A 288,358-nucleotide genomic window follows, 5' to 3' on the forward strand; every position below is an offset into this window, starting at 1 on the left:
TGTTGAATACTTCCAAATAAGGATTTTTATAAGCCAAGGAATCATTTTGATTCCAATAAATCAGTCTACTTTTTCTCCCTTGGGTACTTTGATTAAAGGATTGTTTAATTGTTTTTTATCCACTATTCATCACAGGCATCTTTATCATCTCAAAAGAAAATCCTGCTGTGAATTAAACTGTACAGCATAATCAGCTACTATTACAAATATGTTTCCCCCTTAAGTCATCATCCTCTTGGGATATACAAAAGTAATAAAATGAAATAAGTTAGTGTGCTTTATTGCTCCCCGATCTAAACTGTTGCCCATTCTGAAAAAGAGAAGGAACCAGTATATAAGATTTTCAAGAGTTGAGGGATGAGGGATTAGAATCTCAGAGTTACGGGGGAGGGGAACTTATATTAATTTTTTCCTTTGTGAATTTATTTAATCTTTTTATATGTAAATGTACATTTTCTAAAATGAATTTGGGGCAGTTTAGGGTAAAAGACACCTATTAAGCCACTACAATTGAAATAAAAACAGCTTTTTTTTTTTTTTTTGGCCTCACCGTGTGGCTTGTGGGATCCTAGTTCCCCAACCAGAAATTGAACCCGTGTCCCCTGCAGTGGAAACGTGGAGTCTTAACCACTGGACCACCAGGGAAGTCCAATAAAAATAGCTTTTATTTTTCTCTCCATCTTAATTTTCAAGGAGTAAAGGTATCTCACTTCAAAAGCAAATAATAGTAGAAACATATATTGCATCCTAAATACAAATTTTATAACCCCAGAAATTTATTACTAGTTTAACTGTCTACTGGTATCATTGAATGAGGTGAGCAATATAAAGCAGTTAAAGATTTTGCTTCTCTGATACCATCATTGTTGTCATCAATTTTATGAAAAGTGTTAAGTGCCTAATTACAAAAGTCAATATACTTAAAGATTATAGTTTTTAAAAAGTTGAATAGACTTGGTCCCTATCATCATGGAAGCAGAATATATCACATGAGAAGCAGAACAGGAACATTAAACCAAGCCTTGACTGGACGGCAGGGTCAAATGGGATGAAGACATCTCTTTTATGACCATCAGGGAAGGCTTTGTGGATGAGTTTTGTCTTCAGGGACTTTGGAATAAGGGAGACAGGATGACTAACTAGTTGCAGAATAGAGAGTGTTTATTAAATGGCATTGCATTGGAGGTAGCAGTGGTTGAACTAGTCTAATGGTCAGTCAGTCTGACATTGGTTGGCAGCCAGTGGAATAAGCATCTTATTGCTGGTAGGGAGAGAAGATGGGGAGTAGCCATGGAAAATATGCCTACCAAAATGCTTCAGAGGACTTAGCCCAGACTCTGAAGAGATGGCTCTGCCCATATACATAAATCTCAGGGTGAAAGGAAGGACAGCACAATTATAGTGATTTAATCAAGATAGACAACCAAATTCAGATAACTTAATGATGGACAAATATTTGCCAACATTTTCCTCTATACATGTATATTAGCCAATTTTAATCCCGTTTGCGAAAATTGTGAAAGTCGTGAAATGTGAAAATGTGAATTTCAATTGTGAAAATGGTATAAGTCATTCCAATTATCAGAATGCTGATAATGACGTATAATGGTGTAAGTCATTCTAAATATCAGAATGCTGTAAGAATAAAAGGAATAAAGTATTAATAATAAAATGTCAAGTAGAACATTTGCCATAATCAGAGTTAGCAATGTAACATGAAGATCTACTTCATGTTTTCAATTCAGTAATGTAGGATTTAGTTTCTTCCAATTTTCATTATCAGACTTAGAGACTAAATAGCTACTTCTTAATTTTGTTTGTTCAAAATACAGAAATCTCTGAGGAGAAAGAAATGAACTAACATTTTTCTATAGAAGCAAAAATGAGAAAAGATAGTAATTCTATAAAATCTAAGGAAATGTTGATATTTATGATTATTACTATGAAAAGTTTCATTATTTCAGAATTCTTAGTCAAATCTGATAAAATCCCTCTAACTCCCTCTCTCTGACCACTATTCTTCCAGTTCTTCACTCCTTCAATCCGACCTCACTACTTCCTACCTCCCAGGGAGAGCTCCAATCCCACCATACCCATTCCCTTGATCTAATTTATCAGCTTTCCACTTCCATAAACAGCCCAGACAGACCCAATGGTTCCTCAGTTCTATCATGCTATTGACAGAATTCTCAGACCGCTTTTTCTTCACCTAGAGATCAATCCAATTATCTACTGTGTATGTTCCTACATATGGCAGCCAGGTGGATTGCTGCCAGAGTGAATGACTGGTCTCCCACTGCAGACACTATTCTGTGTCAGACGTTATTAGGCTCAGGAAATATAGAAGTAACTAAAGTGCCTGTCTCTCTCTCTCGAGACAGATCAATAAACCAAAAATTATATGAGACTGAAATGAGATACCATTACACATCCTACCAGAATGGCTAAATGTTAAAAGTCTCATAGCACCTAATGCTAGTGAAGATGTGAAGCAACACATTTTTGGTAGGATTATAAAATGGTAAAACCACTTTAGGGAAAATCTGGCAGTTTGTTTTAAAACTAAATATAAATATTCTATGACCATAAATTCCAATCCTAACATTTACCCAAAAGAATTGAAGACATATATCCCAAAAAAACTTGTACAAGAATATTCACAGTAGCTTTATCCATAATAGTCAGAAACTAGAAACAGCCCAAGTGAGCATCTGTTGGATAATGGATTTTTTAAAAACTGTGATATATCCATACAATGGAATATCAGTAATACTTTTTAAAATGAGCTTCTGATACGTACAACAAAATGTATGAATCTCAAAAATATGCTGAATGAGAGAAGTCTTACATGAAAGCATATATACTGTATGATTCCTTTTATATAAAGTTCTATAACACAGAGAACTAGCTGGAAGAAAATCAGAATAGTCATTGCCTCTGAGAGAAGAGGCAGCAGAGATTTCCTGAGCAGGATCATGAGTGAACTTTCCAGAGTAATGGTAATGGTCTGTATGTAGGAAGGGTTTAGGTTGCTCACGTGTATGTATTTAGTGGATCTCATGGGACACTTAAGATGTGTGCATTTCATTGTATGTAAATTTTACCTGACATTTAAAAAACAAAGAACTGCAGACAAACACAGAACTCCACATGCTATGTATGAACTCTGAATGATACGTATTCTGAATTATTTGGAAGGAAGTATATTGATATCTGCAACTTACGTTGAAATGCGTTTTTTAAAAAGATGGATTGATGGGTAGATAGAGTGGTGACAAAGTAAGTACAGTAAAATGTTAATTGTAAAATCATGCAAAATTCTTTCAGCTTTTCTGTCTACTTGAAAATTTTCATGATTAAATGTTGGGGAAAATTATATGAGAGTACAGAAGATATGTAAGGTACAGAGATGCGGACAGAAAGGTATTTCACTCTAGCTGTGGAGGAGAATGGAGCGACATCAGAGATAATGTCAATGAGAAGGTGACGTCTGAGATGTGCTAAATGAATAGTGTTTCACCAGGCAGGAAAAGCCTGTCTGGTTGGCTGCAAGCAGCCTGATCTTACTGGAGCATGGGTAAGCATGTAAGGAAGAGGGATCAGAGGTCGGGATAAAGCGGTAAGCAGAGGCCAAATCATAGAAAGTTGTGTGTACTATGCTAAGGTTTATCCTATTATGGATGGGGAATTATTGTAGGTTTTAAACATAGTTTGTGGCGTGATAAACCTTGCACTTTAAGAAAGTTCACTCTGAAAATAGTGTGAAAGAGAAATGTCCAACTATGAGACTGGGGGCAGGAAAAAGAGGACAAAGCCTGCTGCAGGAGCTTTGATAAGGGGTAAGAGTGGCCTGACTTAAGACAATGGAAGTGCAGGTGGTGAGGAAGCATTGGATTTGGAAACTGTTTAAGATGTAAGATTGACAGGAGATAAAATTGAGAGAGTTGGCGATTGAGTTGATGTGTGGGGTGAGAGAAAGAAGAGTTGAGAATGATCCTAAAGGTCCTGAGTGAATAATGATAAAATATAAGGGGTGGGAGAAGCAAGTTTTAGGAGAGAATATGCATTCAAATGGGGACGTGTTTATTCTCTAATGCCTATATGGAATGTCCAGGTGGACCTGTTCAGGAGGTTATTAAACATAAAGCCTGGGCCTCAGTAAGGAAATCAACATTGGATTGATTGATTTCCTTATTTTCTTTTTATCATCTACTCACATCTAACTCATTCCAAAGAGGATTTTGGAGATAACGACCAATACATAGTTAAAGCCATCAAATTGGATGTGATCTGGTGTATGACTAGCCCCTTACAAACTGCAAAGGGAAAAATCAATCGTTACGTTCGACAGCCACTCACATACAGTTTGTGTTTTCCCCCCATGGGGATACAGTCTTCTGTGCATCAGTGATGTAATAGAAAGAACACTAAACAAGGAGTTTGGAAACATGGTCTCTGGTTCCAGCTTCCCCATTAGCAGTGTGACTCTGAGCAACTCATTTAAACCCTCAGAGGCCTCCCATGTGAGACAGCTGAATTATTTGATCCCTGTGATCCCTTCCAGCTTTCAAGGGGGAATTTTCTTTGAGCTCCATTTCATGGGTTATTATCCAGACCCTTGTCCTCTCTCAGTGACCTTCATTTGGCTTCCAAGGTACTAATTAGCACTTCAACTTGAGAAGGAGAGAAAGAAAGGTTAAAAAAAAAAGTATGTGCTCTTTCCCGGATATTATGATAAGAAAATATTAAAAAGGGGAAAACTGATATCACTAAAATTGATGAGGTTTGGGTTTATACAGACTCTCCCTACCCCATAACGTCGTAGACAATGTAAATCCAGGTCCCCAACAAGAAAGACCATTTAAAGTAAGTTCATTTAAAGATAAATGAGGAAGTCCATATACTGTGGTTTTCCCATGCATTTCTATAGAAATCACAATGTTTTCAGTATAATAAAAAGAGTGTTCAGCCAACTTCAGAGTTTGATTTTCAAAAAAGAAAACAATCAAACTATCATACAACCAAACACAAAGTTCTCTTTCTAAATGTGATGAATAATCACAATCATAAAATTAAAATGCCTTATGACCAAATGACCTGAAAAGAGAAAGACAATAAAGATACATGGAACAAAATGTTGAGCAAAACTGTTGCGAAATTCCAAGTACAGTCAACACGCTATGTTCAAGCCATGAAAAACTTCATGGTACACTGTGAGTGAGCTTTATTCTGGTTTGGGGACACACTTTTCCAATGGCCTTCAGTGCTCCTTCCCATCTCCTCTGTCTGGAAAATGCTTACAGCCACTGTTTTCAAACTTAAGTGTGTATCAAATCCAATGGAGGGCTTATTAAAACACAAACTGCTGGTCCCTACCCTCAGAGTTTGTGATTCATTACATCTGCGAAGAGCCCAAGAACTAGCATTTCTAACAAGTCCCCAAGTGAGGCCGACACTGCTGGTCCAGTAACCATACTTTAAAAACCACTGGCCTTACCTACTTCTATTTCAGAAACCCAGCTCAAATCCCAGTCCCTGGGTGAAAGTGGGGTGGAGTGGGGAGGGGTCTTACTTTCCAGTTTTCTTCCCAGAAGACTATAGACAATTCTATCTTACAGCCAGATTACAGCTCTAGTCCTGAATCTGCTCCCATGTCTCTACCCTACCCCGACCCTGGTCCTTCAAAAGTTCCTGGAAAGGAAGGCCCAAATCTTATTCATACTTTTATGTTTCCCAGTAGGTAGAGCAGTGTTTGTCCTCATCAGATACTTAAAAAATGGACCAAATAATAATAATAATATTAAATTAATAAATGGATGAACAAAAGAATGACTATGAGAGCACTTTTACAATCAAAGTGCCATGAAAAAAACATACCGCAGATGAATCTCCTCAAGATCTAGTTAAAATGCAGATTCTGATGCAGAAGGTTTGAGGTGGGGCCTGAGAGTCTGAATTTTAAAAGTTCTAAGTCAGGCTAATACCATTCACAGACCACACTTTAGGTTGCAAGAGATTGTAACAGTAGTTCCCAGCCTTGACTGTACATTAGGACACCTGTGGACCTTTGACAACGTAGTGTCTGGTCTACTTCCCAGACCAATTAAGTCAGAATCTCTGGGTGTGGGTCCCAGGCGTCAGTGTCTTTTCAAAACTCCTCAGTTATTTTAATATACAGCCAGAGCTGAGAACAATTGCTATCTACAGTAATCACATATGATATAGTCACCTTACCTTAAAATCCAAACTCATGTGATCCAAATCATGGGAGTTTTATATTATTTATGATTATATTGATATTACCAAATATATAATTTTGTTCTCTTTAAATCACTTAACATAAAATCATATTGTTATCTGGCAGATATTATCTAAACCCAGCTAGAAAAGAAATTTCTGATGGCTTTTAAAATAAAGTTTTATTTAATGTTTACTTAATGTTTCTCAAACCACCATATTTTAAAAGATCAGTAACTATTTTAGACAATTATCATTATAATATATATTTTTCTTAGAAACAGGGTAATGTACCCCTAAAGAAAGTGCCTTCAACATTCATACATGCCAAATGTCAGATTTCGGGGCATCTGGCCCTGAAATACTGGCTTCCAGAAAGGACCATTGTTTTCACAGTGTGTCTTAAAGAAGCAGAGTCTCTAAGGAGCCCGCGAGCCACAATTAAGGAGCCCACGAGCCACAACTAAGGAGCCTACCCGGTGCAACCAAATAAATAAATAAATATTAAAAAAAAAAAAAAAAAAAAGAAGCAGAGTCAGGCTTTTTTTTTTTTAAATCCATTTTAAGAAAAATTATCAAATAAAAATCCATAGGTATACAGAAGATATATAAGAGAGTGTTCTTTCACACTACAGAAGAAAGATCTTAATACACCCTTTCAACTATTAAGCCACCAGAGCACCTTAAAAATAGAATCCAATCTGCAAGTCAACTTCTACCAACTTTTCATAAACACATCTGTGCCACAATGTAAGGAATGCCTCTATGATTGACTTTGATCTTGGTGTTTAAAAAAGCAGCCCAGATACTACTAAACTTTCCAAAGTTGGGGTGATCTGTTTTTTTTTTTTTTTTTTTAAAGCATCATATGTTCTTCTGTTTTTTTTTTAAACTTTTGGGTTTATTTATTTATTTATGGCTGTGTTGGGTCTTCGTTTGTGTGTGAGGGCTTTCTCTAGTTGCGGCAAGTGGGGGCCACTCTTCATCGCGGTGCGCGGGCCTCTCATTATCGCGGCCTCTCTTGTTGCAGAGCACAAGCTCCAGACGCGCAGGCTCAGTAATTGTGGCTCACGGGCCTAGTTGCTCCGCGGCATGTGGGATCTTCCCAGACCAGGGCTCGAACCCGTGTCCCCTGCATTAGCAGGCAGATTCTCAACCACTGCGACACCAGGGAAGCCCGGGTGATCTCTTTTGATATTCCTCTAGAAATGGGCTACATAATCCATCCGAGGTCCCTGCCACCCAGGCTCCAAGCAGCAAGTTCAGAGTCTTTCCTGGCTAGGATGTGTGTTAAACTGTCATACACAGTACTAGGTAGAGATACTTGGCAGTGCTGCAGATTCTAGTGTTCTGTACCTGATTCTCAGGATAAGAAAGAGAAGCTCAATTATGCATATGGGCAAACCAAAGCTGAGTTCAGGGAATTAGGCCTCTTCCAGGCCTCTTATACTTTAAGAATAAAACATTAGAATGAAAAGACTTTAAACACTTATAGTTGAAGCTCTTTATTAGGTACAACTCTTATGATGTTCCTTTTCTGATAATCTTAAATATCCAGTCAATTGTAATCATCAAAGACATATTTGAAACAGCATGACTTGCATATAAGTATGAGTAAGCATGGTGCCAAGTTCAATAAATTGTGCTGTTATAAAACAACCACCTGACAGAAAGGAGGCATGCCAGAAATAAGCCAAAAGCTGTCTACACATAAATTTCCTCCTGTACTGAAATTCTTATTCTTGTGGCTGAATTCAAAACAAAAAGGTGCTTTGAACACATTAAGGAAAAGCATTATGAAATCTCAGATCTGACTTTTATTTTCTTCCAATTAATTCAATGCCTTAAAATCCAATTTCCAGTTTTATTTATTTTTTGAAACTCTTCTAAGATCATCAATGGCATCTCACTAAAAAGAGAAAAGGTGCCAGAAATCTGAAGAATACTTTTTTTTCATTCCTGATTTTCAACAAAGGGCAGAATATGAGTTTTATAAAACCAAAGAGGTAAGGTAAGCCCACCACTGATTCTAGAAAAAAATTCTAGAATCAATTATTTTAAAGATATTAAGATAGCATAGGGAACTATATTCAGTAACCTATGATAAATTATAATGGAAAAGAATATGAAAAAGAATGTATATATATGTATAACTGAATAACTGCTGTACAGCAGAAATTAACACGTTGTAAATGAACTACAATACTTTTTTTTTTTTTGGCTGCGTTGTGTCTTCGTTGCTGTGCACGGGTTTTCTCTAGTTGTGGCGAGCATGGGCTACTCTTTGTTGTGGTGCGCGAGCTTCTCATTTGCGGTGGCTTCTCTTGTTGCGGAGCATGGGCTCTAGAGTGCAGGCTCAGTAGTTGTGGTGCACAAGCTTAGTTTCTCTGCGGCATGGGGTATCTTCCCGGACCAGGGCTCAAACCCATGTCCCCTGCATTGGCAGGCAGATTCTTAACCACTGTGCCACCAGGGAAGTCCTCAGTAAAATTTTTAAAAAATATTAAACACTTGAAGTTGTGATCACTAGGAACTACCCTGAATTCAAGAACACTCATGACAATTTTTTTTTTCCTAAGATTAGTGGTGTGGTAGGAATCACAGACCTGCTATAGATATTATAAATCTACATTTCAGCAATCATGATACCCTTTTGAACAAGATGGATAAATCTGAACCGCTTTAAAGCATAAGTAGAGCCAAACCCAAAGAATGCTGAGTTATGAATCAAAGTCACTCCAGAGAGAAGTTTCCAAAAGAATTCAGTAGAGCTTTATCCTTGTTGCTAAACTAGTTCATGCTTTTATTGGCAACTTGAATGAGGGTATTTGTGGCCCAATGATCAAATTTTCAGGCAACTTGAAGATGGAAAAGACCAATAATGGTAAATGACTGAATAGATCACAAAAAGATTATAACTGCCTGCTGCAACTGGCCAAACCTAATTCGATTAAATTTAACAGGGTAAACATAAAGTTCCTTGATCCAGTTCATCTACTACCTCCAGAACCAGAACGGGAAAGCATGTATTTCTCAGGGCCGATGGATGGGGGAAAACGCCAGGAGGTTGCTCAGCACAGAGCCTGCCACATAGTTAAGTCCCCCAAAATGCTAATTATTATTATCATCCTGATTACTCATTATTAGTTACTTTAGTTCATGAGGCTCTGCCAAGAAAATAAATCTGTCTTTTAAAACAAGTTTCAGACAATTGAAAAACAGAGTCACACCCTTCATTCTGTGCCATGTTTCCACTCTGGTGAATGTACGAATGGATGACCTCTTGCCTCACTTCATGTATTGGGGGAGAAGAGAGGTGTCAATCATGTACTTTGTATCTGTATTAATATGTTAATAATTTGGCCTCCCACAAGCCCTTTACTTGGACTTTCCTGAACTGCCTGCCATATAGTTTTTCCTAAGCAAATCTGAGAAACATTTATAAACATAATAGCTACCATTTATTCAGTGTTTCCTGTGTGCCTATCACTCAGCAAGGTATCCATTGGTAGATTATCTCTAAACCTCGCCAAAACCCAATGGGGTAGGTATTATTCCATTTTATGCACAAGGAAACTGCAACTCAGAGGATCATAGAGACTTGTGTGTGTTCAAAGAATCAGTGGTCAAGTCCCTCAGTCACCATCTCTCTCCTCCTTGAGGCCACATAATTGTCCTCAAATATTTTAGCCATCCTGCAATCGTAGCCCCCCCTCCAAGCCCCAAACCACCAAATCCCCGGGCCATTCCTAACCTTAGTAGAATACTTGCACACGTGCATTTCACACTCAGCGCGGAGCAGTCACAGCTTCACCTGGTCACTGAGGATCAGCCAATCACAGTTGTGGGAAGGCATCCACAATTCTGAAAGAATTCTTCATTAAAGTCCCAATTCTCATCTCTCTGGACTCACAGAGGCCATTCCTTATTGAGAGTGACCCCCCTTCACCATGGTCACACTAGGACTTGAGAACTAAGGCCCTCCCCTCCTGCAGCTTCTCTCTTCCAAAACTTAAATGACCCCATAAGGGAGAATACACTTCCGGCTAAAAGCTGCCTTTGAGCCCCCAAGCCACCTCATTGTAAGAACAACACCCTTAAGGGGTTGATTTAATTGAGTTATATAGTAAGTGTCATGATAACGTTACCGAGTCCAAGCTCACTCTGCTCCCGCAGGACAGACCAATAAATCAGGAGACGAGGTGCTGAGGCAAGGAATACGACTTTATTCCGAAAGTCGGCAGACCAAGAAGATGACAGACTAGTGTCTCCAAAAAACCATCTTATCGGGGTTTGGATGCCAGTTTCTTTTATAGAACAGAGAGGGGGAGGAGATGAGGAAGTAAAGTAAAAAGGCCATAAGTTTTGCAAATATCCCCTGGAATGGCCAGCCTCAGGGAGGAGATGTCTTCATTTCTTCTTTCTTGCAGCCATCCACAGGTGAACAAGGTCAGGGTGCTTCCCTGAACAAAGGCACTTTGGTTTAACATTCAGGCAGAGGGCGGTGTTCCCCAAGGCAGGTCACTGTGTATAGACAGTATCTTTTTAGTGAACAAAAGCAAAGGAAAGCAAAGGTTAAAGTGAAAGAAAGAGATCCAACATGTAGTCAGATTTGGCTCTTCCCTGTTACAATAATATGTAGTGGAAGATCCATTTTCAGCAGGTGATTCCATTTAGGAAGTAATTAAAGAAGATGTTAAGGACCTCTCCATCACTGCAGTGTCACAAATTGCTTATCCATCTCACGGGGACATCTGTGACGCAGGGACATCTCACGTGAGAAACCAGAGGTAAAGCAGGCAGGATTCCAGGCTGATAAATCAAAGTCAGAATCCCAAGTGTCCAGCATTCTGGGTTCACCTTTTCTTTAACATCTAAATGCGCTGGCTAAAACCCTCATTCTAAATACTACACAATCCAGAATTGTAACAGGGAAGAGCCAATTTCGACTCCATGTTGGATCTGTTTCTATGACTTTAACCTTTGCTTTTCATTGCTTTTGTTATTATAATCATACATAATGGCCTGCCTCAGGGAACCCTGTCCCTCTGCCTGAATGTTAAACTAAAGTGCCTTTGTTCAGCTCACAGTTAGACAATCTGACCCTGCCCACCTGTGAATGGCTGCAGAAAAGAAGAAATTAACTCATCCCCTCCGGATGCTGGCCATTCCAGGAGATGTTTTGCAAGACTGATGGCCCTTTTTACCTTACTTCCTCACCACCTCTCCCTCCCTATTCTGCCTTTTTACTTTACTCCCTCTTTGACGGTATAAAAGAAACTGGCATCCAGACCCCGATACGTTGGTTTTTTGGGGACCCTAGTCCACCATCTTAGTCTGCCGGCTTTCCGAATAAAGTCGTATTCCTTGCCTCAGCACTTCATCCCCCAATTTATTGGCCTGCTGTGCAACGAGCAGAGTGAGGTTGGACTCGGTAACAGAATCTCTGGTGGGATTTTCATTCATTCCAACATTTTTTTATTGAGTGACTATTGTGTGTCGAGCTCTATTCTAGACACTAGAGATAAAGCAAGAAAAACACAGATTAAAAAAAAAGTCCTGTCCTCATGGAGCTTACATTCTTTGTGTGTGCTGGGAGTAGGGAAGTTGGGGATGGGGTGGGCTTATCTGGTGAGTCCATTCTGAAGCCTGTAGCCCCCTGTATCCTGGTAGCTGCTGCCATCTCTCTCTGCCGTGATGGGCAATACCACCCCCACTTTCTTCACTCCCCACAGAGTACCACTAATACAAGCTGGTGTACAATAGGTTTTTGTAGGGGGTGAAGGGTAAAAGAAGATGATTGCATTAGTGAAACGCAAGAAACAACTTAAAATGGAATATTAAATATTGCTGATCTAAAAAGCCACTACCCATTCTCCCTGGTGGGCTGTTTCTTGCTGGCCATATTCTCCCTCAGGCTCTGGCTTATTGCCGTCTTCTCCCACCTCTCTCCCAAGATCCTTTTCCCAGCCCCTGGTTCTCCTAGATGCCAGCCTCTGACCCTCAATTTCCTTTTACCTTTCTCATGCAAAGCAATTCACCCACAGCTTCTGGACTATGCCCTGGGGTGAGGTGGATGGAGAGAGAGGGGCTTCACCTTTCCCATCCAAAAAGTCAGCCAAGATATTTTTTAAAACAAAGAGCCATCTTTCCCGTTTTGAATCATGCCACCCCCGTACTATGTGAAGGCAGCTGCAGTCTGTTCTAGTTTCAATAGAATTTTTTTTTCTCATTGCCGTCAGCCAGCAATTGTGGGAAAACAGTATGCAGAATGAATTGCTAAAGACTACCAGTAAAGTGGAATTTTAAGCACTCTCATTAACAAAGCCTTTGGAAAATGTCATTAAAGATTCCAAACAAGTAAGCAATCAATCCCAGAAAACTCAATATAGAACAAGTAGAAAGTGAGAGCCTTTCAAAAAAAATAAAGCTGGATCACTACCTCACGTATTACATTAAAATGACTTTCAAATATATTAAAGATTCAAACAGAAAAAAGGGTCCACAAAAATAATAGAACATGACTGACGTTTCAAAAAACAATATTTTGGGAGTAGAAAAGACTTTGTAAGTATGATATTGAATCTAGAAAAAAAAAAAGAAAAAAGTTAGCAATCTGACTGAATATAAATATTAAACTTCCACAAAGCAAAATTACCATAAATCAAGTCCAAAAAAAGTGTGAGAAAACGTTTAATACAAAAAACAGATTAGAGAATAAATTCCTCAATAGACAAAGAACTCAAATGTCATCGAAATGAACAACAGAAATTTTAAAGGTAGGCAAAGGATATGAACAAACAGCAACACACACACACGGTCACTAAAAATATGAAAGTATGTTCAACTTTGCTCCTACTTAAATAAATAAACATTTTGAAAAGGATATTGTTTTCCACCTAGCAGATTGGCAAATACATCAAAATTTACAATACCAAGTGGTGGTAACAATAAGAGGAAACACTCATTTTCATATATGTTGATGTGTAATGTAAATTGGTGCAAACTTTTTGATAGATACTTAGGTAATATCTGATTCAAATTCTACCTTGGGAATTTTTCCTCAGATGTATGTAAAATGATGTTTTGGTGCAGCGTTGTTTATCATGACAACACAACTATAGCAATGTAAATGCCCATCATAGGAGTGGTTATTTCAATTATAGTGCATTCATACAATAAAATACTGTGCCACCATATTAAAGAATGAAGATAGTTATATCATAGACATATTATTATGGAAAGAAATAGTAATACCATTTGTATAAAGATGTATACATAGCACTTTTGAATCTCAATTCAAAAATTGAAGAGTACCCAAAAAGTGTAACTTTTATTTCTTTTGAGCTATATATAATGTCTATATTGAATTCCTATTCAACCAAATGGCAAAAACCTAATCGTAACCGATTTGATGTCCCACTTTCCTGAGGGTTGTTGTTGTTGTTTTTAGCTCTGCAAAGGGTTACTTTTAAGTTCTGGGGGAGCTTACAGCTTGGCAAGACCTTCAACAGACAAAGACATCTGTTCCCTTGAATGGTCATCTATCCACATTGGCTTCCACGAGTCATCTTTTTTCCATCTGGTCTACCATGATCAGTTCACCAAGGACTAATATTTAACTGGTACCCACCCGTAAAGGTAGTACAATGTTTTAACCAATTTTTAAAATATTGAAAAACTTCTAATTGGTAAACAGACACTGCTTTAAGCACTCTCCTTCGCCCACTAGACCTGGCCACCTTCCCTCTCCTCTACCCAAGGAGCCGTCCTTACCTCCTCCACAATCCAACAGCTAAAGGGTTATTGTCAGGCACAGCCAGAGCTTCCAGGAGCCTGCTCTAGGGACACAGCCAGTATGTCTTCAGACTGGCAAGTATGCTATGCCTGCTGCTAAATATTGTCAAATGCTGACTCCCTCAAAACACTGCCGAAATAGTCTGTACATAAAGCAAAGCTGAGTTTATTGCTTACTGTAGTAAAAGGAAAGCACTACACTGACAGAGTCTTAGTTGTATTTTGAAGTGGAAAGGCAAAGTTGGAATGTTTATGAGGTTTGGGGTTTTGGTTTAAGGCAAGTCTTCAAATAAGGGGATGGTTTAATTAATATTGGGGAAGGATGATGATATAATAGTTTAGGATTGGTGTATACAGCAAAGTAAGGGGGTTTTTTTAAGTTTTATTTTTATTTATTTATTTTATTTGTTTATTATTTTTGATTGCGCTGGGTCTTCGTTGCTGCGTGCGGACTTTCTCTAGTTGCAGCGAGTGGGGGCTAGCTACTCTTCGTTGCGGTGCGCGGGCTTCTTATTGCAGTAGCTTCTCTTGTTGCGGAGCACAGGCTCTAGGCGTGCGGGCTTCAGTAGTTGTGGCATGTGGGCTCTCAGTAGTTGTGGCTTGTGGGCTCTAGAGCACAGGTTCAATAGTTGTGGCACACGGGCTTAGTTGCTCCATGGCATGTGGGATCTTCCCAGACCAGGACTCGAACCCGTATCCCCTGCATTGGCAGGTGGATTCTTAACCACTGTGCCACCAGGGAAGCCCAAGGTAAGGGTTCTGAGGCAAGAGTTTTAAAGAGTCTTGGAGAATAAATCATCATTTGATGTTATGTATTAAACACTTAGATGTTTATTTAAATGGGTTTTTAGGGAAGTTCTTAAAATGGGAAATACAGGTATTTGCAGTTTTTATCTTCTTGGTTAAGAGTTTCCTGAAATAATAAATATAGATGAAGACAATTAAATAGTTAAGTTACATTCATGTAGAAGACATACTGTTTATACACAGATAGTTTCATTTCTCATTGTTATGGTCATTCATAAGCCTGAGCTGAAGGGTAGGCCCTTAACATCTGGGAGTATGATCAACCCAGATGTTCACTACTCCGAGTTGTCATGACTGAGTATCATGTTTCTTAAGGTTTCTTTTCAACCTCCTTAAGTGTAAAGTTTTTCTATTTGTTCTTTGGATGGTCATTTGTTGGATCATTTGATGGATCAGTGACTACACAATGGGACTTCGACTAAGAATACCACTCATCTGAACACCACAGCACAAACAAATACTAAGAGAAGGATTTATGATCAGAGTTTGTAGTCCACTTTTCAGCCAGGATCCAATATTACCCAAATTAAACTAAGAAAAAAGATCTCATCTCCAATATGAAGAGTCTATAGAACCAGGTATGGAATACTAGCCAAATTGCCTAATTTCATAATGTTTTTGTTTGCTTCCTAGAGCTTTTTAACAATATTAAAGATCCCAAAGAGGTCTGCAGGAATATAAATACAACAATACAACATTTTTTCCAAAACCAGCAGAAGATACCATTCAAGAGGCCAATATTGTATCTAAAATGCTCTGTTCTGAACCAATGCCTGTCCAATTTCATGAACCTCTTGGATGAGATCTATAGCCTTGGTAGACCTCTGGGCCACAAGATTTCCCTACTTTCTATACTTCTTATGAAATATGAAGGGAAGATGCTGAAAGAGAGAAGAAATCAGTCCAGAATTCCCCTTGGGCAGTTAGGGTTTCAATTGTCCAATCAAAACCAAAGTTTTCTCCTTGATTTACATTATCTAATAACGTCTTGTTCTGAGAGGGAAACGAATAGGCCAAAATGGGCTCTGTGTGAGGACAGGAACTATCAGTTTACCAACATAACAAGTTCCCATTTAGTTTGCAAGGAGTGTCTAGTGGCCCTTTCTATACTAATCCAATACCAGTCTTAAAGGGTCCCCTTAGATCTGTTTTTAGTCAAGATACCCCCTAAGGCATTGTCACATAGTGTTGTAATATTTTGGCTCCATGAATCAAGAATGATCCAGGGCCAGGCAATGAAATTTGCAAGTAGCAAGATCATTAGCAAAGGGACATCCCTGGTGGCACAGTGGTCAAGAGTCTGCCTGCCAATGCAGAGGACACAGGTTCGATCCCTGGTCCAGGAAGATCCCATATGCTGCAGAGCAACTAAGCCCGTGCACCACAACTACTGAGCCTGCGCGCCACAACTACTGATGCCCGCACGCCCTAGAGCCCGTGTGCCACAACTACTGAGCCCACATGCTCTAGGGCCCGCGTGCCACAACTACTGAGCCCACATGCTGCAACTACTGAAGACTGCGTGCCTAGAGCCCGTGCCCCGCAACAAGAGAAGCCACCGCAATGAGAAGCCCGTGCACCGCAACAAAGAGTAGCCCCCGCTCTCCACAACTAGAGAAAGCCCACGCACAGCAACAAAGACCCAACACGCCAAAAATAAATAAATAAATTTTTTTTAAAAAAATTGAGGCTTTATAGGGAACATAGATAAAGGTAGCCTTATATCAGCAAAAGAGGCAATAAGATAGCTATAAAAACAAAAATCAAAAGAATACAGGTTAAAACATGACAATATATGGTCTTGTTCAGTGGATCTTGGGTAGAAGCTGTCTATGTCTCATGTAGTCTTCTGTTTTATCTGGAAGTCTTGGATGAATGGTGTCTCTTTCCAAAGACTTTCTACTTTGGAGGGTTCTTAAGAATCTTCAGTTTGAGTTCTCCTGCAGTGACTTTATTGCAGTGAGTCAAGGATGGTTTATGCCTCTTTAATTAAGAGGCATGAATCCAAGGAACAATGCTTTGGAATATCACTACCATTCTAGTTAGCTAATAGGGTCTTTTCCACCAGGGTTCAAGAGCTGTCTTTCTGTTATATTTCTTCCAAAGGCCAGATCTTCAAGTTTTAGGTCATAAAAGGAATATTTAGATGTTTAGGAAAGGCTACTCATAGTTGCTGATAAGACTGTGTGTACTATATGAATTCCCTGCATGTCTACTTGGTCATGTCTATTTGCGATAAGATGGACTCTAAAATTGGGGGAAATATTCCTAGATGCATGGCTGGCCTGTTAGTAATCCATGAGAAGAGAGTCAGTGAAATTCAGAAGAAAAACTGAGTTCATTGTCATTAAAGTCAATAGCAATGTCTTAGGACATAAAAATACAGGAGTCTCTAAGACCTTTGCTAATAGAGTTTTGGAATTCGATTTGTATTTTCTGCCACTCCTGAAGATTGTACATAACATAGAACAGTGAAGTTTCTGTTTAAGTTGCAGGCTTTGCAACGTTCTTAAATAATAGTCTCAGGAAGGGGAATGAGATTAGAGACATAGGTTGGAATTCCCCAGGTCAGAAACAAAATCAAATAAGTTTGTTTGCTATTGTTGGAGCCATAGCTCTCTGACAAGGAAAAGATTCAATCCACCCTGAGAATAAGCAAACAGGAGTTTGCCTCTGTCTAGAATGTAGAAAGCTGGAAAGAGTTTCACTCCCATCCTAACAACAAGAAAATGCCAGATAATGATATTTCTTAAACCCATTCAAGACCTGAGGTCATAATGCAACCAAAAAGACTGAAACCCAAAAAAAGACATACCCTTCCAGGAAGAGATGGGACATGAGCACTGACTCACGTATGGCAGAGTACTGGGGGGAAAAAAAGACACTAGGTGCCATAGATGCCTGTAGGAAGAATCCAGCTAATATTTATAATGAACACTAAAGTTGGAGTGTGGACTACCATGAGAGGATAAAGCCGTAAGAGCAGTAGACACAAATGGAGTTCACACATACTCACAGGATCTTCTCCATGAACCTCCACCAGCTGCTGACAAGAATGATTGAAGCAGAGCAGGAAACTGGCAAATCCTCCTTCAGTGAGGCATGAATGAAGAGAAGTGGCCACCACTATGCAAACTCTTGGGACTTCCCTGGTGGTCCAGTGGTTAAGACTCTGAGCTTCTACTGCAGGGAGTGAGGGTTTGATCCCTGCTGGGGGAACTAAGATTCCACATGCTGTGTGGTGTGGACAAAAAAAAAAAGTGCAAACCTTATCCAGTCCCTATTCCCCTATGGATGAAGAGACTTAAGATATTGGAAGAGCAGAGAGAATCCTGTAATATCCAGGGCACTGGTGATGACCCATTGCAACTGGGGAAAATGTAAAGGAAAAAACCCTCTACTGCTGAGAGTGGAGCAAGAAACAGTCCTGTGCCCAGATCACTAAAGATCTCCTAGGATTAACAGAAGAGCAGAAACTCTCTCCTATACAATATCCACCAAGGTCTGGCGGCAGCCATCAGGTGAGCCGAGGTGGGCGCTTACAAGTACATACAGGAGCTATGGAGGAAGAAGCAGTCAGACATGATGTGCTTTCGGCTCAGGGTGCGTGCTGGCAGTTACTGCCAGCTCTCTGCACTGCACCAGGCCCCCCTGCTGCCCCCCACACCGGGCCCAAAGAGTCACGCAGGCTGGGGTACAAGGCCAAGCAAGGTTATGTCATATACTGGATTCGCGTGTGCTGCAGTGGCCGCAAACGCCCAGTTCCTAAGGGTGCCACCTACGGCACGCCTGTCCACCATGGTGTCAACCAGCTGAAGTTTGCTCGAAGCCTTCAGTCTGCTGCTGAGGAGTGAGCTGGACGCCACTGTAGGGCCCTAAGGGTCCTGAATTCTTACTGGGTTGGTGAAGATTTTACGTGCAAATTCTTTGAGGTTATCCTCACTGATCCATTCCATAAGGCTATCAGAAGAAACCCTGACCCCCAGTGGATCACCAAACCAGTCCACAAGCACAGGGAGTTGCGGGGACTGACATGCGCAGGCAGAAAGAGCCGCAGGTTCCACCACACTATCCGTGGTTCTCGCTGCACAGCTTGGAGAAGAAGCAATACTCTCCAGCTCCACCGCTACCGCTAATACAAGTAATGTTTGTAAAATTCTTACCTAATAAACAGTTTAGGACATTCGTGTCTACTTAAAAGTGTTTTTTGGTCTTTTTTTTTTTTTTTTTGGCTGTGTTGGGTCTTCGTTTCTGTGCAAGGGCCCTCTCTAGCTGCGGCAAGCGGGGGCCACTCTTCATCGCGGTGCGCGGGCCTCTCACCGCCGCGGCCTCTCCCGCTGTGGAGCACAGGCTCCAGACGCGCAGGCTCAGCAGTTGTGGCTCACGGGCCTAGCCGCTCCGCGGCACGTGGGATCCTCCCAGACCAGGGCTCGAACCCATGTCCCCCGCACTAGCAGGCAGACTCCCAACCACTGCGCCACCAGGGAAGCCCCTAAAAGTGTTTTTTAACTTGTCTGTTTAACTAGTTGTCTGCAGATTGACTCATTGAATGCACTGTCAAATTATGAAAGTTAAAGTGCAGTCATGTTTGAAGACTTTAAGTGATGGTATATCTTGTTTCTAATAAGGGAAATGCCTGTGTTTTTGCTTTATTAGGGAGTTGATGTGTCCGTGTTTAAAATGCTGTTTGGTACAATAGGTGTCAAATAAATTCTGTAAAACAGGAGTGCAGAAACTAGTCACGTAGATTTGTTGGTGCATGTGATGAAACCTACAGCTTTACTGGGTGATGCAATGCTCTGCTGGTTTACTCTGAAGTGGCTGTTTTATGGAGTTTGGCAAGGACAAACTTTTTAAATTGGATTTTCCTTGGAATTGTGAAGGATGTCCTGATCCTTTATCATGATCATATGCAGAAAAATGATGAAAGTTGACTAGGGCCCACATTTTTAGACTTAATCTAATATTCCATTTGTGTAACTGTTGCTTCTGAAAGGTGAAAAGTAATGCCACCATTTTTAAGAGAATTGAATAAACCTGTTGCAAGAGGGTTCTCTTACAAATGAAACAGATCCTAGTTAACCTAAATTAAATTGCCTTAGCCTCAATGGTACCTCTGAAATTCACATAAAAAGTGAGAGCCCCTGGTTCAATCCCATGACTCTGGGATCTGTAGAATACTTAACTTCATGCAAAATAGCCATGGTATTTCCACAGGTGTATCTTGAAACTAATGGAAATTGAACAGTAGATAAATGAGAAGGGAGTTATTAGCCCTAAGGTTTGTAAGCTAGTGATGCTAGGATTGGGAAATTGGTGTTCAACAGATACCTTTCAAGTGTGGGATGACAGAAAAAGCTTGGATCAAAATTTTAAATGTTTTATCTGTAGTATTAGTTTGTGACCATTATGAACTCTCTAAGCCACCTTAGGGGGGAAAATAGGGTTGGTTTTATTTAAAAGTAACATTGCTAAGTCTAATCAGTGTTATCTTTGGTCAAGCCACTTTATCCATTCCCATAAGGCTACTGAGAAAAGTCATGTAGTTGGTGTCAGTACAAGTTCAATTGGTTTCAAAAAAAAAAAAAAATCCACCAAATACAAGGCAGAGTTTGACGGCCAAAGGAGATTGAGCAGGATCATTGAGAAAGCTCTACACCAAAAGACCTAGATACACTGCCTAAGATTGAGACTGGACAAGAAAATAGAGAATCCCCTCTGTCCTCTACCATCAGGCTATTACGCACCAAGTAATAAGCTACAGCAGCCTAGCCCTTGGGGAGAGGTAAGAGCACGGAGAGAGATCACCTCTGTGGCAGTGGCACACAGGGAAAACTGAGGTAAAAAAGCTGAGGGTAGAATTGAAACATTAAGAGAAATCCATTAATAGTAAGCCCTTCCTCTAAGCACAAGGTAATGCTAAAGGAAGTTGAAGTTTGTAGTGTGCTTTGAAGGTAACCACAAAGCAATAACAAAACCCAAACTCAACTCAAATCCTGACTATATTGACTCAGTCCCCTGTGCAAACAGCCTAGAACGAGAAGTGTGCCTATTTCCTGGCCTAAGTACTATTTACCTTAGTCTCTACTATATTACACAAGAAGTACATCTTTCAACAACAAAAAAATATGAAACACAAAGACTCAAATGAAAGGAACCCACTGTGTAGAGACAAAGGAATCAACAGAACAGACACAGAGATGAGACAGATGTTAGAATTACCAGAGGGGGCATTTAAAATAACTATGATTTATATCTTAAAGGCTCTAGTGGAACATTTGTGAGGTTTCAGCAAAGTGATAGAAACTCTAAGAAATAAAAACTATTAGAAATAAATTTTAAAGTCTATTTAGAATATAGATAGCAGAAACACAGACGAAGGATAGGCTCCTAAATAGACTCAACATAGTTGAGGAAAGAATCAATGAACTTGAAAATAGACCAATAGAAATTAGCTAAATGGTTTCATTATTCTTGGAGTGACGGCGCCCTCGGCCACTTCTCTGCACTATGTCAGGTGGCCTCCTGAAGGCACTGCGCAGCAACTCCTACGTCAAGCTGAGCCAGTACTGGGACCAGCACTTCTGGCGTGACAATGAAGAACAGGAAAACTTACTGAAGAAAAGCTGTACATTGTATGTTGGAAATCTTTCCTTCTATACAACTGAAGAACAAATCTATGAACTCTTCAGCAAAAGTGGTGACATAAAGAAAATCATCATGGGCCTGGATAAAATGAAGAAAACAGCATATGGGTTCTGCTTTGTGGAATACTATTCAAGAGCAGATGCAGAAAATGCCGTGCAGTACATAAATGGAACGCGTCTGGATGAACGGATCATTCGGACAGACTGGGACGCAGGCTTTAAGGAGGGCAGGCAGTATGGCCGTGGCCATTCTAGGGGCCAGATATGAGATGAGTATCGTCAGGACTATGATGCTGGGAGAGGAGGCTGTGGAAAACTGGCCCAAATCTGTGAGTGGTGAGAGCCCCATCATGAAAAACTCACTCCTTTGGCCTGTTGAATTTGACGTGTGTTACCAAAGGTCTGCAAACCTTCCCATTTTTACCAAGCTTTAATCTATGTCTCCACTGAGCTGGAAGCCTCTTCATGGTTTTCCTCTTAAAAATTATTAAAGGACAGAATCCAAAAGAATGCCTTTAATTCTATAGTCTTAGCATCTTGGTCGTGTGTCAGATTACCAGAATAATTTACCAGGTCAAAAATTGTGTTCCGGGCTTCCCTGGTGGCGCAGTGGTTGAGAGTCTGCCTGCCAATGCAGGGGACACGGGTTCGAGCCCTGGTCTGGGAAGATCCCACATGCCGCGGAGCAACTAGGCCCGTGAGCCACAATTACTGAGCCTGCGCGTCTGGAGCCTGTGCTCTGCAACAAGAGAAGCCGCGACAGTGAAAGGCCCGCACACGGCGATGAAGAGTGGCCCCCACTTGCCGCAACAAGAGAAAGCCCTCGCACAGAAACGAAGACCCAATGCAGCCATAAATAAATAAATAAATAAAAATTAAAAAAAAAAAATTGTGTTCCTTAGCAACAGACTTGATGTATAATATTGACCTATCAGCCAAAAACACACTTCTTTTAGGAAGATTGGAAAAAAAAAATTTAAGTGTTTAGCATGTTTACATCTAAGTAGGTCTACCTTGGAGCCTGGAATTACTATTTTTAAAATTTTAAGTTTGCATGAGATAAAGTTTAATAAGTGGAGTTTTGCTATGTAATGTAGCTTTGCTCTAAATTAGGAATAGATGTTTGATAACTGAATTTTTTTCTATGTTGAATTTTAATCTCGAAAGGAAAACTTAAGAGTCAAGGGAACTTTCTAAATAGTTGGTGCAAAAGTAAGCCTTAGACAGTCGCAGGGGACACCACCTCTTATATGCTTTATATATCAGGAAATTAGGTCAGGACTTGAAGGGTATTTACTAAACACATTTTTCAAAATATGTGTTTTAGCTAACACTAAAAAAACCAAGGGTCTGTATTACAGGGAACCTCAACTACTCTAAGGGCAGGGGGGACGCTGTCCGTAGGAAATGGGGAGGAAATATCAGGAGACGTGAGTTAAAACATTGCCTTGACATGATGAAGGTTGCTGTGAGAGCCATCAGATCTATTTTTTTCATTTCCAAACTGATCTTGGGAATTGAGTGGGTTTTTTTGTTTTTTGGTTTTTGTTTTGTTTTTAAAAAAGAACTTAAAGATCAAGAGAATGCTTAACAAAAACCAAATCAGAAATGCTTCCCTGGGGAAATGTTTTGGCTAATTGTCATACTGAAGTCTGTCTTGTTTTTTCCCTAACTGTGCTAAGTTTCAGAGCCTGGATAGCGAGCTGGTGGTCTCTACATAGAAGGGAGTCTAGAGGATTTATTTTGCATTTGTAAGGCAAGAGAGAATTTCTCTAATATTATGTGAACTATTGCTCATTTTAAACTGGTAGTCTAGTATAATTTTCCCTGACATAAGTGACATTTTTTCATCTAGCAACAAAGTATCTCTTAATTTCCAGTAGCTTGTGAAGTTGGGGCTGAAGTATCTCAATGTGAACATCTTTCAAGTTACAGTAAGTGTATTTTTTCTCAAATTTAAACTGGCTATTTGAACTTTAAAAGATATCTAAATTAGTTGTAAGTATTTAGGAAAATATTTGTAAATATCTAATTTAATGAGGACATATAATTCATTATTAAAATCTTTTTACATTGTAGTTTGAATTAATATATTATATATTTTGCAGTAAAACATAACTCAGATTTCTATAGGCCTTAAAACCACAGCAGTGGTTCCTATTTGCATTGTCTTCTGTAAAAGATTTCAATAAAAAAAAAGACCAACTTAAAAAAAAAGAAAGAAATTAGCTAAATGGAACATGATGATAAAAAAAGAATTTTAAAAAAACAGAGAATTCAAGATCTGTGAGACAATAATGAATGTTTAATCTACAAATACTGGAAGCCTAGAAAGTGAAGAGGGAGAGAACAGGATAGAAGAAATACTGGAAGAGTTCATGGATGAGAAATTTCTAAAAATAAAAAAAGACATCAAACTACAGATCAAGATGATCAGAGAATCCCAAGTAGGACAAACACTGAGGAAAAAAAAAACAAAAACAAAAAACTTCTGAAACCAAAGATAAAGAGAAAATCTTAAAGGCAACCAGAATAAAAAGATCTATTATATATAAAGAAACAAAGACTAACATTAGCAGGCTTTTAGTCAGAAACTGTGCAAGCCAGAAAACAAGGGAAGCACTTCTTTACTGAAAGAAACTGTTGGCCAGAATTCTATACTCAACAAAAAGTATTTTTTTCAAAAATGAAGGTGAAATACTTTTTAGTTAAGCAAAAGCAGGCCAAATTCATTACCAGCACATCTGTGCTGCAAGATATGCTAAAGGAAATTCTTCAGGTAGAAGGAACATAATATCAGAGATTTAGATCTACATAAAGAAATGAAAAGTGCCAGCAATAGTTAAAATGAAGGTAAATGTAAGTTTTTGTGTTATTTTTAATCATCTAAGGATAATTAACTGTCTAAAGAAAAAATATAGAAATGTAATGTGGTTTACAACACAAGTAAAAAGTATGGCATTAGCACAAAAGATAGGAGAAGGAAACTCTTTCCTGCATAAAACCTGCCAAGGATATAAGTCAAAGTTTGACTGTCACAGGAAAGAAAGACAGGATCACTAAGAAAGTCCTGACTCTGAGAAAGAAAGACTATTCATTGGAGGAAGGGCAAAAAAATGTTCTTTTCAACAAATGATTCTGGAACAAGTGGACATCCATACAAAAAAAGAGAATTTACCCATACTTCACACCATTTACAGAAATAAATCCACTGGAGAATGGATCACAAAACTAAATGCAAAACCTGAAACTATAAAGTGTCTAATGGAAAACATAAAACTTGTTATCTTGGATTCCTAAATATGACACAAGCCACTGCCTAGGGGAAAGTATTTGTAAAACACATATCTGATAAAGGACTTATATCTAGAATATAATATTAACAATTCTCAATGTTCAATAATAAAAAGACAAAGACAAGTTTTGAATGAGTAAAAGATTTGTGTAGACACTTCACTGAACAAAAATTTTAACTGTCAAGTAAGCCCATGAAAAAATGCTCAACATTATTTGTCATGAGAAAAATGCAAATTAAAATACAAAGAGATACCATTACATAACCTATTAGAATAACTAGAAAAAAAAATTTTTAACTGACAATACCAAGTGTTGACCAGGATGTGGAGCAGCTGGAACTCTCATACCTTGCTGTATGAGAAGGTAAAGTCACTTTAGACAGAAGTTTGAAAGTTTCTTACAAAGTTAAACATGCACTTACCATTACAGCCCAGCAATACCCCTCCTAGGTATTTACTCAAGAGAAATAAAACCCTATGTTCACATAAAAGCATGTATGTAAATGTTTGTAGCAGCATTATTTATAATCACCAAAAACTGTAAATAACTCTTCCTCAACTCATGAATGGATAAGCAAATTATGGTACAAGCATTCAATAAAAAGAAACTATAGATATATACAATGACACGAATGAACCTCAGAATAATTATGCTGAGTGAAAGAAGCCAGGCTTGAAGGCTACATACTTTAGCTTCTGTTCATATGACATTCTGGAAAATACAAAATTATAAGAATAGAAAACAGATCAGTGGTTTCTAGGGGCAGAGGCTAGAAGGAGAGTTGCTGACAAAGGGTAATGAGGGAATCATTTCAGGCGATAGAAATGTTCTATATCTTGATTCTGGGAGTGATTACATGAGACTGTATGTGTTTGTCAAATCTCATAGAATTGTACGCTGAAAGAGAAACTTTTTCTGAATTCAAATTATAGCTCAATAAATTTGACTTTTAAAAATACCTTTGCCAGTAGTTATGAGAAATCTGTTTGGAGGTGTCTATCTACTACCTTCACGATTTTACCAAGATTATGCTGGTGACAAATGAGTCATGAACCAGAAACACCCTCAGTAGTTTGACACCAATATAGATTAAGTATAGTACCCAATTTATCCTTACTCTGGTGGATAATTTCATGAAAATTTTTTGCAAGGTCCCATTTGAGCACCTCTGTTGCTAACAAGAAGCCAGAGTGCCAGAGACTGTTCTCGTGTGATTTGCATCCAGATTTCTCCTAGTATCTTTTTCTGACTCTGAAGCTAACCAGTGCCATTCTAGAATAGATTTTTTGAACCTCTGCAAAAACTTGGTCTCAGGGTTCCATATGGGCTAGGATATTAGCAAGGGCTGCCTATGAGGCATAATGATCAGCCTGAGCATTTCTTTTAGCTTCCATGTTTTCCTCCCTTGCATGAGCTTCTAGCTTTAGAGTAGCCATCTCCTTAGAGAGCATTAGATCACTCGAAAGTTCTTTAAGCTGCTGACCATTTTTAAAGGGTTTCCTACCAAAGTTAAAAACTTTTGTGGTATCCATAGCATTTCAAAACTATGAACTTATCCAAAATCATATCTACTCTCATTGTATGTGTTAAATCTCCTAGCCCTAGCTAATTGACAAGCTCTGATGGGTACAATGAGTCCTGCCACCTGCACAAATTTTGCCTCTGGCAAAGGGTCATATTTTGAAGCGTGAAGTCACACCTGTTATAGTGCATCCCACCTGTTTCAGTTTTAAGGTATGACTTGTCAACAAATAAGATTCAGTCTGAATTTCCTGAAGTGATTTTAGTAAATCATTTTGGGGCACAGTTCACAAGCAGAGGTTGAACATTTATGAGTTTCTCCTTCTTCAGATTATGGAAGAATAACAGAATTTAAAAAACCACAATGATGACTGGAAGAACATAGTAGGATTTCATAAGAAGTAACCCTACTTGCTGAGAGTGTTGCATGTTATCAGTGTGCAATGAAGATTATACAGCATGAGGGACCATTAGGTTAAAGGACACCCTAGAACCAAGTCAACCGAAACCTCCACTAGTTTAGCTGCTGCAGCTGTTGCCCTTAGGCAAGGCCAGCAGGTTTTGCCACTGAGTCAAGAGACTGTAGTAGCTATTGGTGTCTGATGAATGCCAAGAAGGTGAACGAGAACTCCAAGGGCTCGTTCAAAGGTTTACAGAGAAGTGGTTTGGTTACCCATTACTTAGTAAAATCATATGATGGCAAGGCAATTTCAGTAGCCAGTGAGATCCAGGAATCTTCTTAAATGTCTCTTTGTACTAGTCCAGGAAATTTTTTAACAGGTTGTAGTCTGTCAAAGGTAAGGGATTTACTGCTGGATAAGTCATGTTTTAGCTAATAACAAAATTGTAACTTTGGTGGGCGGGGGAGAAATCTTACATCTTTCCAAGCTAAAACAGTAAATCCATAGCAGGATTAGTCTTAGAGCGCACCTCATCTTTGGAACACAACCCAAAGGTCATCCACAAATTACATGAGAACAGAACCACAAGTTGTGGTTGAGGACTTGTGAAAGGAAGAAGGATACCTCAGTAAACTCCTGGGGCCTAATGGTTCAGGTATATTATTGACTTTCCCAGGAGAAGGCAAATAAGCACTGACGACTTTGATCTAAAGGGACGCTAAAGAAAGCAGAACACGGATCTATAGCTATAAAACGTACAGCCTCTAAGACACCAAAGATGAAATAGTCTTTGGGTTTGCTACTATGATGTGTATAATAAGAAATCTGACTGGCCTTTGAATGCAGCTGTATTGCCCAGTGGTAGAAATAACCCACTAGTTCTGTACCTATGTAACTGTCAACCTAAATAAAGAGGTAAAATGGGGCAAGCTTGAGTTACCAGAAATTGAGTTTATTCAGGAATAGCAGAGGAATTGCAGTTTGGGGAATGCATGCTGCAGCAAGCTACAGGTAAGTCTGTTGAGGGTTTGGGGAGGACTGTATTTATTCACAAGGGGTACAAAGATTGGGGAGGCCAGCCAGAGTCCAAGTAGTAAGTACGTTGGCTTGAGGATGGGGAGAGATTCTTAGTAGATGTTCATGGGTCAGGAGATAAGTCTCAGTCTTCTGTAAATCAGGCTTTTAGGAAAATCAGTCTCTCAGTTGTTAAGTTCCTTTCTTCTGATGGTGCATGCATGAGATTCTCCATTTCATATCAGGGTTCCATTTTAGATTGAAATCCTTTTACATAACCATACCCTATATGAGTAGATGTGGCTGAAGGGTGAGGCAAGGAGGGGGGGAATTGCTAGGCTGATACTGCTGACTATGATCTAGAACAGCATAGTGGCCTAACCTAACATCCCTTCCAAATTTGGAAAAGTTTGTGTATAAATAAAGAGAAGGAGGAATCTTCTTAGCTGAGGCAAAGGAATAAACAAATGGGTTATGCAATGAGGGAAATACAATGCTACATTAACACTTCAGAAGAGGCTCAGAGCAAGAAATGATATTGTCTCTTAGCTCAATCATACCAGATGCCTGAAAAGGTGAAGCTATGTATTGTTGAGATCATTTCTGCTTTTGGAACCTGACAGGATCGAATGGAAGCCTGAAAACCTGACTGACCTCACCCTGGAAGCCATTTTTGTCATGTGATAAGATGATGGACTGGACTAATTATTAATGACTAAATAGGACTCTAGTAATGTGCCAGTATCTTTTGACTTTATTTTTCAGGCTACTTCTACCATATTGTACACTGGCATTGTTAGTAAGATTACAACACTGAATATAATACTGATATTGATAGTCAAATGTATTAGGAGATAAGAGTTAAAATCCTGCTGTCTCTACCCATCACTGGCTGCTCCAAATGTTAGGCGTATAAAAAGAATGATGGCCAAAGGCCAAGGGGTGGCCTGCTGTGTAATAAAGAATTTCACTGGCCTTTACCACTGGCTCCTGGGAGAGAGACTCTGAATCCTTGCAATTTCCTGAGTGATAGGAGTTTCTTTGTTATTTATAAGCCCCTTGGATCACACCTGAGTTTATGCTAAGAGATAAGATGATTCAGGATGGGGCCTGGTCACCAGAAAGACCAGCCATGTGATTAGATAGTTGGGAATTTGAACCAGCCTGACCTCAGGGGAGGAGAGGAGGACTGGGGATTGAGTTCAGTCATGTGGCCAATAATTCAATCAATCATGCCTCTGTAATGAAACCCCAATAAAAACTCTAGCTTCCTGGTTGGTGAACACATCAATGTGCTGGGAGGGTAAGGCACCCTGACCCCATAGGGAGAGGGTGGGAAACTCTGTATTTGGGACCCTCCCAGACCTCACCCTATAAGTCTCTTTACTTGGCTGGTCCTGATGTGTATCTTTTATAATAAAATTGTAATTGTAAGTATAACACTTTCCTGAGTTCTGTGAGTCATCCCAGTGAATTATCAAACCTGAAGGGGGTGATGGGAACCCCCTGGATTTGTAGCCAGTTGATCGAAAGTGCAGTGGCCTGGGGCCCTCACTTGCAACTGGAGTCTGAAGTGGAGCCCTTGTTATGGACTCTTCCCTTTAACCTGAGGGTCTGACACTAATTCTGAGTAGTTAGCACCAGAATTGAATAGTTTTGCAGCACACCACTTGGTATCAGAATAACAGTGTAGTGTGGAAAGACTATCTTGTTTATGGCCCCCAGGACCTGAATGAATTTACATCCCTGCCCACTGGGTTTTCTGACTGAGAAGATAGGAGTGGAACAAGGACAAGAACAAAGTATAATAATCCTCCCATTCATTAGCCTATGAAATTACCCAGCCCATAAAAACTAACCATGGCATATTTCAGTGCCTCTCGCCTTCTGAGGTGGCCCACATTCTTTCTGTGAGTGTGTTTCTCTCTAAATAAATCCACTTCTTACCTATCACTTTGTCTCTCACTGAATTCTTTCTGTGAGGAGACATCAAGAACCTGAGCTTCATTAAGTCCTGAGACCAGGTGTGTAATCTCAAAAGACCGTGGGTTCAAGTCTCAATCTGAGTTGCAGTTTCTAATAGGAACACCATCTATAGCGTCTGTAAATTCCTCTAATTTCCTTCACACTCAGCATCTTTTAAGTCATCCCAGTGTCATCTTATTCTATCTTTTCCATCCACTTATTTTGCATCTGAGCTTTCCTCTAATATATGACCTATTATACAATCTTACAATAATGTAAATTTCTTTGCAAATTCCTCTTTATTTTACCTAGGCTTTCAAAAGTCTTTAAAATGTCTCTCGGGTCAGAGTGAGACTAGGGAATAAAATCAACCACAAGTGATTTTTCCTGCTCTCAGTTAAGGGTTAACTGGTGTTTGGGGGGTTTCTGGCTGCCCAAGAGAGAAGGGGAGCCTATCAGGAGATACAGGGGCAGAGGGAAATGGAGGAGTAGAAATTGTAGGATAAAGCCCATTAGATTATCTCCTGATTTGTTTAGATTACTTTATGTTTTTCAGAGTTTTGTTTTATGCCATGGTCAAGCAATCCTTTCAGGAAGCAATTTTGGAATCTGAATTTCTTCTGGTGCTTCTTCATAACAACCAAAAAATGTAGAACCTTGGATGTTTTAGATTTTGTTCTCTTTTTATTCTAAGGCACCTCTAAAATGAACAATTTTGTCCATATCAAAGGGTCCCCAAAATAGCCACTGTAATTCTAAATTATCATTGATGAAATTGTGCATTTAGAAAGATAAGTATACAAGACTGTGTTATAGCTTAAACATACATAAGAAATAGGAATCTGGCTCAAAGAATGTATTAACTCAAGTTTAGACCAGAGTGGGCAGCTCATTGGCTACTTATATAAATAAAGTTTTATTGAAACACAATCTTGTCGATTTATTTACACATTGTCTATGGCTGTTTTAACAGGACAGTGGCATGGTTCAGTAATTAGAACGAGACTGCATGGCTTACAAGTCTGTAATATTTGCTACTTGACCTTTTACAGAAAAAGTTGGCAGGTCCTCAGTTAAACTAATTTAAACCCACAAGAGCCTGGAAATGGTCAGCTGTCATTGCAATTAGATCAGCTGACTCTGACCACACCATTGTGACACTTGGAACTAACTAACTATGTAATGTTTTTGGCTTTTTGGACCATGGTGTACCTTTTATTACCGAAGTCACTCAGCATAAGTGTTTGATGGACCTTCCACGCTTTGTACTGTGCACAAGAATCTGGTTTTGTTGAGATTGGAAGAACCTCTGTAAAAATCAGCTCAGGGAGACTCTATCTTCCTCACCTCCTCCTGGTCACTGAATTCAGCTGTCTCCAGAAAGGGATCATCATCTCTCAGCTACTTCCAGAGTAATGGCCAGGATGAAAGGGGTATGGGTTTATTTATTTTTTATTTATTTATTTTTTTTTAAAGAAATTCACCTTTTATTTATTTATTTATTTATTTATTTATTTATTTATGGCTGTGTTGGGTCTTCGTTTCTGTGCGAGGGCTTTCTCTAGTTGTGGCAAGCGGGGGCCACTCTTCATCGCGGTGCGCGGGCCTCTCACTATCGCGGCCTCTCCCGTTGCGGAGCACAGGCTCCAGACGCGCAGGCTCAGTAGTTGTGGCTCACGGCCCTAGTTGCTCCGTGGCATGTGGGATCTTCCCAGACCAGGGCTCGAACCCGTGTCTCCTGCATTGGCAGGCAGACTCTCAACCACTGTGCCACCAGGGAAGCCCCAGGGTATGGGTTTATATAAACCCATTTTGAAAATCCAGGATTCAATCCTGACCGCTGGGCATACTTCTTTCTTTCCCTAATGGCAACCCTGCGTTGGCCTGATTTGTACATCTTCCAGGTAAAAATGCCCAGCCAAAAGAGGGCCTGGGGCATTCAAACTAATTCTGGTTCAGCCACCTGGATTCTCTTGTTGGATCAATATCGTTGTACATCATTAGGATAATAACCACTTTGTTGAATACACTGCTCACCAAGTCCTTCTATAGCAGCCCACATGGGCCAAAGTAGGGGATATAACAAGTATCTATGATTTTTATAAAAATCCTTTGTCCATCGTGTAACTGAGCCTTTCAGACAAAATGTCTGGGTGCAACGGGGGATGACTGGGGGAGAGAGGAAGTGAAGTTATGGATACCGGAATGGGTCACACTGGTTTTGTGCTGGTGGAAGGAGAACAGCACTTGGCTCTTAGGAGAGACCACCTCAGACTCCAAAGATATGGAGGAGGAGGGTCATTAATGATCTCTGTCTTTTAAAGTCACTCTAGGGGCCTTCCTCACAAAGAAAAGTGCCCCGATTATAAGCAGGAAAAAGTCCCACGTTAGAAATGGTTATAAGCCCCTTAAATTTGACTTACTGATGGCTTTCTCATTCCCCCAACAGATGGCTCTAACCATATTTAATTGCCATTTCCCTTAACCTTATCAAAAAGTCTATCAGAAAAAGCAGAGGATGACCCCAGATCCTGCATCTCTCATGCAAATCACTAATTACTACCTCTGATATCTTCCCCACTTCCATTCTCAGTCATTTTGTGGGGTAGACAGATGTCACCTGGTTAATGGACGGACAAACAGGACATGTTGGACTGACTGCCTTCAGACAGTTCCTCCAAAAACAAGGATTAGACTCAATTACTAGAACTAAACCAGGAGCCTTAAGTTCTGCCAGGTGACAAGGACTGTACATGGAGGTGCTGTCAACCTGTGCACTGGACTGAGGTAAGTCACACTTGGAGGAACCTAACAACCATAAACAACATTTTCCCTCCAGACACACCATGTGAGCCTCCAGAACTATATTTCTTGTGCAGAAGCCAAGGCATTAACTTGCCTCTCTCTCAAAATCAGGGTGACTTTGCCCCTGAGGGGTTGTCTCAAGCGACCTTTGGGTTTTTAAGGAAACATCACCAGTAGATCATGTAGCCCTCAGATGACTGCGAAGATCCGTCCAAAAAAGAGGCTGCCCTTGCTTACTGGGAGGAGTCTCCCAGAGGGATGACTGACTCGTTTCTTACGTGCATCCTTTTAGGCGTTACCCCTACAAGGGGTATCATTGAATTAGAAAAGGTTATGTAAAATTTGTCCCAGACTTTAGCTGACATAATCAGTGACAGGCCGGGGTTGAGGCTGTAGACCCCTACGGCCTGTGCTCTTTCCATGCAGGGTGGCGCTGCTGACCTTGCTGGCATGAGGGGTCCAAAGGTTGTGTGCTAGGAGGTCTGACCTTATTATGGCAGGTCTGGGATAAAAATCACAACAGGTAATATTTAGGAAGTCCAGGTGTGCATAGAAAGAGAGAGCTGGAGGTATAAGTTCATGAAGTTGGCCAACTAGTAATGAGTCAAGGAATCTTCCACCTTGTAGCAAAGCCAAGTACAATGAATATGTTGAAACCTTGCCCTTGACCTGGCTGTCCTCCTACAGACTGTGTTCATATGCTAAGGCTGAACAGCTCTCCCAAGTCTGTCTATAGGTATTGTAGGCATGTAGCTCATCAAGGTACTGGTCACTGGCTGCATACTTGAGGGAAGAGACTAAAAGAATAATAATGCAATCCATAGTTTTAGTAGAAGGATTTGTTCTAGGTAAAATTATAGAGAGAATCACAGATGGGTAGTGGGTGATTCATCTGGCCGGGAAGTAAGGTCTAGTACACAGGCACTCCTCTAGTATGTGGTTAAATCCATTTTTCTCCAGCAACTGGACTGGGGGAATTATGGTAAAAGAGTGGATATGTATTTGGGAAGCCTTGAAACTGATCTCCAAAACATGACTAAAAATTAGAGATCCTGGTCTTAGATGATGGAGTTGGGGAAACCAGTGACTTGAAAGACCTTTGATAGGATCTAGCCGTGATATCTAGAAGTTACAGGGTTATCAAGCGACAAATGTGGCCATTCTGACCAATTCGTCAACAAAGACCAGGTTGGCATTGTGGCCCTGGCCTGGGCAAAGTGAACAGAGAATGCTTGCTCTCCTCTTCTCTCTGGAAATCTGCTGGAGGTTCATCTCAGAGAGCTCGCACCACCAAGGCAGTCATCACAGTAGAAGCTGGTAGTAGAAGAGAAGATCCAGGCAGAAAGCACAACCTAAGATAACACTTCCTGGCAGACTCCATCCTACAGCCATGAGGGCTGTGAAAGAAATCCTGAATGTTACCATTTCCAAGTAGGGAGCTGGAAGTGAGAGCGAGTGAGCCTGCCATGGGCCATGTGAGGAGGCCCTATAGCTGAGGCTGCAAAGGGCTGGCCCCAAACCAAGACCAGGCTGGAGTATGAGCAGGGCCAGGGCTGCCCAGTTAGCTGGGGAAGGCTGACAGCCTCCCCTTGAGCAGTCTTGCTGCATTGTCAAGGCTGAAGTCATAGACAAGTACAAGAGCAGTTGATGTCAGCAAAAGGAGCAGCCACAAACCAGACACACACACACACACACACACACACACAGGCACCTGGAGTAACCCCTTAAGAGACAGCAAGAAGGTAGAGAGAGGGAGACCTGAACATGCCTGTGTCCTAAGACTAAGTTTAAACCAGGAATGACTAAGTACATTTAAATGACACAGAACCATCAGAGGAAAAGGGACCAGAGAGTAAAAGACAAAGTCTTGGCTGTTTCTTGAACACACCAGGCACATTCCTGCCCCAGAGCTTTGCCCAGATTGCTGTCTCTGCTCTTTCCCCAGGTATGTGCACAGGACTAACTTGCTGACCTCCCTCAGACTTTGCTTAACTATCACCCTTATGGGCCCACTCTGATCACCCTGTTTAAAACCAAGGTCCTCCCATCCCCTGAACTCCTCATGTGCTTCAGCCCGCTCTAGTTTTTCCGTGGTACTTTTAACCTTCTAACATACTATGTCATCTACTTCTTTATGGTGATTATGGTTAATTGTCAATCTGCTCACTCCCCAAGAGCAGGAAACTTTTCTGATTTTTTTTCACTGATATATCCAAAACACCTAGAAGAGGACCTGGCACATCACAGGTGCTTTAAAAATATCTATTGAACAAGTAAAGAACTTTAAAAAGTACCTGGCTTGTCCAAGTCCATCCAGGCTGCTATAACAAAATACCACAGACTGAGTAGGTTATAAACAACAGAAATTCATTCCTCACAGTTCTGGAGGCTGGAAGTCTGAGATCAGAGTGCCAGCATGTTTGGCTGAGGGCCTTTTCTGGTGGCAGACTTCTCACTGTGACCTCACGTGGCCAAAGGGACAAGGGAGCTCTGTCAGACTTTTTTTTATATGGATATTAATCTCATTCATGAGGCTCTGTCTTCATGACCTCATCACCTCCCAAATGCCCCAACTCCTAATACCATCACTTTGGGAGTTGGCATTTCAACATATGAATTGTGGGGCAGGGGGACACAAACATTCAGACTATAGCATGGCCCATAGTCAGTGTTATATAAGTGTTAGTTCTCAAGGAGGAATATCTAGAGGAAAAGAAAGAAGAAGAAAGAATTTTTGAACATAAAAATAAAATTCTCAGTTGTTAAATTAGCAAACCTAACCCTTCCTTAATTCACTTTAATTTAGGAGAAGCCAGTTGGTAAAGTTACATTTGCATGTAATTTAAAAGAGTTTTGTTTCTTACAACCCTAAATAACAATTCTTTTAACAGAATGTCCAGGCAGCAGTTCCTCTGGATCTGCCTTAATGACACATTTTAATTAGCAGATATTGGCATGTAAACAGGAACAGAGTCAAAGCCCTTCATAACATTCCTTTTCAGATACAGAGGAAAAGTTGATATCTTAAAAACATCATCTCTACAGCTACACTAACTGTGTTAGTTTGCTAGGGCTGACATAACAAAGCACCGCAGATTGGGAGGCTTAAACAACAGAAATTTATTTTCTCACAATTCTGGAAGCCAAAAGTCTGAGATCAAGGTGTCATCAAGGTTAGTTTCTTTTGAAACCTTTCTTCTTAGCTTGTAGATGTCTGTCTTCTCCCTGTGTCTTCACATGATCTTCCTTCGTATGTGTCTGGGTTCAAATTTCCTCTTCTTATAAGGATACCAGTCATATTGGATTAGGGCCTGCCCTAATTTTAACTTAATTACCTACTTAAAGACTATCTCCAAGTACAGTCATATCCTGAGGTACTGAGGGTTAGGGATTCAACATATAAATTTGGGGGAAACATAGCTCATAACACTAGTAAAATTTAAAAAGAAAGATATTTGTATTGACAAGGGATAAAATTAAGCAAGATCTATGCTTAGCTAAGCCTAAGAGGACAAAGAATATTAGGTACAACACAGGGCTCTTTTGAAATCTGTTCAAAGTAGTCAACTTCAAAGTACATATTTGGAACAAATATAAAATTTCTTCCACATTTTTTGCCTTTTACTGTACATTGTACCTAGACAATGCTACTTTTTAGGAGCATTATTTGAGCAGCTTCTGAAATTTTGAAGAAGGGACTGTTATTTGAGGAAGAGAATGCTTTTTGTAAATGCCATACAGTTTTTTCTCTATTAAATGGATGATTTTGAAATATCACTGTTTCCTGAGTTTACACACTTTCATAAGAAATCAGGCATTTTAAAATTATCTTTTGATTCAAGAAGTGTGGTTGTCTTTTTTAAAGTCATTATTAGTGAGTAACATATCTTTAGCCCTCTAACCATTAGTGATCTGTAATCTCTAGAGTAATTATATATACTTCCCTATAATGAAAGGAAATGACATAATAACTGTATAACTGTAGTGAATCCCTATTTGATCGTCTGCCCTGTCCAGTCCCCTTTCTCGGAATTGCCCTTTTCCCCACTTCACATGTTTACACAGGGAGCAATTGCCAATGTTGCTTTATCATCTGAGAAGTAGACACCTGTGCAAACTGAACGAGTGATCTGGCATCTGGATCAAAAGTCTATTCAGGGGACTTGCCTGGTGGCGCAGTGGTTAAGAATCTGCCTGCCAATGCAGGGGACACAGGTTCGGGCCCTAGTCCAGGAAGATCCCACATGCCGCGGAGCAACTAAACCCGCGAGCCATAACTACTGAAGCCCGCACACCTAGAGCCCGTGCTCCACCACAAAAGCCACCACAATGAGAAGCCCGTGAACCACAACGAAGAGTAGCCCCTGCTCGCTACACTTAGAGAAAACCCTAGAGAAAACACCTAGAGAAAATGTTGCACGCAGCAATGAAGACCCAACGCAGCCAAAAAAAAAAAAGTTTATTCAGGTGTCAAGAAATAAAAAGACAACCCCCAGAATGGGAGAAAATATTTGCAAATCATATATCTGTTAAGGGGCTTGTATCCAAAATAAAGAGTTCTTTCACTCAACAAATATCCCACGGGAAACAGATTTCTATAGATATTTCTCCAAAGAAGATATACAAATGGCCAATAAGCACATGAAAAGATATCAAACATCATTAGTCATCAGGGAAATGCAAGTCAAAACCACAAAGAAATACCATTTCACACCCACTAGGATGGCTATAATCAAAAAGACAACAGTAACAAGAGTTGGCAAGAATTTGGAGAAATAGGAACCCTCATACGTTGCTGGTGGGATTGAAAAATGGTGCAGCCACCTAGGAAAACATGGATAAACCTTGAAAACATTGTACTAAATGAAAGAACCAAGACACAAAAAGCCACATATTGTATGATTCTATTTATACGAAATGTCCAGAATGGGCAAATCCATCCTTCCTATTTTTAGTTTTCCTAGAGAGAGTTAGGGAGCTTCTCTTAAGAGCTTTCTAAAGCACTAGGCATATCTCCTTTCAAAGTCCCATGACATGACATACCAATTGAAAGAAACCTGTTCCCTCCTGAAGCATCTGCCTGATTGCTATGTAATGTGAGAATAGTTCCTTAATGAAACTGGTACATTCAAGCCCCACATGAATATTTTATGCCACATCCTTTATCAAGTAGTGACTCCCCTCCCCTTAGGTTGATCTTAGAGATGGAATTTTCTGATACTCCTTTATGAGTACCTACTATGCACAAGGTACCAGATTAAGGGCTATGGGAGCTGCAGATGCCTAAATGTACTGGCCACAATGCATTTATATTACACAGTGGAATTAAGAGTACAAAGTAGAAAATGGCCTGTGGCATTAGGAGGGCATGGGCAAAATTCTATCAGGGTCTGGAAGTGGTCACATTTTGAGGAGGGAATTGTGGATAACTTCATTGGGTGGCTTTTTTTTTTTCTTAAGGTTTTGAGCTTCTGGAAATTTGGCCCTCTGTCACCTGGTGTTTAGTGCTTTTTATGATATTATGAATGATTAACCTAACATTAGTAGTATAACATTGTCTCTCTAAGAAATAAAAACAGAGATAGCTGCATAGGACCAAAGAAAGCAAAGGGCTACTTACCGAATAAGAACTGGGAAGTGATAGTAAGGTAACTGGTTACCCTTAGTAGTTCAGTGGAACTCCCTTTTCTAACTTTGTCTCTTCCTCTTCCGTTTCTCTCACACACACCTCCACCCACATTGCCAGTTATCAGCTTATCCATGGGCTAAGCTAGCTGGGCAATTTGCAATTTTAGAAAGGCCAGAGAAAAAGAGCATAAAAACACGTTGCTCACCTTATAATTTGAAGCTGTTGGAACAAACATACTTGCAATTCCACTGTGACCTGCGTTTATATTTAGTGTTAGAATAAATAGCATTATGCATACCAGTCTCAAGTATTTCAAGACAGATATAAGTAAGAATGTGTGTGAAATCCAAACTGTGACAAAACTTTCCACTTAATATGTATTTAGTTCAGTTAGATACAAGTTTCTGATCATACTTAAATCTGAGAAGGAGGGAAAAGTATCTTAAACTTTTTAATTAAGATATAATTGATATATTTAAAGATTAAATATCTTTAATTAAGATATAATTATATCTTTAAAATATAATTAAAATTGTATTAGTTTCAGGAGTTCAACATAATGATTCAAAATAGGTATATATTGCAAAATGATCACCGCTGTAAGTCTAGTTAATAAACATTACCACACAGAGTTATAAACTTTTTTTTGTGTTGAGAACTGTTAGAACTTACTGTCTTAGCAACTTTCAAATATACAATACAGGATTATTAACTGTAGTCACCATGCTGTACATTGCATCCCCAGGACTTATTGATTTTATAACTGGAAGTTTGTACCTTTGACCCCTTTACCCATTTTGCCCCTCCCCCACCCCCTCCAGAAACCGCCAATCTGTCCTCTGTACCTATGAGTTTGTTTGTTGTTGTTTTTTCAGATTCTACGTATAAGTAAGATCATATGGAATTTGCCTTTCTTTTTCTGACTTATTCCACTAAAAGTATCTTAGATTATTTTAGCAGCAGGTGGGGGGAAAAAGGTACTTATACCAAATTATTATATGATAAGGAAAATTTTAAATGTGCTCTTAATACACAATGCTATGGTTTTTTAAAATTTTATTTAACTACTCTATGTATATTTCATTTCAAAAGTCAGAGTAGAGCAAAAGAGACTGTAGTGTGATAAATCGTTAGTTCTGTTTTTTAAACCAAGTGAATGATCTTTCAGTTTCCTTTTAATTCCACATCCTGAGAGACTGCACCAGTGTACCCCAGTCTTTTATTTAAGTGATTTTTTGAGGCATTTATGATCTTACCTCCTAACTGCTGCTTCTGATTAGGCATACTGGTCCATTCAGAGCTAAGCTTCCCTCTTATACAACATCCAAGAAGAATTTTTTTTTTTTTCTTTTTAAGAAGAAATATTTTAAAATTATTTATAGAGCTGTGTCAATGGAATTGAGGCTACGGTAACCTTAGCTGAAATATGGAAATCTATGTGATATAATAGAAGGCACAATACTAAGTTCTGTCACTAACGAGCTATGAGACTTTGAGCAGCTCACTTCAAATCTCCGGGTCTTAGTCTCTTCATCTATAAAATAGAGTGACTGGACTTCATATGTGGTTCTGAGCTAGAATCATCTGGAGAGCTTCTTAAAAGCATCCATGCCCAGTCTCCCACACCTAGCTCCTACACTCCAGATCCCCCCATCCAAGTCCAGCAGGTATGTTCTGAAAAAGCTCTCAAGGTCATTCTGGATGGTCTTCTGGATCCTCCCTCCTCCCTTTTCTAGGATTCTCCAAGGCTATGAAATATATCTTTATTTTTTCTAATTTTATCTCAAAGTGGAGCCAAGTAAGAGAAACACTTAAAGCGCTTCAATAAAAACTTGGATATTTATTTTTAAAAGATGTCTTCCTGTCTTATTTGGATTGAAACCTTAGAATTTCAAGCTCCCAGAGGCCATTATAAATGTAGGCTACCCCCAGAGCTTTAGAAATGAGACATAATTCTATATTGTTTTAAAACTGTCCAGACTTTATTGGCCTCAACACTTGGCTTATTTTCATACTGGAATGTTCTCTCTTTTTTTTCTTAACTTTGTTAAGAAAAAGAAAAAGAGTATCCTTTCTAGCTTGGATTTAACCATAATCAAAATAACATTTGTTAAATACCCTTTTGTGTCCGATACAATGCTAGAGGATACGTAAAGCAAGTGAAAAAGAAATCATTGCGGCTCTCTGAAAACACATTCCAAAATCAGTAGCATAAATAGCAAACCTTGAAGGTTTATGATTTCATGACTCAGGTATAGAATTTTGTCTTGACCCATCATGGATTCCTTATTTTCCAAAACACTTGAATGTTTATCATCTTTTTTTCCCCACAGATCAATAAAGAAACTAAAATTTATTAGTTTATTTGATAAATAAACTAAAAAACATGTCCTAGTTTTGTCTTGAAGGCTCTTTAGTTGTGGCCTGTGAACTACTTAGTTGCAGCATGCATGTGGGATCTAGTTCCCTGACAGGGATTGAACCCCGGCCCCTGCATTGGGAGCACAGAGTCTTATCCACTGTGCCACCAGGGAAGTCCCTGGATCCCTTGTCTTCTGTGAGCAACTTGAGTTCAGGAAATGTGGATGATCATTGTAGCCTCAATGCCTAGCGCACTGTCAGGCACAAAGTAGGTGCTCGATAAATGTTTGAATATGTGATGTGTTGCCTCCTTCCTCCGGCCAGTTCTCCAAGGCAAAGGTAGGGGAAGCAGTTGAAGCAGCAGGTTGCCTTGACTGCTCTGAATCTTCACACAGGGCACCGGGAGGGTGAGCAGCCACTTTTCCTCGGTCTGAGTTCCTAATTTCTGGGGTTTCCTTCCAAGTGGTGATGCTTTGAATAAAACAGGTGAGATACTATGGATAGGCAACCACATGATTGATTATTGTCATTGACTTTGACTTCAAGGATTCTTTTAATTGCCTCCTGATCTCTGGGGCTGCTCAACCTTGCTTGCTTTTGTAGCAACTGCAGCAGTGACACCTTTGGAATAATTCACAGCTGCTAACTGCTGTTCATGCTTACTCAGCTTTGTACACCTGGTATCTCACAGAGCGCCTGTATTTAGGATCAGTAGGGTTTAATAGGTGTTTGTTAAATTCAGTTGCAGAGGCTGCTGTGTCTGAAAAATACAGATGCTTGGTTCCCAATTAAATCAGGTTCTGGTTTAATTGGGCTTGAGTGCCGCCTTGCATCAGAATGTTTAAAAGGTTTTCAGGTGATCAGAAGACCAAGGCTAAGAACTATTCAACAGACTTCCCACACGCTGCCCCTTATTAAGAGGAGATGAGTTGTTCATCAAAAGCCACAGGGCGGGGACTTCCCTGGCGGCCCAGTGGTTAAGACCCCGAGCTTCCACTGCGGGGGACACGGGTTCAATCCCTGGTAGGGAACTAAGGTCCTGCATGCTGTGTGGCATGGCAAAAAAAAAAAAAAAAAAAAAAAGCCACAAGGTGTTGAAGAGAGATTAGCACCTAATAGGAATTTTCTTCTTTTTTTTTTTTTAAATTATTTATTTATTTATTTATTTATGGCTGTGTTGGGTCTTCGTTTCTGTGCGAGGGCTTTCTCCAGTTGCGGCAAGTGGGGGCCACTCTTCATCGCGGTGCGCGGGCCTCTCACTATCGTGGCCTCTCTTGTTACGGAGCACAGGCTCCAGACGTGCAGGCTCAGCAATTGTGGCTCACGGGCCTAGTTGCTCCGTGGCATGTGGGATCCTCCCAGACCAGGGCTCAAACCCGTGTCTCCTGCATTGGCAGGCAGATTCTCAACCACTGCGCCACCAGGGAAGCCCAGGAATTTTCTTTTTGATGGAGTCAGAATTCAAAGCTTAGAAATAGGGGTTGGTACAGAGAGAAATGGTCACCATTGTCACACCCTTTAAGTACACCTCTCAAGGGCATCATGTTGATCCTGAGATAAGATCCCAATCCTTAGCATGGCTTGCAAATCTACCAGGACCCCAACCTGCCTTTCCCACCTCATCTGGTGCTCCCTCCTCCCTCACCTTCTCTGTAGCAGCCTTCTTTCAGCTCTTGACCACCACACCTCTTCTCACTTCAGACCCTCCCAGCTCTTGTACCCTCTTCCTGGAATAGTGCCCTCTCCTCGTCCTGACTCCCAGCCCACCCATCCACTCATCCCTCTGCCTCGCTAACTCCTACGCAGTGTCAAGGCTCACAATTGAACTCACTTTGTCAGGGAAGAATGTTTTCCTTGACCCTCAGACTAGAGGTCATGTGTTCTCAGCACCTGGCAGGACACTCCTTACAGCTGTCATCAATTATTTGTTTGGTTAATTGTTCAGTATCTGTCTTCTCTCTGCAGAGCTGGGATGGAATCTATCTGGCTCACCCTTCAGTAGGGCTCTGTGACCAAATCATTCTGTCATTTTTGGCATATTATTTAACCTCTCCAAGCTTCAAGTTTCTAATTAGTAAAGTGACAGTGTCAATAGTACCCATCTCATAGAATTGCATAGGAATTAAATGAGGTCATTAGTGCAGAGGCTTGTGATCTGGTGCCAGTCACGTAGTAAGTGCTAAGAAAAATGCTAAGGATGATTATTTTGTGCAAGTCTTTAGCTTAGATGTGGTTCCAGATGACCTCTTAAGGTTCCTTCCAAATTCCCTCTTACAACTGTATGATATCATGCAGTGTTGGAGTTTAGGGACTAAATAAATAAGAGCTCCTTTCTTCCTTTCCAAAATCTGCAACCAAATAAGAAATAAAACCCGAGACAGAAACATAAATATCTGTTAACTTTATAACAGATAAAGCTGATTGGATAAAGTGAGTTTAGATATGAAGCCAAAGGGGTTTATAAGACCCTCCCCAAAGTGAATTTACTCCAACTCTGAAACAGCAGACCTCGTCTCAGGTGCAGAGACGCCTCAGTGAGTGAACCACAGAGAAGAGCAGAAGAGGTGGGCATCCCAGAGACAGACTGGCTCTGAAAGATAAACCCAAAAGGCACAGAGCCAAGCCAAGCCCCCAGTGGGGCAAGTTATCCCATCTCCCTGGGGGAGGAGTTGGTGGTGGGGAGCAAAAGATAAAAGGAGTCCTGACATGACTATTCCTCCTGGCAAGGAAATGGATCATCCATCCCTGTGTGGAAATATGAGGAGTGGGAAATAAATACTGTCTCCCTCACAATAGAGTTTCAATGCCAGAATGGCGTTTTTCACAAAATAATTGCACACTTTACTTGGAAAAAAGTCAATTCCAAGTGCACTAGGGGTGGTATGTAAAAAGAAGTTTGGTGAATGACTGCTTTTGTTTGTCTTTTAAACCAGTTGGTGTCTCTTTGTGTCTATAGGTATAGCAATATTTGAAGATAGCATCAAAAGTCTAAAGTTGAGGCCCCTCATGGAGCTCAGGCCAAAGCCTACACTGGCCCCCTACTCTCACCACCCACCTCTTGCCCCTTCCTTGAGAGATAACCTGATTTTTAGGCGAGAGCAGGTCTGTGACCAGGTTTTCATCTGTTAATATCAAAATCAGAAAAATAAGTTATGTAACCTTTGTTGTTTTTTTTTAGTAAAATTAAATCTTTGTGAGGACTTACCAAGACTTATCACATAGTTTTTGAAACCATGGACTCTGGAGAAATGAATCCGAAGTCTACCCTTACTATGTTACTTTAGACACATTACTTCTTTGTACCTCAATGTCCTCATCTGTAAAATAGGAATAATAATAGTATCCATTTCACAAGGTTGTATGAATAAAATAGTACACTCAAATGGCTTAGAACAGTACCTTGCACGTAATAAGTGTTTAATAATTGTTATTCACTGTTATTCACTTTGAAAGACCATTCCTTATTCTGAAATGATATCCACCCTTTTATTTTGGTATTCAGATGTCTTTCTTCATGAAATGATAACAATAGTTTATAGTCAATCTCATTTTTAATTTCCTCACTTGACAAATCTGCAAAAAAGTTAGTATCCTTATATTAGTCCTTCCAATTCTTGTTTTTAAATTTAACTGATTCATGAAAAAAAAATCTAGAAATCACTAAACTATAGTACCCTATCTCCCACTTTCCTTTTTTGAAGACCTTTAAGGTAAAAGGATAGAGAACTATATTTTTTAATTAAATAACTTAGAATATTACCAACTCTCCTGTTCCTTTATCTACATAATTTATCTTTGTTGCAAATTAACAAAGACCCATTTGGCTATTTACACTAGGGTCTGGAGGGCTCTGGGAAATTATCTGTGTGTTAAGCAGGCTTGACCCATGGGCAATTATTTTGCCTATCTGTCTTGCCTTGGCATCGTGCAGTGGTGAATTTATGATAAATACTACTCAGTGGTGATGGTGTCTGGGGTGACAGTGATTCTGATATTTTCTGTCACTCGACTTGAGGCAGTGGAGGCACTGAATGAACAAACTATTCATACACGACTGACTGAAAGACAGTGGATGACATCGAGTGAACACAAACCTCATTTCTGTCTCCAGGCCTGACCTTATGAAATCGCTATCACCTTGATGGTCACTAGTAGGAGGTAAACTCTTATATTAAAATAAGTTGGTAATTAAATAAGGAAATGAGAACCCATGTAGTACGGAAGTGAGAATCCATGTCAGCAATAACACCCAGAAGTTCTACACATTCTCTTGAGATAAATTTGAAAAGTCCAGGACACTTTCCCAGGACCCCCTATTTGCTTACACTGCAGCATTGCAGATTAAAATTGTGATTAACGGACTTCCCTAGCGGCGCAGTAGTTAAGAATCCGCCTGCCAATGCAGGGAACCCTGGTTCCAGCCCTAGTCTGGGAAGATCCCACATGCCGCAGAGCAACTAAGCCCCTGTGCCGCAACTACAGAGCCTGCGCTCTAGAGCCTGCGAGCCGTAACTACTGAGCCCGCGTGCCACAACTACTGAAGCGCACGTGCCTAGAGCCTGTGCTCTGCAACAAGAGAAGCCACCGCAATGCGAAGCCCGCGCACCTCAACGAAGAGTAGGCCCTGCTCATTGCAACTAGAGAAAAGCCCACGCACAGCAACGAAGACCCAACGCAGACAAAAATAAATAAATAAATACATTTTAAAAACAAAACAAAACTGTGATTAACTCTGGCCATAACCACACTTAAGGGGTAATTTTTATCATACAAACATATCAGCCTTTCCTTAAAACTAATGTGTGGAAGTATCCACTACTGTGAAACTATCTGGGCTCCTCCAGCTAGCTCTGAACGCCTGGCCCGTCTCCACAAGTGAGCAAAGGAGTGATGCCAAAGCAGCAGGCACGTTTATTCAGTGTCCCCCTTGTTTGAACTCTTGATCTGCCTTCCCTGACAGCCTTCTTGGAGAGGAACAGAGAGATAAGGGAGATGCCTGGCTTCTGGGAATGTGACAAGTGACAGTTTCTATCAGCATTTATCGGTACTTGGCAAAAATAAGGGAAGTCTAAAAACAGGCTTCTGTGGAACATGCTGGCAATCACAAACCACTCTGAGCTGTGCCTTCGAATCCAGGAATGTATGCATTTCATCTGTCATAACCAGGTAACAAGCTTTATGAGCTACTGCAATTTGACCTTCCTTCACTGAGATAAAAGCTGTCATTTATCAACCAACAGATTTATATGCATTATCATTATTCACTACAATAACCTCTCAAATGAGTATTACTATCCCTGTTTTCTGGCTGAAGAAAACCAAAGCTGAAGAAGATTTGCTCATCTCACACAAGAGCACACAGCTGGTAAACTGGAGGGCTCAAAACTTCAACTCAGGCCTGTCTGGCTCCCAAGCTCAGACTCTGTCCGCTGTGCCAATGGACCTCTTGCTGTCTGAGTAAGCCTGGGTAAGGTAAGACTGCTCTCAGCAAGACAGGACTGTGTTTGTGAAACTTTCTAATTAACCTCTGTCCTGAAATGTTTCTCAGAAAGGACCACACCATCAGGGATTCTTGTTTGTTTGTCTGTTTTGTTTTTTTGGCCATGTCGCATGGCATGTGGGATCTTAGTTCCCTGACCAGGGATAGAACCCACGTCCCCTGAAGTGGAAGCATGGAGTCCTAACCACTGGACTGCCAGGGAAGTCCCGCCATCAGGGATTCTTTTTTTAAAAAAATTTATTTATTTAATTTATTTATTTTGGGCTATGTTGGGTCTTCGTGGCTGCATGTGGGCTTTCTCTAATTGGGCGAGCGGGGGGCTACTCTTCGTTGCGGTGCGTGGACTTCTCATTGCAGTGGCTTCTCTTGCTGCGGAGCACGGGCTCTAGGCACGCAGGCTTCAGTAGTTGTGGCACGTGGGCTCAGTAGTTGTGGCTCGCGGGCTCTAGAGTGCAGGCTCAGTAGTTGTGGCGCACGGGCTTAGTTGCTCTGCGGCATGTGGGATCTTCCCGGACCAGGGTTCGAACCTGTGTCCCTTGCATTGGCAGGGGGATTCTTAACCACTGTGCCACCAGGGAAGCCCCATGAGGGATTCTTAAGTATTTGGCTTGCTTGTTAGCTCCTGTCATTTTGCAAAATCTACAGCTAGGAATAGTGTGTGTATTTAATTCAGTGTATCCATTTCCTCCTTGGTCTGAAGTTGATTCATCTTAATTCTCACCTCACCTCAAGAGAGTCTCCCAAGCAAGGTTTGTCAGCCTTCAGTCAATAATCCCTTTTGCTAATAATTCTTAAGAAGCACTTGACTCTAGGGACTTCCCTAGTGGTGCAGTTGTTAAGAATCCGCCTGCCAATGCAGGGGACATGGGTTTGAGCCCTGGTCAGGGAAGATCCCACATGCCACGGAGCAACTAAGTCCATGGGCCACAACTACTGAGCCCACATGGCACAAATACTGAAGCCTGTGTGCCTAGAGCCCTGCTCCACAACAAAAAGAAGCCACCGCAATGAAAAGCCCTTGCACCGCATCAAAGAGGAGTCCCCGCTCACCGCGACTAGAGAAAGCCCGTGCACAGCAACAAAGACCCAACGCAGCTAAAAATAAATAAATAAATTTATTTTTTTAAAAAAGAAGCATCTGATTCTAAAGGTGTATTCTGCTGGCTTGTCACCCAGAAAAATGGAAGCAAAAAAAATTATTTGTTTTATTTTAGTTAACTAACTATCAGTGATGATAGGACTACAAATAAATTATTGAAAAGAAGTTTTGTAGGATTACAGTTAGTATCCCAAGTATAGTATCTTTTTCAATAACTGAAGACAAGTAGGGGAAATTCAATTATAGCTTAAATGTATTTATTTGGGTTCTACTCCCAATCCTGCCCTCCATCATACTAATAAATTTAATCAAGGTCCTCATGTCTGGACAACAATATACCAAAGGGTGGCCCTAGGTCTTGGCACATGCATCCAGATCTGGCCAAGAGTGAAGACCTGCAGTCAGGAAAGCAGGAGATTGGTGCCAGAGTCCAGAATCATAAGCAACCAATCAGCTGAAGGTTGACTAAACAGATACAGGTGCATTGGGACAAGCTAAGTCTTGTAAGGAGACACTGAACCAGGTGTGGGCAGGTCAGGCCAGACTGTGGGAGCCTGACAATATTCTAGGTGATTCCTTGTGTACTGACCCTGGCCCACTTTGCTGGGCCAACGTTGAAATGAAAGGATCCAGCTACACTGGAAGATCTTAGAAGTAAGACTCTGTTATGGACTGATTGTTTGTGTCCCCCTAAAATTCACATGTTGAGATCCCAACCCACAGTGTGACATATTAGGAGATGAGGCCTTTTGTACGTGATTAGATCATGAAGGTGGAGTCCTCATGAATGGGATTAGTGCCTTTATAAAAGAGGCCCAAGAGAGCTCTCTCACCCCTTCTACCATGTGAGAACACAGCAAGCAGACGGATGTTTATGAACCAGGAAGCAGACCCTCACCAGACACTGAATCTTCCAGGGCCTTGATCTTGGACTTCTTGGACTCCAGAACTGTTAGAAATAAATTTCCATCATTTAAAAGCTACCCAGTCTATGGTTATTTTGTAATGGCAGCCCAAAAGACTGACAGACATTTTTTTACAACTTTTGCAGAGAATATAGGTAATAAGATACATCTGAAAGCCATTATATTAAGAACTTTGTTTGGTACATAAGGAATATGCCAAGTACCAGCTCTTGAAAATAAATTCTGACTGTATTACAAAACACAGGAAACAGGACACTTGCATGGTAGGGACTTTCCAAGAACACTAAAGAGAGTCTACTTCCCTCATCTTTTCGTCATGATCACTAACCAGTCTGGCTCTGTATCTTTAAGCCCACAGCAAACGTCAAGCACCACATAAAGCAAACATCTTTTCTCATTCTGAGTTTTAGACTAACTCACCTGGGAAACCCTCAGCCCCCACCGGTACTTCTCAACCCATCCTGATGTTCCAGTGTACCAGCCAGGTTCCATGCCTGCCTGTCTCTGATTGGCTCCTTCTGACAGCAGCCTTGCAATTCTGCCCCCTACAGCCTTGCAGATACTCCCTCACATCAGCTCATTCTGCCTCCAGGGCTGCTCCTTTATCTGAGTTTTCCTCCCTTACCTGATTTGTCCCCGCCTTTCAGTGAGGGAGGAGAGAGTACCCATTCCTTTCCCCTGAACCATGGAATGGTCACTCCCGTAGTGAAAAAGAGGTAAAAATCTCTCCCCTACGATTATCTTAAATTCCACTTATGGTGATCCATTCCTTTGTGTTAAACATTGACCTATCTCTACTACCCTTTTTAAAATTTTAAATACTCCTACGGACAGAGACTTTCAGCATGAATGATCTCATTTTTCCCCTGTAACAGAAGAAATCAGATAGCAGAAGCAACTCAGAAGAGGAAGCACTGAAAGACAGAAAAAGAGAGAAGAAAAGGAAAACAGAAGCACCAGGCAGCATCAACCCTTTGTAAAATCACTGTTACTGTGGACAGCATTGGACTTTTGAATACAATATCCTACCTTAGCTACATCTTTAGAATGAAAAAGTCAAAATAGTTTATAGGTTTATTATTGTTGTGCCCCAAATCAAGGATTAAATATACACTCATTAATATTGATGTAGTGGGATAATATTTTGCGATATTAACCTAGAGTTCTCCCCCTTACTCTCACCCCTCTACTCCTCCCCCACCCCTCCACTCAGTAGTGCCTGGTATCCCGAGGCCCTTCCCTGGGCCCTGCAGTAGGTCCTTCTACATTCACTGTCTCCAGGGGGACCTAAGGAGCCTGCTAGGTCCTTCACCTCTGCCCACCTGGCCTAGTGTGGGAGAGTAGAAATGGCTGCACAAGGTCTCCCCTTGCCCAGAGGGCCTGAGACAGCTTCGCAGAGTTTTCCATGTACCACTGTGGCCTTCAAGCTGAACAATGCCCAACATACAACTGAGAGAGGACCAGCAGGCCTGAAGATGCCTTGAGACTGGGACAAAGGAGACACAAGAGTGACCCACTGACCAACCATCAAAGATCAGAGAGGAAAGCTGACAATCTTGGCAGATGCCAGGATGGATAAATGATGACAACATAAAACACATGTCCCGGCTCCCCACCTCCAGTCTGGCGCCTGGCAGAGGTGAGCTCCCCAGACTCAGACCCTGAGATGAATTTTGACCACCTGGCAGAATAGAGAAAAAAGAGGGTACATCCCTTGCATAACTGCATATGTAGCCCGAAATGTGTACACTCTACGTTGGTTAATAGAAGTTGCAATGTAAACAGAGAGAGAAGTGTTTTTAAAAAACAAGGAGATAGGGCACAAGGTTAACATGGACAGAAGCAAATCGAGAGCCTCTACCTCATGCCGTGGGAGTCACATGGCACTTGTACTTGGATGACAGGTATAAGGGTCCTCTCCAGAACTCCAGTGCCAGGAACTCCTCTAGGGGCAGCGCCACCCACACTCACACTCCAGAGGCTTTGCCCAGTGTGAACTGATGCATGAAGTTGGCCAGGATTATATTTCATTTAGCAAGAGTTACAATATGACATTTCTTTCAGACCCTGAATTCTGAAAATTCTTTTGCAAGAACGCTGAAACCTGAATACTGTAAAGGAAAGAAAAGGGACAGAGTTGGGAGAGGAATATAAAACACTGTAAAACACAAGAGTAAGGTAAGAAAAGAATGAAAAAATGAGAGAAGCATAGAGAAGAGAGAGAATACATAAGACCATGTAAGCAGTTACTAAGCCACATCCAATGTCCCCCCAACCTGTGAGACATTCCCACTATTTCAATAGCTTTAGTTCCCTCTGGGTGAACATAACATATCAGTGTAATTGCTTACATCTTGTTAGGTGCTAATAATGGCATGCCTGATGCCCCCATTTGGCAAAAGAGCCAAAAATCTTATGTAGTCATAGACACCAAATTTGGGAGTAGGAAAAATAATCATAGAGGATCATAGCTAGAAACAACCTTAGCTCTATTTCCTCCTATTGCATATCAGAAAAGTCACACCCTGTGAGACTAAAAGGGTTGCCAGAGGTCACATGTCTAGCTGGTGGCAGACCTGAGTCTAGAATCCTGGTTTCCTAATTTCCTGTCCCATGCTTGTTCCACTCCTTCATTCCCGTATGCTGCTATTCACTCTACATCTTGAAACAAAGATGCTTTCCCTGATCTCTGTTAATAGTACCAAATTTTTTCCTTCCATTTCTATGAAGGACCCTGCTAAGGACTTCCGGGATCCACAAGGCCAACTGTACCCACCTACAAAAAGAAAGAGAAAGTTACTATAGCTCAAATATTATTTTTCCAAACCCAGAACTCTTCCTGGAAAAGTTCTGAAGAATACTTCCATGCAATAGTTATTAAAACAAAACAAAAACAGTTAACTGGCTCTCTAGTCACTTGAGTACAGCTGATGGACCAGATGACAGCAGGCCTCCATTGGGCAAAGGGTAAGCCATCATTGTATCATCATGTCCTTGGTGAGCTGTGGGGAACATAGTTAAAACATAGGAAGTAAACAGAAGAAATCTAGACAGGAAAATGGGGCTTTGCTTAATGTTATTGCCAATCAAACAGAATTGATGTTCTGTTATTTCTTTGAAAGAAGGAAGCAATATTTATGTTCATTTGGGGAAGGGCATCTTCTAAGAAGGTTGCAGTAGTTGTTAAAATATGTATCTGAAAACTCTTTGTTCTTGGAGTGAAGCCAAACTCAAGGAAGCCTCATTAAGGTAGGCTATCTTTGCAATGAAGCAGGACGATTAAAAATGGATGGCATAGCCATTTTAAGGAGGTCTAGAAAATTGTTCCTCATGGGTCATGGACATTGAGAAGGAAAAAAAAAAAAGCACTTTCTGAAAATGGAAATCCCCTAATTCTTGATGCTGATGTCTCCTAATCTTTGTGGAAGGACAAAATTTCTTTAAAAGGACACCTCTGTTCAATTTGAAAAAAATGAGTTCTGGGCTGTTCTTGTGTGATATCCACTTATACAGAGACTCATGATACATTAGCATCACTTATCAAGCAGCAAGTTCTACTGAGAGACAGTACAATGGATGGAAGAAGTCAGTGCATAATTCAGTCCTTTCTCATGGGTTTTGCCAAAGCTAGATTTCCAACAACATGCCTGTGCAGATCATTTCTAGAACTGTTCCTTCATCTTTACAATTATGGTAGGCAATCTCATTTTCTCTAATCCATCCTACACCCCACTGACTAATTAATCTTCCTTTTAAAAAGAGAGAAGGGGCTGAGATGATGTTACTCTTCTGCTAAAAAAACAGTCTGTGTGTTCCTAGTATTACAGAATAAATTCTAGCCTCACGAGCATGGTACTGGCTCAGGGGCCTCTGTGATCTAGCACAAACTTTGCTTGGCACAAAATAGAATGCAAGTATTGTTTCACTTTATATTTGGTTTTGTTAATGTGCCAAATAAAACTTTTATCCAATTCTTTCAACCATTTTTAAGTTTTCTTTCCCTCTTCAGCTAATTTTCTGTTCATAACTTCTGCCCAGTTTTTTGACAGGGGTTTATTAGTTTTTCCAATCTATGATTAGGAACTCTTTATCTATTAAGATTTATAATCTTATGTCAGTCATCTTTATGACAACTTTTTCAGTTTGTTGATGATACTAACTTAAGGGTGAAATTAGAAATTCAAAACATTTATCACTTAATTGATAGGGCCAGAGTTTTTCTTCCACACAACTCATGTCTAGAATCTCTTTCTGGAAGTTTTTCCTCTTACCCTCTGTCCTTCCTGTTTTCTACCAGATTCATATGGAACTACCCAGTGTTTTCTGGCTCCAACTCTTTCATACACTGACATTGATTGGTCTTAAGAGTTTTAACCCTTTGTGCCTTTACCAATCTGATAAACTATTGTGATTTTATTGGGTTAATGGAAAAAAGCTATCTTTTTCCTTCTGGATGGCAGAGCTTCCATTGTACCCAGGATGCCCTAGCTGGGCCTGGGCCTTAAGAGTTTTCAAACCTGGGTGAGTGGGAGACTATAGAAAATACAAAATATTAGAAAATACCAAAATATTGGTCCCTGCTGCCAGCTCCTGGCACAGAGCTCCTGAAACCCTTGTAATTTCCTAGGTGATAGGAGTGTCTTTTGTTCTAATGAAGTGACTCTGATTCAGCTCCTGGATGGCTTCTGGGTGAGGGCTGGTTACCCTAAAGACCAAGCCTTGATTGGAAGCTTAGAATTTTCAGCCCTGCCCCCTCCGCCCCATTCTCTTGAGAAGGGAGAAGGAATGAAAATGGAATTAGTGATTGATCATGTCTGCGTGATGACGTCTCCATAAAATCCCAAAAGTATGCGGTTCGGAGAGCTTCCCGGTTGGTGAACACATGAAGGTGCCGGGAGACTGTGGGCCCAGAGAGGGCACGGAAGCTCTAGGCCCTTTCCCACATCCCTTGCCCTATGTATCTCTTCATCTGACTGCTCATCTGTAGCCTTTATCATATCCTTTAATAAACTGGTAAAAGTAAGTAAGTGTTTCCCTGAGTTCTGTGAGCCACTCTAGCAAATTAAAACTAGGAGAGATTGTGGGAATCTCCATTTGCAGCCAAGTTAGACAGAAGTGGTGGGTAACCTGGGAAACTACTACTTTCAGTTGGCGTCTGAAGTGTGATGGGAGGGGCAGCTTGTGGGACTGAGCCCTTAACCTGCAGGATCTGACACTATCTCCAGGTAGATAGTGTCAGAATTGAGTTAAATTGTAGGACACCCAGCTGGTGTCATGGAGAATTTCTTGGTGTGGGGAAAAACCTCCACACTTTGTTGACCAGAAGTGTCAGAAGTGAAGCGTTCTGTATGAAGGTAAAGGAGACACACAGGGAAGAAAGGCAGTAGGGAAGAACTGGGTTTTTCCCTAACAGGAGAAAGGGGAAAAATTGAGGGTTTTCCTATACAGTGAGTATAAGTGAGAAAGTTGTCATTTAAGAGTTGTAGTTTCTTTTGTACGCAGAAGCGGAGACTTCTTTCTTTGCCTTTGGCGGAGATTATTCCTTTGTTCTTGGGAGAAGCTATTAAGGTGCTTGACCTTTTCAGTGTATTAACTTGACCACAGATGCTAGATGTTCCGATCTGAGCACATACTGTTCTGTGCTAGTTGACCCCAAGCTTTATCTTCATCTTTTATGTTGGGGAGGGGAAAGACAGGAAGAAGAGGGGAGCTGAGAGTTGGTCCTGGAGACTGGAAATTGAAGGGAGAGTTTGAAGGGGAAGCTTTGTGACTCTAGGCAGAGTCTCTAAGTTTCAGGTGAAAGGTGTTGCTCAGAGCCCAGAAGAGGGCTGATCTCTCCTCCTCCCAACTCAGCCTGGCACTACTCTGGCACCTGGATGGTGGAGGTTCGGGGAGAGTCTGAATACAGCAACTTGGCAAAGCTACTGCCAATATCAGGAGAGGATGGCGCCACTAGCAAGGTGACAGTGAGGTTCCTTCAAGATACTTGGAGGCCAGTAAGAGCACATGGGTAGACACAGTGCTACCAGAGCAGTAGAAATGGAATGTGGTGGGCGAGGATGATTATTGTAGTGGACAGAACAGATTGTGAGCAGATGTAAGTCATCCTTTTGGGGACAACAGAAAATATTTGGGAAATGTTTGACTAGCAATCCAGTCAGTGGGAGCTCAAGTAATAATTTGTGCATTAAAAACTTAATACGACCTCATTTATACTTAGTGAAAAGCCTGGTCATACCAGTTACACACATTTTAAGGGTACATATACAAGAACAATACTCCTACCTTTATTATATAACTCAAGAAAGTGCCTCAAATTACGGGTGTATATCAGACCAGGTAGGAAGGAATGACTTACCATCGCAGGCTGTTGAAGAAATATCAATATTTTGAAGCAGGTTGAGCTTTGCAATGCCCTTCCCATCAAAACTGAACAAAGACTTACACAGGATAAGCCCCTGGTGGGACCATATGAGAAAGATGATAATATCAGTACAGTAATTTTTTAATTATACAAGTAACATACAAATGTATGTTTATATAAAGTTCAATTAATATAGAACTCAAGGTCCAACTTCATTTTCTTTCCACCATACAGAAGTAACTATGTGGGTAATTTGCAGCTTATCCTTTCAAACTTTTACCAATTATTTACACAGATGTAGGTGAATATATACAAACATGTGTCTATATACACATATAGAGTGTGGGTTTGTGTTTTTAATGTAAAAACGCAAACAAACCACAGATAATTCTTCTGTAACTTGTTATTTTCACTTAGTAATACGACTTGGAGATCTTTCTGTGCCAATACATTCTTTTTAATTGCTCTTTGCCTAATGTTCCATAGTTTCATAGATGTACAATAGATTATTTAACCATTCTGCTATTTTTATTCCAATGCCAAGGTATTTCCTACTCTGGGTTAGTTTTTTGTTTTGTTTGTTCTTATTGTGTTGTTTTCAAAACAGAGATAATACAGTTTGAATTATATTTTCTAGTACTATGTCTCTGTAAGGGTTTAGGAAAGATACTCTTTCCCATTGCCCACCCCCCAAAATGTTCTGTAGAAAACCCATGACTTCTCTGAGAAATTTCGGAAAGGAATATCCATAGTGAAGTATTACAATAATATATTTATCATCTAAAATTCTAAAGATGAAAATAAGTAATTCCCTTTGCTAAATAATGTTTTATTTCCTTGTTCATATATAAAGAAAGATATCAATAACTGTTTCATTTTATCAAGACCATGGATCATATAACTAATATACTGGAAAGCTCAGAGCCAAACTGTGGTCCATCTCTATTTCACAAATACATGAGAATTTATCCAGTATGTGTTATTTGCTGACTTCTTATTTTTCTAAACTCACTTTTCCCCTTTATCAATTTTTTCACTTATATTCATTGTTTTGAATGCACTTCTAGAATTCACCTTAAATTCTTTCTGAGTAGGTGAGAAGAGGAACAGATAATTGGATGGGCAGAGAATGGAAATGGCTGAATGAGTCAAAAGCCACTTTTTCTGGAGCAACCTCTGCAAATATCATTTTTGTTTTGTAATGAATAACTGCCCTTACTGTAGTAAACATTTTGCAAAATCTCCTTTGTACCATATGCTTTTCAGTATTTGGAATGTTGAAACTCCCGCGTCTGTATTTATGATTTTACACTTACCATTTTAATTTACATATACAAGAGTTCTCTGAGTAAAAATTAATCTAATCATTGTTTGTATATATGTTCAACAAAGTTGTTTAAACACTTGTGTTTGCATATTCCAAAATTCTTGTCCACCTGGAACATTAAAATGTGACCCTTTTTGGAAATAGAGTCTTTGCAGATGTAATTACTTAAGATGAGGTCATACTGGATTAGAGTGGGACCTAACTCCAAAGACTAGTGTCCTTATAAGGAGAGGACACACAGCGACACAGACACACAAGGAAGAAGTGTGTCTCTGTGATGACAGAGGGAGAGATTGGAGTGATGCAGCTATAAACCAAGGATTGCCAGCAACCATCAGAAGCTAGGAGAGAGGCATGGAACAGTTTCTCCCTCAGAGCCTCCAGAAGGAACCTACACTGACTTTGGACTTCTAGCATTCAAAACTATGAGAGAATAAGTTTCTATTTTGTTAAGCCACTCGGTTTGTGGAAATTTGTTATGGCAGCCCTAGGAAAATGATACGCTGTCCCTCTATGCCTTTATTAAAATTATCTCAAGAGCACCTGTGGATTATAGTTTCTAACCTGGAAGTACAGTTATATGAGTGATCAAGGTTTATCATTTCTAACTTGAGAAGCATGGTAATATGAATAATCAGATGAAGGACTATTTGTATGCTCTCATCGATGATTAAGTATTAGTTTGATTCAAACTAATCGAACAAAAGAAGTGAGGAAATAATGAGTGTAAAGGCAAGGCCGTTGTTACTCGTTTCTTGTATTCAAAATACAAGCTGTTAAATCTTGAAGAAGATTGTATTCCTGAAGAACTTTGCTTTCCTACCATCCCATTTTAATTCATCAATGACCTTACCCTAACAGCTGTTTAGTGTGGTTCAAAAAGCCGGTGGGAAAGCTGTGAAAGAGCTTTTATCGGTGGGCTTGTGAGTCTAGAATTATATATTATTCAAACTGAAACCTTATATTTGAAATGCTGACTTTATGGTGTAAGGATAAACACCCTTAAGCAGCAGTTGCAAAAACAACGAATCGATTCTGCCATTCAGTCCTTTAAAAACTCTGCGAATTACCCAGAGTTGCTCTAATGGAAATCCCTACTGAAACATAACTTCTTTCTTCTCTCCTTTTTCTCTTGTTATATGAAAACCAGAATAAACTACACACATACATGATGCTGCTTTTAAGTCTTTCTCAGCCTAATATTATGCTTATCAATTACTTTGTGTTGAAGGCCCATATGAGTTATATACTATATAACTGCTCTATTTCCAGTTTATATACTAAATTTTCAGTTTAGCCCCGGGGTGAGATAGGAAAGAATCCTGAAGCACAAAAGTCATCAAATGCATCTATAATGCATGCATAATGTAGACCTCACAGCAGCCTGTGATTATGGTCCAACTCACTTTTCTATAATGAAAGGTCAGGGAGATAGCTAAATCTGCTCTTTCTTATATATAAACAAGCTGAGGATTTTGTGACTGCCTCCATTGAGCATCAATATTGTATTGATTTACATTTTCTTTCATTTGAATATAAACCTTCAATACCATTGATCTTTATTTCCAGAAGGAATATAAAAAAATGTTTATGAGGTTTTGATAAATACAGTTTAGTGGGCAGACTTCTTGCAAATCTTTAAGTCAATGCATTTAGTAATTCTACATCTTAAGTGTGACTTCAATTAAACATAAAAACAACAAACCATCAGCAAAATAGCACTAGACAATAAATATTTGTTGAAAGAATAAACAAGAGGATGAATGACTTTATTCATTATGTATTCCTACATTATTTCTGCTTGCCTAGCTACCTTTTGATTGTAACTTGGCTTCCTCTTTTGATTTGTCTTTAGGGAAAGAATGACTCCTGTGGTCATTCTGGCATTAGAGTTATCAATATTTTCCTCACAGGAACTAAAAAGTTGGCATTCTGGGTTTATTTAAAGATACCTCTAGATTGTTGAATGCTTCACTGCAGGGCCTAGGATAATGCCTGAAACTCTGTAGACATCTTATACAGGTTCAATGAATGTTTCCTGCTTCAGGCTAGGTTATCATTCCATTTAGTCTATGACCAAAGACACTGTCTGCTATGGTCTGAATGTTTGTGTCTCTCCAAAATTCGTATGTTGAAATCCTAATCCCCAAGGTGATGGCATTAGGAGGGTAGATCTTCATCTGTGAAGATCTTTGGAGGGTGATTATGTCATGAAGGCCCTTATACAGAAGCCTCACAGAGCCCCTTAGCCCCTTCCAATAAGTGAAGACCCAGTGAAAAGATAACCACCTATGAACCAGGAAGCTCTCACCAGACACAGTATCTGCCAGCACCATGATCTTGAACTTACTAGCCTCCTGAACTATAAGAAATAAATGTTGTTTATAAGCCACCCAGTTTATTATATTTTGTGATAGCAGCCGGAGACTAAGACACTCACATTTTAAGAAACTAAATAAATAGTAATCCTAAAAATAAAAAATTTAAATGTAGCAGATGGCTTATCAAATAGGAAATACAGCAGACGGAGGGTATTGTTATATGACTTTCTTCACTCTAAACATTCTGCCATATACTTTGGACATAGCCATTTCAAGTGCAGGTGTGGGTTATTGGCTCATAATAAATTACATGGCATAAGGCTAACCCTAATATTTTTACACAGGTGAAAATGGATTAAAATGGACAACAGGGACAACCTTTAAGAGAGAAGAAGAGAGAAGGGTAGCACAAAATCGCACCATGTAACTTGAGAGGTGGCGAGGGGAAGATGACTGTTATTGCTAGATAGCCCCTGCCATGTGCCCAATAGTAAATGGAGGATGGCAGGATGTGCAGCTGAGATGCTTCAGTCTCTTATGCTACAAACCAGCTGGCTTTGCCTCTTTTTCTCTCCCACACCAATGAGAACTTTCCAGGCTTGGCTCCACATCCACCTGGTTATTGCAGCAGCATGGATCCACAAATGCCAAAAGTCTGAATCGATCATACTTATTTGGCTCATGTGAAGAAGGCTTGGTCTTGGGTAATTATTTTTAAAAAATAGAATGCTTTGCATACAACCATGGAAGTTCAGATACTGCTGTGTGAATCGCATACACTAATAATGTAGAGTGGCGAGGACCCACCTGACACCTGTTCCAACAGGTTGGGACTGGAATAGAGGAAACCTTCCCCCTCCTGCCAGGATCATGTGATCTGAAAAGATGCTCTAGAAAGCAAAGGTAGGATAGTGGTAGCAGGAAGAATCAGATAAAAGATGACTTCTTAAAGCAGAAGACGTTGAATAGAGCAGCTTTGTGGCTTTTGCCTTGATATGGCTAAGGAATAACAATGAAATAAACACATATAGTTATGTGAAATTAGGTATTATACTTTCAAATATCTTTTATTCACTGTCAGCCTGAGGTTGGCTACATGGCTCTGTCCTTCTGGTCCCAGCTCATTTCCAAGGGACAGAGGCAATCTCAACTAACTCCCACAAATACTGATTGATATCTGCCCTCACTAAGGTCTAAATCAAGATAGTGAGGTCAGGAGAGAACCTGAGGTTCCCTACTCCTGCCAGATGGATAGTGATTTTGTTCATCGTCTCCGAGGATCAACATTTTCTTCAAGAAAGATCATGCTACCTAAAAAATTGTGGCCTTATGCAATGGTCCCCAAGAGGATAATCTTCTCAGCATAACCTAATAAGCACAACATTTAAACAATAGGAACATTCATTCAATACAGGGAAGGGAATACTTTTTTTCTTTTTTCTTTTTTCTTTTTTTTTTTACAGAGGATAATACTCATTAGTGGGAATTGTACTGTTCTTAAGAGTTAGAATTTGGCTAAAATACTCTGACCAGGTAGCTGTACAGGTAGTCCATCAAGAAACCTAAGGGATAGAGATATTTTAAATGTTGTGATATCCCTTATATTAAATAACCTTTATAGTACTTTGCACGCTGTACTATAATGTTTCTGTTTACTTGTATGTATCCCCCACTAGTCAGTAATGTCCTTGAAAAAGGAACTGAGTCTCTCCCATTCTCTTTTGTATTGGAACCTAGCACAGAGATGCCTGGCACATAGGTGACCATCAAAACACTGTAGAATGAATGCTGTTATGGGTAGCAAATAGATCAAAGCTCAGACCTAATTTCAGATTCTGAAAGTTGTCCATAGAAAGACTGGAGAAGAAATTGACATGCAGGTACTCAGAAAGTAATATAAACAGAAACAAGGGCTCTGATCTTACGTGCTTTGAGTCAGGGCTGCAGTGTCCAGTTGGGCGGGTTGTTCACTGTGCAAGATAATCCAGCCAAGGGCACAAATTGGAGCAGAAATCCAGCCTATGCTCTACTTACCAAGCCATGAACCCCAACAGCGTTTTGTATCTGCCCATGAGAAGCAATGCCTTTTTTCAAATGCATACAACCTAGAGATTGTCCTTTTTTTGTTGTTTTGTTTTTTTATTTTTGGCAGCGTTGGGTCTTTGTTGCTGCGCGTGGGCTTACTCTAGTTGCGGCAAGCGGGGACTACTCTTCGTTGCTGTGCGCAGGCTTCTCACTGCTGTAGCTTCTCTTTGTTGCGGAGCACCAGCTCTAGGCGCGTGGGCTTCAGTAGTTGCAGCACACAGGCTCAGTAGCTGTGGCTCGGGGGTCCTAGAGTGCGAGGGCTTCCGTAGTTGTGGCATGTGGGCTTATTTGCTCTGCGGCATGTGGGATCTTCCCAGACCAGGGATCGAACCCGTGTCCCCTGCATTGGCAGGCGGATTCTTAACCACTGTAACACCAGGGAAGTCCCAGACTGTCCTGTTTTAAATAATGGCAATCTCTGACAGGTTAGATCCCAGCAGCAAGAAAAAAATGCTCTATCAATCTGATTCCACCACAAATGGAGGAAAAAGAAACTGAATATTGTCTGATCTTGAACTGAGAATACTGATGTTGGAGATTGTTTTTCTCTGGATTTTTAACAGGGTGATTGGCTTATAAAACTTTTTGTGTAATATAAAAGAACCGCATAGGGGAGCCTCAGCATTCAACCTGATCCCAGGAAATAAGCTACAGAATCAGAGATGCATGGAGAACAGGTTCGGGTTCTGCAGGGGGCCCGGGTTCTATCCTTGGTTAGGGTACTAGATCCTGCATGCCACAACTAAAAAGATCCCATGTGCTGCAACTAAGACCCGGCGCAGCCAAATAAATAAATATTAATTTTTTACAAAAAGGTTATAGAATTCCATTGCTATAAGAGACTTTAAAAGAGCATCTAGTCCAATAATCATTTAATTTTACAGATGAGGAAACCAAACAGATGGAGATTAAGTGACCAGCCTACGGTTAGTTATCAAAACTAAGTCTAGAACCTGGTTTTCTGGTTTTCAATCCAGTAATCTATCACAACTGGCTGTGCTTGACACCATTATAATCAACATTGACGGTGCATCCACTGTGTGGGAGAGATTGAGACATATAGACTTTGTCTCCAACAGAGGCCTTACAATGAGGTTGAGAAAACAGGAAATAAGTATTGCAAGACAAGCAGTATTATGAGATGGCATATGAAGGGAGATTTAGACTTGGGTTTGAGTGGGAGTGGTGGCGCCACATAAGCAATCAGTGGGCAAGGGGTGGAGTGCCCTCCCGTGGGCCGACAATTCTGGAGGGACCAGACCAGGTGATTGATAAGGTCCAGCTGGGGCTGCAGGCAGGCCTAAGGTCACAAAAGCAGTGTCAGGAGAATCCAATTTCCCAGGGCCCTCTCGACGGGTAGCTTAAGCCTTTGGGCTCGAGACCCGCATTGCAAGGATGAGTCGGCTAAAGCTTCTCCACACCTGGGCTCTGACCCTCATAAGGGCGGGGTCCGAGGCAGCAGCACGGCAGGGAGAAGGGAGGGGAGGAGAAGGGAACTGAGGAATCATGAGCTGACCCCTCTCCCGCGGCGGGAAGGGCAAGAGGAGTGGCTCCCGCACTGCTCGGGCTGAGAAGGAACTTCCGGGACTGCACACGCGGCCGGGGGGGCGGGGCTCCAGGCCAAGCGCCACCTACGTCGAGCTGCGTGACAATGGGGCGGGCGGCGGAACACGACTGCGGCGGCCGGGGGCCTCGGCGGGGGGGCGGAGCCGCTGCCGCTGCCGCCGCAACCCCGGTCGGGATTTGAAAGATTAAAAACTCCTGGTGGAGAGGGCGGCGGCGTTGAATGTGTGGCGGAAGCGCTGTGGGCCACGGCTCGGCGCCGGGCCGGGCAGCCGGCGGCATCTCCACAGCATGAATTACCCGGCCCACGGGCCTCCGCGAAACCCCGAGCATAACGGCCGGGGCGGCGGCGGCGCCGCCGCCGCTTGGGAGCTGGGCTCGGATGCGGGGCCGGCGTTCGGCGGCAGCGTCTGCTGCTTCGACCACCTGCCCGCCGGGGACCCGGGCGACGACGAGGTGCCCCTGGCCCTGCTGCGCGGGGAGGCCGGTCTGCATTTGGCGTCGGGAGCGGAGGACCACAACCACCACCTGGCGCTGGACCCCTGCCTCAGTGACGAGAACTATGACTTCAGCTCGGCCGAGTCGGGCTCCTCGCTACGCTACTACAGCGAGGGCGAGAGTGGTGGCGGCGGCAGCTCCTCGTCGTTGCACCCGCCACAGCAGCAGCCGCTGGTCCCGACGAATTCGGGGGGCGGCGGGGTGGCCGGAGGGGGCCCCGGGGAGAGGAAGCGCACCCGGCTTGGCGGCGCGGCCGCCCGGCACCGCTACGAGGTGGTGACGGAGCTGGGCCCGGAGGAGGTGCGCTGGTTCTACAAGGAGGACAAGAAGACCTGGAAGCCCTTCATCGGCTACGACTCGCTCCGCATCGAGCTCGCCTTCCGAACCCTGCTGCAGGCCACCGGAGCCCGGGCCCGGGCGCAGGACCCGGACGACGACCATGTGGGCGGCCCGGCCTCCCCCGCGGGGCCGGCCTCCAGCTCCGTGGAGGACGACGCCGAGGACCGCGTCTGCGGCTTCTGCCCGCGCATTGCGGGGCACGGGCGCGAGATGGAGGAGCTGGTGAACATCGAGCGGGTGTGTGTGCGGGGCGGCCTCTACGAGGTGGATGTGACCCAAGGAGAATGCTACCCGGTGTATTGGAACCGTGAGTAGCCGGCCGGGGGAGGGAGCGGGACGGGCTGCCTCTGCGGGGGCCGACACGCACCCGGGTGGGTTTGGAACTTGACCGCGGGGAGGGCGAGGCGCGTGAGGCCTGGCGTTTGGTCCGAGTAGGGTGGAGACCGTGCAGGCAGCGCCGGCAGGTGAAGGGTAAAGCGAGCAGATGGCAAAACCCCAGCCGCCTGGGGGATACTGCCGGGGTAGCGCCCCCTGGGTCAGCCGGGTGCTGCTGCCATCCCCTGGAGGTGATCCAGGAACGGATGGCCAGCGCTAAAGCTTTAATTTCGTGATCCTGCCTGAGCTTCGTCCACCCCGGGATCTGATTTCGGTCTCATTTACCCTGAACTGCCTATGATTTAAATACCAGTCTGCCCTCTGGATTGGGAACGTTTGAGAGAATCTGAATCAGCCGTTCAGTTATGGACTTGGGAAAAGAAAATTAATCCCTGCCGGGAAGGAAAAGGAGATAGGTTGTTCCCAGTGGGTGCGTTCGGGAGAGGTGGAAAGCACTGGTCGAAGCGTTTGTGGCAAGTGGAGTCCGCTCACTCTCTCTATGTGGAATACTCGTTTTTCTCTCTCAGGTCCTTGTTTACATCTTTTCATTTTTGCCTCTTAACCTTGAAAAGGTACAAGGTTTGTGCCTTGGTTTTCTCCTCTGTAAAATAGGGATTACTGTATCTACTTCGTAGGGTTGTTGTGGAGATTAAATGAGGCAATATACCTAAGGGCCTTGGAACTGTGCTTGGTACACACGTGTGATGTAGGTGTTAACAGTAAGTCCTTATTCATTAGACAACAACACAGTTAGGCTTGTAATTAGGTTAAGGAGGAAGACCGTCAGAAATATCCACCATTGCATGTAGCAAATGTTTTATATATATACATGTATATAATATTCTATAATAGCAGAAGCTATTGGCCCCCAGTAATTTGTAATATATAGCTATAATTTTTATGGTGCCAGTGCCCTAGCTCAGATGTCTTCCGTACATCTTACAACATTCTGCCTTGTATTAATTATATGTATTGATGACTTAGCTTCCTTTCTGTATGTTTAGCATCTTATGGGCAAAGTCCATCACCTTTGTCTTCATATTCTCATAGGGCCTAGTGCAGAAAATATTTTTTAAAATAGGTATTGAATTGCATAAGCGATTCTATAATGTTAAAACATTCACGTTAAGCATGAGTCACTAAGATAGCAGTTACAACATGTATCAAATCACCAAACAAAATAAGCATAGCAGGAAATTCAGTTTCTTACTACACTTTAAGATGACATTGAAGGCATTTGTTACCACTTTCACAAGGCCAGATTCATATGGGACCTGTCATATCACTCACTCCTTTTGATTATAAGCTCACTGAGGACAGGATATGCTTGTATTCACTCACTCATTCATCTTTTTCCTTTTTACCAGTATTTGTGCATCACGCAGTACTCTTGTGAAGGCAATAGGAAAGGTGAAAAAAAAGGACAATCCTTACCCTTGAGGAGCTTCCCACTAAGTCTTTTCTTCAGATGACCTAGACATCATGATAGATTTTTTTTTTCCCTTGGAAGATAGAAGCACAAGGACTTAATTGGAGTCATAAAGTTGGATAAAGTGCAGGTCATCCTTGGAGAGGCCTGGAAACCAAGAGATGAATCTTAACTTTAGATCAACTGAAGTATATTCACCTAGAATACTGTGTGCTCTTTTGGTTTATAATAAGATTGTTAATGCTTACACAGTGCTTGACTGTCTACAGAGTGATTTTTCACATTCATTATTTCATAGTGATAGCAGCAAATGAATGCTAATGTTCTTTATATGAAGAAGCGGGCTCAGTGAAATTAATGAATTTGTCCAAGGTCACTCAGCTAGAAAGTGGTAAAGCAGTTCATAGTCTAGTGGGGGAATACAGCCCTGTGTCCAAAGAGCATCAGACCCACCTAGGGATGAGGATGTCAGAAAAGCTTCTCAGATTATGTGAGACTGAGTCTTCAGGGATGAATTTAATCAGACAGAAGAACCAGGGAGATGGAGAGAAAGGCATACCAGCCAGATGGAATAACATATGCAAGGGTACAGAAGCATTAAACCTTATGGCACTTTGAGGAAATTAGGGCTATACCTGCAGGGGTCAAACCACACAGCTTAGGTTTGGGATTTGACCACCACAGAGACAGACATGTTTGATTAGGGACATGAGGTGATTGTGAAGGAAGCATCTGCCTGTGAATGGTGCATTTGGGAGAGTAGCTAGAAAAGGAAGAGGGTAGGCATACAGTGCTAAGGAGTTTGGACTTTACCCTGTATCAGGAAACCAAACACTTGAAGGTTCTCTATTACTTAGATGATTAGTGACAACACAAGGTTGAATTGGACAGTTGGAGAATATCATTAGAATGCTAGTGTCATAAATCGAGAAACAGTTAGGGCCTACAAAAATTAACCGGAAAGGAAAAGTGGACTTAGTCTTCTCAAATCTTCTTTCCTAAATCAGATCACCAATAGACCAATTATAGCTTACAATTTAATTTTTGTTTACTGGCATAACAGCAACACCTATTTTGACTCCATTTTAGCATTTTCTAGATAGTTTTCTGCAAGATACAATCCTGTGGGTGTCCCAAGCCTCCGTATGAGTTGAAAGGAAAATAGTGCTTTTTGTCCATAATTTACTACTTCTTACAAAATCCCACGTAACTTTGTTCTAATTGGCGCTTCAGGTCTTTTTGTATTATGTAAGTTTTCACACCCTCTCAGGAGGGTTCAGTCCCAGTGTGGTCTCTTCAGCCTTTCTTCAAATGGAAGGACTCTTACGAACTTTGCAGCTTTTCACCTTCCTCCTTTTTACTTTTCTTTTTAAACCTTTCTGGAAATTTTCCAAATAGTGGTAATGAAAGGTTAAAAAAGAGTCCAATATGTTCCTACATATAATGGTGGTAGGATTCCAGTGACTTTTGTGACCTAAGTACACTTTATCTGGGTATCGAAGCCAATACGTTAGCTATCTATGCCTAGTCTAAAAGAAAGATGTTAATTTAATTTATATTTACTTTTCCTTTTGAATTCTTACTAACAGATAAAATTTGAACCAACTTGGGGTACATGAATTGGAAGGGGAATAGAATTTTTGTCTACCATAGCTAGGAAGCCAATATTATTACATGTGAAAACTTTAATTATAGGAAACTTATTTTTGTTTATTGACTGTTCAGATATTTTTCTCAACGCATGTGGACATTTTAGATAAAAACTCATCATTGCTGATAATGGCTAAGTGAACTCCCTTGCTCCCTGTGTTTTAACTAAGCTGCTTGTAGCCACCTTATAGGCTTGTTTTGAGAATTATTATTATAACATGCTTAGAACAATAGTGACACAAAGTACTAGGTGTTAACTATATCTGTGTGGATCTCAGAAAACTTTATACCTTACTTGTAGAAACTCACATGAAGGTTAATAAGACTGGGTATTCAAACTGTTGAGTACCCAGGGTTTGTTGTCACTGAGCTTTACCTCATCACAGGTGAAATGTTTGTCAAGAATAATAACAAGAAATGGCCGAAGCATTTAGTAGTACGCTATGGGAAGGCATTTGGAACATTATAGAGATATTTGATGAGTTAAGAATAGTTTTAAAGCAATTTTGATAGCAGTGATGTGTGCAGTGTGCACTAGGGAATATGTAATATCCATTCATTGACTAAATTAGTTATTTTTTTAACTTTATTTTATTTTTATTTTGGCTGTGTTGGGTCTTCATTGCTGCATGCAGGCTTTCCCTAGTTGCGGTGAGCGGGGGCTGCTCTTCGTTGCGGTGTGTGGGCTTCTCATTGCGGTGGCTTCTCTTGTTGCAGAGCACGGGCTCTTGTTGCACGGGCTTCAGTAGCTGTGGCCTGTGGCATCAGTAGTTGTGGCACACGGGCTTAGTTGCTTTGCGGCGTGTGGGATCTTCCCAGACCAGGGATCGAAGAAGCCGTGTCCCATGCATTGGCAGGCAGATTCTTAACCACTGCGCCACCAGGGAAGTCCTAAATTAGTTAAGTTATTTAATTGACCAAATATTTATATGAATGTGTAGTTTCCAGAAGCAGTCATTAATTATAAGCCACAGCTTCCCTCACCCCTGCCCTTCCCCCATTTTGTGTACTATCAGGCCTATGTACGTTATTATAATTCTAAACCATTTGCAGTTTCAAACACTTCAGAAATTAATCAGTCTTCATGATATGTTGAAGAGAAAATATTATTATCCCAATAAAATATTGGGAAGTGTTATCCTAATAGAAAGGTAGAAAAATTAGGGCTTTTTCTGCAAGTACCCAAATTATATGATTTTTATTAACTTGGCATAGGTGTAACCATCTCTTAGGTCTTTTTCATTCAAGGGTTAATAACCTTAATAAGTAATAATCCTTTATGAAACATAAGGCATCAGGGGAAAGTAATAGAGTCCAAGCTGGTAGAAAGTACTCTTTCTTGATCAGCTTCTACCTTCAGTAAAGCAGAACTATAGGGACTAGAGATGCCTGACTCTGAAACACTTGGGAGACTTTTATCTTTTACTCTTTTTAACTGCATTATCCCCCACTAGCTCAGCCTGGAAAGCAGCCTCCGGCTGCACTGGAATTCTGACTGTTCAGGTTTTAGAACCCTGGCAGAAATCTTCTGAGAGCTCCATTCCAGATCAAGCCTGCTTTAGACTCTGTTTCAGAGACCTACTGAAATAGCACAAAGATATGAATGACTAGTGGGTGACTTGTATGGAGGGCAGGACTTGGCACTACCTGACCAAAGCATTCAGGACTTTTCTTTCCCTTTGCATTGTACCATTAGTTTAAAAACTGATCTAATATCAGTTATTGATCCACCTTGTTTGTGTATGGCTCAAATGTGATAATGCATGTTGTACAAGTTACTTTATATAAATGTTCAGAGTGATTAGTATGCTTTTCTTTCCTCCATCTGTCATCACCCTCTTGTTTCCTCCTTTACTATTTTGCCATAAAAAAAGACTTTTTCTACTCTTCCCTCTTCCAAATTTTATTTCCTGGGTCTTTTATCTTCACATTACACCCTGTAATTTCTGCTTTGCTAAGATCTTTGATGTCTGAAACCCTACGGCTGATTCTTTTCTGTAGAGAGCAAGGAAAGGCTGGATATTGCTGTGCTGGTCATGGAATCCTCTGAGAATTATGGTCACTGGGTGAGGAGAGTAGGGGGATAAAAAGGAGAGGGAAGTATGGAATGTGTTCACAGGAAGCCTAAGATGAAGATTCCTGGCAGAAGAGATGGGGAGGTAGCCAGTTCTAGAATCCCTGATTGTTGGGCAGTCTGATCCAAGACCTTTATCGTTTCATGAGTCTGATGAAATTTAAACTGCACGTTATCAAGAAGAACTTCAACACTGATGAAGGGTATAGATACAGTCTCTTCTTTTTTTTGCCACAGTACATTCCTAAAAGCTCAGTTAAAAAGTAAAACAAGGAAAAACATTTTTATAGCCACTATATTTAACCTACAGTTCTACTCTTTTGAGTTTGCCTTGGTAAAGGGAAATGGTGCCTACAAAAGATGTTGAACCACTGACACAAGAGCGGATTAATGGGCTGAAAAGCATAATACAGATACTTTTTTGATATCCCTGGATTAGGGGACACGTGGAATTCAAAGTGGTGAAAAGTAGAAATTGCCTGTGCTAGAGAACTAAGGGAAAATGGTAGAAATATTGATATGATCATATAAAAGTAATTCTATGTTGTGTACTGCTTTCTAATTTTGCCAGATTACCATATGATAAGAATAAACTATACAATCATTAATATTTGTTCTAATATCTTGTTACATTTAACTATATCTACATAATCTTTATAATCATTACACTTGTGTTTTCAAATAAACTCTCTTCACTGACTGTTGGGGGCAAGGCCAGTCTTTGGAAATTACAATGTTATTAGTATTTCTGTACCCAAGGACCTCAGATATCTGGAATCTTTGAGAAATATAAATTCCATCTGAATGGATGGCTTTTCCAAATAGTTGAGAGTTAAGCTTTTATTTGCTATCGTATAATTTTAACTATATGAACAGAAAACTCTCTAATATTACTACTCCCCTTTTGGCTACTTCTCAGTGAACCATCATTCTGAACATCGATGCAGATAGTCCTTGGGACACATGATATAGGACAAAGAACTGGATGAACTATGCTAAAACATAAGACTCTAAATCACATGCTGTGGAAGGAGCTGCAAAAATAACTTTAGGTGAAGCACAAGGAGCAGAGTTGGAATTACTTCTGAGCCTTGATATACATAGTTAAATGCAATCCCACCTTGTATTTTACTACTTGCTACAGATAATCAACTTTCAGTTAATATTTTATCGACTGAATACATTATTTTCTTCTCATTCTATAGAATTGCTTATAGGTAGGCCCAGGGTATCCCATTTCTACACCCATGTAGATCTTCAGGAAAACTTGCATTTTAACAGCTGATATATATTTTAATGTTGAGTGCCCCCCACGTTTGTTTATGGTTTGGAAAATGAAATCTTTGCTGTGAATCCAAAAATATTGCAGGGAGAGTCTACTTCAAAGAGATTGTCGAGGACCGCTCAGCCTGAGAAAAGCACAGTACACTGGTCAAGCACTTGCAATGGCACTCCGTCTTCCATGCTGGCTCTCCACTACTGAAATGAACCCGTATATATGTCTGGCACTAAATGAGACAGGTGTACGTGTCTGTAATGTTTATGAATAGATTCTTGCCTTTGCTCGACATTTTCATTGTATAGCCACTGTGCTTACTCTTCTTGTTTAAGACTAGCACCACTACCCATGGTTCTGCTCTTTGCCTTTCACTAGAAAAAAATTGGGACCTTATATTTTAGAATATCTTTGAATATAGTTGCAGTTTATTCTTTAATCTGCTTACTATTTAGCCTCGTATTATTTTGTGTAAACTACATTATCTGTTACACTTTTTTGGTGGGGGAGAAGGGTGTAACTGTACCTCATATATAGTGAATGTCCCTAATCCTAGAATACTGTATTGAATTTTTTAGAATTATGCTAGCCTGCCAGGATTCTGTCTTTTATGGACAGACCTAGAACCCATCAAAGTGTATGGTAGATCACAACATAAAGGGTGGACCTGATTCACAACATTTGTTTTCGGATCAGCTCTTACCCTACCTCAGCTCATCAATTTCATCTCTGCCACCTCTGTTTCAGTTCATACCAGTTTTTCTAGAGAGGCAGTGTTGTATAGTGATTATGAATGTAAATAACCACTGGAGGCAAACTAGGTCCAAATCGCAGCTTTTCTATGTACTATCTGTGTCACTTTGGGCAACTTAAATGCTCCATGTTTCTTCTTCTGTAAAATGTGGATGAGAGTACCTACCTTTTAGAATTGTTGTAATAAGTTAAAATATTTGAAGATCTTGAAACATCCATGACAAACAGTAAGTTATATATAACAGCTGTTTTTATGTCTTCATTTTCCTGCCTCTTCTATCCTTTCAAATTTACAACTCACTTGTCATTCTTGACTTTCAACTCTCCTGTTACATTTTGTAGTCTCTTTCCTGACATAGCAGTTTCTTGGTCTGCTATCTTGATAATCAACTCTGAGGTACAGCCCTAGAACTTCTATAACTGTTGCCTTCTCTTGTGAGAAACTGTGACTGATTTTTGCTTAGTCTTTCAGACCCGTGAAAGAGCTGTACTATCTTTAGTCTTCCTGGCTTGGACCCCAGAGAAGTGCACCAGTCATTCTCTTAGAAAGCTACTGCCTGTGTAAAAGGAAGAATTCTTTCCCATAAAAGCATTCTAAATTCTTAAGCATCTACTATTTTTTAGTGTGCAGATCTTGTCACCAGATGTAGGGAGTGCTGAGTCCACCCCAGAAGCTCATTTAAAACATCTACCAGCTATCAGGATTTTTGATACACTAGAGAACTTTACAGCTTTCTTAAAGATGGCTCAGTTTTCAGTCAAGGCAGAGCTAGTAGTGTTCTGGATTTTCTGCCACATTGACAAAAGAGAAGTGGCCCATAATTCCTCTTACAGTGCAGACCTCAGCTTGAAAACTTTGAGGAATTTCTCTTAATTGACCTGCAGTTGAACCAGCAGTGGTAGGGATGGCAGCTAGATTTTGGCACCTAGTACAAGTTCTAGCTTCAAATATGAATCTACCCTTACTCCAGGGGTCTGAAGTGGCCATTCCTTACCCAGCATTAACAGTAAAAGCCAAGTGGGCTCAGAGAAAAGATCTTTGTTGTCAAATTCCCTTAGTTTGAATCTTTGATTTACCTTAACTGTATGACTTTGGGCAAATTATAATGGCTGTGTGGCCCACCTTCTTTGTAAATGGGGATAATAATTCCTGCTTCACAGGGATATTTGAAGATTCTATTGAAATACACATGTAGAGTGCCTAGCACAGAGCCTGGCTTTAATACGTGTTAGCTGTTGTATTTAAGTCAGGCTGGTATACTGGCTCTTGAACTAGAAGCCAAGCCTAGCTTCTGGAAATTAAAAAGTGTGTGGTTGACCTGTTGTATTTTTGAAAAACAAGAGTAGGAGGCTATGCTTCTACCAAAATTACTTCAGCCTAAATTCGATGACCATATATGCACATGACACATACATACACACATATTCCTCCCCCTCCCCCCAGCCCCCACCCCCTCTATGTATACATCTATGTGCTCATCTTAAACCAGCTTTATCAACCCTGAGAGTTCAGGGAATCACAGTGAAGTATCACACTGCAGAAACCTTAATTCCTTCTGTAGACTCTGAGGTTGAACAATATGAATACCTTTCCCGGTGAACTAAGGACAGCGGAATACTCTTCAGCCTCTGAGTCACCTCTGCTGGATTCCCTTGCCAGTGGAATGGCATCCTGTCTTAGACTAGTAGTTTGTAGATTTCATTGAGCCTAACGGTCACTGGGAGGATTGTTAAAAATGTAGATTCTCAGATCTCATCTTTGGAAATTAGATTCAAGAGATCTGAGCCTGGGGCCTAAGAGTCTACCTCTTTAATAGGCATCCCTAGTAATTCTGATTGAAGAGGGTTATAGACCTCACATTGATGACACTGTTAGTTCATTAATTCCTCCAGTCTAAATGGCTCAAAGCTGCCTCACCTTGAGTTGTCTTCACATACACTCAGAAAATTACCAGTTCAGCCAATCCAAAGTTGCATTTGAAAGGGTTCTAGAGGAAGTAGCCTTCAACCCACATTTTGTATTTTATTTCAGCTCTGTTTTTCTTTTACCTACTTATTTTTGCTGTCCTTCCAATTTAAAACTTCTGTGTCCTTAGTGATTTTTCTATCTACTCATTCTATAAATTATTGAGACAGAGGATGAAGTCCCCCACTGTAATTGTCGATTATTTATTCATTTTAGTTATATTGGTTTTTGTTTCATGTCTTCTGTGGGTTTAAAAAAAATTTTTTTTTATTGAGGTATAGTTGATTTACAATATTATGTTAGTTTCAGGTGTACAACATAGTGATTCAACATTTCTCTAGATTATACTCCATTTAAAGGTACTATAAAATAATGGCTATATTCCTTGCGCTGTACAATATATCCCTGTACCTTATTTATTTTATAAGTAGTAGTTTGTACATCTTAATCCCCTACCCATATCTTGCCCCTTCCCGCTTCCCTCTCCCCACTGGTAACCACTAGTTTGCTCTCTATATCTGGGAGTCTGTTTTTGTTTCGTTTTATTTGTTTGATTTTTAGATTCCACATGTAAGTGATAACAGTATTTATCTTTCTCTGTCTGACTTCAATAAGCATAATACTCTCAAGGTCCATCGATGTTGTTGCAAATGGCAACACTTCATTGTTTTTTATGGCTGAGTAGTATTCCATCGTGTATATGTGTGTGCATGTTATTACTACATCTTCTTTATCCATTCATTTGTTGATGGACATTTAGGTTGCTTCCATGTCTTGGCTGTTGTAAATAATGCTGCTGTGAACATTGGGGTGCATGTACTTTTCAAATTAGTGTTTTTATTTCCTTTGGCTATATACCCAGGAGGGGAGTTGCTGGATCATATGGTAGTTCTATTTTTAGTTTTTTAGGAACCTCCATACTGTTTTCCACAATGGCTGCAACAATTTACATTCCCACAAAATGGCTTCCTTTTCTCACATTTGCAATAAAGTTTGTTATTTATGATCTTTTTGATGATTGCCACTCTGACAGGCATGAGGTGCTATCTCATTGGTTTTGATTTGCATTTCCCTGATGATTAGCAGTGTCGAGCATCTTTTCATGTGCCTGTTGGCCATCTCTGTGTCTTCTGTGGAAAAATGTCTGTTGAGGTCTTATGCCCATTTTTCAATTGGGTCTTTTTTTTTTGATATTGAGTTGTATGAGCTGTTTATATATTTTGGATATTAACCCTTTATTGAGCATATCATTTGCAAATATTTTCTCCTATTCAGTAAGCCATTTTTCATTTGTTGATGGTTTTCTTTCCTGTGCAAAAGCTTTTAAATTTGATTAGCTCCCATTTGTTTATTTTTGTCTTAGGAGACAGATCTAAAAAAATATTGCTACAGTTTATGTCAGAGTGTTCTCCGTATGTTCTCTTCTAGGAGTTTTATGGTTTCAGGTCTTACACTTAGGTCTTTAATCCATTTTGAGTTTATTTTTGTACATGATGTGAGAAAACATTCTAATTTCATTCTTTTACATGTAGCTTTCCATTTTTCCCAGCACCACTTATTAGAGAGACTCTCATTGTATAGTCTTGCCTCCTTTGTTGTAGATTAATTGACCATATGTGCATGGGCTTACATCTGGGCACTCTTTTCTGTTCCATTGATCTATGTGTTGGTTTTTGTGCCAGTAACACTGTTTTGATGACCATAGCTTTGTAGTATAGTCTGAAGTCAGGGAGCATGATTCCTCCAGCTCTGTTCTTCTTTCAGCTATTTGGGGTCTATTGTGTTCCATACACATTTTAAAATTATTTGTTCTAGTTCTGTGAAAAATGCCTTTGGTATTTGGATAGGTGATTGCATTGAATCTGTAGATTGCCTTGGATAGTATAGTCATTTTGACAATATTGATTCTTCCAATCTAAGAACATGGTATATCTTTCCATCTGTTTGTGTCATCTTCTTTTTCTTTCATCAACGTCTTATGGTTTTTGGAGTACAGGTCTTTTACCTCCTTAGGTAGGTTTATTCTTAGGTATTTTTTTCTTTTTGATGCAATGGTAAATGGATTTGTCTCTTTAACTTCTCTTCTGATCTTTTGTTGTTAGTATACAGAAATGCAGCAGATTTCTGTGTATTAATTTTGTATCCTGCAACTTTACCAAATTCATTGATGAGCTCTAGTAGTTTTCTGATGGCATCTTTAGGATTTTCTATGTGTAGTATGTCATATGCAAACAGTGACAATTTTACTTCTTCCTTTCCAATGTGGATTCCTTTTATTTCTTTTTCTTGTCTAATTGCTGTGGCTAGGACTTCCAATACTATGTTGAATAAAAGTGATGAGAGTGGACATCTTGTCTTCTTCCTGAACTTAGAGGAAATGCTTTCAGTTTTTCACCATTGAGTATGACATAAGCTATGGGCTTGTCATATATGGCCTTTACTATGTTGAGGTATGTTACCGCTGTACCCACTTTCTGGAGCATTTTTATCGTAAATAAGTGTTGAATTTTGTCAGAAACGTTTTCTACATCTATTGAGATGATCATATGGTTTTTATTCTTCAGTTTGTTAATGTGGTGTATCACATTGATTGATTTGCCAGTGTTGAACCATCCTTGCATTCCTGGGGAAATTCCACTTGGTCATGTATTGTTCGATTCAGTTTGTTAATATTTTGTTAAGAATTTTTCTATCTATGTTCATCAGTGATGCTGGCCTGTTATTTTCTTTTTTTGTGTGATATCTTTGTCTGGTTTTGGTATCAGAGTGATGGTGACCTCATAGAATGCGTTTGGAAGTGTCCCTTGCTCTGCAGTTTTTTGTTTGTTTCTGTTTTATGGAGACCTTTATAAGTCTCAATTCACCTGATCTAATTTTCAAGGCTTTTTTTTGGTGATTATTTTTTAAATTTTTATTTTATATTGTAGTATAGTTTTCTGGTTTTCTGGGGGGTTTTTTTGGTTTTTTTTTTTTGTCTGTTTGTTTGTTTGGCTGCACTGTGTGGCATGTGGGATCTTAGTTCCCCGACCAGGGGTCGAACCCGCACCCCCTGCAGTGGAAGTGTGGAGTCTTAACCACGGACCACCAGGGAAGTCCCTGTATTGGAGTATAGCTGATTTACAACGTTGTGTTAGTTTCAGGTGTACAGCAAAGTGATTTAGTTATACATATACATATATTTTTCAAATTCTTTTCCCATATAGGTTATTACAGAGCATTGAGTAGAGTTGCCTATGCTATACAGCAGGTCCTTGCTAATTATCTGTTTTATATATAGTAGTGTGTATATGTTAATTCCAACTTCCTAATTTATCCCTCCCCCTCAAACTTTCCCCACTGGTAACCATAAGTTTGTTTTCTAAGTCTGTTTCTGTTTTGTAAATATGTTCATTTGTACCATTTTTTTAGATTCCACATATAAAGTGATACCATATGATATTTGTCTTTCTCTGTGACTTCACTCAGTATGACACTCTCTAGGTCCATCCATTTCACTGCAAATGGCATTATTTCGTTCTTTTTTTATGGCTGAGTAATATTCTGTTGTATATATGTACTACATCTTCTTTATCCATTCCTCCACTGATGGACATTTAGGTTACTTCCATGTCCTGGCTAGTGTAAATAGTGCTGCAGTAAACATTGGGGTGCGTGTATCCTTTCAAATTATGGTTTTCCATAGGCAGAACACTCTATGACATAAATTACAGCAAGATCCTTTTTGACCCACCTCCTAGAGTAATGGAAATAAAAACAAAAATAAACAAATGGGACCTAATGAAATTTAAAAGCTTTTGCAGAGCAAAGGAAACCAAAAACAAGATGAAAAGACAGCCCTCAGAATGGGAGAAAATATTTGCAAACAAAGCAACGGACAAAGGATTAATCTCCAAAATATACACGCAACTCATGCAGCTCAATATCAAAAAAACAAACAACCCAATCCAAAAATGGGCAGAAGACCTAAATAGACATTTCTCCAAAGAAGATATACAGATTGCTAACAAACACGTGAAAAGATGTTCAACATCACTAATCATTAGAGAAATGCAAATCAAAACTACAATGAGATATCAGCTCACACTGGTCAGAATGGCCATCAAAAAATCTACAAACAATAAATGCTGGGGAGGGTGTGGAGAAAAGGGAACCCTCTTGCACTGTTGGTGGGAATGTAAATTGATAAAACCACTATGGAGAACAGTATGGAGGTTCCTTAAAAAACTAAAAATAGAACTAACAAATGACCCAGCAATCCCACTACTGGGCATATACGCTAAGAAAACCATAATTCAAAAAGAGTCATGTATCGCAATGTTCATTACAGCACCACTTACAATAGCCAGGACGTGGAAGCAACCTAAGTGTCCATCGACAGATGAATGGATAAAGAAGATGTGGCACATATATACAATGGAATGTTATTCAGCCATAAAAAGAAACGAAACTGAGTTATTTGTAGTGAGGTGGATGGACCTAGAGTCTGTCACACTGAGTGAAGTAAGTCAGAAAAAGAAAAACAAATACCGTATGCTAACACATATATGTGGAATCTAAAAAAAAAAGAAAAGTGGTTCTGATGAACCTAGGGGCAGGACAAGAATAAAGACACAGGTGTAGAGAATGGACTTGAGGACACGGGGAGGGGGAAGGGTAAGCTGGGACGAACTGAGAGAGTAGCACTGACATATATACACTGCCAAATGTAAAATAGATAGCTAGTGGGAAACAGCTGCATAGCACAGGGAGATCAGCTCTGTGCTTTGTGACCACCTAGAGGGGTGGGATAGGGAGATGCAAGGGAAGAGGGAGGGGATATGAGGATATATGTATACATATAGCTGATTCACTTTGTTATACATCAGAAACTAACACAACATTGTAAAGCAATTATACTGTAATAAAGATGTTAAAAAAAAAAATATGGTTCTCTCCAGATATATGCCCAGGAGTGGGATTGCTGGATCATATGGTAGCCCTTTTTTTTTTTTTTTTGAGGTAATCTCCATAATGTTCTCCATAGTGGCTGTACCAATTTACATTCTCACCAACAGTGTAGGAGGGTTCCCTCTTCTCCACACCCTCTCCAGCATTTATTGTTTGAAGATTGTTTTGATGATGGCCATTCTAACCAGTGTGAGGTGATACCTCATTGTAGTTTTGTTTGCATTTCTCTAATCATTAGTGATGTTGAGCATCTGTTCATGTGCCTCTTGGTCATCTGTATGTCTTCTTTTGAGAAATGTCTATTTGGATCTGCCCATTTTTTGATTGGGTTGTTTTTTGTTTTTTTGATACAGAGCTGCATGAGCTGTTTGTATATTTTGGTGATTGTCAGTCGCTTCATTTGCAAACATTTTCTCCCATTCTGTGGGTTGTCTTTTTGTTTTGTTTATTGTTTCCTTTGCTGTGCAGAAGCTTTAAGTTTAATTAGGTTCCATTTGTTTATTTTTGTTTTTATTTTCATTACTCTAGCAGATGGATCAAAGAAGATATTGCTGCCATTTATGTCAGAGGGTGTTCTGCCTATGTTTTCCTCTAAGAGCTTTAGAGTATCCAGTCTTACATTTAGGTCTTTAATCCATTTTGAGTTTATTTTTGTGTATGCTGTTAGAGAATGTTCTAATTTTATTCTTTTACATGTAGCTGTCCAGTTTTCCCAGCATCACTTATTGAAGAGACTATCTTTTCTGCCTTGTATATTCTTGCCGCCTTTGTCATAGATTAGGAGACCATGGGTGCATGGGTTTTTCTCTGGGCTTTCTATCCTGTTCCGTTGATCTATATTTCTGTTTTTATGCCAGTACCATACTGTTTTGATTGGGTGCATATATATTTACCATTGCTAAATCTTCTTGTTGGCTTGATCCTTTGATCATTATGTAATGTCCTTCTTTGTCTCTTGTAAAAGTCTTTGATTTAAAGTCTGTTTTTTCTCGTATAAGTATTGCTATCCCAGCTTTCTTTTGATTTGTATTTGCATAGAATACCTTTTTTCATCCTCTCACTTTCAGTCTGTGTGTGTCTTTAGATCTGAAGCAAGTCACTTATAGGTAACATATATATATGGGTCTTGTTTTTTTAATCCATTCAGCCACTTTATGTCTTTTGATTGGAACATTTAGTTCATTTAGATTTAAAACAATTATTAAAGGTATGTACTTACTGCCGTTTTGTTAATTGTTTTGGGGCTGTTTTTGTAGTTCTTTTTTTTGTTGTTGTTCCTTCTTTTGTTCTCTTCTCTTGTGATTCAATGACTATCTTTAACGTTATGTTTGTATTTCTTTCTCTTTTTTTGTATGTGTATGTATTATAGATTTTTGGTTTGTGATTACCATGAGGTTTATATATAGCCATATATACAGTGTGTGTGTGTGTGTGTGATTATTTTAAGTTGCTGATCTCTCGATTTCAAATGCATTTTAACAACCCCCCATTTTTGCTCCCCTCCCCTCACAATTACTGTTTTTGACATATTTTCATCTATTTGTTTTGTGTTCCCCTTAACTGCTAATTGTGAGTATAGGTGTTTTACTACCTTTGTCTTTTAATCTTCCTGCTAACTTTGAATTTTGATTGGTTTACTAACTTTATATTTGCCTTTATAGATGAGCTTTTTCCATTCATAATTTTCATGTTTCTATTTGTGGCCTTTTCTTTTTCAGTTAGAGAAGTCCCTTTAACATTTCTTGTAAAGCTGGTTTGGTTGTGCTGAACTCTTTTAGCTTTTGCTTGTCTGTTATATTTTTGATCTCTCCAAATTTGAATGAAAGCCTTGCTGGATAGAGGATTGTTGGTTGTAGGCTTTTGCTTTTCATAACTTTATGTATGTACTCCCTTCTGGTCTGCAGAATTTCTTTTGGGAAATCAGTTGGTGGCCTTATGAGAGTTCCCTTGTACATAACTTATTGCTTTTCTCTTGCTGCTTTTAATATTCTCTCTTTATCTTTAATTTTTGTCATTTTAGTTACAGCATATTTTGGTGTAGTCATCTTTGGTTTGATCCTGTTTGGGAATTTCTGTGTCTCCTAGTCTTGGATCTGTTTGCTTTCCAGGTTAGGAAGGTTTTCAACTATTATGTCTTCAAATATGTTCTCTGCCCCCTTCTCTGTCTCTTCTCCTTCTGGGACTTCTATAATGCAAATGTCAGTACACTTGATGTTGTCCCACAGGTCTCTTAAACTGTTTTTATTTCTTCTTATTTTTTTATTTTTCTGTTTAGCATCAGTGATTTCCACTACTCTGTCTTCCAGCTCGCTGAGTCTTTCCTCTGTATCATTTAATCTACTGCTGATTCCGTCTAGTGTATTTTTCTTTTCAGTTACTGTATTTTTCATCTCTGTTTGGTTCTTCTTTGTATTTTCTAAATCTTTGTTAAAAATTTCTAACTTCTTCCTCTGTTCATCCATTCTTCTCCTGAGTTCTTTGATCATTTTTACAGTCATTACCTTGAACTCTTTCTTGGGTAGATTGCCTATCTCTACTTTACTCAGTTTTTCTTCTCAGGTTTTATCTTGTTCCTTTTTTTGGAACATGATCCTATGTCACCTCACTTTGCTTGATTTCCTTTTTGTGTTTTTATGTATCTGGTAGGTTGGTTATGTTTCCTGACCTTGGAGAAGAGGCCTTTTGTAGGAGACGTCCTATGTATCTCAGCAGCTTACTCCCTTCTGGTTACCAGAGCTGTATGTTCTAAGGGTGCCCCCTATGTGGGCTGTGTGGGTCCTTTTTGTGTGTGATGGGCTATTGTGGGCAGTTTGATATGCATGGCTGGCCCCTGCCTTGTGCAGAGGCTGCCAGCCGCTGGTTGGTGGGGCCAGGTCACAACACAACTGGCTGTGGAACAAACGCAGGGGGGCCCTGGGTCCCAGTATGTGTGAGACTTTGTGTGAACCCTTTAAGAGTGAAGTTTCTATTTTCCACAGCTTTCTGGATCTCCTGAAAGTAAGCCTCGCTGTCCTTCAAAGCTAAATGTTCTGGGGGCTTTTCTTCCTGGCACTAGATCCCCATGCTAGGAAGCCCAATGTGGGGCTCAGACACCTTGCTCCTCAGGGAGAACCTCTGCAGTTGTAGTTGTATGAGCCTTGACTGTACTGCAGCTCTATCCTCCTACCCATCTCGTGGTTGTTCCTTCTTTATATCTTTTGTTGTAGAAGGCCTTTTCTAGTAGATTCTGGTCCTTCTCATCAATAGTTTCTCTATTAATAGTTGTGATTTTTGTTTGCCATGAGAGGAGTTGAACTCGGGGTATTCCTACTCCGCAGTCTTGGGAACTGCCTTGTTTCATGTATTTTGAAGCTCTGTTATTAGGTGCATACACATTTAGGATTGTTACATCCTTTTGATGGAATAATGCCTTTATCATTTTGAAGCATGTCCTTTTATCTCTGGTTTATTTTTTGTAGTGAAGTCTACTTTTATACTAGCTTTGTCTCTCCTAACTTTCTTTTGATTAGTATTTGCGTGTTGTATCTATTCCTGTCCTTTTACTTTTAAACTTGCAAGTGTCTTAATGTACCTATTGGATGTTGCTTTTTAAAATCCATCTGACAATCCCTGCCTTTTATTTGGTGTTTTAGGCCTTTTGTATTGAATGTGATTAATGCCACATTTGAGTGTAAATTTACCATCGTCCTAGTTGTTTTCTATTTGTCCCATTTCTCTTTGTTCCTTTTTCTCCTCTTTTGCTGCCTTCTTTTGGATTGAGTTATGATTTTTTATCTTCATTATTAACTTCTGGGGAAACCTTTTTCATATTTATTCTGGTTTGTGTTTTCTGAGCTATTTGTGTCTTAATTTCACATATATTAGATCTTATGATACTGCTCCCCAGCTCCTGCATGCTCTGTTTTGTTTTTTAATTTTTCCACTGCTGTGTGTGTGTGTGTGTGTGTGTGTGTGTGTGTGTGTGTGTGTGTGTGTGTGTGTGTTTCAGTTTGGGTAACTTCTTTTGATTTACTTCAAGTTAACCGATTCTTTCCTGTGCTGTGTTGAGTCTACTGATGAACCCATCAAAAGTATTCTTTATCTCTCACCTTTTTAATTTCTAGCATTTTTGATTTTTGTAGTTTCCATCTCTGCTTGGAATTATCCATTTGATCATGCATGTTGCCCACCTTTTCCACTAGAGCCTTTACCATATTAATCATAGTTATTTTAAATTCTCTAATATTTCCAACATCTGGGACGTCTCTGGTCTAGTTCTGTTGATTGATTTGTCTGTTGATGGTCTGCTTTTTTCTTTTCTTCCTCTTCTTTGTACATCTCAATTATTTGCTGAAAGCTGGACATTTCATGTTGGACAGTAGAGTATTTATGCCTAGAATTAGGCACACCTGGTCTTTTGTTAGGCCTTTAGTTGGGGAGGTTGATCAATCTAATTGGGGATTGAACTGGGTTTGGATCTTATTACTACAATAGTTACAATCAATGCACTACAGGCATAAAATTGCCATCTTCACCTTGTGTTTAGATTGGTGGCTGGTTTACCAAAGGGTTTTTTTCCATGCGCTTACCTTTCCCCAGCAGTAGATTGAATGTTTGCTGTATTGATGATAATGGTGGGAGTGGAGAAAGGGACATTCTCTGTTGTTCTGATGCATTTTCATTCTTAGGGGCAATATGTTTGAGTCTTAAGAGTGAGGTCTTCTCAGTGGTTTTACCCCTGCCCCAGCTGTAGGATCTAGACCCAGGACAGCATCCTGCCCCTACACGTAGTTTTTTTTTGTTTTTGTTTTTGTTTTGTTTGTTTGTTTCTGTTGCCTTTTCCCAACTGATATGAGTCTTCATCTGTACCCTAAACACAACAGAATTTGCTGCCCTTCTAGCAGCAGCTTAACATTTTTGCTCTATAGGTGAGATAGGAAGGCTCCAGGCAAGGCTTCATATCTTTCCCACAACTACTGGTATCCCTCTCCCCTAGGCTTGCACCGTGAAAGGATACTTTTTCAGGTTTCTCACCCTTCCCCCAGTCTTTCTTAATGAGCTCCTGGTGAAATTTTTGGAGAAGGGGGTGCAAAGGGTGCAGTTTCCCTTTGTGTCCCTTCAGATACAATTTCCTTTTGTGTCTTCCAGGGGTTCTGTTTTCTTGATGTAACCCACACTTGAACTTTTGCAATTTGTTAAAAATTTTAGCTGAAATTTTTTTACTGGCTTGTATGGCATCTGGTGTCTACCCTCAGTAAGTAAGTGCTCACATTTTGTTTCTCCCTATTTTTCCTTAGATATTGTATTAGTTAGTTGCCCTGTGTCCTTAGGTCTCTGAAGGGTGTAAGAAGACATAATGTTATAAATTAAATGTGTGTTTTGTTGTTTTCAGGGTAGGAATAACTGTCTTTCAGCTTTCTACATCCTAAGCAAAGGCTGAAATTCAGTTGTACTTCTTTGTATATGTGGTTGCTTTAGGATTTTCACTAAACATCTTTAATTTGTCACAGTCTAACTTCAAAAGTTATATTTCATTTCATGTAGAGTACAAGAAAAACCATATGATTGTACTTCCATTTATTCCCTCATAGCCTTTTTGCTATTGTTTTATACATTTTACTACTACATATGTTATAAACAACAAAATATTTTTGCTTTAAGCAATTTTTAAAAGAGATTTCTTTAAATGCAAGGAAAAGTCTTTTTTTTTTTTAAATTAATTAATTTATTTATTTTTGGCTGTGTTGTGTCTTCGTTTCTGTGCGAGGGCTTTCTCTAGTTGCGGCAAGTGGGGGCCGCTCTTCATCGCAGTGCGCGGGCCTCTCACTGTCGTGGCCTCTCTTGTTGCGGAGCACAGGCTCCAGACGCGCAGGCTCAGTAGTTGTGGCTCACGGGCCCAGTTGCTCTGCGGCATGTGGGATCTTCCCATACCAGGGCTCGAACCCGTGTCCCCTGCATTGGCAGGCAGATTCTCAACCACTGCGCCACCAGGGAAGCCCAGGAAAAGTCTTATATTTACTAAAACTTATCATTTCTATTATTTTTCATTCCTTTTTGTAGCTTCAAATTTTCATCTAGTTCTTCTGCTTAAAGAACTTTTTTTTTTGTTTCTCATACTGTGAATCTGCTGGTGATAAATTCTTTTAGCTTTTATTTAAAAAGTCTTTATTTCTCTCTCATTTTTGAAAGATAATTTTGCTGGATATAGAATCCTAGGTTGACATTTTTCCTTCAGAACTTTAAACATGTCACTCCACTGTCTTTCACTTGTGTAGTATTTGAGGAGAAGTATGCTGCTACTTTTATCTTTCTTCTAGATGTCATTTTCTTTTTCTGACAGCTTCCCCCACTCCACCCTTTCCCACTTTATTGACGATTTTCTGCAGTTTGATTATGATGTGTCTTGGTGTGTTTTTTTTTTTTTTCCTGCATTGGGTCTTTGTTGCTGCACACAGGCTTTCTCTAGGTGCGGCGAGCAGGGGCTACTCTTCATTGTGGTGCACGGGCTTCTCTTGTTGCGGAGCACAGGCTTTAGGCACGTGGGCTTCGGTAGTTGTGGTGCGCAGCCTCAGTAGTTGTGGCTCGCAGGCTCTAGAGCGCAGGCTCAGTAGTTGTGGTGCACAGGCTTAGTTGCTCTGCGGCATGTGGGATCTTCCCGGATCAGGGCTCAAACCTGTGTCCCCTGCATTGGCAGGTGGATTCTTAGCCACTGCATGGGAAGTCTGGTATATTTTTCATTTCTGATGTATTTTCCATGTCTAGAAGTTCAGTTTTAGGTATTTTTTTGTCCTCCATTTTCTTCCTCATTAAGTTTGTTTTCCTCTGCCTTCTGGAATCTAGGGAGTGTGTGACTGTTTTAACATCTTTGTCTGATAACTTTACCATCTGTGCTGTTTCTGAATCTGTTGCTGTTGATTGACTTTTCTGCCTGCCTAAGGGTTGAATTTTCCTGCTGCTTTGAATACCTGTTCTTTCTTTTCTTCTCTTCTCTCCTCTCCTCTCCTCTTCTCTTCTCCTCTCCTCTTCTCCTCTCCTCTCCTCTCTCCTCTCTCTCCTCTCTCCTCTCTCTCCTCTCTCCTCTCTCTCTCTCTCTCTCTCTCCCCTCCCCTCCCCTCCCCTCATTGGACTTTGTTTTAGTACACATTTGTCACTTCAGATTAGTTTGATCCTATCAAGGCTTTCTTTTGAGCTTTATTAGAGTGGTGAGAGCAGCCTTTAGTTTGGGGATAATTTATCCCTGCTACTGAAGCAGTACCTTTCTGAGAACATTACTCATTTCCCCATGGAATAGGTCTTTTTTGCTCTGGTTGATTAGAACTTGAACTGTTCCTAGCTCTGTCTGAGCTCTGGAGATTGTTCCACCTACCCCTTTCCAGTGGTCCTTTTCCCTGACCTCAGGTAGTTTCCTCCCATGCATGCATAGGTGAGTATTCGACCAAAGACTCAAGGGAACTCCTCTAGAGAATTCCAGCACTTTCTTTCTGGATAGCCCTTCACTTTCCAATATTTTGCCTCACACATTCTAGCTATCTTGACCTCCCTGAACTGTGAGCCATTTCACTACTGAGCAAGACCGCTAGACTCTGTGGGTTACCTCTTCCTGTGCTGTAGCCTGGAAACTCCAGGCACAAAGCTTGGGCAGTTGTAGGAGTTCTCTCATGATCACTGTCCTCCCCTGCCTATTGTGCAATATCTGAAAACTCATCGTTCCGTGTGTTCTGTCTGGTTTTCTAGTTAAGGTAGGATAGTAAATCCAGTATGTGTTGCTGGAAGTAGTAGTCTACTTCATGGCTAGAAGTAGAAGTCTGTCCTTCCAATTTAGCAAACTGATTTAGTCTCTCACTTCTTGATCTTTATTTCTCTTTTCATTAGGCACAACCTACTACTCTCATATCCTGCGTGCCTTCCTTCCCAGGAAGGTTGGAATGGACAAAGGTAATACCTTTAGTAAGCTAATATGGATCAAGTGGCTGTTTGCCACACAGACTAGAATTAAGATGTCTTCTGCAGCTGTTTTTATGGGCTGTAGAATAGAAGTGATTTGTACATCCGAACTCTTTGCTCTTGCCTCTTTTTGCTGGTATACCACCTGTAGCCTAACAAACTGGTTGCTGCATTTAATTTCTCATGCTTCCTAGTCTCCACCTTTCTTTTACCATCTTATTTCTTCTAACTCAATGTAAAAACAGACTCTTGAGGATCTGTTTTCACATTCAAAGGACACACCTTTTATTGATATCACCAGGAAGTAAATTGGAACACTGGATTAAGCTGCCAGTCACGTGTGTCTGTGATCTCATCTGCAGGTCTTAGCTTATACTTTGTTTTTGGTTTTCTTTTTTACATATACATATATATATATATTTTTTTTTTTTTGGCTGTGTTGGGTCTTCATTGCTGCGGGCTTTCTCTAGTTGCGGCGAGCAGGGGCTACTCTTCGTTGCAGTGTGCGGGCTTCTCACTGTGGTGGCTTCTCTTGTTGCGGAGCACAGGCTCTAGGTGCACGGGCTTCAGTAGTTGTGGCACGTGGGCTCAGTAATTGTGGTCCACAGGCTTAGTTGCTCTGCGGCATGTGAGATCTTCCCAGACCAGGGTTCGAACCTCTGTCCCCTGCATTGGCAGGCGGATTCTTAACCACTGTACCACCAGGGAAGTCCCTAGTTTTTGGTTTTCTGAGCCTGCTTTTCTGGTTGTCATAGTGTGAGGTTTTCATTTTGGTAGAGATGATAGGGGGAAAAGGAGATTAGGTAAATCAAATGGCTGAGGATTCTAGAAAGCTAGTCTTGACATAGTCAGATTTAACTGCTGTGTGTGGTTTTAGATATTGTGTGTATACAATAATGCCATAATTTGGAATGGGATTTTATAGTTTACAGAATGCTTTCATATAAGTTATTTTATTAATCACTATTATAACTCTGCAGTGAGATAGAATATCCTCATGTTACAGATAATAAACTGAGGCTCAGAGAAGTTAAGGATGGAACTGGAATTAGAGCCCAGGCCTTCTGTGTCCTTAACCAGTTCCTTTCTGCTGTGTCACAGCATCCATGATGTCACAGCTTATGCCATGGAAAGTCAGATGTGAAGATTATATGCCAACAATACCTAATATCCTGGAGTATTTTGTAACCTATGTGAGAGTAACTTGCCCATTTTTACTGCTACTTATTCCTTCTATTTGATGATTTTCTGAATATGTTCCTCATATAAGTTCCTTGTGACTTTAGTCTTAGGAATTTCTCAAATGTTTTCCTCAGCTTTAGTTTTTCTTTTGATTTTGACCCAATATAGAGCTTAAATTCTGATGATCACGTTTCACTTATAGCTAGTTAACCTGCCTGAAGAGAAACTGTTTTGACAGTCTGACATTTGTTTGCCAGCTTCCTAAATTTTGTGCTACTCTTTTTTAATATGAATTGTTTTCTTTCAGTACTTTTTTTTTAAAATCAGCAGGTTACATTTTATTTCATTCCACAATACTCATATAATGTCTACTAGATAAAAGGGAGTGATCACCTCTACCTCAAGTTTATAAAAAGCTTTCCAGAGAAATGTATGCTTGATTTGGATCTTAAAGAAGGGTGTTATTGGCAGAGGAAATAGCATGTTTAAAGGCCTGGAGTTATGAAGGAAGATAATGCATGCAGAGGACACAGGCTCTCTTTGGCAGGAGCATTGGAAATAAGGTAGAAAAGAGTGAAAGAGGGAAACTGGGTAGATAGACAGAGACTAGATCAGGACAGGCCCTTTCATACTGAAAATTTTATCCTATGAAAATGAAACATTGGAAGGTGTAAAATGGAGAAATTACTTGATCAGTTTTGCATTTTAAAATTATCATTCTGACAGCCATGTGGAAGATAAGTGGAGAGCCAGGTTGGGGGACGGGATAAATTAGGAATTTGGGAGTAACATAGACATACTACTACCTATAAAAGAGATAAACAAGGACCTACTGTGTATAGCACAGGTATATGGTAAAAGAATCTGAAAATGAATATATGTATGTGTAAATCACTTTGCTGTACACCTGAAACTAACACAACATTTTAAGTCAACTATACTTCAATAAAAGATAATTAATTTAAAAATGTAAAAAAAAAAAAATAAGTGGAAAGCCAGAAAAGTGATATATCATAATCAGGGAGACTAGTTAAGGAGTTAGTTACTGCAGTACTGCAAGTGAGAAACCGTGAGGGTCTAGGGCAACCATCCCCAACCTTTTTGGCACCAGGGACTGGTTTCGTGGAAGGGTAGGGAGGGAATGGTTCAGGCGGTAATGAGAGCAGTGGTTCAGGTGGAAATGTGAGCGATGCAGGGAGGATGGTTCAGGCGGTAATGTGAGCGATGCAGCGGGGGTGGTTCAGGCGGTAATGTGAGCGATGGGGAGCAGCAGATGAAGCTGCGCTCACTCTCCTGCCACTCACCTCCCGCTGTGCGGCCTGGTTCCTAACAGACTGGTCTGCGGCCCGGGGGTTGGGGACCCCTGGTCTTAGGGCATCACTCTTTGAATGGCTATTGAAGGGGTGGAGGAAGATATTAAAGTAGAATGTACACTATCAATGCAATATGGGTAAAAGGAAGAGTGGGCCAGGTTATCGCTGATGTTTTTAACTTGGGTGGGTTGTGGAAGAAGAACAGGTTTCCCACCCAGGTCCATCTTGGGGTGGCAGAGGGAAGTTAAATAACAGTTTATTTTGACATTGCATTTAAGGTGCCTATTGTACACCCAGGTAGAAACATTCACTAGGCATTTGGATAAATAGGTCTGGAGCTCAGAAGAAAACAGTGCTGCAATTAAAGATGCAAAAATCCTCATAATTTAAACCGGTGGTCTCTAAAATAGGGTATGCAAACTCTATATTAGGTGTGTTACAACAAAAATGTTTGAATACATATTTACTTTCTGTTTCATCTTTTCAAATTTTCTATTTTTGTATGTTTTATAATGTATAAAACATTTTAGAACAGTAATGCATATGCATGATTTATAAATAAGTACATATGTATGAGAATATGCTTAAAATATTTTTGGAGATACTAATTTAAACTGGTTGGAACTAGTGATCAGTCTGAACATTTTGCTTTACAATAATAACCTGGAGGACTTTTAAAAAAATACATATTTCTAGACCTTATCTCCAGAGACTCTGATTTATTAAGTGTGTAGCAGGAACTATGAAAAGTTCATCTTTTAATTTAATTCCACAGGTAATTCTGATAACTGGCCAAGTTTGAGAATCACACATTAAAACTGGAAAATATGTAGAGTATAGAAAGAGAAGATAAGGAAAAGATAGACAGGTTTGAATGACACTTTGCTGATTCTAAAAGCTCCAACTATGTTAATTCTTATTCTTTTGATTTTAATAATCTGATAGAATGGCCAGAGTCAGTATTGAATTATCTCATCTCCAATAAGCTAAAATTAACATTAAAAATTCAAAAGTCTGTTTTAATGTTATATATTCCATTTTTGGCACAGGTTTCTCTCCCGTATCTATGCAAATTATATCAAACATTCAAGTACCTAGAGAGAATATGTTCCTTAAGTGTGTAAAAAAATTCTGCATTACTTACATCTTAGGTCCTTCAGAATATTAACCTTGGAAGGCTAAGGGCAAAAGGGTATATGAATTAAAGCCTATTCTCCATTTTGAAATGGAGAGATTGCTAACAACATCTAAAAACTGCCTTCTGTGAATGAAAGTATGAGAAAAGGATGAAAGTGTAATGTGAATTCCTGGAAGGATCATGTAGTAAAAACTTTTGAGGACTGTTATGGGCTGAATTGTGTCCCCCCACAAACTCATATGTTAAAGTTCTCACTGCCACCACCACAGAAGGTGATCGTATTTCAAGGTAGGACCTTTAAAGAGATGATTAAGTTAAATGAGGCCATTAGGGTTGGCCCCAATCTAATCTGACTGGTGTCCACATAAGAGGAGGAAATTTGGACACACAAAGAGACACCAGGGATACACATGCACAGAGTAAAGACCATATGAGGCCATAGTAAGAAGGTGGCCATCTGCAAGCCAAGGAGAGAGGCCTCAGAAGAAACAAAACCTGCTGACATTTTCATCTTGGACTTCTACCCTCCAGAACTGCGAGAAAATAAGTTTTTTTTATTTTAACTACCAAGAATGTGGTATTTTGTGGGACTTCCCTGGTGGCGCAGTGGTTGAGAATCTGCCTGCCAATGCAGGGGACACGGGTTCGATCCCTGGTCCGGGAAGATCCCACATGCTGTGGAGCAACTAAGCCCATGCGCCACAACTACTGAGCCTGTGCTCTAGAGCCCGTGAGCCACAGATGCTGAGCCCACGTGCCACAACTACTGAAGCCTGCATGCCTAGAGCCCTGCTCCGCAACAAGAGAAGACACCGCAATGAGAAGCCTGTGCACCACAACGAAGAGTAGCTTCCACTCACTGCAACTAGGGAAAGCCCGCGTGCAGCAATGAAGACCCAGTGCAGCCAAAAATAAATAAATAAACAAACAAATAAATAAAATAACATTAAAAAAAAGTCAGTGTATTTCCCAAAGGCAGTAATAAATACTATCTTTAAAAAATAATAATAATAATGTGGTATTTTGTTATGGTAGCTCTAGCAGACTAATAGAAGGACAGTAAACCACTTATTCAACTTTACAGTTACACTAATGAAGAAATAAGAAATATATGCAGGTTTTAAAACTCTTATGGTCTTGTTTCTTGAATCAAAAGAAGCAAAAAGTATTTAAGGTATAATTATATTACCCAGAGTTTCTTACCCCTATGAAATTGATTTAAACTTGGTGAGTCATAAATATTAATAGTAGCTCTTGCCTAAACATAATTTAGTATTTTTAGTGTAATTGTTACTTTCAGATGGGATCCCCGGTATGTTTTGAGGTATAGGTATTTCTTTCATAAGATAGAATTTTTTATGATTGCTAGCAGCTAATGTAATTTTGCAATTATAACATTTGTAGCTAAGTTAAATGATGATTAGGATAATGACTGTTTAGTTACCTTTGTCCTACAGTATTCCTCCAGATTATAGTTCTTGTCTAGTGAATGAGCAAGTCTTCAGGTATTAGAATGGAAGGTAGCATTTTGTTATCCAGTTCCTAATTTACTACCTTTCATTCCATTTACCAATTAAACATTATTATTTTCATGCATAATGTTTTCTTTTATCACCCACATTTTGAGAAAGTCAGTTTGTTACTTTTAATATTGATTTTTATTATGAATTATCTCAAGTATATACAAAAGTCTAGATTATATAACCACCAATCAGTACTCCCCCTTGCTTAGCTTTTTAAGCATTACAGATATAATAAAAATCTCCTCTGCAACTTCTCCTGTTCCCTTTTCTTCAATCCAAAAGTAATCACTCTCTTAGATTTGCTGTTTATTCCCATATATTTTTTAGATTATTAGATTAGTATTCACATCGACATTTTTTGATCTGTTTTAATAACTTTATAGTGCCATTCTCTTGCCATTCTGTGCCTTCTGCAATTTGCTTTCTGGTTCAGATTAGGATTTTGAGATTTATCCATGCTGACACATGTAACTCCAGCTACTTGTTTTCTCTGTATATAATAATATTCCACTGCATGAATTTACCACAGTTTGTTTTCCTCTTTGGGCACTTAGGATGTTTGCAGTTTTTTGCTATTATAAACAGTGCTGTAATAAAAAATTTTCTATACATCTCCTTGTACAAATGTGCCAGAATTTCTGTAGAGTATATACCTAGGAATGGCACTGTTTCTCTGATTACCAGTGAATCTGAGCATATTTCATGTTATAGTTTTATTGGCTATTTGGATTTCCTGTTCTGTGAAAATCTTGTTATATCAGAGTCCAGTCAGGAGACAGAAACCACACAGTAATTTCAACAAAGTGTAACATGAAGAATTACTAACAGAGGAATGAAGTCACAGGACAAGGGGAACTCTATGAAACATACAGAAATAGCAGATGCAGGTAGCAGCCACCATCCCTAGGACTGAGATAGAGCACTCAAGGAAGAGGCTATTTCCTCTTGTCAGTGCTGAGATTCTGACCCAGAGAGTGTGACAGTAGTCACTGAGGTGCTACCCCTCTGAGACTGCTGGAAATCTGCCCTCTGGAGTGCTGGGGGGAAGACTTCCACAGGAACTCAGCACAGGCTGCCTGAGGTGGTGTGGAAGAAGTATTTCAAGGGGAGGTGCCTGGCAGGTGACGTTCCACAGTGAAACTGCCTGCAGGGTTGTGGTCCTGGGCAAAGCTGCCCATGGGAGGGTGCCACTGCTGTTAGCTAGCACCTGGGCACTAAAAAATAAAACTCACACCCTGCAAGAATTCAATAAGTTGAGCACACTGGAACCAGAGAGAGAAACCCCTTCCTCTTCCATTGTAAAGGACAGTTTGGTAGAAGTAATTCAGCAAAATGTTAGCCACATAATGGTTTAAGTGGGCCTCTATGGGGCTGATCTAGAACCCTAGCCACGATTTATAGCGTTAATTCTATGAGAAGTATATTCAGAGTACTAGATAGTAAGTACTAGGTATTAAGTATTTTTCTTAATCTTCCACCTCTTTTCTATCCTCCTTGTCTCTCACATCTCCTTCCCCTTATCTTATGTCTTCTAATTTTCTTATATCTCATCCTTTCTTATTTCTTCTTCCTCTGAATAGCAATACTCCACCATTCTTATTTTCTGTTACTCTGTGACTTCCTTCATCTTTAAGTCCTCTGTGGTCAGATGTGCTCTCTAAGTTTCTAGAGCAGTGAATTATAGGCATGCTTTGTACCCAAGTGTGTAAAGCTGTAAGGGCATAGTGAAGCTGGAGGGAAAGTGTCAAGACTTTCTCTCTATACATATCATACATTGCAAAGTACAATATGGGTTGAAATAGTTCTTGAAAATAGTCCTTTAGAAATCTTATAATTGTTCCCTCTGCCTTCTGGTATAAGTCTAGCTTTTTAATACATAAAATCCCCCCCGTTTTTGTTTTTTTTTTACTATGTATGTATGTATGTATTTATTTATTTTTGGCTGTGCCAGGTCTTAGTTGCAGCATGCGGGATCTTTTTTAGTTGTGGCATGTGAGATCTTTAGTGCGGCATGCGAACTCTTAGTTGCAGCATGTGGGATCTGGTTCCCCAACTAGGGATCGAACCTGGGCCCCCAGCATTGGGACCGTGGAGTGTTAGCCACCGGACCACCAGGAAAGTCCCAATACATAAAATCCTTACTGCCAGAATTCCCCTACCCACACATAAGAGATCCACTCAGGCTTTTGCTTAAATGAAGGAAGTGTTCATAGTGGAAAATGGACCTTGTAATTGTTTTCTAGTCAAGGAGAACCCACATTTTTCTTTTGATTCCAGTAAAGGCCCACCTTTTATCATGATTTGCCTAAGAGTTATAATTAGGATAATAACTTGGTTATTTTCTTCCAGGCAGGTGGTAATGATAAGTACTAGTCTTTATATTAAGTTTAAATTGACTTTCAATGAGTGTTTTATAAATGAAACGTAATTCTTTATTATTATCTAGTGCCAGCATATTAATTTGATCCATTAGCCCTTTGAAAATTTGTCTCTGGTCCCTGTCTACATACTCTGTTGTATAACAGATGTATCCAGATCTTTCCATTCCATAACTACAAAGTGAGGTGACATTTTAAATATATATCTGTGCAAGTCCCTATCAGCATGAGATTCTGTTGCATATGATTTTTAAAAGCCAGAATAACAGTGGCTTTAAACACAAAAGGGTCTATTTCTCTGTACCTAAAGGAAATATGGATGTCTAGAGTTCAGGGCTATGTGACAGCTCCACTGTAATCAGGGACAGAGGCTCCTTCTGTTATTCAGCTTTCCATTCTTTGTAAGTGACTTGATCTAAGAGAGTTTCAGGAGCTCAAGACATAGGTAGCAGAAAAGAAAGAGGGGAAGGTCAAAGAGCTGTACCACCAGTAATTTCTGCTGTATCCTATTACCCAGATTCAATCACATGACCAAACCTAGCTGCCCAAGGAGACCAGAAATAGTCTTTTTACTGAACATATTACTGCTCTGAATAAATTGGTATTCTGCTATAAGGAATAGGGGGAGAATAGATATAGGACGGGCATCTAGCAGTTTCTTCCAAAATATGTGATCTTTATTTTTGCTGAATGTATTAGGATTCTCCTGAGAATAACAGAGATTATAAGGAATTGGCTCATGCAGATTTAGAGGTTGGCAAGTCCAAAATTTGCAGAGATGTCACAGTTCAAATCCAAAGGCCAGCCGGCTACTGTTAGAGCCAGGAAGAGCCAGTGTCCCTGTTCAAATCACCAAGCAAGAAGAGCTTAATATTCCAGTTTTGAAGGCTATTGACAGAATTCCTTCTTATTTGAGGGAGGGTCAGCCTTTTGTTCTATTCAGGCCTTCAACTGATTGGATGAGGCCCACCCACATTATGGAGGGCAGTCTCCTTTCCTCAGTCTATGGATTTAAATGTTAATCTCATCCAAAAATGCCTACACATTGACATGTACACACTGCTATATTTAAAATAAATAACAAGGACCTACTGTATAGCACAGGGAACTGTGCTGAATATTCTGTAATAACCTAAATGGGAAAAGAATTTGAAAAAAGAATAGATACATGTATATGTATAACTGAATCACTTTGCTCTACACCTGAAACTAACACAACACTGCTAATCAAATGTACTCCAATATAAAATAAAAATAAACAAATAAATAAATAAAAACAAAAACACCCTCACAGAAACAGCCAGAATGTTTGACCAAGTATCTTGGTACCCTGTGGCTCAGTCAAGTTGATACATAAGATTAACCACTCTGCCTATAAAACTAAAACATGTATATTATCGACATGCCAAACATTTATAGATATTTATAATATGGAAACAGAAAGATCCTTATAGTCCCATGTCCCCAAGGTATCTGTTAATAATAGCTTAGTGTATTTTTCTCCACTTATTTTCAGTATATATGTATACTTTTATAAAACAGGATTATACTATTTATACATATATATGCACATGCACAAATATATATACATGTAGTATTATGATTTAATTTTTTCATTTTTATTTTAGACATTATTCCATGTCTTCTGAGCATTATTTCACTATGGATTATTATCCATTCATTCATATTTTGATTTATTTAATGAATATTTTTAACACCTACTGTGTGCCAAGCATCATTTACATAGTCAATCATCTGTTGGTAGAAATATAGGTCATTTTGTTTGTTTGTTTTTATTTGTTTTCTATTGTAAAATGAGATAAACATCTTTGTACTGTATCTTTAGGCATTTTTGCAAGAGTTCCTATAAAGTGTATTTCTAGAATTGATCTGTAAAAGATAGAAGTGTTTTTAGGTTTTAAAAGGTACTGCTAGGCCAGAGTTTCTCAGCCTCAGCACAGTTGACATTTTGGGCCAGACAATTCATTGTTGGCTGGGAGGGGTGATGTGGGGTGGGGGGAGCTGTCTTGTGCACTGTAGGATGTTTAGCAACATCCCTGGCCTAGATGCGGGCAGCACCACCACCCCAAATCCTGATGAGTGAGGGATGAATCTGAGGGTGACTTAGGAGATAAAATGAATAGTCCTCAGTGTGTGTCCAGCTATAGTTGTAAGACACATGTAAGGAGGAGACATCTTGGATGACTCCCAGATTTCTGTCTTGGGTGACCAGCTAAATACTGTCAGCACACCACTTGCCATGATAGGGAATACAGATGGAGTAACAGGTTTGTGTTCTGTTTTGTTTCTTCCAGGAACCTAATGTGTTCCATGGCTATTTGTGATTCTGGTAACTATTGATCTTTCTACTAGGAGATGTTTAGTTGGCAGTTGAATGTTTGGATGTAGAGTTCAAGACAGAGGCCTGAACCAAAATGATGTAGTACTTGACCTCATACTGCTGGAATTTAAAGCTTAGGTGTAAAGCTCCCAAGACATCTATCCAGAGGATACATGCTTAGATTTATTGGGCTGGCCAAAAAGTGCCTTCGGTTTTTAAGTTAAAGACACATTTTTAATTTTCACCAAGAAATTTATTGAAGAACATATTCACCCTTTTCTTCCACTGCCTTCTGCCATTTTTCAGGCAACTACATAAGTCCATCTTCCCCAAATTTTTATCTTTGAGAAAAAAACGATTCCAAGGTGCCTTTTATAGTCTTCCAGGGAATTGAAATTTTTTCCATTAAGAGAATTTTTTTTTTTAATTTTTAAAATTTTATTTATTTCTGGCTGCATTGGGTCTTCGTTGCTGTGCCTGGGCTCCCTCTAGTTGCGGCAAGCAGGGGGCCACTCTTCGTTGCGGTGCACGGGCCTCTCACTGCGGTGGCCTCTCCCGTTGCGGAGCACGGGCTCCAGGTGCGCAGGCTTCAGCAGTTGTGGCACGCGGGCTCAGTAGTTGTGGCGCATGGGCTGAGCCGCTCCACGGTATGTGGGATCCTCCCAGACCAGGGCTCGAACCCGTTTCCCCCGCATTGGCAGGCGGATTCCTAACCACCGCACCACCAAGGAAGCCCAAGAGAATTTTGTAAAGACCTAAATAAATGGAAATCCGGAGGTGCAATATCTGGTGAATACAGCGGATGAATTGGAACTTCCCAACCACGCTGTAACAGTTTTTGCCTGGTCATCAAAGAAACATGTGGTCTTGCATTATCTTGATGGAAGATTATGTGTTTTCTGTTGACTAATTCTGGATGCTTTTTGTCAAGTGCTGCTTTCAGTTGGTCTAATTGGGACAGTACTTGTTGGAATTAATCGTTTGGTTTTCCGGAAGGAGCTCATAATAGAGGACTCCCTTGCAATCCCACCATATACACAACATCACCTTCTTTGGATGCAGACTGGCCTTTGGTGTGGTGGATGGTGGTTCATTTCGCTTGCCCCATGATCTATTCCATTCCACATTATTGTATAGTATCCACTTTTCATCGCCTGTCACAATTTGTTTGTAAAATGGAACGTTTTCATTACGTTTACGTAGAGAATTGCATGCAGAAATACAGTCAAGAAGGTTTCTTTTTTTGCTTAACTTACCTGGAACCCAAACATCAAAGTGATTAACATAACCAAGCTGGTGCAAATGATTTTCAGCGCTTGATTTGGATATTTTGAGTATGTCAGCTGTCTCCCGCGTGGTATAACGTTGATTGTTCTCAATTAATGCCTCAATTTGATCGCTATCAACTTAAACTGAGCTACCCGACTGTGAAGCATTGTCCATCAAGAAATCTCCAGCACAAAACTTCTCAAACCACTTTTGACACGTTCGATCAGTCACAGCACCTTCTCCATAGGTTGCACAAATCTTTTTTTGCATTTCAGTTGCGTTTTTACCTTTCTTGAAATAATAAAGCATAATATGCTGAAAATGTTGCTTTCTTTGGTCTTCAATATTAAAATAGCTACACAAAAATTCACCAGTTTTGGTAAGTTTTTTTAAATGCACGCTGATATGACAGCTGTCACATACAATCTAACAAAATTGTTTTGAATGAAGTTAAAGGCAACTAAGTGCTACTAGAGTCATCGTATGAAAAAAACCGAATGAACTTTTTGGCCAACCCAATATTAGGCTCAAGAGAGGAAAAGATTTGAGAGTGTAGATGTGTGCTAAAACTTGTTTTACTCTTTTTTTTTTTTTTAAATTAATTTATTTAGTTTTGGCTGTGTTGGGTCTTCGTTTCTGTGCGAGGGCTTTCTCTAGTTGTGGCAAGCAGGGGCCACTCTTCATCGCGGTGCGCGGGCCTCTCACTATTGTGGCCTCTCTTGTTGTGGAGCGCAGGCTCAGTAATTGTGGCTCACGGGCCTAGCTGCTCCGCGGCATGTGGGATATTCCCATACCAGGGCTCGAACCCGTGTCCCCTGCATTGGCAGGCAGACTCTCAACCACTGCGCCACCAGGGAAGCCCTGTTTTACTCTTTTTAACTCTGCTTTTTACTTCCATGGTTTTTATGGGGAGGCATGCTTGGCTCTGGTTTGTAAGTCCCGTAATAGCCTGGCAATGTAAAATTTCCCAAATTGTTTATTTAAAAATTACAGACACAACTAACTAGCCTGTATTTCTTGGGGAGAGAGATAAAAAGGGACCTTTTCCTGTTTGAGAATGTAGGTTGCATTGTGTGGTAGAAAGAGTTTGAACTTTGGAGTCAACTTTGGTTGGAATCTTGGTTCTCATAATATTTGTTTGCCTCTAGGCAAATTATTTAGGTTCACTAAAAGTCATCTTACTCATTTGTAAAACTGGGGAAGTCATAGCTATCTTTAAGATTACTGTTAAGGTTAAATGAGATGAGCTTTTGGATGTGGAGGATAATGGCAGCTGTCCAAATCTAAATCTCTCCACACATTCTCCCCAAAAGCCACATACACATAAACCATACATAGCTGACACCTATAGCATTACTACGAGAGAGACAGTACCACAAATTTTAAATTACTTGTAAGTAAAGGAACTGCAAATTACAGTAGCTCTTGTTACTGCTATAAATCTCTGAATCTGGAGACTGGGGCAGGGAGAGGCTTAAGAGACAGTGAAAAAAGAGAGAAGATTAGAGGTTAAAATGAAGCACAAAAGCACCCTCAGAAAGAAAATGTTCTCCACACAGCTGGCAAAATACGAACACAGGCTTGGGACTTGGTAATTCATAGCACTAACTGTAGGCATGGTGTGTGAAAGTGAGAGGGACCAGAAGTAGTAGCATCAGAGAAACATTGCTGGTGGGAGAGGAGAAAGAGAAAGGATACTGCCCCTTGGAGCCATGGCAATAAGAGGAAAGAAGTAAGGAGAAAATGAAGGGTCCTGGAGAAATGAAAGAAGAACAAGGCACACCAATCCAGTCTTCACTCACCACTACCACCACTGCCACCACCATAACATCCATCCGTTAAAGGAGCTGCTCTTAATAATCTGCAGCAGCAGACACTCTGGAACTAAGAAGTCCATCCATAAAATGCTCATGAGCAGAAATAAATCAAATGCCATACAAAGCTACTCTAAGAGGAATACAGAAAATGTGAGATCAGTACATTTCCACTGATTATAGTTCTTCCGCCAAAAGCAAACACAAAACAAAGAGAAACCATATTGTAGCACTCCAACCAAATATTCTCAAACAAACTTAGGGACATACTAATAGGCGCATTGATGAAAGGAATGTTGATGTAAGGGGCACTGATGAAAGGAAGGAAAACAACCAAAAGAATGAAAATGAGATGCAGAAAGAAGTAAAAAGCTTCATAGAGAAAGTGGTTGAAATGCAATACAAGCAAAGGAAGACCCAACATGCTTATAATTGGAGTCTCTGAAGAAGAAATAAGTGGAACAGAACTAATCCAAGGAAACTTTTGAGAAATAAGAGGAAAACTGAAATCTACAAATTAAAAGGACCCACCTTGGCAAATTGATTCAGAACAATGAACTTTGAGTCATAAACTGTTAGAATTTAAAGACTAGTAAAACTGTTAGATTTTAAAGGCAAATTTTTTTCTGGGCCTCCTGGTGGGGGAAAAAAAAAATCACATTACTAGTTAAAAAAATTAGGCTTACATCGGACTTCTCTAGAATGATATACAAAGGAAGGCTACAGTAGAGCATTTTTTAAAACTCAAGGAAACAAAGTTCAAGCTAGCCAACCTGTCCTTCAAGTATCAAGGCTATAGATAAGCAGTTTTGAACATGAAAGAATTTAGGAAATCCTTAGTGAGAATTTAATATATTGTAGATCCAAGACTAAAACAGTGGTGGGGACATGGGTGTAATTGTTATATGTAAGTGGGTAGAGAGAGAAAGGGAAAAATAGAATAAGATCATTCTCTATTATATAAGTAATAAGTGGGAATTTTGGATACCACTTAAAATGGACAGACCAGGTAATAAAAGTTTAAATAAACAAAAAAGAGACTTAGGACACTGTAAAATACATTCATACTCACACACGCATGTGTGAAGGTAACCCCTAGAACCAAAAATGCAAATATTCATAAATACCAAAAGATTTTTTTGAAAAGCAAAATCATCAACTAGAGAGAGTAAGTAAAATCATCAACTAGGAGAGTAAGAATAATAAAAAACAGTAATTATAGAAAAAGAGAGTTCAAACATATCAGTTATATCAATAAGCATAAATGGGCTTAACTCACATATTAAAAGAAAAAGATTTTAAATGGCTTCATAAAGCAAAACCCAATTCTGTGCTGTATACAAGAGACACATCTAAAACAGAGAGAAAGGTTAAAAATAAAAGGATGTACAAAAACATCACAGGCAACTGGAAGCAATAAGAAAGCAGGGGTAGTAATCTTGATAGACAAAGTAGAATCTAGCACACACGCAAAAAAATCACCAAACACAACAGAGTGTACTTTATAATGTTAAAATCCAAAATTCTCAACGAATTTATATTTTTGATATCTATCCACCAAATAACACAGCAAACACCTGACTATAGCAGAATTGCTATAGCAGAATAAAGGATAATGCAAGAAGAATTAGAAACACATAATAGGAGATTTTGAATACATCACAGTACAAGTCTGGTACAAGATGTTTGAGGATCATCTAGTAAATTTTCTGTTTCAAACCAGGAATTGGCCATTTCTTTAAGGAAATGATATTTAGAGATCACGATCTTTATATCAGGAGTGCTCACTTATACGGGGTTGGTCTTTATTTCTAGGCCTTTTTGGCACACAGAGCTTAGGGTAATTTTTTTTTAATAGAAAATATACATCATTATTTCATGCTGACATTTCTAATTGAAATTTAAAATATAGATTTATTTCTTTGATTTTTATATTTGTATGTCTTTTTACCTGTGCTGAAAATCTTGGTTTCTAATGATATTAATTTATTCTAATGATGAATGAAATTAATATATTCATCTTAATCTACAGTTTCAAATTAGCAGTACCAATATTATTACAATTATAACAGTGTAGCTACTGCAAAAGGTTTAAGATATGTTTGCAGTTCTTTTTGTACATAGGGTATATCCTAATATGTATATACAAATTACTGTGTTTTGAATCCTCTTGAAATAACTTCTCTATATGTGGATAAACCACCAACTCTGTATAGTAAGGTTCATTTTTTTTTTTCATTTTGCTTTTTATTTTTAGGGTTTTGTTGTTTCAATTTTATTTTTGCTTTATGGGTTTTTTAAAAAATTATTTTAAAGGATTCAAGATAACTTAGCTAACAATTGTGGTTTATAAATAGCAAGTAAAAGTCTTAGGTTTATGGGACACTGTTTAATCAAAGAAATGGTCAGTTTTTCAAAGAAATTTTTTCTCAATTTTTTTTCTGAAATGGATGAGGAATTTACTGTAATTAAAAGTTTCACTTATTCCCGTATACTTGCTGGGAGCCCTTGACCTCCAAGGCAGCCCTGAAAAATGTACCACACTACGACAATACACATTATTTCTAAACTACTTGTGGAAATTTATCTCAGTATTTTCTAAGACATTGGAACTATCACTGGAGTCTAGCATGAAGTTTGTCAACCCCTTAGCCTACTAATTTTGGTTACTTGGGGCCTCAGTTACATAAATAACGCCCCTCTCCCTTTCTAATGCCAAAGTACCTTTTACGTGTAATATTTAATACAAGTAAAATTATATGTTGTAAACAAAATTATATACTGTGGCTTGATGTCTGAAATTTAAAACTTTAAATGATTCTGTTGGATCACGAAAGTCTGTTTTTGCCATAGCAGTAGCAAAATATAAAATTGTAGTTACTATTTCACTTCCTGAGAGGTTGGATCCTAAAATGTGTAATTCTGTGATTTCCCTTTTCAGAGTCCGATAAAATACCAGTAATGCGTGGACAGTGGTTTATTGATGGTACTTGGCAGCCGCTAGAAGAAGAAGAAAGTAATTTAATTGAGCAAGAACATCTTAGCCGTTTTAGAGGTCAGCAGATGCAGGAAAGTTTTGATATTGAAGTGTCAAAACCCATAGATGGAAAAGATGGTAAGACCAGTTAATATATTTAATATGTTTTGTAAACCAAGTAAGTTGTTGATAAAGTTTAGAGTGGTTCCTAAGTTTGCAATAGTAATTCAGAAGTGTTAGAATTTATACAATTTGATTATTTCAAATATTTGATTATTATTTTAGAATTTAAAACTGCTGTAAATTTCTGAACTATTTCCATTTTTATTTTACTTAATATGTGTTTTCACTGACATGACACTAACATGATTTACTATAAATGTACAAATTGTTATAATGTGCTCTCTGAATTAGTCCTTTTGAGTAGCTTTTTAGTCATCAAAGAAAATTGAACTTATGAAAAATCCCTTGTCATTATATCAAAAGAGCAGTTTTGCTAATATTTTAATGTTGGTTCTTTTCCTGAAGTTTAAAAAAACTTTAATTTCTTTTGTATAAGTCCCTTTTAGGTGTCTCCATATTGATAACCATATCAACTTTTAATTTGAAACAATCTACTCCTTATATTTCCTTATTTGGCATTTGGATACTTTTTCTTTCAATAGTTTAATATACTTATATACTAGCTAAGATTGCCATGTTTCATTATGTGTCTAATCTTGAGTAAAATTCAAAATGTGTGGTAAAGTTAAAAATACTTCTGTTGTTCCATTTACTGCAGGCAGTGGGATCAACTATTCCGGTGAGTATAACAGTACAGGTAGATTAGAATTTGTGGATTTCTCTAATTTTTTTTTTCCTAGAAGTGTTTCTTCATCCATGCTTGCCTTTATTTGGGAAGTTTCTTGGCAAGCCCTGCTTAATCTAGTGAATTAAACTATGAATTAAGTGATTTTTTTTCCTTCTCCTTGTAAAAACATCTATCTATAAGCAGAAAAACTCAATATTGATCAAGTAATTCACAGAATGCAGCTTGGAAAAAATGAATTATGTAGTTGGAAGCAATTGATTATATAACATAATCAATTACAAAACAATAAGCTTTAAATTGGCTTTTTTTCCCCCTTATTGTTAATAACATTCCAAGTCTTTTCTCTCTCCTATTCCTTACTCTTTTATCTCTCTCTGAACACACACACACACACACACACACACACACACACACACGCAGGGAAACTGTATACTTTAGCTTATACCAAGTAAAAATATCTTTTGAAGAAAAAAAAAATATCTTTTGTACCTTTAAAAGTCTGCATAATTGAGGAAAATGGTGGCTTCTAAATAAATCGGTAATTAAATCTAAGAAATGTCTATTATGTGCCAGATACCATATTCTAGGAATTTTAAATATTTCATTTTGCTAATCCCTAGAGTCAACTATGTTCTTATTTCACTGTGAAATTCAAGCTCAAGGTTCTTACATATCAATATATAAAGAACAATTCAGTATCTATAAAGCAGAGCTGTATCTATATTCCTGCAGATTGCCATAAAGACAATACTCTGGTTAAAGCACAGATAGCAAATTTTGTATATCTCTGATCTTTTATTAGTGACTGAAATATTTTGAAACCTCTCATCACCACTATCAAAATAATCACAAAAGCCTACTTCATAGTATTTGAAAGACTGAACTCTTTTCAAAATTTCATTCCTATTGGGAAAGGCTGAGTTCTGGATTTTTTCCTTTCTATTAATTCTCCTTAAGTCTTTCCTCAAAAATGGCAGTTCACCTTAACAAACCCAGTTTATCCACCCAAATTCTTTACAATTAATGCATGGAAAAAACCCAAGAGCTTGGAGGAGGAAAAGGATGAGTATGAAAAATAAAAATATAAGTATATTGTCCCCTTTCTCATACTGTGTTCAAAGCATTTCTTTTCCACTTGCTAATTCTCCCTGTGGAAGTTAGTCATCAGCTCTGTTTCATCTCTAGATCCCATCTACTTGGAATCTGAAATGTTAAATGGAGCAGCATACTTCAGTTTTCTTCAAAGTGCCCTAATTTTATGATCCAGTCACTTAAATAAGTCTGATAAAAGAACATAGTTTATTTGTATGAGTAGATTTTTTCAGTATATCTTTGAGTCTGTGTCAGTTCTTGAGTATCAGTCTGGGAGATTATAGTATTATTTTTTGCTAGCTTTAAAGATACACATTGAGTGGTAAAATTCTAATTAGTAATAACAGAAAATTGTTAAACTGTTAGAACACTTCTGTATTGTAATCTTTCAAAATGATGATCTTTTGAGGTTCATTGGAAGAAAAATTGATTTTTTAAATATACTGTGACATAAAACATCAGCATGTTTTGTTATCAACAAAGATTATAAATTCAATTCAGTATATATACAGTTGTCATGAATTTCCAGCCATTTTATTTGTTATTTAGTATTATGTAAAGCATACATTCATGTGTTAAAATGTGACTTTTGACTTTGAAGACTATGGGAAATTCTGTAGTACATTTGAAAATTATCACTGGTCTTAATGAAAGAACATTTGCTGCCCAAAAAGCTACTGTTGGAAAAATAACTCAAATTTATAATACAAAGATTAAAAGTATTATAATTTTTTGATTATTTTGCTTCTTACCTCCAAGCTTCTGAAATTTCATATTTTATTAATCTGAGGGGGGAAAAATAACTTTTCCACCTAAATTTTCTCATGTACATAGGATAAAGCCTTGACTCTTCATATTGTTAGAAGATTTTGAATATTCCTTGTGCAGATAGTACTGTGCCAGTTACTTTTGTGAAAGAAACAGACAGGGTTTTGGCCCTCAGGGAGTTTTAAACCTTTGGGGGTGACAAAGCCTGCAGATGAGAAGTTACAAAGAGTAAGTACAAGATAACAAAGTAGACAGTGCATGTTAAACATTCTGAAAAGGGATGTACAATAGAGTATTTATTGTACAATAAATTGTACAATATTTTTTGTACAATAAATTGTACAATATTTTTTGTACAATTGTACAAAATTGTACAAATTGTACAATACAATTATTGTATTGTAGAGTGTACAAAGGAGTACAATCCCGTATTTAATAATTTAAAAAAAATTTTAAGTACTATATTCAAGAACTGTTTTTAAGTGCTCTGGGGAATTCCTAAGAAACTTAACAGAGTTCTTGCCTTGAAGGACATAAAATACTAATGAAATAAAATGAAATACTAATTCCTTTTCCTTCTGACCTTATCTATGTCTTGGTTAGGGTAGTTATTGCCACAAATACACTGAATATATTTATTATTCTCTCCTTATTAATTATTCTACTAATCTCAAAGTAAGCATTGAATTAAAAAGATTGATTGGGGCTTCCTTGGTGGCACAGTGGTTGGGAATCCGCCTGCCAATGCAGGGGACATGGGTTTGAGCCCTGGTCCAGGAAGATCCCACATGCCGCGGAGCAACTAAGCCCGTGTGCCACGACTACTGAGCCTGCGCTCTAGAGCCTGTGAGCCACAACTACTGAGCCCATGTGCCACAACTACTGAAGCCTGCGTGCCTAGAGCCCATGCTCCACAGCAAGAGAAGCCACCGCAATGAGAAGCCCGCGCACCGCAACGAAGAGTAGCCTCTGCTCACTGGAACTAGAGAAAGCCGCGTGCAGCAATGAAGACCCAACATAGCCATAAATGAATGAAGGAATGAATGATCGATTGAAGTTTAGCATAACTTTTTTATCATTCAAAGAAAGATAAACCCCCAAAGTATAATCATATTTTGTGATTTAGATTTCATTTTCTCTGAGAGTTAAAATTAAAAATGATTCTCTTCCCACCCCACCTCCTAGGCTAGGAAATGTTTATCTAGCAGCCTAACAAATGAAAGCTAGAAGTTCACTGGGGATGAATCATACAAATAAAATCAGGCCTTCAAATAAGTAATTTTGTAAATACTTAAAAGTACTAGAGTAGTATTTCCCTCGTTTTATAATTTATCTATGCAAGCAGTAATCAGTAAAAAAAAATGGTTGAACTAAATGGGTAGTTCTGCACCTGCTCTGGTCAAAAAATGCATAACCTCAATCCAGTTATGAGAAAACAGACAAACTCAAATTGAGGGACATTCTACAAAGTAACTTACCAGTATTCTTCGGAAGTGTCAAGGTCATAATTAACTAGATGGGGGGAATCCTTTCACAATGTATGTCAAATCAACACAGTATACACTTTCAATGTCTTATAATATTGTCAATTGTACCTCAGTAAAGCTGAAAAAATTTTTTAAGTGTCAAGATCATGAAAGACAAGGAAAGACTGAGGAATTTGTCGTAGTTTAGGGGAAACTAAGGAAACATAACAACAAAATACAACAAAGTACCCTGGATTGGATCCTAGGACAGAAAAGGACATTAATAGAAAAACTGGAGAAATCAGAATAAAGTCAATATTTTAGTTGATAGTATTATACCAATGTTAATTTCTTCGTTTTGATAATTGTACTATAGTTATGCGAACATTAGGAGAAGCTGGTGAAAGATATATATGATAACTCTCTGTACTATTTTTGCAACATTTCTGTCGGTTGAAAATTATTCCACAATAAAAAGGTGTTTTGTTTTTTCTTAAGGCCAGTAGAGAAATTAAAATAGTAAAAAATATTTAATCAAAAGAAACAACAAAAGGAGAAACAAGAAACACAGATGGAACAAAGAAATATATGGGAAATGGTAGAACTAAATTCACCCATATCAAAACTATAGTAAATATAAGTGAACTAACACTCCAATTAAAAAACAGAGATTGACAGATTTGCTAGGAATGCAAGATCCAACTGTATGTTGTCTAGTAGAGTCACATTCAATATAAAATCACAGGTAGGCTGAAAGTTAAAAAAAAAAAAAAGGACTTTTTACTGTTCAAGCTAATTTGGGGTGCTATGACAGCACAAGTGTTGGTGGATCTCTAACGATTTACAGCATTTAACAATTTGGCATGTAGTGTATATGCTTTACTGTTCAAGCTAATTTGGGGTGCTATGACAGCACAAGTGTTGGTGGATCTCTAACGATTTACAGCATTTAACAATTTGGCATGTAGTGTATATGCCTATCCTATTGCTGGATAAGGATATCCCAAACTGTGAATATATCATTTCAGAAGTCTAAAAGGGGGAGGGCCGGGGTGGGGAGAGGGAAGGAGTATTAACCCTTTCTAACCAGCTTTTCTTTTCCTTTCTCTTTGGTGACTAAGAGGATTCCCACCTTCTAGCTTTTAGTTATCAATTTTTATAAATATATTTAATTTAATTTCTCTGAGATCTAAGAAGATTGACAGAAGTTTTCTCATTATAGTTGGTAGGTTTGAGATGTGCAAAACTACTTCCCTTGCAGTTGAGATTATCTAGGTTGCCAGCTTTTATAGAGGGAAAAGTTATAGAGTTATTCTATTCTAGGGAGTAGTATATCATCAGCAACCCCCTTTTTTGATACTCTGCTTTCAGAATTATATAATGAAGAACATTTCTTTAAGAGATGAATTATAGTAAGGAAATTTATTGAAAACACTCTATTTTAGTACTTAAAATCTTTTTCATTGCTTTGTAAGACTTTAATACATAAATGAAAAGTTTTATTAAATGTTAGCATTTAATTAGCATTTTAGTTGCATTTTGTGTTTATGCATACTTCTGCTAACACTATATAAGAATTCTTTTCTTTTTTAAAATATTTATTTATTTATTTATTTATGGCTGTGCTGGGTCTTCGTTTCTGTGCGAGGGCTTTCCCTAGTTGCGGCAAGCGGGGGCCACTCTTCATCGCGGTGCGCAGGCCTCTCACTATCGCGGCCTCTCTTGTTGCAGAGCACGGGCTCCAGACGCGCAGGCTCAGTAATTGTGGCTCACGGGCCTAGTTGCTCCGTGGCATGTGGGATCCTCCCAGACCAGGGCTCGAACCCGCGTCCCCTGCATTGGCAGGCAGACTCTCAACCACTGCGCCACCAGGGAAGCCCCTATAAGAATTCTTAACTAAAACTTTATTTTAGTGATCCTTGTTGGAATGATAGTAAACCCTTTTTGTCTCTGCTGTACTTATGGTGTTACTTATCCTTTGCTTTGGGTTGAAAAAAAAGTTAAGCTCTCTGTGCTAGAGGATGTTGTAACAAAGCAAATGATTTTCAGGTGAAAATAAGAATTAAATATGAGAAGAAAGTAAAGAAGCATGTCTATCTAATTTTGTAAAAAAATATGCTTCTGTGATTTTAGTATATTGGGGTGTTTGGCTTTATGTTAATCCTTCAATTAGTATTCCTTTAGGGGAAAAAAGCCTTTCATTTTTGTATCTTGACTAGCTTTTAGAAAGTGTTTATGTAATTTTAAGTGTGATCAGGTGGTCCATGTGTTTCCCACTAGTTCTTTTTTAGTAAATGTGGAATTGTTTCATGTTAGTTTTACTAGTAGACCTATAAAATCTAGGTTTTGTTTGAGCAGTAGTCTCAAGTTTATGCCAAATTTGATCTACTTGGTTATGTTAGCTTTTTCCTAAGGATTTTTTTTGTGTGAAAATGTTTCTTGCAAGTGGTACATCTACTCCTCAGTAACTGACCAGAAGGCACATGAAAGAAGAAACATGTTCAGTGAAGAAAATTACTTTGGTTGTCATTTTCCACCCCTCTATGACAATGAAATGTTTTCATAATCCTAATTTTACAACCCAGTTTTTAATTCTTGTCTATACTTTTTTATAGTCATCTAATTACATACAGTTAAAGTTATTAAGTGCCTCGTAAGCATTTCTCAATTACCTTTATCACATATATCTTTAAATATACCTTATCTGTATATAACAGCAGGTTTCTTTTTTAACTTCTAGTACTATTCAACGGGAATTAAATATTTTTGTATTTGAGCAGTATTTAACCTTTGAATGTCACATTAATGTAGAAGGGAGTGAGGATGAAAATCAAATGTATTAGAACATAAATTTGAACTAAATCATAAAGATTCTGTGATTAACTGAACGGTAAGGAAAATGATTGTAAGATTCAATTCTAAGTGGATTTTAAAATAATTGCTCATTTAAAATGTAAAGAAATTTATTGATATATAACTAGCAATATTTGACAGGGAAAGTTGTTGACTTTAAGGTTATCTACTGATTTACCAAATATCAAGTATATGTCTGGCTTTACTCTGTTGTCTGCTTTACTCTGTTGTCTGTTTTACACTTACAAGATGTCACAGCATACATTTTTACTAATGACTTTTTTTTGTCATTCTATTGCTAACAAATCTTTCATTATTTTGTTACTAATAAGTCAGTTCAAAGTAGAGCTTTCAACTTAATTTTTTTTGAGAAAATTTCATTTTTAAAAGTATTTTAACAACTTGAACAGAGTTGTGAAAAGAATATTTTGTTTCTGTGGGAAGGCTCTATTACACTTCAATAAGGGAAAGCATCTAGTGGAACGTATACTGTGGTATCTTCTTAGGAAAGCTGCATTAGATGTTTATGTTATTTATTGCATTTTCAATTTGCACATCAGATGTTGGCTGTGTCATAGTCATAAATTTGGTGAGAGTAAATAACCTTAGTATTGTAAAGATGTGGTTTATAAATCTCTTATGCATACAAAAATGCCATGTTCTATTTTTTTATTCCATCTATACAAAGACATTAAAAATGGTGATCACATAGTTGTCTTTAATTGATAAATTTAGATATCATTTGCCTTTTTTACTTTCAGTAAAAGTAGAACATATATTTGATAAACATTATTAAACTAATATTTTGCTGCACTGATTTTTAATTAGAAATTATATAAATAAAGCATTTAGAATAATGTTTGTCAAATACAACTCATTTTTTAAAGTTAATACAACAAAAAGGCAAACCTCATTTAAAATTTACTTTGAAGCTCAGTGTTTTTGCTTTCTTAGTTGTCTACCACCTCCCTCCCTTCTCCCTCCCTTCTCTGTTCAAATGGAGAGGATATAAGGAGAGTACAGATGCGGCAGGTCTTAAACGAAAGCGTTCCCAAGGTACAGTAATTGTAGTTTTACTTCTCCATGTAGTTATATTCCTGGCTTGTAGCTTTCAGTTGTGTTTATAGCATTCGGTTTTATTTAGAGCATAGAAATTACTAGTATTTTAGAAATGTATCCATTGTGTTATTTTGCTTAGTGTTAATTATAAGTGGTGTAAACATTTGCAAACAATGTGTATAGTTCAATAATGGGATATTCGCTAATATTAAGATGCTTTAAGACAACATGAATGGTTTAGAGAGAAACAAAATTTTGTTGGCTTAATTTGGTCTTATAGTTTTAATGTTTTAAGCATATGTTGCTCAAAACTATTTTAACAAAATGCAGTTTCGAAACATTGGATTAAGAGGCTTAAAGTACTGACTTGGATCAGACATAGAAGTAGAAAAGTAAATAATTATTAAACTCCTGGAAAAGATTTTTTTAATTTATGAAAAGTTCTTTTATTTAAAACGCTGAGTTTGTACACTGGTTTTGTGTTTTATTTGCAACTGAAGATGTTATTCATGTTTGTTTTGTTAATTTCATCTTGGTCTTGTGTTCAATGTTAGTAATGTGTCCTGGCAGGTAAGTAAGATATAAATAGGTTTTTCGTAAATTTTTGAAGTGGCGTTTGTACCATAACTCAGAAGTACATTTTCCTGGCAATGATTTGCTTCTCTATGTATTCTAGTAAGGAATAGCTTTTCACAAAAATGTCTTATGATCTTAGATCTTGACCAGGACTCCATCCTTTCATAGTTAGCGTCTTCAAATCAGAAGAGTTGGACTCTGTCACTAACTTTGTGGCAAGTCACTTAATCCCTTTGTACCTCTATGTCTTTATGTATAATGGGAGATAATATTTTTGCCTAAAGAGGATTTTAAGAAAATAAATTAGGCGTAGTGATTTGAAGGTGGCTGGTTTTCTGAAGGTCTGTGAATTTTTCTTACCTCTATACAAGAGATAAAGAGGAAAAGTTTAAGTCCTTCAGACTATAAGACATCAAACTGTGAATTGGTGGACATGTTTTGACAATTTTCTTAATCTGTTGCTTCCTCAAACATTACAAAATTGGTGATGTGTGGCAAGCACTGTGCTATGACTGTGTTTGATGCTAGTGATACCAAATGACCAAGGTATAGTCCCTGCCTCACAGAGTTTGCGTATTCCTGAAGAATATAGGTTTGCATTTTTTTTTTTTAAGAGCTCATTTTCACCAAGCATACCTCGGTTACAGAAATGAAATAACCATACTAATTTGAACATAATAGTAGGAAAAAATTTATTTCTTGTTAAAAGATTTTTCAACCTTGGAGTTCTGTTATGGTGGGCAATATTCAGTGATAACTGGCTTTAGTATCCATTCCAAAAATACCTTATATTCTAATAAATTAGATGATTCTCTTCCCAGTTTAAAGATAATTTTTTTTCATCTGAGTCTTGTTTTATCTTGTGCTGAGTGAAATTTTCACAGATCAAAAAATAAAGTCAACAGAAGAAATGAAACTTAAGTTTCTATGTCAAAGGTACTGAGAACTTTCATGAAGGTGTATATCCCTTAGTCCTAAGGAATGGCCACATCACCTGGGAAAGCAGTTCTTTAATAATCAGAGCAGGTGGGAGGGAGGGAGACGCAAGAGGGAAGAGATATGGGAACATATGTATATGTATAACTGAGTCACTGTTATAAAGCAGAAACTAACACACCATTGTAAAGCAGTTATACTCCAATAAAGATGTTAAAAAAAAATAATCAGAGCATATTTCCTATAGAGGTTAAAATTATGGTAGTTAAGCCAGTTTATTCCATGTTGTTCCAGCAAGTTGCCTTTTCCTGTAGCATGCTTAATAACTTATAAAGTACCTATCCATTACTTGGTTCATATCAATATATGTTTCAATGAAATAGTTTTTTATTGAACTGAGTTAAAATATTGATTCAAAAGATCTGTGTATTATAATTTTCACACAAATGAGGTTTGTCTTGGAGACCTTCAAATTAGTTTTTCCTTTTTGCAACAGCTATTCATAGTTTCAAGTTGAGTCGAAACCACGTGGACTGGCACAGTGTGGATGAAGTGTATCTTTACAGTGATGCAACAACGTCTAAAATTGCGAGAACAGTTACTCAAAAGCTGGGATTTTCTAAAGGTATTTGTTAAATAGTACTAGAGTTTGTCAAAATGTTGGGAATCTAACTTTTTCTCTTATGTGCAAAATAGATGATTCAGGTTTTATGTTTAGTATTTTTTAAGTATGTATTAAATTTAGTGACAGTTACTACCCTGTTAAACTTTTTTTAAGGTGACTGAGTTAACATGTATTCATTAATGAATAATTATATATTTAGAATGGTCTGGCAAGATTAATAAATACACTTTTTACTTCTAAAAGCACAAAAGCAGTCAAACCTGAGGCAGTGATGTGAAATAAAACATGGCAGTTGAAATATAGTGTCAGTAAAGATGAAGACTGGAAATTTTTCACTGGATTTAGTGAGATGTAGCTCATCGGTGACTTAGAGGCATTGCTGGGACAGAACCAGATTGGCATGGGTTGAAGTTTAAGTAGAAGTTGAAGAAATGGAGGCAGTGAGAATAGATAGCTCTTTAAACAAGTTTGACTAAAAGAAAGAAAAGAGGGACTGGTACTTGGGGAAGAGGTGAATGCATTATCAAAAAATAACTTCTTTCAAAAATTTTTTCTAAGTCTGATAATTTTTTTACTGTCTCATTTTTAATTCTTTGATAATAGATGTGCTTGAATATTTACATGTTCATTAGTCAGTTGTATTTGTTTTGTGAGTTACTTTATCAACATCTTTAGCCCGTTTTGCTATTTGGATGATTCATTTCACTTTTTGATGAATAAGTTCTTTTTGTATACTTACGTAATTAACTTATTACTGTGTGTCATATTTTGCAAAAACTTTCCCAGTTTGTCATTCATCTTTTATCTTTGTTTCATGATACATTCATTATAGAGAAGTTTTTAATTTTTTTGTGTTCAGTTCATCCTTTTTTCTTTCCTTTTGCCTTATGGTTTCTGGCTTCACTGTCATGTCCAGTTCAGCAGTTTATATTAGAACTGATCAATACTTATCTTACAAATTTTATCCCCCCCAACCCAGTGAAATTTTTTCATAGTATTCCTTTTATTTCTTTATTTTTTCAATATATTGTGAAAATGCTATTTCTGTAATAAACAACAAACTTAGAATCATAATTTTCCTACAGCGTCAAGTAGTGGGACCAGACTTCATAGAGGTTATGTAGAAGAAGCCACATTAGAAGACAAGCCATCACAGACTGCCCATATTGTATTTGTTGTGCATGGCATTGGGCAGAAAATGGACCAAGGAAGAATTATCAAAAATACAGCCATGTGAGTTCTTTGATGAATACATTCTCCATCTAGTCAGAGTCCAAACTTTTGTCCAGGGTATAATAGAGTTTAATCGTTATGCCACATGCTTCTCCAGTGCCAACTATTCTATCTGTTTAAGTTGTAGAGTAAGTTTCTGGACCAGATTTTGAGAGTGATTATATCTAGATGATGATGATGATATTTATTTGATTCTTTTTCCTCCATAACATGGAGAAGAGGGTTAAGAAAGCCTTTTTAACTTAATATATTGTTAGTTTACATTAAACTGAGGTCGAAAGCAAGAAAAAAGCCTGGTTTTTAAGTTTGTATGTTACTCTCTGCATTGCAGAAACTGATAATACTGTATAATTCTGAAAAAGCTAAGAATTGTTTAAGTTGCCAGTCAGCAGCTTAACTTGTCCAAGTAATTACAACCAGAGGAAATTGAACTCTAAATTTTACACGGAGAACGAACAGTGGGTGCTTTGCCAACACACCAGGCCGGTTATTTACGTTGTTTATTTATATTCAGCTTTATTCTAAAAACTTTTTAAGATGTTGTTGGGGGGAGGGATGTTTGTATTTGTGCTTCAAAAATGTTTAGGACTGTGTTAAAAGGAAATTTTAGAGTTAAGGTTTCCACCACAAACTTGGCTCTGAACTAGCAGCCAGTATAAAGAAAAATCTTATCAGATTTATAATATGATGAGAACAAATCAGTTGTTGAGAACAGTTTATCAGGTTCTGAAGCTTCAAGTAAATGTATTTCTTGAGTCCTTATAAAGCAAATACTGTGTGATACCAGGAACTATGTCCTCAGCAATATCTCTATAATAATGCAGTGTTCTGTTTCACTTTTTATTGTAATACCTCTTAATGCCAGCTCATGGATTAAAATAAAAATACAGTTCAATTTGGAAAAAAAAATCTTTGTCAGATACTGCCAGGCCATCCTGATCCTTGTCAATCTCCATAGCTTGTATTACAGAGATCTCTTCCCTCTGATTCTATTTTCTGATGATTTGCACATTACATCCCACAATATTTTTATTATATTCTGTGTCAAGATGCTAATTTTTTGCTTGGTTATCTAAGGAACGTGAGAAGTAGTTTTAATAACATGTTCTCTCTGGAGCTATTGATAATTGGAAAGGTACCAGCAGCTATTGATAATTGGAAAAGGTACCAGCTTGATTTCTTTGGGTGCAAGTGAGGGAAAACTTAACTCAAAAGGAGGATTAGTAGCGCATAAAACTGACAAGTCTAAGATTTGCCAAACAAGTCATCAGAATCCAGTTTCTATCTGTTCTACTTGCCTTCATTTTTGAGCTATTTTCAGACATCTCCTGTGGTTCCAGATGTGGTTTATATCATCTTGTGTTCGAGTTCAAGAAGAAAAGTCTTTTTTTCCAGAAGTCCCTGCTAGTCTATGCATTTCAGTGACTGATGGTGTCACCTCCAACTGCCTGAATCTATGCATGGCCATGATCTGATCTGCAAAACTTGTCATCTTTCTACCCTAGAATCAGATGGAAGTTGGCTTCATCATAACCATAGGGAGAGGTAGAGCCACAGATAAAAATCAAGAGCTACCATTGGAAGTAGGATGAGTGAATATAAGATGGCTCAAAAAAAAGTGTTCACTACAGAGAAGGTGGCCATCATTTCTTCAGAGACAGGTTAATTTGATGGGAAACTCCTCACATAAATTAGTAATTGATGGAAAATATTCAAACAGAAAGGAATTCTGCTCAATAATAGATGGGAAAGCTCAGAGGATTTCTTACCCTTCCCCGGCTTTCTACCATTCCTAAGTTAGTTGTCCAGGACTTTAAAGAAAGTAAAATTAACTTCATCCTTGTCATTGCTACTCTGAAGCTTGTTTGTACTTGTGATCTGATTTGTGAGACTACTGTGGAAATGAGCAACATAGAATAAGGAGTTACCACACTCCACTTCTTTGGCAACCTGCTGTTCTCTGTGGATCTCTTGAAATCATGTCCCAGAGGCCTGGAAATAGAGATTTTCGCCTCTTACCTTATTTTAGTGAATGTGCAAATGAATTCAGACTGGATTTAATCAATTTTGTTCCAGCAAAATATGTTTATTATTTAAATGAGTTGAGAAGAAAGTTTATAGACAACTTCTAGGAATATCAGAATTGGTTTACTAAAAGGGATGAATGTATTTTAAATACAATTGGATTTACTTTTTGTGGCATTTTATTACAAGGGAAATCTTTACTGAACTTATATATCTAATAGAATAAATTAGTAATTTTATTTTTTTAATATCTTTATTGGATTATAATTGCTTTACAAATTAGTAATTTTAAAGCTACAATTTTAGAAGAGTAAAAAGAGACTTTTAGTTAAGCCTGGCAGATTTAACACATAGCTTATCTTATTACCTCCTGAAACCTCACTGAAAATGATAGCAAAATAATTTTTTAAATAAATTGGTGTAGACCCATATGTACAGAAAAAAATGGGAGGACACAGCAAACAAGAATGTCAACAAGATTTATTTTTTGAATAAGAAATACATTCACATGGTTCACAAATCAAAATAGGAAAATGTATAGAGTGAAAAACGCCTGGGCTTCCCTGGTGGCGCAGTGGTTGAGAATCTGCCTGCTAATGCAGGGGACACGGGTTCGAGCCCTGGTCTGTGAAGATCCCACATGCCGCGGAGCAACTAGACCCGTGAGCCACAACTACTGAGCCTGCGTGTCTGGAGCCTGTGCTCCGCAACAAGAGAGGCCACGATAGTGAGAGGCCCGCGCACCGCGATGAAGAGTGGCCCCCGCTTGCCGCAACTAGAGAAAGCCTTCACACAGAAACGAAGACCCAACACAGCCAAAAATAAAATAAATAAATAAATAAATAATTTTATAAAAGATTCATGCTGAAAAATCTAAAAATAACCTGATGAAACACATGTAGGAAGTGAGTTTAAATGAACCTCAAAATTATTAAAAAAAAAAAAAAAAAAGTCTGACTCTCTTCCTGTCTCCATCTTCCCCCAGTGTCACTCATCCTTGTGTCTCAGAGCAATGTTATTTATCTTTTATTCTTCTGGAGTTTCTTTAGACAAATACAGATTATTTTCACTCACAAAGCAGCATACTATATACACTCTAGACATTGCTTTCTTGTGTAAAAAAATGTATCTTGGATATTAATTTGCATGATTTTCTATTGCTCTCCTTTCATATATATATATATATATATATATATATATTCTTTTTTTTTAATTAATTTATTTATTTATTTTTACTTTTGGCTGTGTTGGGTCTTCGTTTCTGTGCGAGGGCTTTCTCTAGTTGTGGCAAGCGGGGGCCACTCTTCATCACAGTGCGCGGGCCTCTCACTATCGTGGCCTCTCTTGTTGCAGAGCACAGGCTCCAGACGCGCAGGCTCAGTGATTGTGGCTCACGGGCGTAGTTGCTCCGCGGCATGTGGGATCTTCCCAGACCAGGGCTCGAACCCGTGTGCCCTGCATTGGCAGGCAGATTCTTCTCAACCACTGCGCCACCAGGGAAGCCCTATATATATTCTTAAAACCAGTTAGTTTATCAATTGATTGTTTTCCTAATTGAGAAGAATTATAAAGACTTTTTTTTTCAGAGCTATTTAATGATCCTTAATTAAATGGTAATTCTCAGGTGCTATTAATCTCTTCCTTCCTTTTTCAAAATATGACCTAAACATTCACTGCCTAGCAGGAGAACATGGAAGTTTAATAAGCTTAGAACTGAAATCATGAGTTTAGTGCATGGCATTACAGCTGCACAGTAATGGGTTAAGTCTAAGCTGTAGGATAATATTTTTAAATCATTCGTTTTTCTCGTTTCCTCCATCCCTCTTTGGTCTCAGTGTTTCTCATGTAGTCAAGACCTATATATTTAGGAAACAGATTTTATTATTTTTAGTAAGGCAAGAGTAGGGACATAGCGTGTGCGCTCTCTCTCTCTCTCTCTCTCTCTCTCTCTCGCTACCTATCTGTCTATCTCTATCTCTGTCCCTCCCTTTTTTCCTCAATCCCTGATTATCTTCTTTCATCTTTCTTTCCTTTCCTTCCCCTGCCCCTCTTTTGTGTGTGTGTGTGTGTGTGTGTGTGTGTGTGTGTGTGTGTGACTCCAGTTAATTACAACCAAGTGATTTAGTAGACATACCTGCTTGCCTAAAGTATCTACATATGTGGCCATTTGAGAACTATGATAGTGATCCTATGGAGTAGAGGAATGTCTCAGTTTACTGTAGAAGAGGACAGTATTTTAAACAAATGTAGTGTTTGAGTTTATAAGTCAAAATCAGGGTTCTTCAACCTCATCACTATTAACATTTTCGACCAGGTAATTCTTTGCTATGGTGGCTAACCTATACATTGTAAGATATTTAGCAGCATCCCTGACCTCTACCCACTAGATGCAAACAGAACCCCTAGCTGTGACAACCAAAAATGTCTCCAAAAAAAAAAAAGTCTCCAGACATTGTCATTGTCCCCTGGAGGGGGGAAAAAAAAAGTATATGCATGTTTGAGACCCACTAGCCTAGATGAACTTCTTTATTTTTTTGTAAATTCAGACAGCAACACACATACCACTTCCTGATTATTATATCATAATGAAATATATATGAACTATACAGCCATCAGAAATGAATAAGTGCATAGAATAATATTAGAAATCTTAAAATATATTCTTTCTTGTATATGTTCAAATTTGTTAAAGCTGAACACTTGAAAGATGGCAAAAAAAACTTTAAAAATGTATCTGTAACCATTACTTGAGTATCTGCTGTAAAGAAAAAAAATACTTTTTAGAATGTGATAATAAAGGAGTCTGAAGTTTTGGCTGTCATCTTTATTTTCAGTGATGTTAATGGAAGCAGATTTTCTTTTTCACAACCTAGAATCTATATAGACTTTTTAAATGGCAACTTTGGTGGTAGATAATCAATAAAATATAATCATATTGTAAATAATGTTTTAAAAACATACTAGGAGGACTTCCCTGGAGGCGCAGTGGTTAGGAATCCAACTGCCAATGCAGGGAACACGGGTTCAATCCCTGGTCTGGGAAGATCCCACATGCCATAGAGCAACTAAGCCTGTGCGCTCCACACACCACAACAAAGAGTAACCCCCGCTCGCTGCAACTAGGGAAAGCCTGTGTGCAGCAATGAAGACCCAACACAGCCATAAATAAATAAATAAATAAACAAATAAATAATTTTTAAAATAAAAATATACTAGAAATGGAGAAAGATAGACTTTTAACAAATAGTGTGTTGGGATAGCTAGGCAGCCATATGGAAAAAAATTAAATTGGGCCCATTTTTCACACTAAGATAAATTTCAGTGGGATCACATTTGAACCTAAGAAATGAAACCATACAAATACTATGGATTTAAAAGGTAGGATTGAGGGGAGTTTGAATTCTTATGTACCTTAGTAATAGAGAAAACTGTCCTAACTATAACTTGATCCAGAGACCTTAAGAGAAAATATTGATAAATATATCATCCCAAAAAAGCCATATGGAGAAAAAAAAAAAAAGGACAAACTGAGAAAATCCATTTGCATATTGTATCACAGATGAACAGTTAATATCCCTAAATATAAAGAACTTCTAAAAATAGAGGGAGGGCTTCTCTGCTGGCACAGTGGTTAAGAATCCACCTGCCAATGCAGGGGACACAGGTTCGAGCCCTGGTCCGGGAAGATCCCACATGCCACAGAGGAACTAAGCCCATGTGCCACAACTACTGAGCCTGTGCTCTAGAACCCATGAACCACAACTACTGAAGCCTGTGCACCTAGAGCCTGTGCTCCGCAACAAGAGAAGCCACCGCAATGAGAAGCCCATGCACCACAACGAAGAGTAGCCCCCGCTTGCTGCAACTAGAGAAAGCCCATGTACAGCAACAAAGACCCAATGCAGCCAAAAATAAATAAAATTTAAAAAAAAAAAGATCCCACAAGCTGTGCAGTGTGGCCAAAAAATTAAAAAAAAAAAAATCAATTGTATTTCTACACTAGCAATGAAAACTAAGTTAAAGCATTTCCACTTACTATAGCATCAAAAAGAATAAAATACTTAGGAATAAGTTTAACAAAAGAAGTGTAAGATTTGTACACTGAAAACTATAATACACCATTGAAAGAAATTAAAGAAGACTTAAATAAATGGAAAAGACAACCCACATTTGAGGATTAGAAGATTTAATGTTGTTAAGATGCCAGTACTTCCTAAATGGATCTACAAATTTCACCACAATCCCTATTAAAATTTCACCTATCATTTTTGCAGAAATTGACAGGCTGATCCTAAAATTCACATGTAAATGCAGGGGACCCAGAATAGCCAAAACAGTCTTGAAAAAGAATAAAGATGAAGGACTTACCCTTCCCAATTTCATAATTTGCTACAAAGCTATACTAATCAAGACATTGTGGTACTGGCTGGCATGTAGATAGACCTAGATCAATGGAATGGAATTGAGAGTTCAGTTGATTTTCAACACGAGTGCCAAAATAACGCAATCAGGAAAGAATAGCCTTTTAACAAATGGTGCTAGGACACCGGGATATCCCCATGCAAAAGAATGAAGTTAAACCCCTACCTTACACCACACAGAAAAATTAATTCAGAGTGAATCAAAGACCTAAATATAAAAACTAATACTATAAAACTCTTAGAAAATATAGGAGTAAATCTTTGTGATTTACAACCATTGCCTTGGGTTAGGCAATGGTTTCTGATATATAACACTAAAAGTAAAAGCCACTAAGGAAAAAAAAAGATAAATTGGGCTTTGTCAAAATTTAAAACTTTAGTTCTTCAAAGAACACTATCAAGTAAGTAAAGACAACCCACAAAATGGTAGAAAACATTTGTAGATCGTATATCTGATATGGGTCTAGCATCTAGCATATATAAAGAACACCTACAAATTCAATAATAAATAACCCAATGTTTTAAATGAGTGAAGGATTTGAATAAACAATTGTCCAAATAAAATATACAGATGGCCCATAAGCACATAAAAAGATGCTCAGTATTATTAGTCATTAAGGAAATGCAATTCAAAACCACAGAGACATACACCACTTCATGCTGACTAGGATGACTCATCAAAAAGATGGGAAATAAGTATTATCAAGGATGTGGAAAAATTAGGACCCTCATATGTTGCTGATGGGATTGTAAAATAGCATAGCTGCTTTGGAAAACAGTTTGGCACTTCGTCAGAAAAGTTAAATGTGAAGTTAGCATATGAGCCAACAATTCCACTTCTAGTTATATACCCAAGAGAATTGAAAACATACATCTACGCAAAAACTTGTTAATATTTATAGCAGCATTATTTATAATAGCCAAAAAAAAGGAAACAGTCTAAATGTCCATCAGCTGGTGAATGGATAAGAAGAAACGGTGTATTCATACAGTAGAATATTATTCAACCATAAAAAGCAAAGAAGGTAGTGACTCATGATACAACATGGACAAACCTTGAAACATTGTGCTAAGTGAAAGAAGCCAGACACCAAAAGGCCATGTATTATAGTTCCATTTATCTGAAAAAATCCAGTATAGGCAAATTCATAGAGACAAAGTAGATTTATGGTGCCAGGGCCTGGAGGTAGGAATTATCAGAAGTGACTACTGTGGGTATGGTGTTTCTTCTGGGAGTGAAGAAAGTGTTCTGAACTTAGATAATGGTGATGGTTGTACAACTCAGTGATATACTAAAAGCCACTGAATTGTTGAAAAAAAAAAAACAAACTAGTGAGGTCGTGTCAAAAAGACACAAGTCAACTTGAAGAGACTCACTGACCAAAAAAGGAAACAATTTGAGCATCCGTAAGGATAATAACTACAGTGGGTTGGAATACTTCAAATATGTTTAAATCTATGAGTTAGTAATGAATGATGTCAAAAAATATAAAACCTCTAGCAACTCAGTATTTAATTGTTAATAAAAGAGAAGAATTAACCATATAGCCTGCCTTTTCTCAGTTCACACAGAAACTATTTGATTGTATCACAAGGCAGCCAATACTTGATGTGAGGAAATTTCTCTTTCCAGAAGTATAAGGAGTGATGGGATTTAAAAAACACTTTTTTGCAATCATAGTAAATTAACGGATATAAGCAATGATCGTAACAACTGCTAGTATCACCAAAAAGAGAGAAAACCAGGTATATATACCTATGGAGTAGTAGTCTTGCCAAAAAAATAGAACTTGAACCTTATCAGGCCCCTATATCTCACTACCAAATAGGGAGCAATGAACATGTTAAATAACACTTGGGGATGCAGTCATTAAAAATCAGTCTCTCAGAAACTCTACAGAACATAAACAGAATTACAAAGCCAAAGAAGAGAGAGAGCAATCTATAGATTAAAAGACACTTGAGAAACATATCTTCCAATTGCAATGCATAGGCTGTATTCGGAGCTCAATTCAAAAGTATAAAAAAATATTTTTTATGTTATTATAAAATAATATTTATAGTAACTGGGAAAGTGGGACCACTAAACATAATTGTTGAAATGAAAGATTGGTATGATAATAGTTCTGAATAGGTTATGTTTTCCTTACATTTTAGAAATATATACTGAACTATTTATAGATTCACTGTTGTGATATCTGGGATTTGCTTTAAATATTATGGGGGAAGAGTGCTAACATAAAGGGATAGCATGAGGGAGTTTTTTTTGATAATAGAACTATTCTGTATCTTGATTGTAGTGGTGCTAACCACGAATCTATACAGTTGACACTAAAAAGGAAAAAAGTCAATTTTGCTGTACCTTAATTTTCAAAATAAAATTTAAAAATCTATATTGTGGGGAGAGCAAGTGGAGGAATAGATGAAATGACAGGTCACGATGTGCTAATATTTGGAGCTGGGGTATTTTATTATACTATTCTCTCTTCTAATGATGTATACATATGATTATTTAGAATATAATATCGAAGCTTGTAATATTTGAAATCGTAGATGGCAAATTTAGGAAAATAGTTTTGAAATGAAGGTGTCCTAGTATTACAAACTGTTGCACAGTGTAGCAGTAATTGAAACATAATTGGACAAAGTTATAAGCAAGTGAAAGTGTTATGATTAAAGACATTTTATACCATGTAAATACATATGGGAAGTTACTCTGATAAAGTTTTGTTTTGGTTTGTTTTTTTTAGGATGAGAGAGGCTGCAAGAAAAATAGAAGAAAGGCATTTTTCCAACCATGCAACACATGTTGAATTTCTGCCTGTTGAGTGGCGGTCAAAACTTACTCTGGATGGAGGTACATTTTGTTTAAAAATTAAATGATTTAGTCAGTGGCAACAAAGTGTTGCTCGTTGGGAATGAAGTGTCTTTAATTTATTTGTCTTGAGTTATACTCACTCTTTGTTCTAGATTATTTAAGAAAATAAAATCCATTGATTTAAAAAAAAATAATTACATCAACTTATGTCATTTTGGACCACCATATAGATTTCACAGATAACACAGTTTTCATGGATGCCCTCTGTGGATGGGGGAAAGGAGAGGGACAAGTGAAGGGAACAAAATGTTTTCTAAAGTTTTTGACAGAGAAGTGACTTGTCAATGCTTTTAAAACATTTGTTGTCCACAGTTTTATATAAGCTTACATTTTCTTCCTAATAATTTTCTTCCCTTATATTTGGAAGACAAAAATCTCAGGCCTTTTGTTTTATTGTTGTTCCTGCATTCCTTGGGCTGGTGAATTATAATCTAACATAGAGAAATTATATAATATATGCATCTTTCTTTACACAAAGTTTTGTCCTTTGAATATTAAGACCATTAAAATAGAATGTTTAGGTTGATTATTTACATAATTTGAAAGGTGAGAGAGTTGTACTGGACATTGTAGCAGCTGCTGTTTGTTGAGCTTTTACTATGTGCCTGGCACTCTGTGGTTCATTTTACTTGGAGTATCTCATTTAATTTTCTCACAAATCTATGAAATACCTACTTTTGTTTTCTCTTTTACAAATAGGGGAAATGAAACTCAGTAAAATGTGAATTTAATGAAGAATGGCAGGCAGAAATCTAGGTCTGCACAATACCAGAGCCGTTGTTCATCTGAACTGCCTCCCTGGATGATTTCCAAAGTTTCTTCCTAGTCTGTGATTCTGCCTCATAGTCAGTTAGGAATGTCAGTTATAGCTTATAAGCCAAAGTGACATCAAAGTTGTAATGCGTTTAACAACAACAACAAAAAAGATTGTGACCAAAGAAGACTTCTCAGCAGCAACAGCTCATATGTAAAGTTCTAGTGTAGTAACATCTTTTGAGCTTTTTCCATTCATCCAGATAAATACTTTAGGCTGCTCAGGAATGTATCAATAGATAACATGGATGAATTAACATTTAATAAAACCCCTACGTCTGTAATTTTCTGTTAGGTTTAAACTACTGCAATGGAATCTTGAAGGCATTATGCTGAGTGAGAGAAGCTAAAGGAAGAACACCACTGTTCACTGACAAAACTATAGGGATAGAGAACAGATCAGTGGCTGCCAGGGTTTGGAGGTGGGGAGTTGAGTTATAAAGGGCAGCATGTGGGAGGTTTTTTAGGGTGATGGAACAGTTTTGTGCCCTGATTATGGTGTTAGTTATGCAAAACTATACATGCATTAAAACTGAGAGTCAATTCTATTAATTTTTCTGTAGATTCTTTTGTATATTCTGTGTAGACAATCACATGACCTGCAAATGAAAACAGATCTTTTCCGTTTCTTAAAAATATTATTTCTTTTTCTTATCGTATTGCACTGGCTAGGACTTTAAGTAGAACATTTGTTAAAATAGTAAACATCCTATGATAAAAACTCACCAGGAAATAGGCATAGAGGGAACATACCTCAACATATATAGCCATATATGACAAGCCCACAGCTAACATCGTGCTCAGTGGTGAAAAACTTAAAGCATTTCCTCTAAGATCAGGAACAAGACAAGAATACTCACTTTCACCACTTTTATTCAGCAGAGTATTGGAAGTCCTAGCCACAGCAATCAGATAAGAAAGAGAAATAAAAGGAATCCACATTGGAAAGGAAGAAGTAAAACTGTCACTGTTTGCAGATGTTGTGATACTATACCTAGACAATCCTAAGGACACCACCATAAAACTGCTAGAGCTCATCAATGAATTCAGTAAAGTTGCAAGGTACAAAATAATATTCAGAAATTTGTTGTACTTCTATACACTAACAACAAACTGTCAAAAAAGAGAAATTAAGGAAACAATCCCATTTACCATTACATCAAAAAGAGTAAAATACCTAGGAATAAACCTACCTAAGGAGGTAAAAGACCTGTTTTCAGAAAACTATAAGACACCAATGAAAGAAATTGAAGATGACACCAACAGATGTAAAGATATACTATGTTCATGGATTGGAAGAATTAATATTGTTAAAATGACCATACTACCCAAGGCAATCTACAGATTCGGTGCAATCCCTATCAAAATACCAAGGGCATTTTTCACAGAACTAGAACAAATAATTTTAAAATGTGTATGGGAACACAGAAGACCCTGAATAGCCAAAACAATCTTGAGAAAGAAGAACAGAGCTAGAGGAATCACACTCCTTGACTTCAGACTATACTATGAAGCTACAGTCATCAAAACAGTAGGGTACTGGCACAAAAACCAACACATAGATCAATGGAACAGAAATAAACCCATGCACTATGGTCAATTAATCTACAACAAAGGAGGCAAGAATATACAATGGGGAAAAGACAGTCTCTTCAATGAGTGGTGCCAGGAAAACCAGAGAGTTACATGTAAAAGAATGAAATTAGAATATTCTCTAACACCATATACAAAAATAAACTCAAAATGGATTAAAGACCTAAATGTAAAACCACAAAACTAGAAGAAAACATAGGTGGAACACTCTTTGACATAAATCATAGCAATATCTTTTTGGATCTGACTCCTAAAGCAAAGGAAATAAAAGCAAAAATAAACACATAGGACCTGAGTAAACTTAAAAGCTTTTGCACAACAAAGGAAACCGTCAGCAAAATGAAAAGACAGCCTGTGGAATGGGAGAAAATATTTGCAAATGATATGACCAATAAGGGGTTAATATCCAATAGCTCATATAGCTCGACATCAAGAAAAATAAACAACCCAATTAAAATGGGCAGAAGACCTGAATAGACATTTTTCCAAAGAAGATGCACAAATGGCCAACAGGCAAATAAGATGCTCAACATTATTAATCACTAGAGAAATGCAAATTAAAACCACAGTGAGCTATTACCTCGCACCTGTCAGAATGGCTATCATCAAAAAGGACACAAATAACAAATGTTGGAGAAGATGTGGAGAAAAGAGAACCTTCATACACTGATGGTGGGAATGTAAATTGGTGCAGCCACTGTAGAAAACAGTACAGAGGTTCCTCAAAAAACTAAAAATAGAGCTACCATATGACCCAGCAATTCCACTCCTGAGTATATATCCGAAAAAAACGAAAACACTAATTCGAAAAGTTACACGCACGCCAATGTTGATAGCAGCATTATGTATTTTTAATAGTGAAGGTGTGGAAGTAACCTAAGTGCCCATCAACAGATGAATGGATAAAGAAGATGTCATGTATATATACATACACAATGGAATACTACTCAGCCATAAGAAAAAGAATGAAATTTTGCCATTTGTAACGACATGGATGGACTTGGAGGGTATTATGCTAAGTGAAATAAGTCATACAAAGACAAATACTGTATGATATCACTTATATGTGGAATCTAAAAAACAAAGCAAACTAGTGAATATAACAGAAAAGAAACAGACTCACAGAGAACAAACTAGTGGTTAGCGGGGGGCGGGGGAGAAGATAGGGGAAGGGGGGGATTGAGAAGTACAAACTACTACGTATAAAATAAATAAGCTACAAGGATATATTGTTCAACACTAGGACTATAGCCAATATTTTATAATAACTGTAAATGGAATATAACCTTTAAAAATTGTGAATTACTGTTTGTACACCTGGAACTTATATAATATTGTATATCAACTGAACCTCAATAAAAATTTTTTTAATTATTAAAAAAAGAGTAGATATCCTTAGCTTATTCCTGATTTAGAGGAAATGTTTTTTAACCTTTCAGCACTAATGAGCGCAGTGATGTTTGTGGTAGGTAAATACCCTCCATCATTATTTTTAAATTTACAAATAGTAAAATTTCAAGAAGGTAAGGTTCATTAGATTCAAAGCTAGTCTTGAATATATAAATGTTAATTTAAAGCAGTTATTTCAAGGAATGTAACTTTTTTCACAGTTTATTCTTTCCCTAAAATGAATCTTCTCTTAAGTTTAATTTTTTTTTTTACCTCGTAGACACTGTTGATTCCATTACTCCAGACAAAGTGCGAGGTTTAAGGGATATGTTAAATAGCAGTGCAATGGACATAATGTATTATACTAGCCCACTTTATAGAGATGAAGTAAGTATCATGATTATCTTATTGCTATTGGGTATTTTTTTCAGTGGTAACATGTGTCCTGAATTTTAACATTTTATGTTCTTTTTTTACAAGCAAGTGAGAAATTATAGGAATCCATTAATCTATAAATAGCCTGTATTTCATAGTGCATTTGCAGTCTTAAACTGCACATTGGGATGCTTAATAAAATGGATAACCTTGGAAGTGAGAGGTTGGTTAGAAAATAGCTCTTTGAAAAATAAGTTTTCATAAGTCTGATTAGTAATATCTATGAGTATTATCCTCACAAAAGAGCTTTTTAAAAATTATTTATTTGGCTGCGTCAGGTCTTAGTTGTGGTATGCAGGATCTTTCATTGTGTCACACGGGCTCTACGTTGTGGCGTGCGGGCTCTCTAGTTGTGGCATGCAGGCTCTAGAGCATGCAGGCTTAGTTGCCTCGACCAGGGATCGAACCCATGTCCCCTGCATTGGAAGGCAGATTCTTGACCACTGGACCACCAGGGAAGTCCCACAAAAGAGTTTTAAACACTTAGAAATGTCCTTCAAGTGTTTTTGTATATAAAAGACTTGCTTTTATTGTGTCATTTGTGTAGTTCTCAAATGGTAATTTTGCTCATGCATCACAAAGATAACCCTAAAGGGGGGCAGATCGGAAGGGTAGGTGAAGGGAGATAGTTTATTCAGAGGGATGAGGGAATCTCTACCAATGCAATTTGTCACTTTATTGGTAAGAGAAAAAGAATTTTGTTTCATGGGAATAACCGCGTTAATTACCTAACATGTATTAACTTGTTTAATCCTTACCCTATGAAGTAGATATGATTAGTATCTTCATTTGAAGGGTAAAGAAACTAGTACAAGGAGTAATTACCAATAGAGCAGCTCTGCTGCTCTGTGCTACTCCAAGCCAATCCGTTGCTGATTTTGTTCATTCAGAGTCATTCCCTAACTTAATCCAGGATATCTTTTACATATTGACAGAAATATGTTTGGTTAGTTGCCACAGAAAATTCCTTCTCTTCCAACTACCATCCCCTTAGGATTTTTCTTCATTCCTCTTTCTATATCCCCTCATTGCCATATACCAGTATTGGGCAAGATCTGCCTTGATCTGATTGAGAACAAACAGTAAAAGAAGCTACAAGGAGAACTGCTATTCTGAGCTTAATTCTAACCAAAAAGGAAGGCCTAGTCGGTGAAGTAGAACACTTTATTAGTTCATAGTCCTTTATAGTGTACAATGGGCATCGTTAGATATGCCCTAAAGGTTAGAACACTGAACTATATAGTATTGCAAGTAAACCAGTGAGGGGGGGGGGGGGCGGAAAGGAAAGACAAGGGCTGAGAGCATATTACTATACACACGTACACACACACACACGCACGCACACGTGGTTGGTAGTACTCCTAAAACGGTATCCTGAGTCTTCAAGGCTAAAATGTGCTGAGTCATGTCCCCCAAAAGTAATAAGTGTTTTTTAAAAACTTTAAGTTGGCGTTAATATCCAGAAAAACTGAAAAGAGAAAAGTGCCAGACTCAAACCTCTGGCCGTTGGTGAATGATGACTGAGAAAGTGATCACTTTTTATTTTGCTCTTATAGTCAAAGATAATCTTCCTCAGAATGGAATTGAATAAAACATATTCAGTAGGAAAAAGGAACTGATCGTTAAGATAAATGAAATGGAAGGAGAACACCCAGTGTTTTAAATTAGTTGGTTTTTTGATCCAGTTGAATTTCATGGAAAAGCACTGAGAACTTGTGTCTGAGATTCACCAGCAATCTTCAGCAGTGTATCCCAAACATCCCTAATTAGAACAATCACTTGTGGTGCTCATTAAAAATGCAGGCAAAAAAAAAAACCCCATGGGGGACATTGGAATTGAGGGTATTAATGTGAATTTATGATTTTGAAAATAAGCCAGTGTATGTAGATAACATCTATATATTTAAGCATATATGTTTAAGCACAGAAGTATATATATGCATATATTTCCTACCTCTGTCCGCTGAAAGGACCAAGAAGCAGAGACCCCAATCCAACGAGTATACCTAGCACGCAGATCTTTGCCTCTAGTATTGTTATTCTCCACTAAGAAAAAGTAGAGTTCCTTGGAAAAATGGCTGATTCCAGGGCTGGGGCAGGATAGGTCCAAGTCAAAGCTGGAAGAATTTGTTTTGACGAAAGGTAGAAAAATGCTCAAAAGAATGATGGAGCAAGATACAAGGACATAATAGTCAAATTAAAGAAGCATATCCCACTGACCAAATAATTAAGTAATGATTACGTATTGTAAGGAATTATTAATAGTACTTTTGTATTATAATAAGGATAATGTACTAAAGAATTCTAAATCACTGAAAGATTTGTAAGTCCTTATTAATGATAAATAGATAAACAAATTGGGAAGAAGGGAGGTCCTTTGCTTCAGTAGGATGCCAAGGGCCTACTAATACATGTGGAAGGAATGCTGGAGTTGGAAAGTCTCATTTTGCAGCCATCATGGTAGGATCAGGTAGGGGAGAGGACTGGGCAAGAATCATCAGTGGATGCTAAAATGAGGGCAGATTTTTTGATGAGGAACAGAATACTTGCATGGTCTTAAAGTGTATCCTCTCAGACTGCTTTTAGTTTAAAAAATAAAGGTATACAGTGGAGAAATCAAGCAACAACTTTATGGGGTGTTCCTGAGGGACACCCAGAGAAGGACACAGCATTATTTATGCAGTATTCCAATTATGAGGAAACATCAGACAAACATAAAATGAGGAAGTTGTAATAAAAAAGTAGGAATGAGACTGTATTCTTTTAAAATGTTGGCATAATAAAAGAGAAAGAATGGCTGTGGAAAATGTTCCAAATAGAGAAGATTAAAGAGACGTGATAGCTAATTATATCTCATCCTAGACTGTATCCTGTACTGGATTGGGGGAAATGCTACAAAGGATAATATTAGATCAACTGACAAAATTAAAATGTGAATGGTAGACTAGATTAGATGAAATATATCAAAGTGAATTCTGAAGTTGATAACAGCACTATGATTGTGGAAGAGAATATTCCTAGTCTTAGGAAATATACACTGGAGTATTTGGGGATAAAGGACCATGGCATATGTAATATATCCTTAAATGGTTCACAAAAAAGTTGTGTGTGTGCTATAGAAACAGAACAAATGATAAGGCAAATAGGAGGAAATGCTAACATTAGGTGAATTTTGGATAAAGCCTATGTGAGGAACTTTGTACTATTTTTATTTTGCAACATTTTATAAATTTGAAATTACTCCCAAATAAAAAGTTAAGAAAAAGAAACTAAAAAATACTTTCCCAGGTCCCTCCTCTGGAGATCCTGATTCAGTGGGTCTGAGATAGAACCTGTGAATTTGTGTTTTTAACAGTTCCCCAGGTGATACCATCAGGGAAGTTTGGGAAACATTGCTTAAAGCATTGTGAAGAACAAAAGAAAATAAAAGAAAAACTTAGTGAGAAGTGGGCAAAAATTGTTCTTATTCTTTAAAAAGGAAAGCTGATTCTGCGAATCAAAGTCCATTTAACACAAGGTTGGTGTTAGGCAATATTTAGACTAAATTATTTTTCAACAATATATGTTTCCTAAGGGAAGTAGTGATAAGTAACAGCCAGCAGGGGTTCTGTAGGATTGTCATGCCTGGTGAATTAACCTTGTTAGGTTTATTTGATAGGCATAAATAAGAGCCTTTTTTCTCTTCCTCTCAGCCTTTGGAGTCAAACAGATGCAGATTCAAAACCTGCCACTTAACTAGCTTAGATCAAATTTCTCACTTTCTCAGCTTCCTCACTTATATAATGGACATATAAAATACCTAGTTGATAAAGATTGTCATGAGGATCAAAGATATTATGATATATAAATTCCTTGTGCTTAGATTTTCAAGTTGTAATTAAGTATATATCTGTCTTTATATATTTCAAGGGCTACAATTTAAAAAAAAAAGGAATAGACTTACTCTGTTAATTCTAGAAAGTAAAATAAGGATCCGTGAATTGAAAATACGGAAAGGGACATGTTTGGTTACTAATGAAGAACTGTGTAATAAGCAAAACTGCCTTAAAAATACAGAAGTGTTACAATGAAAAAATTTGTAAATAATATAAGGTGATGGATTTTAACTAAACTTACTGTGATAGTCATTTCACAATATATACCTATATCACATCATTACATTGTACACTTTAAACTTAAACAGTCTATCTCAATTATATCTCAGTAAAACTGGGGGGAAAATTTTTTTTAAATAGAAGTGACCACTTCTGGATGAAGATACTCACTGGGGTAGATGCTGAGCTCCTTATCCCTTAAGAGGGGTGTTACTGAAGGGACTTTTATCTTCATAGCAGTTTAAGTTAGATCATCTCTGAGGCCCCTTTTCACTCAAGTTTCTGAGATGCACATGGGAGGACCCTAATTAGTGATTGTGCACTAAAAAGCTGTGCTTTTTAGGGAAAAAGTTTTGTGTATCGATCAGTACTTCTCAGGTCATACTTTCTGAGGACCAGTTTTTAAAAAAGAAACTAACTCCAGTCTATCAAGACATCATCAGAGAGCCTTTGGCTCTTTCTTCAACCCTAAATAAAGTAACATGAAAAATCCAGAGAGAACTGTATATCTTTTGTACATCTGAACTCTCTTTTCAATGGCTTTTAAAAATGAAGAACTATAAAGAGAATTGTCATGGCCCTATCTTGCCATTGTTATTTGAAAATTGTTTAATTGATGTATATGACTAAAACTCTCAATTACTTTTTCTCATTAAAATTTCCTGTAACAGGGAGAAGGACAAATGACTAATTATATTCTTCAGCCCCATTTTGGGTGTTTGGATTCTCTCTTGAAGCTGCTGGGTTTTTTTCCTCTTCGGTTAACTTCATAAATTTTAATTTGGGGGCAGTGGTTATGAGAATTAGAAACTTTTAAACTTTTGAAGAGCCATCCAATGCCTGCGTGTGTAAGAGGTTAGCTGAACTGATTAGGTAATATTGTAGAATTAATAAAATTCAGATCACAGGGTATATCATTATTCTTGGTTCAGATATCCCAAATGAATATAGTTGGTCACAGAGGGATCTAGTGTTTCTGTACTTACATGGTAGGAGTCTTAAAATCAAGGCCTTCAAAAGTAAAAACTATTAACAAATATTGCTTTTAAAGGAATTTATTTTATTGAAACATTAGTTTTTTCTACACCTCCCTTCATGTAGATTATAAATTAGGAAAATAACAAAATTTTAAGGGTTGGTTCATATTCTTATCAAAGCCAAGTCCAAAGCATTACATTATAGCTCCCTTTGAAAAGAGCATGTAATTTGACATCACACTGCCTATTTCTTAAATTCTGTTGACTAGAATTACCTACAACCCATGTCTTGGGAGATTTTTATATGCATTTGCCACTAGTGTGGTCCCCAGAGCTGCTGAGTCTGAAACTCTGGGATGGAGCCCAGCAATCTGTATTTAACAAGCCCTCCAGACCCAATACATGGTTTCAATAGCTTTAACCAGACCTCAGTATTGCAGTGTAGAGCTCTGTGATGTCAGCAATCAGAAAGAACATTGCACCTTCATTCACGTCACTGCTAACCCAGCCAAGCATGAATGCTCAAATAATTTTCAGTTTGTATCTGCTAAAGCTTGTTCAGTGAAACCTAAAGATTGAAAATGGAAGCAGTATATAATTAATGTTTGTTTGTCTGAATAACAGCTGACATATTAAGAAGGACTGAAGTGCGAAATTTAATATCAGGCAGGAATTTTATAACTAAATAGTAGTAAGCAATGATAGGAGGAGGAGAGGACTGCCTTAAAAATCAGGTCAGGGCCCCCGTATGAATGAATTTGAGTAACAAAAGAACCTTGTTCTTCTCACTTCATAGAATATGTCAGTAATATTTGTTAAAGCTAAATTTCAAGAAAGCAGTTTTACAAAGAAAAATGGCTATGGTACTCCCCACATTATTAACCTCTAAACCTTAAAAAAGTCCTGCTGGGCTTCCCTGGTGACACAGCGGTTGAGAGTCTTCCTGCTAATGCAGGGGACACGGGTTCGAGCCCTGGTCTGGGAGGATCCCACATGCTGCGGAGCAGCTGGGCCCGTGAGCCACAATTACTGAGCCTGCGCGTCTGGAGCCTGTGCTCTGCAACAAGAGAGGCCGCGATAGTGAGAGGTCTGCGCACCGCGATGAAGAGTGGCTCCCGCTTGCCGCAACTAGAGAAAGCCCTCGCATAGAAACAAAGACCCAACATAGCCCAAAAAATTAAATAAATAAATAAAGTTATAAAGAAAAAAAAGTCCTGCTTTTTAAAAACAACTTTTTGCTCTTATCTATATTACCAACTTACTGGGAATTTTGGAATATCAAGTAGATCAACATAAGCTTTTTCTTTTGTCACACAATGGACTTTCATTACATTACTCTTATCTAAATGCATAAAGTGGGACTTCCTGGCAGTGCAGTGGTTAAGACTTCGCCTTCCAATGCGTGGGGTGCGGTTTCCATCCCTGGTCGGGGAGCTAAGATCCCACATGCCTCATGGCCAGAAAACCAAAACATTAAAAAAAAAAAAAAAAAGCAATATTGTAACAAATTCAATAAAGACTTTAAAAATGGTCTACATCAAAAAAATATCTTTAAAAGAATGCATAAAGTAATAGTATATATATGTTGCATATACAATATGTTAGTCACCCTGTTACCATAAACTCAGATATTCTTTCCCTAAAACTTACTGTGGCTTAAAAACTACAAGGTACAAGACTTTAGAATTGCATATGAGTCCATTGCAACGAAGAAGAAATATCCAGGACTCTGGAAATCTACTAGAATCTGCATGGAACTTTTTTTTAAATCTCTGGAACTGCTGGCTTAAATAATTGGTTTAAGGACTATGAAAGGATCTGTGTGGGTAACATCTGCCTTTATTCTTTAGTGTTGATATGGATTATAATATTACATATACCTTTACTTCATTGCCTTTAGGGTTCTGAGTTAATTTTAATAACCTAGATATATTTGGCCAGTAATGTGTGTTTTTCTTCCTTAATGTATTTGAGTTTAGAAATAAAGTTTATAGTAGTCAGTGATTACTCTAATTTGATGTTTTCTTATTTCAAACAGCTAGTTAAAGGCCTTCAGCAAGAGCTGAATCGATTATATTCCCTTTTCTGTTCTCGGAATCCAGACTTTGAAGAAAAAGGGGGTAAAGTCTCAATAGTGTCACATTCCTTGGGATGTGTAATCACTTATGACATAATGACTGGCTGGAATCCAGTTCGACTCTATGAACAGTTGCTGCAGAAGGAAGAAGAGTTGCCTGATGAACAATGGATGAGCTATGAAGAACGTCATCTTCTTGATGAGCTCTATATAACTAAACAACGGTAAAATACCCTAATCTCTTGAAAGAATTTAAAATGTCTTCATGGAATCACTGGACTTCTTAGGTGAAAGCTTAAGATTTTCATAATAAAGAAAAAAATACATTGTTTCGGGTACAAAGATTATTGAATAACATGCCTAATCAAGCTAGAGACTTAATTTTCATACTAATTAGGTGTTTTCCTATAGCATAAAATAAATTATTCTTCCATCTTCCTCTTTTTCCTTCTGTCTTTTCTTCACAGTTTATTAGGAGTGAAATCTAAAACTTATTCCAAGCTGAGTCACTTTGTAGAATCCTTACTGAAAATGTTTACTAGCTTGTAATCTTTCGTAGTTTTACTAATCTTAGAGATGGGCCTTTACGTTTCTTATTATTCTGAAAATAATTTTAAAGCCCTTTTTTTGTTGACAAATATATTTTTGACAGATTTTATAATTATCTAATCATTTGCAGCCTTCCTGATACTATCTTTTAATTCTTTGCTACATTCCTATTTTCATCTCTAGTTACATGCTCTGTCGTTTGTTCTCTTAATGATCATCTGATTGATTCTAATAGAACAGTGAAAAGTCACTCATTTTGATAGTTAGCATTATATAAAAACAACCAATTTAGCTGACTTAAATTCTTGCTCAGGAAACGTTGAATTTATTTTTGTCTTATAGAATTTGTCTAAGGATTTCATTTAGAATTTTATTAAGTACCATAGGAAAAATACATAAAGTTTTTAGTGTCAGAAATAATTGATAGTTTTGAAAGAAAATGTCATGTTGGCAAGCCTCAGAGCTATATTTTAGACACAAAATCCAGTAAAAAAAAAAATTGTAAAAAAAAAAAATTTAACAGACTTAGGTACAGAACGTTGTAATAGGAAAAAGTTGATATAACCCAAATGTTCACCAGCAGAGGAAGTTTAAACTGTGGTTTGTCTGTATGATGGATAATTACACAGGTGTTATAAAGACTGAAGTAGGTCAGGGGACAAGTGAAAAGATTGCTAAGGTTCATTATTAACTGTAGAAAAAGGAAAGATATAGAATAGTGTATGTGGTATGAACATATGCTGTGTTTTTTTTTAAAGGTGTATATATGCTTGTATGTGCCTCACATTTTACTAAAGGTTTCCCCCAAAAAGCTATTAACAGCATGTATTGGAAGAATAGGGGTACTTTTACTAATTATTTCATAAACTTTTTGTTTTAGCCTTTTTTTTTTTGGCCGCGCCATGCGGCTTATGGGATCTTAATTTCCCAACCAGAGATCAAACCTGCGCCCCTTGCATTGGCAGCGTGGAGTCTTAACCACTGGGACTGCCAGGGAAGTCCTTTCATAAACTTTTAGACTTTCTGTACTACAGCACGTACATTTATTAAATTCTGTCAATAAGGTTTAATTTGAGGGATTGGATGATGGGTCATTATTTTCTTCTTTATGCTTAGTGAACTGGTAAACATCTAATACTTATGAAATTATAAATATGAATGTGTACATAATCTCATACTTCTTTCTAGGCTGAGAGACATAGAAGAACGGCTACACGGACTGAAGGCATCATCTATGACACAAACACCTGCCTTAAAATTTAAGGTAAGGAAAGACAGGTGATATTTTCATTGTTGATCTCAGGTTTTTTTCAAACATCATGTGAAGCATGATGTTAGGGTTCAAATGAAATCCTAATTATTCTTTCAAATGAATTTTTTTTTTAACACTTGCGGTGTGTTGGACACTGCTGGTTTCTGGGTTCCACTAAGAATGGACAAGATGGTTTCCTAGCCCTCAAAATATGTAACACAGTGTTACTGGGTCTATTAGCAGTATAAAGAATGATGTATGCATGAGAAGGAGGTTTAATTTTGCCTGTAAATGTTTACAAATGAATGACATTTGTACTTAATCTCAGTAAATTGGATATTGCCAAGTAGAAGAAAGGAGAAATGCTGCTGTGTTCTTGAAAGAAACAGCATAAACAAAGGCATGGAGGGATATACCTTCATAGTACGTCCAAGAAACACCAAATAATCTTAAATAGTGAGAAAAGAAAAACAGAGACAGATCTGGTAAATATCTAATATTTAGAATTTAACAAATCTTTGTGACCAGCTAGTGGTATGTGGTAAGAAAATAACTGGAATTATATCAGTGATGATTCCAGGGATGGAAAGCTGACATTTCAATCAATAAGAAGTGTATGATAAAAGCACAAGATGAGGTGCACGCAGTTAGTTTGGAGCAAGGAGAGCAAGCCAGTTTGGCTAAAATATACAGGATAAAGGGCATGGAGGGTGTAGGAAAGCAGGAAGAGCTAGAAAAAGGGACCTTATGTTTGATAGGGGCGGTGGAAAGCTTTTCAGGGTTTTTGAGCATCGGAATAGAGCTGTCGAAAGCAATGGTTTAGAAGAATAAAAAGTTGCAGAGAGACATTGACATTGACCTGACCATTGGAGAAGATACAGCCTATACCTGAATAACAATTTGTTTGCAATGTTAAATGGAACATGATGTAAGTTTCCTAATACTCATTTCCAGTTGAATATATGCCCATGTCTAGTGTACCATATTGTTTCTTCTTGATATCTTTTATCATGGAAACTTAACATACAGGTTAAGTGATGGAATGATGCAAAAATTCTTATTGAATCTATCTCTATGACTTATAAAGGTTTTTTTTTTTTAACTTATACATTTAAAAGCCATATGGTAAAGTTATAAGATACATTTAAAAGCCATAAGGGTGGGAGGGAGACGCAAGAGGGAAGAGATACAGGGATATATGTATATGTATAGCTGATTCACTTTGTTATAAAACAGAAACTAATACACCATTGTAAAGCAATTATACTCCAATAAAGATGTTAAAAAATAATAATAAAAATAAAATAAAAGCCATAAGAGCATGGTCTTTGGAGTCACCCCCCACCTGGAATTTGAGTTCCATCTCTACCACCATTATTATATATAATCAATGTTAAATATGTAGAATTGATCTGATAGTAAAAGTAAACTCTTCTATTTCATGTCCTGGGTTTTGTACTAGAGAGTTGAGTACGATCCACTAAGTATATTATTATCTCAAAATTCAGTTATCACATAACCAGAATTTATGCCCTATAATTGTGTATCCTTCTAATACATAGTCATGTAGTCTAATAATATGAATTTTTAATTATTTAATTACTTATAGAGAAAAAATATAGAAATCTGAAATTTTAAAAGGAATATATGATGAATTAGCAAATTAATATTTAGTACTCCAGAGTTCTAAAAGAAACAGAGGTCTTTCTATGCCTGTTAACTGGCAGATGGATTTACTTCCATAAATAAAAGTGTTAGATTTGTCACACATTACCATTGAACTTTCAAAAGAGGAAAAAAATGTCAACAAACATTGGTCTAGAGAGTGGGAAGCTTTGGTTGTGATCATGAGGCTTTGCCACTAACTAGTTATGTAACAGTAGCCAAGTCAAAATCAGTTAACATCTCTGAATTCATCTGTTTATTCATCCCTAGATGAGGCAGTTAGACTAAATGTCTAAAGCTCTTCTTCACCTTTAAAATTATTTGATGGATATAGATAACCCTAAAGCAATTGTTACTTTTATCTGAGAGAGAATAATTCCTTTGTGTGTTTGTCCACCAAACTGCAAACCAATCATAAACAAAGAAAGAAAAGTTGGCATATCCAATTCTATATTTCTTGTCTTAAATTCTCAATTCAATACCTGTTAGGTATGTTACAGATACCTCAAACTAATTATGAACAAAAACATGATTTACTTAGAGTATCCTGTTAACAATTAATGGATTAATTAATATCTTCCCAGTCAGCCAGACCCAAATCTTGTGAATTGCCTCTGGCTCCTTCCTTATCCCCATCTCCATTCATTCATGTTGATTCCATCCTAATCTCTCAAATTTCCATTTCTGAATGGAACAGCTTGTCCTCCTGGGTGCAGATTATCTTTTGCCTAAACTCTTTCAATAGTTTTCTAACTTGTCTCCAAGTCACTAGCCTCTTAATTTTCCAGTTCATTCACAAGCTACTACCAGATTTACTAACCTCCTAAAACATGGGTCAAATCCTATTCTCTTTCACTACCTGTAAAATAAATTAAGCCCAACTCTTTTGTCAAACAGTCAAGGTTCTGTACATTCTCATTCCAAGTTACATTTTCCCCACACTCAATTTTCAACCATATCAGGTTATTTTTATTCTCTAAATTAAGCCAGTTTCTTTCCTCCCTCTGCTTTAGTTCATGTGGTTCTATCAATATGGAATATCCTTCCAGCCCCAGTATATCCCAACCCCAACTTTGGAAATCCTTTTCATCTTTTATGGCCAGTGCAAATGCTTCCTCCTTTGTAAAGCCCTCAAAGTTGGGATTAATTATTCCTTTGTCTACTCTCCTGTAGCACGCTTTCCCTCTATTATGCACTATTTTATTCTGCCTCCCCGCAGGATTGTAAACTCTGAGTGCAGAAGCTCTGCCTTATTGGTCTTTATATGTTTTAGAATACCTAATATACTATTACTTTACACAAAATAGTAGCTTAATAAATCTTCCTTCTCCTTACTCTCATTCTTAATTTTCTATTAGATTTAAAGATAATGAAGTTGCTCCTGGATAGACTGTTTAGAATAATTAATGGTTGTTATATAGTTAATAAGTAATGCAGATACCATCTAGACAAAGCTCATTTAAAAAGATATATATTTGGAGACAAATTTATTATTTGTATTTTACCATATATTATGTTGTGCCCAAATTCTTTGAAAAACACTTCACCACTTTTAAAATTTAGAATGACTTTATCATTGTAGGTTGAAAATTTCTTCTGTATGGGATCCCCGCTGGCAGTTTTTTTGGCATTGCGTGGCATCCGCCCAGGAAACACTGGAAGTCAAGACCATATTTTGCCCAGAGAGATTTGTAACCGATTACTAAACATTTTTCATCCAACAGATCCAGTGGTGAGTTGCAAATATGGACATTTATCTCTCAATATTAAATTTTTCCTAAGAGACTCTGTAAGAAATCTTACAAGGTACTGCTGAATTTATGAGAAAGCTTTCATTTACAGACATCTCTCGCAGATACTGCGTTTTTTTACAAACAAGGTTTGTGGCTACCCTGCATTGAGTAAGTCTATTGGTGCCATTTTTCCAACAGCATTAGTTTTTAATTAAGGTATGTATGTTGTTATTTTAGACATAATGCTGTGGCACATTTAACAGGTAGACTTAAGTATAGTGTAAACCTAACTTTCATATGCACTGGGGAACTAAAAAATTTGTGTGATTTACTTTATTGCAGTGAGCTGGAACCAAACCTGCGGTATCTCCAAGATATGCCTTTATCTATTACATTTGCATGAGTTCATATTTTTAAAATATTTGTTCTCTGATTAGTTTAGGGATCAGGAAATAAAATACCTTAAAGATGTTCTGTTTATGTTGTATTTGTAGGATGAAAGCATAATTAAAAATATTATCTTTAGACAATTAATCCAAAAGACAGGAGTCATCTGGACTTTCAAACCTTAACCAGTTGTAATACCAATAACGTAGCAACCATAAATTTTAAAAATCCCACTTTAAATACTTTTTTCTCTAAAGTATGCTGCAACATTGAAATGTGATTGGTAGATACTCTTAGAAATGAAAATATTTAAATATTATGTATTAAACATAGAAAAGTGGAAGAATTTATTTTAGCTTGGTGGAATTATGACATTTTGGATTTTTACATTCTCTGTTATGTTTGTACTGTAAGTAAATTTTTTAATGTAAATACTCCTAGGATCTGTCTGCATCCAGATAAACAGTTTAATGCCAAGTAAGATTTTTGGATGAGAAAAATTCTTCCTTAAATCCTCTTGGGGACAAGGCTAGATATAACTAGATTTAAGACAAACTATTTTAAATAGCATTTATTCTCTGAAAAATAGCTTTATATAATTCTATAAAGTCTTTTAAAAGATCTTTAGCTAGTACCAAATAAATATAACAATGACTAAACACCAGAATTTTAGAAAATTTCTCGTATGTTAAAGAATCAGAACGGTTATATTTAAGAAATTTCACTGAAATGGAATCTAGTATTAGATTCAAATACTGACTGCACAATCTTGGCCAACTCACTTCTGAGACTATTTCTTATCTATATGATGCAGATGATAATATTTTACCTCATAGGGTTGTTAGGATTAAGTAAAACGTGTGCAAAACGCCCAGTTAGACCTTGAGTATTTTGTTAATATGCATTCATTTAACTCACTCCCCTATAACTTGAAAGTGAACTTGAGATCATAGGTGAACTCTAAACTTTCAGTATATACCCTATACTTTGTACAGTCTTAAATTTTGTTATTCAGTTGGCCCTTGAACAACTCGGGGGTTGGGGGTACCCCCTGTGCTCAGTCAAGAATTGGGGTGTAATTTTACAGGAAGCCCTCTGTATCCACGGTTCCGCATCCACAGATTCAACCAACTGCAGATCATGTAGTGCTGTAACATGTAATTATGGGGGGAAATAATCCACGAATAAGTGGGCCCACGCAGTTCAAACCTGTGTTGTTCAAGGGTCAGCTGTATTATAAAGGAGGGTTCCAAACTCATTATTACAAATTATTTTTATTATTCGTTTTATAGTTCTTCTGTGAAATTTTTTTTTAAAATAGCTTATGTGAGAATTGTGCTAGGCAGTTTTTCCAAAGTTATCTATTCTTCCCAACATCCTTGTGAGGTAGTAGGAAGTGTCTCCTTTCTATAGCTCAGGAAACTGAAGCTCTGAGACCTTGTGACTTGGTGAGTGTCATATAGTTAATAAGTGACAGAGGCCAGAATATGAACTCAGGGAATTCTGATGCCAAGTCCATTGCCTTTTCTGCTATATCATCCCTACTTCACATTAGACAAATGGTCTTATACCATCATGTAGTGTTTGTTACTATATTAATCTACTTGAAAGTAGGGTTTACTGAGAGCTTAGATATTAAAAATTGACCTTATTTGCTCTGTTCCAGGTTACTGTTTACTGCTTCAGTTTTGTTTGTGAGGCTAATATAAATCTAATTGCTAGATGATATCAGAACATAATAAAAATGAATATTTCTCTGAAAAACTAATTAATGGGCACTATTAGCCTAGACTAATTGTTTTTTTATAGTCTCATCAAGGATCTATAATTGGACAAACTACATATTATTAACAGTGAAGAAATAAGAACACATGTTAAGAATATCAGGTTTTTAAACATTCGCTGAGGTCTACTGAGCATGCAATAAAATAAGAATGAACAGTTTACTAAAATCCAAGCATTGTACCTTAATGTTTTGTTTCTTTGAATTTTTTTTTTAAATCAAGGCTTATAGATTAGAACCGTTAATACTGAAACACTACAGCAACATTTCACCTGTCCAGATCCACTGGTATAATACTTCCAATCCTCTACCTTATGAGTATATGAAGCCAAGCTTTCTTCACCCAGCAAAAGAACCTACCTCAATTTCAGACAGTGAAGGCATTTCAACAATACCAAGCCCTGTGACTTCACCAGTCTTGTCCCGCCGACACTATGGGGAATCTATAACAAATATAGGCAAAGCAAGCATATTAGGTAATTTCTTTTCAGTATTCCTTATCAATGAATTTAAGCACTTTTATATAGACATGAAATTTTAAGTACTTGGAAATACTCTATGTATTACAAAACATCCAACAGTTAATCCTCATGTTTAGAGCTAACCACCTTCTCACTGTTCATATTTGAGGGCAAAAGCACTAAAGTTCTCTTAATTAGATCAGATCCTGTAGTTAAAGAATATGAGATAGCTGGATGCACAAAAGAAGATCGGGGAATCAAGTCTCTCATTTTAACCTTGGCCCTATCACTTACTGTGAGATCTAGGGAAGTCACGTAGTTTTTAATGCTCTGCTTCCTCATCCATGAACTGAGGGAGTGCTTAAGTACTAAGGGTGCCCCTGCCGACCAGTTCTCTGATCCATGTCCTAAAAATCTCTCAAAATATGTGTCCTTCCTGAGGGCAACAAGGGTATTTAATTTCTCTTTGAATGATCTCCAGTACCAGCCACAATGGTGTAGCACCAGAGCTCAATTCTGTGCCACTTTAGTTTGTCCATTGCTTTTGGTTACAAGTTGCCTTAGTAAAAAATTCCACAAGATGGCACTATAAAAAGGCTTTATCTGCTGGACTCATTGATACTTGACTTCGTCATAAAGATTGTTTATTCATAGCTTTTTATAACATATCCACTTAACCTCAGGAGTAAGAATATCAATAGTGAATATATGCCCATGTGAATGGCATGGTTCTTTTATTAACATTTTTAATCTTAAGAGATACTTTAAAAAACAATGATCACAAATAAAATAGAATCTTTATTCCTTTGTAAGCTATATTCCTGGAGTTTGTACAACTCTGATTCTATTCAACACCATTTTTATTTAGAAACCTACAATATAAATTGTAATTTTCATATGTTCCCGCCCTGGAAAAACATGACTAGGGCTTAGTCCCTCTGCCAAGTGGCTGTAAATATGGGTGGTGCTCTTTAGCCTGGTGTGTGGTGTAATTCAGCAGAATGACTGCCCTGTTTTGTGAAATGTAGGGGCTGCGAGCATTGGAAAGGGACTTGGAGGAATGTTGTTCTCAAGGTTCGGACGTTCATCTGCATCACAGCCATCTGAGGCATCAAGGGACTCTGTGGAAGACGAGAAGAAGCCGGTTGCCTCACCTCCCACGTCCACTGTGGCAACGCAGACCCTTGCACATAGCAGTTCTGGCTTTCTTGACTCTGCATGTTAGTTCATACTGTTCTTTCCAAGTTTATACCGTGCCTTTTTAAAATGTGAGGAGCACAAAGGGTTAAGATATTAACACTAGCAGTCAACTCTTAATCTAAAGCCTGCCTTAGCTTTTAAAGAAACAATGCTTTTTCTTCTACTTACATTTTAAGGAATAATCCCTAGGTAAATGCAGTTTTACTCTCTGCGTTGGTGAATTAAGTAAAGAGCATTAATAATCAGGGCCTTGTGGCACAGAGGTGTTACACATCAAGCATAAAACAAATCTCTTTGTGGTAAGCACTTCCTGATTTTTATAAAGTGTTTTGTTTTTTTTTAAATATGGTCTTCTCAGCCTTAAAAATTCATGTAATTGCTTCAAACCTATGCTGTATTTACCCTTGATACTTTTTAAAACTGCTATGCCAAAGCCATCCTGGTGCTAATCCCTCAGTTCCCTTCATCCAACCGAATTATAAAACCTTCAGAGCTTTAATTGTATTGGATCCACTGTATCGCTTCCAATCCTATCCCAGCTACCTTGTGTAAAATAGATACTGAAGAAATGAGTGAATGAAAGGATAATTATACTGGACTTATATTAGAATGGAGCTTTATTTAATTTTTCCAGTGGATTTATAAGGTCTAAACTCTTGAATAGTTGTGAAACACTAATACACTTAGTATATATTTACTTCCAAGGATGTAAACTTGAGCCTTATTTTTAAATGTCCAGTAAAATAAGATAATAAGTCAAGTCCTAGTTTTCCATTGACTTACACGAGGAAATGTTGACTCTGAAACTAGCTACTTCCTTTCTGTAACTATAGCAAGAAAATTTTATTTTCTTCCTCTAAAAATCTTTAAACATTTCATTTCAGATATTTAGAGCCTTGTTTTCTTACTGTGTCTGCTACTCTGAATTTTAAAACAACCAGCATTCATTGCCGTGCAACAGTCCTAGGAGCTGGATCTTTCTCCACAGTCACTTCCACTCCGTGATGAATTACCCTAGCCATTTCTGAGTTGGACATTCCTATTTGGGCCAATTCCATTTTTTTTAACTTAATCCTATCTATGTCAGACTCCGAGTACTAAAAATTTTATAATTGCAAGCCTTTTGAACACTGCCTAGAAAATTCATTTCAGATTTTGATATTTGTACAAAATTCATAGTTTTCTTATAAGAGTTCCTATACTATTGCTGACTTAAACTCTCACTTCTGCTTACTCTCAGAAATGAGATTGTGAAAATACAAAATTCTATTATAACATGCAGATGTCAAAAGAAAACTAAACTTCTGAGGAAAAATAACTTCAAAGAATTTTGTAAAATGGCAGGTAAAAAGCCGCAATTCCTTGTAATGTTAATGCACAGCAGTGATGCTAGTAAACATTAGGGTGAATGAGGGAACAAGGAGAGCAGGGTATTTTGAGCCCAAGAGACGGGGTAATGAAGACATACAGAGAGAAGTCTATAGGGTCTGAGAGAAGAAACCTATCTTTTAGTTTTTCTACTATTTAACGTAGAAATTTCAAAGTGATAATAAAGAAGAAACCTATTCTTCCAGTACAAGTGAGTAGAGATGCTTAGCTGTATCACATTATTATATTTTAATATCTTAACAAAATATGTTTTCTGTCATTCTTGCATATAAATTCTTTGTTGGTCCTAATGGTAAATTACTTGCCAACTATAGACTCAGCTAACTGTGAGCTAATCATGATTTCTTAGTTACATGTATTCATCTTTAGATACAGATTTTAAAAGTCCAACTTTTAAAATCGGACCACTACTACGGGAGAATTATGCCTTTTAAATCAAATCCCCAAGATTCACCTTACTAATTCTTGGACTTGCTTCAGTAATACACTCTTCTATGTAATCCTGATGTAGACAAATTTCTCAAGTCATAATTGCTATTTTGGCTATATGTTGCAAATCATAAAACCTTTCTTCCTTAAATCTTCTTTCTGGAATTTGGTCACTGTGATTAGGTGATTCTGGCTTCCTTCCTTCCTTCCTTTCTGCTCACATTCGATTGCCTCAGTTCTTCTCGATAACCTTCATTCTGAAGCTACCGACTTTGATTCTCTTGCTCTTTGAGGGTAAGATGGACACAGACTGTGAATTCATGATCCATCAGGGTTTCTCTCTTTGAAGATTTAGTGTTGTCAATTGAAACCATCTTATTGACATCAATTTGAAGCATCTTATATAGCTACTCTTTGTTTCTTTTGGAAAGTATAGGCTTATTTCCAGTGGTTTTACTGTTTCATTTCTTGTACTGCCCTGTGTTTGTAACATATGATGAAAAGAATCTGTTTCTTTCAGCATTGTTTTGCCTCTAGGTTAGAACTTAAATGAACTATACATTTGGGAGATATTTGGGCGTTAACAGATTATGACATTATATTTCAGAGTTAATTGTTCTTACATTTTCCATGAAAGAGCTCTTCACAAAAACCAAAGTGTGTACTTCTTTATGTATCCTAGGTTTAATCAGCTTATTTGGGAGTATTGTTCTAACTTTTGGCCACTGCATCACTGAAGGCCATTTGTAACCATCAGCCAACACTTTACAGCATCTTGTGTTTTTTTTTCACAGATTTCAGACTTCAAGAATCGTTCTTTAATCTCCCACAACTTCTTTTTCCGGAAAATGTAATGCAGAAAAAAGATAATACCCTCGGTATGGTATATGTCAGGAATAGCATTCAGAGCACTATGAAAATGATCTACTTAGATTTCTCCTGCTCATTGAAAAATTGGATCAGTTCTATGAGATCAGCTTGAATGTTACCATTAATAGACTATTTTATATGTATTCTCTTCCTGTATTTTCTAATCTTAAATGTAGTGGTCCAGAAACCTCCGAGTATTGATTAGACACTTAATGTGCTAAAATATATGATACTCCTATATGCTTCTACAAAGAAGGAACCTTTTAGAGAGGGGAGAAAAGCATTAGGCCATTCTCTTTCTCCTCTATTGCCCTACAGCCTTCAAAGAGGTTCAGTATTCTTTTCATGTAATATACTTAAAAGGATTTCATAGTATAAAGGATTTAATCATTTCTAATTATTTCAGATATTAGTAACACTTCCCCTAGGACTGTTGGTATGCCATAACTGATACTGATTTCAACACAAATATTTAATGTTCTTTAGAGGTGTAGGTTTGCTTTGAAAAAATTATTATTATTGGCTGCAAGAGATATTTTCAGTCTCTTAATTTTCAGCAGATTCAAAATGTATCAGTAAAGATTAATCTTAGCAGTTTAAAATTATTTTCGTCATTAACTTCATTCCTTTTTTTGCAGCTCCTTTCTCTTTCCTTTTTTTAAATATCGAATTTTACCTTTAACAAAAAAATAAGTTACAGATGTTTCCTTGGATTTTTTAACCATATCTAATTTTATAATTTCTGTATTTATAATTGCTAATTTTCATGCATTTTTTCTATTTTCAAAAAAAAAAAAAATCTTACTTGATATAGATTCCAAAACAGTGTTTCAGCATAACAAGCTGATTTGGGTTTTTGGCTCTATAACAGCAGTTTGTGTTGATCTAACTCAGTGAAATCCCCTCAAGAAAAGAGCTTATATAAGTGCTCTCTCTGGTCCCTGTTCATGTAATAGTCACTTCCATAGAGAAATAATTGATGTGTGCTTTTTGCATATTTAGTTGGAGAAAGGAAAATTAATCCACTCATACATTTGTCCTACATTCAAGTAGTCCTTTTTATTCACTACCTTAAAACCATCCCAGCTACCCAAGCAATTAGACCACTAATCATAATTGCACCACACTGATCTGATTCAGATGGTATTATGTATATAGCTTCTATTTTCTCTTTTCCTGTTTTTATTCATTCAACCATTTTACCATGAGCCAAGTAGGTAGTCACTGGAAAAGATACCAAGATGAAACAGATTTCAGTGCTGCCCATAAAGATTTTAAATGCTGGTGTGGAAGTTAAGTATTTTTTAGAGGGCATATATTCTCGTAGGGAAGGTAGATAACTACAGAAATAATTATAATATATGATAGAATGTGATGAGCCACATAACAGAGAAACAGGTAAAGGCCTCTGTCAGGTCTAAGGAATGAGAAAATGATTTAACCTGGAGAAATCAAAAAAAGCTTTGTGGAAGTAGGATTTGGACAAGCAGAGATAAAGAGACAGTGCAGAGAGAATAAACAGCATAAGCAGAAACACAGAGGTGGGAAGCACAGGGTATGTAGAGAACCAGAAGTTAGTTTTGAGGAGAACCAAGGATGAGTGGAAGGGAGTAGTTCTGAATACGATCAGGAACATTTCTCCAACCAGATGGTAGAGGATCCAGTAAATCTGGGCATCTCCAGGAGTTTCTTTGTATTCAACCCATGAGCCTGTATTTACCCAAATAGCCCATCTGTTGTCAAATGTTAGGTATATGAATGTCTTTCAGGGTATATTAGTGTTGGGAAATTTGGGGGTTAGAAATGACAGCTGATTATAAAATTCATTATGGAGTTTTTGTTATTTTTTTCAAATAAAGGATGGTTAGAGAATATTCTTAAATATATTTGAAGCTATGATAAGTCACAAAATGTAAATATTCCTTGGATGTCAAACACCTAACCACATGAAATATATAGTCGCTCTGAGGCAGCACAAAAATAAGAAGACATAATTTATCAACAAGAACCCTGAGCACAATCTTTCTTATTGCAAATGAATCTTTCACCAGTCATTTGGAAACCCAGTTTCCTTTACCTAGTACTTTAAGTGGTTTTCTTGGTATCGACCTGAAGCAAAAAATCATGCAATTATGACCATAATTGTTATTTACAAATAAGATAACTTTTAAGATTCATTAAGTTTTTGAAAATTTCTCTCCAGGGAAGTTAAGACACTCCCATTAAATAGAAGAAACCTGTCTAGTTAGTACACATTATAATACTAAGATGGTGACTTTCTATTCATATATTTTACTTTTCAACACCATATCCATGTTGACAGGCCCTGTGCACCAAAGAATTCTCTGCTGAAAGCACAGTGCAAATCGTTGATGATTGTTAAAAGCCAACAACCTTTTTTTCATTTTTACCTTTCTTCAATTGTTCAGGAATCTCATTCTTTCTTTTTTTTTTTTTTTTTTTTTTTTTTTGTAGATAGAGGAATTTTAGCACTTAGGCACTCAAGAGAGAGAAAGAAGGACAAAGTGATGATTTTATGTTCTCCTTTCTTTTTGACCTAACTCAGTGAGAGAAACGCGGAAAAAACTACTAACCTGTATGGTGCCACCCCTTCTTGATATGGTAACAATGAGAAAGTGGGTCCAAGGCAACTCCATGTAGATTTGGGCCAACTTTGGTCAAGACACATCTCATAGCACATGTATTGATGGAATAGTGCTGCCATGTAGTAACCCGACCCCCTTGGGAATTCTGTGATCTACAGAAAGGGGGAAGATGAGACATAGGCCCTCTTACATCCATCCATCCACCTGCAAAACCAACACAAATGTGAGCTCAGCTGCAATGGCAGCCAGACTGCCTGGGGTAAACCTTTTAAGGAAGATGAGAGACTAAAATAGGTTCATCAGGTACAAGCTGGCTACCTAATTCCCATTTTGATGGGGACAGCCTACAGATAAATAGAAAGGGATAGGGAGGGGCAATCTAGTTAGTGACACTTATTGAAGATCCTCTGGGTGATGAGAAGTACAAGGGCATATAATATAATGGAACAATATATCATTTGAGTTTATAGTATATGAAAGGCAGTGTTGCACAGTAATAGCATATTAAGAATAAATTTCAGGGACATAAAATCAAAGTGGAGCCAAATAACACTAGTTGAAAATCTCCCTTTCTTTGACTTTAATACAACAGTTCAACCTAAGACTTGGACTAGGAAGACATTCTACAGTGGCATTTAAAAGTGATTTCTTAGAAATAACTTGGTGTGGGCTTCACCAATTTTACTGTGTATGTTTCCCATCTCTTCTGTTTTTCCTCTTATTTCCCCTTTTTTTTCTTTATAACTAACTTCACCTTGACTCCTCTTCATCGTGCTTGAGAATTCATTTCCTCTTTTCATCTTCCTGTCTGTTGTGCCAGAATGTACCTACCAATTTAACACAAATGTCCCATGGAATACAAAAGATAAAAAATTAAGACATTACTATCCCACAGTCCCACATGTGGATTTCAACTATTTCTTATTATGGATTAGCTTATCATAATTTAAATGAGAAAAATACTCTGTATTTTATTTTTAAAAAAACTTTGCAAAAAGCCTATGTTGATATATTTCATGGGGTTTTATAACCAACTGGGTATTTATGCTGTTTAAGTGTGAACCTTATCTAAAAATGTACAGATATTTTCTGACATTCTTTGTCAGAAAAGCACAATTGAATAGAAAAATAACAACTGTAAATGCATTTTTAAATCACCAAATGGTATTGTCACAAAATACCTGTTTAAAATAAGCATTAGCTAAACATTTATGTGAAATCATTCTCTAAAATGATGTGATTTCCTATATGCAATTACCAAATTTCCAGGGTAAAGCAAAACCCAACTTTTTCTCCCACCTCCTTAGTTTTTGCCAGTTTTTACTTTTCACATCTGCTGGTACTCTGAACAAAGAGCAGACTTTGAGTGTCTGAATAGTAGTGATTTCGGTGCTTTTTATTTTTAAGACAGACCCTTCAAAATATGGCTCATTGACAGTTTTAAAGGAGTTCCTGAAGATCAAATTATCGTTTTCTAAGTGTTTTATCTCTAAGGATTTGTTAGATGAACCGATCGCAATCTTAGAGCTTTGATTTGGTAAGGTGGTTTTTCTCTAACACGTATTGCAGGGACTTTCTGTGTGTTTAGAAAAGACTTGAGTGAATTCACTGAATTGTTTGAAGACAACACTGTTATAAAATGAAATCCTTCCTCTCAAGGATTACCATTGTTCCTCCCAGTTTAACTTTCCTGGCCACCTAGTGGATTCTTTTATTGAACAAACATTTAATGAGCGTGTATGTCCCAGGTGCATGTTAGGCCCTGCTGACAGGATAGAGACTAGGGTGTGTCGTGGCTGCCTTTGAGGAATTCAGCCAAGTGGAGAGAAAAAGGTCGTAGGACTGTAATAGATGTTATCTTCCAACACATCTCCCTGAGCCAGTTGATGTAAAGGGCCTCCCCAGTGAAGGAGCCTTTGAGTGCCCTGTTGCACTCCTGCAGGCATTGTTACGTGTAAGCCTGGCCCATCATTCTGCAAGAAGGCTGCTTGCCTTATTTTACAGATTAGGCACAAAGATTAAATAGGAAAGCCAGGATTTGAGCCCAGTTTCTTTATTCCAAATATACTATGTGATACCAAGCGAGATTTTTGTTTTCTTGCTTTATTATTCCATATTGACCTGAGCATACAAAGGAAAAGGTTCACCAAATAGAATCCTGAGCTGCTGAGGCTCTTGAGTGTTTTTTCCTGTAAGATTAGAGTGGAAAGTCACTTTTTTTTAAATAGTAATAATAATTAGGAGAGTCACTTCTATTTGGTAAATTTTTATTCTCAACTCTAGTAAGTCTATATAGAACCAATCTTGTAATACTTATTCATTTGTTTGACTTCTTTTCTTTTTAGTGGAATTGGATCACAGAATTGATTTTGAACTCAGAGAAGGCCTTGTGGAGAGCCGCTATTGGTCAGCTGTCACATCGCATACTGCCTATTGGTCGTCCTTGGATGTTGCCCTCTTTCTTTTAACCTTCATGTACAAACATGAGCACGATAATAGTGCAAAACCCAACTTTGATCCAGTCTGAACTGTTGAAGGACATTAATGGCCCAAAACTGATTCTTTTCTGTTAAAATATATGTGTCAACATGTGGAAGTTTCAGGTTTAAGTATGTTTCACTTTTGTTTAGGGTAAGAAATAATTGAATTTAGAAGCACTTTATTTTACTTTAAAAAACAAAACAAATGTCCAGTCCGAAAGAAGTTATTTATAGTTTTCATCATTTTAAGTATGAGTCTGACAGAACCCCCTGCAGAGAATCAAGCAAGACCTGGAAGTAAGGAGGACTTGGGTGGACTGCAAGGTTATAGATCACAATCTAATTTCTCCCAAATATAAAGGCATATTAATGGGTTGAATCTAATGTATTAACCAAAATATGTTATAAATCTAAAATGATCAAGGTCCAGGGTATTCTACGTAAAGATCACAAGGTGGTATCATTGTTTTCGATCTCCATGAAAACTTCCATTTCCACAATTTCTTTGAAACATGAGTAACAGATTTTAAATGTTTTGAATTTAACTTGTTTAGAAAAACTAATGCTAAAATAGAGACAACATTTGAACTATTGTATTTATAGTTTATTACCTCTGACTAATTGTTTTATGTCAATGTATGAAACATTACATTTTTTTTAATGTTTCCTTTGAACAATTTAAGAACCACATTTATTTTCTATAGCGTTAAGGCCCTTTTTTCTCAGAACTCCATCTTTGTACTCTTCAGATGAATATATAGACACTGTGGCATACTTCCAGCATTGTTTTCATTAAAAAGTTGTAGTTTTACACGAATAACACTAGTTCAATTATTTTGAAAAAAATGAACTTTTTATTATGTCACATGTACCTCAGAGAAAGCTAAAGTTTTCTAAACTTGACATGGAATACTCCATAATGGGTACATTTAATAAACTTTACTGGAAAATTAGTAAACTTCTTTGGAGTAGGGAGTATGACAACTAAATTTTAAGTATATAAGCATCTGTGTGCCAAACAATTAACATATAAAAAGGGGATGGAGTGCCACTAACAAATTTTATTTTTAAAGTGTTTAAGGAATCGTAATTGAGACATAGACACAATGGTTCAGGATTCTGAGGCATTGAAAGAGTTTCCTCAGCTGTAATTTTTTCCACAGTGCTTTTCATCTGAGGAGCTCAAAGTGCTTTGCGATTTAATAATCTATGTAGTAGCTTCTTGAGGTAAGTAAATGAGTGTTATTCTCATGTTACATGTTAGTACACTAAGGCACCAAAACATTTAAAGTGCCTTGAATTAGATTACAGAGCAAATCAGAGCTCAGACTGAAGACAGACCATATTCTTTTATGTGCTGTTCATTGACTGATAATTCACATGTGACCTCTTGTTTTGCAAACAGTAATAATAACAGAAGTTGCAATTCATAATTTGGAGAAATGACTGTGAAGCCAGTACTTTACCCTACTCGTCATATACATTCTTGGGTTCTCACACTCAAAGGAGGAGTTACTTAGAGGGGATCAGTAGCCATCTCTGCCACAACCAACCCATGCTTCTGAGAGGCTTCCGCTGGGTTCCACTTAAGGTGCTGTCTTTGCTTATCTTAGCTCCCCAGGAATCGTCAAACTGGGTGCAAAGTTGGTCGGTCGTACATCTCACCTTCTCCTTTCTTTTTAAGGTGATAGAATCTTTGGATTACTTGTAGGTTTTACTCAGCACTGTCAGTCCTCTATCTGTTTTGTTGGCCTTTCATTGAATTTGCACAACATAAAGCACTTCTTTTTAGTGCTTAAAAAGATCCCAAGGCTTCATGCCCAAATACGTGACTCACTAAGAAACTCTTGCTATAAAAGGCTTTTGATGCAATCTTAGCAAAGCTGAAGCAATGTCTTTCGAATTTAGAGATTCCTGTGAACTCAGGTCATTCTCATACCCTGTTTATTTCGTAGGTCTATTTAGTTCTCAGGAGAATTAAACTCATATCCCATATGACTTTATCATTAAAGGTATGTGAGCATTTGGGTGGGATGACACTCAAATGCCTAAGAGCTTGAAGGGATTCATTCTCTCTTTTTTTTTTTTCTTGCCTGCTCTGGGTCTTCGTGCGGCTTGCAGCTTCTCTAGTTGCAGACTTAGTTGCGGTATGTGGGATCTTAGTTCCCCGACCAGGGATTGGACCTGGACATCCTGCATTGGAAGCGTGGAGTCTCAACCACTGGACCACCAGGGAAGTCCCAAGGGATTCATTCTTAACCATTAGAATGTGAAGAGCCCCTTTTACCTGAGAAGAGTGAAAACCTAGCAAACCTTTTCATTTGATATAGAGTAAAAAGAAAAGTATATTCCCATAGCTATAGGAATATATCTGCTTCCCTTTTTTCATATTGAGGAAAAAAATGCTATTTAACCACATGGAAGTTATTTGAGTTCTTGAAAACAGCAACATTCAAAACCCCCTTTTCAAAATGAGATATTCTGGATTATTGGATAGGGGTTTTGTTTTCAATTCATTATTTCATCAATAGAGATGGCGATTTTGATTTCACAGTACTCTTCTTGTTTACATGTCTCTGCATGTTATCATGGAATGTACTTGTATGTACTCAAGTAATATACAGAGTATGTGTAATTCTAGCTTGATTTAGAAGCTAAGTCAGTTACTGAGTAATATTTTGCAACTTTATTCCAGCAAGTACTAAATTTTTGATACCATTAAAATTTTATTCTCTATTTTGTGTACCTGCTATGATGATTCTTCTGAGTACTGGTCAGATTGTTCAAACAATTTTAATCCAGTTAGGTCCCCAAGAATTATTTAAACTTAGAATAAGGAGAATGTTTTGTTAGTTCATAACTTTATTTTCAACAGTAATTATGCTTGTGTTATAATCCAGTGTTACAGTATATTAGAACATATTACAAAATGTACTCAGTTTCTCATAGCAAGCCTTGGGAATCTTATGTTTGACTTCTATTAAATAGCATCTGTCAGCCTTTGGAAATTCTCACATTGAACGTTCTGTAGAAGCCCTCATCTCATTCTCATTTTCTCTCTGTTGTTTCCTCGTTGGGGGTTGAAGCATTCGGGTCATATCCTTCCCCCAAAGGGTAAACAGAGGAAAGGAAACCATCAGTGGAGTGTCACGGCCAATTCCACAACTCCTTCCAGTGATGACACTTGAGCCCCTTAAGGTGGAATCGGACCAAGCCTAGAAAGTTCACTGTAAGGCCTACAGTAGAGGGAAAAAAACTGAATTGCTTTCTGATTAGGTTAGTTAATATTTCTGTCTTCTCAGCTGTAATGAGTAAGGCATTTGGACAATTGAGAAAACTAATTTGAGTGTTATGTCTTAACAATTGTTTGAATAATCTTTTGTTAGCGTGGAAATGGGGCTAAAAAAGATACGCGATATTAAAGAAGAGTCAAGGCAGAGCTAAAAAGAGGATGTAGCAGTCATTGACTGGAGAAAGAACTAGAATTTGACCAGACAGTCTTGAGTGTTGGGTAGGTTAACTTCTGTGGTTACTTTCAAGTGTCTCTTACCCAGATTCTGCTGTCATCCCTGCGCCTCAAGCCCCTGCCAGGAGTCAGATGGTCCTCTGGCTGAATTTGAAACACATGCATTAAATCCTTTTAGGTTAGGTATGGACAATGCATATAGTTTCCTGACATTTTATAATAACTTACCTACATAGAAAAACTTTTGCTGTATCTACAGCAGATTTGGCAGGAAGCACCCCGACTGAACTCTGAACTCTGTTACTTCTAGGATGGGTCTAGGAAGCCTGCAGACCACGCTGTCTCCTTTTGCAGTAGTCGGAGGGAAAGGAAGTTGCCAAGGAAGTATGTGCAGTATTGAGCTTGGAGCAGTGTACAGAATGGCAGGATATAAAATTTCATCTCAAAGGTCTCATTTAGTAAACGTTACTGCTGGCATGATAACAGCCTGGGTCATATGCATCCTATTTTAGTCTTCATTGGATGTTTGCAATGATTCAAAGGATCCTAAAATTTCAGGGTTTGTTCAGATTTTAGAGGTCATCTAGTCCAACCCTGTTTTAGTTTCATGTGAGCATTTAAATAGCATAAAGGTCATGAAAAGTGAAGTGAGGGGTGGCATGTTAGGTTCAGCCCAAAGACATTGAGAGACTAAATACTCAGCAGTAGAGGAGGGAATTTGATGGTGTCTCTAAGGAAAGATGTCGTTGACCACAGAATTCTGAAGCTGGAAGGGCTGTAGATATCCTCATTTTCCAAAGCATGTTCTGCGGACTTTAATAGATGTCGGTTCAGAAAATAAGTTTGGGAAATGCCAAATTTAGAAGATTCCTTTACAGCAGGACTTTCAGGAGCCTCTGATGCATTAAATGCAGTGTGAATCTATCTGGTGCTGTGGGATGGAGATGGGGGAGTTTTTCCAAACTTATTTAACCATAACTTTATTTATATGAATATACTTAGAGAAATGCCATCACATTTAATTCCTGTATTTTACAGAGATGTATCATTTTGTTTGACAAGTGACCACTCCCACCCTATAAGGTCACATGGCCAGCCAATGACAGAGTCAGAATTAGAACCTAGTCCCCTGATTCCCAGCTTTGTCTTACACCACGGTGCCTGTTTCCTTCCCATAATACATAGCGAGCTCCTAAATGGCAGAAACTACCTCGGGGTGGGGCGGGAGGGGGGCATGTGTGTGTGTGTGTGTGTGTCTTCCCCATCCCCTCCCCCAGCCCTCTAGCTGTGAGCTCTCAACGAATGGCTCTAGGCTTGAGTTCCCCAGTTGGTCTCCTTTGTTCCCAGGCTTTCCTGAAAGAGTGCCCTACCGGGTCTGGGTAGACTTCCTTTCGTGTCTTAGATTCAAAATACCCAAAAAAAAGAAAAGCAAAAGAGGAAATTTCCTGGCAGTCCAGTGGTTAGGACTCCGTGCTTTCACTGCCGAGGGCTGGGTGGCACAATCAAAGAAAATAATAATAAGCAAAAGAATGAAAAAATTAAATAAGAAAAAGCCAAAATGCCCAGGATACATTGTATTAGTTTTCCATTCTAGTGACAAATACAGACTTGGTAAGGAAACAAGTTGCACAGTGTTAAATAATGTTTAATATTCCTTTTGTTACCTTTCTATACTGTTTATATGTTGACCTTTTATCAATTCATGACAAGTAGAGCCCTTCTAAAACTGTTCCAACATAGGTTAACTAATAGAAATTTTAAAATTCAAGTACTGTGTGGAGAATATGAGACGAGTTTCTGGTGTGTGTGCGTGTTTTCCCCAAAAATAGTCTCTTGGCAGGTAGTTAGCATGAACTTTTCCTCAGCCTTTGTGTTTGAATAGGGGTGGGAGTGCACTTAGTATTGTCTGTTACCTTCTGGTTTTTCATTTATGTGTCACAGAGTGCATCTTGCTTCCTTCCCACTGTACAGTTGCCAGGCTGTGTTGGGAAGCTATTCTTTAGGGAGGTTACATCTGGTCCTCTGTTGGAGAGTAAGATGAAAAACAAGTATGTTAATACTTGACCTTTAGTACTTTCTCCTGGAAGACATCGAATATCTATGAGCTCCTGCATACCTTCCCTTGATGACACCCACACTCACTACCATCTCCGCCTGATTTCTGAAAATATTTGATTCCCCATGAGCTTTGTGATGGAAAAGTACAACCATCTTGTGGGTCTAAGGCTGTCATAATAAATCCAAACTCCGCCAGTAAGAGCCTGGGAAGGTTTTTGTTTTTTGCTCTTAGGTACAATTCTCAGAGGCAGCTAACACTATGACTCTCTTGCGACCCTTATGTTGTTGCCTTTCTTTCAGCTTCTATGACCTCTTCTTGCGTTTACCCTCCCTAAGTGCTGTCAGTGACTGCAGTAACAGTTCACAGAAGGTGGCCTTTTTCCTTTCCTTTCCTTTGTTGCCTCTCATTTTCAGTTAGCAAAGCAGGTTAGTTTTCTCAGAATGTTCAGTTTTACTGAAGCATTATTCCCGTTTGATCTGTGTAGTGATCAGAGGGCAAAAAATATATAACTTTCATTTTAGAATTGTCCAATTTTGATTTTTCTCATTTGGAACTAGTGCATGCACCTTTAATAATTTCAAGGAAGTGAGAGAGAAATGTAGTTCTCTCCTGGATTACACTGTTTCTCTGGCTGAATGATCCATTCATTATCTCATTCACCAAGTGCGAGTACTTGTGCCCTGTAGTAAACAACCTCAAAGACTGTAGGCTGTTCTAAGCATTCTTGGGAACATAGCCCTCCTAATATTTGATTAGATAATCCAAAAAGTTCATGAAGAGTGACAATATTAAAATCTACCTCTTCACGAGCAATGGCCACCACACTACCTCCTACTAGGAGGGTCGGCGGCCACTGTGGCACACTGGCTCCCTCAAACGTGAGAGGAAAAGGTTGGCACATTCTGATCCTGTAGAATAAAACCCATTCACAGCTTCTCAATTGTGAATGGGTCAGAAGATGACCATAGTCCTCAGGCTTGCAGGCTAATCTGAACGTGTGATAACTGATAGAAAATTAAGTCCAAGAACCCATACAGATTGGGACCAATCACTACGACAGTTCCACTTAACTTCCCATTTGCCTCACCCTTTGGTTGGTGCCAGACTGACTGAAAAGTAGGGTTTGTAAGAATCCAGGAATTTCAGTGCTAGACAAAAGCAATTCCCTCAGGTGGTATTGACTTTAGATTGGGAAATAAATGGCCAGGATGGAGGGACTACATATAGAATTGAGACGGGACAGTGTGTGAACTGGAGAAAGAAAAGGCAAACATGGGGAAGGAAAGAAACTGGATACCTGGTCATGATAGTCTGACAACTTAGACATTTCATTTTCAGAGAAAGGGGGGTGATAGGGTGGCGTGGGTCTGATCACAACATTTCTTGAACTGAAGCCCTTGGATGGTTCCATTTATCATTGGAGGCCCTACACCCTAGCCCAACCTGCATCTCCTGCCTGAGTTCTCTTCTTCAGCAGCATTTCTGTCACAGGCTGCACACCATTCGCCTAAGAATGCATGCATTTTAGTTATTGTAGTGGTTACCTGTTGTTTTTGTCTACCCAACATCCTGTTTCTCCTCCTTTAGGGTCCTCTCCTCCCATCTCCTTATGAAGTACTGCCCTTGCCCTGCCCACTCTGTGTGGTTCTAAGTTGCTAATCCCATAAAAGCCTTCTTGCAACCTTTCCCACCCTTGGTTAAAATTATTTTGTTTCGCATGCGTCCCTATTATTAAAACAGCTTGATCAAAGCACTGTCTGTACCGTGGCCAGGTGAAGGGTACATGTCTCAGATCAGACCATATTTCCCATCTCATAAGCCACAGTGATTATCCCAGAGATGGGCACATGCCCCAAACTAGACCAAGAAGAGGCCTTCCGTAGGACTGAGTTGCTGGCCCGTGTGTACAGGTAGCCTTCTGTGGCTATTCAGTGCAGTCTGGTGGCACATGGTAGCATGCAGCCACCTGTAGTCAAACTCCACCCCTCCCTCCTGCAACATGGGTTATGTCCCTCTGCTATGGGAGAGAAGGGAGCACACACACATGAGCAGGGCCAAGAGTTCCTGGAGAACTGAAGCAAATGCCACCCCTAGCGTTCCCAATTCCACTCTCCTGTTATTTGCTTAAGCTATTTTGAGATGGGTTTCTGTCCCTTGGGTCCAGAAGAATTCAAGTTAATAATCATTTGACCAAAAATAACCTCCACATCCCTAATGGAAAGTCTGTGTTTAAGGACAGTGTCTTTTGAAGACTTTTCCTCAATCCTCTGGTTGAAATTAATAACAGCTTGTGAGCTCTCATCAGAGTCCATTTGGGCTGCTGTAGCAAAAATACCATCAACTGCATGGCTTACAAACAGCAAACATTTCTCTCAGCTCTGGAGACTGGGAAGTCCAAGATTCATGGCAATGGCAGATTCAGTGTCCGGTGAGAGACCACTTCCTCATTGACTGCATCTTCCACTGCAACCTCTTTATAAGAACACTGATCCCATTCACGAGGGCTCTACCCTCATGACCTAATCACCTCCCAAAGGCCCCACCTCTAAACACTATCACACTGGGGACTAGGTCTCAACATATGACTTTAGGGGGGACATATTCAGTCCTTAGCACCCCCCATTAACAATGTGTGTGTTGCACTGGTTTCATTTTGCCTTGATTTGGGGTTTGATTACCTGTCACTTTTTCACTTACTGACAGGCTCTTTAAAGGTAGGGCGCATCATCGGACTCTCCGTAGGTCACTACATCGTAGGGGCTCAAATTTATTGAATTATATCTAGAGTGGTACTGTGTAAGTGCTAGGCATAACCATGAAAATTACATGACCGAAATTCATGGGAATTGCTGAATTGGGAGAAGCCTTGAGAATAGGCAAACCCTACATGGAACCAAGAGGCTCAGGCAGAAGGGATCTTGCTTTTTCCACAACCAAAGGAAGCAAAATTAATAGCTCCTAGGATGTGGCAGAAAAGAAGTAGGAAGTATTATATGCCAGGGTGAACTTGAAAATAGACCTTGGGTGTACTATTTAAAATACTGTTGTATTTACCTGTGCAGAACAAAAATGCCTAATTAGGCATTCATAATTACTCCCCAACTTGTGCCCCATAGTAACTCAGTGGTGTTTCCTACAGTGACCAAGTAGAATTTCCTTCTTGCCATATGCTGTTCCCAAAACGTAGCAGTGCATGTTCACATCTCTCTGCCTTTGCGCTTGCTGTCCCCTCACCCTAGAATGTGTTCTGCTTATTTCCCATTTACGGAGCTTTTACTTATTTTGAAGTCAGTAATCACTGCATTCATGATTAGGAAAGGAAAATTCTCAGTGCTTTCCCAATTCCTTCCAGCTGCAGACTATTTTCTCTCTATACCAGACAGTAATTTATGATTTACCCTCTCTGCAACTGAAACATAAAGGAAGGGAAAACAAGCAAAGGAGGAGAAGAGGGAGTTCATGGGAAATGGTGGTTGGTCAATTAATTTGCTTCTGTGAGAGACTTTATAATGTTCTGTTGTGTTTTGTTTATGAAGAAGGGAATGCTTTCCAGGTTTCATATGAATAGCTGTCAACTTTGGGACCACAACTTTTGTGGAGGGTGAGGACCACCAGTTTGTACCTGTACATAAATGTACAAAGTTTTGTGTCAGTACTTACACAAAACTTTTGCCTCTGATGGTTGACTGATCACGTGCTGTACTAAAGAGGACCTGTGCGGGGAAAGGATACCGCAGCACGGCAGAGGGGAAGGACTGCTCCCGCAGGCGGTGACAGTGGAAAGTGACCTAGCAAGTGGGAACAACTGGGGCATCTTATTTGGGGCTATCTGACTGGCTCCTCATAGTAACCCCAAGTTGGAGAACACTCCAGTTTGACACATTGAAGCCTGGGAATTTTTCTCAACTAGACCTATGGTTGTAAAGATTTGCTGACATCCCCTGTCTCAAGGATTCCCTGCTCATTTTTCCCTCTCTCAACTGTAAGAAGATTTAAGGATATGTCTATATGCATCGGAGGAGGGGGAGAGCTTACTAGCTTGCCAAATTTATTAAACCCTCAATCATGTGGCTTTTGTTAAAATTATTGTTAACATTTACCTGTTTGCTCTCTACCTGGCACTGTTCTAGATGCTTTAGGTGAATTCCTTCGTTTAATGTTTACAGTGCCCTCCTGAGGTAAACACTGTTGTCAGGCCTTATTTTTCAACAAGGAAACCAAGACATAGAAAGATTGAGGTAACCAGACCCTGGTCACACAGCTACAAGAAGATGGAGCTGCGGTGTATGATGCTCAAGCCTGTACTGTGCCGCCTCTCCCAGTGCAATGCGTGGGAAGACAGTCCAGATGGGCCTCAGGACCAGACTCTACCTCACTCTCTGTAGGTAAAAGCCTGAGAATTGTAACTCAGTCAAAATTCTAGCTTACTCCCCTGCTTGTGGTCTCAGATGCTGGTAAAAATAACCACAGTGCTTGCAAGCAGGATAGAAATGAGCATATTTCATGAGAGGAATAAACCAAGGTGATCACATCCTGCTTTGCCCCCTTCAGGGCTAGGAGCAGAAATGGCCGATGTCTTGACAAGTGAGTTGCCCAATGAGTATAATCTTACCTGTGCTCCTTTATGTTCATACAACACCTAAATATTATCACCCAGGAATAAAACAATCCTGGGAATGGTTAACTCGCATTCCCTAGGTTTTGAAAGGCTGAAAAATATCCTGTATTGTAATCTGTCATAATCATCCTGGAACCACATTTTTAATGGTGTGAAGTCTATTGCAGAATTCAGACTCTGAAATCTTTCAGACAGTTCTCTACAATGACATATATATATATATATATATATATATATAAAGGCACTCAGGTTCTGAGCTATATAGAGGTCCCTAAGGAGTCCATAAATCTTAAATGAAAAATTGTCATCAAAAAGAACTAGAACTCCCTTTAGTTTTTTTTTGTTTTTTTTTTTCTTTTTCTTTTTTGGCCATGCCATGCAGCATGTGGTATCTCAGTTCCCTGACCAGGGATCCAACCTGCGTCCCCTGCATTAGAAGCACAGAGTCTTAACCTCTGGACTGCTAGGGAAGTCCCCTCTTTAGTTTAAATCACGTTTTACATTTCTCTAAGAGGTTCGTCAGACTCTCATATGACTTGTTTGACACAAATTCTATTAATATGAGGAGAATCATGAAATTTGTGTTTAGGAGAATCATGAAATTTGTGTTTATGTCATTTTCTTAGACTTGAAAATGCTGTCCTAACTTTATACACCCTTTACCTAATTTACTGTAACACTTTACTTTTTGCTCCCCATTTTGCCTCACCTTTCGTTAATTTCTCATGTATAAATGGTTAATATGTATAATCTAAGGAGTTCCCGTGATAGTGGGAATAAAAGGCAAGTGATATAAAACACCATCTCATCATCACCATTCTCTGTTCAGAGAGGTCTAATTTCAGAATTTTGGCAACACTCTTAATGCTCAACAAACAAGTGAGATCATTGAATCAAACAACTATCCCATTCACTGCTCATCTTTATACTTTTATTAGCTAGATTTTACAACCTGGTCTCTGCCTTGATAATTGAACATTTCAACATCCATATGCCTTTAACTTCATTGCTTAAAACTTGCCCCACATTTTTGCCTTTAGCCTTTGTCCTACTTTTTTGGTATGTCACTAAACAGGCTGAGCATTCAGTAAACTGTACGCTATTCAGATTCTTGCATAACATTCTAGTTTAGAACACAGTAGTCTTTTTGTTGCAGAGGGACGAGCTAAAGAAAGTTCTCATTTATGCGGTGGCAAAAAGCCTCAGATGTTACCTGAGTATGTGTGTCACACTGCTGTGCATTTTTAAAATATTTTACCTAAGGTCTTAATTACACATGACATTGAGGAGAAAAGTGTTGACTAAAAATAAATGATGCAAACAGTACTTGTTTTGGAAATGTAATCCAAAAATATACTCAGATATATGTCGACACATATTTGTGTCCTAAGTAATTCAGTAACTAATGTAGGCGCTTTCTCAGCTCTCTCCATGTTAACTGAACTAGGGTGATGGTAGGCAGTGCCCAGGTTACTGCAGATTAGCAACTGTTTATCAAGTCTTGGCTGACCTTTAGTGAGTGTCAAGGGTGGCATTAAAGATAGCTTTTAAATACATTAGATATTTATTTAAAAACTTGACGATCTTCCAGCTGGAACACCAGTGTGCCCAGGTATGCAACTCAATACTATTCACAGTAGAACATTCTCTCACAAGATCTTTGCCTTCCATTAACAATTCACAAACTGCCCTTCCTGTCTGCACCCTTGTGCCAGGCCTTCCTGAGAACTTATTTACAACAGCGGTTTATCTAAAAATTATAGTCCAAAACCCCTTGGGCAGACAAATGCCATTGATCCCAACGTAACATTCAAGAAGTCACTGATCCAAGTGCCATATTCAGCAAATTCCCAGGCATGACCAAACTTGCTAGAAAACCAAAAAGGGAAAATCTGGGAAGTAAGCCAAGATCCTGGGTGTCATTGTACAGCATTCAAGCCAACTCTGGTTTCAAAATTCTCTTGAGATTGTTACTCCATGATTGGAATGCATTCCACACTGCTTGGCCACAGATCACCGCACAAAAAATACACTGCAGAATTGTGCTTCCATATTGCTCGCTTTTTGCAATAGGAAAATTTAGTTGTGGGTGGAAAAGTTTGTTTTGTTTTTGAATTTTCTTAAAATCTACTTACTGGTGAGGCATTATCAAATAGTAGATATAAAACTGGGTTAAGATCTATCAAATATAATCTGGGACTAATCCCGTATCTCCTATCTTCCCTGCCTGTTTCCAAAGATGCTGTGAAGAATGAATAAGAAAACATTTTATTTAAGATAGTGTCATAAGCACAAGGAAGACATTATTCAAAAGATATGGACAAGAAATGGTAAGCCTTAAATAACAAGTGAGTAGTGGTATGCCTAAGTAATCTATTGATATGATGCAATCTCAATATAAATGCAGCAGGATTTTATTTGAAGACAAACTATTTCTCAAATTTATATTGGAAAAATAAACAAGAATAGCAAGGAAATTTCTTAGGGGAAAGAAGAGTAATAAGGGTAATTAGACCTACTATCGAGTAAAACATAGTGTAAAGGTACTGTGATGAAAACACTATAGTGTATGAAGAGACAAGAGAGACCAATGGAATAAACTAGAAAGCCCAGAAAGGCGTCAAATAGATAAATTTAGTCTATGATAAAGTTGACATTTTAAATCGCTCAGTGAGAAGAATCTAAATTAAAAGTATGAGATACCACTTTTCCCCTGTAAGGCTGACAAAGTTCAAAAAGCTTGATAATGTGCTCTGTTGGTCAGGGTCTAGGAAACAGATACTCTCAAATGTTTGCCAGCGGAAACACGAATAGGTGTTTGCCCTTTGGTGGGCAATTTGGCGATGGTTATCAAAATTGTAAATGCCCATACCCTTAAATTCAGCAATTCTGCTTCTACAAATGTATCCTTCAAGTGTTCTCACATGTGCAAAATGACCTACATATAAAGTAATTCATTGCAGAACTGTTAGTGACAGCACAAGATTAGAACTAAAGTAAATGTCCATTGATTGGGATTGGTTAAATAAATCACGGTACCTCCGTAAAGTGGAATGATGTGCACTTTAAAGATTTAAGAAATTAAAGATAAGGCAGTCTTGGATGTACAGATATAAAACAATCCCCAAGCTATATTGGTTAAGTGAAAACCAAAACGCAGAACAGCGTGTATAGAATGTAGAATGTATAGAATGTAATCTATTGTGAAGGGGGTTTGGGGGTATAAAATACCTTGGAAAGGCAAGAAACTAGTCCCAGTGGTTTCCTCTGCAAAAGAGGATTAGATAGATGAGGGATAGGAGTGGGAGGGAAACTCACTTTTAGGTATATAGTCTTTTATGCCTTTTGAATTTTTAACTGTATGTGTGAGTTACCTATTGGAAAGTATGTGTTTAAAAAAAAAAACAAAACAACAATACAACCACTGATAGCAGAAATAAAATAATATGAAGAATAATCTGGGATACATTTACATACCACAGTCTAAACGCTATGGAATGCAAATGTCCCTTCTTCTTTGAGAGTACTGAGCAATAGAAATATTATTATTATCCCAGAGGAAGATACTGGGAAATTGTAGAATGTTGGAAATAGGAAAGAAATGTCTTCCCCAAACATTTAAAGGAATAGAGGATCAGAATCTTTAAAAGTAGAGTGATCTGTCCCAGTATTCTGAAAGAACTAACTGAAGTGTTGGCAGGGACATGACTTCAAGTCAACCTAATAACCTAAGTAACTTTTAAAATCATTAACACTTGCCCATGAATCCTAGCCTTTGAGTGGTCCAAACATTTTAGGAATAGTATTCAAATATGCATAACAGGATTTAGATCTAACACTTTCTCACAGGACCTAGGAGCTCCATAATGAGTTTATTGTTTTGTTTTACCTTTATATTGTTTCTTGTTTCTTTTATGTAGTGAATAATGTTAGGCAAGGAGGAAAATTCTATCACAGAGGCTATGAAATCTGGTCCTTCTTATGATGGAGAAGAAGCAAATTATGTAAGACCAAAACTGACGGTAGCCACTTCTGCCTTCTAAGGACAGTGGAATAGTGATTCCTACCTGTGGCAAAATATCTGCTCCCCACTTCACATAGAGGCCAAAAAGAAAAGTCTTTGCCGGTATTTCTCCTTGTGGCTCAAGGTTCACCTTTCCTTAGATCAGCCATTGTTTTTGCAAAACACACTGATGAGTTTGGAGATATGCAAAGGCAGGCCTGGAAAAGATCAAAATAGTTCTGCACATGAAGAGAATTGAGCTGATGAGTAGAGAACCTGAGAGCCCAGGTAAGTTTAAGGTAAGAAGGTGTGAAAAGGGTCTCAAAGGAAAAGGGAAAACAAGGAACCTTCTGTAAAGTTCACTCCATACATAAATGCCTTGTGTGAATGACAATTTAAGGGGAGATGAGGCGGAAAGGGCTGATGCTCCTCATTGGGACAAAGCAATGCAGAACAATTGATAAGTGAAATTAATTCTCCAAATACTGAGGTGATTGGAAAATGCACAGACTACCCCGATTTCCCTGAGAAGGCACTCAAGAGCTCAAACTAATTCCCTTCGAATTTCAAAGCAGAAGGTAATTCACCTGACTTCTGTGTTATACCTCCCTCCACTAAAGACCCGCACAATGAGATTGTGAAAGAAGCAATACATTTATTTATCAACAGTTTAAACAGGCACAAAGGAAGTGCTTGGAATTCCCCGCTCCTACCTCTAAGAGGAAACTTTCAGAAGTTTAAACCAACCCATTCTTCAATTGATGGTCAGAAAATCAGACTTCTTAAAACTTCTAATTTCTCCTGAGATTTTTTAAATGCTTGCTCCTCCAAAGAGCTTCCAAAATTCTTTCTCCAAAAAACTTCCTAAGAATTTAGAATCTCAAAAATCTTTCCATGTTTTTTTCTATTAGTTTGTTTATTTTTAAATCTGTTGATCTATCTCAAATTTATCTTGGTCTATAGGTAAAGTATTGCTTTTCACATCATCCCTCAGTTAACTAACTGTCCAACAGTTTTTAATTTAATAATCAATCCTTTCCCTATTTAATTAAAATACCACTTTTATCATGCTAAAATTCTTCATATATAAGTGTATTTCTGTATTCTGGAATCTATTCCGTTGACTTCATTCACAAAGCACACACTATTTAGACTACTGCAGTTTTATAATGCTATGTTATCTTGTAAGGCTGGTCTTCCTTCACTGTTCTCCTGTTTTTACATAAGGTTCTTGGCTATTACTTTTTTTTTTCCAGTAAGAACTTTAAAATCAGTTTTTCCACTTAAAAAAGATTTCTTTTGGTGTTTTCATTGAGATTGTGTTATATTTCTAGATTAATTGGGATGAAGCAGGCATCTTCTTGACATTGAAGCCTGCTATCTCAGAAAAGGATGTGTTTTTCCACTCAGGTTTTATTTTGTGTCTCTTAGAGCTTTTTTTTAGTTTTCTTTGTATGGATTGTGAACATTTCTTATTTTATCCTGTACTGAAATATTGAATATTTTGTCTTTTTTTGTGACCATTATAAATGGCCTCTTTTACCTGTTATGTTTTCTCAGTGGTTTTTATTTGTATACATAAGTTAAGCTATATGGAACTGCCATTTCTGTGAGTCTAAAAAAGTTAAATATTGGCAATTTCATAGAGCTTTCCTAAAAGAAAGGCTAATGATTTTTTACATTTACTTTGTTCCTAATTACCTTAGTGAATACTCTTGTTGTTTGTCATATTTTTTCAGGTGATTTTCTTTCCTGAGTTTTTCAGGTGCGTAATCATAGTATCTATTAATAATGGTTAATCTTAATTCTATCTTTACAATCCAATTTTTGTACCTCTTATTTATTTCTGTTGTCTAATTAGGTAGGCTATTACCTCCAGAATGATGATGGTGGGTTATAATTGTAAGGGTAGACATCCTTCTGTTTCCCTATAGAGCATAAGAGCATAGGCTTTCCGGTTGGGACATACATGTATATATATGAATGATATAACATGATTATATCATGTTTTAAGCATTTTAATCAAGAATTTTTGAAATTTTTTAAATGCTTTCTAAAAGCACTTATGAAGATGATCATATGATTTTTCTCTTTTTAACACTAATAGGGTGAATTATATAGCTACATATTTCCTCAAATGGAACCATCTTTGCATTTCTTATACGAATCATATTTTATCAAGGTATGCTATTCTTTTTTTTAATTATTTTTTATTGGAGTATATTTGATTTACAATGTTGTGTTAGTTTCTGCTGTACAGCAAAGTGAATCAGTTATACATATACATATATCCACTCTTTTTTAGATTCTTTCCCATATAGGTCATTACGGAGTATTGAGTAGAGTTCCCTGTGCTATACAGTAGGTTCTTATTATCTATTTATGTATAGTAGTGTGTATATATCAATCCCAATCTCCCAGTTTATCCCTCCTCCTCCTTCCCCCCCTTGGTAACCATAAGTTTGTTTTCTACATCTGTGACTCTATTTCTGTTTTGTAAATAAGTTCATTTGTACCATTTTTTTAGATTCCACATATAAGCTATATCATATGATAATTGTCTTTCTCTGTCTGACTTACTTCACCTAGTATGATAATCTTTAGGTCCATCCATGTTGCTGCAAATGGCATTATTTCATTCTTTTTTATGGCTGAGTAACATTCCCATTGTATATACGTACCACATTTTTTTTATCCATTCCTCCGTTGATGGACATTTAGTTTTTTTCCATGTCTTGGCTATTGTAAATAGTGCTGCAGTGAACACTGGGGTGCATGTATCATTTTGAATTATGGTTTTCTCTGGATATAGGCCTAGGAGTGGGATTGCTGGGTCATATGGTAGCTCTATTTTTAGTTTTTTTTTTTTTTTTTTTTTTTTTTTAGTTTTTTAAGGAACCTCCATACTGTTCTCCATAGTGGCTGTATCAATTTACATTCCCACCAACAGTGCAGGAGGGTTCCCTTTTCTCCACACCCTCTCCAGCATTTATTGTTTGTAGATTTTTTGATGATGGCCATTCTGACCGGAGTGAGGTGATACCTCATTGTAGTTTTGATTTTCATTTCTCTAATAATTAGTGATGTTGAGCATCTTTTCATGTGCTTCTTAGCCATATGTATGCCTTCTTTGGAGAAGGTATGCTATTCTTTTTATGTGATGTTGAATCTGTTTGGAGTCTGCATTGATCCTCATAAGTGCTTTTGGTCTGTGATTTCTGTTTTGTGTTCCTTTGTCATGTTTTGCTATCAGTTTTAGGCTGGCTTCGTCAGGAGGATCTGGAGGTTTTTTGTCTTTTCTACATACTTTAGAACATTTGGTGTCATCTTTTAGTTAAAAGTTGGTAAAATTTACTGGTAAAATCATTTGTGACTAGGATGTTATTTATTTGTTTATTTTTGGTAGGAAATTTGACAACTTTTCACATTTCTCTCATAGTAATTGCTATGTTTTGATTGTCTCTTCTGAGGACAACATTGGCAATTAATATTTTACTAGAAAATAATCTATTTTGTACATTTAAAAAATTTATTTGCATAGAGCTGAGCAAAATCAGCTTTTATAAGGCTTTTCATTTCCCTTATGTCTGGGGTTATTAATTTATTTCCATTTCCTATTTTTAGTTTGTGTGCATTCTCCATTAAAAAAATAGGGTTAGGGGCTTCCCTGGTGGCGCAGTGGTTGGAAATCTGCCTGCCGGTGCAGGGGACACGGGTTAGAGCCCTGGTTTGGGAGGATCCCACATGCCGCGGAGCAACTAGGCCCGTGAGCCACAGTTGCTGAGCCTGCGTGTCTGGAGCCTGTGCTCCGCAGCAAGAGAGGCCGCGATGGTGAGAGGCTCCCGCACCGCGATGGGGAGTGGCCCCCACTTGCCGCGACTGGGGAAAGCCCCCGCACAGGGACGAAGACCCAACACAGCCATAAAATAAAAATAAATAAATAAATAAAGTAATATTAAAAAAAAAAAAAATAGGGTTAATTATTGGGACTTCCCTGGTGGCGCAGTGGTTCAGAGTCCACCTGCCAATGCAGGGGACATGGGTTCAAGCCCTGGTCCAGGAGGATCCCACATGCCGTGGAGCAAATAGGGCCGTGCACCACAACTACTGAACCTGCGCTCTAGAGCCTGCAAGCCACTACTACTGAGTCCGTGTACCACAACTACTGAAGCCCATGCGCCTAGAGCCCATGCTCCGCAACAAGAGAAGCCACCACAATGAGAAGCCCGCACACTGCAATGAAGAGTAGCCCCCACTAACTGCAACTAGAGAAAGCCCACGTGCAGCAACGAAGACCCAATGCAGCCAAAAATAAATAAATAAAAACAAATAAATAAATAAATTTATTTTTAAAAATAGGGTTAATTTTGTTGGGTTTTGGATTTATTTATTAATACTACTATTTTTCTGTTTTTGAATTCTTTAAAATCTACTTTTATCTTTATGCATTCCTTCCTCTTGCTGTACTAGGTGCAGTAATGTCAGTTCATGCCTAATGTAGCATTTTGGAAATTGTTTAAATAAATAAAAATTAGTATGTCATTTCTATTGCCCTCCATATGAAGAATTTTTTAAAGAGAGAGAATTAAATTTTAGTGATGAGAAATGGAATAAAGTCCTTAATTTTTTCCTTTGTTTTAGGTAAATATAATTATAAATTTAACTGTCTTGTGATTTTTTTATTTTGGAATTGTTGACAATTTCTCCTAAGTAACAAACCTAATATGACAATAGGAGTAAAAAAAAAAAAATGCTATGCTTATTGACTTTCTTTAAAATGGCCTTCCTCTGTTTTCTTATTTCTTAATAAATTATTCTACAATGGGTCAAGCTATAGTATGAAGATCAAGGAAAAATACTTTCCCAGCTTCTCTCCCTGCCAAAACATTGCTTTATCTATTAATTTAATTGTTCAGCTACCTAGCAAGTATTCCTTGTTTGTGTATGGTTTTGATATTATGGGCCAGTTAGTTCCACTCCTTTTAGTTCAATTCAATCCAACAGTCCTTTACTACCTGCTTGTAAGTGTTCTTAAGTGAAAGAGAGAGAAAACTCAGTAAGCCAAGCCTTCCTCTCTCCACACCTTCCTAACCCCACCCTAAGGAGCTCACAGCCTGTTCTGTTGGTACAGATTGTTCTTTAGGCCTCAATCAGACTTTGCTGAAATATGTGTCACAAGACAGGACAGGGAGAAGAAGAGATGGCTTAACCCAGATCATTTGCCATAACTGTAAAAACACGGAACAAAAGTTAGGCTGGTTAATATGCATGCTCAATAGTCAGAAGGATCCTCACAGCAATATTGCTTTTAGCAGCTCTCATGAGCCTGAATGAAGCGCTTGTTTGACTGTCTAAATCCTGCTGGTGTTGAATCGCCAGATTGTATTTCCCCTGGAGAAGCCTTGGTCCTCCGTGCTCTGCCAAGGAGAGTTGAAGGTGGGGAGGCCTTCGTTTCCCCACAACTTTTCTCAATTCTTGATGCCAGTGGATCCTGAGAGTGGTAGAACCAGTTTACATACAAGCTAGCAAAAGAGCTTAATGACCTTCAGAGATTTTTATTTCTTGCAAATGCAAAATAACCTTAATTATTTCAATTCTTACATTCCACATAGAAGTTAGAAGAGATATGCAAGTAATAGATGCACATCCAAGATATATTTATCATTTCTTACTTGAAATAGTTAATTCAAAATAATCACCATTATCCTCAGGGACACACTGATGATGGAAGTGGCCTTAGATTTATTATGAAGTTGCAAGGAAAGAACAGGGTTTGAGGCTTATTACTCACTTGAACACATTAGAAACCAGAAAGCAAAGTGAGAATATGAGAGTATACAATAGTATACCTTTGGAATATTTCAGTAAATTTAGATCTTGTATTTCTTCTATGATGGAAAAGGTGAATCATCTGGAGCCTCTGGACTCCAGTTATTTAGTTATTTTATGAACGTTTTCTGGGAGAAAGATATCTGCATCCCATGAGTAAGGGCCTCCAAGAGGAAAGTGCGTGGAACCAGGAAATGGTCCCTCCAGGCTCATTCTACTAGTGATGGAAGTTAGTTGTTCAAACAACACTCGTTTCTCATCCTAGTCCCATCTGGAAAGTTTCATCTCTCATTTTCTCTCACTTTTTGTGATATCTACCCAGATCCGATATTTGGTGCAGAGAGTGGGTGCTGTTTTTTTAAGGCCATTTTTCATCTGCCTTTGTACCATTACATTTTTATAAAATTATCTCAGTGGTAACATAATTTAAAAGAATCATAGAATGTCTTCCGTATGGCTTTTCTAAGTTAAATTTCTCCGGTTCTTCATATAAAGACTCATCACCTTCCTAATCACTCTCCCACTGGACAAGTTTTAATTTGTCCCTGTCTGCATTAACATAAAATGCTTTAAACAGGAAAATACACTCTAGTTGTAGTTAACAAGAGCAGGAGGATGAGGAAGCAGGCCTCTGACCTTCTTTGTCCTACCCGCTGTAGCCTCTGGCAGCCGCGCCACTTTATTGACCCATTATATCATGGTGCACAAAAATTCCTAAGTCTGTTTCACATGAATTGCCAAGTATCCAGGTTTTCTCAGTTGATTTGTGAATCACCCAGATATATTATACTTGTCAGGGTTCTTGATTGTAAATAACAGAAACCGACTACAGTTCCTTAAGTAGAAATGGAATGTATCGGATGGGTATCTGGTGGCTCCTAGAAGCAAAGAAAAGTAGAAATGGATCAGATACTCACCACAGTAGCAGGCTGCTCAGGACGTGCCACTCACCGACAGGGCACTAGGCACCCCAAAACTGGTATCTGCATCACTGGACACCTACCATCCTTGTGCTGGGTTCTACTGTCATTGGACATGCACTTTGCCCTTCCAGACTCTCCTCCCTGCACAGCCACCAGGAAGCATCCCTAATTGGCCTGAGCTGTGTTGTCAACCCCTCAGGATATAAAGTCCAGGTGGCAGCATTTGATTGGCTGTGCTTAGGTCTTGTCCTTGCTCATACTCCCAGGGGGATAACAGCCCTTTTGGCCTCCATAGTGGAGGGGGGCTGCTTCCCTATTATTATCTTAGGGTTCCTCCCAGATAGGTAAAGCTTTTGGACACTGGGCAACCAATATGATAAATATCTACTATATACACATTATCTTTTTTTCTTTAATTTTTATTTCATATTGGAGTATAGTTGATTTACAATGTTGTGTCAGGTGTATAGCAAAGTGATCCAGTTATATATATACATGTAACTATTCTTTTTCAAATTCTTTCCCATTTAGGTTATTACAGAATATTGAGTAGAGTTTCCTGTGCTATACAGTAGATCCTTGTTGGTTATCTATTTTAAATATGGTAGTGTGGGGAATCCCTGGCTGTCCAGTGGTTAGGACATGGGCTTTCACTGCCGTGGGCCCAGGTTCAATCCCTGGTTGGGGAACTAAAAAAAGCCACATGACACAACCAAAAAAATAATACCAAAAAAATACCAAACCAAAAAAATAATAATAATAAATAAACAAACAAATAAATATAGTAGTGTGTATATGTCAGTCCCAAACTCCCAATTTATCCCTTTCCCCCACCTTTCCCCTTTGGTAACTATAAGTTTGTTTTCTAAGTCTGTGAATCTGTTTCTGTTTTGGAAATAAGTTCATTTGTATCATTTTTGTTAGATTCCACATATAAGCAATATCATATGATATTTGTCTTTGTCTGACTTACTTCACTTAGTATGATAATCTCCAGGTCCAGCCATGTTGCTGCAAATGGCATTATTTCATTTTTTTTAATGGCTGAGTAATATTCCATTGTATATATGTACCACATCTTCTTTATCCATTTGTCTCTGTATGGACATTTAGGTTGCTTCCATGTCTTGGCTATTGTAAACAGCACTGCAATGAACATTGCGGTGCAGGTATTCTTTTGAACCATGGTCTTCTCCGGATATATGCCCAGGAGTGGGATTGCTGGATCATATTTAGTTTTTTAAGGAACTTACATACTGTTCTCCATAGTGCCTGTACCAATTTACATTCCCAGCAGCAGTGTAGGAGGGTTCCCTTACTCCACACCGTCTCCAGCATTTATTGTTTGTAGACTTTTTGATGATGGCCATTCTGACAGGTGTGAGGTGATACCTCATTGTAGTTTAGATTTACATTTCTCTAATAATTAGCGATGTTGAGCATCTTGGCATCAATATGTCTTCTTTGGAGAAATGTCTATTTAGATCTTCTGCCCATTTTTTGATTGGGTTGTTTGTGTTTTTGATATTGAGCTACATGAGCTGTTTATAGATTTTGGAGATTAATCCCTTGTTGGTCACATCGTTTCCAAATATTTTCTCCCATTCTGTGGGTTGTCTTTTCGTTCTGGTTATGGTTTCTTTTGAAGTGCAAAAGCTTTTGAGTTTAATTAGGTCCCATTTGTTTATTTTTGTTTTATTTCCATTACCCTTCGGCTTGAAAAAGATACTGATACAATTTATGTCAAAGAGTGTTTCGCCTATGTTGTCCTCTAAGAGTTTTTGTTATCCATTCAGCCAGTGTATGTCTTTTGGTTGAAACATTTAATCTGTTTATATTTAAGGTAATTATTGATATGTATGTTCTTATTGCCATTTTGTTAATCATTTTAGATTTGTTTTTGTAGCTGTTTTTTTTCCCCTTCCTGTTTTGTTCTCTTCTCTTGTGATTTGATAACTAACTTTAGTGTTGTGTTTGGATTCCTTTTTCTTTTGTGTGTGTGTATATCTATTGTAGATTTTTGGTTTGTAGTTACCATGAGGTTTTGCTATAGCAGTCTATATATAAACAAGATTGTTTTAAGTGCTGGCCTTTTAATTTCAAATGCATTTCCAATATCCTGCATTTGTACTCTCCTCTTCTCACGACTGCTGGTTTTGATATCATATTTGTGTGTGGATGATTTCCTACCTTTACTCTATGTTTGCCTTTACCAGTGAGCTTTTCCATTAGTAATTTTCTTGTTTCTAGTTGTGGCCTTTTCTTATCCACCTAGAGAAGTTCCTTTAGCATTTGTTGCAAAGCTGGTCTGGTGGTGCTGAATTCTTTTAGCTTTTGCTTCTCTGTAAAGCTTTTGATTTCCCCAAATCTGAATGAGAGCCTTACTGGGTATATAAATTTGCATTTTGTTAATTTGGGTTCAAACTTAAAACTAATATCTTTCAAGTAATGGTGCTATCATCCAGTTAATTAGTTTTCATTACCAGGTTTCTGCTGCTACCCATTTTCTAAGCTAGTCTTTTGTGTTTCTCCAGACTCAGTCAAAGGATTGCACAGGATAGGGTCAAAAGTAAGCATTGTGACCAGGCTTCCCTCTGGTTTGAGGACCACATGTATATCTTCAGGAAATAGTTATCCAAACCTAAACTCAAAAGTATTCCTCCCCACACCCCCAAGAAGAAAATGCAACCTCCAGCTGGGTGAAAGAAAGCTGGTACAGGATATTTAACAACATTTCAGAAAAGCAGAGCTCACATATTCTAAGACTGAGAATTGCCTCAGTTGATGTCTATCATCTCCTCTATCCACTACCATCACCTCAAGTCACAGACAGCACAGTGTGAAGACACAAAATTTCCAGCCCTCAAACCATATAGAGAGGTATAGAGAGGGAAACAAAGTGCAGCAAACTGGTTTCAGAAGTTTACAGAGGAAAAAGAATCCTGATTCAAAGCAAATAGAAAGTAGAAAATCTAGATAGAATGTGAGCAAAATGAAAAAAAAAATTGCAAAGCAATTTTATAAACATACTTGCTTTTCCAACAATTCACAGAAAGAAAAGAATATAAACATGGTAGATAAAGGACACAATTTAGAAGAGCCCTAGAAACAAGGGAATTTCCTACAAATGCTTTCCACCACAAAACATTTTAAGAGCATGCATTAAATAAAACAAGAGCTCACATACCCTGTGATGAAAAAAGAGAAAAGCAGAATGAGCTGAAAGAAAATAAGGACAAAACAACATAATTATAAAACTAATAAAAGTAAAACAACAAGGAACAGAGTAGAAATAGCTAAAACTTGATTTACTAACATAGAGCAAAAGTTCGAAGTAATCACAGTAAATACAGATTAAAAAAACCCAAAAAACCCAAGACTGAAGTAAGTAGAAAGAAGGAAGGTAATGGTGATTAAAGATTATCTAATATAATCACAAATGATGTCCCTCATATAGTAAACCCATCAAATTAAACAAAAATATTCAAGAGAATACCCCTGAAACAAAGGAAAGTGAATCTGCAGAATTAAAAAATACATTGTGTTTCAGAAAACTTCAACATGGAACATTCAATACTGAGACATATCATGACTTACCTATTGAAACTCAAAAGTAAGAAAGAATTCTTTGGGCATTCAGACAAACAATATCAAATTATCTGCAGGGGACGAACTGACCTCAGAATTTAATGTCAGAAAACAGGAACAATGACTAAAGTAACGTAACCAAGAGTGTCTTATCCAAATAAATTGCCATTCCAGTACATAGGCAAAATGGACTTTCCTAAACATGCAAAAAATCAGGAAACACAGCACCCATGAGCCTCTCAAAAAAACTACTTGGTGATATCCCAGGATTTAAGAGACAAATTTAAGCAAAAAAGGAACAGAGAAACCATATAAAGGGCTTTCGGTGAACACCAAATCTATTTAAATATAGACCAGTACAAACTGTTGCACTGCCACTGAAGAGAACATTACTGTTGCAAACATATAAAGATAGTACTATAAAAGTTGGGGAGAGAGGGTGTGAAGATGGGGGACCATGTGAGCATGTTATCCCCATCTTTCATAGAAGGGATCAACTAATGTATGAATTTGAAACACGTGACTCAAATACGCTTAGTGACTTCGAAAATCTCTTCTTAATCTTTTTTTTTTTTTTTTTTTTTAGTTTTTTTTGGCTGCACCCCATGGCATGTGGGATCTTAGTTCCCCGACCAGGGATTGAACCCGCGCCTCCTGCATTGGAAGGCAGAGTCTCAACCACTGGACTGCCGGGTAAGTCCCTCTCTTCTTAATCTTAAAGAGATCTTTTAGGAGCTAATATTTCTTATAAAGAAGAAAAAGTTATTGGAAATTTAGCAATTCTTTGCACTTAAATTTTGTTTTCTAAGAAATCCAAGTTGTTTTCGTCTATGAAATCCAAGTGAAACTAAATCAAATACTATTATTTGTTTGATAGTAAAGGAGACTTAACATGAGATGATGTTACACCCATGGGGTTAGGACAGTACAGATGAATATTAAATACAGTTTATCTCCCCTTTAAAAAATGTACATTTATTTCATTGTGTTCATATCTACTAAGCCAATGGTTTCAAATTATACCTTACATGGGTATATACAATTTGCCAAAACTTATCAAACTGTACACTTAAAATGGGTGTATTCTATTGTATGCAAACTTACCTTGATGAAGTTTATTTAAAAGATTTGTTTAAATTATGCCCTATTGGAGCCTGCATAGAGGACCAGGGAAGAAATGAAGGTAAAGGTCACTGGGGAGGGCTTTCCCCTCCCCCAGCTCCCACCCATGTCTGTTTAATTAACCTGGGCAGTTTAGAATTTCTTTTATACAAAGACTTCAGCACAGGGTTCCATAGCTTTAAGGAAGAAAAAAAAGGAACACAACTGTTTTAAAAGTAGATATCAGTTGACCTGAATATAAACATAAATTGTGTACAGTTGTAGGTGGTGGGTAGGAGAAATAAGCTAACAAAGTATTTCCAGTGAATTAAAGGTAAACATATTTGAAGCAGACATTTCTGGATGAGACACACACTTCCACTTTCCAGAGTGGCTTCAACACAGGTCCTTCCTGGGCAGATGGAGGTGGTCTCCAGATGGCCTGTGGTGCTTTTGCACGGGTGATTGGGCCTCACTGGGTCTTGGACAACCACTCCCTACAAGTCGGCCTCTATGGCTTCCCCCAGCCCTGATCAAATTACCAGCAGGCCCACGACAGGGAGCGGCTGGCCAGGGTCCTGCTCTCACAAAACGTTTTCAGTTTCCCTAACAATTTTTCCCCTCATCCTTGCAATGTTTTGGCAGCTGCGGGACCTCTTTTGCTCCTCCCTTTCAACTTGCCTAGTGCTTCGAGCCACAGGGGAGACCCAAAACCCTGCAGAACATCCCGGAATGCAAAACATTTGCAATGAGTCACAGCTGCAGAGGTGCCAGCAAGGGTTGTTCCAGACTGAGAGAGGGAACGAGGGAGGAGGGGTCGGTGGCAGCAACTGCAGAGCTTGTGTCAAAGGCTAGACCGGGAAAGAGGAGCGTCAGCACTGGCTGAAATGAGGAAAGAAAACAACCAGGGAAAAGCTGTGCAGGGACCACTCCTCTGAAGTATCCCCGCCTGCTCTGCGTGGAGCTGTGGGCTCTTATAGACACATCCTCTAAGCCCCAGACATTTTCACAGGAAAAACAACCTGGAATCTAGAGGAATTGCAAGTTAGCTGGAGGAAAATGATCCTGACGGTCCTCTAACCAGCAACCAGAAAGGGCTGAGCCCACTGAGCTGTGCAGTACACTATTTTAAGAAGCTCTTTAAAAATGCAGTAGGCGTTCTCTCCTTTTATGCCAACAGAGGGGGCATTCACTGGCTCTTTCTTCCTGCCTGAAAGCACTCCTCCCTTTTAAGTCCTGGAGAGAGCCTTTGGTGTCAAAACACTACCCTCTGTTAAGTGTTTTTATTGATAACTATGAATAGAGAATATATTCGTAATATCCATGCAAAATATTTGAAAAACTGTAAAATAAGAAGTAAGTGCCCCTCTCACTTGGGCTCACCCCAGTCACTTAGTTCTCCATCCTGGAAGCAAGCACTGTTATTTGTTTCTTACATATTTTTCCAGAAGTGTTTTTTGCATGTACAAACATGTCTGGTATATGTAAATTTTTGTACAAAGAGTATATGTTACACAATGTTCCAGTCTTTGTTTTTAATAAACTTAGAAAACTGTTTCATATCAGTACAAAAAGAACTCCCCTGTTTATTTGTTGATTTTTAACTAGATATTTAAACAATAGCCTGTTAATACACATGTTGGTTATTTTCAATCTTTCCCTATTCCAAACTGTGCTTCAGTGAATATCTTTGAACATATATCATGTGCAGGTATACATGTAGGTCAGATTTCTAGAGGTGGGAGGTTGCATTTTGACATTTTGATAGATATTTTGTCAAATTTCCCTCCATAGAGATTATACAAATGTATATGCACATCCATGAGAGTTTCCTCTATTCAACTTTTTTACCTTTGCCAATTGATAAGTTAAAAATTGGTATCTCGTTGTAATTTAATTTAGTTTCTTCTTTAACAAATGAGGCTGAGCATCTTTACCTATGTTTGAGAGCTGCTGGCATTTTCTGTTCTGTGAACTATGTTCTCTGCCCATTCTCTATGGCATTGTTTGTTCTGATTCACTGAACTCTGTATGTTAAGGAAAATAGTCCTTTGTCAATGTATATACAGGACAATTTTTTTCCACTTGATTTTTCTCTTCCCTTTGTACTTACATTGTTTATTTCATACTGAACTCTCTTTAGTTTTATGTTGTTGAAGTTATCTTTTTATTCTTGGCATCCAGAAAGTTTAGCATTTAGATTGTACGTCCCCTGAGATGACAGAATTTCCCCCCATATCATTTCCTTGAAGATTTGTTATTCTATGTTTAGCATTTTAATCTGATCCAGCCAGGATTTATTGTAGTGGCAGGATAAGTAGGGCTCCATCTACATCTTCCTCAGGTGCCTATCCAGTTGTTCCAACACCATTTACTGAATAATCCAATCCTCACCCATGCTACCTCTATCAGAGACTAAGTTTCCATATAAATTTGTGCAGTAGTTTTTTATTGCTACATTAAAAATCACGAGAAATTTAGGAACAAAATAACACACATTTATTACCACACAGTTTCTGTGGGTCAGAAATCCAGGCACACATTTACCTGGGTCTTCTGCTTCAGGGTCTCTCACAAAGCTGCACAGTGTCAGCCAGGGCTGGGGTCTTATCTGAGGCTGGCCTGAGGAAGGATTTGCTTCCAAGCTCACGTGGCTGTTGGCAGGATTCAGTTCCTTGAGGGGATGTCAGATTGAGGGCCTCAGCTTCTTGCTGGCTGGCTGGAGGAGGCCGCTCTAAGTTTCTTGCCACGTGGGCCTCTCCTATGGCAGGAAGCTTCACCAACGCCAGCAAGGGGCAGAGTCAGCAGAGTCCACTAGCGAGGTGGACATGCAATATACAGAAGCCACATTCCATCAGCCATGCCGTAACCTGTTGGTTAGAAGAAAGCCACAGGCCCCACTCACATGCAAGGGGAGAGGATTACACAAGGGATTGATTGGGTGCCATCCTAGAGTCTGTTTGCTTCTGGGCCCCAATGATTGGTGTCCGTCCCACGTGCAAAATGCACCCACCTCTAAAGTTCTCCAGAAGTCTCATCCCATTACAGCATCACTTTGAGGTCCAGAATCTCAACATCTAAATCAGTCCCAGGTGGGGCTGAGACACCTCAGGTGTAGTTCATTAAGTCCAGCCCCCAGAGCACAATTCCTCTGCCTATGAACCTGTGAGACTAATGAGACAAGTCATCTGCCCACATACGCGACATACAGAGGTGGGATGGCAGAGGATGACAGCCAGAGCCACTCCCATTCAAAAAGGGAGAAAACTGGGGTGTGCAAAGGAGTCACTGTTCATAGCAACTCACAGGTTTGGGTTTGTTCAAAATTTCCAGAGCTCAATAGCAATATTATTCTATCTCGTGCTTTTGTTTTTTCCTGCTCCTTTCTTTATAAATGCATATAGTTTCTTTTTTATTACTCCTCTTTTAGTCACCACCTTCATCATTATCACTTACATCGTGCTTACTGATTCCAAGTACTTTTCTAAGTGCTTTACACATATTAACTTATTTAACCCTCACAACAGCCCGATGAGGGTAAGTATTATTGTTATCCTTCTTTTACCTAAGAGCAAAATGAAGTACCGAGAGGTTAAATAACTTTCCAAGGGCGTGCAGTTAGTAAGTGGCAGAGCCAGACATAAGATGAGTATTCCTGGAAGAATAGCTTATAGGAGGTTTGAGTGAAGGAGGAGCTGAACCGGTGTTGTCAGCTGGCAAAAATTCTTCCCTGTTCCTTGTAACACAAAGTTGTATGTGTGCGCGCATGTGTGTGTGCGTGTGTGTGAGATGCTTTAGCCCTTTCTGTTCCCCAGTCAGCAGCGATCAACAGCTGCGGGGCTATTCACAATTCATAGGTATTTTTTTTCCTACCTTATTTCACTGACAGGCTGCTTCCAGCAAATACAGCAAGGGTGTGTGTTTCTTCTTGTACCCTTCCCTCCCCTGCCACTCCTCAGTGCCACCTGGGAACTGCTGCGGCCGCCTAAGCCAGCCTCTTCGCGTCCCTCTCTGACAGGGGAGTGTGGAATTCTCCCTCGCGGCGTAGGCACGCCGCACAGAGGAATCTGTCTGGGATCCACGCTAAAAGACCTCTGCCTGGCACCTGCACCAGCCCTCGCTGATCCTCGCTGCATCTGGCATTACTTCCTCTTTGTCGTAGATCAGGGCTTGTAGTCTCACTTTGGTTGCCCATTCAGTACCATTCCCCTTTTCTCTCCTTCTAACAAAACCCCAACTTTTTTCAGGCATCCAACATGCCCACACACAGCCCAGGAGATTCCGGGGAAGATGGCTCCATCCCTCGATTCTCAGTCAAGAAATGGGCTGTGGTTGGCCTAAACCGATTTCAGTAATTCTTCCCCCTCCTTCACCTGTGTTTGGTTCAGTGGCCGAGGTTTGAGCCAAACAGCACGTGGCAATCCCTTTGGTGACAGTTATTGATCCAGAGGCAGGCATGTGAACTGAGTTGGCCCATCAGGACTTTTATGGCTTTCTCAACTAGAGGATGTGAACAAGAAACGAGGTAGCCAAAATTGCTCTGGGCAGCTACAAGAGGAACACAAGGGGAACCAGCCTTCAGATGAATCCTATGGACAACAGCAAAAAGAGTCAGAAAAAATCTGGGTGACTGATGATATTGTCCAGCCTGACATATCTTTGGAGTTCCTGTTATATGACTTAATACATTTCCCTATTTTTTAAGCCAGTCTGAGTCAGACTTTCTGCTACTTGCAGTCAAAAGCTTCCTAATTAGTACAGAATTAAAGAAGTTGCCTAGTTTGGTCAAAGATATATCTTGTATTTTTATTGTTTTAGCTTTTTCACTTATTTTTGAGGATGTTCAAGACTAACTAGGAGTTCAAACTGCCTTCATGAACTCTACTAGTTCAATCAGAATTTTAAACTATCGAAAAGTATGATCAGCTTCAAAACACAGAGCAGCAAGGGAAGCTCAGCTTTGCAGTAATTGTCATACTCAAGGAAGCAGGGGGCATCCCACAGCATTACACGTGTACAGGCCTCCTTAGACTTCCCACTTCCCACTGTGTTTATCTCTCTATGTGCCAGTCACCTGCACTGGGGGGTGTGGGGTGCTTGAGGCAGGGATTGGGTTCTTCTTGTCCAATGTCTTTGTATAGGACCTGCAACTTAAGAATGAGTGCCAGGCACAAAACACTCCAATGTTCATTTCCAAATCTCAGAGTAATTCCAAAAGCCCTTAGGATGCCCCAGGTATAAAAACTGAAATCAGAATAGCACTCTGAGTATATAAGGGGAGGTGCTGAATAAGTAAGGACTTCTCTGAATTTTCAAAACCCGTAACTATGGTGGAGTGCAGGAGGAAATGTTACATCAGGGTTTTTCTTCCTCAATTACTCGTTGTGTTGTTGGTGCTAAATTTGTTGTATATTGTGTCTGAGTGGTCCTTACTACTCTTATTCTCCCAGAGAAAAGGAAAGAGTTTTTGTACTTCAAGCCCAGCACGGAGGATTGATCTAAGTGAGTGTAGAGGAGGATGGGATAAGGCTGAGCTTAGAACTAGGCATTTCGGGGCTTCCCTGGTGGCGCAGTGGTTAAGAATCTGCCTGCCGATGCAGGGGACACGGGTTCGAGCCCTGGTCCAGGAAGATTCCACATGCTGCGGAGCAACTAAGCCCGTGCACCACAACTACTGAGCCCACGAGCCACAACTACTGAGCCCGTGCACAACTACTGAGCCCACGAGCCACAACTACTGAGCCCGCAAGCCACAACTACTGAGCCCATGCACAACTACTGGGCCCGTGAGCCACAACTACTGAAGCCCGCACACGTATAGCCCATGCTCCGCAACAAGCCACCACAATGAGAAGCCTGTGCACTGCAACGAAGAGTAGCCCCTGCTCACCGTGACTAGAGAAAGCCCGCGTGCAGCAAAGAAGACCCAACGCAGCCAAAAATAAAAATAAATAAATAAATAAATTTATAAAAAAAGGGACTAGGCATTTCCCCAAACTTGGGTAGCTGGGAAAGGGCAGCTTTTACAGGTTTCCAAGAAGTGACAGGGATGGGACTCCATTTGCACAGTGTCTCAGGTAAGGGATTGAGGCAACGCCTGTGTCTCTGGGAGTGAGTTTACCCATCAGCAGAGTGGACAACTCTGAAGAGCTGTCAGGTTGGCTCAGATAAAATTGTCTTAATGGGTGACCCTGGAGGCCCAGCACTCAACAGCTGCAGCGGTGAGCAGGAAGGGCAACCTCAACAATGTCAAGCAAATCTTGTTTCCACTCACGGTGTGTGCATTTTGTGTTTTAAGAAGTCCTTTCCCACACATAGGTCACAAGTATATATATATATTTTTCTATTAGCTTCATGATAGCTTTGAAAATAAGTCTTTAACCCTTTTGGAGCCAACATTTGTTTATGTAATAGATAGGGATTTGGTTTAATTTTTCTCAATATAGTGAGCCAGTTTTCCTATCTAGTAAACAGTCCATCCTTTCCCAGACTTATATGTGGGGACCAAGTTCCAATCTAAACGCAGTTCTATCTCTGAGTTCTGTCATTCTGTTCCAGTTGTCCATTTTGTCTGTTCTTGAACCAGTACCATAATGTTTGAATCATATAGCTTAGTAGTATTCTTAAATACTCTTTGCCTTTCTTTCTCAAAGTAGACTTAGCTAAATCATGGACTTGTGTTTCCAAATAAATTTTAGGATAAATTTTCAGTGTTTCTCAAAAAACAAACAAGCCAACCCTGCCATTTTGACAGAGATTGAATTTAATTTATAGATTAATTTGGAGAGAATCTGCATTTTCATATTATGCCATTCTGTTCATGAGTGTGGAATAACTCTTCATTTATTCAGCTCTTCTTTTATGTCCTTTAATAGAGTTTAAAATTTTTTCTTATAGAGCTCTAGTGTATTCTTTGTTAATTCCTAGATATTCTAACAGTCTGTTGCTACTGTGAAATATGTCTTATTTTTCTATTATATATTTTCTAGTTTATTATTGCTAGTGTAAAGAAATGCTATTGATTTTTGTCTCATCAATTATTTATACCTTACTGGGGACAGGTTCCATAGATTTTTCCCTGGGAGAGATTTTAGTAGGTAAAAGGGGGAAGGAAAAAAACATGAAGATACATGTGAGGACAAGAGGCTCTGCAAGAAGCCAAAAGGACAGGCTGCCAGATGCTTTGGAAATCAATTTTATTACTTCATCTTTTTCCCTAAATTTTCATAAAATTATCCTAATTCTAGCAGAGAGGGCAGCCTCTTCAGAAATGTTTCCGCCATTCTTTCCTCCATGACTGGTTCCACCATCAGAACCTATCTGGAGTCCAGTCCCCTCTCAGCACTGTCACCACTTCCTCTATAACCCAGGTCCTCTCCTCTAATCCAAGCAGTCACCTATGACAGTAGCCTTCCAGTTGGTCTCCCACATTCTACACTCCCCCGTACAGTCTGTCCCGTCAAGCCTGTCCTTTCATCATGTCACTCAGCTACTCAAAACTCTGCACTCTGGATCCTCACCTCATTCAGCTTAGAAGCCAGAGTGTTACTGTTGCTCTCCATGGGAGCTGGCTCCCCGTTTGCTCTCTGACCTCATCACCTACCATGCTCCCTCCTGTTCACTTTGTTCCAGCCACATTCCAACTTGGCAAGCAAGCTGCAGCCTTGGGGCCTTAATGAATTATACTTTTCTGCATAACAAATTATCCCAACACTTAGCATCTTGAAATAACAAAGCTTTATTATTTCTCAGTTTTTGAGGGTCAGAAAGCCGGGGGGGTTCTGAATCAAGGTCTCTGATAAGGTTGCTGTCAAGCTTTTGTCTGTGGCTACAGTGTCATCTGAAGGCTCAACTGGGGGAGGGGCTACTTCTAAGCTCATTCACGAGGTTGTTGGCAAGCCTCAGGTCCTCGTGGATTTGGGGACTGAGGGCTTCCTTTCCTCCCTGACTGCTGGCCAGACACAGCCCTCAATTTCTTGCTGCGTGAGCCTCTCTGTAGAGCAGAGGGCAGCTCTCCTGGCAGCTTGCTTCCCCAGGGAGAGTGATCTGAGAGAAAATGAGCACCCAGAGTGGAAGCTGTAATCTTTTTAAAACCTAATCTCAGAAGTAACATACCATCAGTTTTGCCATATTCTATTTATTTCAAATTCAGCATACACTCCAGGAGAAGGGAGTCAAGCTCCACCTCTTAAAGAGCACCAAGCATTCATGGACATATTTTTTGTAACCATCACAAGAACTTTGCACCCATTACATCTGCTGGCGGGGGGGCTCACTGAAATGCTGACTCCTTCTCTCATTCAGGTCTCTGCTCATCATAGAGGCTTCCTGTGACCTTCCTGTCTAAAACAGCATCATTCCCTGTTCCCTTCCTCTGTTTTTTTTTTTCATAGCCCTTATCATCTGACACGTTAGGTTTTATTTGTTTATAATTTGTCTTCCCACTAGAATATTAGCTTGATAAGTGTAGGAACTTTGCTTTGCTTGCTGTTAAATCCCCAGTACCCTAGAATTATGACTGGCATATAGTAAGCATTCAGTAAATACTTGTAGGGAGAGAGGAGAAAGGGGAGAAGGGAATCCCAGAAAAGGGGCCCCTGTCTTTAGTGTCTTCCAGATGCAGAACATGCAGTTCATGTCTTGAGTCAACTATCCATCTGACCCCGCCCCTTGGGTCTAGAGGAATCCCAGGTGCCGGATGGCAGGTCAGAAAGGAACCGGTGGCTTATTTACCCATGGGAATTTGTAATAGGTTAAATTATGTCACCAAAAAAGATATGTCGGAGTCCTAGTCCCTACTACCTGTGAATGTGACCTTATTTGAAAATAAGGTCTCTCCAGATGCAATTAAGTTAAAGATCTCAAGATGAGATCATTCTGGAGTTAGGGTGGACCCTAAATTCAACGGCTGGTGTCCTTATAAGAGGAAAGGGAGATCTGAAGCACAAAGACACAGGGAGAAGAAGGCCAAGTGAAGACGGAGGCAGAGATTGTATTTATGCTGCCGTAAGCCAAGGAAAGCCTGAAGCCGCCAGAAGCCAGAAGGAGAAAGGCAGGATTTTCCCTTTGGTCCTTCAGAGGGAGTGCAGCCCTGCCAACACCTTGACTGCAGACTTCTCAAGCCTCCAGAACCATGGGAGAATATATTTCTATTGGTTAATGCCACCCAGTTTGTGGTCATTTGTTAGGGCAGCCCTAGGAAACTAATACAGGATTTAAGCACTTCTCTGAGACCCTCTTCCTTGGGCCTCTGATTATAAGTGATTAAGAAGAATCATCTCCAAGACTTACATAAAAATGTATGACTCAGATCATTTTTCATAACTTACATGCCAAATGAAAACCCTTTAAAATCATATTGCTAACTACATATATAACTTTTTAAAAACAACTCCCTTATTACATATGCTTAGAATTCTCTCTAACTTCAGGATGTATAAGAAATGGTATCATTTGATGCCTCTACTGAAGGGGGCAAGGGCAGGAGAGAGGCATTTTGAAGTATATACCCTTTTGTGCTACCTGAGGTTTTATCTTGCACCTTCCTTTCCTTAACATACAAACGCAGTTAAGAAAAAAATAGCATAGTATTCCTATTGCTTCTATAAACTAGGATGTACTTTTCACAGAGTTATGTAAGAGTACCTTTTAGCCAACAATTGCTTAATCAAAAGCAAACAACTATCAAACTATTCATTTGTTTACATAAAAAACAGCGATAGAAGCAGGGTGGTTATGGGGGGCGGTGAAGAGGAGGGAGAATCGGGAGGTGTTGGCCGAAGGGTACATAGTTTCAGTTATGCAAGATGAGTAAGTTCTAGAAAATCCGCTCTACACTATAGTGCATATAGTTAATAATACTGTCTTGCATATTCCAAAACTTGTTAAGAAGGTAGATCTTGTATTAAATGTTCTTATCACAAAAAAAGGGGAGGAGGAGATGTTTAGAGGTGATAGTTATGTTTATGGCAGTGTTTATTGTGGTGACAGTTTCATGGCTGTGTACTTACTTTCAAACTCATCCAGGTAAATATGTACAGCTTTTTTTGTATATCAAGCATACTCAATTAAAAAATGTTTTTTTAAATTAATTTATTTTTATATTTTTAAATTTTTTGGCTGTGTTGGGTCTTCGTTTCTGTGGAGGGCTTTCTCTAGTTGCGGCAAGCGGGGACCACTCTTCATCGCGGTGCACGGGCCTCTCACTATCGCGGCCTCTCTTGTTGTGGAGCACAGGCTCCAGACGCGCAGGCTCAGTAGTTGTGGCTCACGGACCTAGTTGCTCCGCGGCATGTGGGATCTTCCCAGACCAGGGCTCGAACCCATGTCGCCTGCATTGGCAGGCAGATTCTCAACCACTGTGCCACCAGGGAAGCCCTAAAAATATTTTTTAAAAGGACACTGATATTACTAATAACAGTTTGGCACACAGTTGTGAGATTTTGGTGCTTTGTTACATTGCTGCTGCCTGAAATCTGTTGGCAAATCAAATTTGTCTTCCTCCACTTATTAATTTCTTTGTTGTAGCTTTGGACTGTTTAGGTATGTTTACACCTTCCACAATATGGTTAGGTAAAAGTGAGGGCATGCTGGATGATTGTTACCACTGGATTCTCTTTAAAAAAGAAAAGTAACCCCAGAACATAGGCCATTTTTTTGTTTTGGGGTTTTTTTTTCCATACAGAGAGCTGAGACAGGCTTATGTGTGAATGTTAAATTTAAGGATAATGATCATTGTGTCTGTCAATAAGTAAGCATTTTGGGAGACCCAAAATAAAACTGCACTCATTGATATTCATTTCTTCTTTCTTTCATTCAAATGTATTGCCTGCATGTGCCTTGTAATGTGTTAGAGGCTAAGGACAAAAGCAATGAGGCAGGGAATCTGCTCTCAAGATGCTGACAGCCTTGTAGCTGAGTATGCATGATTCACTACGATGGGTACAGTAATAGCACACAGCAGCCCACATGAAAGGAGTGAATTGCCATGCCAGGGACCAGTGAGGAGCTTAAAGAGGAGACCTCAGACAGTAAAAGTCATAGAGATGATTAATTTTGTTAATGGCTCCAGGATGGACTATATTACTATACTATAACGGTAATACCAGGCCATCTGAACAGAATTGTTTATTTGTCTTATATTATGAATGTCTGTGATTCTTTTTTTTTTTTTTAAAGCTTCATGAATTTGTGTGTCATCCTTGCACAGGGGCCATGCTAATCTTCTCTGTATCGTTCCAATTCTAGTATATGTGCTGCCGAAACGAGCACTGAATGTCTGTGATTCTTGGCAGTGTATATTCCTGACGTGCTCTTAGCAAATTTCAAAGACTTCACTGGGCTCAATCACATATGTCATGGGAGGATGATGACCATCAAACAAGAGGTATAAATTGGAAGCAGAGAGAGATTTCTCTGTAAGGAAAGTAAAATGAAGGAGCTATACATTTTGCAATTAAAATTTGACATTGTTGGCTAATTCAGAACTTTAGTGATTGGGTCCATGCACCGTACTACACTTTACAATTCTCACTGTTAGGAGCTAGACAGAAACTTTATAAAACTGTTTTGAATAGTGTGGTTCTATCAAAAGTTTAGTCTTGATTTTAGAATTTAAAATTTTTTTTTAATTTTTTTCAATTAAAAAATATTTTAGTACAAACCTAGTACAAAGTTTTGCAAAAGGACATCATTTCCATTCTGTGGCAGAGAAGCTAACTGCTTCTCCTCTTCTTCTTGGGTACGTGGCTAGACCACATGGCCCAGCTCCCCTCTTGCCAACAGGAGTAGCCCTGTGACTGAGTCCCAGCCGGTGGGAGGAGCTAAATTGGTGTGTGCCACTGCCAGCCCTGACCCATGAAAACCCCACGCTGACCCTTCTTGCTCTTTGCCCCTTGCAGCTGGCTGGAATGCAGGTGACCCCCAGGACCACCTTGGAAGCCACCAGTTAAAGACAGCAGAGCCTCTATCAGCTCGGCTGCCCAGATGGTGCACAAGGAGGAGCCCCACCGACCCATGCAGTTTACCCAAGTCCTGTTCTGTGAACAAGAAATAACTCTATGGCATTTCAGCCATGATATATTTTAGGGTCAGTCTGTTGCAGTAGTTAGCCTTTTCTAAGTCATACACTTGTGTAGCAAGATTCTTCCCTCTTACTTTTTTGGGGGAGGGAGGAGACACACAAGAAGGGACAAGTTGAGGGAAATTTAATTATAATGTTTGTGCTGAGCCTCTGTCATTTGCCCCTTTAAACCCATGCTCCATCCTTCTGTACCCTGCTTTCAGTCCCTGAAGACTGACTTTCATCTCTGGGCCTCTCGGCCCTCTGAGTGCCTGGGAGATGAGTGGGAGGGAGGGTAGGGAGGTCAGGATATTTCTGGCCCTGGTTTGCTCCCTGTGAGGTCCTAACCAAAGTTCACTACTCCTCTCAATCTGGCTGTTTCACATGACTGTCTCACTGCTTCCGGATTCAAGTAGCAGTTCCCTGCCCTTGTCCACATGGGCTTTGTGTTGGTCATCCCAGCTTAGTCAGCTTCGGCTGCCGTAACAAAGTACCATAGGCTGGGTGGCTCCAACAACAGACATTTATTTCTCATAGCCTGGAAGCTGGGAAGTCTGAGATCAGGGTGCCAGCATGGTGAGCTTCTGGTGAAAGCCAACTTCCTGGCTTGCAGACAGCTGCCTTCTTGCCTTGTCCTCCTCACATGGTGGGGAAAGAGAGAGAGAGAGAGAGAGAAACTCTCTGGTCCTTTCTCATAAAAGCAGTAATCCCATCATGGGGACCCCACCTGCATAACCTCATCTGAACCTAATTACCTCCCAAAGGCCTAATTACCTCTTTGATGCCATCACACTGGGAGGTTAGGGGCTGCAGAAGGGTAGGGGGGGTCACAAACATTTGGTCCATAACAGGCCTAGGCATGTGTTGTCGCCATAGCATCGCCTGCCCACACCTAGCCTACGCCCACACCTGTGTGTTGTCCCTCTGTAAATACACCCTCCTAGAATCATCCTCCTTTGAACGTGCCATCTGTTTCCTGGTAGCACTCTGACTGAGACCATATTGCTTTGTTGTTTTTTTTTTAAGTTTTTATTTATTTATTTATTTATTTATTTATTTTATTTTTGGCTGTGTTGGGTCCTCGTTTCTGTGCGAGGGCTTTCTCCAGTTGCGGCAAGTGGGGGCCACTCTTCATCGCGGTGCGCGGGCCTCTCACTATCACGGCCTCTCTTGTTGCGGAGCACAGGCTCCAGACGCGCAGGCTCAGTAGTTGTGGCTCACAGGCCCAGTTGCTCCGCGGCATGTGGGATCTTCCCAGACCAGGGCTCGAACCCGTGTCCCCTGCATTGGCAGGCAGATTTTCAACCACTGCGCCACCAGGGAAGCCCTATTGCTTTGTTTTAACTCTCAAAAATGATAGTAGCAAATACCGTACATATTACCAGAACCTAGTGAGGCAATTGTACATTTTAGGACAATAATCGTCACAAGCAGTAATTCTCAGGCAAAGTGTTCCATCTCCGTCTTTAGTGGCAGCGGAACTCTCTCCACAACCCAAACCTAATATGTCAGTCCCCTTAGCCTTTACGCCAGAATCTGAACCTTAGCCCAGCATTCAAAGCCCTTCATAATCTGGTCTCTGTCTCCTCTCCAGCATTATCATCGCCATTTCCTTCCCTCTCACCCCCTGCCCCCATACCATGAGCTGGGAGAATTTCGTTCCTCTGTGATTCCGCACATCACAAGCCCTCTCTCTGAATCCCCTCCCATCTTCCTCTTCACTTAACTCCTGGTAGTCTTTTAAAACTCAGCTCACCTCTCTCCTGCTGGGGGAATCCTGACACCTACACCTACACGCCTCCCCATCCACACGCGTGCATGCCTTCCTAGGCTGGAGGACGCTCCTCTCACGCTGTCTCACACCACTTTACTTTCCTGCCCCCTGACTCCTGGCTCATGATTCTTTTAAGGACTAGAGTGGACTGTTATTAATGTCTACATGCCCATAGTAGGTACTTCATGTTTGTCGAATGCATGTCTCCAATGGTTTTAGGCTTTTGTTAAAAACTTGCATGTGCACTGGACTTCCTGTAGGGGACCTGGATAAAGCTAGGACCAAGATAGAGGCATGTTCCTCTTCTCTCCCCATTCATCCACTACAAGAGCTGGAGACTTGGGAGAAAAGTCTGTTTCTCTTCCAGCATCTCTGCACTTCCCTCCTCCCCGTGGAATGAAGACAAAACTCAGCACCCCTGCCTTTAACATGTTCAACTCACCGCAAATTCCCTATGAGTAGGACCTGAGCTACTCAAGTTTTGCTCTTACACACTTTTAGGGGTTTTTTTTTTTAATTTAACTTTCTGAATAGGTAATACGTCCTCATGAGTCAAAACCAAAGCGTATAAAAAGTTATATAGTGAAATGTCTCCCCTCATCCAACCCATGTTTCCATTAACCCAGTTCCTACCCTCCATATGTAACCACTCTTCTTAATTTCTTACATATACTTAGTTCCAGAATTGTTTAGTGCAAATACAAGCAAATTTCAAATATACATTCTTATATTTCTTACTTCTTTACCAAAGCATGCCATACTTTTTTGAACTGTGTTTTGTTTTGTTCTGTTTTTTACCTCACAGGTTTTGGAAACCTTTCCTTACCTGTTCATAACTTGTTTCCTCATTCTTTTGTACAGCTGAACAATATTCCAGTATGTGAATGCATCATAATTTACTTAACTAAACCTTTATTGCTAGACATTTGAGTTGCTTCTAGTCTTTTTTTGTAACACCTATAATGATGCACATTACAAATTTTTTAAATTTATTTTTTTGTATTGAAGTATAGTTGATTTACAATCCTGTTTTTGTTTCAGGTGTACAGCAAAGTGATTCGGTTATACATATATCTATATATATATATCTATATTCTTTTTCATTTTTTTCATTATAGTTTATTATAAGATAATGAATATAGTTCCCTGTGCTATACAGTAAATCCTTGTTTATTTTATATATAGTAGTATGCACCTGTTAATCCCATACTCCCAATTTATCCCTCCCTTGCTTTCCCTTTGGTAAACATAAGTTTGTTTTCTATGATAATGATGCACATTTAATCTTGACATGATGCTATACTATTCAATGTATAATTCTTTTAACATTTTGACTTTATACTTTATTTCAAGAAACTTTTCATCTGTGGACCAATCAATACATGACATTTGCTAAAGAATACATTAAGGTTAAACCACAAATCAATGACCTGAAAAAGTTATTTAACTTTATGAGTTCATTTCTGGGCATTTATCCATAAGAATGTTGGACGACATAGCAGAGTATGAGTTCATTTCAATGGAGCAGGCAGCGCATGTGTAAGCTTTGCAGTTTCTGCCAAGGTCATTTGGACAAAGGAGCATTCCGGGATTCCTCTTGGGAAAAATCTTAAACATTTTGGTACTTTTGATGATCAGTAGTATTTTAATATTACTTGGGATGCTAATGTGTTGTATTCAGCAGAAGTTACAAAAAGAGGAAGGACTCAGTGTGTCCATCCAGAGCACCATAAGCCTTTGAAGGAAGGCATAATGCATCAGTGTCAAACCATGCTCATTCCAAAGGCTGAGAGGTCAGTTGTGGGTTCCCTGTCTACTGCCCAGTATGGAATAGACCTGTGTGGGATTCTGTATGTTTATCCTGTACATACCTGCTGCTGTACAGACTGGTGTCCCACTTGGCCACAGGGCATTCCATCCAGCGGCTCCCTCCTATGTGACTGGTTGGCAGGGTTGATTACTGAGGCGAGCCCTCAGGCATGGCACATGCTACATCTGCTGGAGGGCAGTGATGGGCTGGAAAGGGCCAATTATTACTAGAACTTACCAAAGGCTTGTAGGAGCTCATTTCCTCAAAGAGAAGGACTGTGGGTCTTATGAAGCTACTCAGCCTAAACAATGTCTGAGCTTTAGACCCAACCTCAATATGAGATGCATCTCCCTTCAAGAAGGCTGGACCTCCAGGCCCTCTGAGACAGAACCAACTGAGGACACTCAGTGGGGCCACGCCACCCTCTGCCAAACCTTACTTTGGAGCCTAGAGACCTAAACTCATCTAAAGCAGTGAGATGCTCCATCTCCTTTATCTCTGTTCGTATATATTTTATACTTTCCAAAATGAAGGTCTTTTTCTGATTTAAGAAAATGAAACAAAAGAAAAAGATGAAGGTAAAATCAGAGGTCTAAATTAGAGAGAACTACTGCTGAAAAATATAGGTTTAAAGCCTTTTTATGAATAGTTTTCACAAACCTTGGCTTTATTTTGACTGTGAGCCTTCCTAACTCTTCTGAGCCTCTGGTAATGGTATTATATCTCTTTTATAGGTTTCTGGAACTCTCTCCAAGTAACTCATTCCGCCTCTTCCCATCTCACCAGTCATCAGGTTGGAAACCCTAAATTGGATGAACTACTCTATTCCATTTCTGATATTTATTAGGTAAGAATTTTTAATTATATTATGGTTTCCATGTGTGTTTATTTCCTGCCACAAGTCCTCAGTGAGCACTTATGAGTTCCCCTTCCAGTCACCTGGGGATGCATCAGTGAGCAAAACCAGTGAAATCATGTCCCTACCAATTTCTCCACTGAAGGGTGGGGTGGTAGATAAATGGTTTTTTATGATCAATAGTTGAACACAATCAGTTTAATAAACTGGTTTCCAGTGCTTCTCAAGTTAAAATATGGTCCTGAAAGGTGAGCCCTTCTGTTAACTGCTTTCCCTTTTCTTCTTCCTCCTCCTTCAATTTTCCTAGACATCTCCTTGACCTCCCCCCAACACACACACACACACACACACACACACACACACAAACATACACACACACACCTGTCTTTGTAAACTTCCTGACTGAACCCTCATGCAATTGATTAATTAAAATTTTGTATTGTGACAATATTTGTATGTTTCAGTTAGCTATTGCTGTGTAACAAACAGCTCCATGATGAAGAGGCTTAAAATAACAGCCATTTTATTTGCTCAGGAGTCTGTGGATCTGGAATTTGGGCTGGACTCAGCTGGTGGTCCTGCTTCATATAACTTTGGCTGGGCTCACTCAGGGGACTGTGTTCAACTGGGAGTTTGGTCAGTGCTGGAGTGTTCAAAGTGTCTTCAGGCCTCTCTCCACTGGTCTCCAGCAGAGAGAGGAAACTTCTTACATGGCAGCTGACTTCCAAGATGGAAGACCAGCCTTGGGAATTACACATCACTTCTGTCACATTTCATTGGTCAAAATAGCTCACAGAGCCAGCACAGATTCAAAGACAGAGGAAACATACACCACTTCTTGTTGGGGGAATGGCAAGGTCACGATGCAGAAGAGCATGTGGGAGGGGTGATATCATTGCAGCCATCTTTGGAACCATGAACTACTGTACAGACCTGTTTTATGTTAGCTGTTAATCCACTATAAACCATAGTTGTGGGCAGTAGTAATGAACCTAGTATTAGTTTATTTGTTTTCTCTCTGTGTCTGTCTGCTTTTTACTAATCAGTACCTCAGCTCTAAAGGAGGTTTTGAACTATAATCCTGAGTTTCATGACTGTCCATCAGTATTTTCAGTTCCGAGGCACAGGAAGTGATTCTGGCTAGCTTTAGCAGAAGGGAATTTTTGTTGGTTTACCAGTTAGTTCATAGAGGATAGGAAGGTTGGAGAACTAGACTCAGAACACGGACAGAACCTACGGAAGGCTGGGTGGAAGGCATATCCACGGTGACTCCACCATGACACTCTGGGCGGGGCACTGCTGCTGGCACTGCACACACTGCACAGTGGACACGGCTGCCATGGGGCTCTTACTGCCACCATGCCTGTGCCAAAGGCTTTGATTCTTTCTCTTATGGCTCCAAGTCCTAAGAACAATCAATTGCCCAGTCTATTTGCTCCCTCATTGACCAGGAAGTGGGGAGAGGGTCCTTTCCACTTCAAAGGTTGGGGCTGAGGGTCAGTAAATTGTCCTGATCTGACCTCTGCTACCTCTCTGACCTCAACCCCTATTCACTCTGCTGTAGCCTCAATACAAAACACTAAGCACGCTCCTGCCTCAGGACATTTGTACATGGTATTTTCACATCTAAAGTGCTCTTTCCCAAATGTCTGCATGACTCTCTCTCACCTTATTCAAATCTTTATACAAACATCATTTTCTCATAAGGCCTTCCAATAGCTATTCTATCTAAAATTGTAAGGCTTTACCCCACACTTCCTATCCCTGCTTTTTTTTTTTCTTTTTAACTCTTAACTTTATCTAACATAGTGTCTGTATATATTCTCTTTCCCCCTAGGATGTAAGCTCCACGGGGGCAAGAATTTTAGTCTGCTTTGTTCAGTATTGTGTCCCCAGCATCTAGAACAGAGGCTGGAAAATAGTAAGTGTTCAATAAATATGTCTTCCTTAAAATGAATGTAGAGCCAGTATCTACATGATCCCTTTGAAATCCCTTTGGAACACATTTGTTGTAAGGTTGACAATGATTCTTCTTAGAGTTTAATCCTCTTACCAGTATATCTGCCTAGAATATATTTTTCTCATTTTAATTTGTTATACAAGACAAAATGAAATTTTTTGATAGGTTAAAAATTGTTTAATTTATTGTTTCTTTTCCTTCAACCAGGCTTATCCCTCTGCCTAGAAGGAAATTAAACGAGTCAGACAAGGATCATTTATTATAAAACCATACCTTATGCTTTGTTCTCTTCTCAGCATTTCTAAATTGATATTTGGCTGATTTATTGCACTACTTTTCAGGGTATTGCTGCAAGCTTAATAGTTTTCAAGGTCATCCCTTTCATCCCTCATTCAGAAAGACATGAGGTTGGCCTTTTTCCAGTTTTCAGGAATGTATTAGTCCTCAGGAGCTGCTGCAAGCAAAGCAGCACCACTGTGACCTTAACTAATTCATGATGCGTCCCAGGAGGCAAACCCTCAGGCCCTGCCCAGAGACTCAAATACATTGATAGTGTCCAAATAGTCATCCGTGAGTCAAAAACATTTACTGAGTATCTACTGAGTGCAAAGCTGTGCTAGCTCTTCCCTTTCTGTGGTTTGATGTCCGGCCTTCTCATCAGTGGAGGAGTTCATCAAGCTCTGCCATGTGCACACTGGGCAAACAGGAAGCAGAAGGGAGAGGATCCAGCCAGCTTTAACAAGCACTTCATGACATTTCACATTTGTGTCGCTGGCAGGGGGCCCAATTTCAGTGGCCCTGTATCCGATGATAGCGTATTTCCCTCTTTGTATAATAATTGATGAACTCTCATTCATTCATTCATTCATTCACCGATCACATTCAGATAAATGAAATGTTTCAGTAAGTAGGATGGTCTCTATATCCACAAGAAGAAATCACTTTAAACAGATGAGTTTTGGTGTTAGAAATTTTAATTTTTAAAACTACAGAAAATTACAACCGCTACAACAAAACCCATATTCCTACCACCCAGAATTAGTAACCATTACTATTTTGTCTTATTTTGTTTCCAGCCTTAAAAAAAAAAGTCATACAGTGCATGACAGAAATTAGAATAATATCAAAGGGCTTACAGTAAAAAATAAGTCACCTGCCCCCAGACCCCTGATCTTCTCTTCCAAGGCAACCTCTATTAGGGGTTTCTTGTATTTCCTTACAAAGATATTCTATGCACATATAAGCCTATATGTAAACGTATTCTCCCTTTTTTGCATTCTCTCGTTTATTCACAAATGGAAGCTCATAATATACAACACTCTGTATCTTAATTTTTTTCAATTAATATATCTTGGAGACTATTGAAACAGGAGAGTTTTAAGTCTAACATGAGAAAGTACTTTTTAGCTGCCATGATGATAAAATTCTGGAATGAGTCACTAACACTGATAATATTAGTTTCAGCTCTCTCAAGCCACTTCCGGCACCACTCTCGTTGACGTTCCTGAGAAGCTGACTCTGAAACAGAGATTAATGTGCAGGAATTTCACTGGGAAGTGCTCTTGGAATCAACACCTATGGAAGAGAAAGGAAGAGGGGAAAAAAGCAGAAATGAACAGAGAGAAAGTTTGGGTTGCAATGCAGTCTCAGCTAAGGCCTCATGTCCCCTTGGGGGGCTGAAGCTGGAATGGCCTTTCCAAGTTGTCCTCATTCAGGAAGGAGTCCAGGCCTTTATGACTCACATCAATCATTCATGGAATACAGATGGCCCTGGGGAGGGTGTGACCTTGGTTTACATGGTCTCCCCAGCTAAGACAATTTCCAGGGAAGGCCTACAGCTAAGGGCTATCTGCCAGTGGCACTCCCAAAAGAGGGAGGAATAATTTCTTCATCCCTCAAGGGGCATCTGGGGAAAGCATCATAGTATCTACTATTAAAAAAAAGAAGTTCTTATTTCTAAGACTGTATGCCACAGTATTTAGGAGTGAAATTTCATAATATGTATTGTTAACTTTCAAATGGTTCCAGAAAATATATTTGTGGGAGTGTGAGAAAGAGAAAGAGATAAAGCAAATTTACAAGATGCTAACAATTAGTGAAACTAAGCAAAAGATATATGCGTATTCATAGTACTGTTCTTGCAATATTTCTATGGCATAGGTGACATAGTATAAGAGCTTGTACCTGGAACCCAAATGCTAGAACTAGGTGACATGACTTGTTAAAGGCAGATTTTATAACTATCTAAGGTAATTATGCTAGAGTTTCATGGTGACATGACTGGGGAGTACAAAAAACTTGGTGAGTGCCCCCTTAGGTCTTCTCCCAACTTTCAGACTTCCTTCTGGATAGGAAGGATTTTCCACCAACACAGACATGCCTTTAGTAAAAGGATAGTGGGGAAATTTGAGAAGACTTGCTCTCTGCACATCACTGTAAAGAAAAATACCCAAAACTTAACAAGTAAAACAGAAAGTACTGTGTGCCCTTTCAATATTCTACTAGAGCGTTATCTCTAACGAGACTGCCTAACAAGGCTGATTGTCTAGGAAATGTAATTTTGTTTGGTTGACCATTTACTGTTGATCAGAGCCTAGGCTCTGTAAAGTTAAATATTACCATAGAAAATTGATCATGATTTTTGCCCAGTCAATAAGATAACCTCAAAGATTATGGTTTTACTGCCCTTAGGACATCTACCAGTTTTGTATCTAATTTTGCCATCTTATTCCAGCATTCTTTTTTTCACCAATCCTATATATCAGCTTCCTAGATCCCCTCTGGATCAATTTCACCATGGTACTGTTTCCTTCATTAATAAGTTAAATAAATTTTTGACATATGCTTATTATACATTTATATAAAAGTCATGTTTTTGAAAATTATACTGTGACCTCCCACAGACTGCCATCTCCTAGTATCCTTTGTGAAAAATGCATTCCTTTTGCTTATCACCATACATTCTCTTATTAGAATTTATAGATCAGAATGCTCTTTTACACCAAGGCTTCAACCCTGTCCTCCATGGGATGACTCTGAGGGAGTTTTCTGTGCCTTGCCACTGACAGCATTCTCCTTGAGACATGTAGTTTATTCCTCTCCCCCAAGTACTTTAGGGGACTTAAAACTCCACTAGGCCTGCAAAAAAAAAAAAAAAAAATCTAGAGAGTCAATAAAATCAGCTGCACAATTATATTACATGAAAAGAAAATATCTAAAAATACAATACAAACAGCAACATTAGCATGAGTTATATGAGAGAAAAAGAGTTGCCGTGCAGGTGTAGGAACTGGCCAGGCTGTGCTGTTCTTTACATCCATCATCCAGTCTGCCTGGGCTGAGCTTTGTTCTCATTGCCCAGTGCCCCTGCCATGCCAGTTGTTAAATATTTTGAATGTCACCCTTGCATTAATACAGCTGTAATAAGGTTATTGTTATTTTTGTCATCACTTAAAAGCATAGTTGTTAGAGTTTAGAGGTGTTACTTCCTTTAAAAAATAAGAATGAACTTATATGAAGTGCCTACAATAGTCAAATTCATAGAGACAGAAAGCAAAACAGTTACTAGGGACTGGGGTTGGGGGGAATGGCAAGTTAATGCTTAATAGTACAGAGTTTCACTTTGGGAAGATGAAAAAGTTCTGGAGACAGATGTGGTGGTAGTTGCACAGCAACGTGTATGGACTTAATGCTACTAAACTGTATGCTGGAAATTGGCTAAAATGGTGAATTTTATCTTATGCATATTTTACCACCAAGAAGTCACTACTAAAAAGAGTTAATTTTAAAAAAAGAATGAGACTACAAGTAGAAAATAAGTTCATATAGATAAGGATAGAAAAAATGATAGGTGTTCATACGACAAATGGTTAGAGGTATTAATTTCATTGAAGAGACTGAAGGAATAGATTGCCTACTGGGAAATTGTTGGTATACTTATACCATATTTGAAAATTTTATCTTCTCACAGAGAGGAAATACTCTCCATGAGAACAAGATGAAATTTAAAAATTTGGGTTGATTACTGGAAACACTCCCTGTCTAGGAGATAAATATTGAATTATGAAATGGCCTCCTCAGGGAAATTGTGAAAGTCATCATCCAAAATATTAAAAATTAAATCAGATAAAACATTAGATAGGCCTAATGTAGGAAATGATCCTGTTCTGGTTTTGGGGAGACAGACTGGAAGACTTGTTGGGGCTTTTCTATTATTTATTTGAAAGGTTCTGCCAAGAAGTAAGCCCCACGTGCGCAGTTTCAGGCATAAGCTCTGAAATTGCTATTCAGAGTTCCTGAAAAAAACAAGTATTTTCATAGAGGTTGGAGGTAGGGTTTGAGTCCTATTTTGAGTGTATTAGTCTCGAGACCTAGGTGTGCCCAGATCCTGCACTGCCAAGCATCCTTCATGCCCAGTTGGCTCGACCACATGAAAACAAAGAGCCAAATGCAAGGTGAAGTTCTCCTTCATTAATATCTGAGCAAGCACTTCATACTCCCACAGAGAGGGAGGGAGTTGCTGGCTGGATTGGAGAATGTAGCTTCCGCTTAAGGTCTAGGTGAGGTCTCATTTCTTTCTCCCAAATAGGAGGCGCCTGAGTCTCTGGAAGCCATATAGAATGGAAGAGAGGAGGCACGGAGCCTGCCCCAGGTAGAGGATACCTGCCATGCAAAAAGATGCTGGATACAGGTTCCAACTTGAACATACAGTAAACTTGCCTGTTAACAAAACTGCCCCAACTCATAATCTAAACTACAAACTAACAACTCCTCCCTTGGGGCATGCAGGCAACAGAGGTGGGCAAAGACCTAAAGCTGTGGGGAGAAGGGGGATGTGTCCTTTCCCATTTTCTCACACACAAAGGTAAATTATTTATGAAGGCTGATTCTCAGGAACGCAAAAATTATTTAATATGTATTCATATGTTCACCTCCTGTAGAAGTGTGAAAGCCAATGGAAGCCTTCAGTGAAAAGCCTTTATGGGCTTTGAGGATGGATGCCCAGGAATATTGTGATTTGAAATTTAAAGTCTTATTACAGAAGGAGTCGTTTCTATAGTTAGAATAGGAGGACAAATGTTTTGGTTGGAAAGGAAATACTTTAAAAGATAAACTTGGACCAAACTAAGGGAGAGTCATAGTATTATGTGGAGAACATCATTGTCCTAAACATGAGATGAAAAATATTGAATTTTATGAAAGGAGAGAGAAGGAGACTAGAAGGAATGTAAAAGAAAAATATGTTGAAATGTAGGTGACAGAAAACCTGAGAATTTCTCAGCTAGCCCTTCAAGTTATGAATGAAAGGGTACTATCCATTCATTGTTATTCATTCGACAGACATTTACTGGGTGTCTATTTTTGTGCCTGGCACTGGCAGGTGTTGAGGATAAAACAGGGTGGGATAGACACTGTTCCTTCAAGGTGGGGATGCATACATTAACCAAAGAATCACACAAATATCTAATTATAAACTGTGGAAAGTGCTATGATGCAAAAGAAGAGGGCTTACAAAGAGCATGTGGCAGAGTGAACTGATTTAGTTTGGGAGTGAAGGAAAGCTTCCCTTACATGGGGTATCTGCACTGTGTATCCTAGTTTGCATTTCCCCAAAAGCAGACCCTAAGACCAAGATTTGGGCACAGGTGACTTATTTAAGAGTTGATTCCGGAAAGCTCTGTGAATGAGTAAGGAAAGGAAGGAAAACCATTAATGAGCAAGTTGCCACTATGAGTAACCAGGGTTCAGTTCTCCTGGGGACCCTCTGGGAGACTTTGTGGAACATCCCTAAGAGTGTCTCATGAAGGGGTATGAGGCTGGGACAGTTATCCACCCACCCCCGTTCCTCATTAGTTAAGAGTCACTCCAGGGGTGTTCAGTTCTCTGCGCTCGCAGCCACCCCCTTAAGCAGAGGGACATAGGAAGCTTATACAGACACTACAAGCCAGGGGTTCTCAGATCATCTGAATCGCCTCGAGGACTGAATAAAACACAGATTGCAGGGCCGCACCACAGAGCCTCTGATTCAGTAGGTCTGGGGTGGGGCTGGAGAATGTGCATTTCTAACAAATTCCCAGGCGATGCTGATGCTGCTTGTTCAGGGGTTACACGTTGAGAACCACTGCTCCAGACCAGCTATGGGGCAGAGCATCAGCAGTGTCCGCTACATACTAAGAACTAAGGGATCGTGGGTGCTAAGGAGACAAAGGGTGAGAGGGAAGCTAGGGTTGTTCAGGTAGAGAAAACCCTCTACAAAGACCCTGAGGCTGGAGGGAGTCTGTGTGGCTAGACCACCGGAAGGTAGTGGCAAAAGGGAGAGAGCAGAACAAGATGAGGCTGGCAAAGTGTGCGGGGGTCAGATGAGGGCCTGGGGCGTGGGAAGGATTTTGTTCTTCTTCCTAAGAGAAAGGCAAAGGCTTCGAGTAGTTTTAAACAGGGGAGTGAGCCCATCAGATTTGCATTCTGGCTACAGCGCTGAGAACAAAGAAGGAGCAAAGGCGGGTGTGAGGACCCCTGTAAGCTTCTACTGCAAATCCAGATGGGACACGATGGTGGCTTGGATTAATGTGGTGGCAGTGAAGATGGAGAGAGGTAGGTGCATCTAATAAATACGTAGGAGAAAAAAGTCAACAGAACTTGGCGATGGGTTAAGAAGAGGAAAGAGAAAAGGAATGAAACTGGGTCATTTGTAGAGACGTGGATGGACCTAGAGACTGTTGTACAGAGTGAAGTAAGTCAGAAAGAGAAAAACAAATATCATATATTAACGCATATATGTGGAATCTAGAAAGATGGTACAGATGAACTTATTTGAAAAGCAGATATAGAGACACAGGCTTAGAGAACAAACATATGGACACCAAGGGGGGAAGGTGGGGGGCGGGAGGAATTGGGAGACTGGGACTGACATATATAAACTACTGATACTATGTATAAAATAGATAACTAATGAGAACCTACTGTATAGCACAGGGAACTCAACTCAATGCTCTGGGGTGACCTAAATGGGAAGGAAATCCAAAAAAAGAGGGGATATACGTATACGTATAGCTGATTCACTTTGCTGTACAGTAGAAACTAACACAACATTGTAAAGCAACTATACTCCAATAAAAATTAATTTTAAAAATTAAAAAAAAAAGAAGAGGAAAGAGGTGAAGAATGCATGAAAGATGAATCCAAAGTGTCTGGTCTGTACAGTTGAATTGATGAATCTCACTGGCAAGAGAAGACCCAGGTTTCACTTGTGTGCATGTTCAGTTTGAGGTCCACGTGGAACATCCAAGTAGAGATCTGGAATGAGCAATTAGGTATAGAACACTGGTGCTCAGAGAGCACTCTGGGCTGATGATTTAATTTGGGAGTTATTAACATGGAACTGGTGTTTGAAGCTGTGGGCCAGGGTGAGACCCCAGAAAGAGATCCTTGCATGAGAAGAGAGAGGGGTTCAGAAAGAACCTCAAGGACTCCAACAAATCATGAACATGATGAGGAACATAAACCAGCCAAGGGGTCTGAGAAGAAGCAAGGAAGGGCCAGGAAAACATGGTGTGACAGGAGGCAAGGGAAGTGTTGCAAGGCAAAGGTGATTGCCAGTGTTAAGAGTGGCCAAGAGGGCTTCCCTGGTGGCACAGTGTTTAAGAATCCGCCTGCCAATGCAGGGGACATGGGTTCGAGCCCTGGTCCAGGAAGATCCCACATGCTGTGGAGCAACTAAGCCCCCCATGCGCCACAACCACTGAGCCTGAGCTCTAGAGCCTGTGAGCCACAACTACTGAGCCCACATGCCACAACTACTGAAGCCCACGCGCCTAGAGCCCGTGCTCCACAACAAGAGAAGCCACCGCAATGAGAAGCCAGCGCACCACAACGAAGACCCAACGCAGCCAAAATAAATAAATAAGATAAAATAAAATAAATAAATTTATTAAAAAAAAAAAAGAGTGGCCAAGAAATCAAGTAAGATGAGGGTTAAAAATGCCTTTGAGTTTAATGACCTGGAGGTAATTGTGTCCCCAACATGAGCCACTTCAGTGGAGGTAGAAACAAGGATGAAATGGGTTCCATAGTAAGAGAGTACTAAGGAAAGGAAGACAGTGAGTATATAGACAATGTTCAACATGCTTTTGAGAAGTTTTGCTCTCTATGAAGGGGAGGAGAGCAACTAGGGATACTGTGAGGTTCAGGAGGTCTTCCTGACCTGTTCTCCACCGGCCTTTCAAATGTTGGGAAAGACTTGAGTGTATTAAAGTGCTGATGAGAAGTCTCTGGTTTAAGGAGAGAGTTTGAAGACCCTGGAGAGGCATAATTGAGAATTGATGAATTTAGAATAGGAGGAAGTGGGATGCGGGACACAGGTGGATTAGCTTTTGATAAGAACATGGATGTCTCTTCTGCCTAATGGCAACAAAAGAGGAGAGGGCACCTTGTGCTGATGCAGGCAGGATGGAAGATTTGTAATGTAAGTCAAGGCAGTTCTACCCTGATGGCTTCAACATTCCCTCTGAGATAGGAGATGAAGACGGGGGAGAGTGAGGAGGGAGGCTGGGACGGAAGGGGCCAGTGTTGACTATTCAAGGACAGTGGAGAAGATTGGAGAATGACCTTTTTTTTAAACACTGGAGAAAAAAATTATTGCTTGAATTCAAACTGACTTTCTCAAGCGGACTCTCCTTGTGTGAGGATGAGGACAGCATCTATGTACATTGATACACTTGCTTATAGCTCCAAGACCAGAGGCACCATGCTACTAAATATGCATGTGACTCCAAGAAACCCATCAATATTTATATGTGATGTTTATACTTTTGGTTCTAATAGTCTTCTAGAGTGTACGTTTCTTGGAGGCTTGGATCTGAGATGTACATCTGGGATCATCTGGTTCACTACATTTCACTCTTTCATTGGTTCCACAACCTTTTATTGAGCACTTGCCATGTGCCAGGCACTGTGCTAGGTGCTGGGGGGCTATGGCTGTGCACAAGGCTGAGGAGGGCAGGTGGCCACAGGGACCTCCATTCCCACAGACTACAGCACGAATGGTGCCCACGTGCATCGCGATGCCGTTGGAAGTTTCCTCCCTTCAAGGAGGTTACATTCTAATGGCAGAGGGGAAGGCTGGGTGGGAAGGAGACAAATAGGCAAACAAACAAAATAATTTCAAATTTTTGATAAATTTTATTGAAGAAAAAAAGCAGATGAGGAATTAGAAAGTAACTGGGCAGTAGAGGGTGGGGGCAAAGGCTACTTTAATTGTGTGGCCAGGGAAAGCTTTTCTGAGTTGATGACATTGAGGCTGAGAAAGACAGAGTCATGGAAAGAGACAGGGAAAAGCCTGGAGGCAGGGGAGTGGCAAACGCTAAGACAGAAGAGCCAGGAGGCCTGTCTGACTGGAGACAGTGAGTGGGAGGTCAGCAAGGTAGGTTGGTCTTGGTCTGGTGAAGCCTTTTAAGACACCGTAAGAAGTTTGGATTTTATTCTAAGCACAATGAAAAGCTGTTGATGTTTCTAAGAGAAGAGTAGGGGCTTCCCTGGTGGCGCAGTGGTTAAGAATCTGCCTGCCAATGCAGGGGACATGGGTTCGAGCCCTGGTCCAGGAAGATCCCACATGCCGCGGAGCAACTAAGCCCGTGCACCACAACTACTGAGCCTGCGCTCTAGAGCCCACGCACCACAACTCCTGAACCCGGGCGCCTAGAGCCGGTGCTCTGCAACAAGAGAAGCCACCGCAATGAGAAGCCCACGCACTGCAACGAAGAGTAGCCCCCGCTCACCGCAACTAGAGAAAGCCCGCGCACGGCAACAAAGACCCAATGCAGCCAAAAATAAATAAATTTTTTAAAAAAAGAGTAAATGTTGTGATTTACATATTTAAAGGATCACTGTAGGTACTGTGTAGGAAACGGACTGGAGAGGGGAAGAGCGGAGAGACAATTTAGGAGGCTATTGAATAAATAATCCAAGTGAGAAGACAGTGGCCAGGACGAGGCAGGTGATGGTGGAGATGTAAAGAAGTGGGTGAATTTGGGATCTATTGTAGAGACAGACTTAGCATGAACTGAGTCACTGGAAGAGGGGTGGTGAAGGAATGTGGGAAACCAAGGCTGACTCCCAGTTTTTTAGGCTGAGCCAGTGGATGCATGATGGTGTCATTTACTGAGATGGAAAACACTGGAGTGGGAATAGATATTGTAGGAAAGTCAGTCTCACGTTGCACAGGTTAGTTTGAAATATCTATTACACGTGGATCTCCAGGTCTGGAGCTCCAAGGACAGGTCTGGGCTAGAGACTTGGAATCGTCAGCATAGAGACAGTATTTAAAGTCTCGAGGTAGAAGGAGGTAGGCTAGAGAGAGAATGCATATAGAGAAGAAAAGAGGTCCCAAGCTGGGTCCCCTACCTACCACGCTGAATTTAGAGATTGGCTAGGGGCAAAGGATCCAGCAAGGGAGACTGAAAAAAGAAGACAGAGAGGTAGAAGAAAGAGTCCAAGAGGAGCGAGCATTTAGAAAGAGCAGACAGCATCAAATGCTGCTGAGAGGTCGAGGGAGAAGAGGATGGAAAAAGCACTGTGGGTTTTGCAAGAGAGAGGCCATTAGTGTCAGTGGAGTGGTGGAAACAGAGACCAATTTGGGGGTGAGTTAAAAAGTAACTTAGACTTGAGGAAGTAGAGATGTTGCATATAGGTATTTCATTTGAGTGGTTTTAAGTTCAAAGGGACCATAGCAGTAACGGGTAGTGCAGGGATGTATGTCATCAAGAAAGACATTTTTCTTTCTTTCCTTAAATGGGAGATGGTAGAGTCTGTTTATATGGTGATGGCAATGATCTAGAAGCAAGGGGAGAATTAGATGAAGCAGGAAAAACTGCTGATGCAGGAATAGGTGGATACCTCCAAGAGCGCTGTCCTAAAGAAAGGATGGGATCCCAAAATGAAGAGTTTATCTTTTAATAGATGCATTTTTTCCACTTGCTCATTAAGTTCACATTGAAATTTATGTTGAATTTGGTTCAAGGGAGAGAAAAGATTTGCAGTGACACCTCCCAGGCACCAGGTGGTGATGTTCAGCTGAGGTCAATTCTCTGTCACCTGAGTACCTGCCTAGGAGCAAGCTGATGAAAGGCACTTTTGTCCTTCCAGGTTGAACTGAGTTGGCCTTAGGCAACTGGAATTGTAGGTGACTTTCTGGTTTGGCTCTTTTAGTGGAATTGCAACTCCTGGTTTGGGAAGAATAGAGGGTTTATGCATTTGAAGAGGACATTGTGATACAAAGCACAAAGGATAGGGAGCCTTTCTGAGAATGAGGGCTGGGAGTAAGCAGTTTACCAGCCAGGAAAAACAGGGAGGAACTTGCTAGACTGTAAATAACACTGAAAATCTGGGAGGAGTCTAGTGTGTTCATTAACAAGGAAACACTAATCAAGTGGGAGTTTCTGCTGTGTTGCAGGAATTGACTGCATGAAGGCAGCTCTGGGGGTTGGCCTCGTTGGCCTGTGGCCTTCCAGTGACTTACATGTGACGGCTGTACTGTCCCCAGGCCAGCTGATCCCCAGCAGCACCTACGGGCCAGGCAAGTTGGCATCTGTGCTGTTAACACTGGTTTTCCCTTGTGAGCCTCTGAATCTCTGTCCTCGTTGTACTGAAATAATCTCTTAATCACATCCTTCCTTTCTTACATCCTGGCCCTAATCTGACCTCCTGGGAGGGTGTCCATCCGAGCAGCACAATAACTCAGCCAGCCCCACCCTCTTATTGCCTAATATAAACATTATTTATTTAAATATGTTTATGCGCTGATTTGTTGTATCCTGTGGTGTGTTTCCACACTTATAAGATGGTTTCAGCCTTCCAATAACCCAGTTCTATCCTTGCAACCTGGTGTGTCTTTCTCCTGTCTTGGCAAGGGCTGCTCCTATTCCCCCTGAATCTTTGGCATGATCCCAGATAATCCTGGAGGGAATCCTGGTTTCAGTGTTAAGCAACAATTTCCCTCTTATATCTTCCATAGTCTTTACGAATGCTTAGGTCTCCTTTGTTTCAAAAAAGCGTCTTTGCTCCTGTGGCACCTCCAAATCACCATCCTATTTCTTGCTTTCCTTTCATTGATAAACTTCCCTTTTCTTTAGCTCTTTGAACTCTGTCTTTGGTCGGTCAGCTATAAAGTGGTCTCTGCAAGGTGAACAATGATTTTCACCAGCTTCGTGTTCTTAAGCACTTCTATTCTCCTGGACTTCTCGGCATCATTTGATACTACTGACCACCTTTCCTTCTTGAAATGGTTTCTTTCTTTCTTTGTTTTGGCTTGTCTGACACTGTACTTACCTGATTGTTTTCCCGCCTCTGATCCTTTCTTCTCTGTTGCCTTAAGATGCCTCTTCTTCCAGCTTCTGCCTTTGGGGAGCAGTTCCCCAAGGGTCAGTCTCATTTGGGGGGTTGAGCCATCCATGAAGGCTCACCTCTTTGTTAATGATTTTTCTCTGTGTGATCTGATCCTCTCACAAGATTGCCAGGCTTATTTATCTAAATGTTTCCACTGAGATATACAGCTTTCACCCCAAGTTCAATATTTCTTTTTTTTTTTTAAAAGCCTCATCTTTCCCTTGGTCCCTGAAATCAGCTCCTCCCAATTTCCCTTTCCCAGTTCAGTAACTCCACTGTTTTTCCTGGTCACCCAAACGTGAAAACTTTGAAGGATTTATGACCTTCTGTTTTCAGACCTCGGTTTTAATTCCACTTCTTCCACGTACCAACTGTGTGGTTTAGAACAAGTTATACAACCAGATAATCACTCTGGCTATCAGTTAACGCACATTAAATAAAGATAATAATAAAAACTCAAGGTTGTTGTGAGGAACAAGTAAAGCGTCCTGCATAGCACTTAGAACATCAAAAACGCACAAAAGCTTTTGATAATAGTAACTTTTTTGAAATGTCCTCCGTCTCCCACCCCCTATTACTTACCTCATCAGCCAAAGGCTTTTTCTTACATCTAAGTTATGAACAGATTCCAAGCCTACCTTCTGAATTCTAGTCCCTTGCTCTTCCAATCCATCATGCATATTTTTCTTGGATTAATCTCATTTGAACATTGCTTTCATGATGCTACTACTTTGTGCCAACTTTTTAATGACTCCCCATTTTCTGTCTCAGACTCTAAATTTCTGTCCTCCCTAGTCAGCCTCACTCCATGCTCAGTCTTCCTCAGACCATCTCCTTGACATTTCGTCCTTTCTTCTCCCTGGCTGATCATGCCATGTTCACTTCTGCCTCATGATTTCACATATCACTCCCCTGGAAAGGCCAAACTCCATCTACTCCTTCCTATCTGCTTAGATTTATCTTCTTCATAAAACGTTCCATGACTGCATTGATGACTTTCTTTCAGAGGCCAGGTGATCACAATCTTCAAAGTGGGTCTGTACTTCACAATTTAGTCCTTAAGAGTAATAGAGTTTTTCTCCCTTCTGATGTTTTAATGAATCACTAAAAAAATACCTCTATATGAATATTAATAATAGTCAAAAGATGGAAATAACCCAAATGTCTTTCATTCATCACTTGAAATACATTTGGGTTGTTTCCACCTTTGGGCTATTATTAATATTTGCATATAAGTATTTGTGTGGACATATGTTTCCAATTCTCCTGGGTATATACCTAGGAGTAGGATTGCTAGGTTACATGGTAACTCTGTTTAATGTTCTAAGGAACTGCCAAATTGCTTTTTGAAAACAGCTGACCATTTTGCATTCCCACCAGCAATGTATGAGGGTTGTAATTTCTCTACATCCTAGCCAATATTTGTTACTGTCATCTTTTTTTTTTTTTGTCATATCATTTTAGTGGGTGTGAAGTGTTAGCTCATTGCAGTTTTGATCTGCATTTCCCTGATGCCTAATGATGTTGAGCATCTTATTATGTGCTTATTGGCCATTTGTACATCTTCTTTGGAGAACTGCCTATTCAGATCATTTGCCCATTTTTAATCGGCTTGTTTTTCTTCTTATTGTTGAGTTGTAATAGCTCTATATATAGTCTAGATATAAGTCCCTTAAAAGATAAATGATTTGCAAATATTTTTTCCTATTCTGTGGGTCTTTTCACATTTTTTTTTTTTTTGGCCGCACTACTTGGCTTATGGGATCTTAGTTCCCCGACCAGGGAATCAAACCTGGGGCCCCCTGAAGTGGAAGTGTGGAGTCCTAATCACTGGACTGCTAGGGAATTCCCTCCTTCTTTTCACATTTTTGATGCTGTCCTTTGAAATACAGGCATTTTTGACTTTGATAAAATCCAACTTAGTTTTTCGTTCATCATTTTGGCTTTGATGTCCTATCTAAGAAGCCATTGTTTAATCCAAGGTCACAAAGATTTACTTCTATGTTTTCTTCTAAGAATTTTATAGTTTAGATCTTACATTTAGGTCTACAATCCGTTTTGAGTTGATTTTTGTATATGGTGTAAGGCAGCGGTCTAATTTAACTCTTTTTTGCATATGGACATCCTTTCTGGTGTTTTAAATATGTCTCCTGTATTAGATAGATGTTCCTTAAGCGCTTGTGGCGTGTGCTATACATCGACACGTGTGTCTCAGCACCCTGCACTGTGCTACGCACACAGTGAGCTGCCTTGTTCGTGTGAGTGTTTGTGTGAATCGTTCATATTTTTGTCAGAGGCAGAACATTTCACAAGATGACGTGGTGCTCAAAAATTGTTTTCTAAGTATCACCCAGCATGGTTTTCTACGAAAAGCTTTCTATAATCTAGACCAGTAAATGCAAGCAGTGCGTTTCTTTCCCCTTGAAGTAGAGATTTCATTGTTATCTGAGAGGCTTTCTTTAGGTCTGTGTCAGAACAGCCCCACTCCGAAGCAAGTCTTCCTTGCTGCTCAGTTTGCCAGGACTTTTCTTGTTGTTTACCGTGAGTATCCACTTCTATCAAAAAAGTGGCCCCTGCAACCTTCCTTCCCATTCTTAGTTCACACTCCATGCCCCTTAATTTCTACCTCCTTAGTAGCTTTACCAGTGGGCTCCATTTTTGGTAATCCCTGAGACAAACAGGAATTCTGCTCACCTGGTATTTGACAGGAATAATTCATTACATTTCGTCTTGCTGGCCTCATATGGCATTTTTACGTGCAGTTTAAACTACCCTTACACATTCACACTCACACAAACCTTCCCTTATGTTCTCCTCTCCCCCAACCTTTCTTTCTTTCAAACTCAGTGGTTATATTTTGTATTAACCTTTTAAGAATATAAAGCACAGTTTAAGCAGGCTCAGAGAAAAAGCTGAAGTCAACCTGCGGATTACCAAGCCGAAGGGCTGCATTTGACGGCCGATCTGTGAGGTATCATTTGGTCTAAACCTAAGCCCAGTGCTTGGTACCTTATTTGGATATTGCTGCTTTCAATGCTTGAGCTGTTCTTCCAAACACTGGAGTTCTCGGCTACTTTTCAGTATGATGTAAGTACCAGAAGTATTGCATTGTCTTAGAGGTTCTAGTGGGGGATTTCAGATAAGATTCCACATCTGAACACACTGGGAAACGTTAGGTAGAAGTAAACATCTAAGAAATTCACTTGAAGGTCTCACACGATAATCTAGAAAAAAATCCCCAGTTTCAGAGATTCAAGTCTGACTCTTCTTTAATCTTCAAAGCAATCAACAGCTTGAAATACTCAAAAAGAAGGCCCAAAGGGACCAGCTGCTCCCATCTCAGCCTAACTATTCCTCCAGTGGTTCTTTCAGAGGGTCACTGCCTTCCTGTGCTTTATACTGCTCAAACACAAACTGCTGACTTTCTAAAGCTAGTAAAGTCTCTTATAAAGATATAATTAAGCTGTTTCAAATGCTAAGAAATGGGGCTGGTATTTGCAATATTAACATCTCCCCTTCCAGCTCCCCGTCCCTAATGTAGGGATCATTCACAGAAGTGGGCAGCAGTCAGAGTAGTGGGCACTGTGGTGGGAGGTTGTTCAGAAAGTAACTCTCCAGTGAGTGAGAAAACAAGAACTAGAATGTGGAAACTGAGCATTAAGAGGGTTTCTGAGACACGACAGTTGGCTTCAACAAATTTGTCTGAAGAAAAGGGAATATTCAGAAAGGACAGGATATTTTTGGTTCTATAAAGGCATGTTTGAGAAGCCATAGTCATTCAGAGCTTACTGGAGCACTTGCAAAGGTTGTTAAGGTACAGTTCTTAGCCTCATTCCTGGCTCTATTTGAAATTTCTAACCCTCCACTTCCCACCTTTTTTCCTGTTGTTTTGTGCCTTTTATAATGTATGCTATCTCATAGTTTATGCATCTTATACATTGCCATAAGTCTTTGGGGGATAAGGTGTGGAAATAAACCACATAGATTTAAAAGCCAGGATTTCCCCCAAAATGAAATCTCTCCCTGGGGCAGACCTAGTGTTTCCTTGACATTTGTGTTGATTTGGTACCAGCATGTTTTCCGTTTTCTTTGTGCCAAGCTATTTGTGAATCTGTGGGCAACGCAAAGAATTTGAAGTCCCTGCTCTCAAAGAACTCATGTTTTATTTGGGGATATTAAAAAACAGAAAAGGAAACCTCTGAAAGTCCTGTCCAGGTGTCCAGCAGCTGCTCTATCAGTTGTGTCTATCATTGTGAAGGTAATGGCATGCCCAGAGAAATCGAGATGCTGGATGCAATTAAAGCTGGCGACAGACAAGTCCTGAATGCAAAGCTTTGGAGTTTTCAGAAAATAAAGAATAGAGGGGGAAAAAAAAAAAAAATCTCCTGATCTCAACACCCAGAGAGCTTCTTAACATTTTGGTGTATTTCCTTTCAGTATTTTTTCTCTGAATATTTAGGACTAGATACGCTTGTAATTTTACAGCTGCATGTACAGTTCTGTAGAGTTTTTTTTTTTTTACCCTCACAAGCTATTCTCTATTTTATTAAAAATATTTTCCTATATATTTCCAACACCATAATTTACATAAACATTCCCTCCTCTCAGGAAGTTCATACTGCTTCCAAGTGCACTATTTAGACCCTCCATGAGTAGAAATGATTGGAGAGTGGAGAGACTACAGACTCGAGGCATCAATTTCTCCATGATGACTAGCTGAAAATACTGTAGTGGTTTTCCCTATTTTTGGTGCCAAACCTCTAGCATCTGACTAAATTTCGCTGCTTTTCTTTCACTCCTTTATGGGTCCCACCCCTTACTTGAGGCCTCTAACCTCGTTTCCCAATTGTGTTGCTGAACACAGGGTTATTTGCGGGGGTGGGGGGGCAGTGAGGTCCGTCTTTTTGACACAGTTCAAGAAGACTTTGAGACTTTTAAAACTGGGGTCTTTTGTAGGATCCGGGATATCTTATCTGCGTCTTCCTGACCTAAATTCGTCGAGCCATGCATTTGCCAGCGAGGCAATTTCCCCGGCTAGCTGCTTCTGACCGGAGCCCTCTCCACAGAGCGCGCCGGTAAAAGGGGGAAGTGGAAGTAAAGTGGGAAGCAGGAGGACCGTTCTCCATCACTGGTCAGTCTCCACAGGTAACATTCTTTAGTTTTTCCTGTACCTGCTGGCACCGGTCCAGAGCTATTAAAATTCCTTCAAGGTGTGGCTCAGGGTGCGGTTGAGGATGGTTGTATATCCTTCTAAATGCCTTAGCAGGCTGTTAGTGCTTTGCATAGAAAAATACACAAATACATACAAAGAGTTGAAAAGGCTGGAAAAAAAAGTTTCCGAGTAAAACTCACTGCCCTGATTTTTTTCGCCTCTAACAAGCGCATCGTAGGACCTCAATGACTCACTTCTGGTTGGAGCTTCCGAATGGGTTAAGAGCGCAAGCAAACTCTTGGGAGTCCAGTAGGAGTTGCTGATTGTGCCGGACATTGCTTGCAAAGCAATTTTTGTGGTTCACCTCCCTCCGGGTTTTCTCATTCTTTTGTTGGAGGTTCACGGAGCTGGCCTGGGCATTTACTTTTTAAAGTTTTTACGTCCCCAATCCCCTGTCTCCCAGCTCCCGGAGTGCGGCCCCTCTCACCGCCCTGAGACTTTTGGGCTCGCTCCAGGCATGGGAAGAGGGCGGGGGGACTTTGTTCCCTGCAAACGACATTGCCCTGGGAATTTCCTGTGGCCGTTTCTCACGGACGAGCCCCCTCCGCCGGCTGGAAGCGCCGACACCCACCGTCGCGGGGCCTCGCCGAGCCAGAGACGCGAGCGCGGAACCCAGCGCCCGACGCTCACCCGCGCCCCGGTGCAAGGCAGCTGCGCTCCCGTGGCTCCCCCTCCTCAGGTCCCGCCGCCGAGAGCCCGGATGTTGGATTCAATCCCTACGCCGGGTCCTTCATTTCCATAAAAGGGCAGCGGCACGGCGGGGCAGAGATTGCTGCCGCCGAGGGCGCCCCCGCCTCCCCCGCACTGCTCGCTCCCCCGCCGCGCGCCGCCCCGCCCCCAGCCCGGGAGTCCGCGCGGCCTCGGCCCCGAGTGCGGCCGCAGGGGACGGGGGGGAGGGGCGAGGCGGCCGGACCCGCTGCGTGCGCCTTGGCGGGGCGAGGGGGAGGGAGCCGGACTCGGACTGAGGGGGCGGGGAGAGAGGGGTGGAGCGCCGAGGGAGAGGCGAGGGGCCGCGACGACCGGACTCCATTAGTCGCTCCGGCAGGGACGCAGCGTTTCACCCGCAGAGGAGGGGACTCGCAGCCGCCGCCGCCGCCGCCGCCGGGCGAGCCTTCGCCCCGCGCCTGTTGCCGCGCGAGCCCCGGGCCGGGCGCGCGAGGAGCGCGAGGTGAGGGGCCGGGCCCGGCGGGGACTGAGGGGAGCGCGGGCGGGGAGGAGGACTGTGGAGCCCGCAGGCGGCGTCTCCCGAGCCTGGGTGCGGCCAGCAGGCGGGCAGGTGAAGCCCGCCGCGGTCCGCTAGGCGAGGGCCGCTAGGCTGGGGCCGCGCGGGGCGGGCGGCGCCGTGTCCGCCGAGGGCCGCCGCGGGGCGGGAGCGCGGGGCGGCCGCCGGGAAGGGGCGCGGAGCGCAGGATCCTGCCTGCAGCTGGTCTCGCCGCCGCTCTCCCTAACTTGGGTTCGTGCGGAAACCCTCGCGTTCTCCACCTTCTCTCACCCCGCGGCCGACACTGCGAGTTCGGTGGGATTTGCCTTCCTTTGGGGGAGTGACGCTGACGAGAGCCATTTCCTCCGTGCTTGCAGGAAGGAGCCATGGCTCTAGACGGGATAAGGATGCCAGATGGCTGCTATGCGGATGGGACGTGGGAACTGAGCGTTCATGTGACGGACCTGAACCGCGATGTCACCCTAAGAGTGACCGGGGAGGTGCACATTGGAGGGGTGATGCTCAAGTTGGTGGAAAAACTCGGTGAGTAGCATCCCGGCCGCGTCAAAGTAACGACTACCCAGACTGGGCGCGGGTGTTGGGGGGGTGACTTAAGGCGGGAGGAGGGGTGGATTTTGGAAATTTTGGTTGGCATCCCGCAAATACTTTTTAAAAAAATGTAAGCTTTCTCCGTATTTAAGCAAATAGACCTTTTTCCTTTTGAATCTTGTTTTGTATTGCTACTCTGAAATTTTCATAATGTGGTGATTCCAGCCTCCCGATTAATAACGCTCAACTGCGTAGTAAGTGGAGAAGATTCCTTAATTCTTTACACTTAGCGATTTCACATTAAAAGAAATGAGAAGAGTGCGCAAGTGAATGTTGAGAGGGTTATATTACAGGGTTTGTGGTTATCAATTACTTACCTTCAGTGTACCTGGATGTTGGTGACGTTTGGTATTGAGAATGATGCAGAATCTATTTAAGAATAAATTCTACTGGAAATTGTTCAACTTCTGGCGCTGATATGAAGGTTTTGTAGCTGTACTACTACGTGATGGAGTATATTAAAATGTTGCAGTCATCCACTCTTACAAGGGGTAGGGCAGTGTTTGACTACCTATAGTCCGTGTTTTAAGTAAGTTATTTCCCGCGTTCGATTTTATATGAATAACAAGCTGGTGGAAGAATTTTGTTTTAAAAAGCAGACATTATTGAACTTACTCGAGATTGACAATATTTGCTTAGGTACAAATATATTGATTTAAAACTGTTGATTGATTTAAAACTGACTCAGTCTTAAATAATAGGGTATCCAACAATGTGAAGTGTAAGAAAATTTTTCAGTACACATTTGTGATGGATGAAACCATCTTCAGCTGGAAGAATCAACTAAAATGATTCAGTAGATGCTTTTATTACAAGAGAAGTGCTTGGAGGACTGTTCCTGAGCTTTAACGTGCCATTTGTTTGTAATACAGTTTCTGAAAAGTGGAAATGCATGGCATTATCTTTTTAGGCTTTGTGTGTGTGTCTTTTTAAAACACAGCATTCCTTCTTCTGGCCATTCTGGAAAAGTAGAGAAGTGGTTACTTATCAGGAAATGTATTTCTTACCGAGGGATCAGTGTATACCTACCACATAAACTTACCGAAATAGTGCTCCCATGTAATTTGCAGTGTAAGACAGCATTCATTTAGGTGGGCCTTCTTTGGATTCCTTTAGGAAGTTTAATTATTGAAGGACCATAAAGAAGCTCCTTGCAGGGTAGCCTCCTCCTTAGGACTGTGCATTGTTTGGTTCTCTGAGACATAACCCAGCACAGAGCCCCCCCTGGGTGGCCCTTTGAAAACGAGATTTTGCTGTGTGTTTATCCATTTAACTGTTGGTTAGCATTGTTCTTATCTGATTAATCAATCACTGTGCAAAATATTTCTGAACCTTTTTTGTTCAGCACTAGTGAGGGATTACGGTTAAGGAAGAAAATATCAAATATAATTGTTTGTATTTCCTTTGTTTTCAAAGGAAGCAAGCATTTTCTTCAGAGATTGCTTTATATATGATAAATGGACCTTATTAATACTCCGGTTTCAATAAGAGATATTTCTTATTGTGAAAAAGGACCTGTTGAAGGTGGCTGAGATAACTTGTAGTTCTTGAAAGCCAGTCTTTATCTAATGAATAAATAATGACTTCTATATTTATATTGCATTGATTAGAGCTGTTTATTACAGAATCACAGGCATAAATAGAAATACAGAGAATAAACTTTTTAGACACAACTGATGTTAATTTGCAGTGACTATAATTTTAATCTTTTAATGATGCATTTTAAATATTATATGCAGTGAAAAGAAGCCCAACAAGGTAGGAGATGTTGTGTACGTGAAAGCCTTACATCTTTCTTGAACTGAGCCAATACTGATCCTCTTAGATTTTGACTTTCAAATAGAAAGTGTGTTTCAGCGAAATTCTGACTCTCCTGTTTGGTAAAAAGTAAGGCTAAATGATTTTTTGCTCCTGGTTTTAGGATTAGATACTTTGAATGGCAAGCTATTTTGTTACCTATTGGCAAATAAATAGAGGAGAAATTCAGGACAGCATTTAAAATTTACAAACCAGGCTAATCAGATTAGAAAAGAACTTTATAATTCTTCAGAGTTGCCTAAAACTGGAATGGCCTGCCTTCTGAAGCCCTAAGTTGTGTTACTGAAGGTATTAAAGGGCAGACTGGATGGTTACTTGTCAACGAAGTAGATCAAAGCAGCTTGCCGAGTCTAGATAAGAGGTGGAGGTCATGGTAGGGATGAGAAGGCGCAGGGTTTCATGTTGGAGGGGATTGCAGAGCAGGGATGGACAGCTAGCAGGACCAGGGTGCTCTGGCCTCAGAACACTTACGGTACCGCAGAACCGCCTTCACCTGCGTTTTCAAACTCCGGGATGCGTGTTTGATACCCTTCTTATTCTCATCAGAGTGTGTATGAACACCAAAGCATTATGTTTTAAGGCTGTCTTCCATATAATCAGTGACAGCAATTATTTCTCTGGGATGGATAGAGTCCATGATGACTCCTTCCCTCAACATTGTGTTAAAATTTTGCGTGTATGTGCACATGTGAAATTTTCTGGGAAGAGGCTTCTTAGCTTTCATTAGATTCACAAAGAGGTTTGTGATCAAAAAAAGGGTTATGATAAGGTTTGGCCCTTGAAGGTCAGCCTTATTTTGAAGGTACAGTGTTCATCCCAGACTTAGGCACTTTAATTAAGCAAGTTATAAAAGTAAGTAATGGTTCCTTAGCATGTCAACAACATCTTTATATTTAGTTAGAATTTTATAAAGAGCTTGTGTGCTTCTTCAGCTAAGGTCATTCACCCATGATTCTTAGATTTATGACTTTCATTCAAAGATCTGAACGATCCCTTTTAAATTTTAGTACACAACACATTTGTCATTCTGCACTAATCTTTTACAAGAAAATAAAGAGTGTGTACCGTGAAAAAGTGGGCTTTAGGGAATTATATCCTGACGTCACAGAAACTTTTTGCATCTGTGACTTTAGGTTGCTACTAGACAAATAATTTCGACCTCATTCTGAAAATGAAAAATTACTTCAGTTTATTTTTTTAAAAATCCAGATTAGAAGCTTTAAATAGAATTTTTAAAACTTATTGTACTTTTTGTTAAAAACAGTTTTGAAAGCTTATAGTTGTTTTTTTTTTTGGGCCGCACCAGGCGGCATGTGGGATCTAGTTCTCTGACCAGGGATGGAACCCGCGCCCCCTACAGTGGAAGCACGGCATCTTAACCACTGGATCTCCAGGGAAGTCCCTAGCTTTATGTTTTTTTTTTTTAAGGAAAGAGTTAAAATATAAGACATCAGCGTTAAGGATTATAAAAATAAGACATCAGAGGATAAAATTATAAAATAATTGTATTCAAAATAAATGTTGTAAGGAAGAGGCCCAATTTTATGGGATTCCCTGACGTTCCTCTGGAGATCATTGAGAATTATTAAAACTGTTCTACTCAATAGGATTCAGAGGTTAGTAAGTGTTGAGGATTCAAAATGCCAAAGAGATGCTTTGTTTCACTGCATTTTAGTATCACTTTATAAAAATTGTCTTTTTAGAACTGTGTACAATTAGATCTTTAATTTTCTAGAAAAATTTATGGTAGTTGGAGAGTAAGCAATTTATTATAACATGGAACTTAGTGAATGGAAATCTCCAGCCAACAGCTCTATGAGGTTGGAGGGAGGAATAGGCTGTGTGATTTCTAAGTTTCTTCTAACTCTGATTCTATGAGTAGGAAGAATGTAGAAGTTGGGTTAAATCAGATTAAATGATAATCCAGAGGAAAAAATGTAAATTGGCAGACTCAGGAGTACCTAAAAAAATACATGGAGTTGACTTAGAAAATTTGAGGAATATGTTTCTGGACGTAGCCTTTGGAAAGAAGTCATCCTTGCTTTAAAGGGTCATGTTCTTGCTATAATAATGAAATAGAGTACATTTGCGTTGGAGTTGCATGTTAGGATTGAGGTAAACTGTGAATTTAGCACACGTGATGACCCCCCCCCCCAAAAAAAAAGATTTTGGTTCAAATTACCTTAAAAATCCCTTAAAGTCATCATGAAGTATGGTTTCCATACATTCATTCCATCTCACAGAAGTGCAAAATAGCTAGTTTTTCCTTCAGAAGCTCCAAAAATAAATCTCTTTAGTTGAGCACCAGATGAAGAAATTGGCTTGCATTAGGGGTTTTGTTACACAAAAATACTTTGAGTACTAGGATCAGAGCTTGGCAAGATGCACACAGGGAGAGACACATGTGTTACTGGACAGCTCCCTTATACTCCTGCTTAGTGCTCCTTGGGGAAGGTATGCTTATTTCGTGGAATGGTGCTGTGCTGTTGAAATCCTCAGTTTTTCCCCCTGAGAGCTTATGGTTGAATTCATGGAAGTAAAATGTCTACATGATGCAGCCTCACTGCATTCGTAGTGAAATATATTAAGATAAAAATAAATGTGAAAATCTTTTGGAGTGGGGTGGGAGAAACACCTAATGGTGAAATCATATATATTAGAGTGAGTAAAATTTTAGTTAAATATGTACTGTCTAATTAAGTGTTTAGAGTACTGTTAATGATCCACAGGAGCTGGACATTGAATTTTATGTTTCTCAGCATATCTTAAGCTCCTTAAAATAAAGGACAGTATGTAAATTTTACTGAAATTCTCATAGCACCTAATAAAGTATAAGCTATTCCTTGGATACATTATGTGTTGTTTGCTCCCGTGTTTTATACCCAGTTTTTAAAAGATCAACAAATACTGTTTGATTCCAACTAGAGTTAACTTATTTACAGAGGCACTAGAAAGAATATATCTTTTTTATTCAATTTCTTAGGAAAGATCTTGTTGGAAACGTCTATTAGCTATTGAAGAAAATTGAAAGAAAATTTAAAGTTTTGCTTTTTATTTTCAACTCTTTGTTTTTTGAAATTTCAAACTTATAAGTTCAAGAATAATAACTGTGAACACTATAATCTTCATCTAGACCATCAGTTAACATTTTGTTATTTGATTTCTCTGTACATGTAAACACATACACATTTTTTGGGAACCATTTGAGGTAGTTGCACACATCATAACCCTTCATCCTTACTAAGTACTTAAAATATGTATCACGTAAGAACAAGGACTTTCTCTTAGGTATTACGTTACAGTTATCAAATTCAGGAAATGTAACATTGATTCAGTACTAACATGTCTAACATGTTCAATACTAATTGTCTGACATGGATCCGTATTTCAGATTTGCCAGTTGTTCCAGTATTGGCCTTTGTCTTTTCCATCCAGGATTTCATTCTACATTTAACTGTCACTAAATTGACCTCTTTACTTAGTTTCCTTTAATATACACAATGGCTACCAAGTTTAGAACCATAGGAGAGTATGTAATATGTGGCCTATTAATATTGCATTAAGATACGTGTACAGCAATTGTACCTGTTTTCAGACTTCATAGCCACCCTATGGAACAGTTCCTTAGCCTTTGTCTTTTCAAGACATTGTTTTACCTTTTTTCAATCATAAGATTCTTTATCAGTGTGAATTTCACTTCAGAATGATATTTTTACAGGTTCTTTTTCATACACTTTTATCTTTAAAGTTCAGTTTTCTTCTTAGCTTTCTATTGGATAAGGTATAGATAATAGTTTTAGACATCATTGGGTATAGATTTCCCATAGTGTTGGTTGTCTTTAGACTGTAGTAAATGTTAATGCATACATAGAATAATAAACAGTATTCTGGCTCTGCCACATACTGGTTTGTGTGATCACTGGACAACTAATCCAATCTGCTGAGTGGGTTTTGACATCTGTAAAATGCAAATTTAAGAAAACTTTCTCATAGGTCTTGGTGGGAAAAGGGATACTACATGTGAAAATGCATTACATGGACTCTTTGTGCTATACAAATGAGAGTGGCATTGAAAGTCCCTGAATACCCTGAACTGGGGGTGGGGGTGGGGGTGGGGGAGGGACTCCTTTTGAAAGGAGTTAAGATATAATCTAGACTGTTTAATAGGTTCCAGCTCTAATCGTGGAGAACTGTACTCCTCAGAAGGAGCCTAGTTTGGGACTGCTTTGTGCTCTCACTCCCTAAACAGCAAGGAAAATAGCTATCATTCCGCTCTTTCGCTCACTTCCAAACACACCTGCCCCTGTAATGTAGCAAAGAGCTATTTAACTACTGTTTTCATGAGATTTCTGAAATGGAATGGACCAACAAGTGGACGATGGTATTCCAGAGATTTGAAAAATTTATAACCACGAAGGCCTCAGTAGTATGTTTTTTATTCACTTATAACAAAGGAATGATATATAATTGTGTCTTGGCATATGAAAACATTAAGCCCATTTAGAAACTGATGAAAGTGGTTTAAGAAAAAAGGTAACGTATTCAGTATTTTTATTTGAATAATTATATTACTGAAATAAAAATTAATAATGCTGATGCCACTGTAATGCCACATTACAAAATGGTATATATGCCCAGTGTGAGGTAAACAAATATTCTAAAAGAATATTATAAAATAATTTTTTAAACGAGATGTTTAAATTTTTTAAATGACATTCTACACTTGGGTTTGTGGTCACAAATTCACATCCAGTATAATTCATTTGTAACAAATTTTTGCATAATTATTGCATTTTTTGCTTGTTAATTTTTTCTTAATGTCAAGCTTACTGAGGTATAATTTACATATAGTAAAATTCATACTGTTTAGTATAATGTGCTGAGTTTTGACAAACCCATGCAGTCATGTAAAACAACCACAATCAAGATATAGAACTTTTCCAACACTACAGAAAATGTCTTTGTGTTCCTTTATAACCAGCCCATCCCCTCAACCCCAGCTTCTGAAAACCACTGAATGCCTTTTCTAGAATGTCATATAAATGGAACCATGGAGCTTTGAGGGTGGTTTCTTTTGCTTAGTATAATACATTTTATTTTATTTAAAAAATATTTTTAGCATAATACATTTTAGATTTGTGTGTATCAGTAGTATTTTGTTGTCATTGTTGAGCTGTAGTTCATTGTGTGGATGTGTACCACAGTTTATCCATCTGCCACTTGTTTCCAGTGTTTCCAGTCTACCAGTGTTATTTCCAGTTTGGGGAGATTATGAATTGGGCTGCTGTAAACATTTCCATGAATGTGTATTTTCATTTCTCTTGGATACTACCAAGGAGAGGGATTGGTGGGTAGTATCCTAAGTATATGCTTAAATTTATTTTTTGAATTTTATTTTATTTTTTATGCAGCAGTTTCTCATTAGTTGTCTATTTTATGCATGTCAGTGTATACATGTCAGTCCCAATCTCCCAGTTCATCCCACCACCACCACTCCCACTATCCCCCTATGCTTAATTTTTTTAGGAAACTGCCAAGCTTTTCCAAAGTGACCACATCATTTTGCATGCCTATCAGCATGGCATAAGAATTAAAAAAAACATTTTTTGAGAGTTCCAATTGCTCTCAGTCCTCCCTTAGCACTTGGTATTGTCAGGTGTTTTTGTTTTTATTTTTGTTTAGTCAGTCTAATAAAGTATGTAGTGGTATCTCATTATGATTTTAATTCACATTTCCCTAACGACTAATGATGGGAAGCTTTTCACATGCTTATATGTCATCTGTATATCTTAGTGAACAATCTTCATATCTTTTGCCTATTTTTTAAAATTGTGTTGTTTGTTTTCTTACTGAGTTTTAAGAGTTCTTTATTCTAGATACAAGTACTTTATCAGATATGTGTTTTGCAGTATTTCCTCCCAGTCTATGGCTTGTCTTTTTATTTTCTTAACAGTATCTTTCAAAGAGCAAAATTTAAAAATTTTGAGGAAGTTCATTTTATCAAGTTTTTTTCTTTTCTGGATTGAACTTTTAAAAAATTGTCTCATGCAGAGAAATTGGCCTAGTCAAGGTCTCAAAGATTTTGTCCTGTAAGTTGTATAGCTTCTGTCTATTTGTATGTTAATAAGGAGGAATAGGTGAGGTACAGTAGTGATAATGTATTAGAAAGGAAATGATTGCATCATGTCAATTTAAAATAGTGTAATTACAACTTTAATTTGGTAGAATCTGAGGTGTAAAATAATAGTCCAATGAACACTGATTTATCATCAATCTACTAGAAAAGTTAGATTTTTTAGAACTTTAGTCATAAAAATAGATCTATAGTAAAGCATCATTGAATAATAAAAGTTTTAGGGTTTAATGTTATAGAAAGAATTAAGTCTGGATTCCAATCCTGACCATCCCACTTAATAGCCGTGTGATTTTTTTAATTTTTTAAGTCAGGGTTTTCACGTTAAGGATCTCAGTTTCCTTATTTGTACAATATAGATAAACACAGAATAAGCCTTCATTTATGTTTGTTCCCTTAACTTTGTAATGTTATTAGAGTTCTTTGAAAATTATTTTTCAAATGTGATCTCTCTAAACTAGAAGATAAACTAAAACAGTACTGTTGTGTATAAAGAGTCATTATTCGAATCCTGGTCTACCTTCCTTCATTGAGAATACTACACTATTTATTCATAGTGACTCAGAGTTACATGGTAAAATGTTTTGAAAATTTTATTTTCTGATATTTTCTCTCAGTTTCAATAATTCTGCTTCGAAGTGAATCAGTGTACTTAAGAGAAGAAGATAAGCAATAAATCATTGAAATGTTGAGTTTACATTTCAATTTCCTTTTACGATTCAGTTTTCAGTCTCGATTATCTACTATTTAGCTTTATAAGGACCATCCAGTTTCAGTGTATCCTTGGGCAACCCTTATACAGTTTTCAAGGTTATGGAGCCGATAACCTTCAGCCCAGAGGAGGTGACATTTGCTTTGGAATCTGTAGTGAATCTTTTCTGAGATATTTACCTATCTTATATTATGCTGTAACTAAAAACTACATTAAGTATTTTAAAGATCAATGGTGATGTTAAAGCATCAGTGTATTGATGGTTTTGATATCTTAATGGAACACTCAAGGTTATGAATAAATCACCAATAAAGTGCCAGCATTATTTATTGTAGACGAAGATGTCTGTTGGATAAGTGCCTCCCAGCTTATTCCTTAATGCAGTTCCTGAATTTCATAACCTTTGAAATTAAAAATAACTTGAAGAAAGCAAACAATTGCTGTATCATTTTAAGGTTTTATGCAAGGTGTTGATGAAATCTGTTGCTGTGATAGAATGCCCTTGTTGTGGACCATAGACTGTGGGAGGGCCTCCTGACTGTGTCACAGTCCTGACTTTACCATATTCTAGCTGTGCAGCTCTGTGACCTACCTGTCTGTGCCTCTGCTTGCTCATCTGTAAAATGGGAATAATAATAGTATCTTTATCCTAGGATTAGTATAAGGATTCAGTTAGTTAATATATATGAAGTGTTTTAGAATAGCCTTTGTAAATGTAACTATGTTGATGATGAAATGTAGCTGTGTAAAATGTTCCCTTTTACTGAGCTAGAGAAATAATATTTTATAAAAGATTGAGAAAGTGTCATTTATAAAGGTAAGCCAAATAGTACTGATTTATTCTCTACCATATTAGGAATGCATTTTAACTTTATTATGCTAACTTGCATCACTATGGGTAATATTTTTAAAAAGTATAACATGTTTTAGAAGCAGTAGATTTTATGCTTCAATATGTACAAAATTATAGATAAACTATGCTTAAATGGAGGGTATTTCCAATAAATTTAATATTCTGGTTTAGGCAAGTACCTTCTTTAAAAGGTGAACTTTGTTAATGTTTAAGAACTTAAGTCTAAGACATGCCACTTAGAATTATATATGACCTTGGCATGTTATTTTAACCTATCCTGATTATTAGTCTCATTTAACCTTAACCTTAGTTTACTTACCTGTTTCTTGGAGTTACTCAGTTAACCAACTGAGTATGGTGTTAAAAGTATTAACAGAATCCCTGGTAATAAGTAGAATGCCTATATTAAGAGCTCAAAAAAATGTTATCCTCAGTTGTCCTTCAAATACTATGTAAACCTAAAACATAAATTTGAACTGTGGATTGAAGTAGGCTAATTCATTTTCATTGTATTTATGTAGTACTTAACCAGAAACCCCTTCTTATTTTCTTGCTTTTGTAAGTTTTGTTTAATGGTTCTGAACTCTGAATATATTCCCCGAAGCCACACTGCCTTGGGTTTAAATACTGGCTTCACTCCCTATAAGCTTTGTGACCTTGTGTCAAGTTATTTAGCATTGCTGTGACTTAGTTTCCTTACAAGTAAAATGGAGATAATGGTATACTTACCTCATAGGGTTGTTGTGAGGATTAAATGAATACGTATGTGTAAAGCACACAGTGGCACATAGTAAGTTCTGTTAGAGTAACTGGTGTTATTTTATTGAGGGTCCTAATGGACCTCTGGGATATCTCACTATTAAATATCTTACCTTATGAGTTTGGGGAATAAATGCCTTAAAGAACTTAAGACTAGGAAAGAGGGGCTTTAGAACAAGAGGAGACATTCACATGTAAATATTCCTACCTAAAGTCTGTACACTCATATTCTGTTTTCAATAGGTTAGAGAGGTTTATAACATGAGACTTTTGTGGGGATTAAAGAGGTATGTGAACTTGACCTCATCAGTAGTAGCAGCAAGCAAAACATTTATGGAGGGCCAACCATTATATTAGGTAATGGGACATAGTCCCCACTCAAAATGTGAGCAGCTTTCTAGTACCAAAATGAAAACAGAAGATTGCTTTGAGTTGACAGTCTGGTTGTGAAGTGCCAAATAAGTGGTACAGGAAGGTGGTGGAGATTTAGAAGCATGAACAGAAACTGGCTTTATTTAAAGAGGGCCAGGGTGAAAAGTTAGGAAGAAAGGCATTCTGGATTGAGGATTGCAGTGTTTATGGTGTTCTGGAGACTAGCTTAGAGAAGTAGAAGATAATAATTATAGAGAGGAAAGTTATAGTTAAGTAAGTGAGGAAATGATATTCTGTTCTTTTATTCCTTCACTCACCCACTTAATGTTTTAAATGAGAACCTGCTGAATGCTAGATACCATACTATGAATGGGAGAGACAAGAAGTGAACAAAATTAGCTTATTCCTTACACTCATTCAACTTGTAGTCTTAGGGGCAAGACAGTCTTTAAATAAGTAATTGCTATAATGTGATGAGTGTTAGGATAATTGAAATAGTTATGAGAGTATGTACTGGGGAACCTGACCTAGTCAATGGGGAAGGGTTTCTGGAGGAAATTACTTTTAAAACGAGGTTTGATGGTAGAGTAGGATTAGCCAGAAGAGTGACAGAGGATCTTAGCATGGGGGCATGGGATAAAAGAACAACAGGTTGGGAGAAGATGAGAAGTCCCAGCATGAGAGCATGGGAACAAGGGAAGGCTGCCATTTGAGGAACTGAAAGAAGTCTAATGATGATGGAGGAATGGTCCTGGGGAACCGGTGACTTGACAGGCTTAAGAAATAAGCAAGTGCTTAAGGTGCATTGTAAACCAGGTTTAAAAGACTTAGTGTTGTACTAAGAGCTGTGAGATACCAATAATAGATTTTAAATTGGAAGAGACATTAGATCTTTACAAATTTGGAGTTCATCATGTACATATGTGTCAGTAACATAAGATACAAGCAGTAATAAGCCTCTTGGATTCCAAGAAATATTTTTTCAGTAGTCTGCACTCCAGTCCTATATTAGAATTTGTTTCTGAGATAAATTTTAAATGTCAAAGCCAATAAAATATTCTTAAGTTACTTCTTTTTTGAACTATAGAATAGCTAGTGCCTTTGACCAACTTTAAAAGACAAATCCAGTTATTACTTCTGTGAGTCAAATACTAACTGATAAATTCAGCCTTGATGTTAACTCTCTTAGAATTTGTTACATGTTGACATTGCATGGACTCTGAGTCCAGTCTTCTAGGAACTAAGTCAAGTTGAACTAAATTAGTAGTAAGCCTTTGGATTGGATAGAAAGTTACCCACCCTCTGGAAATGAATAATTGACATGACTTCTATTTGTGCGTACTCTGTAATTGCATGCATGTATGTCGTCTGGTAAAGCTTCTCAACTACTTTGAGTTAGTGTATTTTGTAATAGGAAATAATTGATATTGAAATTGATAAACATTATTTTGGGTTTGTGAGTAACTTCAGAAGGCCATTTGTAAACTTAGTTGATTTTGTTTTGTTTTGATGAGTGAATTCCTAATTTTCAATCAAGTTAGCTATGTCAAAGAAACATCAGTCACTTTTTAATCAGGAGTTTAGTTTCTAAATGTTTTTGAAAACTGGGTGATGCATCTGCTTTAGTCTTAATGTAAACCAATAATTTTCTTAAGCTAAAATTGAATGGGGTATTTTAATTGAAATATTTTGGCAATTTGAATGATATGTAAACTTTGAAGCAGTTTACTGCTTATGCTAACAAATGAAAAACATTTTTTAAGAAAAGGACATATCAGATTTTTGGAAACCATCAGTATTTTGCACAGTTTCAGTATGCACATGTTTCAGTTATCATGGTTTAGTTAACACCAGTTATCCAACAACATGGTTCACATTTTAGTTACCACCATACTTTGAGTAATTGCATAAAGTACCAACTTTGCTTCTAGCTCTTCAGTCTACAACTCACTGTGTCAATAACATGTGTATCATGATCAGTGACCAGTTATAGCACATATTTCAGTCTGTCCATGATTGGTTACTGTATATTTGTGTTCATGCATAGACAGCATATGTAGTTGTGTTGCTTCTTTTTCTCCCACTGATAAACTCATGAGATTTTTTTTTAAACGGATAACTGAAAGAGGGAATTGGCCAACGAAGATAAATGTGCAGCAGAAAAACCCAAAAAGTGGTGATGCCAGAACTGAAATTTGAATCAAGCATAAATGGAGTTATAGAAGAAACAGCTCACCACGGGAATGTGGGTGCTGTCGCCATTTGAGAGACTCTAGATATACAGCCAGAGGAATTTAGTGAAGGCAAACTTATCGACATAAATGAGATAAGTGGTATGACAAAAAAGACAAAGATGTCTCAGAGGAAGTGACACCAGCAAAAAACTGCATATTAAAGGAACTCTCGGAGATATATCATGGCATTGAAAGTACACAGGATAAAATGTTGGAAATTGATCCAAACCTAGAAAGGAGTATGATAATTTGCCAGGGCATAGACAAGTGGTATTTAAACTATTCTTGGGGACTTCCCTGGTGGTCCAGTGGGTAAGACTCCACGCTCCCAATGCAGGGGGCCCGGGTTCGATCCCTGGTCGGGGAACTAGATCCCACATGCATGCCTCAACTAAGAGTCCACATGCCACAACTAAGAAGTCTGCATGCTGCAACTAAAGATCCCTCATGCAGCAAGACCTGGTGCAGCAAAAATAAATAAATGAATAAAACTACTCTTGGTAAGTTTTTACAAAGAAGTGTAACACTTCTCAATATTTCTAATGTTTTAAATTACAGTACAGTAAATATCAGTTTTATTTTTTCATTTGCCTGTATACACTTAAGAGTTTGCACGTTGCCTGCATATTACAAATATTTATTGGTTTAATTCCATGTGCCAGGCCTTGGGCTCTGCCTTTTTAAAAATTTATTTATTTTACTTATTTATTTTCGGCTATGTTGGGTCTTCATTGCTGCACACGGGCTTTTTCTCTAGTTGTGGCGAGCGGGGGCTACTCTTCCTTGCAGTGCACGTGTTTCTCATTGCAGTGGCTTCTCTTGTTGCATAGCATGGGCTCTAGGCACACGTGGGCTTCAGTAGTTGTGGCATGAGGGCTCAGTAGTTGTGGCTCACGAGCTCTAGAGTGCAGGCTCAGTAGTTGTGGTGCACGGCTTAGTTGCTTTGCGGCATGTGGGATCTTCCTGGACCAGGGATCGAACCCGTGTCTCCTGCATTGGCAGGTGGATTCTTAACCACTGCACCACCAGCAGAGTCCCTGGGCTCTGCCTTTGAGGTACAAGATAAATAAGATCAAAGACCCTTAATCGAGTGGAAGAAAGTAGTTACATAAAATCAATTATAATGAAGTGTGGTATATTATTCAGAGTGCTAAGATGTACATAACTGCTTTAACAGGAGGGTCAGTGAAGGCTTGGAGATGGTAATATTTGGTTTTTGTGTAGGATTTTGTCAGCCTTATGGGGGGGAAGAGAAAGGTATCCAATCAAGGATGCACAAAACATCAAGTTGTTTCACAAACTGGGCCAGAGCATGAGCTGTACCTGGGGATAGCCAAGCAGTGTGGGGCACAGATGGTTAAGATTTGTGCAACCTGCTAAGAGGTGATAAAACACTTCAGCAACAGAAGGACCTGTAAAGTTATGTAGAGAAGTAAAATGATCAAATTTGCATTTTAAAAGATAACTCAGATAGTTTTGTAAAAAATGGGATTATAGTAGTTCAGACAAGAGATGCTGAGGACTTAAACTAAAGCAGTGTAATAAAAAGAAAGGAAGGGACAAATTTAACAGCTGTTTGAGAGGTAAATTCCATAGTACTTGGATAGAAAGAAAAACTGAGGAAGAAACTAGACCTTGGAGAGAGATATTCAATTTTAAAGATTTAAAGATTAGGTTAATATAATTTCTATTTGTATGATCTTGGTGTAGTCTCCCTTAATTTGTTGAATGGACGGGGTGAGTGGGGGACAGTTACTGAATTACGGAATATTTACATGCTTCGTTGCTAGTGTTTCCTGTTTTCATTTTATTGATTAACAAAAGTATGTCAGCTGAGTTAGCTCTGGGACTTCTTTTAAAGCAGTCTGTTTCTGCTTTTCATAGCTGTGGAAAATCAGGAATATACTTCTTTCTAGTGTACTAATAATCCTATTATAGTAACTTTGATTCAGTCGTAGATAGCGTTGTAGTAATGTAGTATAGAATACACTGCTGAGAATCTGTTGGGGATTATTCCTCTAGAATGAAGCGTAGTCTGGAAGAGAGGGTTACTCTTCTAGAATAAGATTAAAAATAATTGAGGAATTTACTTCTGGTCTCTGTGGAACAGTCTTAAGGAAGAGAGGAATGACTTGGAAGTTATTTCAATTATTTTTAGATGATAGAGTATTCATTTTATAATATAATTCTAGTTTCTAATGTAAAATCAAGAGTGGTTAATTACATTATTTTTCTAAATTGCGTCTTTGCAGTTGATATGTTTGTGTTCTTCACTTATTTTGAACTCAGTTTAATTTTACATAGTACTATACGCATTCTTCAAATAGTAAAATAGCTACTAACCATAACCTTTTTGAGTTTTATTGTCTGTAGCTGCCATTGTTAAATCAGTTAAAGACATGCATAATATAAATATTCCTTCACACTTGGTGTTTTGAGAGTGAACTGATGAGTGACTTTGTAGTGTTGGCCGGTTCTAGGCAGGACCTCCTGAAACCAGCCCTCACTTGAATCACGGTTTCCATGGTCTAGTCCTTAATTATCTGGTGTAATCCTTATCTTTCTTAGGATATATCTTGAATTGATTAGCTTCTTGGTGTATGGTGGGGACTGGGGTCCATTATATATAAATAAATTGACATTCCAAAGTATGGATAGTATTGGAACAGAGAAATGGAGTGGTTTGAGTGACTATTTCCCCGTAGCTCTTTGAGACCCTAATGAAATAGCAGTCTTATAGGAAATAGGTATTTAGGAGTGAGGAAGAGGACAGATTGGACATCTGTAGGGAGGTAAAGAAATTATTAAATAAAGTGGAAATACCAGGTCTCTGTGTGCCTGGGAGACAGAGTTTGTTTACCTTGGGCAGAGCTGAGTGAACATAAATTTAGTCTTTGAGCCCATTTTTTCATGCTGACTCTTCAGTTGAGATATCAGTTACATACCTATTAGAACAGGATTCTGATCTTTCTGCCACTGTCTGTGTCCCTCACTTGGACTGTAAGTGACTCTTTGATGGGAATTCTTACGTAACTAATTATATATTCCCATGGCCTAGCTTAGTGTCTGGCATATGGTAGGTCCTTGGAAAATGTTTATTGATTCATTTATTGGTTGTGTACCTGAAGAGCAGCACTTCGTCCATTTTGCCTATTTCCTTTTTTGAAGGTCTGAGTGATTAAAAACAAGAACAAGAGGGCACATCCTAAAAACAAGGGAGCAGTATCTTCAGCTGCCTCACCTCTGAAATTAAAAGGAGTTTGGGAGGAGAGAGACCTAAAAGAGTGAGAGTGAGGAGTTCTTAAGAACAAAAGATTATGTGATCGAAAAGTGAAATTAATATTTAATGTCCTTTACATTTCAATAAACATTAGGGATAACATTATAGAGATAATTTTTTAAACTTACTTAAGCATTAATTTTACTTGTAGACCTTGTCTTTACACATTATTGGCAATAACATTTCATTAGAAACATTAGAATAGTTGTATGTTTCAGGAATTAGAGAGGAAAGCAGAAGGTAAAGCTCTTCTGTTTTTAGGAGCTTTAGTAGAGGAAAGAAACCTTGGCCTAAGACAACAAATTGTAGCTGGGAAAGAGGAAGGAGGCCAGTTAATTCCTGGAGTTTATGGAAGGGTGACGAGGGAGTAGCCAGGTGCCCTACTTTAGCAGGAAGCCCTTGTCTCCCTCACAGCTTACCAGCAACATTGTCTTTCTTCCTCTCCATCCAACCCACAGTCTGCAGGTGCCACTTAGCAGTTTTCCTTACATCTCTAGTTGAACATCAACCATATATTCTGCAAAAGCCTTATGATAACAGTTTAGTGTAATATTGCTAGTAGTATACTTTGCGCTATTTTAGATTTGAGTAAGTCTGATTTGGAACCTATTTATAATGTTTCTTTGTGGCAAATCTAAATTCTAAGACTTAAAAGAACTTTTGGAACATAATCATTTCATACAGTAGGGATTGTCTTGAGCAAAAGAAGATGTGAGAAAGAAGAGGAAGTCGATAGGGTTTGATTCCCCATGTCCAGCGGAATCTGTGCCATACTTTTAGTTAGTGTAGACACGTTTTAATTCTGAAGTTGAAGAAGATAAGACAGATTTTTTTAAACATACAACTAAATTAATAAATCTTATTATAATTTTTCTTGTTGGTTTAAGAATAATTTCTTCGTTGGGATTAATGTTTTCTTGAAGTAATGAAGGATCTTTAAAATTTTCAATATGAGGATTCATTCATATATCAAATGTGTCCCAGTCACCTGTGCAATGTGCTAGAAATACAATGGTGATCAAAATAGGCATTGTCCTTGTCTTCTCAGAGTTTGGTAGGGAAGAAAGATACCTCCCCATCCCATGAACAACAAACAAAATGAACGCAAATTTTGATAAGTGATATTACAGTGTACTGAAATAGAGAATAAAAGAGGGACATAGGACATTGGAGGTCTCATCTTAGATAGGGTAGTTAAGAAAGGCCTCTCTGAGAACATGGAATTTAAACTAAAGTTTGAAAGACAAGAAGGAATTAGGCATTCAAAGAGTGGAATGGCACGTGCAAAGCCACTGAGGCAAGAAAGAGCTTATTTACTTGACAGTTCTCAGAGTAGAAAGAAGGCAGGTGTGGCTGGAGCAGAGGAGGAATAGCGCAGGATAAACATGGAGGAGTAGGTGCGTTACACTGTGTGGCACTGTGTAAACTCAAAGGCATTTGGATTTCATTCTCAGTGTAGTTGGAAGCTGTTAAAAGATTTTCAGCAGGGGAATGACATGAAAGCGTTAAATAGATCACTTTGGGTGTTGTGTGGAAAGTGCTGGACGGAATCAAGGAGACCAGTTAGGAGGCTGTTGGAGTAGTCGGTGTAAGAGATGATGGTTACCTGAAAGACAGGATGGTGCCAGTGCAGACTGAAGTGGAGATTTTGGGAAGTGGAACTGACTTGATGAATGTGTGGACTACGGGGAGGAGAAGAATTCATTACTTTTAGATTTCTGGCATGAGACTTCCCTGGTGGTGCAGTGGCTAAGACTCCGTGCTCCCAATGCAGGGGGCCCGGGTTCGATCCCTGGTCAGGGAACTAGATCCCACATGCCACAACTAAGAGTTCACACGCCACAACTAAAGATCCTACACGCAGCAGTGAAGATCCCGCGTGCTGCAACTAAGACCCAGTGCAGCCAAATAAATAAGTAAACTAGATTTCTGGCATGAGCAACTTGGGTTGACAGTTAGGGCTATTTAATAACAGTAGGGCTAGGAGAAAATTGGGTTAAGTTTTGCACATATTAAGTTTGAGATGCCTGTGAGACATCCAGGTGGAGATGTGGGATAGTCAGTAGGATGTATAAATTGGTGCTCTAAGCAGAAGGTTGGGCTAGAGATAAAAATTAGGAAGGTAAGTGTATAGATACCATGTAAAGCCATAAGAATGGATGAGATACCTAGGAGTCAGAGTGGGAAGTGCATGGTCTCTAGAAGGTGGGAAGGGCAGCAGAGCATAGGTAGCAGGATTGGTTTCAGATAAACAGGAGAGACGCTCCTCTCATCATAACACAAAGGCAGGAGACCCGTACAGGTACAGATGCAAGAAGGTTTGTACATTTGGTTGGCACTTAGGTGAAATAGTTCCAATCTGATGGCTTCTCTGTTTTCTAAAGTAGAATCCGTGGTTGTCTACTGAGAAGGAGGATACTCAGGCAGTGAGGAGGGATGACAAGTTTGAAATACAGTGGTGGATAGAAGAAACATGGTAGGATTGCCTGGTGCTATCTTGGATCCTGTTGGCCATAAATTTATAATAGTTGTTTCAATCTACCTGGTTTGAAATGAAGGAGCTATTGCATTAAGATATACAGCTTTACACATACACACACACACACACACACACACACACACCCCTTGTGTAGTTAAGTATTTTTGATGTGCAGTTGGCGCTTATGTTTGCCTTGGTTAATGATTCTCAGTTGGTATATCATCTTTCTCAGGATTTTGATCAGAGTGTAAAATTGTTTTTGCTACTTCTGAATAGAATAAATAGATTCTTATGATATCTGTAGTGGAGCCAATTGTGGGACTTGATGTGTAGCTGTTGTTAGTTTCAAAATAAGATACATAGTGTGATACAAAGCCAGAACCAAAGAAAGATTTTCTAGTAAGTGGGAAAATATTGTCTTGCATATTTAAGAGAGCTCAATCAAGTCTCTAAAAAGTTTTGAAATGACACTGTGACACAATGACTCTCTGTGGAGGGGCAGTCAAAGGAAAGAATGATAATTGGAAATGTGGTTTAAGCTTTATAGGATCATCACTATTTAAATAATGCTGAAATAGGTTTCGTTCTTAAAAACAAGACTGAAAATACTTCTTGGATTTGCCACCCCCTTTCCGTTCATCTGCCATCTATGATTCTGCTCCCCACTATAACAAAATAATCAGGAAAAGTTGTCTGTATTCCTTATTTCTCCTTCCTTGGTGCCCAACCATTGTAATTCAAACTTTCATCCTGTCCACTCCCATGTTAACTTCTTGCACGGCCTCTGAATTTCACTCATGCACACCCCTGCCCCTGCATTCTTCAGAATTATCTGATGATTTTGAAATAAAAAATCACTCCCCTGCTTAAAATCAATTTCTAGACCCACACCCAGAGTGGTTTGGGCTGTGTCCAGGCATTACTCTATTTGAAAAGTTGCTCAGATAATTCTAATGCCAAACAAGCTGAAAAACACTGCTCTAGTGGCTTCTCTCACACACATAATAAAAGCTGAACAACTTTATAATATATAAGGCTTCTGCCGAGCTCTCTGATGCTTCACCTCCTCAATTCTAGTCATATTGGCCTTCTTCAAAGATGCTGGAACTTTGTTCTTCTCATCACTGTATCTCTAGCACTAGAATAGTGCCTTCTGGCACATAGTAAATGTTCAGCAGATATTTGTGGAATTAATGAATATTTTATAGATGCTGTTTGTTCTTGTTCTGTAGTAGTGATTATCTTATAATTAATGCTGATTAGGTTGCTGGTATTTTGAGTCTTCAAGAATGCTACCAAAAATTATACTATTTGAACATATGTCACAGGTTCCCGTAGTCCAACCATTCCATCTTCTAGCACTAACTACTTTTGCTGTCAGAATGCCTGCTTTTCTCTGTTTTTGTCTCTTGGCATGTGCCCTATCGACACTTCAGATCTTTTCTGGTGTCCTGTTTCTGCTTTTATTTGGGGTAATTTTTCTTTCCTATATTGTTACTTATCTACTATTTTCTGTGGGTAAAAAAGACTGATTTTACCAGTGTTGCCAGTCAGTAAAAGATTTTCTCTCTTTCTGTGGGTAAACAAACTATTCATAGGTTTCTAGTACACAGTCTTTGGATTATATGTCCTTCTTGTCAATGTTTATTCTTATTGGATGCAGGGGTGCCGTTCCTTTGGTGTAAAAAACCAAGGTGGAATTGATGGGGAGGGTTAAATTTTTAAAGAGGAAGATCACGGGAAGTACCTGTTTCTGAAGGTCAGCGTTTGAAGCCTAATTGATGCAAAGTTGAGATTTTATTGCATCCGGGCCTACAAAGTCTTTCTGTAAAAGTCCATGTAGTAAATATTTCAGCCTTGGTGAGTTAACTGCTTGAGTGTAGGGAGGCCAGCCCATGCGTGGCAGCTGGGGAAATGCTGGGAATTTAATGGCCCTAGGAGCAACCCTCAACCAAGGAATTGGATAGATACCCCAGCTTTCTCTTTCCTTAGGGGGATAATTCTAAGTCATGTTCTGTGTGATTCCTCGGAGGGTATCTCACAGGACTGAACTCCAGTTACCCACAGAAGTTAATGAATCCTTAATAGACTTTTCTCCCTCTGTTTCACTTTTCCTAATCCCCTCAGGTATGCTTCCTGGGGTCCCCCCCAACCCCAAATAAGCTACTTGTGCCAAAGTTCTTATTTCAGGATTGTCTTTTGATTTAAGTCAAAGGGAACCCAAATGACTTAAGTCAGTATTTACAAAACTATTATTATTATTCGCGGTGTACAGCTTTTTCCTCTCTTCTCCCCCGCACTGGGAATATATGTTGTAGCTTCCTTAATGGTTGATATTGGCAGCGGAAGTGAATGGATTGAGATATGGGGAAGAAAGTATTAGATACCTACCTACAATTAATTCAGTTCAGCCCAGCCTTGCCCTGCTTGGTTACTATCATTCTTTACAAATTATCTTTTTCTGCCTTGGGTTCTTTATTCCTGAAGAAAAAAGTAAACCATCTGTAACGTGTGTGACATTTACCGCATAGTATATGAAAAGGTCCCAACCTTGGTTGTCTTCTTGTGAGCTAGATCAGATTTGCTGTTTCTAAAATTTAGTTGATAAATTCTGTGCTGGAAGATAATTTAAGATGCAGGGTACTATATACATTGTGTCACAACTAAGTAAGTAGTTGTAAAATATGTATTTCTGCAGCCAAACTTCAAATAACATAATTGACTGGGCTTTCCCGAAACAAATATTGAAATTTCAAAATGGCAATATAATCACAAGTAATTACAGTTCTCCCATTAAAGTACTTACTAATTAAAATATTTCTTTTACTGTCTGGGGGAATTGAAAGTCTTTTTCCCACCTGTGGTGTGTTTCTTCCATAATGAGGAGAAGTTAATTATATCAAGTAAATTTCACCATTATAGAAAGTGTTTCTAGGCTCATAATCAATGTGGTAGTTTGATTTTTTACTCTGAAGCTTTCTGGTAGACAGGTGCTAAAAAAACATTACAGGTTAGTGTATACTTTTAAATTTATCTTCTTAAAATTGACCAGTTCTTTTAAAAACTATTAAAATGAACTTTGTATCAGAATCATGATAATATTTTTCATTTTTATTTTCTTCCCCTGGAAAGCTTTGTTTGGCTAATACTGTTTTTTTTTTTTTTTTTTTAAATATCCTGTCCCCCTTTTTTGGTTCTTAGTTTATCATATAATTGATCCAAAAAGGCTTTACTTTTATTGCTACTTTAAGAACTAGTTAAAGTTGGCTTTTATTTGCAAGTTTATTGTTATGATCTGCTGTATCTGGGGGTAGCCAAATCTTGTGTAAATTATACTCTTTATTTGGTATAAATTTATTTTCATTTAATTTAATTGCATAAGGATGTTAAAGAGTATAACAGATATTAATGTTTTCTCTTGTACCAAAATATATTGGGGAAAAAAAGTTGGACAGTGTGACTTATAAGTTACTTTTCTTGGAATGTATTTGGGTGTGTGGTTGGGAATGTAGTTTTTTTGTTTTTGTTTTCTCTTAATAAGTTATTAAGTGTTACTCGTGGATGTTTTCTTTTACCAGTCTCTTCTCTACCTAGGATATTGGGTTTTGTTCACTTTGGTTCCATCTTGCTTTTCACCACTCATTAACCTCAGCATGCCTCTGCAGCCTCTTATACCTCAGCCTTCTCACCTATTTTATCATCAGAATATTGTCCATCCCTCGAGGCTGGGCTCAGAATCCACCAGCTCCACCTCATCATTAACCCTTCTGATTCTAGTCCCCAGGGTTCCCTTTGTTCTCGGAATGCCTACAGAGAGTACTTACTCTCCTCGTCATTGGTGTGTCCACCTTAAGCATTATTAGTTACCCTGTGTATTCTGCCGCAGTTCCCTTCTGTACTAGCTTTCAAGGGCAGAATGTTTTCTCAGCTATTTAGTATTTTTTTGTACCTATCACAAAACAGGCACTTAGTATTTAATTAGTTGATCATATTAAATACCCAGTTATTTAGTTTTCTGCTTATGATTTCTCTCAAGGTAAACTTGCTGATTTTTAGAAGTGTTTTGTTTGTTTGTTTAATAGATGTAAAAAAAGATTGGTCTGACCATGCTCTGTGGTGGGAAAAGAAGAGAACTTGGCTCCTCAAGACACATTGGACCTTGGATAAGTATGGCGTTCAGGCAGATGCTAAGCTTCAGTTCACCCCCCAGCACAAGCTGCTCCGCCTGCAACTTCCCAACATGAAGTATGTGAAGGTGAAAGTGAATTTCTCTGACAGAGTCTTCAAAGCTGTTTCTGACATCTGTAAGACTTTTAGTAAGTATTAGATAAATTCATGAAATTATGACTTGCATGATATGTATATGACTGATGACTGACATTGAGTTTATCTCAAGGAGTAGGGATTGGGGTAAGCTATCTGTGTTTGTGTATTTGTGAAATTATTACTTTATTCTTTAAAGTTTTTATATTACTTTAAGGTAAAGAAATGTTGAGTTAAGGAAGAACAGGAGGTGTCTAGTATTTTCTTATTAGAAATATATATTATTATTTAATACCTCATTCTGATGACTTTATTTTTATGAGAAGGAGAAGAGAACAGGCAATTATCTTCAGAGTGATGTAGCTTTTGTAGTATTTCCTTCAACGTAAGTCAATATTTGATTTTAGTGATTCAGGCAGATTGTGTTCCTTCATTGAAGGCCTGACACAGCTCCTAAGGAAATGACCATGAGTGATATCCTCCTTAACCAGTCTACAATTTGAACACTCTTGTAGCAGTTCTGTTTATATTTTCTGAAATGAGATGTAGATTACTTTTGGCTGACCCAGTTCTGTCATATGACAGGAAATATTCAACCATCAGAGAAAATGTGAACCATTGTCCTTATCATTAGTACATAATTCCATTGTACCATAGATTTGGGGAGATACAGGACGTTACTGTTTTGTTCTAATGACTCAAATTACAAGGTTCTTTTATGTTTAATGGAATTTCTAAGACACAAATTAAAATACAGAAAAATACAAAGAATTATGTAACATTTACCTAAATCCTATTATCTAGAATTAGTAGCTGATATTTTATCATTTTGCTAAACTATTTTTTAAGTCAAAATAATATAGGTAAATTTCTTGATTAATATTCTCATCTAATCTCCCTTCACAAAGCAACTACCGTCATAAGGTTAGTATGTATCTTTCCAGTACTTTTGAAAATATGTAAACATACATACATGTATCCATATCTGTGAGTGTATATATCCAAAAACAAAATGTTACTGCAGTTGCTGTGCAGGCATCTTCTTAATGCCATTTTGCACGAGTGTGGAGGAATTTCTCTTTTGTGTTTGTGTAGAAGTAGAAAGTAGAATTGCTGTGTTTTAAGTGTACACGTAATTCATTTCAGATACCGTCAAATTGCTCTCCCAAGTGGTTATACCAGTTTACATTCCAACCGTCAATGTGTGAAAACCCATTGCCTCCAGTTGTCACTAACACTTGAATGTTGTCAGTTTTTAGTGTTTGCTTCTCTGAGTGAAAGAATACAGTATTTCATTTTAGTTTATAAAGATAACTATGTTTTTATGTCTTTACTGGCCATTTCAGTTTCTTTTTTAATTGCCTGTTTATATCATTTATCAGTTTTTTTAACAAACTTTTTTTTACAGCAGTTTTAGGTTCACAGCGAAATTAAGCAGAAAGTACAGAGTGTTCCCATTTACCCTCATTCCCACACATAAAACCTCCCCACTATCAAGACCTCACACCAGACTGGGACATTTGTTGTAATGATAAACCTTCATTGATACATCATCATCATCCAGACTACATGGTTTACATTAGCGTTTACTCTTGGTGTTGTACAGTCTACGGCTTTGGACAAATGTATAATGACATATCCATCATTATAATATCATACGGAATGGTTTCACTGCCCTGAAAATCTGTACTCTGCCTTTTCATCCCTCCCCTACCAACCCCTGGCAATTGTTAATTTGTTTACTGTCTCCATAGTTTTGCCTTTTACAGAATGTCATACAGTTGGAATCATACAATATGTAGCTTTTCAGATTGGTGTCTTTTGCTTAGTAATGTACACTTAAGTTTCCTTCATGTCTTTTCATAGCTTGGTAACTCATTTTTTTAAGCGCTGAATAATATCCCATTGTCTGGATGTGCCACAGTTTATTTTCCACACCTACTGACAGATATCTTAGTTATTTCCAAGTTTTGCAATTATAAATAAAGCTGCTGTAAACATTCATGTACAGGTTTTTTTTTGTGAACATGTGTTTTTTACTCCTTTGGGTAAATGCTAAGGAGTATGATTGTTGGATCATATGGTAAGAATATGCTTAGTTTTGTAGGAAACCGCTAAATTGTCTTCCAAAGTAGCTATACCATTTTGTATTCACATTCAGCAGTGAATGAGAATTCCTGTTCCTTTTGAATTCTCACCAGCATTTGGTGGTGTCAGTGTTCTGGATTGTGGCCATTCTTATAGATGTATAGTGGTATATCATTGTTTTAATTTTGCATTTCCGTGATGACATATGATGTGGAACATCTTTTCATATGCTCATTTGCCATCTGTACATCTTTGGTGAGGTATCTGTTAAAGTCTGTGGCCTATTTTTCAGTCAAGTTTTTTGGTTTTTTACTGTTGAGTTTTAATAGTTCTTTGTATATTTTGGGTAACAGTCCTTTATCAGATATGTCTTGCAAATATTTTATCCCAGTCAGTGGCTTATCTTTTCATTATCTTTGGCAGTTTCTTTCACAGAGCAGAAATTTTTAAGTTTTATAAAGTCTGGCTTATCAGTTATTTCTTTCATGGATCATGCCTTTGTTATCATATCTAAAAAGTCATCACCAAACCCAAGGTCATCTAGATTTTTTTTCTGTGTTATCTTTTAAGGCTTTTACAGTTTACATTTAGGTCTGTGATCCATTTTGAGTTCATTTTTGTGAAGGGTGTGTGGTCTGGGTCTAGATTCATTTTTTTTGCATGTGGATGTCCAGTTGTTATAGCACTGTTTATTGAAAAATTATCTTTTCTCCATTGTGTTGCCTTTGCTGCTTTGTCAAAGACCAGTTGACTATATTTATGTAGGTCTCTTGCTGGGCTCTATATTCTTTTCCATTGATCTGTTTGCTATTCTTTTGCCAATGCCACCTTGTCTTGATTACTGTAGCTTTTTACAATAAGAATTGAAGTCAGGTAGCATCAATCCTCCATATTTGCTCTTCTCCTTCAATATTGTGTTGGGTATCCTGGGTCTTTTGCCTTTCCATATAAACTTTAGAATTAGTTTGTCAGTATCCATAAAATAACTTGCTGAGATTTTGATTGGGATTGCATTGAATCTATAGATCAAGCTGAGAAGAACTGACATCTTGACAGATCAAGTCTTCCTGACCATGAACATGGAATATCTCTCCCCTTATTTCCTTCTTTGATTTCTTTCATCACAGTTTTGTAGTTCTCCTTATATAGATCCTGTGCATATTTTGTCATATTTATATCTAAGTATTTTATTTTTTGGTGCTAATGTAAATAGTATTGTGTTTTACATGTCAAATTCCACATGCTCACTGCTGGAAAGCAATTTACTTTTGTATATTAACCTTGTGTCCTTTACCTTGCTATAATTGTTTATTTGTTTCAGGAGTTTTTGTCAGTTCTTTTAGATTTTCTGTAGAGATGATCATGTTATCTGTGAACAAAGACAGATTTCTTCCTTCCCAATCTATACACCTTTTATTTCCTTTTCTTGTCTTATTGCATAAGCTAGGGCTTCCAGTACAATATTGAAAAGCAGTGATATGAGAGGACATCCTTGCCTTGTTCCTGATTTTAGTGGGAAAGCTTCTAGTTTCTCATCATACGTACGTTGTTAGCTGAAGGTTTTTTGTAGATACTCTTTATCAAGTTGAGGAAGTGTTCCCCAACCACGGATTGAACTCAGACTGAAGCAGTGAAAGTGTTGAATCCTAACCACTAGACCACCAGGGAGATCATACAAGCCACACAGTACAGCCAAAAAAAAAAGTTGAGGAAGTGTTCCCCTCTATTTTAGTTTACTGTGTTTTATCATGAATAAGTGTTGGATTTTGTCATGCCTTTTTTTTTTTTTTAACATCTATTGATATGGTCATGTGATTTTTCCTCTTCTGCCTTTTGATGTGATGGGTTATACTGATTTTGGGATGTTGAACCAGCCTTGCATACTTGGCATAAATCCCACTTGGTCATGGTGTATAATTTTATTTATACATTGTTGGATTCGATTTGCTAATAGTTTATTAAAGATTTTTGCATTTATGTTCATTAGAGATATTGGTCTATAGTTTTCTTTTCTTGCAATGTCTTTGTTTGATTTTAGTATTAGAGTAATGCTGGCTTCATAGAATGAATTAGGAAGTATTTCCTCTGCTTCTATCTTCTGAAAGAGATTATAGAGAATTAGTTTAATTTCTTCCTCAAATGTCAAGAAAAGAGCTCCTTGACATGGGTTTTGGCAATGACTTTTTGGATATAACACCTAAAGCACAAGCAAAAATACACAAGTAGAATTACATCAAACAAAAAAATTTATGCATGGCCAAAGAAATGACCAACAAAATGAAAAACAGCCTGTGGAATGGGAAAAATTATCTGCAATCCATATATCTGATGAGTTAATACCCAAAATATATGAAGAGCTCATATAGCTTAATAGCAAAAAAACCCCCAAATAATCCAATTTTAAAAATGGGCAGGGCTTCCCTGGTGGCACAGTGGTTGGGAGTCTGCCTGCCGGTGCGGGGGACGCGGGTTCGGGCCCTGGTCTGGGGGGATCCCGCATGCCGCGGAGCAGCTGGGCCCGTGGGCCACAGCTGCTGGGCCTGAGCGTCTGGAGCCTCTGCTCCGCAACAGGAGAGGCCGCGATGGTGGGAGGCCCGCGCGCCGTGGTGGGGGGTGGCCCCCGCTCGCCGCAGCTGGAGGGGGCCCTCGCACAGAGGCGGAGACCCAACACAGCCAAAAATAAATATAATAAATAAATAATAAATAAAAAATTTAAAAAAAAAAAGGGCAAAGGACCTGAATGGACATTTTTCCAAACAAGTTATACACATGGTCAACAGGTACATGGAAATGTGCTCAACATCACTAATCATTAGGGAAATACAAATTGAAACCACAATGAGATATATCTCACACTTGTTAGAATGGTTATCAAAAAGACAAGTGATAAATGCTGGCAAGGATGTAGAGAAAAGGGAACCCTTGTGCACTGTTGGTGGGATTGTAAATTGATGTAGCCACTATGGAAAACTGTATGGAGGTTCCTCAAAAAACTAAAAGTAGAACTACCATATGATCCAGCAGTTCTGCTTCTGGGAATATATCCAAAAGAAATGAAAGCACTGTGTCGAAGAGATAGCTGCACCCCCATGTTTATAGCAGCGTTATTTATAATAGCCAAGACATGGAAACAACCTAAGGGGAGGAATTGCATTAAGGTAGTCAAAAGGTACAAACCTCCAGTTACAAGATAAGTAAGTACTGGGGATGTGGTATATAGCACGATGACTAGAGTTAACACTACTGTATGGTTTATTTGGAAGTTGTTAAGAGACTAGATCGTAAGAGTTCTTAACATAAGGAAAATAACCTTTTTTTGGGTATCTGTATGAGATAATGGATGTTAACTAAACTTACTGTGGTAATACTATGTAAGTCAAGTCATTATGCTGTGCACCTTAAACTTACACAGTGTTGTTATGTCAGTTATACCTCAGTAAAACTAGAAAAAATGTTTGGTAGAATTCACCAGTGAACTTGTCTGGCCCTAGTGCTTTCTGTTTTGGAAGGTTATTAATTATTGATTCAATTTCTTTAATAGGTATAGACTCATTCAGACTGTTTCTTGTGTGAGTTTTGGCAGACTGCTGTCTAAGTTTTTTATTTGGTAAAAATTATCTTGATTTTTTTATAACATAACTCTAAAGAAGATGCTTCTGTGTAATGATTAAATGAGGTTTTTAGTTACATTTTCGTTTCCTTTTTGAAGGAAACACTGCAAAGCATGCTAAGTTCTTTTATGTAAGGTGGGTTCTGACATGCAGGCTTTACAAATGACGAGCCTTGTTAAGAGAAAACGGAAAGTTCATTTGTATCATTTTTTTAGATTCCACATACAAATGATATCATATGATATTTATCTTTCTCTGTCTGACTTCATTTCCTATGGTAATCTCTAGGTCTATCTGTTACTGCTAATGGCATCATTTCATTCTTTTTTTATGGCTGAGTAATGTTCCATTACATACACACATGTACACTCACACACCCCACATCTTCTTTATCCATTCATCTGTCAATGGACATTTAGGTTGCTTCCATTCGATTATTTATTTTATTTTTTTCCAGTGGTTTAGATGTAGGAATAGAAATCCACTATTTTTATTACCTTTCAAAACAAAATTGAATATGTTGAAGCCATAGGACTTTATAGACATTGCCTTTTAAAGGAAACTTCATCCAGGACAGTTAATTTAAATACTTCAGAGAGGAAATGCTAGGAAGCTGGAAAAAAGATATCAGAGAATTCAGTGATTATGGGAAAACAATTAGGTTTCTAAGTGTAATATTGCTTTATAATGATACTATCAAATTGGCATGAAACACAGTTGATAGACCATTTACTTTTAATGTGATTATCAGTGTCTCTGAGTTTAAATCTGCCACCTTGGTATTTGTTTTTTATATGGTATTTATTTTAAGGTTTCTGTGTGTTCTATTTTTTTTCTTTTCCCTCTTTTAAGTTGAGGGGGGTTTGTTACAGTTATGTTTATTGTCACCTGTGACTTACTAGCTATTACCACTTTTGTCTTTTTAGTGGTTGTTCTGGGGTTACAGTGTATGACTTTAACTTTATTCACATTCTGTGCTCAAATAGTATACCATTTCATACATAGCATAATAATCTTAAAACAGTATAGTTCCATTTCCCCTTTCCTGTTCTTTGTGCTATTGTCATATGTGTTACTTTCAAATATGCTAAAACTCAAACGTTATTTTCCCCTAAAACAATAATTGTCTTTTTAAATATTAAAAAATAAGAAAAGTGGTCTTTTATAATTGCCCATGCATTTATCATTTTTCACCGTTCTTTGTAAGAATACTTTCCATGTGATATCCTTTTTCTTCTATCTCAGGAACTTCATATGACCTTTTTATAGTGCAGGTCTGCTGGTGATAATTTTATTTTTTAACTTTGTCTACAAAAATCTTTGAAAGATATTGCAGCTATGTGAAGAATTCTAGATTTTTCCTCTTTTCAGTAATTTTCTCTTGTCTTCTGGTTTGCATAATTTCAGAAAAGTCCGTTACGGCTCTTCTATTTGTTCCCCTCTGAATGTTTTCTCTGTTAACCTTTTAAGAATTTATCTTTATCCTGGTTTTCAGCATTTAATTCTGATGTGTCCTGGCATAGTTTTCTTTAGGTTTATTCTGTTCTAGGGTCCTGGTGTTTCTTAGATTTGTGGGTTTACGGTTTTCGTCAGATTTGTGTAATTCTCAACTACTAGGTCTTCAAATAATTTTTGGTGTCCCTTCCCACACCTATCCTTTGTTGGGCTTGTTTCATATATGTTAGAGCAACTGTTATTCTTCCATAGGTCACTGATGCTCTCTTCCTTTTTTCGGTCTTTATTCTCTATGTTTCATCTTGGATAGTGTCCATTGTTGTCTTCAAGTTCATTGGTCTTCTGCTGATCTGCTGTTAATCCCATCCAGTGTTCATTTCAGATGTATTTTTCATCACTAGAAGTTTGATTTTGGCCTTTTAAAAAATACATAAATCTTTAATTTTTTTCTTCCTTATTTTTATGCTTTTCTCTCCTTTCTTAAACATATGGAGTGTACTTATAATAGATATTTTAATATCTTTGATTACTGATTCTATCATTAGTTATTACTGATTAGTTATTACTGATTCTATCATTAGTTATTCTATCATTAGTTATTTCTGCTTCTGCTACTTTTGCCCCCCTTTTACTCCTGGTAATGGGTCGCTTCTTTTATGTCTGGTAATTTCTGATTGAATGCTAGAGTCTGTTAATTTTTCATTGTTGGTGGCTGGATTTCTTTTTGTATTCCTTAAAGTAGCGTTGGCTGGGACTTTCCTGGTGGCGCAGTGGTTAAGAATCCACCTGCCAATGCAGGGGACACGGGTTTGAGCCCTGGTCTGGGAAGGACCCACATGCCGCGGAGCAGCTAAGCCTGTGCACCACAACTACTGAGTCTGTGCTCTAGAGCCCGCTAGCCACAACTACTGAGCCCACTTGCCACAACTACTGAAGCCCGCGTGCCTAGAGCCCGTGCTTCACAACAAGAGAAGCCACTGCAGTGAGAAGCCCGCGCATTGCAGCGAAGAGTAGCCCCTGCTCGCCACAACTAGAGAAAGCCCGCACACAGCAATGAAGACCCAACACAGCCATAAATTAATTAATTAATTAATTAATTAATTTTAAAAAGCATTGGCTTTTTTTCTGTCAAATTTTTCAGTCAAATTACTTGGAATCAGTTGGATCCTTTTGACACTTGCTTTTTTTTTTAAGTTTTTTTTTAAATTTTTTAAATTTATTTATTTATTTTTGGCTGTGTTGGGTCTTCGTTTCTGTGCGAGGGCTTCCTCTAGTTGTGGCAAGCGGGAGCCACTCTTCATCGCGGTGCGCGGGCCTCTCACTGTTGCGGAGCACAGGCTCCAGATGCGCAGGCTCAGTAGCTGTGGCTCATGGGCCTAGTCGCTCCGCGGCATGTGGGATCTTCCCAGACCAGGGCTCAAACCCGTGTCCCCTGCATTGGCAGGCAGATTCTCAACCACTGCGCCACCAGGGAAGCCCTGACACTTGCTTTTAAGCTCTGTTAGGGCAGGTCCAGAGCCACCATTAGTCCAGGGCTAATCTCCTTCTGGGGATTCTTCTCAATATCCTGTGTATTAGGAAGACTTCCCCCTCACAAATGCACAGATCAGTATTCACCCAGATCCCAGTGGATAACTACAGCTCTCCAGATCTCTCTGTGGAGCTCTCTTCTCTCTGGTACTCTGACCCACAAATTTTAGCCATCTTGGCCTCCCTGGATTCCATCTCAGATCTCTCAACTCAGCAAGACCTGACTCTGTTTGCCCCCTCTCCACCCCGAACTACTTCTAGGCAGTAAGCTGGTACAGTCAAAGAGCTCATTCTGTTTTTTTTCTCTTCTCTCCTGTGCTCCTTGTTGTCTAATATCTGAAAAAGTTTCTTTTCCTTTCTTATTGTTTCAATAAAGCAGGAGGGTAAATCAAATTCTTGTTACTCCGTCTTAGTTGAGACCATTCTTAACTCATCCTTGATTTTCTTCTAGCCATGTACCTTTTTTAGAAAGCCATCATTTGCTCATTGAAGCATTATTTATAATAACAAAACCATTTCTTTCACAGAAATTTCAAACTGAACATGTTCAAAACTGAGCTCATGGTATTCCTTTCCAAATCTCTGTGTTCCGCCCTTCCCACTCTGCCCCTCAGAAGTCTCCATAGCAGTAAAAGCACCATCCCGGATATACGTCAGAAACTTGGGAGTGATCCTTAGCACCACTCTCTTCCTTATACACATCTCATCCATCACCCAGAAGTGTTACTTTTGCCTCCAAGATATGTCTTGAATCTTTTCACATCTTTCCATCTCTACCATCCTTACTGCTCTCATAGGCCACACCACCACCATCTCTCTTCTGGACTGGTCCAGCAGCCCCTAAGTGGTCTGCTTTATCCATCCTTGTTCCTTCCAATTTATTCTTTACACAATAAGCAGAAAGATTTTGAAATTATTTTTTTAATCAAAGCCATAGATACAGAGTTAAAGCTAAAAAAGCATATAACATAAAAGGACTTTTCTGTCCTATTTCTCCCCAACCCCAAGCACATTCCCTACCACTTTCTACTTTTTTACTGTTTCGTTTAGTTCCATAATTTAAATAATGTGCTTATGCTGTTATTTCTTGACTTATCCATTTTAGATATCTGTTCACTTCTTTTTTCTCAACTTTTTCTTTCACACTTTATTATAACTATTATAATTTTTTATTAAATCAGTATCAGTTTGCATTATTTTAACAAGGTAAATATTTTTACTTGCTGAACCAAAAAGTGTATACTTTTACCTTTTCTATCTTATATGCCTTTTTGTTTATCATTTACTTAGTTTTCAAACTGCTCTGTTGTTGAATCTTCTACATTCTAGATTCTCTATAATTTTCATGATCAAATACATTATCTGATAATAATCTTCTCCCTCCCTCCTTTTTTTTCTTCCTAAACACACTGTGAAGTCCCTCCATCCTCCTGCTCCAATCTGGAGTAGATGGCTTCTAGGGCAAGTTGTACAGTCATAGCCCCAGAACTTCCCTCCACCATTGTCCAAGGAAAGTGTCTTCTCTCTCATACTTGATCCTTGCATTTTTCTCAGTGTTGATTTGCTCTTTTATTTTGATGGACTATATCCTCCGTCATCAAAGGTGGATGGGATGTAAATTTTTGAGATGTTATATTTGAAAATGTCTTTATTTTGTCCTTTGATAGGAATTGTTGGGTTGAAAATTAATTTCCCTCAGAATTGGGAATTCATTGTTCAGTTGTTTTAGCTTCCAGTATTGCTATTTATAGTCCTGATAGTGTTCTTAATTTTTATTTTCATCCTTTCTTTGTAGACTGCTTTTTCTCTCTGGAATGTTTTAGGATTTTTTTCTCTGCCATTTTGAAATTTCATAGTAATGTGCCCTAATTCCTCCCCTGTGTTTTTTTTTCTTCTTTTTGTTGCTAGTAATTAGTCCGATATTGTTCTTGGATTGATCCTCTTACGTGACTTTATATTTTGTCTGTTGCTTTTTTATTGTGGCTCTCAAATTTTATTTTTCAGTGTTTTATATTTCTATCTGGATCTTTGTTACCCAGGTATTTATGAATACATTTAAGAGTTGTAGACTTTATATAAGTTAAACCTTAACAAAATAGTTCTTTTTAAAAATGGAAAGGACCCTTCCTCCCCCTTGTTAATATCCAAGAGCCCCTTCTTATCTCTGTTTTTTTATTTTTAATTTAAAAAAAAATTTTTTTATTTTTATTTTTTTATTTTTGGCTGCATTGGGTCTTTGTTGCTGCGTGTGCGGGCTTTAGTTGCGGTGAGCGGGGGCTACTCTTTGTTGCAGTATGTGGGCTTCTCACTGTGGTGGCTTCTCTTGTTGTGGAGCACGGGCTCTAGAGTGCAGGCTCAGTAGTTGTGGCGCACAGGCTTAGTTGCTTCGTGGCATGTGGGATCCTCCCGGACCAGGGCTTGAACCTGTGTCCCCTGAATTGGCAGGTGGATTCTTAACCACTGCGCCACCAGGGAAGTCCCTCTGGTTATTTTTTAACATCCTATTCATCTCTCACGGATGCCATTGTTTTATCTTTCTGAGATTTGTAATTAAGAGGTTTTTGTTTTATTCTATTCTGTTCTTTGCATTATTTCTGTTTCCATATGTTGTTCTTTTTCATTTCATTTGCTCTCTTTCACATTGGAAGGTCTGTGAGTTTTCCATTGCTGCCATATACTTAGCACCCTAAAACACACATTTATTATCTCACGGTTTCTGTGTGAAAAGTCTGGGCACAGCATGGCTCAGCTGGATCCTCTGCTTAGAATTTTATAAGGCCAAAATTAAGGTGTCAGCAGGGCTCTGTTCCTTCCTGAAGGCCCTGAGAAAGAATTTTGCATGGTAGAATTGGGTTCCCTGTGGCTATAAGACTGACGCTCCCCTTGGCTTGTCTGTTAGCTTCCACAGACCTCCTGAATTCCTTGACTTGTGGTCTCTTCCTTTGTCAAAGCCAGCAACAGCAAGTCCAGCTCTTCTTACTCCTCAAATCTATATGACCTCTCCTCTCTTATCTCTCCTCTGCTTCCCTCTTCTGCCTTTCTCTTCTGTTAGGCAGGCTTCCTGTGATTGCATTGGACCTACTGAGAGAATTGAGGATAATCTCCCTAAAATCAGTTGATCAGTAACCTAAATTCCATTTGCAAAGTCTCTTCACAGCAGTCCCTAGATTAGCGTATGATTGTATAACCAGGGACAGGAATTTTAAGGAGATATCTCTAGAATTCTGCCTATCTCAGAGTCCTTTCTATAAGATCTGTCAGTCATTGATTGTCCATTTTAATTGTCCATTCATACATATACCTAATAGGAAACTCTAGTTGAACAGGGTTTAGCTTGTCACCCTTTTGCAGGGTATTTAGACATTGAGCACACTTTTTCAAATGTCAGTATCTAAAAGATCTTTTCCCTAGGGCTTTTCAGATTTTCCTCTAAGGAATTCTAAAGGGTGCGCGTATCAAAGGGGTAGGTGTAATCCGATGTGGGGCAGGATTCATTTTTCTTGTCTCTCTGTTTTCAGTACATGATCATGCTTGATGTTTGGCACAGTGAGTCAGTGTGTTTCCCATTGGTACTTCCTGCAAACACCTTGATTTCCTATTTGTCCACTTTGCTAAGTCATTTGCTTCTTTCCCATCTGGCTTTTGTCTCAGCATTCTTCTGATGTTGCTTATCTGATGTTTTCTCCTATTATTTTTGTCCTTTTAGGTTCATGTTTTATTTCTTTACATTTTGGTATGATTTTTGGAAAGGAGTGAAAGTAAATGCACAAACTCAACATACATGTTTAACTGGAAACACTCCAGAAAATTTTATTTTTAAACTAAAATGATTATTATTTTACCTGAGAACCCTTCTCTGCTCCTTAGTTTCCCACTTCCTCAGCCCCATAGTTTTGGAGATATATATATGTACTATATATAATTACATAATTATATAGATGATTTATGTAGTCTGTCTTCCACTAGATTTGTATTCTACTTGATAACATTATATTGATTTTGAACGTTAAATTTTATTGCTATGTAGTTTATCCTTTTGTTATAAATAGATCCTGGATTATTGCTTTGTGTAGTGACTCATAATGCTAGTATATCTTTATTATTGAACTATAATTTAGCATAAAGGAAAGATAGCATTGTATTTTGGTGTGCCTATTTTAAAGTTTTATAACTCATAGTCCTCTAGGTGTATTTTATTTTAGTATAAACCTTGTTTAACTACTTATGCTCTTCACCAAATCCAGTCTTATACATGTGATTCAGATTCCTAAATTCACTAGTTTAATTTCTTCTTGATATAAGACACAGTAAATAAGAAGTCCTAAATTCCTGTATCAATGAAGTAGTATTTTATATGGATTTACCTCACTTTTTCTGTTATTGTTGTAATGAAATGAAAACCACTTATTCACATACTTCATGTGTAGCCAATGGCTACCTTGCTCCAATATAGAACTACCTGTCATTAGAGAAATAAGATGTCGTTCTTCTCCCTCCTCCCCTTTCCCTAAGCTACTAGTTCTCAAGGAAAAGTTGGAATCAAAATTACCGATAGAGCTTTCTTTAAAATAGAGATGTGATTGACATATAACATTATATTAGTTTCAGGTGTACAAAATAATGATTCAGTATTTGTATATATTGTGACATGATCACCACAGTAAGTTTAGTTAACATCCATCACTAGAACTTTCATAAAACAAGCTGTTGGAACCCCTGAGTCACTAAGAGTATTATCTGGGGGTGTGGCCTAAGCATATATTTTTAATATAATTATTTTTACATCACAGGAAATTCTCATGGGCACATACAAGTTAGGAGCTGCTTCATCTGCCTATGACTGACCAAAAAGCTAGTTAACAATACTGATTTTTCTAATAATAGTTGGCTTGTGAGCTGACAGGAAATGACCTAGGAACAAAAATCTCAAAGGATGAATCATGTAGTGCAGTGTTTCTCAAGCAGAAACGACATACCAGAAACATTTAGGAGGCTTTTTCCAATTATACATGCTTGCTTTCCCCTCTCCCGCTAAACTTGGTAAATTGTGATAGAAGCGTGTCATATCTCTCAGGCGTGATTAGTTTTATGTCCTTACATACTTTTTAGATTTTTCACCCTGTACCAGTTTATGATTTACTTTGGGGAAATGAATGGGTGGAGAGATAGATTACCACCCTGCCCACACTTAATACCGAAGCAGAGGGGACAAGTGATTATTCAGAAGCTAGGAATTTTCTAAAGCCTTTATTTTCTCCCCACATGGCAGTGATAGCAAAGCTGAGGGTACGTTGAGAACTGAAAGTACAACCCGTAAATCATTAGGTCTCTTAGCATGTTAAGTCTTGTTTCTTTTAAAAGTAGTCTAGGAAATGATGATTCAGTTCTGTTAATTAGATAAATATGGCTCAAAAGACATACTTGAAATATCTTCTGAGTTTCTGAATCTACATAATCTTAGCAATTAGCACTACTGATTCAAACCCCAAAAGTTACTTTTGAGGATAAATGGGTTAACTTTGTTACCGACTTGTGCCCTTGGACTCTTTAATCAATAGAAATCAATAAAAGGCCAGACAAGGAATTCAGCAAGGCTTTACTGGGACTTGTGCTATAGCACAGGAGAGCAAAAACAAGCAACAGTTTCCCTTGCTCTCTCTCTGAGGAGGGCTGGCTGGATCCTTAAATGGGGTGAGGGTAGGGGCAGGTTGGTGGGCGGGGCTGGAGCGGTGGCTTAGATGGTCTGCCCACCCCTTGGTGCTGTGTGTAGGGATCATGCTCAGTACCCTAGTTTTGCTTCCCAGCGCCTCCAAAATGGCAGTTGGTTTGTGGCCTTTTTGTATCTTATTGTTCGTAATTGCCCTAACTGCACATACATGCAGCTATTTTTAGTCCCTTATAGTTTCTGTGTATTCTGTTGCTTGAGGAGACATTTGTCCAGGTGCAAGCACTCTGGTAAAGGGTCCCAGGTCCCAGCCTATCTCAACTTGAATATACAAGACTGAAGAAAATCTTTGATTTTTAATTTTGTAACTTTATTTATTTATTTATTCATGCATGCGTGAAGCGCTGAGTCTTAGTTGCTGCATGAGGGATCTTTAGTTGTGACATGCAGACTTCTTAGTTGTGGCATGCATGCAGGATCTAGTTCCCAGATCAGGGATCGAACCCGGGCCCCCTGCCTAGGGAGCGGGGAGTCTTACCCACTGGACCACCAGGGAAGTCCCATAATTTTGTAAGTTTAGCTAAAGAATATGCTGTCCTATTTTTAACTTGAAAAAGACATGCCTGGAAGCTTTTAAGAAAGTGACAGAATTTAAGAATTTATTTTTAATGTGATTTCTGCTGTTTAGTACCTAAGATGTACTTAGCCCAAAGTTATTAATTTATGAATAAGTAAGGAGCAGTTATGTTCACCTACTCTCTGGTAAAGTATTTGTTCAGGACAATTTTACTGCTGATTCCATTTTCATGTTTCAGAATAATATTCCTCCCAAAATAGCATGTAAAATACAGAACAAGGGACTTGCCTGGTGGTCCAGTGAGTAAGACTCGTGATCCCAATGCACGGGGCCCGGGTTCGATCCCTGGTCGGGGAACTAGATCCCACATGCATGCTGCAACTAAAGATCCCTCATGCTGAAACGAAGATCCTGTGTGCCACAACTAAGACTCGGTGCAGCCTAAATAAATAAATTAATATTAAAAAAATAAGACTCAACTTATAAAAAAAAATAAACAGAACAAAACAAAAACCTAATGTGTACCAGAGTGTTCCTAATAGTAAAAATCAAATAACCAACAGAGAAACAAAAAAATCCATATAGTTATTAAAAGATTTATTTGAATTTTTTTTAAACATGGTACAAGACATATATAAAATAAAATTAAAAAGAAAGTTCAGTGTGGTTTGCAGTGATTGCTGCCACGTTAATCTTTATATGCAATTTAACTTTGATTTGAAGAAATCTAATAGAAAAATGAGTAAAAGGAAGGAAATAATATAAATGGCTAAAAACCCATGAGGAAGTGTAAGAACATCAGTATTAATCAAAGAAATGTAAATTAAAACAAGGAGATAAACATACTGTTTTAAAAATAAAGCTTTTAAAAAAATAACACAGGTGCCCATCTTCCTCCATTTTTGCCTTAAAATTATTATAACCTTTGATCCAGTAATTCTATTCCAATGAATTTCTAAAGAAATAAAATGTGGAAAAATATGTATATGGATAGATGTTTGTAGAACCATTATTTATAATGGGCACAGTATTAGAAGAATGGTTAAATTATGTTATATTAATACAATTTTATACATCTATTAAAATGATCACTGATTCACATAGTCATATTCCATTTTTCAAGAACAGATTTTAAATGTCTTATACTTTTTCATAATTTCCAAATTTATACCATAATTGTATATTTTTTTAAATTAGGAAAAAACCATTAATACTTACAAAGTATTTGTCAGGCCCTGTGCAAGAAACTTTACCCATATTAATCACTGAATTTTCACAAAAACCTCCTGCGGTAGTATTAGTCTCATTTTACAGCTGAGGAAACTTGGATGCTGGCAGGCTAATAAGTAGCTTGCCCAAGTCATACAGCTAATAAATAGAGGAGCTGAGATCCAGGTAGTTTGGCTGTGTGCTTCTGCCTCAAATTGTGCCACATCAGCTCTGCAGCAGGTGTGGTCCATCCTAGCTTGAGTTCCCCTACTGATAAAAAGCTTCCTGAATTTGTAATGCTGGATTGAATCTAGTGAATACTGTGGGTTCCTGAAGGTACAGACTACCCCCTGTCAAATTCTGATCCAGTGACTTAGCAGTCTGCATCATTACAAGTTATGCAGCGACTTGGATTTTGTTGTCTGTGACATATGGGGTAGTGCCACCAAACACTGTGAGATACGACCTAGTGCTTCTTTTTTTTTGCTGCTTTTTTCTTTTATTGTTTTGTCTTTGCTCTCCCTCTCCTTACACTCTTTATTTTTTAATTAACTTTATTTTGGTATAATTGATGTACAATAAACTGCACCCATTTAAAGTGTACAGTTGGATGAGTTTTGACAGATGTTTACATGTCTGTAACTCCCACAGTCAGGATATAGAACATTTCCATTAGCTCTCAAACTCTAGCCTAACAGTCATCGCTCTGCTCTGTCACTATAGATTTGTTGTCATTTTCTGGAATATTGTGAATGGAATCATGCAGTATATACCCTTTTCTAATTGCCTTCTTCCACTTAGATAATGATTTTGAGATACATTCAGGTTATTGCATGTATTAATAGTTTGTTTCTTTTTACTGATGAGTTGTGTTACATTGTAAGAGTAGTATTCCACTGATATGAAAGGATCACATTTTGTTTATCCAGCTGGGTTATTTCCAGTTTTGGCTTTTGTGAGTAAAGCTATTACAAATATGCTTTTCATTATCTTAAGTAAATAACTAGGAGGGGAGTGTCTGAGTTGTATATGTTTAACTTTATAAGGAACTGCCAAAGTGTTTTCAAAAATTCTCATTTCACATTCCCAACAGCTGGTTATGAGAGTTCCAGTTCTTCCACATCCTCACCAACACTGGGTATTATCAGTTTTATTAATGTTGGCCACTCTGATGTGTGTTGTGGTTTTAATTTGCACTTCCCTGACCAGTAATGTTGAGCATCTTTGCATATGCTTCTTGGTTATTCTTATGTATTCTTTGGTGAAGTGCTTGTCCAAATCTTTAGCTCACTGGTCTGCTTATTATTGAGTTGTATGGGTTCTTTATGTATTTTGGATACAACTCCTTTGTCAGATATGCATAATATATTTTGTGAATATTTTGTCCCAATATACAGCTTGCATTTGTTTTCTTAACAGTCTTTCAAGGAGCAGGGTGGTGGTGGTGTTGTTTTCTTGTAGTAAAGGGCAGTTTTTTTATGGGAGGTATGGGTGTCCTATCTAAGAAACCTTTGTCTACTTAAATTTTCTTTTAGGTCTGTGATACATTTAGAATTAATTTTTGCATATTGTGTTAGGTGAGGGCTAAGGTTCTTTTAGAAAAATACATGAATCTCTTGTTTAGCACTATTTATTGAAGAGATTTCCCTTTTCCCTTGAATTGCCATGACGCCTTTGTCCAAAATAATTGACTGCCTGTATCTGGGTTTGTTTCTGGGTCCTCTCTTCTATTCCATTCATTTATACGTCTTATCATTTAGCCAGTAATTGTACTGTTTTAATTGCTGTAGTTTCATGATGTCTTAAAATCAGGTGGTATAAGTCTTCCAACTTTATTTTAAATTGCTTTGACTCATAAAATTTATAAGGAAATGAGAACGATTCTACAATCAACTTGTTCAAAAGAGTAAGCTGGCATTTTGATGAGAATTCCATTGAATCTTTAGCTCAATTTGGGGGGAACTGACTTCTTAACCATTCTTGCAATTTATAAACATGATATATAATATGTAATGTAATATTTATACTTATTTGGGTCATTTTTAATTCTTTTTGTTACTTTCATGTAACCATTTTGCTTCTCATCAGGTTCTGCACATGAAAATGAATAGAATAAACACAAAAACTTGTAGCCATTCGATATCAAGGTAGAAAAGTTAGAGTTGATTAAAATTTTGAGATTTGGTAATGATGGGAAAATATTTTCTTTACATTTACTTCACATATCTTGTGTTAACTTATGGCATACAGAATGAATGAGGGCTACCATATAATATAAACCTTAATTTCTTACAGTTTTGGATTTAAAAATATATAAATAAGAGTTCTGATATTTTCTTTCTGTACCCTAGTAGATTATTATCTTTCCACTTTGAGGTAACTACATTTATTGGATAGTTATGAATTAAGAGTGCTTTGGTATATGGTTTTTAAAAGTGTCATACTCCAGTCTTTTGCATGGCATTAGTATCTGGCAAAACACAAACACACACATACACAGAAGGAAATTACAAATTCTTTTCTTGAATGGATTAATAGATTTACCAAGTGTAATGTGTTTAAATTTTCTGTTATGCTAGTAAAATAATGTTTTTTTATTTTAACAGATATCAGACACCCTGAAGAGCTTTCTCTATTGAAAAAACCCAGAGATCCAACAAAGAAAAAAAAGAAAAAGCTAGATGACCAGTCTGAAGATGAGGCACTTGAATTAGAGGGGCCTCTTATCACTCCTGGATCTGGTGAGGCTTTGACTAAGCATGGGCTCAGTGTGAGAACCATGGACTGTATGCCTCTGTGTGTGTGTATGTGTTTAATTGAAGTATAGTTGATTTACAATATAGTATTAGTTTCAGGTGTAGAGCACAGTGATTCATTTATACACACATACATGTGTGTGTGTGTAAATCAGGAAAAGAATATGTATATTCTTTTTCAGATTCTTTTCCCTTATAGGTTATTAAAAAATATTGAGTATAGTTCCCTGTGCTATACAGTAGGTCTCCCTCTGTGTTTTTGAGATCCGGATAAATGGACTGTGTAGGTCAGGAGAGTGGTCAAGTTAAAGAACACTGTCCCTCAGCATCTTTTCCCTCAAACTTGAAATCATCAGAGTCTGTTATGTGCAGATCATCATGTCAGGTGTTAGCAGTTGCGTCAATAAAAAGAAAAGCTGGTTCTCTGCTCAGGAAGAGTCAAAAGGAGACAGTACCTTAACTGGCCTCAGTTCTTTGCTTTGTGGAAATTGGACAGTTTTTTTTTTTTTTTAGCATTTAGTTCCATTTTTTGGGTATTTTGTGAAAACCACCAGTATTTAGTTAAGACATTATTGTTTTTATCTGGTTACTTAAAACTGTCTCTGTGCTTTGCATATGCTGGTCTCTTAGTGCCTCTCTTTTTCCTTTAAGGTGTTGCTCCTTTAAGAAGCTTTCTCAGATTTCCTTCTGTTACCTCCCCGACCTGAATTAGGTTATCCTTCTGTCATAAGTCACCAGACTTTTCTGTGTTTGGTATTATACTACATGTTCTCCCCTAATAATCGTGAGCCCCTGCATGAAGAGACTGTTTCTTACCTTTTTGTTACCAGGACCCAGCTCAGCATATGCCATGCAAAAGGAACATAGGCAGTGTCTTTTGAGAAGCTAGATGACTAATTAATTAGATTACATGGTTCTTTAGTCCCGGGAAATTAGTTTCTCATGTTTCCATTGGCCACACATTTACAAATCCATTTCTTAGGAAAGATCCCAGCAGCAAATAAGTAAACTAATTTTACTATTCAGTTCATTCCTGGTTTTTTAAATTCTGGGGTGATGATGATGGTAATGAAAGTACACAGTGAACATAGAGGTGATGTATGCCCAGACCTATTTCATACATTTTACTCATGGAAACTCATTTAATTCTCACTACAACCCATTGAGGTGGATTATGTTATTACTCACATATAAGGATGAAGATAAGTAGGAATGTCTAAGGTCACATACCTTGTAACTTTTATGTCACTACTCATGTACTGATTACATTTGGGAGATACCAAGAAATAAGACAATCCTTACTCTTAAGTAGTTTATAGGCTCATTGAAAAGCACAATTACAGGTACTATATTTAAGGAGGTAATACATCAATGTTAAATGAATGTTGCAGAAAATAATGTTATAAGAATTGAGAAGACAAAGCAATTCCAAATAGGGTATATTCCGTTTTGGGATTGGGGAGGTAAGTTTGTGAATTAGCTAGGATTCCAGTGGCTAAGGATTTTGATGGGAAGAAAAGGCAATCCTAGTAGAAAGAATGATATTAACAAAGAACATCCTGGCAAAAGAAAAGTACAAGATGTGTAAATAAACCATTTGAGCCAATTCATGGGAGAGAGACCTCCAAGGAACTTCTGGATCACACTGGAGGGTATTTAATGTCAGGCTGAGGAATATAGGCTAGTGCATTGTAGAGTCATTGGTTTCTGAATATGTTACAAAATGAACAAATCATTATTTTAGAAAATATCAAATTTAATTCCAGTAAAATGAGGAGGAGGGAATGAGGGGAAAGAGTAGTGGTAGAAGCCTACAGATTAGGAGGTGAAAGAGAATGAAAGAATGTGTCTGTCATTAGAATAAGGTAAAAAATCTGATTTAGACTTGACTATATAGATGAAGGCATCTGACAGTAGACACAGTCCCTGCTTTAAATTATTTTTTAGTTTAAATGGAAACTCATTTAATTCTTAAGACAAAGAGCTACATAGAAAAGTATATTTATGGGATGATTTTGGAGGGGTTGAAATCAGTCAGGATTGGTCTTAGAATTGCAAGTGAGAGCTTTTATATACTGCTTTAAGAAAATACAATTTGAAGACAAAAGATAATGAATTAAGACAAGGGAAAGCTCCACATCTTTTAAGAGTAAGTAACTATGGGCTTCTTTTCTTTCTTGTTTTAAATTGAGGTGTTACATACAGTAAAATGAACAGATTTTAAATTACAGATGAATATTTGAAGATGTATATACCTTGTAACCACCCAGAACTTGATGTAGCGTATAGCGTGATACCAACACCCCAGAAGGCCTCTCGCGTGCCTTTTCCCAAATAGCCACTGTTTGCCTCTCTCAGCACAGAATAGTGTTACCAGTTCTTAAACCTCATGTGAATGGAATCATACACTATGTGTGCTCTCTTGTGTCTGTGAAGTGACTGTGTTCTCAGTGAAAGAATTAAAAAAAAAAAAAAAGTTTTTATTTGTCTACACCCAAGCAGTTTAATTAAAAACATTTCTACACTCAAGCAGTTTAATTAAAAACATTTGGGGGCTTCCCTGGTGGCGCAGTGGTTGAGAATCTGCCTGCCAATGCAGGGGACACGGGTTCGAGGCCTGGTCTGGGAAGATCCCACATGCCGTGGAGCAACTAGGCCTGTGAGCCACAACTACTGAGCCTGCGCTCTAGAGCCCGCAAGCCACAACTGCTGAACCCGTGTGCCACAACTGCTGAAGCCCACGTGCCTAGAGCCCATGCTCTGCAGCAAGAGAAGCCACTGCAATGAGAATCCCACTCATGTCAACGAAGAGTAGCTCCCACTCACTGCAACTAGAGAAAGCCTGCGCGCAGCAGTGAAGACCCAATGCAGCCAAAAAAAAGTTAAATAATTAATTAAAAAAAATATTTGAGGAGTTGATGTGAAATCCTAAGAAAGTACACAAAGATAGAGTGACATGTAGAGGACTGATTATCTGTAGAGAAGAAGTCCCATATACACATGAAAAGTAACATGATTAATTTTTTTTTAATTTATTTATTTAATTTATTTTATTTTTGGCTGCGTTGGGTCTTTGTTGCTGCGTGCAAGCTTTCTCTAGTTGTGGCAAGTGTGGGCTACTCTTCGTTGCTGTGCGTGGGCTTCTCATTGCGGTGGCTTCTCTTGTTGCAGGGCACGGGCTCTAGGCGCATGGGCTTCAGTAATTATGGCACGTGGGTTCAGTAGTTGTGGCTCTCGGGCTCTAGAGCACAGGCTCAGTAGTGTGGCGCACGGGCTTAGCTGCTCCACGGCATGTGGGATCTTCCCGGACCAGGGCTCGAATCCGTGTCCCCTGCATTGGCAGGCGGATTCTTAACCACTGCGCCACCAGGGAAGCCCCAACATGTGATTAATTTTTAAAACAAATATTAAATATCTAGTTTGCATGACTTTATGATTTATCAGTCATGTTAGTCAATTATTGGACCAAATACTGAAAAATATGATCACTTGCATGTTGTGCCCATAATAACTAGCAACAGGTCCATATGTCTCAGTTTATGACATCTTCGGGGTGTCAGATACTGTGCTCAGTGCTTCACATATGTTCCTGTACTGCAGGGTGTGGTAAGGAGTAGGTGTAATTTTCATTTTACTGAGGAGGAAACAGGCTTAGTTTCCCTTAGTGCTCACGTGCTTCTTGAATTGTGAGCATCTCAGTGTGAGCATGGTTAACAATTATGTGTATGTGTGTATATATTCAATAAATGATGATTATTATTTATACATACATTATCTTTCATTTTATCCTCACAGAACACCTATGATTCTGGTAGCATTATTCCCATTTTACTTACAAGGAAAGAACATTACAAGGGTTAAGTAATTTGCCCAAGGTCACAAAGCTAATTAGGGACACAGCTAGGATTCAAATCCAGGTTACTCTGGCTCTAGCACTCATGTTTCTAACCATTATGTAACATCATCTCTCCAATTATAACATTTAAAGTAAATATTTTATGAATTCTAATACGAACATTTGATAAAATATTGGTGTATAAGTTATACCTCAACAAAGCTTTTTTTAAAAGTAATGTTTCAAGAGGTAAAGGATCATGAGTGAATTAATGATTCTCAGACTTTAGTCAAACTCTTATACAGAATTATGGTAAAATTCTGAGTTTTTAAATACCTTGCTTACAGACTGTGCTCAAGTGATACACTCTTGAGTGCCTTGCCACTTCATAGCTGTAACTAGGTAAATATCTAATCTCCAAATACCTGTGAGGAGGGAACCATTTAAGTAGCCTGATCCCATGTCTGGGGAAACAGCTTTTCCAAGTAAGAATTAACTTTACTGTATAGTACTGACTTACAGACTACCAATTTCAGGATTTATTATGTAAATAGAAATAGAAAATTACTTCATTAGAAACTTTCCTAAGAAATCTTAAAAGCAGCTAGACAAAGGAAAAGTCTGGGTCCTAAAGTAACAGAGAAAGTAATCAGTACTTAACTTGCTTGGCACTGTCAGGAAAATCACCATGCAGGATGCCATTTTTCCTAACTGGAATTTGCCATTTTAAACATCAAAAAATTTTTTTAAAAACTATTCTTTAATTATAAAAGCAATGGGAGTTCCCTGGTGGCCTAGTGGTTAGGATTCTGGGCTTTAACTGCTGTGGCTCGGGTTCAATCCCTGGTTGGAGAATTGAGATCTTGCAAGCTGTGTGACGTGGCCAAAAAAAAAATTATAAAAGGGATGCATGCTCATAGTAAAAATTCAAATATTACAGAATTATGTTTTTGTTTTTAATGATGAAAGTGGGACTGTGTTATACATGCATTTATAATCTGTGGTTTTTTTCACTCAGTGATACATACTAATGGACTTTATATCATTTTTTAATTACAAAACTTATACATTAGTACAGCCTCATTATAAAAAATAGAAGTACCATAGTATAGAAAATGTACTAAACCAAAGCTGAAAATTTGACTTCAGTTCATTCCCTTGGTACTCCCTATCAAGAAGTAGCCATTTCTTAATCACTGTGTATAACTATATTGTAAACAGTTGGAGTACAACTTGCCAGTACCTTTTCTATGTTTTATATCTACTTGCATGTCTAGTTTTGTTTTTATAACATTAATGAGAGACATATATATTATATATTGTTCTGCAGTATGAGTTTTTTCATTGAACAGTATGTTTTGGTGATCTTTCTGTGTGTCAGAGTAGAGGTCTCCCTACTTCTATGTATATAGTGTCAAATTTTTCCATGTAGAAGAACTACGTTTAACTGTTTCTCTAGCTAACTAGTATCTAATTTTTCTGTCAAATATACTCCAGAAAGTTTCTCCAAGATTCAGACATACAGTTGACCCTTGAACAATGTGGGGTTGGGAGGTCAACCTTCTTTGAAATCGAAAATCTGCATATAACCTGTAGTTACCCCTCCATACCCGAAGTTCCACATCCACAGACTCAACCAACACAGTATATGAAAGTGCCCCTTTTCCTACATTCTGCCCAATACTGAATGTTGTAAATCTTTACAAAAATGTTTGCCAGTGTGACAGGTATCTCAGAATTACTTTTTTATTTTCCTGGTAAACACTGAGTGTGAACAATAGTTGAATAATATTTCATATATTTATTAGCCATTCCTGTTTCTTCTCTTAATTTTCAGTTATAGACTTTGTCCATTTTCTTTAATCTATGTTTTTGTTTTAGTGATATTAATCTTTTGATGTGATAAATATTTTCCCTATACTGGCATTCTGTATTTAAGTTTGTCTGTGCTCTTTTTTACTATACTAAAGTCTTAGATTTTTATGTAGTCAAATCTGGCATTTATTTTGTAGTTCTCTGTTTTCACTGTTAATAAAATCTTCACAAATATTACAGAAAATTTTCTATATTTCCTTTTAATACTTTTATAATTACTTCATATTTATATATTTTAATTTATCTAATATCAATATTCATATTTTTAATTCACCTGTAATGTGTTTTCTAAGTATGGTATGAGCTAGATACTTTGATGGAAAAATTTCTTAAGTGTATTAAATACTTCAGTATTTTTTTAAAAAGGATATATGTGAGTATAATAACTAAGTTATGAGGCAGATTCTACTGTATTAAAATATAGGGATACTCTCAGGAGCTATTAGGTTACATTGGGTTTTTAATATTTATAGTAGGTGTCCCAAGACTGTAGTGCTTGTTGAAGTCTTTGTTTCTCATCCTTATAGTTTTTAAGTTATCATTGCATGTTGTTCAGCAAACTCATATTTTATTGCTACTTCATCTTACCCTGTATTCGTTTTCTGCTTCAAATATGGCTTAAATTGGGCAATCAGGAATACAGGCTGGCTGGGATTATCACTGAACTGGGACTTAAACACACATGCCCTCTGACCCAGCAGTGCTGCTAGAATTGGGGAATAGGTGCAAAACTGTTTATCGGAAGGCACTGTTTGCAATAGCAGTGGTGACATCAGTAATAAAACTCTAAAATGAATAAATGCACACCAACTGGGAATGGCTTAATACGTTACGGTACCTGGGGGGCAGTGTATTTAGCTGCAGTCAGACTGCTGATTTACAGTTTGGCTCTGCAACTTAATAGCTCTTGACATTGGACATGTATATTAACTTCTCCTTGCCTCAGTTTGCTCCTCTGAAATGACTATAATAGGTTTGTTGGGAACATTAAATGAGTTATTACTGTAGATTGCCTAACAAAAAAGAACAAACGGGAAAAATGAAGTGATCAGATACGACGTGTAGATTATACAAAGTATAGGTAAATAAGAGGGAAGGGAATTGATTGGGTGGCTGATTCTATTAAATGATGTGTAATGTAGGGGAATATATTTTCTGTTTTAAAAACTTCATAAAGAAGTTTCTAAATCAATTCTAACTTTACTCAGTTCTGAATAGTAATTATAGTTCATACCAGGAATGAATTTTCAGTATTCTGACATATTTAGTAAAAGATTTGTTTGCTAGATCTTTGAAATAAACAATGAGAAGATTCTGCCTAGAAGGTAATGTTTTTTTTTCCACACGGTATTTACATGTATACTCCCTATAGCAGAATTATTCTTTGCCCAGATGAGCTGGAGTAATGTTTTCAGCCCTTTTAATAAGTAACTCTTTCACAAAATGCCTTTGTAGTTTAAGGTTCTTGCTTTAAAGGTACAACTAAATATCCCAGTGTTCTTCCTTAAAGGCTGAAAAGGAGCATTCACAGCTTTCTTTGTTGCTTATTTAACAATGTTCACATTCTACAAGTTGTTTAAGTATCCATTGGGAGAATACATTTAGGGGTATCAAATCAGATACCCTGAGGCTAGTTAAGAGATTTTTTTTTTTTTTTCACTTTGTGTTCTCTTCCTAGACTCCGTCTTGACAACTTCAAAAATCTCTAGCATTACCACCACTTTTTCATAGGTAATTGTTTCTGTCATTGTGTGTTGGGGGTTGGTATGCCATTAGAGATGAAAGGAGAGAAATTCCTAAGCATATTCCTAAATTAGGTAAGGAAAACAGCCATTCCATTAACATCATCCATTAACAGTGTGACACCCATTTACACATTTTCTTTTTAAAAATTATGACTACAGGATAAAATATATTAACAGAGTTAGAACTTTGAAGGGGTGCTTTTACTTAATGTCATTCTGAATTTTTTTAAAGTCTTAATTTAATCTCCTTAATTTTTATAGTCTAAATGACAGAGGATAGATCATCAGTGGACTAATTCAACAATTTTTTTTTAATGTGCCTCTACTACATACCTAGCCCTTTAACACTGAGAAAGCAGAAGATTAAAAAGACAGTATCTCTACAGCTTCAGGGCTTTAATTATAAAATGCACCTTGTTAGCCTCTTTCTAGGGCAATATTTATATATCCCTTTGCTTGAATACTTTATTTGTAAATCTGTTGGAGCCAGTTCAGCTATTCACTGAGAAAATTATTCCCTTAATTTATGTGAATTTATTCAGTTACATTGAGCTGTCTTAAAACAGGGTACAGTGATTTCAAAGGGTGATAAATGTATACATGTTTGTCAGTAACACATGACTAGAGCACAACCTCTTTTTTTTTTTTTTAATGACTTTTTAAAAAAATTATTTTTATTTATTTATTTATTTGGCTGCATTGGGTCTTCATTGCTGCACAGGCTCTCTCCAGCTGCGGTGAGCGGGGGCCACTCCTCATTGCGGTGTACGGGCTTCTCATTGCGGTGGCCTCTCGTTGTGGAGCACAGGCTCCAGGTGCGTGGGTTTCAGTAATTGCAGCACGTGGGCTCAGTAGTTGTGGCCCGCAGGCTCCAGAGCGCAGGCTCAGTAGCTGTGGCACACGAGCCCAGCTGCTCTGTGGTATGTGGGATCTTCCCAAACCAGGGCTCGAACCCGTGTCCCCTGCATTGGCAGGCGGACTCTTAACCACTGTGCCACCAGGGAAGCCCAACCTCATTGTTCTGAATTGGACAAAACTTGTTTTACTTAGATTATAGCTTCTAAGGTTCTTTACTCTTAAATACACTTGGAATATTTACTTCAGTTTATAATTCACAGTTAGGAAAAAATCTGTATTTTCTTCTTCCCATTTTCTTTTCATTTTCATTCTTTGTTTCTGTCTCCTATTATTGCCTTTCTTTACCTTCTGAATTCCTTTCTTTCCTTTTCTATAGGCACTGATGTTCTTTACATTGGCCCTCTGAAAGGTGAGCCTTGGCACAATTAAAAAACAAAAGTGTTGGTCTATCTGCTTCAGCAATATCCTTAACTTATATTCTAACTCTCTTGAACTGATTTTTTCCCTAGAGTTTCCAACTTAGTTATATTTTTTGACCTTATTGTTATACATGTTCTTAATGTTATACAAGTAAAGTTAATTTCACTTGTTTTTAAGAGAGGTAAAATAATGTACTAAAGCTTTTCTTTCCAGAATGAAGCTTGTGTTTCACAGTATGCTTTATATCATTATAGCATGTATTACTGAAAACTAAGATAACTATACTTCATACTTACTACCTGTTTTTCATGTTATTTATTAGGAAGTATATATTCAAGCCCAGGACTTTATAGTAAAACAATGACCCCCACTTACGATGCTCATGATGGAAGCCCCTTGTCACCAACTTCTGCTTGGTTCGGTGACAGTGCTTTGTCAGAAGGCAACCCTGGTATACTTGCTGTCAGTCAGCCAATAACATCACCAGAAATCTTGGCCAAAATGTTCAAGCCTCAAGCCCTTCTTGACAAAGCAAAAATCAACCAAGGGTAAGTTTTTTTTGTTTTGTTTTTTTGCTGTTTACCAATTACTTTACAAGTTTTTTTTGTTTTTGTTTTTGTTTTTTTTACTGAAGTTATAGTTAATTTACACTATTGTGTTAGTTTCAATTGTACGGCATGGCGGTTCACTTATATATATGTGTGTGTATATATATACACACACACATATACAGCGGTTCAGCTATATATACATATAGCATATGTGTGTGTATATATATGTGTATGTATATATATATGTGTGTGTATATGTATATATGTATATATAGTCTTCTTCAGTTTCTCTTCCCTTATAGGTTATTACAAAATATTGAATATAGTTCCCTGTGCTGTATAGTAGGTCCTTGTTGGTTATCTATTTTATAAATAGTAGTGTGTATATGTTGATCCCAGCCTCCTAATTTATCCCGCCCAACCAAGAGTAAGTTTTAAAATATAGATACAATTTAAGAATTTCTTTATCCACATAGAGGTAGAATTAATTTTGTCTTGCTCTGTTCCACTATTGTTAATTTGTCCAGGTGGCTTGATTCCTCAAGATCTCTCATGGAACAAGACGTGAAGGAAAATGAGGCCTTGCTGCTCCGATTCAAGTATTACAGCTTTTTTGATTTGAATCCAAAGGTACCGAGGGTTTAGAGGGATGTCTTTTGTTCCTTTTTGTTTGCTTTTTGGAAGTTGGTGGGGTAAGGAATTGTTTGGATATACATATAGCAAGTCTTGAATAATATTAAAAACTCAAAGCTTTGGACAAAGGCACCTGTATTTTAAAGTAGTCTATTGTTTTAGTAAGTTGGAAGCATAACTAAACCCTTTTCTTTTTGTTAAATAATTGAATTTTTGGTTGATTTGTATTTTAAAGGAACTAGTTAGGTACTACAGAATTGGTAAAGTTAGTTTATGTGTTTTTTTTTAACATCTCTCTTCAACTGTACATAATTATATATCCCAGAAGATGTTGCTTCAAAAAAAAATTCTTTTTAAGTCTATATTTCTCTCAATTTAATAGCCACACATTGTAATATGTTTTTACTGTCAGACGGTTGGCATCATCTGTGCTACTGAAGTACTTTGCTTTTCTGATAAGATTTAAATTTGCTGTAGAGATCTGGAGTGTTTTCCCCCAGAAAACACATGGCACAGAGATTTGGGTCTTTTGCTTTCATGTCATCCTTGCGGGTGAGGGGACCTCTCTTGTCTGCTTCTCATCCTTCTCACGTCTAGATTATAGCCTAGATTTTAATGTATATATTTATCATTTTAAATTATGTGCTTAAATAATTCTTCATACAACAGTAAAACGTATATAGTAGAATTACAAAAAATCATTTTAATCCCTTTTTAGGCTATATCATACCTAATTTTGGTAAAGCCAAAGCTGTTCTGGGAACATAGTTATATTTGCACGGGGTGGGAGGGGGCTATGTATTTTGTGACCATTCTAAGATAGTACTGTTACAGTATTACTATTGATTTTTATTAACATAACTAAATGGATAATTCAATAACATTTAAGTAAATCTTTTCTACAAATGTGTGTGTGTGCTTATGTATGTTTGTGTATGCCCTCTATTTTGGATTCTTAAAATAATTACTGTTTCCAAGGACCTGCCACTTTGTCTGGGTATGCTTTTCCACAGTGAGCAAGATGTTCCCCGAAATAATTAATTTACTGTCTGATTATGACATGTTAGTGTGGTAAATTGCAACAACAATACTGAAAAACAGTCAGTTCTACCTTACTTTAATGTCTTCAAGTTAAATTCCTTTTATTAAGGGCTGTAATACCTAATGGTTATTTCCCTGGAAAATAACATACAGAATCTACTTCTAATACTGAATATGTAAAAATCTTTTGGCATATTTTAATGCCATTTTTAATGAAAAATTAGATGTGGATATATTTAGGTATACGTAACCCTATAGGTAGCTTTTTTCCTTATTGTTAATGTAAAAGGTAATATATTACAAAAGAATTGTATCTCTTTTGCTGCAGTATGATGCAATCAGAATTAATCAGCTTTATGAGCAGGCCAAATGGGCTATTCTCTTGGAAGAAATTGAATGCACCGAAGAAGAAATGATGATGTTTGCAGCCTTGCAGGTAGTGGCGAGTATTGGTAAATGGGACTTTTCAGGGGAAAGGGTAGGGGATTATTTAAATGGTAAAGTGGCATAGTAATTCCAGTAGCATTTTGATAGGTAGTGTTTTACTTTTTGCTATGTAGAAAGTGAATAGACACTTAGAAGGCAAAATATGTGTGAATTTAATTTAATTTTTGTCTTTTATAAGAGATTAGTGGTATACTTAATAGTTACTTTTCTATATCCTGTAGGAGAAAAATATCCTTCCACCCCTAGATGTATATAAGCTTAAAACTGTCCAATTTTCCCCTGGAAATAAAATCTATATTAAGAATCAGATTTCTGAAATGAAGCTTTTCATAACTTCATAAATAACTGGGGATGGTAATATTTGTAAAATGGGCTATGGCAGAAATTAATACCTTTTAAGATGATAAAATTTTAAGAGACTAGTGAAACTAAACATAGATAAGTTTTTAGAATGGTAATCCTTAAGAAGTAGGTAGCTAACGTTAAACTAGTATTTTTCCAAATGTGGTTCTTGCTTACCACCTGTTTCAGAATTACAGTAGGGCTTATTAAAAAATTAATTGCCCACTTCATTACTGCTGTCCCCTCTGGTAAAGTAATACTAAGGTGGCATCCACAAATCATTCTTGGAGACACTGAGGTCTGAGTGACCACTAGATTAATTTTTCTAGATTAATAATTTCAGATATCTGAGTGAGGCTTTGGTGAGTGTTCTCAGATTATGGTGGAATTCTATTTAAGTACTGGAAGCAAGGTTGACATTCAGTTATGAATATCTTTCAATATCACAATGATTTAATTATTTCCTTAGAACACAAATAAAAATGCTCTCAATCTTCCAAATGTTTTTATGTACCCAGAAGAGTTTCTCAGTTAAGACTCAAAAAAGTTGTCCTTTAGAGAGGAAGAGCAGCTCATTTCTCCTTAGTTTACACACTGAAAGAAGGGAATCAAAATGAAGCTCAGACAGGGAAAATTGGTAATGACAGATGAATTAGTTTAGTTATTTTCTAGAGACTTGCTTAATCAGTTAAGACTCTTATATTGTGTTTCTGGGTGATTCAGACTACCTGAAGAATTTCTTTAATTAAATTCTGGAGCAATTTTATTCAAAGCGTCTCACTTGGTTATATAGCGTTCTCACTACATCTTTCTCACTTAGAGTATGGGCTCATAATTATCTAGTGAAAGTTTTGCTAATGACAGAATAATAATACATGTAAAATGTATGTGGGGAAAACCACAGGTTTTCTTATATAGTATTTCTTATCTTTTTATTATAAAAATAATGCATTTTTTAAAAAAGCCAACAGATATATCCCAGCACATAGGTGTTCAAAAAATATTTGTTGAATGATTATACACACAGTCGTGCTGTCATAGAAATGGGATTATTCTTCAGCTTTGCCCAACTCCCACCCCAACCCAATAAACATTAGATATTCCATTTCGATTCAGTGAAAAACACCTCAGAACCATGGATTTTAATTCATGGAGACTGAATGCCCCAAAGCATAGCTTTCCTGGACCATTTTAGAATCTAGATTCATTGAGAGAATTTTGGACTACAAATCCCCTGAGTTGTTAGAAGCCTTCCAAGAGACTGACCCAAAGCCTCTTGGAAGCCATCCAATACCAGAAGGGGGAAACTCTGAAAGTATGGCAAGGAGACGCCTAGGATTTTTTATTTTAGACATAGGTTACAATCTGAACTATTCTCTCCTTAGAGCTTCTGGTTCCTTGTGTAAAATAAATCTAGAATAGTAAAAAGAAACAAAATAATTCAAAGTAAGAAGCTGTGGATTAAAAAAATTAGGTAAGCTAGTAACACTGTTTTTCAAGTATTTAGGTCCAGTCATGTATTATAACATTTAACAGATACCCCATGCCCCTTTGAAAGCAAAACTGGATTTTATGACCAGTCCCATTCACATCCAGGATTTCTCCAGTGTAACTCAGAAGGACCTTTTGCATCAGAATCATCTAAGGTACTTAGTAAAAATGCAGATTCCAGGCTGGACCCCATATTTGCTGAGTCAGAATCTCTGGGGGTGAACGAACCTAAGCATCTATATTTTTAACCAGCTCTCCATATGCTTCTTAATATGCTCTGCTATTTGCGGCCACTGCCTGGGGGCCTCACCCTGCCTTTTTCTTCATGATTTGTGAATATGAAAATTTCCACCACTATAAGGATCTCATTTCAGCACAACTGAAGATACAGCCAGAGAGTAGTCATTACCAATTCACTAAATCTTAAAATACAGAGGAACGTTGATATTTGGGCTCAGGATTAGTTCATTAAATGTTCCCATGAATAGATTGTATTCAGTGAATGAATCCTTCAGAAATACAGATTGCTACTTAGTGCTTTGAAAGGTAACTGATTAAATGATTTAAAAGTTCTGCTTAACTTTGTATAAAACCTCTCTAAAGTTTAGCATCAAAATCTAATCATTAATGTTTGTTCTAAACCACTTACCTAAGTGTATTTAAAATCATGACTAGTTCTATACCCAAAGATTTTTCTATCTACATGTAGGAGGAGTTATCACTACTCATTATATATATACATACATGTTTATGGGAGTATTCGTGTGTGTCAGTGGTGGTATATGTATTCACATATAAACGTATTCTACCTTATTCTAACGTATGAATGAGAAGGTAAATGTCATCTCTCTCTGATCAGGTTTTCAGCATTGAATTGAGGATGGGGGAAAGTGGAACTTTAGTTTTCAACATAATAGTGATAACTAAATTTCCTCTGCTGGATAATAGTAGTAATATAAGGTAACCAATGTTAATCCATTTCTACAGAAGACCTTATGCATATTCTGTTCATTCATCCAATACTTGTTGGTTCTAGCCTGCGTTTTAGACGTGGAATACTGCAGTGGGGAAAAAAGACAGTTAAAAGTCTCTGCTTGTGGACTTCCCTGGTGGCGCAGTGGTTATGAATCCACCTGCCGGTGCAGGGGACACAGGTTTGAGCCCTAGTCCGGGAAGATCCCACATGCCACAGAGCAACTAAGCCTGTGTACCACAACTACTGAGCCTGCGCTCTAGAGCCCGTGAGCCACAACTACTGAAGCCCGCGTGCCTAGAGCCCGTGCTGCGCAACAAGAAAAGCCACTGCAACGAGAAGCCCGCGCACCGCAACGAAGAGTAGCCCCCACTCGCCACAACTAGAGAAAGCCCGTGCACAGCAACGAAGACCCAGTGCAGCCAAAAATAAATAAATTTATTTAAAAAAAAAAAAAGTCTCTGCTCATGTAGAGTTCAGTGGGAGAGGTGTTAACTCTCTAAATCCTAGGGACACCCAAACTGAATTCATTTGTATTTGTCCAGGGACCCTACTTTTTTGAGTAAACATTTATTAGCAGGTTTAGGACATTGATTTCAGGTGCCATGCCCATTATTTTCCTATCCTTCTAATTCTTAGAGACGTTTAGCTTTTCAGATTAGGTGATGAAAGATATTCAGTATAGATACAGATAATAATCTCATTTTGAAATTTATAGTTAGAACAATCATTTAAATAAAATATCACTTCTGGTTTCAGTATCATATCAATAAGCTGTCGATCATGACATCAGAGAATCATTTGAACAACAGTGACAAAGAAGTGGATGAAGTTGATGCTGCCCTTTCAGACCTGGAGATTACTTTGGAAGGGGGTAAAACATCAACAATTTTGGTAGGGTGAATCTTTTACCTACTAATTTAGTTTGAACTGATGTTTATACCTTTCTGTGGAATTAGGTTTTCATGCAGCGTTTGGGGGATACAGAGAAATATTTAGCGCTTTAGAAAATACAGACATCAATTTTCCAGAAACTTTCAGGGAAATTTTTAACATTAATATTGTTCTAGTGTCCAGTGCTTCCAACACAGTAAAGATAGATCTTGACAGTCTGCACATTCTCTTACAAGTAGTGGGAGAATATTTCTTCAGAGGAAAAATTAATCTCGTCATGGTAAAATCCATTTAGTGATCTCCAAATTTGAAATATTACAAAAAGAAGAGAAAAATAGATCTCAGGAAAATTTTTAAATGCTTAGGTATTAGTTTTTACAGAAGAAACACTATTTTAAGGACTGTTGTGAGTTACAAAAGTTCCATATGCAGCTATAAGCAGTTTTAGCTATATTAAAATCAACACTATATTCTTGTGGGTTGTATAAATTGCTATTTTGATCAAATTTTTAATAGCTTTTTATGCCATTTGAAAATTCCATTGTACTATGTGACCATATAATATGATTGTACCTTTAAAATCTTTATAATCTGTGTTTTATGTAATTTTCCTTGTTTACTGAATAAGCTGGTTCTTGATATCAGATACTAAACATTAGAGTTTCAATTTTTTTTTTAATGAGAAAAAAATGATTTAATTCTTCTCCTAGGGTGACATCACTTCCATTCCTGAACTTGCTGACTATATTAAAGTTTTCAAGTAAGTACAAAAGAGGAGGAATTCCAAATATTAATGAATAAATGTCAGTTTTATAGCCATGTTCACATTTTTGAAATTTACTCTGACTGGCAAATGAGGGAAAATAACCATCTTTACCAAATTAAAATTGCAGTACTTATTGTTTTATCTGATAAACATTTTCCTTAAGGTGGGGGAGGAGATTGTGTAAACCTAGATGGATTGCATCATGCAGATTCTGAAACATGCAGTAGCATATCAGTATAAAGCATCCCGTCTGGGTGAAAGCGGTACATAATGAACTGCTATTGTCAGTGGCTGTTTCCTTGTTTAGAGCCCCAGAATCTATTGAATTCTGTTCATTTGTGGATGGGACATTTTATAACAAGGTTCCAGTGTATCTTATCTAGACTTTTGAACAGTCAATCTAGTCATACTCCACAGAATCAAGAGCGCTAGGCATTAAGGCAGAAAGAGGAAAGGAGGTGATGTGGAATATAAGATACATAAAGCCATTTTGGAATAAACCATTTACTGTAGGTGAACATACAACAGCTCCACATATGTAACATTTCTGAGCTAATGGCACAATTTCAAATGCTGCTCCCTACCCCTACTTTGTTTTCCCTTTACACACCTTTTTTATCTACCTGCACTTTTCCTTATCCTCTCTTCCTCATGCTTCATGTTTGACATTGGAGTGACAAGTTAAAGCCACCACTGAAATACATGCCTGAGAGAGAAGCACTTCCCTCACTTTAGTCTTGCCAGGTAAACTTGCTTGTTTAGAGAGTCTCCAAAGGCAGCCCTATGGACATCACGAACTTGCAGGTAATTACAGGACCTAGGAACCTTCCAGTTATTGACATTTACTTCACCTTTATTTTCCTGTGCTTTCCATGTGATCTGCTAGTGATAGGGACAGCTACAACTGACAGAAATACTGGAATGTTTGCCTTACCGTCTTCCTCTGCCCACTCACTGTAAGATCTTCCTGAGTAGATTGAGAAAGGAGGGGCAAATCCAGTAACAGCAACATTGAATGTAACACACTGGCCAAAAGGGAACTGAATTCAGCATATGTAAAACTTGGTCTCAGACTTTTAACATTGTGAAACTTTGCTGCTAAAACATAGCATTGATAAAGTTATTTCAAAAGTGTTTTTTTTTGTTTCTTCTAATTCTGTTTGACACATAGGCCAAAAAAACTGACTCTAAAAGGTTACAAGCAGTATTGGTGCACCTTTAAAGACACATCTATTTCTTGCTATAAGAGCAAAGAAGAATCCAGTGGCACACCAGCTCATCAGATGAACCTAAGAGGTGAGGAAGCCTTGGAATGACCAGTATTGATGGTGGAATATCTGTTAGCTAATATTCAATAAACTTTGTTTTGCTGGGGGATAAAGTTTTTTAGTTTTTTAGTTTCTTAACTCCTTTAGGTACTTTTTTATGTTTAGTATTCAATTTCACATGAATATTTTGTTGTAATCTCTGTGCAGTCCTCACTTAAAGTGTGTGATTCTACTTTTATCCCAAGTAAATTTATTGATGTCTCTTTTCTGTTCTTCAGTATTAGGACATTTAGGTTTTCCTCATCCTGCAGGAGCTGCCCACTGAATTTTCAGATTCTGCCTCATTCTCATCTGTGCTGTAGTCATCTCCTCCCAGTTTTTGCTGGTTTCTCCCTTCCTCATCAGCATCCTGCTCCTCTTCCTGACCTTCACTGGTAACAAGCTGGTCCCGCTCAGGTCCCCAGTCTCTTGGTTTTCTGGCTCACCAGTGGGTTAGCCACCTGCAGGGTTTGGCTGAGTTCTTCCCCTTTCCCAACACCTCTTCCCTGCACATTTTCGTCATCTTCAACACTGCTCTCGTCCTGGCTCCTGGGGCAGCCCCAGGATACCCCTCTGAAGCTCCTCCTAGCTGACGACCTGAATCTCATTGGTTTCCTCTTATTTCTTCAGATCCAAAGCTGTCTCAAAACAGGGGCTGGTATTTGAGGCACACACTGCTGGACCTGTTTCCACGGTCCTGTGGCAGCTGTGGCGGGCTTGCTTCCTGTGGCCCAGACTGAGCCTGGCCGAGGGCTCAGAGCTGCTGGTTTTGGTCTTTTTTTTTCTGTTCAGGTCTGTGGAGTTACAGCTTCATCTTGGTTTTAGTGAGTTCTGTTGGTTCTTCACACTGCTCTTTCACCACTCTCATCTGTTGGATGCACTGGTTCAGGTGGTAGGAGAGTTCCCTCTCCAGGTTGGTCTGGTTCTTCTATGGCTGGAAGACATCCTGCTGCCTCTTTCTGTGATTCTCTGCAGCCTTTATCTGGTCTTGCAGATTGTTCATGAGCCTCTCACTTGCGGTGATGTTACTTAAAACTGCCAGCTCACTTCCAGTTTAGATACCACTTCCTCCAGGAAGCCTGCTCTCCCACAGGCTCCCACAGCACTCACTGCCCCCGTGGCACCCAGCATACTTGGTGGAGGATGCAGCAGATGGGCTCCTCACCGTTCCACACTCCTTTTACTGTGCCTTCCCTTACAGCAAAAGCTGGAAGACTAAAATACGTTTTCCAGACTCATTTCCAGTGAGATTTAGATTCCAGTCAGATGCATTCTTGTGAGACTTGAATTCCTGAGTTAAGGGGTTGGAGAGGCAGTTAAGAAAGGAGTTAGGTGCTTCCGGGCTCTGGAGTTACATCGGTAGATCTGTATTCTTAATTTTTCTTAGTAAATTGTGCATTAGTATATTTTTAGTATATTTCAACAAGATGTCCAAATCTCTACCCTATCTCTACTCTGCCCAGTAGCCATCTGAACTATTGCTGTATTGTTACACACATTTTAATAAATAGAAAGACCTCTGCCCTGGGTGGATGATTGCTGTGCCTATGGGTTGAAATTCTGTAATTTTCCTACAGCTTCTAGTTAGACTCACTGTCTTTTTCTCTAAGTCACGAGTTTAACTTTTGAGTCTTTACCATTATTTGTTACTCTCAAAATCTATTGCAACTGTCCTCTTGCTTCCCTTCTAAGCTGCTCAGGACCAGCTGCAATTATCCACTCTTTATTTAGAGACTTAATCTGTGTTCTGGCCCCTGTCTTCTCTGGCCCTATTACATCCTTAGTCTTCTCCTTCTATAACTGAGAAGTTAAGTCCTGGTATGGAGAACAGCCTACAGGGTGTCCTAATCCCACTTCTCCCAAGTCCTCTCAAAGGAGCACTTTTCTAGCACATCACACTGGTGAAGGTAACACTAGACTAAGAATCAAACGGCCTAGATTCTGCTCTGCCACTAAACTAAATCAAATGGCCTAGATTCTGTTCCGCTCTGTGATTTTGGAAAAGTAGCCTATCTGGACCTTAGTATCTTCCTCTGAGTAATGAGAGTGTTGGACTGGATGCTCTCTAAGGCCCCTAAGATATCTAAAATGCACAGTTCTAAAAAGTGCAGTTCAGCAGATGCTGATTGATCTCCTGCCATGAACTGTGCCAGGTACGAGAGACAGGAGCAAGAACAGATTATAGTCGCATCCTTCAAGATGTTTAGAGCATGTCAGGAGATAAACAGCTACAGTTCGGGCAATAAATAGTACTTTAAAAAGTAAGCAATAGATCAGAGGAGCAAAGAGGTAAGGGTGCTGTATCAGTTAGTCTTCAGTGACGTTGGAGAGAATTAGGAGAGATTTCGTGGGGGAAATAATGTCACAGTTAAGATCCAAAAGAGAAAATTGTGATCTGTGGAAGGAAGGAGGAGAGTTGGTAAAAGAGACTGGTGTGCACATGCGTGGAGAGAAGCATCAGCAGTCACAGGGCGGGTTGTGCTTCCGGACTGTGGAGTTTAAGGGGGGAGGATGAACCCTTCCTTCAGAGCTGTTGAATCCATTCCTGCTAACTGTGAGAGGTAATGGCAGAAGAAATTGGCAGGAATTAGAGGATAAAATTGTTAAGTTTTTTAAACTGGCAGCAATGAAGTGACACTGAAAGATTATTATGAAAATGATGGGATCCATCATATTTATATTGGCTACAGTGTAGAGGAGTAATTTTAGAGCAGTGATAGTGATCCAAATTACGTTTATCAATATGGGTGGAGAAAAGGGCGCAACTTCATTAGATTCTGAGGAAGTTCGATCAACAGACTGGGTGATTGACCTGGGAGAGGCTCGGGGAGGGACTTGATTCTGGCTTGTATAGCTGGGTGGATAGGGTGATACTGAGATTGAGAATATAGAAGAGATGAGTTTGGGGAGGAAGATGAGCTTAATTTAATTGGGTTATTTTAAATTTGAGGTGCCGGTTGGGTATCTGTTTGGAGCACGGGCGAGATCCATGCTGCAGATAGCGATGTGGTAGCAGTTAGTATTAATGGTAGACGTAGCCATTGGAATAGTTGTCTACAATATGAAAAGGCTAGGAGCAGAACCGTGCAGGACACCCATGTTTAAGGGACAGGGCAGATTAGAGGAGGAGGAACTTGCAAGGGAAATAAACCACAAAAAATAATATATAGGAAGACCATGGAAATGAGGCATGATGGAAGTTAAGGTAAAAGTTGTTTCGAAAAGGACAGTGTAGTCAATAGTGTCACATGCTACAGAAAAGTAAGATTAAGCCTCCACAGGATTTAGCTACATGGAGGTGGTTAGTAACCTTGATTAAGAACAGATTCAGCAGATTTCAGTGGGCTTTTAAGTATGGGAGCCAAAGTACAGTCATTGAGAGGTACATAGGAAACAAAGATAGCTTTTTGATGCACCTTATCTGTGACAGAGAAGGAGGAAAGAGGGCAGTAATAGAAGAGAGAGGTATACGGTAGAGGAGAGAGGCGTTTTATGGTTTAAGATGAGAGACTCAAGGAAGTTAAATGCTGATGGAAACGTCACAGTAGAAAGAAAGGAAGGGAGGTGGGAGGAGAAGATCTCTGTGATGGAGCAAGGTTCCTGACGGGTGGTAGAAAATTCAGCCCCCTCGGACAGAAGAGCCTTGGGAGGACAGACACCTCTTCCACTGTGTGGAAGCAAGGGCAGCCAGGTTTATCTGCTTTGGTGGCAGGAAGTTAGGGCACCTCACTTTCCATGGCTTTCGTCTTCTTGGGAAAGTAACGTGTGAGGTTGTCCCCTGAGAGTGAGTGGCATAGGAGGCCTGAGAAGATGTGAAATAAACATTGTTGAGAAGGTCTGTTAACACAGAAGGCTTGCCAGTGTCAAGGGGCAGGCTCAGGTTGGGAATTTACGAATTTCTGGTGACACTTACCTGCTCGGTTTTGTGATGTCCTTTTCTCTCCCCCGTCCCCTCGTAGAGTGCTCAGCAGCCAGAGCACAGGCAAGTAAGTGGTAGATGGCTGGGCTGAGCTAGGGTTAAGGTTTTGCTGAGTGTGTGTAATGGAAAGACAGTGCGTCTGGGGAGCTGGAGGCGACAGCTGGTGCAGCGGGGTCCAGGCTGGACTGCAGAGAAGGAAGAGGTGGAAACGTGATGGGGAGAAAGTGATGGGGTCACAGGATTGGGTCTCTCAAAGAACTTGAGGAGATTTAGGATGGGAGATTGTGATCAGAGTGGGCTGTTTGCATTTAATGCTTCAGAGGACTAGTAATTGGGTTACAGTGAGGTCCAGCATGTTACCATGGAAGCAGGTAGCCTGTGCTTGGAGCAGGCATGGGGTGAATACTGTCTGAAATGTGGCTACTGAGTGCCTCTGTGCTTACACTAGTGCCTGAGTTAACACTTGCTTGGTCTCTCCCTTTTTAGGTTTTTGCTATTTTACTTTAAAAAGAGGTCTAATTATTATGGGCTTGGGTACTTTAAATCTACTTGCATGATTAATGAAATTTGTGGAAAAGATTGTGTATCTTCAAACATCTCTTTGTTTTAACTTTGAAGGTTAAACACATTGCCACACAACTTCCTAATTGTTTCTAATGATTGTATAGGAGTTAATGTGGTAGCTATTTATGTGGAGTAAATGTTCTAAAAAGAAAGCAAAGAGGGGAGAAGGTCCATCAAATGAATGATTGAAGTTAATTCTGGAGATGAGAGGATCTCTCCTTTATCTAACATGTTCTGTTTCTTTTATATGATACTTAAAACATTTATGTGATGGGGGAAAAAATGACAATTTAAACATATGTTCTTTCTGTGTGATAGATACATAGAGGTTTATTATCTTGTTCCTTGTACTCTCTGTGCCGGGAGAAGTTGCTCCAGTACAAGGAGAAAGGCAACAGCAGGCCCTGCTAACAGTTTACATTCTTCCTCATAGAGCCTACTGGATGGTCTTAACACGTATTGAGGGTGACATGAACTAAGTACTAACAGTTGGAATACTCTTTAGGGAGCTTTGACATGTTCATTATCTTATTGATCCTTACAGCATCCCTGTGAGGTAGAGTTTAAGGTCAGGATATTTGGGCATAAATAAATTGGACATGATTATGAAGTGGTTGAGAAGGGTCTGGAACCCAAATCTGTCTGCTTGCAGAGCTCTTCTTCACTATATTATACTGGTTACTAATTTATTCTGACCATTGTCCCATTATCTAACTAACTGGGTATATACATTCAATAAATCTGTGTTCTCTTCTGTAAAGCCACCAGCTAATGGTTAACAGAGTTGATTACATGGATTTTTATAATCCATACATGTATGTATTCCTGAAAACTTGCCAGTAGAGTGAAATTCTGCATGCCACTTATTTTCATACTGACTTCCCATGTATATAAGTTTATGTTACCTTCTATACCAGATGGACTTCTAATATATTGTGCTTACAGTTAATTTTTCATATGTACAAAGAAATGACTAAGAAACTATTTTTGTTCAAATGATCACCCTCTGAATCGAACTGCTTGTTAAGTATTCCAACACCCTGGAGTTTTGGAAGGAGGCCTGTGCCCAGGAGCATTCAGTTGAATCAGGAGATCCTGTGCTTCCCCTCCCCTGTGCCATTAAGCTTCTTGCTTCCACACAGGAATAGGAGAGGAGAGCAGTTGAGTTAGGGAGCAGTGGGGTCCTAAGGAGGCCCTTATATAGGACTCCAGCTCAAACTGGGTAATCCACCCGAAACATGCCTTTTTTAAAAAGCATCATAAAAGTCATTTATTCTGACCCAAACACAGTTAAGTTAGAATTTAATTATAGAAAGATATTTAAAAATCCCTGTACATTTAGAAACTTAGGGAAAAAATCCCAAATAACTTAAGATTCAAAGAACTGAATGATATTAAAACAATACATATAAAACTTGTGGGATGGAGTGCAAGTGTTTTTGGTAAAATATCCTTTTAATAGGACTCTTTCCTTCTCTTCTCAATCAAGGGCCACAAACTCTGTGCAGTTTAATCTCTTGTATATTATATAGATCTGATTCTTTGCTCCACCCCCGGACAAAATTACTGCACATAAAGAATTTATTCCCTGACTTAGATTCCACGACAGCAAATTCAACATGTTAAGATGCCATAAAATGAGGGCTGCCTATATTGGCTTAGGATTTCTTAAGAGTAAATTTGATCATTTTAATAATTTTTTTACTACAGGGTGTGAAGTTACCCCAGATGTGAACATTTCAGGCCAAAAATTTAACATTAAACTCCTCATTCCAGTTGCAGAGGGCATGAATGAAATCTGGCTTCGTTGTGACAATGTAAGTTTTCTGATTAAAAGTAAACCTCAATTTTCTTTGCTTCCTTACTTAGTGAGTTGACCATTCATTCTTATATTTTATACTCAAAGGACCCATCATGTGATAGATTTCAAACCTCAGTATTTCTTTTCAACAGGAAAAACAGTATGCACACTGGATGGCAGCCTGCAGATTGGCCTCCAAAGGCAAGACCATGGCGGACAGTTCTTATAACTTAGAAGTTCAAAATATTCTTTCCTTTCTGAAGATGCAGCATTTAAATCCAGATCCTCAGTTAATACCAGAGCAGATCACAACTGATATAAATCCTGAATGTTTGGTGTCCCCTCGCTATCTAAAAAAGTACAAGAACAAGCAGGTACTTGATTCATTTTACTTCATCTGCTATTTTCTGCTGATTTGTTTTATAATTTTCCACATATACTTTAGTTTCCCCCTCTTAAACACAACTTTTTCATTTTAATTGGTAGTCTTAGTTTCATATCAGGTGGTTAAAATATAAAATAAGAAATAAATAGCTTTCAGTCAGTTTAAATTGGTCGTTTAAGAAAAGCCTTATTATTTTAATATGAAAGATAATGAGGTGGAATATTGGGAGCATATTTATTCTAAACAACCTGAGGAAATCACTCTGCTAACAGGATGTTCTGTAAGTCTGATATAAAGCACAGCCAGCATTTCCCAACCAAATCTGTGATGACTCTTCTTGCTGTCAAAATTGACTTTTTCAGCTTTGGAAATAAACTTTACGAGGGTAGATATAGTCCACGTTGAACATTGTCTTTTCTTAACATTAACAGTCAAGACCTAAGCAACATTTGCATAATGTGACAAAGTTTGGTAAATTTTCATTGAAATTCACTGCTTTTGTTCCCTCTGTTTAGAATTCCTTTCCTGGAAACTAATACCATAAGAGGATTGCTATTTAGGAAAAAGGTTCTTTGGTACAACAAAGAAGGTTCTTTGCCAGGGGAGTTTCACTTGGGATAGCCCCCAGTATTCTCTACACCCAGCATCATGCCATAAAAGGAAAAGGCTCCAGTTTAGGAGGGGAGGGAAGAAGAACTTTGAAATAAATATTTCATTTTTATCTAGTTTCATTTTTATTTTTGTTAAGGAGTAATTTTAAAACATTACTGGAAAGGCCCAGTGATATATCCAGAACACTTACTAATTCTTAACTTTAAATACAGTCTTTATCATATGGATCTGAAATCACTTAGCTAGAAATGTTCAGAAGTTTTAATCACCAAGTATTTGTCTTTAAGTTGCAGAGGTTGTGTAAACTGTATGGAAATGGTCTATCCCACGGTCATATGATGTGGGAGTAGTGAGGAATGGAGGAAATGCTGCCCTGGGGAGCTTTGTGGAATGTAGATTGTAAGTTAAAAAGGGAAAGTGAATCGAGTTCTAATTTCATTTTTTATTCTTAGTTAATTCATTTAAAAATTATTTATAAAGAGACTTGTTTCTAAAAGTGGATTCATTTGCCTTCAAAGTCAATGAATAGTTTCAGATCTTTAGCAGTCTCATTTCACTATCAGGTATCAGGAAAAAAAGATCTTAAAGTATTAATTGTGAAGACTGCCAAATGTTGGTTTAGTTGTCAGACAGGTATTGTTTTCTCAGAAGCCTTTAAAATGATAGTTTTTGCTTTAAAAAGGTACTTTTCTGTTGGTGAGTTCTTGAATAGATGTCAGCTAAAAATTCTCTTGAGAACAGAGAATGTGTGACTGTCTTTAACTGGCAGGATGGCAGTATGTGTGTGGTCTGAGATTAAGGATCTTTCTAGCCCTGTCTTCCACATTGGCATCTTATCAAATGCACATTCTTTTTGAGTTCTCCTTTCCCTAACTAGACTTGGAGGTTGAGTCATATTATTGCCCTGACACCTAGTAAGTGCTGAGAAGCAGGAGTTTAGTTTAGTTTAGTTTAGTTGTGTCAGGTGCTGTAGTAGTCGTTGGATATATTGCTCAGTAATTGTTTGTTAAACTGTATGATCCAGTGGCACTCCGGAGTCAGGTAGGTCTAAGATGTGCAGGCCATGGGGTCATTCAGCCCTACCAGGGCATAAAGTCTTTGGGTCCATCAATATAGCCTTTGTTATAGTTAATCTACTTTAATTCCCAAAAACTGTATATTAATAAAATTTGCTATGGATATTTTTTACATAGATGACTCCCAAACTGGATTTTAACATTTTAAAGGAAAGAATTGTTCTACGTTTTAAAGGATAAGAATTGTTCTTATCCATGTTAATCCAAATTGAAATGGACCAATATGTTTATAGCCACCACTCCTACTGTAGTGTATGGCATATTTTTATTTTCCCTTCCAGGAAAAAGGATGCAAAAAACAGATGGTAATTGAGGGGTTTGCTTTTCTTGTGTAAATAAAAAAAACAGTATGGTCACTGCACTTATTTTATGCCTACAACTTATTTCTGAAAAGCGGTGCATGGATATATTATCTGACTCAATATGAGACAACATTAAAGGCTTTTGAATATCAATTTTTATTTTGCTACTAAAATAATTAGCTTTACCCTAACCAGTAAGAACTGGTACATGAGGGGGGAAAGGTTATTTGCTCTTAATTTTCTCCCTACAAATTTCTACCCTTAATTTTAGTAACACTTAACAATCTAAAATAATGTGGAGTGTTTCTCAGTATTCTAAATGGAAAGTAATTGCTGCTTTCTCATTTTCATTTTCATGCTTGCGTTTACTTTGCTTGGTTTCCATCTAAAGTAATTTTTTGCATGGTTTTTGGCTGGAATTTTGGTTTGCAGGTTACCGCAACTTTTTCTTTGCTTCATTGCCATTTTTTCTGATTGCCTTTTTTTCTTTCTGCTTCCTTTTTCTTTTCCTCGCATTGCCATCTACAGCCAGGCTATATAAGAGATTTGGTAAGTTCGCCATATTTACAAAAAAAAAATAAAAGAAAAAAAGAAAAAGAAAAGAAATAATTAAAAATATTTAAAGCCCTAGCTACAATCTCCCCTCATGGATTAATTTCCTTCTACTCTTTGAGGGAATAGTCATCCCAAAGTGAGTATAATTTAAATTAAAAAATTAACCTTTCTAATGATTGCTTTAGAAACATTTTAAAGTTATTACAGTGATTTCAAGTACTTTAAAGCTGCTAAAATATATATTATTCCTGCTAGAAACTTGTACGCCAGGTACTCATTCTGATCATATATCTTGGTGCTGAATTTAAAACCCGTCATGTATATGAGGATTACAAAATATAGTTTTATAATGCAGTATCATATGTATGTGTACTTGAATATGTCTCAAGAATGGCAGTTCTGCACTCCTAATAGTTCACTGTTTCTTGACATATGGAAACTAAAATTAAGAAAAAATATATATTGAGGTTTATTTTGGAAAGTCATTATTTTACTAAAATTTCCAAATGTAGCTTCAGATATTTTCTAATTCCAACTCTTGCAATACATAATTTTGGGTGGGGCACATAATTCAATGTTTTAATCTTTTTTTGTCTTGATTCTACCATGAAAGAATAATATCTAATGGTAAAGATGATGTTTAATCATGTTTAGATAACAGCAAGAATCTTGGAGGCCCATCAGAATGTAGCTCAGATGAGTCTTATTGAAGCCAAGATGAGATTTATTCAAGCTTGGCAGTCATTACCAGAATTCGGCATCACACACTTTATTGCAAGGTCAGTGGTTCTACTAAGCACCTATGTGTAAACCTTAATCTGTGCCTTTTTACTTAATCTACTTCATCTAATTAGAAATTAAACATTTAAAGCTACCTCCTGAGACCCATTAACCTGTTACACAGTAAAATTTAAAGACTGTTGGAATGGTATTTTCTATACTTAAAATTGTTTCATCAAAAATTCAAAATGATTGCATTTCTGTTTTGTGCAAGAATAGCACTTTTTATAGAATTAAAACACACGTGTCTTGAAGAAAAACAGACCAACATGTCCCCCTCCCACCCCCAACATGTTTTAAAACATTTATTTATGTTTTTAATGCTGTAGATTCCAAGGGGGCAAAAAAGAAGAACTTATTGGAATTGCATACAACAGACTGATTAGGATGGACGCCAGCACAGGAGATGCAATTAAAACCTGGCGTTTCAGTAACATGAAACAGTGGAATGTAAACTGGGAAATAAAAATGGTAAGCTGTAACTATGCTACTTGAATGCGTATGTAGTCCGTCTGCTAAAAATGAATGAATTAAGAAGAAAAAGGCCTATAAATTCTGAAGATTATTTGTACCATTACCTCTTAAAGTGTAAAACATGGTTGGTTATTCTATTCATTTCCTCCTTAAACTTGCCTATTTCATAACTAGCCTAGGTATTAAATTCTAAGAACATAATATTTTACAATATTGCCTCATCTTTAAGGTTATCTTTCTATAACGGATAAATCCTTTCCACTCACAAATAGCAGCTACTCTTTATTGAATGCCTGTGTCAGGCATGATACTAGATGTTTTACATTTGTACCATATTTCTAAACCTCACCTCAGCCCTGTAAGGTTGATGGGTTATCCCCACTTTACAAATGAGGACACTAGAATTTAGAGGACTGAGGGCCGTCACTGTCCGTGACCACACATTTAGTAACAGAATCAGGATTCCAACTGGGATACTTAGGGCTCTAAAGCCTGGCACATCATGCTACCCCTAGCCTTAGAGTACATGATTATCATTTAAAATAAACAGAATGTTTTACTAGTAAGTCATCTGTTTTAGGGTCGCTGGGTTTGTTGTATCGATTTCAGTTACTTCATAGAATCTTGTATTTCTGAAATGTTCAAACATGAAACCTAAAGGTTAACTATCTAAAGCAGATATTAAACACAGGAAGTAGGTTTTCTCCCAGGACTTCAAGAGAGACATTCTCATTAATTGAATCACCAGAGACCATTTGGGAACCTAATGACCTAAAGCCCCGTTGCATTCAGTCTTCCTTTTCAGAACAAGAAAACTAAAAAGGAGGAGGGGAGGAGGGGAGGGGCTAGTAAACTTTACTTATGCTTTTGGACTTAAAGGCATTATTAGTTTAGGATTAAAAAAATATTTGAGGACCAGCAAGTATTTTGTGATAAGGACAGACCTTAAGCACAGTAGCTTCACCTGGACCCAACCATCTGGAGTTCTGCAGGGACTGATCGTTCTCTGTCTTTGTTCTAGGTCACTGTAGAGTTTGCAGATGAAGTACGATTGTCCTTCATTTGTACTGAAGTAGATTGCAAAGTGGTTCATGAATTCATTGGTGGCTACATATTTCTCTCAACACGTGCAAAAGACCAAAATGAGAGTTTAGATGAAGAGATGTTCTACAAACTTACCAGTGGTTGGGTGTGAACAGAAACGCTGTGTAATGAAGCTCCATGGCCATAACAGTTATTTAAGTTTAAAAGCTGTTGTTTGTTATATGCTGCTTAATAAAGTAAGCTTGAAATTTATTATTTTATCATGAAAACATTTTTGCCTTACCAGACCAGTTAATATGTGCACTAACAAGCACGACTATTAATCGCTATCATGATACAATATATGGACTTGAATATGGCACACGTTCCTTAGGGCCATGAATTGAAAACTGAAGTAGTGGGCAAGTCAGAAACAAAACATCACTGATTCAAGCTAGCCAAACTGTATGTAAGAAACTCAAGCCATCTACTTTAAAGCTATCCAGGGCTTAAACTATATGAAGTCTATTTATCATGTTTAATGCATGTGTTTTAATGTATGTTTAATTTGACCTGTATCTTTCAAACAGCCTACTTCTGGTCGCCATTTGTCATCCGTCCGCCCCCAACCCCCCCCCCCACCCCAAGTAAATCAGGCCTGCAGAAGGTGCCTGATATTTAATACTGTCGTTGTTTGATCTTGAAGGAAAATGCTGTTAGTCGTCATGCCTGGTTTGTTTTTGTCCTTGAATAAGCATGTATGTATATTGTCTTGTGTTTTTATTTTTACACCATATTGTATTACAACACTTTTAGTATTCACCAGCATATTCACTGTCTGCCTAAAATATGCAACTTTTGCATTACAATATGAAGTAAAGGTCTATGAAGTATGCATTTTATGTAACTAATGTACAAACACAAATTTTATAAAATTGTACAGTTTTTTAAAAAACTACTCACAACTAGCAAATGGCTTGGATGTTGCTTCTTTGCATTAATTAAATGCTCTTTAAAATATAATTAGTGTGCAGTTTTAATATCTGCTAAATTAAGGATGACTTCATTATAGTCATGATTTGCCACAGTGTCCTTAACTCGAATGCCTGGACTGGCTGTGTTCTGGTCTGTTGCGCTGTTACAATCTGCATTGGTGCTAGTCAGAAAATTCCTAGCTCACGTAGCCCAGAAGGGTGCCAGGGAGGGGTAGATTACCAGTATTGTTCAATAATCCATGGTTTAAAGACTGTATAAATGCATTTTATTTTAAATAAAAGCAAAATCTTTTATTTAACGTTTCTTTGTACTTCTTGTTTTTACTGTTTACATGGCATTAACTTTGTAGAAATGATCTTTTGCCTTTTGGAAGTGCTTACCTGCAGCTTGTAAGAACAGCTGGCTTAGTATTCTGGAGTGTCACCAGACAGACGTACTTAATCTCTAAGATGGAGTCTTCCACTTAAATAGAAACCCCTCATTTTTCCTACTACTTAGGAATGAACTGTAAAATATTTATATGTTAGAAATATAGCTATAAACAGAAATATGACAGATGAACCGCACTGGTTGACTTGGGCAGAACTGGTTTTAAACAGTAAAACGACTGACTCAGTTTCAAAAAACACAATTTTTATGAATTTACTCCTCTGTATTGTTACTGCTATCCCATCATCATTCAGACTCAGAACTTCAGTTCTGGACTTTCTCCTTTACCCCTTGCAGTTAATCAGGCCAAGCCCTGTTGATATTTCCCTCATGCAGCCCAGTGTCTTTCATTTGTCACTGCTCTCACCGTCCCCTGAATTCAGGGGTTTCTTTGGTCTGTGTCACATTCTCCATGGGTTTTCTTTGTACTCTAAGGCCAGGTCATAACATAAATTTAAGAGCTCCTTCCCATTAAAAAAAAAAAAAAAAAAAAAGGTAATAATATGTTCCCTTAAGTACAGATCACCAACTTGTACAGTCACTTGCTAAAAGCCCTAAAATATGTTTAGTCTATGGCGTGCCCGAGCCGTTGATGGTCCCATGGCCTCCCCACAAGGGAGAGAGTAGCCTCTGTGCTGACTTCCCTGCCTCTGGTTGCCCCATTGCCCTCCCAGTGATTTCAAGATTAATTTAGCCCCAGCACAGCAACAGGCTATGCTCTAATAACTCTTGGTTGCTTACAGCATAAAAGCTAAAAGTCCCCAGTTAAGTGCTCAGAGGTCTTCTGTGGCCTGTTTCCCAGGTCACATTTTTTCACCCTCATCTCCCAACAGTCTTCTGCATACTTCACTCAAACTGGGCGGCTGCAGACACACTTTGCACTTGCCCATCTCCATGTCATTCCCCAAACCTGCGATGTCTTCATCCCCAAACCTTCTAGTCTCCACCTGTCCAAATCTCAACTTTCTATAGCATTTTACAAATTTTAGAAAGAGCTCAAGTGTTCTTTCTTCCATGGATACTTCCAAGTTTCCTTGTAGCCAAAAATTTTCTCTTACTCTGAACTGCCATTGAATTTGGTCCTTTTTGGAACTTAAGAGCAATCATCTTTATTGAGTATATCCTATTGCCCCTAATAAATTACTACTTCCTTGAGGACTGGATCTGAGCCTCATGGTTTCTACCTAGGATCAGTTAACATACATTTGTTTATTGAATATAGTGATGGCCATCTTGGAAATCAAGGAATTATTACAACTTAGAATTTTTCAGCCTCAGCATAGTTTAATACGGAGGAAACATTTTTGGCACACCAACTGTGCACTAAGAGGCATGCTAAGTGCTTTCACATACATTATCTAAAGATTCGTGCAATTCAACCTCATTTTATAGGTGAAGCTCAGAGAGGCCAAGTGACCTGTTTGAAGTCACACAGCTATAACTGACAAGTGCCAAGGCAGAGCTAGAAGTGGAACCCTGGTTCCCATCTCCCTGTCCAGTGGTATTAAAAACAAAGCCTTCAAGAATCCTGGGGAACCCTATTGGTGGTGATCTCTCTACAGAGATGATACCAGTCCGTGAAAAGAACACTGTCAGGGCCTGCAGCAACATAGTTTCTGGTTTCTGCTCAGTGACTCAGCTTTAAGTGGATGGGAAGGCTCAGGGGATGGGAGACTAAGCACCCTTCTGACTCTTTCTCTTAAATCAGGAGGTTAGAGACCAGCTGGAAGCCCCTGATGTAATCAGTAATCTTCACTTGGTACAAATTATTTTTTACAAAACCTTGAACTTCAAGTCAGGTACCTAGAGATGTGAACTTATTTTTCCCCGGTATTACTGAGGTATAATTGACCAAACTGTAAGATACTTAAAGTGTACATTGTGATTTGATGGAGGTACACACTATGAAAGGATTCCCACCACCTAGCTAATTAACACAGCTATAACCCCAGAGACATGAACTTTGTAGAAGGAAAGCCAATTGGCAGTTCTTGACTTGCTCTTACACAGGCCAAAAAGCAACAGTGTAGCAGATAGTGCTTATTTCATTTTGTATTCCATAGTTTTTTTTTTTTAATGTTAAAAGTCTTATTAAGGTGCTTTAGTTATCAGTTAGTGATGTAGTGGGATCAGACCAACCTAGGTTCCTGACCCTTAATTTATGTAGGAAAGACCACACAGAGTTAACTGTACCTACACTGAATGTAGTAGTTTCTTAGTAAAATGTTAGGTTGTCTTAAACTCAAAACTTTTTTGATTCTCCGGAATGCATCGTTATCCTGTACCTTTCATAATTCTTTCTACCCCCTATAATTAAGTTTGACAAGGGCTGCTGCTGTTCTTAGACCATCAATCAAAACATGGTAATGTCTTCACCACTTTGATAATTCAGAAAATAAGAACAGGGCTTTCTGAAATCCATCCCTTTGTGACAGAGTATCATCACTGATACTTCCTGAATGCCTCTCCTCCACACATGACCCTGCACAGCTGCCGTCTATGCTCTGCTTTATTCTAAAAATGCAGACACTGATTCCAAAAAATCCTGCCACCCCCTTCCAAAACGTTTTTGTGGCTACTGTAGCCATTCCCTCTTTTTGCAGCTATATAGTTGCAAAGAAAGGCAGAGGTGAGCTGACTTGCTATCTGGGTGTAGACCTAATAGACATGTACAGTAAGAAGTTGATCCAGTTCTCATTCTGCTGATAAAGCTCCTGTCATCTCTACACAGTACTATGCAGGAAGAAGGTGTTTACTGAAAGCTCTGTGCTCTTCAGCAAGTTAACTGTGTCTTTATCTGTTTGAACTGCTTTGGTTTGGCAGCTCAAGAATGGGGGAGGTGGCAGAGAGAGTGACAGGAAATGGGAAATTGTCAAGCTGGGCAAGAGGAATGAAACTCCGAGTGGACGGCAGAGCCATCCAGAACAGGAAACAGGGTAGCAAAGAAGCCTTATCTGGTGACCTTATTTCCCGCTGTGCTGACTCCTCTCTTGCTTTCTCTGCTTTATTTAATAAACAATACAAAGTTTCCCAGGCTGAATGTGTACATTAAAATTCTCTGTTTATTCCTTTAGTGAGCAGTTACCAGAGTGCGCACACACACACACACCCACACACACACCCCTAGTTGAGTCTCCCTTTTGATATCTGTACCTGGGCCTGCATATTACTAAAAATTACAAGCACTCAAAATAATTTGAGACCATTATTTCATGAGCTCTAGTTATAGTCTCATGTGGCTTCACTGGCCAAGCATTATGTACATT

General features: G+C 38.4%; 3 protein-coding genes and 2 pseudogenes across 25 annotated transcripts; all 5 read left to right on the forward strand.

Annotated features, from left to right (window-relative positions):
• The first annotated feature begins 17,081 nt into the window (after positions 1–17,081).
• On the forward strand, positions 17,082–19,024 carry LOC309625849 (large ribosomal subunit protein eL15 pseudogene; annotated as a pseudogene). Its single transcript has 2 exons — positions 17,082–17,150; positions 18,373–19,024. The product of its transcript is annotated as a large ribosomal subunit protein eL15 pseudogene (transcript).
• A 129-nt stretch (positions 19,025–19,153) lies between these two features.
• Positions 19,154–22,072, forward strand: LOC309626283 (nuclear cap-binding protein subunit 2 pseudogene; annotated as a pseudogene). The gene has a single exon. The product of its transcript is annotated as a nuclear cap-binding protein subunit 2 pseudogene (transcript).
• Positions 22,073–52,659: 30,587 nt separating this feature from the next.
• Positions 52,660–159,473, forward strand: DDHD1 (DDHD domain containing 1). 13 transcript variants are annotated; one of them, XM_082386817.1, is made up of 15 exons: positions 52,666–62,810; positions 100,796–100,969; positions 101,613–101,633; positions 108,776–108,877; positions 110,889–111,017; positions 112,103–112,250; positions 121,447–121,553; positions 125,650–125,756; positions 132,914–133,176; positions 134,690–134,765; positions 138,001–138,150; positions 140,545–140,797; positions 141,811–142,002; positions 144,595–144,678; positions 149,622–152,889. In XM_082386817.1, exons 1-15 carry the CDS (start codon positions 61,958–61,960, stop codon positions 149,801–149,803), a joined length of 2,841 nt encoding a protein of 946 aa, XP_082242943.1. In that variant the 5' UTR covers positions 52,666–61,957; the 3' UTR covers positions 149,804–152,889. The 13 variants fall into 13 exon arrangements, 12 of the variants coding, with proteins under 12 accessions (XP_082242945.1, XP_082242944.1, XP_082242943.1 ...); XR_014243081.1 differs by lacking the exon at positions 149,622–152,889 and adding an exon at positions 142,159–142,281 and having other exon boundaries at positions 52,667–62,810; positions 144,595–144,668; XM_082386820.1 differs by having other exon boundaries at positions 62,615–62,740.
• A 194-nt stretch (positions 159,474–159,667) lies between these two features.
• LOC309626284 (uncharacterized protein) lies at positions 159,668–188,177 on the forward strand. Of its 4 annotated transcripts, XR_014243082.1 has the most exons (6): positions 159,668–162,229; positions 165,642–165,667; positions 166,010–166,084; positions 174,829–174,935; positions 186,591–186,729; positions 187,244–188,177. XR_014243082.1 is itself a non-coding variant. In XM_082386842.1 (5 exons), the coding sequence occupies exons 1-5, from the start codon at positions 162,227–162,229 to the stop codon at positions 187,396–187,398; spliced, it is 366 nt and encodes a 121-aa protein (XP_082242968.1). In that variant the 5' UTR covers positions 159,668–162,226; the 3' UTR covers positions 187,399–188,177. The 4 variants fall into 4 exon arrangements, 3 of the variants coding, with proteins under 3 accessions (XP_082242968.1, XP_082242970.1, XP_082242969.1); XM_082386842.1 differs by lacking the exon at positions 186,591–186,729; XM_082386844.1 differs by lacking the exon at positions 187,244–188,177 and having other exon boundaries at positions 186,591–186,993.
• Positions 188,178–212,413: 24,236 nt separating this feature from the next.
• FERMT2 (FERM domain containing kindlin 2) lies at positions 212,414–284,961 on the forward strand. 6 transcript variants are annotated; one of them, XM_082386829.1, is made up of 18 exons: positions 212,414–212,562; positions 212,973–213,138; positions 235,927–236,160; positions 254,849–254,983; positions 263,688–263,720; positions 264,054–264,279; positions 264,810–264,912; positions 266,285–266,392; positions 269,969–270,103; positions 270,814–270,863; positions 272,041–272,165; positions 278,370–278,476; positions 278,613–278,834; positions 280,815–280,838; positions 281,364–281,384; positions 282,045–282,169; positions 282,500–282,641; positions 283,666–284,961. In XM_082386829.1, exons 2-18 carry the CDS (start codon positions 212,982–212,984, stop codon positions 283,837–283,839), a joined length of 2,121 nt encoding a protein of 706 aa, XP_082242955.1. In that variant the 5' UTR covers positions 212,414–212,562; positions 212,973–212,981; the 3' UTR covers positions 283,840–284,961. The 6 variants fall into 6 exon arrangements, with proteins under 6 accessions (XP_082242955.1, XP_082242956.1, XP_082242957.1 ...); XM_082386830.1 differs by lacking the exon at positions 280,815–280,838; XM_082386831.1 differs by lacking the exon at positions 263,688–263,720.
• Positions 284,962–288,358: the final 3,397 nt, after the last annotated feature.

Source organism: Balaenoptera borealis (genome assembly GCF_965194805.1).
Source record: "Balaenoptera borealis genome assembly, chromosome: 3".
In the NCBI taxonomy this organism is placed as follows: Eukaryota; Metazoa; Chordata; class Mammalia; order Artiodactyla; family Balaenopteridae; genus Balaenoptera; species Balaenoptera borealis.

What these genes read in the sequence shown, in the direction of transcription:
- LOC309626284 (XM_082386842.1), top strand. An exon ending in TTCTTTCCTGAGTTTTTCAG is followed by an intron (nt 165,668 to 166,009) that starts GTGCGTAATCAT and finishes TAACACTAATAG; the next exon opens with GGTGAATTATATAGCTACAT. An exon ending in CTCAACCACTGGACTGCCGG is followed by an intron (nt 174,936 to 187,243) that starts GTAAGTCCCTCT and finishes TGCCCCTTGCAG; the next exon opens with CTGGCTGGAATGCAGGTGAC.
- FERMT2 (XM_082386829.1), top strand. Translation starts at nt 212,982, where the DNA reads ATGGCTCTAGACGGGATAAGGATGCCAGATGGCTGCTATGCGGATGGG. An exon ending in TTTTTGATTTGAATCCAAAG is followed by an intron (nt 264,913 to 266,284) that starts GTACCGAGGGTT and finishes CTTTTGCTGCAG; the next exon opens with TATGATGCAATCAGAATTAA. An exon ending in TAAACTGGGAAATAAAAATG is followed by an intron (nt 282,642 to 283,665) that starts GTAAGCTGTAAC and finishes TCTTTGTTCTAG; the next exon opens with GTCACTGTAGAGTTTGCAGA.
- DDHD1 (XM_082386817.1), top strand. Translation starts at nt 61,958, where the DNA reads ATGAATTACCCGGCCCACGGGCCTCCGCGAAACCCCGAGCATAACGGC. An exon ending in ATTATCAAAAATACAGCCAT is followed by an intron (nt 112,251 to 121,446) that starts GTGAGTTCTTTG and finishes TGTTTTTTTTAG; the next exon opens with GATGAGAGAGGCTGCAAGAA. An exon ending in AGGCAAAGCAAGCATATTAG is followed by an intron (nt 140,798 to 141,810) that starts GTAATTTCTTTT and finishes TGTGAAATGTAG; the next exon opens with GGGCTGCGAGCATTGGAAAG.